This window comes from Bos indicus, chromosome 2, assembly GCF_029378745.1.
Source record: "Bos indicus isolate NIAB-ARS_2022 breed Sahiwal x Tharparkar chromosome 2, NIAB-ARS_B.indTharparkar_mat_pri_1.0, whole genome shotgun sequence".
Taxonomy (NCBI): Eukaryota; Metazoa; Chordata; class Mammalia; order Artiodactyla; family Bovidae; genus Bos; species Bos indicus.
Genome location: NC_091761.1, coordinates 49,894,633 through 50,182,990, shown reverse-complemented (window position 1 = coordinate 50,182,990; position 288,358 = coordinate 49,894,633). Strand labels below are relative to the sequence as shown.

At 36.8% G+C, this 288,358-nt stretch overlaps 2 pseudogenes; both read left to right on the top strand.

Moving 5' to 3' along the window:
* Positions 1-87,532: 87,532 nt before the first annotated feature.
* On the top strand, positions 87,533-87,870 carry LOC109575370 (NADH dehydrogenase [ubiquinone] 1 alpha subcomplex subunit 12 pseudogene; annotated as a pseudogene).
* Positions 87,871-102,435: 14,565 nt separating this feature from the next.
* Positions 102,436-274,556, top strand: LOC109575363 (mitochondrial adenyl nucleotide antiporter SLC25A23 pseudogene; annotated as a pseudogene).
* The last annotated feature ends 13,802 nt before the right edge of the window (positions 274,557-288,358 follow it).

The window sequence follows — 288,358 nt, the reverse complement described above, 5'->3', positions numbered from 1 at the left end:
GCAAAAGGATAGGACACTGAAAGATGAACTCCCCAGGTTGGTAGGTGCCCAATATGCTACTGGAGATCAGTAGAGAAATAATTCCAGAAAGAAAGAAGAGACAGAGCCAAAGCAAAAACAACACCTGGCTGTGTATGTGATGGGTGATGGAAGTAAAGTCCAATGCTGTAAAGAGCAATACTGCATAGGAACCTGGAATGTTAGGTCCATAAATCAAGGCAAATTGGAAGCAGTCAAACAGGAGGTGGCAAGAGTGGACATCGACATTTTAGGAATCAGTGAACTAAAATGGACTGGAATGGGTGAATTTATATTACCATTGTATCTACTACTGTGAGCAAGAATCCTTTAGAAGAAATGGAGTACCCATCATAGTCAACAAAAGAGTCTGAAATGCAGTATTTGGATGCAATTTCAAAAACAGAATGAACTCTGTTCATTTCCAAGGCAAACCATTCAATATCACAGTAATCCAAGTCTATGCCCCGACCAGTAATACTGAAGAAGGTGAAGTTCAACGGTTATATGAAGACCTACAAGACCTTTTAGAACTAACACCCAAAAAAGATGTCCTTTTCATTATAGAGGACTGGAATGCCAAAGTAGGAAGTCAAGAAATACTTGGAGTAACAGGCAAATTTGGCCTTGGGGTACAGAATGAAGCAGGGCAAAGGCTAACAGAGTTTTGCTAGGAGAACACACTGGTCATAGCAAATACCCTCTTCCAACAACACAAGAGAAGACTCTTCACATGGACATCACCAGATGGCCAACACCGAAATCAGATTGATTATATTCTTTGCAGCCAAAGATGGAGAAGTTCTATACAGTCAGCAAAAACAAGACCAGGAGCTGACTGTGGCTCAAACCATGACCTCCTTATTTCCAAATTCAGGCTTAAATTGAAGAAAGTAGGGAAAACCACTAGACCATTCATGTATGACCTAAATCAAATCCTTTACAATTATACAGTGGAAGAGACAAATAGATTCAAGGGATTAGATGTGATAGAGTGCCCGATGAACTATGGATGGAGGTTCCTGACATTCTACAAGAGGCAGATATCAAGACCATACCCAAGAAAAAGAAATGCAAAAAGGCAAAATGGTTGTCTGAGCAGGCCTTACAAATAGCTATGAAAAGAAGAGAAGTGAAAGGCAAAGGAGAAAAGGAAAGATGTACTCATTTGAATATATAGTTCCAAGGAATAGCAATAAGAGAAAAGAAAACCTTACTTAGTGATCAGTGCAAAGAAATAGAGGAGAGCAATAACATTGGAAAGACTAGAGACCTCCTCAAGAAAATTAGAGATACCAAGGGAATATTTCATGCAAAGATGGGCTCAATAAAGGACAGAAGTGGTATATGGACCTAACAGAAGCATAAGATATTAAGAAGAGGTGGCAAGAATACACAGAAGAACTGTACAAAAAAGATCTTCATGACCCAGATAATCACAGTGGTGTTATCACTCACCTAGAGCCAGACATCCTGGAATGTGAAGTCAAGTGTCCTTAGGAAGCATCACTATGAAGACAGCTAGTGGAGGTGATGGAATTCCAGTTGAGCTATTTCAAATCCTAAAAGATGATGCTTTCAATATGCCAGCAAATTTGGACAACTCAGCAGTGGCCCCAGGAATGGAAAAGGTCAGCCTTCATTACAATCCAAAGAAAGGCAATGCCAAAGAATGCTTATATTACCACACAAATGTATGCATCTCACATGCTAGCAAAGTAATGCTAAAAATTCTCCAAGCCAGGCTTCAACAATATGTGAACCGTTAACTTGCAGATGTTCAAGCTAGATTTAGCAAAGGCAGAGGAACCAGAGATCAAATTGCCCACATCTTCTGGATCACTGAAAAAGCAAGAGAGTTCCAGAAAAACATCTATTTCTGTTTTATTGACTATGCCAAGCCTTTGACTGTGTGGATTACAACAAACTCTGGAAAATTCTTAAAGAGATGGGAATACCAGACCACCTGACCTGCCTCCTGAGAAATCTGTATGCAGGTCAAGAAGGAACAGTTAGAACTGGACATGGAACAACAGACTGGTTCCAAATCAGGAAAGGAGTAAGTCAAGGCTGCATATTGTCATCCTGCTTATTTAACTTACATGCAGAGTACATCATGAGAAATGCTGGACTGAATGAAGCACCAGCTAGAATCAAGAAATGCTGGGAGAAATATCAATAACCTTATAAATGCAGATGACACCACCCTTATGGCAGAAAGCAAAGAACTGAAGAGCCTCTTGATGAAAGTGAAAGAGGAGAGTGAAAAAGTTGGTTTAAAACTCAGCATTCAGAAAACTAAGATCATGATATCTAGTCCCATCTCCTCATGGCAAATTGATGGGGAGATTGTGGAAACAGTGACAGACTTTATTTTGGGGGGCCTCCAAATTCACTGCAGATGGTGGCTGCAGCCATGAAATTAAAAGACATTTGCTCCTTGGAAGAAAAGTTATCACCAACCTAGACCACATATTAAAAAGCAGAGACATTAAAAAAAAATAAATAAAAAATAAAAAGCAGAGACATTACTTTGCTAACAGAGGTCCGTCTAGTCAAGGCTATGGTTTTTCTAGTAGCCATGCATGGATGTGAGAGTTGGACTATAGAGAAAGCTGAGCATCAAAGAATTGATGCTTTTGAACTGTGGTACTGGAGAAGATTCTTGAGATTCTCTTGAACGGCAAGGAGATCAGACCAGTCCATCCTAAAGGAGATCAGTCCTGAATATTCATTGGAAGGACTGGTGTTGAAGCTGAAACTCCAATATTTTGGCCACCTGATGCAAAGAACCAACTCATTTAAAAGATCCTGATGCTGGGAAAGATTGAAGGTGGGAGGAGAAGGGGACAACAGAGGATTAGATGGCTGGATGGCATTATGATCAATGGACATGAGTTTGTCAAACTTCAGGAGTTGGTGATGGGACAGGGATGCCTGGCGTGCTGCAGTTCATTGAATCGCAAAGAGCTGGACACAGCTGAGCTACTGAATTGAACTGAGGGAATATATAAATATGGAAAATTGACAAAAATAGAAAGGAAGTAACTATTGATACATGCAACCATATGGATGAATCTCAAAATATTATACAAGATACAAGTCAATCTCAAAAGTCATCATACTGTATGAATTGATTATTTGACCCTCTTGAAAAGATATAGCTACATCAATGGAGAATAAATTAGTGGCTACAAGGGTTATAAATCAAGTAAAGTTTTGACTGCAAAAGTGTAGCATGAGGGATTTTGGGAAAGGTTATGGAATTCCTCTGGAGAAGGCAATGGCACCCCACTCCAGTACTCTTGCCTGGAAAATCCCATGGACGGAGGAGCCTGGTTGGCTGCAGTCCATGGGGTCGCGAAGAGTCGGACACAACTGAATGCCTTCACTTTCACCTTTCACTTTCATGCATTGGAGAAGGAAATGGCAACCCACTCCAGTGTTCTTGCCTGGAGAATCCCAGGGACAGGGGACCCTGGTGGGCTGCCGTCAATGGGGTCACAGAGAGTTGAACACGACTGAAGCGACTTAGCAGCAGCAGCAGCAACAGCATTCAGATGTTACCACAATAGATACCAGATTCCTAAGCCTTATGCATATTGTCCTTCTATAAAGTGTCTCTTCTCATTTGTTCAGGGGGAAAAAATGCCCATGGAGCAAGTGGTAGAGTAATTAAAGGCTCCATGGACAGGAACTCCAAAATCAATAACAAAATCTGTAATTTTGATAAGTCATCTGAAGAGATTTTCAAAGAAATCAAGTGACCTGACTCTGCCTGAGTGCTTCTCTGTCCAACAAATTGATACAAATATTCAATGAAAAAACAAACATCTATTGATGTGATGCTAAGGTCATTAAATATGCCCTCTTTTTAAAAATTAAATGTTTATACTGGAGTATAGTTGATTTACAGTTGTTTGTTTCAGGTTTATAGCAAAGTGATTCAGATATATATATATATATAGATATATATATGCTGCTGTTGCTGCTAAGTCACTTCAGTCATGTCCGACTCTGTGCGACCCCATAGAGGGCAGCCCACCAGGCTCCTCTGTCCATGGGATTCTCCAGGCAAGAACACTGGAAATGGTTGCCATTTCCTTCTCCAATGCATGAAAGTGAAAAGTCAAAGTGAAGTCGCTCAGTCGTGTCTGACTCTTAGCGACCCCATGGACTGCAGCCCACCAGGCTCCTCTGTCCATGGGATTTTCCAGGCAAGAGTACTGGAGTAGGGTGCCATATATACACACACATATATCCATTCTTTTTCAGATTATTTTCCCATATAAATTATTATAGAATATTGAGTAGAATTCCCTGTGCTATGTAGTAGGTCCTTTTTGGTTATCTATAAATTCGTGTGTGTATATGTTAATTCCAAACTCCTAATTTATCCCCTCCCCTCACCAATGTTTGCCCTTTGGTAATCATAAGTTTCTTTTTCAAAGATTGCGAGCTTTTTGTGTTTTGTAAATTCATTCATGTCATATTTTAGATTCCACATATAATGATACATGGTATTTTCTTTCTGTGTCTCATTTACTTCACTTAGCATGATAATCTCTTGGTTCATCCATATCACTGCAAATGATGTTCTTTCTTCTTCTTCTTCTTTTTTTTTTTTTACAGCAGAGAATGTTCCATTGTATATATGTACCAAATCTTTCTCCATTCCTGTATTGATGAACACTGAAGTTGTGGCTGTGTGTTGGCTATTGAACACTGAGCTACATATATCTTTTTGAATTATGGTTTGTCTCCAGATATATGCCCAGAGTGATATTGTTGGATCATATGGTAGTTCAATTTTTAGTTTAAAGAGGAACCTCAATACTGTTCCTTGTACTGGTTGTACTAGTTTACATTCCCACCAATAGTGTATGAGGTTCCCTTTTTTCCAGACTCTCAAACATTTGTGAATTTTTGATCATGGACATTCTGACTGGTGTGAGGTGATAGCTCAAAGTAGTTTTGATTTACATTTCTCTAATGATTAGCTGGAGAAGACACTTGTGAGTCCCTTGGACTGCAAGGAGATCCAACCAGTCCATCCTAAAGGAAACCAGTCCTGGGTGTTCATTGGAAGGACTGATGCTGAGGCTGAAACTCCAATAATTTGGCCACCTCATGCAAAGAGTTGACTCATTGGAAAAGACCCTGATGCTGGGAGAGATTGGGGGCAGGAGGAAAAGGGGAGGACAAAGGATGAGATGGCTGGATGGCATCACTGACTCGATGGATGTGAGTTTGGGTGAACTCTGGGAGTTGGTGATGGACAGGGACCCCCTTCATGGGGTCACAAAGAGTCGGACACTACTGAGTGACTGAACTGAACTGAATGATTAGTGATGTTAAATATCTTTTCATGTGTGTCTTGGCCATCTGTATGTTTTATTTAGGGAAATGTATATTTAGATTTTTTCCCATTTTTTTGATTTGGTTGTTTTTGAGTATTGGACTGCATGAGGTGTTTGTATATCTTGAAGAGTAATCCCCTGTCAGTCACTTCAATTGCAACCATTTTGGTGTTTGTTTGATTTGCTTATGGTTTCTGTTGTCATGCAAAAGATTTTAAGTTCAATTAGGTCCCACTTGTTTATCTTGTTTTTATTTTCACTACTTGAGAAGGTGGACACAAACATATCAATATAATTGCTGCTATTTATGTCAGACTGTTCTCCCTGTATTTTATTGTATCCAGTCTTACATTTAGATCTCTAATCCAATTTGAGTTTATTTTTGTGTGTAGTGTTAAAAATGTTCTAATTTCATTCTTTTACACGTAGCTGTCCAGTTTTCCCAGTACCACTTATTGAAGAGACTGTCCTTCCTCGATTGTATGTTCCTGTCTCCTTTGTTCATATTGTTGTTAAGTTCCTAAGTCATATCTGACTCTGTGACTGTGTGGACTATAGCACACCAGACTCCTCAGTCCTCTGCTATCTTCCTGAGTTTCCTAAAATTCATTTCCATTGAGTTGGTGAGGTTGTCTAACCATCTCATTCTCTGCCAACCTCTTATCCATTTGCTTTTAATTTTTCCCAGGATCAGAGTCTTTTCCATTGAGTTGGCTCTTAACATCAGGTGACCAAAGTATTGGAGCTTCAGCTTCAGCATCAGTCTTCCAATGAATATACAGGGTTGATTTCCCTTAGGATCCACTAATATGATCTCTTTGCAGTCCAAGGGACTCTCAAGAATCTTCTTCACAAACACAACTTGAAAGCAACAGTTCTTCAGTTCTCAGCCTTATTTATGTTCCAACTCTCACGTACTTACATGAATACTAGAAAACCTATAGCTTGGACCATATGAATCTTTGTTGACAAAGTGATGTCTCTGCTTTTAAACAGGCTGTCTCAATTCAGTTCAGTCACTCAGTCGTATCTGACTCTTTGCAACCCCATGAATCCCAGCACGCCATGCCTCCCCGTCCATCACCAACACCCGGAGTTCACTCAGACTCATGCCATCGAGTCAGAGATGCCATCCAGCCATCTCATCCTCTGTCGTCCCCTTCTCTTCCTGCCCCCAATCTCTCCCAGCATCAGAGTATTTTCCAATAAGTCAACTCTTCTCATGAGGTGGCCAAAGTACTGGAGTTTCAGCTTTAGCATCATTCCTTCCAAAGAAATCCAGGGCTGGTCTCCTTCAGAATGGACTGGTTGGATCTCCTTGCAGTCCAAGGGAATCTCAAGAGTCTTCTCCAACACCACAATTCAAAAGCATCCATTCTTTGGCGCTCAGCTTTCTTCACAGTCCAACTCTCACATCCATACATGACCACAGGAAAACCATAGCCTTGACTAGATGGACCTTTGTTGGCAAAGTAATGTCTCTGCTTTTGAATATGCTCTCTAGGTTGGTCATAACTTTCCTTCCAAGGAGTAAGCATCTTTTGATTTCATGGCTGCAGTCACCATCTGCAGTGATTTTGGAGCCCCCAAAAATAAAGTCTGACACTGTTTCCACTGTTTCCCCATCTATTTCTGGTGAAGTGATGGGACCGAATGCCATGATCTTTGTTTTCTGAATGTTGAGCTTTAAGCCAACTTTTTCACTCTCCACTTTCACTTTCATCAAGAGGCTTTTTAGTTCCCCTTCGCTTTCTGCCATAAGGGTGGTGTCATCTGCATATCTGAGGTTATTGATATTTCTTCCAGCAATCTTGATTCCAGCTTGTGCTTCTTCCAGCCCAGCTTTTCTCATGATGTACTCTGCATAGAAGTTAAATAAGCAGGGTGACAATATGCAGCCTTGACGTACTCCTTTCCTGATTTGGAACCAGTCTGTTGTTCCATGTCCAATTCTAACTGTTGCTTCTTGACCTGCATATAGGTTTCTCAAGAGGCAGGTCAGGTGATCTGGTATTCCCATCTCTTTCAGAATTTTCCACAGTTTATTGTGATCCACAAGTCAAAGGTTTTGGCATAGTCAATAAAGCAGAAATAGATGTTTTTCTGGAACTCTTTTGCTTTTTCGATGATCCAGTGGATGTTGGCAATTTGATCTCTGGTTCCTCTGCCTTTTCTAAAACCAGCTTGAACATCTGGAAGTTCACGGTTCACGTATTGCTGAAGCCTGGCTTGGAGAATTTTGAGCATTACATTACCAGCATGTGAGATGAGTGCAATTATGCAGTAGTTTGAGCATTCTTTGGCATTGCCTTTCATTGGGATTTGAATGAAAACTGACCTTTTCCAGTCTTGTGGCCACTGCTGAGTTTTCCAAATTTGCTGGCATATTTAGTGCAGCACTTTCACAGCATCATCATTCACGATTTGAAACAGGTCAACTGGAATTCCATCACCTCCACTAGCTTTGTTCATAGTGGTGCTTTCTAAGGCCCACTTGACTTCACATTCCAGGATGTCTGGCTCTAGGTCAGTGATCACACCATCGTGATTATCTGGATCATGAAGATCTTATACAGCTCTTCTGTGTATTCTTACTACCTCTTATTAATATGTTCTGCTTCTGTTAGGTCCATACAATTTCTGTCCTTTATCGAGCCCATCTTTGCATGAAATGTTCCCTTGGTATCTCTAATTTTCTTGAAGAGATCACTAGTCTTTCCCATTCTGTTGTTTTCCTCTATTTCTTTGCATTGATCACTGAGAAAGGCTTTTTTATCTCTCCTTGCTATTCTTTGGAACTCTGCATTCAGATGCTTATATCTTTCCTTTTCTCCTTTGCTTTTCACTTCTCTTTTTTCACAGCTATTTGTAAGGCCTCCCCAGACAGCCATTTTGCTTTTTTGCATTTCTTTTCCATGGGGATGGTCTTGATCCCTGTCTCCTGTACAATGTCACGAACCTCCGTCCATAGTTCATCAGGCACTCTATCAGATCTAGTCCCTTAAATCTATTTCTCACTTCCACTGTATATTCATAGGAGATTTGATTTAGGTCATACCTGAATGGTCTAGTGGTTTTCCCTACTTTCTTCAATTTCAGTCTGAATTTGGCAATAAGGAGTTCATGATCTGAGCCACAGTCAGCTCCTGGTCTCGTTTTTGTTGACTGTATAGCGCTTCTCCAACTTTGGCTGCAAAGAATATAATCAGTCTGATTTCGGTGTTGACCATCTGGTGATGTCCATGTTTAGAGTCTTCTTTTGTGTTGTTAGAAGAGTGTGTTTGCTATGACCAGTGCATTTTCTTGGCAAAACTCTATTAGTCTTTGCCCTGCTTCATTCCATATTCCCAGGCCAAATTTACCTGTTAATCCAGATGTTTCTTGACTTCCTTTGCATTTCAGTCCCCTATAATGAAAATGACATCTTTTTTGGGGGTGTTAGTTCTAAAAGTTCTTGTAGGTCTTCATAGAACTGTTCAACTTCAGCTTCTTTTCATTAATGGTTGGGGCATAGACTTGGATTACTGTGATATTGAATGATTTGCCTTGGAAAGGAACAGAGATCATTCTGTTGTTTTTGAGGTCACATCCAAGTACTGCATTTTAGACTATTTTGTTGACCATGATGGCTACTCCATTTCTTCTAAGGGATTCCTTCCCACAGTAGTAGATATAGTGGTCATCTGAGTTAAATTCACCCATCCTGGTCCATTTTAGTTCACTGATTAAAGGATGAGATGGCTGGATGGCATCACTGACTCGATGGACATGAGTCTGAGTGAACCGCGGGAGTTGGTGATGGACAGGGAGGCCTGGCGTGCTGCGATTCATAGGGTTGCAAAGAGTCGGACACAACTGAGCGACTGAACTGAACTGATTCCTAGGATGTCGATGTTCACTCTTGCCATCTCCTGTTTGACCACTTCCAATTTGCCTTGATTCATGGACCTGACATTCCAGGTTCCTATGCAATATTGCTCTTTACAGCATCAGACCTTGCTTCTATCACCAGTCACATCCACAGCTGGGTATTGTTTTTGCTTTGGCTCCATCCTTTCATTCTTTCTGGAGTTATTTCTCCACTGATCTCCAGTAGCATATTGGAGATATGACCTACTGACCTGGGGAGTTCCTCTTTCAGTGTCCTATCATTTTGCCTTATCATACTGTTCATGGGGTTCTCAAGGCAAGAATACTGAAGTGGTTTGCCATTCCCTTCTTCAGTGGACCACATTGTGTCAGACCTCTCCACCATGCCCATCCGTCTTGTGTGGCCCACAGAGCATGGCTTAGTTTCATTGAGCTAGACAAGGCTGTGGTCCTAGTGTGATTAGATTGACTAGTTTTCTGTGATTATGGTTTCAATGTGTCTGCCCTCTGATGCCCTCTTGCAACACCTACTGTCTTACTTGGGTTTCTCTTACCTTGGATGTGGGGTATCTCTTCGCGGCTGCTCCAGCAAAGCACAGCCGCTGCTCCTTACCTTGGAGGAGGGGTATGTCCTCACCGCCGCCCCTCCGGACCTTGAACGTGGAATAGCTCCTCTAGGCCCTCCGGCACCCTAGCAGCCACCGCTCCTTGGACATGGGGTAGCTCCTCTCGGCTGCTCCTGCGCTGTCGCAGCCTGGCACTCTCAGCCGCCGCCCCTGACCTCGGACGCAGGGTAGCTCCTCTGGGCCTCTGCCCCTGACCTCAGACATGGGGTAGCTCCTCCTGGCTGCCACCCCTGACCTCGGAGGTGGGGTAGCTCCTCTCGGCCACTCTCTGTGTGCCGTCGCAGCTGCCCACGCTCTGGGTTTGTCATAGATCAAGTGTTGTTTGATTTCATGGCCGTGGTCACCCACCATCCACAGTGATTTTGGAGCCCAAGAAAATAAAATGTGTCACTTCTTCTACTTTTCCTCCATCTATTTCCTATCAAGTGACAGGACAAGATACTATGATCTTAGTTTTTTGAATGTTGAGTTTCAAGCCAGTTTTCTTACTCTGCTCTTTCACCTTCTTTAAGAGGTTCTTAAATTCATTTCACTTTTTGCTATTAGTGTGGTATCTGCATATATGAGGTTGTTGATAGTTCTAGCAATCTTGATTCTATCTTGTTATTCATCCAGCCCAGCATTTTACATGATGTATTCTGTATGTAAGTTAAATAAGCAGTATACAGCCTTGTCATACTCCTTTGCCAAATTTGAACCAGTCAGTTATTCCATGTCCAGGTCTAACTGTTGCTTCTTGACCTGCATACAGGTTTGTTAGGAAACAGGTAAGCTGGTTTGGTACTCCCATCTCTTTAAGAATTACAGATATGCTCATTTCAAACACTAGCAAAGAAATGCTCAAAATTCTCCAAACTAGGCTTTAACAGTATATGAACTGAGGACTTCCAGATGTACAAGCTGGATTTAGAAAAGGAAGGGGAGCCAGAGATTAAATTGGCAACATCTGTTGGATCAAAGAAAATTCCAGAAAAGGAAATTTCTGCAAGGAAATTCCAGAAAAATATCTTCTACTGCTTCATGCTGCTGCTGCTGCTGCTAAGTCACTTCAGGTGTGTCCGACTCTGTTACACCCCATAGATGGCAGCCCACCAGGCTTCCTTGTCCCTGGGATTCTCCAGGCAAGAACACTGGAGTGGGTTGCCATTTCCTTCTCCAATGCATGAGAGTGAAAAGTGAAAGTGAAGTCGCTCAGTCGTGTCCAACTCTAGCGACCCCATGGACTGCAGCCTACCAGGCTCCTCTGTCCATGGGATTTTCTAGGCAAAATTACTGGAGTGGGGTGTCATTGCCTTCTCCGTCTACTGCTTCATGGACTATGCTAAAGCTTTTGACTGTGTGGATAACACAAACTGTGGAAAATTCTTTAAGAGATGGGAGTACCAGGCCAGCTTACCTGCCTCCTGGGAAACCTGTATGCAGGTCGAGCAACAACAGTTAGAACCAGACATGGAACAATGGACTGGTTCCGAATTGGGAAAGGAGTGCATCAGGGTATTGTCACCTTGCTTATTTAACTTATATGCAGGGTACATCAGGCGAAATGCCAGACTGGATGAAGCACAAGCTGGAATCAAGATTGCTGGGAGGAATATCAATAACCTCAGATATGCAGATGACACCACTCTTATGGCAGAAAGTGAAGAAGAACAGAAGAGTATCTTAATTAAAGTGAAAGAGAGTGAAAATTTTGACTTAAAACTCAATATTCAGAAAACTAAGATCATGGCATCTGGTCCCATCTCTTCATGGCAAATAGATAGGGAAACAATGGAAACAGTGGCAGACTTTATTTTCTTTGGCTCCAAAATCACTGCAGATGGTGACTATGGCCATGAAATTATGACACTTGCTCCTAGGAAGAAAAGCTATGACAAACCTATACATCATATTAAAAAGCACAGACATTAGTTTGCCAACAAAGTTCCATCTAGTCAAAGCTATGAGTTTTCCAGTAATCATGTATGGATGTGCAAGTTGGACCATAAAAAGGCTGAGTGTTAAGGAATTGATGCTTTTGAACTGTGGTGTTGGAGAAGACTTTTGAGAGTCCCTTGGACTGCAAGTAGATAAAACCTAATCCTAATGGGTTAATCCTAATGGAAATAGGTTCTGAATATTCATTGGAGGGACTGATGCTGAAGCTGAAACTCCAATACTTTGGCCACCTGATGTGAAGAACTGATGCATTAGAAAAGACCCTGATGCTGGGAAAGATTGAAGGCAGGAGGAGAAGAGGATGACAGAGGACTCGATGGCTGGATGGCATCACCGACTTGATGAACATTAATTTGAGCAAGCTCTGGGAGATCATGAAGTATAAGGGAGCCAAGTGCTGTAGTCCATGGGCTCACAAAGTTGAACAGGACTGACTGACTGAACAAAAACAACTACAACAGTTTGTTGTGATCATATAGCCAAAGGCTTTGGGAGAGTCAATGAAGCAAAATTAGATGCTTTTCTGGAATTCCCTTGCTTTCTCTGTGATCCAGTGGATGTTGGTAATTTGATCTCTGCTGCTTCTGCCTTTTCTAAACCCAGTTTCTATATCTGGAAGTTCTCAGTTCATGTACTGTTGAAGTCTGGCTTGAAGGATTTTGAGCATTACTTTGCTAGAATGTGAAATGAGTAGAGTTGTATGGTAGTTTAAACATTCTTTGGCATTGGAACAAAGAGTGACATTTTCCAGTCCTTTGGCCACTGTTGAGTTTTCCAGATATGCTGGTATATTGAGAGCAGCAGTTCAAAAGCATCTTCTTTTAGGATTTGAAATAGCTCAACTGAAATTCCATCACCTCCACTAGCTTTGTTCATAGTAATGCTTCCTATGGCCCACTTATCTTCCACACTCCAAGATGTCTGGCTCTAGGTGAGTGGCCACCCCATTGTGATTATCCAAGCCATTATACTTTTTAATTTAATTCTTCTGTGTATTCTTGCCACCTCTTCTCAATCTCTTCTGTTTCTGTTAGGTTCTTGCCATTTCTGTCCTTTATTGTGCCCATCTTTGTATGAAATGTTTCCTTAGTATCTCCAATTTTCTTGAAGAGATCTCTAGTCCTTCCCATTCTTTCCCTCTATTTCTTTGCATTCTTCTTTTAAGAAGGGCCTCTTATCTCTCCTTGCTGTTCTCTGAAACTCTGCATTCAGTTGATATATCTTTCCTTTTCTCCTTTGCCTTTTGCTTCTCTTCTTTCCTCAGCTATATTTCTAAAGCTTCCTCAGACAACCACTTTGCATTCTTGCATTTCTTTTCCTTTGGGATGGTTTTGGTCAATGCCTCATTTACAATGTTATGAACCTTTGTCCATAGTTCTTCTGGCACTCTATCAGATCTAATCCCTTGAATCTATTAATCACCTCCATCATATAATTACAACAGCTTTGATTTAGGTCACACCTGAATGGCCTAATGGTTTTCCCTACTTTCTTCCATCTGAATGCTGCAATAAGGAGCTGTTGATCTGAGCTACAGTCAGCTCCAGGTCTTGTTTTTACAATCCTTGAGGTTTAAAGAGTCAGACATGACTGAGCGACTGAACAAGTCATCTCTTGGGTTAGTGGAAAAGGGTGTTTTCCATGACCAGTGTGTTTTCTTGTCCAAACTTTGGTAGCTTTTGCCCTGCTTCATTTTGTACTCTAAAGACGAACTTGCCTGTTATTCCAGGTATCTCTTCCTAATTTTGCATTTTCCCTAAAATTGCATTCTAATTGCAAAAAAAAAAAAAAAAAAAAGAGAGAGAGAGAGAGAAGGAAAAGAAAAGTACATCTCTTATTGGTGTTAGTTCTAGAAGGTGTTTTAGATCTTCATAGAACCGGTCAACTTCAGCTTCTTTGGCATCAGTGGTTTGGGTATAGAATTGGATTGCTGTGATGTTGAATGATTTGCCTTGGAAACAGACCAAGATCATTCCGTAATTTATGAGGCTGCACCCAAAACTGCATTTTGGACTCTCTTGTTGACTATGAGGGCCACTCTATTTCTTCTATGGGATTCTTGCTCACAGTAGTTAATATAATGGTCATCTGAATTAAATTTGCCCATTCCCATCCATTTTAGTTCATTGATACCTAAAATGTCAGTGTTCAGTCTTGCCATCTTCTGCTTGACCATGACCAATTTACCTTATTTCATGTACCTTAATATTACAGGTTCCTATGTAATATTTGTCTTTACAGTATCAGACTTGACCTTCACCACCAGACATATCCACAGTTGAGCATTGTTTCCATTTGGCCAGCTGCTTCATTCTTTCTGGAGCTACATTCTTCCTTACTAATTGCCTCTGCTCTTCCCCATTAGCATATTGGACAACCTTCCAACCTGGAGGAGCTCATCTTATGGTGTCAGATTTTTTGCCTTTTCATACTATTCGTGGCATTCTAGAGGCAAGAATACTGGAGTGGGTTTCCATTTCCTCCTGCAGTGGACTAGATGATGTCAGAACTCTTCCCTATGACCCAGGCATATTAGATGACCCTGCATGGCATGGCTCAAAGCTTCAATGAGTTACACAAGCCCCTTGGTCATGGTGTATGGTCCTTTTAATGTATTGTTGGATTCTGTTTGGCAACATTTTATGGAGAATTTTGCATTTGTATTCATAGTAATATTGGCCTGTACTTTACTTTTCTTGTGATATCTTTATCTAGTTCTGATATCAGTGTGATCATGGCATCATAGAATGAGTTTGGGAATGTTCCTTCCTCTGCAATTATTATTATTATTATTTTTTGTAAGAGTTCCTGAAGGATAGGTGTTAACTCTACTCTAAATATTTAATAGAATTCACTTGTGAAGCCACTCTGTCCTGGAGGGGTTTTTTGGTCTTTTTTGGGGAAGTTGTTTTACAGTTTTAATTTTACTACTTGTTTTTAGTCTGTTCGTATTTTCTGTTTATTCCTTGTTCAGTCATGGAAGGTTGTATCTTTATAAGAATTTGTCCATTTCTTTTGTGTTGTCCATTTTATTGGCATATAGTTGCTTATAGAATTTTGTCTCAATCCTTTGTATTTTGCAACGTCCATTGTAAATTTTCCTTTTTCTAATATGTTTGATTTGAGCCCTCTCTCTGTTTTTCTTGAGTCTGGCTAAAGTTTTATCAGTTTTGTTTATCCTTTCAAAGTACCAGCTTTTAGTTTGATCTATTTTTTTCATCTGTACTTCATTTATTTCTTCTATGATCTTCATGAATATTTTTTTTCTTTCTACTTACTTTGCATTTGTTCTTTCTCTAGTTGCTTTAGGTGTAAGGTTAGCTCGTTTATTTGAGATGTTTTCTTGTTTCCTAAGGTAAGATTTTATTTGCTATAAACTTCTCTCTGAAAACTGCTGAATACCATAGATTTTGGGTCATCCTGTTTTAGTTTTCATTTTTCTTTAGTTACTGTATATCCTTTTTGATTTCTTAAATAATCTATTGGGCTTTAGTATCATATTATTTAGTCTCCACTTGTGTGTGTGTGTGTGTGTGTGTGTGTGTGTGTGACAGTTTTATTCCTTTAGTTATTTCTAATCTGATAGCATCATGGTTGGGAAAGTTGTTTGATATTATTTCAGTTTTCTTAAATTTGCCCATGTTTGACTTGTGGCCCAGCATGTGATCTATACTGGATAGTGTTCCTTGTGACTTGAAAAGAGTGTATTCTGCTGCTTTAAGATGGAATGCTCTATAAATATTAATAAATCCCATCATCTAATGTATCATTTAAAGCTATATTTCCTTATTGATTTTCTGTCTGGATGATCTTCCCATTGATGAAGTCCCCAACTATTATTATGTTACTGTTGATTTCCTCTTTTATGGGTGTTACTAATAACATTTGTCTTATGTGTTGAGGTGCTCCTATGTTGGGTATGTATATATTTACATTTGTTATATCTTCTTCTTGAATTGATCATTTGATCATTATATAATGTCTTTCCTTCTCTCTTATAATAATCTTTATTTTAATGTCTATTTTTATATGAGAATTGCTACTCCTTCTATTTGAATACAATAACTTTTTCTATCCCCTTATTTTTAGTCTCTTTGTGCCCCTAGATCTGAAGTTGGTCTCTTGAAGATAGCATGTCTGGTTTTTGTATCCCTTTACAAGTCTATGTCTTTTGGTGGGAGCATTTATTCCATTTACCTTTAAGGTAACTATTGGTATGTATGATCTTTTTGGAATTTTGGTAATTGTTTTGGATTCATTTTTGTAGGCCTTTTTCCTCTTTTGTTCACTCTCTTTTGATTTGATGACTATCTTCAGTGTTGGGTTTGGATTGCTTTTTCATTTTTGTGTGATTGTAGATTCTATTGTAGATTGTTGGTTTGTGTCTCCCATGAGGTTTTTGACATAGTCTATACATGTATACATATACACACACATAAAATATATATGTACATGTATACATACTTATACATATATACACATACATACCACACACAAGATTAAGTTATTGGTCTCTTATCTTCCAGTGTGTTTCAAATATCTTGTGTATCTAATACTCTCCTCTTATGATGACTGGTTTTCATATCATATTTGTGTGTCATTTCCTACCTTTACTGTATGTATGTCTTTACTGGTGAACTTTTTTCCATTTATAATTTTCTTGTTTCTAGTTGTGGCCTTTTCTGTCTAGATAAGTTCCTTTAGGATTTATTGTAAAGTTGGTTTGGTGGTTCTAAATTTTCCTAGCTTTTGCTTGTCTGTAAAGCTTTTGATTTTTCCATTAAATCTGAATGAGAGCTTTGCTGGGTAGAGTATTCTTTATTGTAAGTTTTCCCCTTTCATCACTTTAAATATGTCAGCCACTCTGTTCTGGCCTGCAGAGTTTATGTTGAAAAAAGTTATCTGATAACCTCAAAGTGATTCCCTTGTATGCTATTTTTTACTTTCCCCCTGTTGCTATTGATATTTTCTCTTTGTCTTTAATGCTTTTGAACTGTGGTGTTGGATAAGACTCTTGAGAGTTCCTTGGACTGTGAGAGATCCAACCAGTCTATTCTAAAGGAGATCAGTCCTGAATATTCATTGAAAGGACTGATGTTGAAGCTGATATTCCAATACTTTGGCCACCTGATGCAAAGAGCTGACTCATTGAAAAGACCTTGATGTTAGGAAAGATTGAAGGCAGGAGGAGAAGGGGATGACAGAGGATGATATGGTTGGATGACATCACTGACTCAATAGACATGAGTTTGAGTAAACTCCAGGAGTTGGTGATGGACAGGGAGTCCTGGCATGCTGCAGTCCATGGGGATGCAAAGAGTTGAACATGACTGAACAACTGAACTAAAGCCTGTTCCTTCTTGTGTTTATCCTGTCTTTGACTCTCTGCTTCCTGAACTTGAGTGTTTCCTTTTTGATGTTAGGGAAGTTTTCAGTTATTATCTCTTCAAATATTTTCTTAGGCTCTTTATTTCTTCTTCTGCTACCTTGTATTGTAAGTGTTGGAATGTTTAATGTAGTCCAGAGGCCTCTTAGACTGTTCTCATTTCTTTTCATTCTTTTTTTCTTTATTCTCTTCTGTGGCAGTAATTTTCACCAGTCTTTCTTCCAGCTCACTTACTCATTCTTCTGCCTCATTTATTTTGTTATTGATTCTGTCTAGTGTATTTTTCACTTCAGTTATTGTATTATTCATCTCTGCTTTTTCTTAAAAATCTTCTAGTTCTTTGTTCAATATTTCTTGTATCTTCTTGGTCTGTGCCTCCATTCTTTTTTCAAGATCTTGGATCATCTTTACCATCATTATTCTGAATTATTTTTCAAGCAGGTTTCCTGTCTCCACTTTACTTAGTATTATTCTGGGATTTTACCTTTCCCTTTCTCTGGAACATATTTCTCTGCTGTCTAATTTTGTCTAAATTTCTATGTCTTTGTTAGAAATGGAAAGTTATCTGGGCTTTGTTCTGCATGCTGCATGATTTCTGCCTCTGTTTTGATCTTACCTTATGTTCAGGATTTTTTGAAATTGTACAAATTTTACTTCATAGATTGGGATGCACTCTGCATTGTTTATGAATATTTCTAAGATTATCTTCCTAAGCCATAAGGGAAAAAAATTCTTATTCAGAAATATTTAATCTCATAATCTGTATAGATTGTCAGTCAAAAGTTCTTTAAAAGAAACTGGCACATATACTAGCTTTTCATTCTAGATGTTTATACAAGCACAAATTACTATAGTTGAATTGATTACACAGTTTTCCTTAATTACTTAAACAATAGTAACCACTATATCAAACTATATCCTTCTGTTGACTTACCAGTAGTAAGAAGAGATAGTCTCTGTCAACAAAAATTAATGTTTTCAATCATTCAGGGGAAAAAAAAAATCTGATTCTGTCGTCTGTTAGGCTGAATTGAATGTAGTTTATTTTGATTGTTCATTTACATAAGCCCCTTGTTTCCAGGATAATTTAACCTCTAATTGGACTCAATGTTTGTTGTATTTTTATCTGACACAGAAATATTCAAAATAAATGAGGATCTTAATCAAAGGTGAAGAGAGCAATTGAAAACTTCAGAACTGATATTTATGAGAAGTTTCTGACTTGTGATATTTACCATTCTATTTTCACACTTTTAATCTAATCTAATCCTGACTGAAAAAAATATCAATTGCATATTTTTGAAGACTAAGTACACTGAAATCAAACAAATGCTTACGGGAAAGGTGAATGTTTGTTTTCTTCCACCAAATAAAGTCATTCACATTTTGTCAGCAACATCTTTTTCACTTTGGGGTTTGTATTTAATTTTTCGGCAAGCTTATTTTTGTGTCATTAATGGGCCACTAGCATAAAGTGAAACCCAGTAATTGGTAGCCTTCTTAAATAAGAGAGATGATGCATTTTAAGGGAACAAATTTGAAAAAGTAATTCTGAATTTCTTATTACTTTATGGCTTGTAATTTTAAAGGCTTATTTTTAAATATAATTTATCACCAACAAAATGCTATAAAATGTTCTTGAAGAATTATTATTATTCATTTAATGCTAATTAGATGAACAGTGCTCTCTCTGTATTCATTTGGTATATTGCAGATCTTTCAAACTTAACTCTCACTTTCTAATATTCTAGTAATTTAACCATGAGTCAATCCATACATTCTTTTTATTTGCCAAAAGAACATAGCTCTTTATCTCCAATAAAAGAAGACTAGTTTCATTTACATACCTTGCCATTGGATTTTACTGGTCATAATTATTTTGTTATGCCTAAATTTGAATTTAGGCATAACATTTATTTTGTGGTAATTTGAAATTTCTCATGCAGTGTAACATCCAAGTATATCATTGATCCTAAGGGAAAATCTTTAATTGTCTTAAAATATACACCTAGTTCATTTAAATGAGAGATATGGACTATTTAAAAAAATGAGCTTGTCTTTAAGACTAAATACTTATTCTTTCTCTGTAGTTACTAAAACCAGGTGAAATCAATTCTCAGAACTTAGTACATTCTCTTTTCTCCTTCAGCAACATATCTAAATGTGTCACCATATTTTATTTTGTGTTTACTCCACAAATTGCCAAAGATATCTCTAACTACCTGAATATCTGAGGCAAAAGGAAGTTATGATTAAGTATGTTTCTCTTATAATGATCAATTCCTACAGAGTCCCTGTTGCCTCAGCTTACTGATGATCATCATTTACATTCTGTTACACATTAGGATTTCCCATTGGGGTAATTCACATTAGGGTTACTGAAAGACTTTCTTGTCTGTATCTCTGAGAGTTCTGTGGTTAGAGAATGTTATGAATCTCTCTCTCCATTGATTACTCCCTTTGTGGTCTAAGCTGGAAATTTTTTGAAACTTGAGAATGTTTCATTCCACAAACCACAAGTGTCATTTAAGTAGAATAAATAGGAACCATAAAAATGAGCATTGAGATTTTCTTGAATGTATCCCAGAGTCTGGTTCTTAATATGCTTGTTAGTTTCTTTTAATTTTCTGGACCTTAATAACTTGAAATTCATATACCAGTGAAAATATTAGCAGCATGAAGAAATATTGACTGTGATAAGGTAATTGAAAAGTTGGTGTCTTTTTTGTGTAAGAATATTATATTCCTTATGATGACCTTGATTATCAATATATTTGGCTTATGTAGTTATCCTGTAGTGTATAAGAAAACCAGAATTCTGTTCTATATCTCCATCCTCTTTAATTGTCAGAGAGAAATGTAGGCTCAAGTTTCAATTCTTCAAGTTTGAGAACTGTTATGTATTATTTTTAATTTGAGCTACAGTTCATATTACCTTAAGCAATATTCTTTAAGGATATAAGAGGTTTGAGAGACTGCTGGAATGTCTTCCTTGAAACTCTGAAACTTTCTCTATTTCTTTCTCTCTGAAACAAAATCCTTTATCACATTTTCCCAATTAATTATAAAAGTTAAAAATTAAATCTTACTTTTGTCCCCCACATTAATCCTAAGTAGATCAGTTATTTTGTCCATATTAATGGAAGCATAGCACTAGTGTGATTTAATTTCAAACTTTTATAATTATAGCTAAAATTAAATTTTGCCATGGATGAATTGTCCATGTCTTAGATGAAAGCCGACTAGGAGGATTAGCAATTGGACCTCCAGCATGACTTATGTTATCTTTGATAATTAATTAAAATCAATGTGTAGAGGCCTATATTTGGAAATTTAAGGAGTTTCCAAGCAGAGATTTTCAGATTCCCTTAGAAGTTTGGTGTAAGGGGTTCAAGAGGAAGTAGTACTTGGAGGAAACTCCAAAAGATTATAAAATAGTATGGTGAAACCTCAGTCCTTATTCTGCTTACTGGGTTACACAGGATTAAGTGTACTGCACTGGTGTGGTGTACTGCAGAAATCTCATAAAATTGACAGGAATGATTTTTCTTGTTCTTATGGCTAAACAATTGAGAAAACACTGTCAGGAGTAAGGAGGTTGCATAATTTATTCTTAAATTTGAGCTTGTATAGAGAATTACAGGAAAATGGGGAGGAGCCTCATTAATATTCAAGAATCCGTCTAAGAAGGCAAATACAAAAACACATTTCTGGTTAAACCTTAAAACATAAATGTTTTAATTCTAATGCCAAAGTAGAGAAAGGTACAAGTAGTTAAAGAATGTGGATGCCTACTAGCAAAACAGGATATTATTTTAAAAGCAATGCCCAGAGAAAGTTTTTAAAACATTCAAAGAAAAAGATCTTTTAAATTCCCAAAGCAGTAATCAGAGCAAACATTAACAAGTTCAGTGACCTAAGCAACTGAAAGGTTTTCCTGGATTTTTGCTTTTTTATAAAAGCCATACCAGATCTCAGTGCTTTATGTAAAACTGTTACAGTATTAATAAGTCCAGCAGAGCATCTGTTTTCTGTTCCCTGGCAGCCCTGTTTCCAAGTCCAGGGTTGTACTAAAAATGGCAGCTCCACCTTTTTCAGCCAGCTCTGACATGTTCATACGTGTCTCCCTTGAAGTGACAGAACCTGTAATGTGGACAAATGTACTCTCATGCTTTTTACCCCAGCATCTGTCCAGTCTTGTAGTACATCCACATCCTGATTGTATCTTTTTAAAAAATCATTAATTAACTTGGCTGCATTGGGTCTTAGTTGCAGCACACAGACTCTTTCATTGCATTGCACAGACTCTCCAGTCGTGGCACGCAGACTTCAATAGTTGCGGTACCTGGGCTTAGTTGCTTTGTGGAATGTGGGATATTCGCTCCTCGACCAAGGATTGAACCTTTGTCCCCTGAACTGTGGGCCAAATTTTTAACCACCAGGCCACCAGGGATGTCCCTGATGATATCTTAAAAGAGAATGTTTTTGACACTTATAATGAGAAATTGAATGTTTTTTTTTTTTTTTTTCATAAATAGACTATGAATGGCAAAAAGTGTATAACATGCCTTGCCTATAATCTCATAGTAGTGGTGTTTGTGTGGGGAAGGGATAGGGTAAACCTTTATTTTGCTTATTATATCTTAAAACATATTGACTTACTATAGATTTGATGGATTTATTTCCTTCAACTTCTCTCTTAATATTTTCTTAATGTTTAACTCTGATCATTTGTTTTCAGAGTGGCTGAACCACCCTCTACTACCAGGCAGGCTAGCCTTGAGTTTAACCTGATAAACAGGTAAAATTTAATACATTCTACTTCTAAAGCCAGTATTCTGTTAGTTCGGACTTACATTAGGAAGCTTTTCCTGCACTCTTTTGCCTGAGCTTGTGCTCATGTCCATGCTTTCTTTTTTCTCTCAGTTCTGTGACAGTCATAGCCTCAGCCCACTTCCAGGCACTACAGTCTCATCCGCTTTTCATTCATAGCATTTTATGCCATAGTTCTTCAAAAAGAAATTTTATTTTGAATTGCTCTGCAGCCATTCTTGTACTGTTGAGTTAATATGTAATGTTGGCATTTAGTAAGCTTTCCAAATATGTTTAGTTCATCTGTACACCTAGACTATAATGTGTACAATATGCATTTCTATATCCTGCCCATCTTTCCCTTGCCTTCTCCTGTGATACACTAGGACAGTATCTGTACTGCAGTGGTTGCTCAGTATGTTTCTGTTAATTCATATTTTGGTTGCCACTTCTAAGTAGGAAGATCGAATCTAATTTCTCCTTTATGATGGCTCAAATGTTTTAAACAATTTGATCAGAACTAGCAGATATATGACCAAGGAGAATTGAGGGATTGAAAGCTGAAAAAATATTCTGTTGTGGAGGGGTAACTGAGTTAGTGTCTGCCGCTATTTTGTCTGAGTGGATGATGATTCAGTGATCATCTGTCATTCTCGGAAAATCGGTTCATTCATTTTTGTCCTAGAATGTAGTAATAACATAATAGCTTCAATAACATTTCTTTTACCAAAGAAGAAGCAACATGTTAAAAGCCAAATTCACAGTAGAGAGACCATGGCCTTCCATAATTATCATCATCTACAGTGTGATCTAAATTATCAATATTACCACTATTAGGCCACTAATAATCAACAGTTCATAGTCACAAATTTCCTTTTACAGAACAGCATGTCAGACATGTGTTAAAACAGCATGTCATTGCCTCTGCATATTTTTATTAACCTCCTTATTGACCTGATATCTGTCTTTTGCTTCCAGACATAACATAAGGAGGCACTCTGAACTCTGTTCTGAGAGTTGCAAGGCTCACCACCCTGTTAGGCAGCAGTGTATGTCTTGAGAACCTATGCCTATCAGCCAGTTGAATCTCACTTTAGGTTTTATGTCTTATGGTTAGAATTTCACTCAAAAGTCACTGAATGCACTAGAAAAATTACTTTGTTTCCTCTGACTCTAGCAGAAGCAATAATCTAGAACACTGTGAAGAGGCTATGACTAGCCCCTGAGCTTAACAGTTGTAAATAACAAATGACCAGGCTGGCTGTTATGACAGTGTCCAACTCTGAAAGCCCACAGGCTCTCACATTCTTTGTCTGTACAGTTTTACTTGGAGCACACATCTTCTTTTCATTTGTAAGACAGCATTGACTTTATGCTTGTCTTTGAGTCCATAATCCCCTTGGTCATACTCACCAGTCAAATGCACTTTCCCAAGTGCTCCTTCTTTTTTAGGTTTTTCTCTACCTTTTCCAGAGGTTTCTAAATGCTCTTAGATAGGAATGGATTCTACCATGAAGCTTTCATTTACTTTCAAACTTTAGCTCTTATACTTTTGCTGTCAGTAAGCGAATGTTATATCTATATTTTCAAGTGACCTGTGGAATTTTAAGTATCTGAATAAAATTCCTGAGTAGGAGTATCATTTTTAGCATTGTCTCAGTATATGACCACTCTCTAATGTTTGCCCAGAAATGTATTTAATAAGTGATACCTTTCTGTTCTGTTCTAACTCTGTTACTTTTTCTTTTAACCCACTGAATATTCCCTGAGTCCAAAGGGGCATTCACAGGTTTCCCCTCAGTTATTCAAATTGTATCACAGCTATAGACTGTTTATGTCCATGCACCTGACAGTCTCCCTTCTCTCCATTTCCCAGGCAGCTTCTTCCTTTATGAACCACAGTGTGCCCCCAGATAATGGAAAGCAAAAGGTCAGGGTAAAACCTCCAGACAAAATGTGCAAAGATTTTTGTGGTTTAATGCAATTGTCTACATTCTGCATCCCTAAGACTTATCACAGCTTTGGGATGATGTCAGAAATGGGATGAGACAGAGAAAAACTATAAGCTTCCAAATATAGACACAAAATATTTGGCAGCCATTATCACACTTATTCTGCACCAGTAATTATCACTCTTGTTTAGAGAGCTACTGGGCAAAGAAACATCTGCTTTGTGTCAGGAAGGTGAACACCAGATGTAGGACAACTTTCTGAGTTAAATACAGTGGGAAGGATGGGGGAATATATTATACTTAAAGGTGACAATATCCTCTCTTGGTGAGATAATATAATCATTTTTTTCTAATCATAGGAATTTGGGCAGGGATATAAAATATTTAATAGAAGGATTTTCTAAATTGTATGGATTTTTAGGAGGAACAAGTTTAATAATAAAAGGAGTGCTAACTTAAAACACTTCTATTTGTATATAGTTTATGCAGTATGATATCACCTGATGCGAAAAATTTCTTGGATTTGGTTCAGTTCAGTTCAGTCACTCAGTCGTGTCTGACTCCTTGTGACCCCATGAATTGCAGCATGCCAGGCCTCCCTGTCCATCGCCAACTCCTGGAGTTCACTCAAACTCATGTGCATCGAGTCAGTGATGCCATCCAGCCATCTCATCCTCTGTTGTCCCCTTCTCCTCCTGCCCCCAATCCCTCCCAGCATCAGGATCTTTTCCAATGAGTCAACTCTTCACATGAGGTGGCCAAAGTATTGGAGTTTCAGCCTCAGCATCAGTCCTTCCAATGAACACCCAGGACTGATCTCCTTTAGGATGGACTGGTTGGATCTCCTTACAGTCCAAGGGACTCTCAAGGGACTTCCAACACCACAGTTAAAAAGCATTAATTCTTTGGTGCTCAGCTTTCTTCACAGTCCAACTCTCACATCCACACATGACCACTGGAAAAACCATAGCCTTGACTAGATGGACCTTTGTTGGCAAAGTAATGTCTCTGCTTTTTAATATGCTCTCTAGGTTGGTCATAACTTTCCTTCCAAGGAGTAAGCGTCTTTTAATTTCATGGCTGCAATCACCATCTGCAGTGATTTTGGAGCCCCCCAAAATAAAGTCTGACACTGTTTCCACTGTTTCCCCATCTACTTCCCATGAAGTGATGGGACCAGAAGCATGTAATACTGACTCCTTTTGAAACTCTCCTATGGGAGAGGGCCTTGGGACTGTTTAAAAAAATACATATGTACTATGTAAGTCTCATCACAACTTTAAGGAGATGAGTACTGCATTTTAAAGAAGATGAAAATTAAATGGGGGTATGTAGGTAATTCATTTAAGATCACAAAGTTAGTAAGGTGGAGTAAGCCCAGTGCTTTCCCTCGAGCTAATACAATCACACCTTGTGATTTAAAGCTGGCTAACAGCTGTCTGTTTTCAGTTTAACTAGGGTATTAACATATTTTATGTGATTTTTTTGGATTAAAATCTTATAGATAAAACAATACACTTACTTTGGTGCTGACATGGAATTAGATCTTTTATTTCCTCTGCACAGTCTAGGAAGTGTGAAGAGACAGGAAGAGATTTCCCCATGCACTGTTATTAGGTGCACTGTCTTTGGAGACCAATAAAGTTTTTTATGTTTTCTCCAGAGAAGACATAATGCTGCAGGATTTTCAGTTTGAACCATCCATGCACAAAAGAAAAAAACAATGGTTTCCATCTGTATAAACTAGATGATAAACAACTAGAATCATTGGAAACTAGGTACTTCCTAGGTTTAAATCACTGGAAAAGTAAGATTCTGTCAAGTCTTGATAAAGTGTCTTTAAAAAAGCAAATACATAAAGTGTCTTTAAAAATAACAAATACAGTAACCTCTGAAGAGAATTATGTTAGAGGAAGCTCAACAAGGTAGAATCCATACAAAGCCTGAAATCTTAAACCAGGAATGTGTCTTCTGTTGGTTGACAAATACACTGAAAGTTGAGGACACTTTTTTTTTTACACTTGCTAAACCTATACGATGTGAGTGTATATATACATCTCAGTTGTATGGTTTTAGCTGAATTTTTAGCCTTTTTGATTTTTCTCCATATTCTGTCTAGATGGATAATGGGTCTGGGTGTGGGTGTGTGGGTGGTCCTAAAGGACCTGAGGGTACACACAGGTTTCAGTGATAGATTTAAATGGCCATGAATTTACATTGACCTTACCGTGTTCCTGTTTATCCTGAAGGGCACATACCATTTTCCCCTTTTGGTGCCTTGATTAATGACTCTTCACTCCTTTGCTGTAGTTTCTCTTAACTTCCCTGTTGATAAGTATGTTTCAACTGAAAGCAGTGTGTCACCCTAGAGTTGGGGTCACTTCCTGTTGGTCTTAGTTACTTGGAATTGCCAGCCCCATGGGTTTAGTTTTTACAGTGCTACAGATATTTCATCTCAGTGATGTAGTCCCTGTGACTGGGCCATGTTGTCTATTATTTTAGATTGAGTGGCTGGTGTTTCCTTTTTTGTATGGTACTTGAGTAACATTGTATGACTGCTGACCCTAAAGAAAATGAGATATGCCTCCCACAGGACAAGAACTGAGCACCAAAACGTCTAAATAATGTTTAAATAGAAGTCAGTACACTAACTCTGGCTTGTAAATTTTCGTGTACTTTCTAAGTTCCCAAACTTAATTTTCCTGACATGCCCCTTGTGCCAATTTCATTTGTATTCAGTCTTGAAAACTATATGATATTTTAAGTACTTTGTCCCTTTTAAGCATTCGGGGGCACAGATCTGATTTTATCACAGAGTTGACACCACTCTAAAAATTTAAAGCTCAAAGTAAGACTCTAGCCTGGCCAGTCAAGTACTTGGTTGCAGCTGTTTTCCTCATGCATAGCAGAAGCATCACATCCCTCAGGTAAAGCTTGAGGTTTCTGTTCTTTTTCATAATCTGATAAAATGAAAATGAACTGCAAGGTCCTGTTCCTTGTATTATCAAATCAAGTTTTTGGAGTAACTTGAGAATAACAAAGATGGCCTGCACTTGCCTATGGAATGCCTCTTTTTCCACCCTGCACCCCTCCCTGTCTCCCCTCTATGGAATATGTAAGAAAGCAAATCTCCATTGTGCAATTCGTAACATTTTTTTCCCATGATGCAGTCTATCATTATTTAGATGACTAAAAGCTTTAATTATTTACTTTTGGGAGTCCCTGAAACCCATGTCATTGCAAATACTGAAGAATTTTCTGGGAAAGGTTTGAAACACTTCCAGTTAAACTCTTGAGTTAATATCTCAAGAAGGAAAAAAAAATAATGTTTCTACCACATATTTTATTAAACCCTTTAGGTCCTTTTACAAGAGAGGAAATACCAATTAACATATAATTTAGCAGAACAAAATATTATCCCATTTCAACCAGTACCCACTTCCTTGAAGTTTATTCAAGCATTAATAACCATTTAATGCAATTTAACTACACTGAGGTATCCATTACATTAATATAATATATCCATCAGGAAATTAGAGTTTTGTTTCCATGAATTTTGTATTACAAGAAGGTCTTTATAATTTTAATCTGCATTTGATGATGCTTAATTTCAACTCCTCAGTCTCTGTTACAGTGTGAGATGATCAAAATGTTCCTAATGTTAAGATTACAATTCCTTGATTTATTGAGCCACAAAGCACAAATGATTTGTGAATGTGTGTATATGTGTGTGTGTGCGTGTGTATATGAGTGAGAGTCGCTTAGTCGTGTCCAACTCTCTGCGACTGTAGCCTGCCAGGCTCCTCTGTCCATGAAATTCTCTAGCCAAGAATATTGGAGATTCCCTTCTCCACGGGATCTTCCTGACCCAGGGATTGAATCTGGGTCTCTTGCATTGCAGGCAGATTCTTTACTATCTGAGCCAGAGAAGATACACACACACACACATCTCATATTTAAGGATTTAGCTATTTAGATGTGCAGGGTTATCAAATCTCATTAGGAATGTAAGAAAGTGACTATATTTTTGAGAATGGATCATTTACAGTGATCCTTTTAAAGCATACATATTGTGATGATGTCCATAAAGTATCATCTTCATGATCTGGTGTCCTATACAGTGTTTTCAAAAGATGTTATATTATCTATTTGGACAGCTACATCAGTAGATATGCTATTTTATGCTTTAGCTCAGAAAGTATCTGATCATGGAACTTTAGCTATTAAAACACTTCAATTTGCAAGAAAAATGTAATCATATGATAGCATATGTTAGAATATTAGATATTTATTGGACTTGATAAGTATTTCATTGGCTATCTTTAAGTGCTTAAAGAGCTAAAAGAAAAAAACTTAATAATAGCAACTTGACTACATAGTGTCAAGATCAGAAAACAGGGCTCTCAGTGTCCAGGTTAAAGCATTTCCTACAAACTAGTAAGCTCTTATATGGACCAAGAATAAACATGTACAAATAACAATGGAAGACTCAAGACACAAATTCGTGTTTTGGAGTGTCTCTGCTTTTAGGTTGGGAGGACTGAAAGGATAGTCCATCAGACTTCCTGAACCCTTTGCAATATTTCTCCATACCACAACAGCACAGAAACAAGTTATTGTATTGGATTGGTCAAAACATTTGTTTGGGTTTTTTCATAACATCTTATGGGAAAACCCAAAGAACTTTATGGGCCAATCCAATACATTGTCAATCAATCACTCTGTCTCCATATAGAAAGGTTTGTGAACCCAGGTGAATCATAATTGTCCTCTCAAGTAAAATTTGAATCTTTACATGAGGATTTTTAATCTTTTTGCCTAAATATTATAACCCACTATTCACTTTTCTGTGATCACATAACATTAGCTTAAATGGTGTCTGTGAAGAGAAGAATTTGAAAGTAATTTTCTGGAAGGAAAAATAAAAGAGTGGGGGTAAACTCCTAGCAAAAAATAAAAATGTAAGGAGGGGACTCTTAAAGGCTCGGTAAGTGAGTTTCTGAGGCCATAATTTGGTTAATTGAAGAAAGAGTTCCTGTTGCTGAGAAGGTCATAAATGTGTTTACTGGGAGAAAGTGAATATAAAGCCAGGCAAATATCCTACAAATTTCAGCACTAACCAGATGAAACAATGTGATCTCTTTATCTGTTCCAAATTTGAAACTTTAAGAAGCAGAATAATTTCCTAGTTTGCCTGCCTTCATTTCCTAATTGATTCAGTTCAGGAGGTTACTCATAAACACTGTTCTGAGTGCTAGAAGGCAAACAAGTGTAAAAAAGATAAATGTATTTTCCCAGTGATTTTAGCTAGTCCATTTGAATAAGTGTTATATGTCCTAAGCTATCTCTTCCTACTCCATCTTTGTTATCTATATGCCTTATAATGAAATAAAATGACATAATAAACATATGTTGCTTGGCTCTATTCATCTTACTGATCCAACAGTTAGAGTAAGGTCTTTAAGGAGTAATGCCCCAGCGAGAATAGATCAATAGCTTTAAATTCAATGAGTAGGCCTTCCATCCTAGAGGACAAGTACCAAGGACAGAAGAGAATTAAAGGACAGCAGCCAAGTATTTGCTTTAGCAGAGAAATGGATCCTTGAATGGACTTCTGATGGAAGGTGAGTCTAATCTCTTTTCATCATTCTTTCCCTACTGGGTTACATTTTCTTTCCTTGCTTCCTTTTTTTTTTTTTTGCTACACTCAGATCTAGCTTCAGTTAGATAAGCATAGAATTCCTCTTCTTATTGTTCTTTTTTCTAAATCTGTATTTATCAAAACTATAAGCAGATGTTCATGTTCATTCATTCAGTAAACCTTTTTTAGGCACCTACTATGTGATAAACATTGTGCTTTGTATTTATATTCTGGCTCTGGCACCTCTTCTTGGTCTCTCCATCTGCCTCATGGCTTTCCTCCATCCTGGGGATGCACTAAGATGCTGATGCTTAATACTCCCCATGTAAACTCCTTGTCCAGACATCCAGGCTCTCAGGGGCTGTGCATGACCCAGAATACCCATTTACAAAATTATTCTTCACACTGTATCAAACTTCTTAGTTGTACAGAAGTTAATCTTGCTGCTGCTGCTGCTAAGTCTCTTCAGTCGTGTCCGACTCTGTGCGACCCCATGGACTGCAGCCTACCAGGCTTCTCCGTCCATGGGATTCTCCAGGCAAGAATACTGCAGTGGGTTGCCATTCCCTTCTCCAGGGGATCTTCCTGACCCAGGGATTGAATCTGGATCTCTTGCACTGCAGGCAGATTCTTTACCATCTGAGCCACCAGGGAAGCCCTAAATGCTACAAATCCTTGTTTATCTTTTCATGTTTTGGCAAGTGGTATCTTAGTTTCCCAACAAGGGATTGCATCCAAGTTTCGTGCATTGGAAGCATGGAGTCTTAACCACTGGACCACCAGGGAAATCCCTCTGTGATTCTATTTCTGTTTTATAAGTTCATCTATACCATTTTTTTAGATTCCACATGTAAATAATACCATATACTATCTGTCTTTCTCTGTCTGACATACTTTATTCAATATGACAATCTCTGGGCCCATCCTAGAGGATGCTGCAAATGGCATTATTTCATTCTTTTTTTTATGGGCAATTAATATTCCATGGTGTGTGTGTGTGTGTGTGTGTGTGTGTGTGTGTGTGTATACACTACATCTTCCTTTTCCACTCCTTGGTTGATGGATATTTATATTGTTTGCATATCCTGGCTGTTGTAAATGGTGCTGCAAATGAACACTGGAGTGTATGTATCTTTTTGAATTACGGTTTTCTTTGGATATGTGCCCAGGAGTGGCATTGCTGGATTATTCTTTTACTTTTTTAGTACTTTATCAACCAAGGGATTTTTGCAGAAACTAAAGCCTATGGCCAATGATTTGTTATGTAAGTTAATATTGAAACACCCATGTTTGAGTAAATATCAGCAACTTTTTCTGCTAATGATGTATTTATTTGAAACTTTGTACATGTCTGACTAAAGTATCTAATATTTTGTTGGAGTGTGATAGGCCCTATAGCAGGCACCTCTGTGCAGGGGGTAAAAAACATCTATTATAAATACACTGTGTTTCACTGTGCCTTCCCCTGGAAGAGTAGACTCTACTTTCTGGTGGAATTTATTTTAGTCCTATAGGAATTATTTCCTCTGGAATATGTTCCAGTATTTTACCTGGTGGATCTATAAAGATCCTACAAAGGATCTTGTAGGCAACAAGGTTGACCTTTGTAGATGGCTCTTTTAGAAATGCCACAAGGACCAAGTGCAGGACTAACAAACTACATTCATTAGAATGGTCGGTTTCATATTCGCTAGCTGTTGCTTGTAAGTAATTTTATTCTGTGCATGTAATGCTACAATAAATTGTAAATGCATTGAATAAACTGCAGTTACTCAAGTAAAAACTCATTTTCTTATATCATTTTTGAGTTTTTCAGAAGATATTGGAGATTGCCAGAAATTGATTGGATCAATCCTTTCACATATTTATTATACTCTAATATACAAGTGGGCTTAGTTACCTGATGGCCAGTCCTCCTGTCTTCCTCTCCTGTAGATGCTATGGAGGCATCACAAATAGTTTTCATCATGCAGAATAGCCTCTTATCTTTCCATATAAGAATCACTTCTCCCTTCCTTAAGAATGTCATTTCTCCCCTCTGTAGATTTTTAGATTTTTCTTTTAGTTTGTTTGGTAAACCATGGTTCTCTTATAGTCCCACAAACTCCGCTTTTATTTTTCAACAATATTTCAGATGCGGACATACTGTTGTAATAATCGTCTTGATAAATATGATATTGTGAATGAAGATAAGGTTGTAGGACCAGTAATATTGTTTCTTGCACTTTCTTTCCTTCACCTTTGTAAATCTCAAGATGGCATATGTATCCAGTTTCACTTTTGCTAATCATCCAGACCAAAATTCTGTATTTTGTAAGTTTTCCAGGATTGTAGGTTTTGTATCTGAGTCACCCTCGCCAGTTTTATCATTGCCTCATCAAGTGATAGCTCTTGTTTGGGTAAATAGGTCAATAGAAATTTTGGTAGAAAATTATCCAAAAAAGGGTAACTTTTGAAATACTATCTGCAGGAAATGGAATTTTTCAGTCATCACTAAAGTGAAGAAATGTCATTATTTGTTCAAAACTTATCATAATCTTTGGAAAAATAGATGTTTCAAGTAAGGGATCAGTTCACCAATATTCTTTCAAGTGTGACTTTCTTATTGTCCTATAAAAAGTATTAATCCATGAAACTTCACATCACCATTGGTTATATCATCCACTTTAAAGCCTTATCATATTTTTATATGATCTTTCATTCTGTTGGTGATGCAAGTTTGTTTGAGAAGTGCCACCTCCAAAAAGTCAATACCAAAAATTAATTCTATTATTTCACTAACACTTTGTGGGTTATTAAATTCAGTGGTTACATTTGACACACCTGTAAAGCCTTCTAATTTTCATGAAATGTTGTCCTCAATCTACTCTTATGTAGAAGCAAAAGGGCATTCTCCAGTACCATGGGTTTCATTTTCACTTTTAATATCAGAATCAATCACTACATTTTTTCTTGTTTTCTTCATTTAATATTCAGATTGTCTGAATTAAACTATGTTTCGAAGAACTTTCATCTTCTGAGACACTAGTGTACATGTCACTTAGACAATCAGAGAGAGTATCTGCATAAAATTTACCAAAAAAATCTTCCTCATCCAAAATTGAAAAATTTATGGTAATAGACTTGTGTTTATAATTTATGCAGTGTTGGAACAAAAACCTAATGGGGAAAAATTGTGAATGATAACTACAATCACAAATTGTATAATGATGTTTATATTGATGTTTATGTTGAGTTTTAAGCTCTAACAGCTTTGCACAGTGATGTTAATTGTGTCACTTTCTAAAAATGTATTGATCCATCTCTAGTCAGTAACATTTGCGTAACGAAAGACATACTATGTCTGTGGTCAACAATGTGTTAAAGAAACTCCTCCATACTGTTCTCAGTAATGGTTGTACCATTTAGATTCCCATCAACAGTGTAGGAGGATTCTCTTTTCTCCGCAACCTCTCCAGAATTTGCTGTTTGTAGATTTTTTTGATCATGGACATTCTAATATTTGTCAGCGACCTCATTGTAGTTTTGATTTGCATTTCTCTAAAATTAGTGATGTTGAGTATCTTTTATGTGCTTTTTGGCCATCTGTATGTCTTCTTTGGGAAAATGTCTATTCAGATCTTCCACTTATTTTTTGATTAGGTTTGTGTTTTTATACTTAGCTGCGTGATGTGTTTGTATATTTTGGAGATTAATCCCTTGTCGATTGCTTCATTTACAAATATTTTCTCCCAATCTGAGGGTTGTCTTTTTTTTTTTTTAATGCTTTGTTTTGCAGAAACTTTTATGTTTAGTTAAATATCATTTATTTATTTTTGTTTTTATTTTCATCAATCTATGAAGTGGATCATAAAAGATTTTGCTGTAATTTATGTCAGAGTATTCTATGTAGGTTTTCCTCTAAGAGTTTTATAGTATCTGACCTTACATTTAGCTCTGTAATCCATTTTGAGTTTACTTTTTGTATATGGTATTAGAGAGTGTTCTAATTTCATTCTTTTACATGTAATTGTCTAATTTTCTAAGCACTAAGCCTGTTTTTCCTCCATTGTGTATTCTTGCCTCATTTGCCATAGATTAATTCGCCATAGTGTGTGAGTTTATTTCTGGACTTTCTATCTTGTTTCATTGATCTGTACATCTGTTTTTGTGCCAGTACCATACTGATTTCATGACAGTAAATTTCTGGTATAGTCTGAGTCATGAACCCTGATTCCTCCAGCTCCCTTTTTCTTTCTTAGGAATGCTTTGGCTACTTGGGGTCCATAGTGATTACATACAAGTTTTAAATTCTTTTTTCTAGTTCTGTGAAAAATGCCATAGTTAATTTGATAGTGATTACATAGAATCTGTAGATTGCCTTGGGTAGTACAGTCATTTAGACAGTATTGGCTCTTCCCATCCAAGAACATGCTATATCTATCCATCTGTTTGTGTCTTTGAATTCTTCATCAACATCTTATAATTTTCACAGTACAGGTCTTTTGTCTGCTTAGATAGGTTTATTCCTAGGTATTTTATTCTTTATGATGTGATGGTAAATGGGATTATATTCCTGATTTCTGATCATTTGTTAGTGTATAGAAATGAAATAGATTCTATGTATTAATTTTGTATTCTGAAACCTTGCAAAACTCATTGATGAATTTTGGGATTTCCTATGTGTAGTATCATGCCATCTTCAAGCAGTTAGTTTTACTCTTTGTTTTCCAACTTGGGTTCCTTTTCTTTCTTATTCTTCTCTGATTGCCATGGCTAGGACTTCCAGAATTATGTTGAATAAGAGTGGCAAGAGTAGACATCCTTGTCTTGTTCCTCCTCTTACAGGAAATGCTTTCAGCTTTTCACTGTTGAGAACGATGTTAGCTGTGGGTTTGTCATATGTGGCCTTTATTAACTTGAGGTAAATCCCCACTCAAGAGGCAGATCAGGTGGTCTGGTATTTTCCACAGTTTATTGTGAGCCACACAGTCAAAGGCTTTAGCATAGTCAATAAAGCAGAAATAGATGATTTTCTGGAACTCTTTTGCTTTTTCCATGATCCAGCTAATGTTGGCAATTTGATCTCTGGTTCCTCTGCCTTTTCTAAAACCAGCTTGAACATCTGGAAGTTCATGGTTCACATATTGCTGAAGCCTGGCTTGGAGAATTTTGAGCATTTCTTTACTAATGTGTGAGATGAGTGCAATTGTGCGGTAGTTTGAGCATTCTTTGGCATTGCCTTTCATTGGGATTGGAATGAAAACGGAGCTTTTCCAGTCCTGTGGCCACTGCTGAGTTTTCCAAATTTGCTGGCATATTGAGTGCAGCACTTTCACAGTATTATCCTTCAGGATTTGAAACAGCTCAACTGGAATTCCATCACCTCCACTAGCTTTGTTCGTAGTGATGCTTTCTAATGCCCACTTGACTTCACATTCCAGGATGTCTGGCTCTAGATCAGTGATCACACCAGCATGATTATCTGGGTTGTGAAGATCTTTTTTGTACAGTTCTTCTGTGTATTCTTGCCATCTCTTCTTAATATCTTCTGCTTCTCTTAGGTCCATACCATTTCTGTCCTTTATCGAGCCCATCTTTACATGAAATATTCCCTTGGTATCTCTAATTTTCTTAAAGAGATCTCTAGTCTTCCCATTCTGTTGTTTTCCTCTATTTCTTTGCATTGATCGCTAAAGAAGGCTTTCTTATCTCTTCTTGCTATTTTTGGAACTCTGCATTCAGATGCTTATATCATTTGTTTTTTCCTTTGCTTTTCGCTTCTCTTCTTTTCACAGCTATTTGTAAGGCCTCCCCAGACAGCCATTTTGCTTTTTTGCATTTCTTTTCCATGGGGATGATCTTGATCCCTGTCTCCTGTACAATGTCATGAGCCTCATTCCATAGTTCATCAGGCATTCTATCTATCAGATCTAGGCCCTTAAATCTATTTCTCACTTCCACTGTATAATTATAAGGGATTTGATTTAGGTCATACCTGAATGGTCTAGTGGTTTTCCCTACTTTATTCAATTTAAGTCTGAATTTGTCAATAAGGAGTTCATGATCTGAGCCACAGTCAGCTCCTCGTCTTGTTTTTTCTGACTGTATAGAGCTTCTCCATCTTTGGCTGCAAAGAATATAATCAATCTGATTTCGGTGTTGACCATCTGGTGATGTCCATGTGAAGAGTCTTCTCTTGTGTTGGTGGAAGAGGGTGTTTGTTATGACCAGTGCGTTTCTTGGCAAAACTCTATTAGTCTTTGCCCTGCTTCTTCATTCTGTACCCCAAGGCCAAATTTGCCTGTTACTCCAGGTGTTTCTTGACTTCCTACTTTTGCATTCCAGTCCCCTATAATGAAAAGGACATCTTTCTTTGGGGTGTTAGTTCTAAAAGGTCTTGTAGGTCTTCATAGAACCATTCAACTTCAGCTTCTTCAGCATTACTGGTTGGGGCATAGACTTGGATTACTGTGATATTGAATGGTTTGCCTTGGAAACGAACACAGATCATTCTGTTGCTTTTGAGATTGCATCCAAATACTGCATTTCAGACTCTTTTGTTGACCATGATGGCTACTCCATTTCTTCTGAGGGATTCCTGCCTGCAGTAGTAGATATAATGGTCATCTGAGTTAAATTCACCCATTCCAGTCCATTTCAGTTTGCTGATTCCTAGAATGTCGACATTCACTCTTGTTTGACCACTTCCAATTTGCCTTGATTCATGGACCTGACATTCCAGGTTCCTATGCAATATTGCTCTTTACAGCATCAGACCTTGCTTCTATCACCAGTCACATCCACAGCTGAGTATTGTTTTTGCTTTGGCTTCATCCTTTCATTCTTTCTGGAGTTATTTCTCCACTGGTCTCCAGTAGCATATTGGGCACCTACTGACCTGGGGAGTTCCTCTTTCAGTGTCCTATCATTTTGCCTTTTCATACTGTTCATCGGGTTCTCAAGGCAAGAGTACTGAAGTGGTTTGCCATCCCCTTCTCCAGTGGACCACATTCTGTCAGATCTCTCCACCATGACACACCCATCTTGGGTTGCCCCATGGGCATGGCTTAGTTTCATTGAGTTAGACAAGGTTGTGGTCCTAGTGTGATTAGATTGACTAGTTTTCTGTGAGTATGGTTTCAGTGTGTCTGCCCTCTGATGCCCTCTTGCAATACCTACCATCTTACTTGGGTTTCTCTTACCTTGGATGTGGGGTATCTCTTCACCGCTGCTCCAGCAAAGCACAGCCGCTGCTCCTTACCTTGGACAGGGGTATCTCCTTACCTCCGCCCTTCCTGACCTTCAATGTGGGATAGATCCTCTAGGCCCTCCTGCTCCCGCTTAGCCATGGCTCCTTGGGCATGGCCTTGGTTCTCCCGGCCGCTGCCCCTGGCCTCCGGCTTGAGGGCATGGGGTAGGTCCTCCCAGCCGCAGCCCCTGACCTCAGACGCGAGGTAGTTCCTCTAGGACGCCCCACCCCCCACCCCCCGACCTTGGACGCGGGGTAGCTCCTCTCATCTCTTCCTGCGCTGTCGCAGCCTGGCACTCTCAGCCAGACCTTGGACGTGGGGTACCCCCCTGACCTCGGATGTGGGGTAGCTCCTCTCGGCCGCGCTTAGTGCACCAGTCACAGCCGCCTGCAGACATGGTACAACAGACTGGTTCCCAATAGGAAAAGGAGTTCGTCAAGGCTGTATATTGTCACCCTGCTTATTTAACTTTTATGCAGAATACATAATGAGAAACGCTGGGCTGGAAGTGGTACAAGCTGGAATCAAGATTGCCTGGAGAAATCTCAATGACCTCAGATATGCAGATGACACCACCCTTATGGCAGAAAGTGAAGAGGAACTAAAAAGCCTCTTGATGAAAGTGAAAGTGGAGAGTGAAAAAGTTGGCTTAAAGCTCAACATTCAGAAAACAAAGATCATGGCATTCGGTCCCATCACTTCACCGGATATAGATGGGGAAACAGTGGAAACAGTGTCAGACTTTATTTTGGGAAGCTTCAAAATACTACAGATGGTGACTGCAGCCATGAAATTAAAAGACGCTTACTCCTTGGAAGGAGTATGACCAACCTAGATAGCATATTCAAAAGCAGAGACATTACTTTGCCAACAAAGGTCCGTCTAGTCAAGGCTATGGTTTTTCCTGTGGTCATGTATGGATGTGAGAGTTGGACTGTGAAGAAGGCTGAGCACCAAAGAATTGATGCTTTTGAACTGTGGTGTTGGAGAAGACTCTTGAGAGTCCCTTGGACTGCAAGGAGATCCAACCGGTCCATTCTAAAGGAGATCAGCCCTGGGATTTCTTTGGAAGGAATGATGCTAAAGCTGAAACTCCAGTACTTTGGCCACCTCATGAGAAGAGTTGACCCATTGGAAAAGACTCTGATGCTGGGAGGGATTGTGGGCAGGAGGAAAAGGGGGTGAGAGAGGATGAGATGGCTGGATGGCATCACTGACTCAATGGATGTGAGTCTGGGTGAACTCCGGGAGTTGGTGATGGACAGGGAGTCCTGGCATTCTGCGATTCATGGGGTCGCAAAGAGTCGGACACGACTGAGTGATTGAACTGAACTGAAATCCCCTCTATGTCCACTTTCTGGGGAATTTCTTTTTTCTTTTTTTTTAAATCATAACTGGATGTAAATTTGGTCAAAACCTTTTTATGTATCTATTGAGATGATCATATGCTTTTTATTTTTTCAGTTTGTTAATGTGGTTTATCACTTGAATGATTAGCAGATATTGAAAAATCATTTCATCCCTGATTAAATCCTTTATGACCCTTTTACATGCTGCTGGTTTTGGTGTGCTAGTATTTTGTTTAGGATTTTGTATCAATGTATCAATGTTCATCAATGACACTGGTTTGTAATTTTCTTTTTTTGTGGTATCTTTGTCTGGTCTTGGGATGAGGGTGATGGTAGCCTCATTGAATGAGCTTGAGAGTGTTCCTTCCTCTGTAGTTATTTTGGAAGAGTTTCTGAAGGATAGGTGTTGACTGTTTTCTAAATGTTTCATAGAATTTCCCTGTGAAGCCATATGGTCCTGGACTTTTGTTTGTTGAAAGTTTTATAATCACTGTTTCAATTGCAGTACTTGCGATTGGTCAGTTCATATTTTCTGTTTTTTATTTCTTCCTGGTTCAATCTTGAGAGAGTGTATCTTTCTAAGAATTCTTCCATTGATTCTAGGTTGTCCATTTTATTGGCATATAGCTGCATGTAGTAAATAGTCTCTTATGATCCTTTGTAGTTCTATGATGGTCATTGTGAATTCTCCTTTTCATTTCTAATTTTATTGATTTCTCTCCCTGTTTTTCTTGATGATAAAGGTTCATCAGTTTTGTTTATTTTCTCAAATACCAGATTTTAGTTAAATATCTTCTGTTTTCTTCATTTCTATTTCATATATTTCTAGCCTGATCTTTGTGATTTCTTCCCTTTATTTACTTTTGGTTTTGTTTTTTCTTCATGTATTTGCTTTAGATGTAAGGATACGTTGTTTTTGGGGGGGTTTTCTTATTTCCTGAGGTAAGATTGTATTGCTATAAACTTCTTTTAGAACTGATTTTGCTGTGTCCAATAGGTTTTGGATTGCTGTGTTTTAGTTGTCATTTGTCTCTAGGCATTTTTTTTTTTTTTCATTTTTGCTTTCTTCAGTGATCCATTGGTTATTTAGTAACATATTGTTTAGCCTCCACATGTTTGGATTTTTTAAAGTTTTTTTTTTTTTCTGTGTATTTCTCATAGTGTTATGGTTAAAAATGATGTTTGATATGATTTCAATTTCCTTAAATTTACTGAGGATTGATTGATGGCCCAAGATGTGCTCTATCTTGGAGAATGTTCCATGTGCACTTGAGAAGTTAAGTGTATTCTGCACTTTTCAAATGGAATGTTCTAAAATATCAATTAAGTCCATCTTGTCTAATATGTCATTTAAGGCTTGTGTTTCCTTGGTGATTTTCTATCTGGATGATTTATCCATTGGTGTAAGTGTGGTGCTAAAACCCCCACTATTACTGTGTTCCTGTTGATTTCTCCTTCTATGGATGTTAGCATTTGCCTTATATAATAAGGTGCTCCTATGTTGGGTGCATATATATATTTGACTTATATCTTCTTCTTAGATTCATCATTATATAATGTCCTCCCATGTTTCTTGTAACCGTGTTTAAAGTCTATTTTGTTTGATAATGAATATTGTTACTTCAGCTAACTTTTGATTTGCATTTGCATGTAATAGCTTCTTCCATCCCCTCACTTTCAGCCTATAAATGTCCCTATATCTGAAGTGGATCTCTTGTAGACAGCATATGGGTCTTATTTTTATATTCATTCAGCCAGTCTGTGTCTTTTGCTTGGGGCATTTAATCCATTATATTTAAGGTAATTATTGATATTTATGCTCGTAGTATCATTTTCTTGTTTTGGATTTGTTTTTGTAGGTCTTTTATTTTTATTCCTCTTTTGTTCACTTCTTATGATTTGGTAAATATTTTTAGTGTTGTGTTTTGCTTTTTTGCTTTGGATTGTTTTGCTTTTTTCTGTGTATCTATTGTGGATTTTTGTTTTGCATTTTCCCATGACGTTTTGATACAGTAGTGTGTGTGTGTATATAGATACATGTATATGTGTGTATATACATACACACACATATATAAAACTAGTGTTAATCACTCAGTTGTGTCTGATTCTTTGCAACCTTATGGACTGAGGTCTGCCTGACTCCTCTGTCCATAAAATTCTCTAGGCAAGAATACTGAAATGTATAGCCATTCCCTTTTCCAGGGGATTTTCCCAACCCAGGGATCAATCCTGGGTCTCCTGCATTACAGGCGAATCCGTATGTATGTATATATATGCAGGTAAATTCTTATGTATATACACATGCATACACACACACACACACACACACACACACACACACACACACACACACATATACAAGATTATTTTAATTTGGTGACTTCTCATTTCCAATGCATTTCCAATATCCTGCATTTGCACTGTCCTCACAATTGGTGGTTTTGGTATCATATTTGTGTTTGGATGAGTTCCTACTTTTACACCATATTTGCCTTTACACGTGAGCTTTTCCATTCATAATTATCTTGTTTCTAGTTGTGACCATTTCTTTTCCACCTAGGGAAGTTCCTTTAGCATTTTTTGCAGAGCTGGTCTGGTGGTGCTAAATTCTCTTACCTTTTGCTTATTTGTAAAGCTTTTGGTATCAGCACTGAATCTGAATGAGAATCTTGCTGGGTAGAGCTTTCTTGATCATAGGTTCTTCCCTTTTGTCACTTTAAATATATCATGCCATTCCCTTCTGGCCTGCAGACTTTCTGCTGAAAAATTTAGCTGATAACCTTATGGGAATTCCCTTGTATGTTATGTATTGCTTTTAATATTTTCTCTGTCTTTAGTATTTTCAATTTGATTAACATATGTCTCTTTGTTTTTCCTTGTGTTTATCCTGTCTGGGACTCTCTGCACTTTCTGGACTTATATTGCCTATCTCCTATCCATTTACTTTTTGTGTGTGTGTGGATTTTTAATCTCGTTTCTTCCTCTAGAACATGCTTATCTTTCATCTCATTTTTTCTCACTTTCTATATTTGTGGTGTCCTATCTGTAGGCTTCAGGATTATAGCTCCTCTTGCTTTTGGTGTCTGCCCCTGGTGGGAGAGCTTAGTCCTGGGGCTTGTGCAGGCTACCTCATTGGAAGTACTGGTGCCTACCCACTGTCTCACTGTGGTTTATTTGCCATAAATGTAAAATACCTGTTTTAGTAGGTTCTAGTCTTTTTTTTTTTTGTCAATGGTAGTTCAGCAGTTAGTTGTGATTTTGGTGTTTTCATGAGACGAGATGAACTCAAGTCATTCTACTCCAACATCTTGTCTGAAATTGAAGGGCTGCTTTTAATTTGGATGCTTGCTGCTTCTTTCCTCAGTGTGTACTGGCTGTGATCCCCTTGATATGGAATGTGCAGGCGTGACAGCCTCTGTGCTCCTAGGATGGCAGTGGCAGCACTTCGTACTTGCTCACAGGTCTCTAAGGGGCCGCTGTGGCCCACACACTGTTGAACCAGTGCGGGCAGTGCTTTGTGCCTACTCATGGGTCTCTTGCTAGTGGTGGCCCATGCCTACCTCTGGAGCCAACGGTAGCTCCTGTAAGCAGTGTCATGTTTCATGAAAGTGCTTATAGGAAATGGAGCTCTTACATCCCACCTCTCTTCACGTGCCCCATGATAATAACACCTTGCCTCTCTAGTGGGCTTAGGTTTCTTCTGAGTTCACTTTCAGTTGCCATAATACAACCTCTTCAGTCTGTCTCCATACAGTGAACCCCAGTCCTCTCCCTGGATCTGACCTCTGAAGGCTGCACCTTTAGCATGCAGCTATACCCATACCAATGAGTGGGGATTGCAGTGCAGTGGTGCCATCCTACATTGTGTGTTACTCTCCATTTTGCCTTCTGCAAACTGGTTGCCGTACTGTCCTTCTAGGCCCTGAAGCTCCCTCTTTGTCCAGGCTGACCTCCCTGCTGCTAAGGTGACTTGCCAGCGTGCAGGAACTTATCCTCCTCCATAGCTCCTTCTCTGGAGTGCAAGTAAAATCCTGAAACACCTCTTTTTCTTTTTCCTTTTGTCCTACCTAGTTACATGGAGGTTTCCTTGTCCTTTGGGAAGACTTTGGTCTTCTTCCAGCATTCAGTAGATCTTCTATGTGAATTGTTCCACTTGTACATGTATTTTTAATGTTTTTGTGGAGAAGGCAAACTTCACATTCTACTCCTCTGCCATCTTGATTGTGGGCCTAAAATAGACTCAGCTATTAAGTCATTTTTACAAAACAATAACTTTTATTTATTGAAGTATAGTTGATTACATTGTGTGCCAATTTGTGCTACACAGCAAAGTGACTCAGTTATACAAATACATATATCTATATATCTATATGTATGTATACGTATATATTCTTTTCCATTATGGTTTATCCCAGGAGATTTTATACTATTCCCTGTGGTATGAAGTAGGATTTTGTTGTTTATCCATTCTAAATATGATAATTTGCATCTATCTACCCCAAACAATCTGTCCACTCCTCTCTTTCACCCCTCCCTCTTGGCAACCACATTTCTGATATCCATCTGTAGGTCTATTTCAGTTTTTAGGTAGGTTCATTGTGCCATATTTTAGATTCCACATATAAGTGATATCACATGGTATTTGCCTTTCTCTTTCTTACTTCACTTTGTAAAATAATCTTTAGTTGCATCCATGATGCTCCAAATGGCATTGTTTCATTCTTTCTTATGGTTGAGTAGTAGTCCATTGTATATATGGACCACATCTGCTTTATCCATTCTCCTGTCAATGGACATTTAGGTTGCTTACATGTCCTGCCTGTTGTAGATAGTGCTACTCTGAACATAGAGGTACATGCCTCTTTTTTAATTAGAGTTTTTACAGGGTATATGCCCAGGCGTGGAATTGCTGGATCATATAGCAGTTCTATTTTTAGTTTTCTGAGGACCCTCCATAATTTATCCATACTGGCTGCAGCAACTCACATTCCTACCAACAGTGTAAGATGGTTCCATTTTCTCTACACTCTCTCTAGCATTTGTTTTTTGTAGATCATATAATTATGGCTATTCTGACCAGACTTAAATTGAAGAATGTAGAGGAAAACCACTAGACCATCCAAGTATGACATAAATCAAATCCTTTATGATTATACAGTGGAAGTGACAAATAGATTTAAGGGACTAGATCTGATAGAGTGCCTGATGAACTATGGACAGACGTTCATGACATTGTATAGGAGACAGGGATCAAGACCATCCCCAAGAAAAAGAAATACAAAAAGCAAAATGGCTATCAGAGGAGGCCTTACAAATAGCTGTGAAAAGAAGAGAAGTGAAAAGCAAAGGAGAAAAGGAACGATATACCCATTTGAATGCAGAGTTCTGAAGAATAACAGGGAGAGATAAGAAAGCCATCCTCAGTGATCAGTGCAAGAAATAGAGGACAACTATAGAATGGGAAAGACTAGAGATCTCTTCAATAAAATTAGAGATACCAAGGGAACATTTCATGCAAAGATGGGCTCGATAAAGGACAGAAATGGTGTGGACCTAACAGAAGCAGAAGATATTAAGAAGAGGTGGCAAGAATACACAGAAGAACTATACAAAAAAGATCTTCACAACCCAGATGATCACGATGGTGTGATCACTCACCTAGAGCCAGACATTCTGGAATGTGGAATCAAGTGGGCCTTAGGAGGCATCACTGCAAAGAAAGCTATTGGAGGTGATGGAATTCCAGTTAAGCTATTTCAAAGCCTAAGAGATGATGCTGTGAAAGTGCTGCACTCAATATGCCAGCAAATTAGGAAAACTCAGCAGTGGCCACAGGACTGCAAGAGGTCACTTTTCATTTCAATCCCAAAGAAAGACAATGTCAAAGAATGCTCAAACTAACGCAAATTGCACTCATCTCACAAACTGTGGAAAATTCCTCACGAGATGGGAATACCAGACCACCTGACCTGAGTCTTAAGAAATCTGTATGCAGGTCAGGAAAAAACAGTTAGAACTGAACATGTAACAACAGACTTGTTCCAGATAGGAAAAAGAGTAAGTCAAGGCTGTACATTGTCACCTTGCTTATTTAACTTCTATGCAGAGTACATGATGAGAAACACTGGGCTGGATGAAACACAAGCTGGAATCAAGATTGCTTGGAGAAATATCAATAACCTCAGATATGCAGATGACAAAACCTTTATGGCAGAAAGCAAAGAAGAACTAAAGATCCTCTTGATGAAAGTGAAAGAGGAGAGTGAAAAAGTTGACTTAAACCTCAGCATTCAGAAAATGAAGATCATGGCATCCGGTCCCATCACTTCATGGGAAATAGATGGGGAAACAGTGGAAACAATGGCTGATTTAATTTTTGGGGCTCCAAAATCACTGCAGATGGTAACTGTAGCCATGAAATTAAAGGATGTTTATTCCTTGGAAGAAAAGTTATGATCAACCTAGACAGCATATTAAAAAGCAGAGACATTACTTTGCCAACAAAGATCCATCTAGTCAAGGCTATGTGGTTTTTCCGGTAGTCACATATGGATGTGAAAGTTGGACTATAAAGAAAGCTGAGTGCCAAAGAATGATGCTTTTGAACTATGGTGTTGGAGAAAACACTTGAGAGTCCCTTGGACTGCAAGGAGATCAAACCAGTCAATCCTAAAGGAAATCAGTCCTGAATATTCATTGGAAGGACTGATGTTGAAGCTGAAACTCCAATACTTTGGCCACCTGATGCAACGAACGACTCATTTGTAAAGACCCTGATGTTGGGAAAGATTGAAGATGGTAGGAGAAGGGGACAACAGAGGATGAGGTGGTTGGATTGCATCACAGACTCAATGGACATGAGTTTGAATAAACTCCAGGAGTCTGTGATGGACAGGGAGGCCTGGCATACTGCAGTCCATGGGGTTGCAAAGAGTCAGACTTGACGGAGTGTCTGAACTGAACTGATCTGACCAGTGTGAGGTGATACCTCGTTGTACTTTTGATTTGCATTTCTCTAATAATTAGTGATAAGTATCTTTTCATGTGTCTAGTGACCAAATATATATGTTTTGGAGAAATGTCTATCAATAAATTCTGCCCACTTTTCAGTTGAATTTGTTTTTTGTTGCATTGCATGAGCTGTTTGTATATTTTGGAATTTAAGCCCTTATCCACCACAAATTTGCAAATATTTTCTCCCATTCTGTAGGTTCTCTCTCTCTTTTTTAAATGATTTCCTTTGCTGTGCAGTAGCTTGTAAGTTTGATTACGTCCCATTAGTTTATTTTTGTTTTTATTTCGATTGCTTTGGGAGACTGACCTAAGAAAACATTGGTATGATTTATGTCAGAGAATGTTTTGCCTGTGTTCTCGTCCAGTTTTATGGTGTCATGTCTTGTATTTACATTTTGAAGCTATTTTGGATATTTTTAATGCATGATGTGAGAGAGTGTCCTAACTTCTTTGGTTTACATGCAACTGTCCAACTTTACTAGCAAGCACCACTTGCTGAAGAGACTATCTTTTTTCCACTAGGTATTCTTGACTTCTTTGTTGAAATTTAAATGACTGTAAGTGTGTGCATTTGTTTCTGGGCTATCTATTCTGTTCTGTTGATCTGTATGTCTGTTTTTGTACCAATACTACACTGTTTTTATTACCATAGCTTTGTAGTGTTGTCTGAAGTATGAGAGGGTTATGCTTTCTGCTTTGTTCTTTTTCTTCAGGATTGCTTTGGCAATGATGGGTCTTTTATTGTTCCATATAATTTTAGAATATTTGTTCTAGTTCTGTGAAATACATTATGGGTAATTTGATAGGGATCACATTGGCTCTGTAGATTCCTTTGAGTAGTATGACCATTCACAATATTAATTCTTTCAATACAAAAGTATAGGTCTATCTTTCCCTTTCTTTGCTACTGCTGCTGCTAAGTCGCCTCAGTCGTGTCCAACTCTGAGCAACCGAATAGACGGCAGCCCACCAGGCTCCCCTGGGATTCTCCAGGCAAGAACACTGGAGTGGGTTGCCATTTCCTTCTCCAATGCATAAAAGTGAAAAGTGAAAGTGGAGTCGCTCAGTCATGTCCCACTCTTTGTGACCCCGTGGACTGCAGCCTACCAGGCTCCTCCATCCATGGGATTTTCCAGGCAAGAGTACTGGAGTGGGTTCCCATTGCCTTCTCTGACTTCTTTGAATCTTCTTTAATTTCCTTTATCAATGTTTTATAGTTCTCAGCATGTAAATCTTTCATTTCCTTGGTCAGGTTTATCCCTAAGTATTTTATTTTTGCTGCAATTTTAAAGATTTTTTTTTTTTTACATTCCCTTTCTGATATTTCATTGTTCGTGTAAAGTAATGTAACCAATTTCTGAGTGTTAATCTTGTATCCTGCTACTTTTCTGAATTCATTTATTAGATCTAATCATTTTTATCCTGCTACTTTGCTGAATTTATTTATTAGACCTAATAGTTTTTGTGTGGAATTTTTAGAGTTTTCTATATATAGTATCATGCCATCTGCCTATAATGACAATTTAACCTTTTTCTTTCCAATATGTATAACTTTTATTTATTTTTCTTTCTTATGGCTGTGATTAGGACTTCCAATACTATATTAATAGAAGAGATGAGAGTAAGCATCCTTGTCTTACTTCAGATTTTAGCAGGAATACTTTTAGCTTTTCACTGTTGCATATTATATTCAAGGTGAGTTTGTCATAAGTGGCTTTATTATGTTGAGATATGTTCCCTCTATATCCTTGTATATCTAACTCTTTGGTAAGAGTTCTTATCATGAATAGATATAGAATTTTGTCAAATGACTTTTTGCACCTATTGAGATAATCATGTGGTTTTTGTCTTTTGCATATGTGGTTTATTGCATTGATTGATTTGCATATAAAATATTTTTTTCTCTGAATGTTTAAACTGTATCCAGAATTGTGGATGATACTGTCAGCAAATTAGCCCACAACATATGAAAGATATTATTATTAGAATATCCAATTTCTAGGATTCAAAGATAGAACTTCAGAGATATAAATAGCTTAACCTTGTTTATAGTCTTATAAAATGCATAATATAAAGACTCATATCTGTATCAAACCAATTCTACAGCTTGTGTGCTTTCTATTAAGCCATACAAACTTGGATAATTTGATGGCTGTGGCTATGGAAAGTTAGGTCCTGTCTTTATTCTAATACATTTTTTATTCAGTGTAAATCATGAGTGCACATACAAACAAGTTTTTCTTTATGAAATTGCAAATAAAAAAACACTAATGCAGAATATATTTTCTATCATTGGAAATCACTTTGAACATCTGTTCAGTTCAGTCGTGCCCAACTCTTTGTGACCTCCATGGAATACAGCACACAGGGCTTCCTGTTCCAACACCAACTCACAGAGATTGCACAAACTCATGTCCTTCAAGTCAGTGATGCATTCCAACCATCCCATCTACTGCCATCCCCTTTTGCCTTCAGTCTTTCCCAGAATCAGGGTCTTTTCCAATGAGTCAGGTCATCGCATCAGGTGGCCAAAGTATTGGAGCTTCAATTTCAGCATCAGTTTTTCCAATGAATACTCAGGACTGATTTCCTTTAGGATTGACTGGTTGGATCTCCCTGAAGTCCAAGGGACTCTGAAGAGTTTTCTCCAACACCACAGTTCAAAAGCATAAATTCTTTGGTGCTCAGCTTTCTTTATGGTCCAAATCTCACATCCATACATGACTACTACAACAACCATAGCTTTGACTATGGGGACCTTTGTTGGTAAAGTAGTCTCTGCTTTTTAGTATGCTGTCTAGGTTTGTTATTGCTTTTCTTCAAGGAGCAAGCATCTTTTAATTTCATGGCTGCAGTCATCATCTGCAGTGATTTTGGAGCCCAAGGAAATAAAGTTTGTCACTGTTTCCATTTTTTCCCCATCTATTTGCCATGAAGTGATGGGTCCAGATGCCATGATCTTCATTTTTTGACTGTTGAATTTTAAGCCAACTTTTTCACTCTCCTGTTTCACCTTCTTCAAGAGGCTCTTTAGTTTTTCTTCACTTTCTGCCATAAGGGTGGTATCATCTGCATATCTGAGGTGACTGATAGTCCTCATCAGGTGACTGGATCCAGCTTGTGCTTCATCCAGTCTGGCATTTCCCATGATGTACTCTGCATAAGGAGACAATATATAGCCTTGATGTACTCCTTTCCTAATTTGGAACCTGTCCATTGTTCCATGTCTGGTTCTAATTGTTGCTTCTCAACATGCATATAGATTTCTCAAGAGGCAGGTGAGGTGGTCTGGTATTCCCATCTCTTTAAGAATTTTTCATAGTTTGTTGTTATCCACACAGTCAAAGGCTTTGGCATAATCAATAAAGTAGAAGTAGATGCTTTTCTGGAATTCTCGTGCTTTTTTTGATGATCCAACAGATGTTGGCAATTTGATCTCTGGATTTCTATGCCTTTTCTAAATTCAGCTTGAACATCTAGAAGTTCTTGGTTCACATACTGTTGAAGCCTAGCTTGGAGAATTTTGATTATTACTTTGCTAATATGTGAGATGAGTGCAATTGTGTGGTAGTTGGAACATTCTTTGGCACCACATTTCTTTGGGATTGGAATGAAAACTGACCTTTTCCAGTCCTGTGGCCACTGCTGAGTTTTCCAAATTTGCTGGCATATTGAGTGCAGCACTTTAATAGCATTATCTTTGAGAATTTGAAATAGCTCAATTGGAATTCCATCATCTCAACTAGCTTTCTTTGTAGTGATGGTTCCTAAGGCCCACTCAACTTCACACTCCAGGATGCCTGGTTCTAGATGAGTGATCACACCATCATGATTATTTGGGTCATGAAGATCTTTTTTCTATAATTCTTTTGTGTTTTCTTGCTACCTCTTCTTAAGAATAGAATATAATCAATCTAATTTTGGTATTGACTGGTGATGTCCACATGTAGATTCATCTTTTATGTTATTGGAATAGGGTGTGCACTATGATAAGTGCATTCTCTTGGCAAAACTGTTATCCTTTGTCCTTCATTTTGTACTCCAAGGCCAAACTTGCCTGTTATTCCAGGTATCTCTACTTCCTACTTTTGCATTCCAGTCCCCTATCATGAAAAGGACATCTTTTTTTGGTGTTTGTTCTAGAAGGTTTGTAAATCATCATAGAACTATTCAACTTCAGCTTATTCAGCATTAGTGGTTGGGACATAGACTTGGGTTACTGTAATATTTAATGGTTTGCCTTGGAAACGAACAGTGATCATTCTGTTGTTTTTTAGATTTCACCCAAGTACTACATTTCAGACTCGTGTTGACTATGAAGGCTACTCCATTTCTTCTAAGGGATTCTTGCCCATGGGAGTAGATATAATGGTCATCTGAATTAAATTCACCCATTCTGGTCCATTTTAGTTCACTGACTAGTAAAATATCTATGTTCACTCTTGTCATCTCCTGTTTGACCACTTCCAATTTATCTTGATTCATGGACCAAACATTCCTGCTTCTTATGCAAAACTGTTCTTTACGTTATCATACTTTACTTGCATTACCAGTCACATCCACAACTGGGTGATTTTTTTGCTTTGACTCAGCCTCTTCACTCATTCTGTAGCTATTTCTCCACTCTTTTCCAGTAGCAAATTTGGCACCTACCGATGTAGGGGGGGGTCATCTTTCAGTGTCATATCTTTTTGCCTTTTCTTACTGTTCATGGGGTTCTCAAGGCAAGAATATTGAAGTGGTCTGCCATTCCCTTCCCCAGTGTACCACGTTTTGTCAAAACTCCCCACTGTTACCCATTCATCTTAGGTGGCCCTACATGTCGTGGCTCCTAGTTTCAATGAGTTAGTCAAGGCTGTGATCTGTAATTGCAGTTTCCATTCTGTCTGCCCTCTGATGGATAAGATTAAGAGGCTTGTGAAAGCTTCCTGATGGGAGGGACCAGTGATGGGTGAATCTGGGTCTTGCTCTGATGGCCAGGGACATGCTCAATAAATCTTTAATAGGATTTTCTGTTGCTGGGTGGGGCTGTGTTTCTGGCCTGAGGCCAAACTATGGAGGGTTAAAAGGACTTATGCCAGGACTTATTTAACTTATGTGCAGAGTATATCATGAGAAATACTGGGCTGGAAGAAGCACAAACTGGAATCAAGATTGCCGGGAGAAATATCAATAACCTCAGATATGCAGATGACATCACCCTTATGACAGAAAGTGAAGAGGAACTAAAAAGCCTCTTGATGAAAGTGAAAGTGGAGAGTGAAAAAGTTGGCTTAAAGCTCAACATTTGGAAAACGAAGATCATGGCATCTGATCCCATCACTTCATGGGAAATAGATGGGGAAACAGTGGAAACAATGTCAGACTTTATTTTGGAGGGCTCCAAAATCACTGCAGATGGTGACTGCAGCCATGAAATTAAAAGACGCTTACTCCTTGGAAGGAAAGTTATGACCAACCTAGATAGCATATTCAAAAGCAGAGACATTACTTTGCCAACAAAGGTCCGTCTAGTCAAGGCTGTGGTTTTTCCAGTGGTCATGTATGGATGTGAGAGTTGGACTGTGAAGAAAGCTGAGCACTGAAGAACTGATGCTTTTGAATTGTGGTGCTGGAGAAGACTCTTGAGAGTCCCTTGGACTGCAAGGAGATCCAACCAGTCCTTTCTGAAGGAGATCAGCCCTGGGATTTCTTTGGACAGAATGATGCTAAAGGTGAAACTCCAGTACTTTGGCCACCTCATGCAAAGAGTTGACTCATTGGAAAAGACTCTGATGCTGGGAGGGATTGGGGGCAGGAGGAGAAGGGAACGACAGAGGATGAGATGGCTGGATGGCATCACCGACTTGATGGACGTGAGTCTGAGTGAACTCTGGGAGTTGGTGATGGACAGGGAGGCCTAGCATGCTACAGTTCATGGGGACCCAAAGAGTCGGACATGACTGAGCGACTGAACTGAACTGAACTGAACTAACCTTCAAAGTCAAGTTCCCTGCAGGTTCTCAGTCCCTTTGCCGGACCCCCAGGTTGGAAAATCTGTTGTGGGCCCTAGAACTTTTGCAACAGTGCAAGAACATCTTTGGTGTCATTGTTCTTCAGTTTGTGGTTTGTCTGCTCAGTGGCTTTATGGTGGGGCTCACATGCTGCACCTCCCAGGCCCACTGCAGCCAGAACCCCTGTCCCAAGGGCAGGCCACTGATGATCCATGCCTCCACAGGGGATGCTCAGATACTTGAATGTAGGTCTGGCTCAGTCACTTGTGGGGTCCCTGGGGTCTGTGCACACAAGGTTTTGTTTGAGCCCTCCGAGCATCTCTGGTGGGGGTATGTTGTTTGATTCTAAACTCAATATTGCCCCTCCAGCCATCTTGTTGGGGCTTCTCCTTTGCCCTTAGACCTGGGGTATCTTTTTTTGATGGGATCCAACATTCTCCTGTCAATGGTTGTTCAGCAGTTAGTTGCAATTTTGGAGTTCTCACAGGAGAAGATGAGCACATGTCCTTCTACTCCGCCATCTTCTGTCAGATCCATTTTGAATACAGGTGTTGGGATTTATGCTTTTTAATGAAAATATTAGTGAGAGGAGGTTTATAATTTTCTAGAACATTATTTAGTAAATGATTTTTTACTATTTAGTAAATGAGTCAGTGCATATCTTCTAATTATATTTATTGATGATAAAGAATTTAGGTGACAAAATTCTAATGAAAAGATTATCATAACTCACAGTGGCCAGGTATAGACCATTTTGTAATATGTCTAGCTTGAAAATAATCATCTATGGCAAAAACAATTGCCCTCATGATTTGATGGAAGCAAGCACGTCAAGTGGAAAAGTAATCTTAGAAATGCAGAGATACTATCTATTCATACTTCCCCTGCTCTTTCATCGTGTGCATTTGTTCTGTAGGCTTTAGCAACTTTTACTAATTACCTTTACTACTTAGACAACTCCCCACCTTTTCAGTGCATTTTACAAGTGTGCTCTTAATACTGTATCTCATTACTGTTCTCTGCTTCCTACTTCTTGTTTCAACTAGTTAATCAGTTCCTAGGGGATATAGGCTCTGTCTTATCCATGTTAATCCAGTGTAGCCCACAGTTTCCACAGTGCTGAACAAAACACATGCAACTAGTATTTATCTAATAAAAAGATTTCTAGCCCTAGTAAAACCTGTGGGCATATGGACTCTCTGGTGCACTTTAGTGAGAATATAAATTGACAGAACCTTTCTGGAGGGTAATTTTTATTATGTATCAAAATATAAATGTCCAGGCCTTTCAATTTAGAGATCCTTCCCTGGAAAACTTTTCTTAGAGCTTGTGAATCATTTGCCCCTTACCACCACCCCTTATTTCCCACTTCACCATATTTTCAGTTGGCTAACTCCTCTTATAGTTCCTATATCTCCACCTCAAAGCATATCCTATGAAAAGCTCCCCCTGTTCTTAAAAATATTAAATGCCTTATTTTGGATTACCAGAGACCCCAGCATATCTCCAACTAGCTTTTATTTACACAAATGTTGTATCCTGATGCTCAAAAATGTCTGCCAAATTGTATATACTTAGGAAGTGTCCATTAAATAGACTGAGTAAATGAATGAATAAATTGCTGTGTTTGGACCCATAATGTTGAAATTATTTGTAAGCATTTAAAAATTACATCTTTAAAATTTACCAGCCACCATAATAATATTTTTTCATAGTAGAATGTCCTCATTTCCTTAAATAATTATCAAAACACAAAAGCAAAGAGAAACCTAATTTTATATTCTCTTTCTATAGTTCCTGCATTTAGGAATGATCTATAAGCTTACTGTAAGCCTCCTCTCAGAAAGTATGATATGGAGCTCTATTAAATAGAAGGTATACACATCTGGGCACTCCATTAAGGAGAATTTTAGAAACTAAGAATGAACTACCCTGTAAGCTCTGAATTTGTTATATCCATATTCTGTTATAGTCCAAATTATCTTCAATTTATTCCTCAAGAACAGTGTATAGTAGCATGACCAAGGAAAGACTTCTCTTGGATCATTCCAGCAAAAAAATAAATTCTACCCCCTTTATCTTACTGAAAATCCTATAATAACTAGTTCTTTCATAAATATGCAATAAAGATAAGGGAGGAAAACAGCTATATAAGAGGAAGTTCATTTTGTCCATTCAATTTGCTATACATATTGAAAAAGGATCAGTTATTTCTATTTTTGCATAAAAGGAATCCAAGATTTGATGTTGCAGTACATTAGTCTGTCAGTCCTCACATACACATGTACATTTATGTGTAGTTTTCACGCAAAAAATTATACTCATTTCATCTAATCATTAGCCAATACATTTAAATGACTTCAGATATATCCAAACTCAGTATTCATTTCATGCAACAACCTCAGTTCAGTTGCTCAGTCGTGTCTGACTCTTTGCGACCCCATGGACTGCAGCACGCCAGGCCTCCCTGTCTATCACCAACTTCTGGAGTTTACGCAAACTCATGTCCATTGAGTTGGTGATGCCATCCAACCATTCCATCCTCTGTCATCCCCTTTTCCTCCTGCCTTCAATCTTTCTCAGTATCAGGGTCTTTTCAAATGAGTCACCTCTTCACATCAGGTGGCCAAAGTATTGGAATTTCAGCTTCAACATCAGTCCTTCCAATGAACATTCAGGACTGATTTCTTTTAGGATGGACTGGTTGGATCTCCTTGGAGTCAAAGGGACTCTCAAGAGTCTTCTCCAACACCACAGTTCAAAAGCATCAGTTCTTCGATGCTCAGCTTTCTTTATGCAACAACCGAAATACACACAAAGAAATGAATTACAGAGAGAATTTTTGTGTGTCTTCTGCAAGGACTGAACATAAGCACCTGACAGAGCCAGCAGTGGAAATTACCTCTTTTCACTCGGCCCAAGACTCCCAGCCACCTTCAAATCACCTCCTATTTCAATCTGTGTATTACTTTAAAATGTTGTTAATGACATTTTGCACCCTAAACTGTAAACATCAACCCGGTAATTACTATCCTTGAATTCATTCTGCAAAAAGCTCATAAGTTGAAAAATAATATTTTACAATAGTCATTATATCTATTTGCCAAAAGTAGCACACAAGAGTAACACACACACAGAGAACTAAACCAAGGCTAATAACCATTCCTGTCTTAAAGAAAGAAAACTAAAAAAATACATCAGTGATTTGGCAGGCAAATATTTCCTATAATTCTCTCATGGCATACCCTCCCTTCCTTGGTGAGATTAATTGTATGACAAATGACATGAGATGGCCTTATGAAATTTCGTCTGGAGCAATTTTTACTGCTAATGGAAATTATAAATAATATGTGCCTTTCGTCAACTGCATTCTTCCGTAATCTAATTGTATCAAGCTAATGAGACCTGGGTTAGGAAATATTCTGAGGTTCCCATGCCCTAGGTCAGGGAATGCTGAAAACATCTCTGAGCAGATGTGCTCAGTCTCACACGGATGGCAGCTGGAGCACTTGGTCACTCCACAGAGCGCTGGCTGCTGTGTGGGGGCCTGTGCACTTGACCTTGTTCCTAGAGGTAAAGATCTTTTCTGTTGGTTAGCTGCAAAACCAAGGAGAGGACAGCAGAAGGAAGTAAAAGTCTTTTCTTTACCCTCTTTCCTCCCACCTTTTTTTTTCATTAATGGCGTAGAAGTTTCTCTTCCTTTTCTTCCCAGGGAAATGGCTTTAAATGATGCCTTTTCAGAAACTCTCACATTTGTTAGTATCCGCCTGTGTTGAAGGTGGCCAGAGGGCCAGGAAAGGGTTGAATGAGAATGAAAACACCTCTTTTCACCATTTCTCCAAATCAATATTGTTTACTCCACATTTACAAAGGTTGATGTGATACCACTCCAGGCTGTTATAGACTTAAGCTGCTTCAAAGATGATTTTATATTATGATTGGATGAGAGACGTTTAAACAAAAAATTCTAACATACTCCAAAAGTGGCAAATGCTATGACCATTCCCTCCCAACCTTGAAGTTAGGAACTGTGGATGACAAAGCTGAGATATAATTACCTATGTCCTCTGATGATGTCATGAGAGGGCAAGATGACCTTAGGAGTCTATTGTAATATTTTGGTCAATCTCCAAAACCTAATAGGAAGGAGATTTGTTTCCCCTCAGTTACTCATAAGTTTTAGGAAAAAAAAAATGTCCATTTTAATGCAGCTGGAAAATATTTTTATTTTATCTTTGTCTATTTTTTTTAACCAAAGTTCTATGAACCCCACTCCCCTATTCTTCCCCAATTCCATAAACCGTGTGAGTACACACACACACACCCCACAATCTGTGCTTCCTATTTTCCCTTGACCCAAGGGACCACTGATTCCATAGCATCACACCACAAAAGAATTGTTCTCTCAGAAAGCCTCCTGAGGTTTCATTTAGGATGTTTCAAATGTCCCAAGAATGAGGTGGCTCACTGGTTTTCTGAGGATGCGATCGGTTCTCACGGTGAGCATTCTCCCCTCTCATGTTTTACTCAGATGCCTTCCTGTTGATCCTTCGTGCTGTCCATTTGCATCCTGCCAAAGGATTCTTCCTCTCCTGAGGCGTTTACATCTTTCACATATTTGGAGACTCTTATCATGCTCCTCTTACCAATCACTTAGCCAAAATATACATTACCCTGTGCTCTTTTAATCTTTCCACATAAATCAAGGCCTTGGTCTCCTAATCATTTTGTTGTTCTTCTATGAAGTCACTCCAATTTGGCTTTGTGTTCTGCCGTGACAAAAATGGAAGACAGATTTCCCTGCTTATACTCAATTCTGTCATGTTGAGACACCGTCACCTTCTGCTCCTTAATGCGAAGCTCTTTTATATGCCAACAAACTCAACACTCCTCTCATATTGCTGGATTATGTAACTGTTACATCCTTTTCTCCCTGGAGATCTAATCTGGTGGGAACCTTGAAGTGGTTTATGATGTTATTTTTGAACAATAATGGTAGTAGAAATTACACTTCTTTTGATAAAGACAGCAGAAGCAGGCCTCCATGTCCCCACCCCATATTTCCCAAGCATTTATTAGATCTATGGATTTTTCACATTTTTCCAAGGAGTTTCCGTTAAGAATAAAACCACACATGGAAATTCCTAGGCCCCAAAAGGAAAAATTTTAGAAGAGGAAAGCAGAAGTTTATAATGAAAATACCTCTTACAACTTTACCAAATATGCTTTGATATAGGCACAGAATCAAAAGTAGTTTATTTTATAAGCCCTAGCTATATTTCAGAAACAAAACCAAATGAAACTTGAATACTTACGAAGTTCTTTGGAAGCATTTTCTTGCAAAAGTGTATCAGATGGCTGCTTTTAACTTTGTGTCATTCAGTGATAATCCTACAGCTTCCTGATTGGCTAAGGTATTTGGAACTGACTGGCCTTTGAATCACTTTTTATGCTGAAGGCGGGTGTGGATGTTAATCCTTGGGTTATTAACACCTTATATATGTTAGTTCAGAGATCTGGGGTGTGCCTGTGTTTGCACTGCCAACACGCATAGCATTTCTTGGAAATTCAGAGGTTTTGTTTTCTGACGGTTTGATTTGAAATATTTTCCACACAAGCATTTTCACTCTCACTCAGAGTAATCACTTCTTTGGAATTTGGTTTTATTTTAATTCTTCTTTTCTGAACTCATTGATTAGCTGCGATATGTACCAGCTGGAAAGTCAGAAGACGATGTATGAGATTTGCTTAATAGATCTCTGGAGATGATACATTGGGTAAAATAAGTGCACCGCCCTTTCATCTCTATATTAATCCTGATTCCTAATATTTATCTACAAGAATATTTACATTCTTATGAAATTTATAGACTCCTAACTTGATTCTCCTGATAAATCTAAAACTTTCCTTTTCTATTTACCTTAGAACACTGAGTAAATTATCTTTCTCATCTTCAGCATTTGACCCAGGTAGCTCAGCTGGTAAAGAATCTGCCTGCAATGCAGGAGACCCCAGTTCAATTCCTGGGTCGGAAGATCCCCTGGAGAAGGGATAGGCTATCCACTCCCGTATTCTTGGACTTCCCTGGTGGCTCAGGTGGTAAAGAATCTGCCTGCAATGAGGAAGACCTGAGTTCAGTCCCTGGGTTGGGAAGATCCCCTGGAGGAGGGCATGGCAGCCCACTCCAGTATTCTTGCCTGGAGAATCTTATGGACAGTGGAGCTTGGCGGGCTACAGTCTATAGGGTTGCAAAGAGTCACTGTTAAGCACAGCCACCTTCTAGGTCATCATTAGTTCAGTTGCTCAGTCATGTCCAACTCTTTGGACCCCATGGACTATAGCACACCAGGCTTTCCTGTCCATCACCAACTCCAGGAGCCTATTCAAATTCATGTCCATCATGTCAGTGATGCATTGGGTAAAGTGATATATGATATACTTATATATACATAAAGTGATATATATCCAACCATTTCATCCCTTCTCCTCCAGCCTTCAATCTTTTTCAGCATCGGGGTCTTTTCCAATGAGTCAGTTCTTTGCACCAGGTGGCCAAAGTACTGGAGTTTCAGCTTCAGCATCAGTCCTTCCTAGGTCATCATACCTTTAATCAAAATATTTTAGGTAAGAAAAAAAATATATATATGTATGTACAAATGTATTCCTTAGTTTGATACTTTCTTATATATGTTTCTGTATGTCTGAATATATATACATATATATACACACACATAGTCTTGTTTTTGTGTCATATGTATGTATATTAATGTATAATTCTTATTTCTCACCAGAATATATGTTCAAAAGCATAATGGTTTAAAATTCTTACCTATTTTGCCCATCACTTCTCAAAAAAACAAATTACTATGAAAACAGTCTATTAAAAAAATTAAGGTAGTCGAACACATTAGAGAAAATGTTGATCTTGGAATTTTCACTGGCATATTTGCTTTTTATCATGTAGATCAGTTTTATAACACCAAAAGAAATAATACCAAAAAAAGAAATCAAAACCTCAAATCTTCCTTGCAGCAAGGTAGTAAACCCAAGCATTTAGTTCCTAAGGCAATGTTTAATGCCATCAAGCCTTTGTAGTTGCTATTTGCTGTTCCTTCTACCTGAAATATGCTTCCCTCAGACATATGCATGACATCACTTTTGCTTCCATCACATTTTTTAAAATCCTCCTTTCTTCCTTTTTGACCAATCAATCTCAAATTGCAGCATTCATTCAAGGAATTTCTATCTACTCTCTGTGCTTCATTTATTTTCCCTATCATTTATTAACATTGAACATGCCAGATGTTTCACATTTTCATCCTGCTCTTTTCCCCTCAACTCTTCTGCTGAAATGTAAATTTGTAAAGGCAAGCATTCTTGTCTTATTGTCATATCTTCAGAAACTACAGTAGGTATTGTTATATCTTCAGCCTAAATGTAGGCATTTAATGAGTAAATTAAAATTCCAACAGAACCAAAGTAGAAAGTATCTTGCAGTTTATTATAACAAACTGATATTTGAAATATACCTTCCTAATAAATCAGAATTCAAAATGAGGTAAATGTAATTGAAATAGCAGGGTTGAATTAATGTGTAATAGGACATTTTTACATCCTATTTATGTTTGCATACATAAACATGCACATACATGTATTCAACTTGCAAATATATCATTAACTTCTAAGTGATGTTGTATTAGAGACATGCAGTTCACCCTTAACGCCATCTCCACCAAGGTTCTATACGATATAAAATAGAGAAGAGTACTGGTTTAATTAGGAGACCTTTCAAAGAAGTAGTGTTTTCCAAGTTCTCCCTGTGCTTCAAGGACTAAATGAACTCATGTTTCTTCCATAAAACTACTGCTAATTGTTCTAGTCCATACACATCACTCCCATTTTTACATTTATATTTCTAGTTTAATAGTTTTTGAGAATTGTCTTGCACCCTAGTGCTGGAAAGACACAGCTAGGGAGATAATATCATGAGATAGTCTTGTTTAATCCAATTTTGCCATGATCATTAAAAAAATAAAAAATCTCACCTCCAACTCACTTCCTCTGTCTTTTTTTTTTTTCTCTTTTGTCTTGTACATACTACTATCCAACCACATATTTTACTTATTTATCCTATTTGCTGGTATCTCTTCTACTGCAATTCCACAGCGTAGAGGAAAAGGTTAGGCACGCGGGAAGTACTCTGCCTTTCTTTGACATCATCTAAGAAAATAAGTGGATTCCTGTATCTGTTTGAATCCATTAAAAAAAGACAAACCATTCTGAGGAGCTAAAACAAAGGAAATTAAAGGCTGGTTATTTGTTACATCAGGATTTGGAAGAGGCAACATAGGCAACCAGGGTAAGAGAGAAGCCACTCAGATTTTATTGAACCAAAAACAGTGATTTTCTGATCCTGAGGAAGAAATTTCTGTAGGCTTACAGTTTTACAGGGAAATTAACAGGAAGTGATGATGAAGAATCCATTTTTTTCCTTTGGCTACACTTTACACTTTATTATTATTTATTTTTAATGTATTAAAACACTTACTATGTTCCCAGAAGACATAAGAGACATGGGTTCAATCTCTGGGAAGATCCTCTGGAGAAGGAAATGGCTACCCATTCCAGTATTCTTGCCTAGAGAATCCCCATGGACAGGGGAGCCTGGCGGGCTACAGTCCATAGGGTCACAAAGAGTTGGACATGACTGAAGTGACTTAGCATGCACACACTATGTATAATATCATGTCATCTGCCAACAGTGACAGCTTTTCTTCTTTTCCAAAATTTTAGATTTCTTTTTCTTTTTTAAATTATTTTTATTGGAATATAGTTGATTTATAATGATGTGCTTCTACTGTACAGCAAAGTGAATCAGCTACGTGAGTGAAAGTCACTCAGTCTTGTCCAGCTCTTTGTGACCCCGTGGACTGTAGCCCACCAGGCTTCTCTATCCATGGAATTTTACAGGCTAGAATAGTAGAGTGGGTAGCCATTTCCTATTCCAGGGGATCTTCCCAACCCAGGGATCAAACCCCAGGTCTCCCACATTGCAGGTGGATTCTTTACCATCTGAGCCACCAGGGAATCAGCTATATGTATACACATATTTCCTCTGTTTTGGATTACCTTCCCATTCAGGTCACTGAAGAACATTGAGTAGAGTTCCAAGAGCTGTACTGTAGGTTCTCATTAGTAATCTATTGGGTCAACCAAATGTTCATATCGGTTTTTCTTTAACACCTTATGGAAAAACCCAAATGAACTTTTTGGCCAACCCAATATTTTACCTATAGTATCAGTGGTGTATATATGGCAATCCCAATCTCTCAATTCATCCCACCCCACACAGTTCCCCTTTGGTGTCATACATTTGGTCTCTACATCTGTGTCTCTATTTCTGCTTTGCAAATAAGATCATCTGTACCATTTTTCTAGATTCTACATATATGCATTAATGATATATTTCTCTGACTTACTTCACTCTGTATGACCACCTCTAGTTCCATCCACATCTCTACGAATAACTCAGTTTTCTTTCATATTATGGCTGAGTAACATCCCATTGTACATGTGTACCGCATCTTCTTTATCCATTTCTTTGTTGATGGATAATTAGATTCCTTCCATGTCCTGGCTGTTGGAAATAGTACTGCAATGACTACTGAGGTACATGTGTCTTTTTGGATTATGGTTTTCTCTGTGTATATGCCCAGTAGTGAGATTACTGGGTCATATAGTAGTTCTACTTTTAGACTTTTAAGGAACTTCCATACTTTTCTCCCTGGTGACTGTATCAAGTTACATTCCCACCAACTGGACAAGAGGGTTCCCTTTTCTCCACACCCTCTCCAGTATTTACTGTTTATGGACTTCTTGATAATGGCCATTCTCACTGGTATGAGGCAACATCTCATTATGGTTTTGACTGGATTTTTATTATTTTTAATATTGAACTGCATGAGCTGCTTGTATATTTTGGCTATTCTCTCTCTCTTTTTTAAATTGATTTATTTTTGGCTCTGATGAGCCTTCATTGCTGCATGGGCTTTTTCTAGTTGTGGTGCCTGGGTTCTCACTGCAGTGACTTCTCTTGTCATGGAACGTAGTCTCTACAGTGCAGGGTCAGTGTTGTGGAGCATGGGATTAGTTGCCCCATGGTGTTGAACCCATGGCCCCTGCACTGGCAAACAGATTCCTAACCACTGGAGCACCAGGGAAATCCTGGATATTAATTCTTGAAGGTTGCTTCATTTGTAACTATTTTCTCCCCTTTGGTGGTTTGCTTTGTTTATGGTTTCCTTTGCTGTGCAAAAGCTTTTAAGTTTAATTAGATTTCATTTGTTTATTTTTGTTTTTATTTACTTCATTTGAGGAGGTGGATCAAAAAAGATCTTACGATTTATATCAGAGTGTTCTGCCTATGTTTCCTTCTAAGAGTTTTATAGTATCCTCCATTACATTTAGGTTTGATCCATTTTGAGATTATTTTTGTGTATGATGTTAGAGAATGTTCTGATTTTTGTTTTGTTTTTTAAATAGAGGAAAACAACCTTTCTTTTTAGGTGACAAATCTATAATATAAAGAAAAGATAAGATACCATTCTTAATAATTCACTTGCTACATGTGCAATATGGAACATTTGAGTAGAAAATGATAATTGCCCCTACATTCTCTTTAAGTGTCCAAGAATCTATACGCACTGAGGGGCAGTCAGTACAATCAGGGAGTCATTGAGAATAAGGTATTCTATGAGGTTTTAAAGTGTATTAATGACATTCCAATACACTGCCTTCTTAGTTAAGAGGAAAAATGTTTTCCTCTCACTTCTTCAGTAAATTGAGAGTTATTTTTAAAGTTCTCTCCATATTTAATTCTGAGAAAATAGACTCAACATTTTAGATTCAACTTTGACCAGTTAGATACATTTAAAGTAAAGAAGGATGGAAGAAAAGAAAACAAAAAAAAAAAGAAGGGAAGGAAGAAGAGAAGGGAAGGATGAAGTAGGAAGAAAATGAAAATGGAGGCTTGGAAGTTAGGATATAAGAAGGGGGAATAAGGAAGAGAAAGAGATGAAATAAGTAAGGAAAAATCTTTAAATAAAAAGTGATTACTAAATCAAAGATCAGATTTCACCTAACATTACAACAAATTCAAATCTTATTCTAAACATCATATTGCCTTTGTTCCTTTTAGGAAGTCTTGATTTGAAGATCTGGCAGATTCTGATTAAGAAGACTATTTTATTCAAACTTTACTTTGGCTTTACACTATTAGCCAATATAGCCAATATGAAGGCTCTTTATTTGAAAAAAAAACCCTAATAAAGTCATTGTGGTAGTTAGTAACCCTAAGGATGCTATTGAGACCTTTATTAACTACATTAGAACATACTATTTTTATGAAAACCTTCTGAAGGAATTTCTTGACTTTGCAATAACAAGGTAAGATATATATATTTTTCTTTTTCTTCAAATATACTAAATCATATAAATAATGATATCACCTTTTTTTTGTTCTTTCTTTTTGTAGCTGTCCAGTTTTCCCAATACCGTTTACTGGAGAGACTATATTTTCTCCATTGTATAGTCTTGTCTACTTTGCCATAGATTAATTGACCATAAGTGCATGGGTTTATTTTTGAGATTTCTGTCCTGATCTATATTTCTGCTTTTCTGCCAGTATCATACTGATTTGATGACTGTAGATTTGTAGAATGTGAGCATGATTCCTCCAGCTCTGTTCTGTTTTCTTGAGATTGCTTTGGCTATTTGGAGTCTTCTGTGTTTCTATAAATTTTAAGATTTTTGTTCTAGTTCTGTCATAAAAAAAAGAAAGAAAAAAATGCCATTGGTAATTCAATAGGGATTGCATTGAATCTGTAGATTGCCTTGGGTAGTATAGTCATTTTGACAATACTGATTTTTCCAGTTGAAGAACATGGTATAGCTTTCCATCTGCTTGTATCATCTTCAATTTCTTTTATCAGTATCTTACATTTTTCAGTGTACAAGTCTTTTGCCTCTTTAGGTAACTTTAGTACTAGGTATTTTATTCTTTTTGATGTGACAGAAAATGGAATTGTTTCCTTAATTTCCTTTTCTGAATCTATTGTTACTGTATAGAAATGCAATAGATTTCTATATTAATTTTGTATCCTGCAAATTTACAAAATTCATTGAGCAAGTCTAGTATTTTTCTGGTAGCATGTTTTTGGGGTTTTTTATGTATATTATCATAATCTGCAAACAGTGACAATTTAATTTCTTTCCCAATTTGGATTCCTTTTATTTTTCTTCTTATTGCTGTCACTAGGACTTTCAGAACTATGTTGAATAAAAGTGGCAAGAGTTGGCACTTGTCTTCTTTGTGATCTTAGAGGAAATATTTTCAACTTTTCACCATTGAGTATGATGTTAGTTGTATGTTTGTCATGTATGGCCTTTATTGAGTTGAGGTATGTTCCTTCCTTGTTTGTCTACTTTCTGGAGGATGTTTATCATAAATGGGTGTTAAATTTTGTCAAAAGCTCTATATGAATTTCTGCACCATTTCATTAGTGTCCTTTGTAACTTTTTTTTTTTTTTATTTTCAATTTTATTGACTTGAGCCCTCTGTCTTTTTTCTTGATGAGTCTGGCTAAAGGCTTATCAATTTTGTTCGCTTTTCAAAGAATCAGCTTGAATTTCACTGATTTTTTTTTCCATTGTTATCTTTATCTCTATATCATTTATTTCTGCCCTGATCTTTACCATTTCTTCCCTTATGCTGACTTTGGTTTTGTTTTTCTTCTTTCTCTAGTTGCTTTAGATGTAAGGGTAGATTGTTTGAGGTAAGATTATATTGCTATAAACTTCTCTATTAGAATAGCTCACACTAATGAATATCTGCCAGAACTGCTGCCACTAGCATCTTTGTCCCCAGAATGAGGCACAGCTATCTCCACAGGAGATCCTACAATACTGGAAGGTAGTATACAGTCTCTTATGACATCCCTGCTTTTATCCCTGGGTCCTGGTGCAGATGAGACCTTGTGTGTGATCTCCAAAAGTGGAGTTTCTGTTTCTCCAAGTCTGATGGAAATCCTGCAGTCAAACCCTGCTAGCCTGCAAATCCAGATTCTCTGGGGGCTCCTCTTCCCATTACCAGACCCCCAGGCTGGGAAGCCTTTTGCTGGGTTCAGACTGATGAGTCCTGTTGGAGGACTTCTTTGGTATAATTATTTTCCAGTTTGTGGGTCACCTAAACAATGGATATGGGACTTGATTTTTTTGCTACCATTTGACCCAACAATCCTACTCCTGAGCACGTATCTAGAGGTAACTACAATTTGAAAAGATTATGCACCCAGTGTTCATTGCACTGCTGTTTACAATAGCCAACACAGGGAAACAACCTAAATATCCATCAACAGAGGAATGGACAAAGAAGGTGTGGTACATATATGCAAGGGAATATTCCTAAGCCATAAAAATGAGATAATGCCATTTGCAGCAACACAGATGGACCTAGAAATTATCATACTAAATGAAGTAAGTCTGACAGTGGGAGACATATCATGTGATCTCTCTCATAAGTGGAATCGAACTTGAAAAAGTGATAAAACTGAACTTACTTACAAAATAGAAACAGACGCACAATTATCAAAAACAAACTTTTGGTTACCAGAGGGGAAATTTGGGAGAGTGGATAAATCAGGATCTTGGGATGAATACACAACACCTCTGTAAATAAGATAGATGGCCAACAAGGACCTATTTTGTAGCACAGATAACTCTACTCAATGATCTATGATGACCTATATGAGAAAAGTTTCTAAAAAAGAATGAATATATGCATGTGTATGTATATATTGAAACATTTTGCTGTATACCTGAAACTAACACAACATTGTAAATCAACTATACTCCAATAAAATTAAATATTAAATAAATTATTTTATGTGGGATGCTCAAGTCTCAGTAGGGGCCTAGTCTAGGTAGGTAGAATGTGGGGTCTCCAGAAATGCTATCGGGGTACAATTGGAGCTCTCAGGGTGCACTTTGTTACTGTGGGTGTGTGTGGACAGTAGGTATATTTGAAGGACAAAGAGAAGATGGATTGAGGTACCCTGAGCAGTAGAGGTGGCTCAGAAAGTGAGAGAATCAGGCCCCAGGCCCTGGAACCACTATCATACTTCTCAGACAAAGCCAGATCTCACAGGATGTACAGGGGTTGCACATACTACATATAAAAACATAAACCCCAATGATGGGGGATGCCTCACCCTCTGCACCCACCCTATTACCTGCTTAGAGAACTTGAGGCTGGGTTAGGTCTTTGGAAGGATTCTGGCCCAGAGGCTATAGAATCCTCTGGTGGAGGATTCTCTGGAAGCTATATCCCCTCTGGCAGGGGAGGGTCCACCTGAGGCCAGAATGGGGCCTTAGCAACAACAGAAGGTGTCCCTCCACCCCTACCCTTGAGGGACAAGGGACCCTGCAGGTTATTGGAACTCATGATCACATTCACATGGAGGAAGCTGAAACCATTTGTGACTCTGCTAGTAAGCAATGAACCACAGATGGGTCAATGCTACTGGGAGGGATACGTTTAAGGTCAGAGAAATGAAGTCACTCTGCTTTCCACACTCCTGCCCTCCAACCTTTCAGCAGGCCTGCCACTGGTGAAACCTAGTCAAAAGTTAGCTAAGAAAGGTACCCTACAGGAGTCAGGCCCCACTGAAGACAGAACAGAGCAGAGCAGAGCACAGGGGTGTGGTGGATGCCTCTCAGGGCTGGCAGGCCTGGCAACTGAAAATGCCTAGTAAGAAAATTCTTCTAACAGAACACATTTTTGAACATTTAATTCAATAAAGCTTCCCACCTCTCCCTGCCTTTTTTTCTAGGATTCTAGATAGTGGGACCAGTGTGTATTTTAAGTACGAAACAGTGATTCAAATATGAAAAAGGCTTTAGAAGGAATTCTCCAGTACATGAAGAAGCTTGATTCAAAAAGGTAAGGTTGTGACAGTAGAAGAAAGGAAATACTTTTGGAAAATTATCAGAGGATAATTTAGAAATTGGGATTAAGAAAGAAATGTCCTGTGGTTTATATTCTCATTTTTTTTTGCACAGCCCAACAATACCCAGGGAACAAATTTGTTTTAATTGGTAGTTATGTTTTCTATGTAAGATAAACAAGGAATAAGCAGAAAGTGATTGCACTCATTCAAGTTTTTAGGTGAATTAGAAATAAAAACGAAATGTTCTTTCTGCTATCCTGAGAAGAAAATGCCCTTCAAATAGAGAGAGATCTGGAAAAAACTGTATCAAATAAGAAGCCTCTGTAAATATAGAAGCTCAGTTGGTATTTTTCAAGCTGCTTAATGCTGCTGACTGGACATCTTTACATGACAAACACCAGATGGAAAAATCAGTTGAGAGTCACAAGCTGAAGATGACTTCATTATAAAATGATCATTTACTCATAATTATCCAGAAAAGCCCAAAACCCTACAGTGCTTTTGTAATAACATTTGTGTTACCAAAATATAGCAAGAGTATACTTTTGCTAAAAGTTTACATTCTAATCTCTGAGAGAAACTTAATTATTCTAATATGATAAACACATAAAATGCTTGTCTAATTTTAAAATTGGAATTTCAATTTCCAGTAACACATTTCCCCATTTATAGTTGTTCTCCTAAACTGCTGTTTACAAAAATACTGTAATAACGTAGCTTTTCTGATTAACCAAACAACTGATGATCAAGAAGACAAAGTGACTGGCTTAGTCTCATCCTATGTAAACAAAAAGCTTATTTTTTTTCTCTATAGCTGTGCATAACAATAAGATGCTTTTAATAAGTTTTAAAGACCTAGACCCAAAATCAATTTAGCAAATGCCTCTTCCAGTGACCACACATCATGACATGTTTGAATTGCTATTTGGTGATAAACAAAATAAAAAGATCTATCAATGAAACTTAAATAAGGGAGATTGGTTGCAAAAACTGCAACATTCTAAACTTTAGTACTATACAGTCCACAGTTTGAAACAGCTCTTCCAACTAAACATAGTTGGATTGTTTCTCCAGAGAGGAAAAATTAATAGCTAAAAATCATGACCTTTCGCTTTTGACATAAATTCTAAGAAGTGAAATGCAATTGGAAAACTGGTAAAACCTTAAATTATTGCCATAGAGCAGAATAATAACCATAGATCTACAGTAACTAAATACATACACCCAATCTCGGGTCACACATTTCCTCTCAAGCTTATATTATAGCTGACCCAGTGAATGTACCGTTCCATGTTTTTATTCCAACTGTACTGCTGCAAAATAAAACCTCAGTTGCTGACTCCCTAGATAATGCAAATTGTATATATGTATGATTTCCAGAGAAAATAAACCTTAATAAGTATAGAAAATTTGTTTTATCTGACATTTTAATAGCCCGTACTTAGAAGTTACTTTGCACAGGCATTACTTCAAAATATTACAATTCCAAATCTTGAGGAACAGATATTGATGGCTTCCACTATATGTTTGATAAAATTAGAAAATTATCACAAAATGTTGGCATATATATAAGTTTTTTGAAAGAGAAATATGTATCTTTTGTTGTAGACCATGACTTTTAGCAACAATTTATCACATTATCACTACTAAAAGTACAAATGAATTTATAGCTTAATTATAATACAACATAATATGATCATATCATTTATAATCCATTTATGATTATAATAAAATATCAGACATATGCAAATACCAGAAACAAGTCAAATCAGTAACTTTTTAATTACCTTCAACCATGCTTCTGATAAAGGAATAATTAAATTAATACCTGTATACCAAATGAGTTTGCAATAAAGAGTTAATGGCCCTTTTCACTACAATGTAAAAATGTAAATCCAAATAGTATTCAGTGACACAGAAGAGCTCATCAGGCTGCACTCTTCATAGCCCTTTAAGAATAAGAGCTATAATGTTATAAATTCAGGAGGAAAAGGATATCCCAGGATGAGAGAACTGATGAGTAACAAGCCAATATACTGATGCATTAATAAAAAACCTTCCTGTAAAAATGAAACATACTTTTTCATAAATTCCATAATCTTGGCTAAACATTTTATATGAAAATTGTCTTTAGCTTCCAAAACAGAGGGGAAACACACACACACACACACACACACACACACACACTCTCTCTCATTTAGTTCATCTTTATGATCTTCATATTCTAGTCCTGTAACATGCCTCAGCCTTTGAACTTCAAATATCACATCCATTCATTGGTTATGGGCATGTCATCACATCTGTTTATTGGCTATAGGCATGTCTCAGTTTTAAAATTAAAAGAAAATATTAAAGGAGAATTTCTATTTGTTGGCCTTCTCTTAAATTTTATTATTTTATTTGCAAGAGATTTAAGATGCCATAATTCTCTTAGGAAGAGAAATATATCATTAATTTTAAATGTGCATGTTATTAATAAATTATTTCAAGATAATGAGCTGTTATTAACCTGAGCATTTAACTCTCTATTCTTAACTTTCAAGATGATATACTTGAAAATAGACAATTTTCTCCTTCTGAAGCCTATATTTAAAAAATGACACAACATGCACAAAATGAATAAATGCAGAGAACCAAAGAGGACATGTGGATATCATCATAGATATTTCAGTGAGGTTTTGGAAGACCAAAAACAGAGGGAAGTGTGTAAGTCAAAAAATAGAGTGGAATTTACTAGGAGAAGTTTCCTATCTCTGAGAGATGAGTCAACTTTGCCATGAGACCACTGAAGTGTCTTTGGGCTCAGAGGTGATTAGATGGAGGGAGAAAGAAGTAACTCTGGGAGAAAGTAATCATTTAAGGGTCAATTTGAAATGGTTGTGCTAAGTTGCACTGAGTCTCCTTACACAGAGCCTAGGTAGTCCAGAATTTGTCTTTTGGGGAAACAACAGCAGCATGCTTTTTACTAAAGCAGTTAAATGAGACATCTGGTGGGAGATACAGTAAGAAACTAATGGGGATATTGAAACCTTGAATAAAGCTCTAATTGTTTTGATGTGTGACATGTAGCTCACACCTTGCTTGGTAAATCTACGTAGATACCAGGTGTTGCTAATGGTAAAGAATCTGCCTGTCAAAGCAGGGATGCAAGAGATGTGGGTTCGATCCCTGAGTCAGGAAGATCCCCTGGAGGAGGGCATGGCAACTGACTCCACTATTCTTGCCTGCAGAATCCCATGGACAGAGGAGCCTGACAGGCCACAGTCCATTTGGCTGCATAGAATCAAACATAGTTGAAGTGACTTAGCACACATGCACCTTACTCAAATGCACAAGTACTACAGTCTATTCATGGGAGGAGCATAAATAGAACCATTTGTACATTTATAAATTTGCCAAAGAAAACCATATGTGCTAACCATTCTTTGTTCTTAAGTGTGAAAATTAAGATCCTCAGATCTGAAAAAATTAAGAGCCTCAATGAGAAATACCAAGATAAACATAAAAGCTGACTGTAGAGGAAAGAAGATAACAAGTAAGAAAAACATCTGAGGATAAATGTGCTTAGGTGATTAGATTTAAATTTGACACAAAAGAAAGAAGAGGAAAAAGAGGAGGAGGGGTTCTGTCCCAGTATGTAGAGTAGAAAGATTAACAAAAACTATGAGGAAAAAATACAGAGTTCTAGAAAAAGAAAATTAGGAGGAAAGCAGGGGAGGAATTATTCAATATCAGAAGGATAAAGGGAGAGAGAATATGAACTAAAGTTAGAAGTCTAGAGTTAATGATTCAACAAATGCCCAATATCCAATGAAATATATTTTCTTCAACTATCTTTGTGAAAAGTGTAAAAATGCCAAGGATAAAGTTACTGTAGGTTTCCAAAGAAAAGAAACAACTTATTTAAATAAATCAAACTGAGACTGAAATAGAAAATGTCAAATGACCTAACTTACCACTTAAAAGAGTTAGAAAAGGAGAGGGCAAAAAAAACATAAAGTCAGCAGAAGGAAGGAAATAATAAAGATCAGAGTAAATCAGAGATTTAAAAAACGGGTAAAAAATCAATAAAACCAAGAACTGGTTCTTTGAAAGGTAAACAAGATTGATTGACAAATCTCTGACTAGACTTGCCAAGAAGAAAAGAGAGAAAACACAAATAAACAAAATAAGAAATGAAAAGGAGACATAACAACCAAATACTGCAGAAACACAAAAAATAAATAAGGGAATACTATGAACAATTATATGGCAACAAATTCACAATTTAGAAGAATGGACAAGCTTCTAGAAACATCATATGTGTGTTAGTTGCTCAGTCATGTTCAACTCTTTGCAACCCCATGGACTGTAGCCCATCAGACTCCTCTGTCCATGGAATTCTCCAGGCAAGAATTCTGGAGTGGGTTGCTGTTCCCTTCTCCAGGGGATCTTCCCAACCCAAGGATCAAACCCAGGTCTCCTGCATTGCAGGCAGATTCTTTACCATCTGAGCCACCAGGGAAGCCCCAGAAACATACAGTCAAACAAAATCAAATCAAGTAGAAATAGATAATTTAAATAAACTTATCACTAAAAATGAAATCAGATCAGATCAGATCAGTTGCTCAGTCGTGTCCGACTCTTTGGGACCCCGTGAATTGCAGCATGCCAGGCCTCCCTGTCCATCACCAACTCCTGGAGTTCACTCAAACTCGTGTGCATCGAGTCAGTGATGCCATCCAGCTATCTCATCCTCTGTCGTCCCCTTCTCCTCCTGCCCCCAATCCCTCCCAGCATCAGAGTCTTTTCCAATGAGTCAACTCTTCGCATGAGGTGGCCAAAGTACTGGAGTTTCAGCTTTAGCATCATTCCTTCCAAAGAAATCCCAGGGCTGATCTCCTTCAGAATGGACTGGTTGGATCTCCTTGCAGTCCAAGGGACTCTCAAGAATCTTCTCCAATCTGTAATTTAAAACTTCCCTACAAACAAAAGTCTAGGACTAGGTTTCATAGGTGAATTCTACCAAATATACAAAGAAGAACTTATACTTATCCTTAATTCTCTAATAGATTATAAAGAAGGGAACACACTCAAAGACATTATCTGAAGCCAGCATCACCCTGATATCAAAACCAGACAAAGGCACTATCAAGAAAGAAAATTATAAGTCAGTAGCTGTGATAAATATAAATGCAGAAATTCTCAACAAAATATTAGCAAAGAAATTTAACAACACATAAAAAGATTCATACACCATGATTAAACAGGATTTATCTCAGGGATGCAGTAATTATTCAATATCTGTAAGATGAAAGCACGATCTATGGAATAAGAGAAAATATTTGAAAATTTTTTGACTGATAGGGCTATACGAATAGCTCATACAACTCAATGAATAAAAACTAACCTAATTGAAATATGGGCAGAAGACCTAAATAAGCATTTCTCCAAAGAAATACAAATGGCCAAGAGGCATGTCAAAAAATGCTCACTATCATTAATTATTAGAGAAGGCAAATCAAAGCTACAAATGAGCTACCATCTTGCACTGGCCATCATTAACAACTCTACAAATAACAAATGCTGGAGAGAGAGTGAATAAAAGGGAACTCTCCTACACCATTGGTGGGAATATAAGTTGGTACAGACCCTATGGAAAACTGTATGGAGGTTCCTAAGAAAACTAAAAATAGAATAACCTTATAATCTAGAAAACCTACTCCTGGGCATACATCCAGAAAAAAACTCTAGTTCAAAGAGATACATGTACCCTATGTTCATAGCAGCTTTATTCATAATAGCTAAGACGTAAGCATATTTTAATTTCATGGCTGCAGTCACCATCTGCAGTGATTTTGGAGCCCCAAAAAATAACATCTGCCACTGTTTCCCCATCTATTTGCCATGAAGTAATGGGACTGGATGCCATGATCTTCGTTTTCTGACTGTTGAGCTTTAAGCCAACTTCTTCACTCTCCTCTTTCACTTTCATCAAGAGGCTCTTTAGTTCTTCTTCACTTTCTGCCATAAGGGTGGTGTCATCTGCATATCTGAGGTTACTGATATTTCTCCCGGCAATCTTGATTCCAGCTTGTGCTTCTTTCAGCCCAGCATTTCTCATGATGTACTCTGCATAGAAGTTAAATAAGCAGGGGGACGATATACAGCCTTGACATACTCCTTTTCCTATTCGGAGCATCTATTGTTCTGTGTCCAGTTCTAACTATTGCTTCCTGACCTGCATACAGGTTTGTCAGGAGGCAGGTCAGGTGGTCTGGTATTCCCATCTCTTTCAGAATTTTCCACAGTTCATTGTGATCCACACAGTCAAAGGCTGTTCAAATGCTTGGAAGCATGGTTGAAGTGGTTAAATTTTTCACCAATGTCTACTTGCATAATTTGTAACATTTTTTTAGCAAAACTAAGGAACTTATTACATTAGTTGAAATGATTTCACTGTGCAAACTTTGCTTGTCAGTTGACAGAGAAGATTCTGATGATTCTCAAGATTTATGATGATTTCCAAGACATTTAATCTGTTAATTAAAGAGGATTTGGGAGACAGATGGGCCAACTTGGCCTAACTGGTTCAAAATGCACTGCTTTAAAAACTGCTAAATACGGAATTGAGTAAATGTAAACATTCTCCACATTGAGCACAAGGCCCATGTGTGGTCCTTGGATCAGGAACATAGTGTCAAGTCAATGGAGCAAATTTTCATAAAGTAAAATATAGAAACTTTATACTATATATATATATATATATATATATATATATATATATATATATATAAACAGTTAACAAAAGTTAGCTATTGACCCATGTTCTTGATGTACTATTAACTGCTTTAAGCCAGTAATCAGTCTGAACTGGATCCATATAAGCGGTTTTAAGAACTGATCTAACTATGATATTTGGTCAGATACATTGGTCTAGTACATGACAGTGAGTGTTACTGATTCCTTTCAATCTCTCCTGATTTCACCAGTGGTTATAAGAAATGAGATTCATGTGTTAACCATAATATAAATAAATACACACACACACACACACATATATATATATTTGTAAACATGAAAAAGGTTCTGTTAATCTACTGCAATGACTAGAATCCACACATGACTCTTGAGAACTTATAAATTAGAGGCTAGTACTCTTGCCTGGAAAATCCCACGGACGGAGGAGCCTGGTAGGCTGCAGTCCATGGGGTCGCTAAGAGTCGGACACAACTGAGCAACTTCACTTTCACTTTTCACTTTCATGCATTGGAGAAGGAAATGGCAACCCACTCCAGTGTTCTTGCCTGGAGAATCCCAGGGATGGAGGAGCCTGGTGGGCTGCCATCTATGGGGTCACACAGAGTCGGACACGATTGAAGTGACTTAGCAGCAGCAGCAGCAGTTGCCTAAAAACTAGTGTTTTCCAGAGCAGACCTGCTCATTGCACTTTTGTACTATTTAAAGTATGTTAGAAAAATTTTAATCTAATGGTATATTTGAAAAAGGAAAGACATTTAAAAACATGAATTTAGCCCTTATAGAATTTAATTTTTTGGATGATTCTATCAATACAAAGAAATACAGGAAAATAACAGAATGGGAAAGACTAGAGACCTCTTCAAGAAAATTAGAAATACCAAGGGAACATTTCATGGAAAGATGGGCTTGATAAAGGACAGAAATGGTATGGATCTAACAGAAGTAGAAGATATTAAGAAGAGGTGGCAAGAATACACAGAAGAACTGTACAAAAAAGATCTTTACGACCCAGATAATCACGATGGTATGATCACTCACCTAGAGCCAGATATTCTGGAATGTGGAGTCAAGTGGGCCTTATAAAGCATCACTATGAACAAAGCTAGTGGAGGTGATGGAATTCCAGTTGAGCTATTTCAAATCCTGAAAGATGATGCTATGAAAGTGCTGCACTCAACATGCCAGCAAATTTGGAAAATGCAGCAGTGGCCGCAGGACTGGAAAAGGTCAGTTTTCATTCCAATCCCAAAGAAAGGCAATGCCAAAGAATGCTCAAACTACTACACAATTGCACTCATCTCACATGCTAGTAAAGTAATGCTCAAAATTCTCCAAGCAAGGCTTTAGCAATACGTGAACCATGAATTTCCAGATGTTCAAGCTGGTTTTAGAAAAGGCAGAGGAACCAGAGATCAAATTGCCAACATCCGCTGGATCATTGAAAAAGCAAGAGAGTTCTAGAAAAACATCTATTTCTGCTTTATTGACTGTGCCAAAGCCTTTGACAGCATGGATCACAATAAACTGTGGACAATTCTTCAAGAGATGGGAATATCAGACCACCTGGCCTGCCACTTGAGAAACCTATATGCAGGTCAGGAAGCAGCAGTTAGAACTGGACATGGAACAACAGACTGGTTCCAAAGAGGAAAAGGAGTATGTCAAAGCTGTATATTGTCACCCCGCTTATTTAACTTCTATGCAGAGTACATCATGAGAAATGCTGGGCTGGAAGAAGCACAAGCTGGAATCAAGATTGCCGGGAGAAATATCAATAACCTCAGATATGCAGATGACACCACCCATATTGTAGAAAGTGAAGAGGAACTAAAAAGTCTCGATGAAAGTGAAAGAGGAGAGTGAAGAAATTGGCTTAAAGCTCAACTTTCAGAAAACTTAGATCATAGCATCTGGTCCCATCACTTCAAGGGAAATAGATGGGGAAACAGTGGAAACAGTGTCAGACTTTATTTTTGAGGGCTCCAAAATCACTGCAGATGGTGACTGCAGCCATGAAATTAAAAGACGCTTACTCCTTGGAAGGAAAGTTATGACCAACCTAGATAGCATATTGAAAAGCAGAGACATTACTTTGCCAACAAAGGTCCATCTAGTCAAGGCTATGGTTTTTCCAGTGGTCCTGTATGGATGTGAAAGTTGGACTATGAAGAAAGCTGAGTGCCAAAGCATTGATGCTTTTGAACTGTGGTGTTGGAGAAGACTCTTGAGAGTCCCTTGAACTGCAAGGAGATCCAACCAGTCCATTCTAAAGGAGACCAGTCCTGGGTGTTCACTGGAAGGACAGATGCTGAGGCTGAAATCCAATAATTTGGCCACCTCATGCGAAGAGTTGACTCATTGGAAAAGACTCTGATGCTGGGAGGGATTGGGGACAGGAGGAGAAGGGGACAACAGAAGATGAGATGGATGGATGGCATCACTGACTGGATGCACATGAGTTTGGGTGAAATTTGGGAGTTGGTGATGGACAGGGAGGCCTGGTGTGCTGCGATTCATGGGGTCACAAAGAGTCGGACATGACTGAGCAACTGAACTGAACTGAACTGATACTTATCCTGATGTAAAGATGCTAGCAGACCATTTCAGACAAGAAGGATTTTCAAATACAGTTTCTTCTTTTTCGAATCTGTACAGTGCTTTGCAGATAAAGCTTGTAAGGCAGATATTATAACTAGAATTCCAGTTTAGAAATGCAAACTAAGATGTTTGTAAAGATGTTAGCAGACCATTTCAGACAAGGATTTTCAAATACAATTTCTTCTTTTTCAAATCTGTACAGTTCTTTGGAGATAAAGCTTGTGAGGCAGATATTATAACTAGAATGCCAGTTTAGAAATGCAAACTAAATTGAGTAACAAGAAATTATCTGACCACTCTCATGTATGGTAATCTATCATTAAATACCTGGACATCTGAGTCAGGGTTATAAAATAGGAGGAATTATAAAAATGGTCTACAGTTTGCTAAGGAGATTGCGATGCACTTTGAGTGCTTCATCTCATTTAGTCCTGTGCACAAATTCCTGAGGCAAATGGTTTTGAGTATTTCACGTATCAGGGGAAAAGGCCACAGACTGGTAAGTGACCACAGACTGGTAAGTGGCTTACCCAGGCCACACTCAGAGACTGAGTGTCTGAAACAAGATTTGAACTGAGGTTTTCTGGCTAGAGTACATAGTCTTTCCTTAGTCTCTCTCTGCTTCCAGAAATAGAATTTCGAGAATGTACCGGAAACATAATTTCCCAGCATCAGTCTTTTCCAGTGAGTCGGTTCTTCACATCAGGTGGCCAAAGTATTGGAGTTTCAGCTTTAGCATCAGTCCTTCCAATGAATATTCAGGACTGATTTCCTTTATGATTCACTGGTTGGATCTCCTTGCAGTCCAAGGGACTCAAGTGCCTTCTACAACACCACAGTTCAGAAGCATCAATTCTTCAAGGCTCAGCTTTCTTTATAGTCCAACTCTCACATTCATACATGACTACTGGAAAAACCGTACCTTTGACTAGATGGACCTTTGTTGATAAAGTAATGTATCTGCTTTTTAACTGTCTAGGTTGGTCATACTCTTGCCTGGAAAATCCCATACATGGAGGAGCCTGGTAGGCTGCAGTCCATGGGGTCGCAAAGAGTCGGACACGACTGAACGACTTCACTTTCACTTTTCACTTTCATGCATTGGAGAAGGAAATGGCAACACGCTCCAGTGTTCTTGCTTGGAGAATCCCAGGGACGGGGGAGCCTGGTGGGCTGCCGTCTCTGGGGTCACACAGAGTCGGACACGACTGAAGAGCAGGTTGGTCATAGCTTTTCTTCTAAGGAGAAAGCCTCTAATTTTCTGTCCCCTTAATTTTATTTTTCTTTACAGCACTTTATAGTATTTACACTGATATACTGTATCTTATTCTGCCTTTTTTTAAAAAATGTGTAGTCCCACTAGAGTGTAAACTCCATAAGAACATGGATTGTGTCTGTTTTGTTCACAGATATATTGTGAACATGACATGAGACAGTCATGAGACACTCAGTGGACATTTAGCTGGTGCTGGAAAAACATATTCTGAATGTATAAAAGATTTTATCTTATGTTACCACTTGGATATAAAATAGTTACTTTTACAAAGAGAGCTCAACCTGGTGCTCCGTGACAACCTAGATGGGTGGGATGGAGTGGAAAGCAGGAGGGAGATTCAAGAGGATGGGAACATATATGTACCTATGGCTGATTCATGTTGATGTATGGCAGAAACCAATACAACCTTGTCAAACAATTATCCTCCAATTTTAGGAACAAAAAAAGAAATAGTTGTTTTTACACTTGAATAGCCATGGACAGTACCTTTAAAACAAACCAGATGTTGATGCTAAGTAGAAATGGTTGGGAGAAAGTGGAAGGTTCCCCACAATGTGTATAACTTTGGGAAAGAAATACTTGAAGATTATACCCAACAAAGGCTTACAGAGGGAGCAGGAGGTAAACCAATATTTTACAATACAATATTTTAAAATATTAAGTAAATGAGAGTCACTCAGTTATGTCCAACTCTGCAACCCCATGGATTATACAGTCCATGGAATTCTCCAGGCCAGAGTACCAACGTGGGTAATGTTCCCTTCTCCAGGGGATCTTCCCAACTCAGGGATCAAACCCAAGTCTCCTGCATTGCAGGCAGATTCTCTATATAAAGGCGGACCATTTATTCTAAAGTCTCATGTCTTTGTACATGTGGCTATAGTAACCAGCAACGTAATCTTGCATTATCATCTCGATGTACAAATGTATTTCAGTTCTCTATACTACTACAAGAGGGATCTACCTCAGCACCAGCCTAATTTTAAATGTGTCAGTTTCCTTCCTGTTACCTACTCTTAGATTTTGCTGCATTTTACACTTAATATTAAAAGTTTCTTAGAATATGCTCTTACAGTGGAAAACTATATTCTATGCAATTTTTCTTTGCACTGGTGTTTTAAATGTTATAATACTGAAAATACATTGAAAGCCTATGCTAGCATATAAGCACAGGCTGCAGAGTTTTGTTTTTCAAAGATGTATTATACAGCAATGGTACATGGAGGACAATTTCTCACACAGTACAGACTTAAGGAGTTGAAAGAATAGTGCTTTATGGTGGGGCTTCGAGTAGTGTAAACGTAACTAAGATTACTATTTATTTCACTTGCCCAATTTGATCAACTGGTGAAATTTACTAGCTGATCATAGAGCTAAGAGGGTAATAATGATTATTAACATCAACAAGGGAGTTTCAGAGAAACTAAACAAAATGAAATACACTTTAATTTGATGTTGCTCTAGAGTCTGGAAAAGTAAGTAGTGTATATTTATGCTGGCTAAAAAATGAGCCAAAACACCACAACCTTCAGTCAATTGCATTATAAAATAGAATGTATATAGTTACATTAAGATGGTAGTACATGCCACTTACATGCTACTTAAAATCTCACATTGTTACATGGTACCACAATCCATAGCCTTACAGCAAAACAACTAAATGTAAATAACTAAAATCTCCAAGAGTCAAGATGAAGAATTACGTGGTGAAACTCATGAGCACCTGTATTTTGTCACCCCAAAAGTTACAATTCCATTCCTACTTCTAGGGCTGGAAGCAAGTAGCTATGGATTAGACAACACTGTGTGAATGAGTTTCTTTTGCTACAGTCATATGTCTCATCTTATAACCAATATGTCAATGTACACAGGAAAGTCAAACTACCTGGGTCTAATTCCTGAACTCAGGATTTACTACAAGTAATTGTGTCACTTTGAGGAAACAAAAAAACATTTTTGGACCTTGGTTTATTATTTGTAGGAAAGAGAACATAACAGTTCCTGCTGCCTTGGGTTGCTATGAAAATTAAGTAACAAAATCCTTGAAAAGTTCTAAATTCTTACCTTGCAGTGTAGTCACTGTAGTAAGCACTCAAAAACTGTTAAATGTTTTTATTCATACCCAAGGCAACATATTCTCAGAGCATTATCACTAAGTTGTATGCTCAACAAATCTGCTTTGTTCCTAATACCTTTGTCCTATTATATAGAAACATGCTTGGAAACTCCAAAAACATTCCATGCTAGGTTTACACCAAATTTAGTTTATCTATATGGGCATTCTTTTTCATATATCTTTTTTAGAATTACTACTTTTATTGCCCTATACATCTTGCTGACCTATTGTAGAATGTAGAGTGACAAAATTTTAGATGAATGAAAAATTCCAATTTTAGACACTTTTGGTAAGCATCCATCTATAACTAAGACCTAATTAAGTGGGATATAACCAATCCTTACAGAAGTACTTTTTTTAATTTTTGGTAAACATTTCTCATCTACTCTGTTTCCATTGCTATGGCCATGTTTCCATCTCACTCTTTCTCTGTTCATTCCTTTCAATTCACATATTAACTGAAAACAAATATTACTATATGGCACCCTACTCCAGTACTCTTGCCTGGCAAATCCCATGGACAGAGGAGCCTGGTAGACTGCAGTCCATGGGGCTGCTAAGAGTCAGACAGGACTGAGTGACTTCACTTTCACTTTTCACTTTCATGCATTGGACAAGGAAATGGCAACCCGATCCAGTGTTCTTGCCTGGAGAATCCCAGGGATGGGGGAGCCTGGTGGGCTGCCGTCTATGGGGTCGCACAGAGTCGGACATGACTGAAGCGACTTAGCAGCAGCAGCAGCAACCCATAATTAAGACAAATCAGTAACTGCCCATTGATCTAAAGATAAGCACTGTAAGACCTTTCAGGTCTATCTCCTTCCAGTTGCTTTGGCTTCTGGAAACAGGATCACCACTGCTTCCTGCTCTCAGCCTTGCTTGCTCCCCTTCAATCCCTCCAGCCCACTGTGACTTTCCTGCCACCAGATTGTGCAAGTGCTCTTTATTTCTGATTTCTCTCAGAGCTCTTTTCTTCCTCTTCTACAAGGTCATATTCCATAAAGCAAGCAGTGGCAACACTCTCTGTCTCTCCTATATATGTATTGTGTGTGTGTGTGTATAATTGCATCTTGAAAATAATTAAATACCCCTCCCTAATTAAACTGTAAGCTTCATGAGGGCAGAAACTGTATCTGTCTTTGTGCTGCTTTTTTTTAAAATATAAATTTATTTATTTTAATTGGAGGTTAATTACTTTACAATATTGTATTGGTTTTTTTATATTCAGTGTATGACATAATCCCTGGCATACACTAAGAAAACTATGTTGAATGTCCAATAATATCTGATAATATACATATAATACAATATATGTATTGAATATCTGATAATATTATATCTGATAATATATAGCATGCTGTGCTTAGTCACACAGTCATGTCCGACTCTTTGTGACCCCATGAACTGTAGCCCACCAGGCTCCTCTGTCCATGGGGATTCTCCAGGCAAAAATATTGGAGTAGGTTGCCATGCCCTCCTCCAGAGGATTTTTCCAACCCAGGGATCGAACCCAGGTTTCCCACATTGCAGGCAGATTCTGTACTGTCTGAGCCACCAGGGAAGCCCAAGAATACCGGAGTAGGTAACCTATCCCTTCTCCAGGGGATCGTCCTGACCCAGAGATCGAACCAGGTCTCCTGATTTGCAGGCAGATCTTTACTAGCTGAGCTAACAGGGAAGCCCAGTGAAAGTGTTAGTCACTCAGTTGAGTCTGACTCTTTGAGACCTCTATGGACTGTAGCCCACCAGGCTCCTCTGTCCATGGAATTCTCCAAATTACTGGTGTGGGTTGCCATTTCCTTCTCCAAGATAGTAGGATAGCTGCTTTTTTTTTTTTTTTTTACATGAAATGTGAACACCTCCAAATGCCTTTTAAATACCTTCACTTAGGAATTCCTTGATCAGAATATATATGTAGTTTACTTTTATTTACTCTACATCAGCTAAATAACATCTTTCATATAGCAGATTTTTATTAGATGCCTTAATTATTTTCCAAATAACATATCCCCATGTTATTTGGAAAATAATTAAGGCAGCTAATTTGCTTATTTAAAGCAAATCAAAACTCAGTGCACAGTTAATTTTGATAAATACACTGCAAATTTGAAGTGGTTTATTTTTGCCACAACAGCACAACTTTTCAAACTACACATATTCCAGAAAATTTTCCTTACCAAGTTCCTTATAGCTGTAAAATTACATTGCCATTTCCCTGGTCAATTAAAATTTTGAACATTAAGTACGTTTTTTTTTTTTACTCTTTGTTTTGAATTTGTTTTGAATTTAGCCTCATATTCAGTCAATAGTTATGTTCAAACATGATTTCTTTTCATCACTACTTCATTACTTTATAGATGTTCAACACTAAGGACACAGATATGTCTTCCTCCCACAAGAGATATTCTCTGCCCTTTACAATTCTCATTTCAGTCTCCTGAAAGTTCAGAGCACAAATCTCATTCCATTATATGTTATTATCTTTACAAAAATTTCCCTCTTTTATCAACCATTGATACCCATCATCATAATATAGACTTGTTATTACCATTAGAACCCATCTGCAATATAAATTTTAAGCACCCAGCCCTAAAACCATCACATCCTATGTCTTAGCTATATCCCATTAATATCCTTTTCCAACAGTTGTTCCACCTCACTGGGAACTAAACGCCATGAATCCCACCAATTTCTCATGGGCAATCACCTTGCTTCTGTGTTTATTTCCTACCTCCCTCTATTAAATTCCACCATTTGCCATTATAATTTATCCTGAGAATCTGAGAATATACTCTTGTCTTAATCTTCCTCATAGTACTCATCTGGGAAAACCTCAAACCTGATTAAACTCAAACATCTGCTAAGTCTGTGTGTGGCAAAGAGATCCCCATGTTCTTCCCTTTCTTTGAGAGAAGCTGAGTGGTTTGCTTGCCCAACAGAAGTGTCATTTTTCTGTTCTTCTGAGACCAGGCCACAGGACACCTTGCATCTTTCCCCAAGATTTCTTGGAATACTTGCTCTTGGAAACCAGCTACCAAGCTGTGAGAAAGCCCAAGTGATCCTGTAGAAAAGCTTACGTGGAGAGGAACTACTGATCCAACAATACTGGTCCACTGGGATCCTGGCGGGAGTCACCCACTTCCCAGTCTTGAGTAAGGCACTTTGGCAATGGGTCCTCCACACCACGTGAACTACCAAAGCTGATGCTGCACGAAGCAGAGATGAGCCATACTTTCTGAGCTCTGCTTAAAATTCACATCTGTGAGCAAAATAATCATTGTTGCAATTTTAAGCCATTAAGTATTGAAGTGGTTTGTTCAGTACTAATCAATAACCAGAATATCTTGCCTGCATGCATGCAGATTAACACCACTAGAGAAAAAAAGCACAATCATGCTGACTGGCTTTGATTTAAATCTTGCTCACAAAACTGAAGCAGCTTTTAAGCCTTTCCAGCAGTAACACTGCATTGCCTTATCCACTTACTTTTTTAAAAGAATATCACCTATCTGCTTACTTTCTTACTTTCTTAAAAGAATGTATCTTATATTTTCCTCTCTCCTCAAACCTGAAAAACCTTTATTTTCCTTCATTTGCTAACCTTGTTTCCTGTTTTCTGATAAAGAAAAAGCAGTTGGCATGTAATTTGCACAACTTCTTATCATCGCTTCTACCTCCTAGTTGCTTATAGAACAAAATTATTTTCTTTCTATTAATATTCCCACTCCTTCTCAGTCTGCTTTTTTGTCCTACCGCTTCTCCCTTTACTTGTATCTTTAGAATTCCTCAAGGGCAAATCCATGGACTCCTTCATCTCTACTCATACTCACTCTCTTGGTGTCCCCATTCAGTCTTATGGCTTTAAATACCACTGAAATGACACCACTTAATGTATAGACATAACTCAAAGATATTGTGGGGTTTGATTCAGATCATGGAAATAAAGCAAATGTTGCAATAAAGGAAAGCACACAGATTTTTGGTTGCACAGTAATTATAAAAATTATGCTTATACTATACTGTAGTTTATTAAGTGGGAATAAACATTATGACTAAAAATGTATATACCTTAATTAAAAGATAATTTACTGCTAAAAAATGCTAACAATTACTTGACTCTTCCCCAAGTCACAATCTTTTTTTCTGGTAAAGGATATTGCCTCAATATTGATGGCTACTGATTGATTAGGGTGGTAGTAGTAGCTGAAGTTTCCGAGAAGACAATGGCGCCCCACTCCAGTACTCTTGCCTGGAAAATCCCATGGATGGAGGAGCCTGGTGGGCTGTAGTCCATGGGGTCGCTAAGAGTTGGACACAACTGAGCAACTTCCTTTTCACTTTTCACTTTCATGCATTGGAGAAGGAAATGGCAACCCACTCCAGTGTTCTTGCCTGGAGAATCCCAGGGACGGGGAAGCCTGGTGGGCTTCCGTCTATGGGGTCGCACAGAGTCGGACACGACTGAAGCGACTTAGCAGCAGTAGCAGCAGCAGCTGAAGGTTGGGGTGATTGTGGCAATTTGTTAAAGCAACAATGAAGTTTGCCAAATCTTCATTTCATGAACAATTTCTGCATAGCATGCAATGCTGTTTGATAGCATTTTATACACAGAAGAACGTCCTTCAAAGTTGGAGTCAATCCTCTCAAACCTTCTCTCTGCTTAAGCAACTGTTTATGTAATAGTCTAAACTATTTGCTGTCATTTCAACAGTATTCACAGCATCTTCACCAGGAAAAGTTTCCATCTCAAGAAACCAATTGCTTCGCTTATTCATAAAAAGCAATCCCTAATCTATTCAAGTTTTAACATGATACTGTAGCAATTCAGTCACTTTTTCAGGCTCCATTTCTAGTTCTAGTTTCTTGCCATTTCTAACACATCTGCAGTTAATTCCTCTGCTGAAGTCTTGAACCCTTCAAAGTCATGCATGAGGACTGGAATTAACTGCTTTCAAACTCCTGTTAATATTGATATTGTCACCTCTTACCATGAATAACAAATGTTCTTTATGGCAGCTAGAATGATGATTCCTAGAATTTTTTCAGTTTACTTTGCCCAGATCTACCAGAGGAATCACTAGTTATGACAACATAAATACAAAATGTATTTATTAAATAATAAGACTTGAAAGTAAAAATTACTCATTGACCCATGGGTTGCAAAATGGGTGTTTTGTTAGCAGGCATGAAAACAACATTAATTTCATTAAGCATCTTCAGCAGACGTCCTGAGTGTCCAGGTTTATTGTCAAAAAGGAGTCATACTTTGAAAGCAATTATTTTTTTCTGAGCATTAGGTCTCAATAATGGGCTTAAAATATTAAGCAAATCATGCTGTCAACAGATAGTGTCATTCAAACTTTGCTGTTCCACTTATAGACTACAGGCAGAGTAGATTTAGCATAATTCTTAAGGGCCCTAGAATTTTCAAATATCCTACAAACCATGCTTCAACCTAGTCACCAGTGCATTAGCCACTAATAAGAAAGTCAATCTTTCCTTTGAAGTTTTGAAGCTCGGCATTGACATCTCCTTTCTGGCTATGAAAATCCTAGATAGCATCTTCCAATAGAAGGATATTTTGTCTGCATTGAAAACCTGTTGTTTACTATAGCCACCTTTGTTAATGGCCTTAGCTGGAACTTCTGGATACCTTGCTGTGGTTTCTTCATCAGCACTTGCTGTTTCACCTTGCCATTTGATGTTATAGAGACAGTTTATTTCCTTAAACTTCAGGAACCAACCTCTGCTAGTTTCAACCTTTTCTTATATAGTTCCCTCAACTCTCTCAAACTTTGTAGAATTGAAGAGAACTAAGACCTTGCTTTGGGTTATGCTGTGACTTAAGGGATGGTTGTGGCTGGTTTGATATTCTATCTAGACCACTAAAACTTTCTGCATAGCAATAGTAAAGCTATTTATCTTATGATTTGTGTGCTCACTGGAGTAGCACTTTTGATTTCCTTCAGGAAATTTTCCTTTATATGCACAACTTGACTGTTTGGCACAAGAAGCCTAGCTTTTGGCCTGTTGCAGCTTTTGACATGCCTTCCTAATTAAGCTTAATCATTTCTAGCTTTTGATTTAAAATGAGAGATATATTACCCTTCCTTGTACTTGAACACTTAGAGACCATTATAGGATTATTGTAATGAGCCTAATTTCAATATTCTTGTATCTCAGAAATAGGGAGGCCTAAGGAGAGGGAACTCAATGGTCAGTGGAATAGTCAGAACACACACATTTATCAGTTAAATTTGCTGTCTTATATGGGCATGGTTCATGGTGCTCCCAAACAATTATAACAGTAACGTCAGCATAATGAATATAATAATAATGAAAAAATCTGAAATATTGCAAGAATTACAAAAATGTGACACTGAGATAGGAAGTAAGCACATGCTATTAGAAAAAAAATGGTCCTGATAGATTTGCTGTAGGCAGGGTTGCCACAAGCCTTCAATTCCTACAAAAATCCAATGTCTGTGAAGTGCAATAAAGCAAAGTTCAATAAAAGGAGGTGTGCCTGTTTATCTCCAACCCTGATCTTTCCCCTAAATACCAGCCTATTGAAATATATGCCCGATATTTACTTTACATCTTCACTTTGATGGAAAACCCACAGCTAAAACTTAACACGCCTCAGATTAAACTCTTCATAATATGCCTCTCAAAAGCTTGTCCACCAGCTTTTCCTATCTCAGTCAACCTCAAATTCTCATTTCTTCGGGTCTACCTATCAACCTTGCCATTATCTTTGAGTCTGCTCTTTCTTTCCTGTCCAATAACAAATCCAGCAATGAACACTATCAACTTGATCATAAAAACAGATCCAGATCTGCCATGTCTATATCTACAGCTATGACTCTCTAAGATACCATCATTGGTCTCTGTGTTTCCTATATTAGGCTGTCAGTAGGGGGTTGGGAGAAAGGCAAGGTTTTTCTCAACACAACAGGCCATGAAATCATAAAAACTGTGGAGTTAGATCATATTAGATCAGATCATCAGATCCCTCTTCTTAGCAACACCTTCCGGAGACTCCCTAACTTAGTAAAACCCAAAGTCCTAAAATGTCCAAAGAGTCTCGTGATCTGGCCCCTTCTGAATCATATCCCACTTAGACTTCCTTTCACCCACTCAAGTCTAGTTATTATGTTCACCTTGTTTTTCCAGAATTTCCAAGTTCTACATCTTGAGTTTTTGTGTTTGCTTTTTTCTGCCCAACCTAGAATCTTTTACTTGCTGTTGGTTTCCTCACATTCTTCAAGTCTTTTTCAAATGTAAATTCCTAATCACCCTATTGAAAATCAAAACATCCTCTGTCCTGTTCTCCGTGGTAGCCTTTATAGGTTAGTTTTCTCCACAAACCCTATCCCCATGTGGTAGGGGACATTCAGTTTTTCATCCTACCAACTCCCTACAATGCAAACACCATCATCTGTTTAGTCTGTTTTATAAACTGCGAAATCCCCATCATGCAGAGCAGTACAGGTGCACAAAAATGTCTGCTTAATAAAAGAATGTACATGCATCAGTCTTACCTTCCTCCTAATTACAAATCCAGCTCCATGTGGATCGGTCCCGTGCCACCTGGTTCACCAGTACCCTCATGCTATCACACACACTTTCAAGGATATGGTAGTTACCAACTGAAGGCAGAATTCCAGAGAATAGCAAGGACAGATAAGAAGCCCTTCTTAACGAACAATGCAAAGAAATAGAGGGGGAAAAAATAGAATGGCAAAGACTAGAGATCGCTTCAAGAAAACTAGAGATATCGAAGTAATATTTCATGCAAGGATGGGCACAATAAAAGACAGAAATGGTAAGGATCTGTCAGGCGAGTATATGGTCTTCCGTTTTTGTCTCATCACAACAAAGATTTGGAGTGACGGACATTAAAGCCCCTCAACATGTCACAGCTCTCGGGTCTTGGACAAACAGTGTTATAGCTCTCAGGTCTTGAACGGACCATGTTATAGCTCTTAGACAAATCAGTGTTACAGCTCAGTGTTACAGCTCTATTTTATTTAGAAGATGGCAGGAAAATCCATCTTTGAGGTGTGAGGGCACGTCAATCCAATGATGCAAAGAGAAGAACACCCCAGCGTGCAGGAGAGAGAGAGAGCTAGGTTTGGCTCCTCTTTTTATATGTCTATCTCTCCCTGGGCCTGTCCTATGTAAATTGGGCCTGCCAGGAGTGTTGTTTGTTTTACCTGAGGTCCTCACTCTGGTCCCCGGACCTTTGTTCTATTTTCGGGAGCTTTTCCCTTCCTTGTCTTTTAGCCACCGCCATTTTGGACTCCTTTTCCCTATTTTACCTACCTAACAGATCTAACAGAAGCAGAAGAGATTAAGAAGAGTTAGCAAGAAGACACAGAAGAATGTACAAGAAAGGTCTTAATTACCTGGATAACCACAATGGTTATCCTGGAGTATGAAATCAAGTGGGCCTTAGGAAGAATTACTATGAACAAAGTCAGTGGAGGTGATGGAATTCCAGTTGAGCTATTTAAAATCCTAAAAGATGATGCTATTAAAATGCTGCACTCAGTATGTCAGCAAGGCCACAGGACTAGAAAGTGTCAGTTTTCATTTCAAATATGGAAAATAAATACTATGAAGACAACAAGCAGTTTTTTGGCCGACACCGATGGGTTATATATACTACTGAAATGAATGGCAAAAACACATTCTGGGATGTGGATGGAAGCATGGTGCCCCCTGAATGGCATTGTTGGCTTCACTGTATGACTGATGATCCTCCAACAGTAAAACCACCTACTGCTCGTAAATTCATTTGGACAAACCATAAATTCAATCTGAGTGGCACTCCACAACAGTACGTACCTTATTCCACCACTAGAAAGAAGATTCAGGAGTGGGTCCCACCTTCGACACCTTACAAGTAAAGACAACGAAAAGCAATTTACGTGTAAAATATGTAAAATATGCCCAAAGAAGGGCAATCCAAAGAATGTTCAAATTATGGTACAATAGTGCTCATGTCACATGCTAGCAAAATTATGCTCCAAGTCCTTCAAACTATGCATCAGTAGTACATAAACCAGGAACTTCCAGATGAACAAGCTGGGTTTAGAATAGGCAGAAGAACCAGAGATCAAATTGCCAACATTTGTTAGGTCATGGATGATAGCTAGGGAATTCCAGAAAAACATCTACTTATGAATTGAATACACTAAAGGCTTTGACTGTATGGATCACACAAACTGTGGAAAATTCTTAAAGAAATGGGAGTACCAGACTACCTTACCTGTCTCCTAAGAAACCTGTATGTGAGTCAAGAAACCACAGTTAGAACCGGACACAGAACAACTGACTGGTTCAAAATTGGGAAAGGAGTATGACAAGGCAATATGTTGTCACCCTGCTTATTTAACTTCTATGCTGAGTACATCATGAAAGATGCTGGGCTGGATGAATTCCAAGCTGGAGTCAAGACTTCCAGGAGAAATATCAACAACATCAGATATGTAGATAATAACACTTTGCTGACAGAAATCAAAGAGAAACTAAAGAGCCTCTTGATGAGGGTGAAATAAAAGAATGAAAGGCTGGCTTGTAAAGCAACATTAAAAAAAACTAAGATCACGTCATCCTGTCTCATCACTTCATGGCAAATAGAGGAAACAAATGAAAGTAGTGACAGATTTCATTTTCTTGAGCTCTAAAATCACTACAGACAGTGATTGCAGCCATGAAATTAAAAGACACTTGCTCCTTGGAAGGAAGACATTGAGAAACCTAGAAAGGATATTGAAAAGCACAGACATCACTTTGCCTACAAAGGCCTGTATAGTCAAAGCTATGATTTTTCTAGTAGGCATAGACTTGGGCCATAGAGAAAGCTGAGCACAGAGGAATTGATGTTTTTGAATTGTGGTGCTGGAGAAGACTCTTGAGAGTCCCTTGGACAGCAAGGATATCAAGCCAGTCAATCCTAAAGAAAATCAACTCTGAATATCCATTGCAAGAACTGATGCTGAAGCTCCAAGACTTTGGCCACCTTATGTGAAGAGCCGACTCACTGAAAAAGACCCTGATGTTGAGAAAGATTGAAGGCGGAAGGAGAAGGGGATGACAGAGGATGAGATGGTTAGATAGAATAAATGACTCAATTGACTACACTAAAGCCTTTGACTCTCTGGATCACAACAAACTGTGGAAAATTCTTAAAGAGATGAGAATATCAGACCACCTTATCTGCCTCCTGAGAAATCTATAATCAGATCAAGAAGCAACAGTTAGATCTGAACATGGTACAATGGACTGGTTCCAAATTGGGAAAGGAGTACATCAAGGCTGTATACTGTCACCCTGCTTGTTTAACTTATATGGAGAGTTCATCAGGCAAAATGCCGGGCTGGATGAAGCACAAGCTGGAATCAAGATTGCTGGGAAAGATATCAATAACCTCAGATATGCAGATGACACCACCCTTTTGGCAGAAAGAGAAGAGGAACTAAAGAGCCTCTTGAAGGTGAAACAAGAGAGTGAAAAAGCTTGTTTAAAACTCAACATTCAAAAAACAAAGATCATGGCATCTGGTCCCATCATTTCATGGCAAATACATGGGGAAAAAAACAGAAACAGTGACAGATTTTATTTTCTTGGGCTTCAAAATCACTGCAGATGGTGACTGCAGCCATGAAATTAAAAAATGCTTCTTTCTGGGAAAAAAAGCTATGACCAACCTAGACAGTTTATTAAAAAGCAGAGACATTATTTTGCCAACAAAGTCCATACATTCAAAGCTATGGAGAAGGCAATGGCACCCCACTCCAGTACCCTTGCCTGGAAAATCCCATGGACGGAGGAGCCTGGTAGGCTGCAGTCCATGTGGTCCCGAAGTGTCAGACATGACTGAGCAATTTCACTTTCACTTTTCACTTTCATGGATTGGAGAAGGAAATGGCAACCCACTCCAGTGTTCTTGCCTGGAGAATCCCAGGGACAGCAGAGCCTGGTGGGCTGCCATCTACGGGGTTGTGCACAGTTGGACACGACTTAGCAGCAGCAGCAGCATGGTTTTTCCTATAGTCATGTATGGATATGAGAGTTGGACCATAAAGAAAGCTGAGCACCAAAGAATTGATGCTTTTGAACTGTGGTGTTGGAGAAGACTTTTGAAAGTTCCTTGGACTGCAAGAAGATCAAACCAGTCAATCCTAAAGGAAATCAGTGTTGAATATTCATTGGAAAGACTGATGCTGAAGCTCCAATACTTTGGCCAGCTGACGTGAAGCACTAACTCATTAGAAAAGACCCTGATGCTGGGGAAAATTGAAGGCAGGAGGAGAAGGGGACAACAGAGATAAGATGGCTGGATGGCATCACCAACTTGAAGGACATGAGTTTGAGAAAGCTCTGGGAGCTGGTGATGGACCAGGAAGCCTTGTGTGCTACAGTCCATGGAGTCAGAAAGAGTCGGACACAACTGAGTGACTGAACTAAACTGAAATGACTCAATGGAGACGGATTTGAGCAAATTCTTGGAGAAAGTGGAGGACAGAAGATATGACTTCCCTGGTGGCTCAGATGGTAAAGCGTCTGCCTACAATGCGAGAGACCTGGGCTCAATCCCTAGGTTGGGAGGATCTCCTGGAGAAGGAAATGGCCACTCACTCCAGTATTCTTGCCTGGAAAATCCCATGGACAGAGGAGCCTGGTAGCTACAGTCCATGGGGTCACAAGAGTTGGACACGACTGAGTGACTTCTCTTTCTTTTCTTTCACAGCCTGTGGAGTTACAAAGAGTTTGACAAGATTTAGCAACCGAACAAAAAGTTTTATAGAAACACTTGATGAGTGATTGCAATCAAACAAAATTAGTAGAAAATTATTAGGGCCTACAGGATGCTATTAGTAGGCTTAAAAACATTTATTGCTATATCAATGCTCATTTCCAAAGAAATTATTATCCAAATTACAAAATATGCTGGCTGATAACATTTCTCAAACACAAGACTACTGTGAATATACAGTTACGATTTCAAAAATCAAAAATTTATGTTTTACTAAAACAATGTGAGATTATATCATTTGAATTATTGAGACTTGGTTCTTTGACAACATAAAAATACTGGGTAATTTTTATACATATGAAAATCATTTGTCTCATTTGTTTCTAAAACTTTCCATCAGTTGGCTTTCAGATTTTGAATTCTATAGTAAATTATAATCCAAAACTTATTTCTCACTAGGGACCTATCAAATAATAGCTGGTGTAGAAGTAGAATTGAGTATTCATAGATACTTTGTGTTTCTAGAGGAATTTTAAAATTCCCAGTGTTTGGGTTTTGGGCAAATATTATTCTGCATGCCCACTCTCCTGTAGAGACAGAGAATGGATGTGATGGAAAGAGTGGAGTTTGGCAGATTTCTGAAAGCTTGGTCTGAGATAACAGAAGTAATTAGTATTACTACTAAGTGCTAACATTTAACTCAGAAACACAGACATATTTGTCATTGTGTGTTATTTTGTTTTGCTGTAGTGTTAAAGCACCTGATATGTCTCAATTAATGCTTACTACAACATAGAAGAAAATATTATTCTATGAAATCCACAGATGAAGTAACTGAAGCCCAGAAAGTTAATGTACCTTACTCAAAATCACAGAAAATAGCAAATGGCTAGGTTGGAATATAAATCTAGGGAGTATGACTCCAGAGATAGTGATCTGATATATTATACAGTGTTGTTCCTCTGATAGTAAATACAGAACACAACACACCTCACATACACACACACACACACACACAGAAATATATAAATCTACAGTCATCAAAATAGTATAGTATTGGCACAAAAACATAAATAGGGGTCAGTGGAGCAGAATAGAAAGCCCAGAAATAAACCCACACACCTATGGTCAATTAATCTACAGCAAAGGAGGCTAGACTATACAATGAGGAAAAGGTAGTCTCTTCAATAAATGGTGCTCAGAAACTGGACAGCTACAAATAGAAAAAAAATGAAACTAGAACATTCTTTAACACCATACACAAAAATAAACACAAAATGAATTACAGACCTAAATGTAAGGCTGAATACTATAAAAGTTTTAGAGGAAAACATAGGCAGAACACTATTTGACACAAGTCACAGAAGTATCCTTTTCAATCCATCTTCCAGAGTAATGGAAATAAAGATAAACAAATGAGACCTAACTCAACAACAACAACAACAAAACTTTTGTACAGCAAAGAAAACCACAAGTAAAACAAAAAGACAACCCACAGAATGTGATAAAACATTCACAAAGTAACAGACAAGGGATTAGTCTCCAATATTTACCAACAGCTCATGTAGCTCAATATCAAAAAAAAAAAAAAAATCAAACAACCCAATAAAATAATGGACAGAAGATCTAAATTGACATTTCTCCAAAGAAATATAGATAGCCAAGAGGCACAGGAAATGATGCTCAGCATCACTAATTACTAAAGAAATGCAAATTAAAACTACAATGAGATATCACCTCACACCAGTCTAAATGGCCATCATCAAAAAATCTACAAAAAATAAATGCTGGAGAGGGTGTAGAGAAAAGGCAACCAAGGTAATCTCCATACATTCTTGGTGGGAATGTAAATTTGTATAGCTCTCATGGAATACAGTATGGAGGTTTCTTTAAACAAACTAAAAATAGAGCTACCTTATGATCTAGCAATCCCATTCCTACTTATATGTCCAGAAAAAAACATGATCTGAAAGGATACTTGCACCCTAGGGTTCATTTTATCACTGTTTACAATAGTCAAGACATGAAGGCAACCTAAATGTCCACCGACAGATGAATGGGTAAAGAAGATGTGGTACATACAGTGTGGAATACTACTCAGCCATTAAAAATATTAACCATTAATATGGATGAAATAATGCCATTTGCAGCAGCATGAATTGACATGGAGATTATCATACTTAGTGAAGTAAGTCAGGAAGAGAAAGACATATGATATCATTTTTATGTGGAATCCAAAAAATGATACAAACAAACTTATTTACAAAACAGAAATAGACTCACAGCCTTAGAGAATGAACTTACATTTGCCAGAGGGGAAGGGTGGGAAAGAGGGATAGATTGGGAGTTTGGTATTAACAGTACACACTGTTATATTTTAAATGTATGTAATCAACAAGATCCTACTGTATATCACAGAGAATTCTGCTCAATGTTATGTGGTAGCTTGGATAGGAATGGAATATGTATGGCTGAGTCCCTTTGCTGTCCACCTGAATTTTATACTCCAATATAAAATAAAAAGTTGAAAAAATAGTTAACAAACAACGACCTACTGTAAATTTTTTTAAATATATAGTTTCTAGAAATAAAAATTATATTTATGCATATTTGTTCTAACTGCAGAGTTATTGGCATTTAAGAAGGCACAAATGGTACAGAAATGGCCTATGATGCAGGATAACTTCTATCCATGTTAACTATCCACTGCACGATGGAGTTTTCCCTTCATTCATCATCAGAATTGACAGCCCTCTCACATTTACAAATGCTCCTGGGATGGAAAATGCAACCCCAAGGATGGGAACGAGCTCATTTCTCCTTTCCCTATCAAGAAATTTCCCAAGTGAAATGTACAGGTCAATGTGAGTCTGCATAATTCTTAAAAGCTATGACAAGCAAAGATTTCCCACATAAATAGTACTCAATGTTAAATACACCTTACATTTGGGAATTTCTGGTATTCTCTACTGAGTTTAGGGATATGATTGAGGTCATATGTGAATGGTCTAGTGGTTTTCCTCACTTTCTTCAATTTAAGTCTGAATTTGGCAATAAGGAGCTTGTGATCTGAGCCACAGTCAGCTCCCGGTCTTGTTTTTGCTGACTGTATAGAGCTTCTCCATCTTCCACTGCGAAGAATATAATCAATCTCATTTTGGTGTTGACCATCTGGTGATGTCCATGTGTAGTCTTCTCTTGTGTTGTTGGAAGAGGGTGTTTGCTATGACCAGTGCATTCTCTTGGCAAAACTCTGTTAGTCTTTGCCCTGCTTCATTCTGTACCCCAAGGCCAAATTTGCCTGTTACTCCAGGTGTTTCTTGACTTCCTACTTTTCCATTCCAGTCCCCTATAATGAAAAGGATATCTTTTTGGGGGTGTTGGTTCTAAAAGGTCCTGTAGGTCTTCACAGAACCGTTCAACTTCAGCTTCTTCAGCGTTACCGGTTGGGGCATAGACTTGGATCACTGTGATATTGAATGGTTTGCCTTGGAAACGAACAGAAATCATTCTGTTGTTTTTGAGATTGCATCCAAGTACTGCATTTCGGACTCTTTTGTTCACCATGATGGCTACTCCATTTCTTCTAAGGGATTCCTGCCCACAGTAGTAGATGTAATGGTCATCTGAGTTAAATTCACCCATTCCAGTCCATCTTAGTTGGCTGATTCCTAAAATGTTGACGTTCACTCTTGCCATCTCCTGTTTGACCACTTCCAATTTGCCTTGATTCATGGACCTGACATTCCAGGTTCCTATGCAATATTGCCATTTACAGCATCGGACCTTGCTTCTATCACCTGTCACATCCACAGCTGAGTATTGTTTTTGCTTTGGCTCCATCCCTTCATTCTTTCTGGAGTTATTTCTCCACTGATCTCCAGTAGCATACTGGGCACCTACCAACCTGGCGAGTTTATCTTTCAGTGTCCTATCTTTTTGCCTTTTCATACTGTTCATGTGGTTCTCAAGGCAAGAATACTGAAGTGGTTTGCCGTTCCCTTGTCCAGTGGACCACATTCTGTCAGACCTCTCCACCATGACCTGTCCATCTTGGGTGGCCCCACGGGGCATGGCTTAGTTTCATTGAGTTAGACAACCTGTGGTCCATGTGATCAGATTTCCTGGTTGTCTGTGACTGTGGTGTCAGTCTGTCTGCCCTCTGATGCCCTCTTCTCAGCACCTACCCTCTTACTTGGGTTTCTCTTACCTTGGATGTGGGGTATGTCTTCACAGCTTCAGCAAAGCACAGCCACAGCTCCTTAGCTTGGACGTGGGGTAGCTCCTCTTTTCCGCCGCCCCTGAACTTGAATGTTCGGTATTTCCTCTCGGCTGCTGTGTGCCATCGCAAGGCCACTGCTCCTGCAGCCATTTTAGAAAAGGCAGAGGAACCAGAGATCAAATTGCCAACATTCTCTGGATCATCAAAATAGCAAGAGAGTTCCAGAAAAACATCTATTTTGCTTTATTGACTATGCCAAAGCCTTTGACTGTGTGGATCACAATAAACTGCGGAAAATTCTGAAAGAGATGGGAATACCAGACCACCTGACCTGCCTCTTGAGAAACCTGTAATCAGGTCAGGAAGCAACAGTTAGAACTGGACATGGAACAACAGACTGGTTCCAAATAGGAAAAGGAGGATGTCAAGGCTGTATATTGTCACCCTGCTTATTTAACTAATATGCAGAGTACATCATGAGAAACATTGGGCTGGGAGGAAGCACAAGCTGGAATCAAGATTGCTGGGAGAAATATCAATAACCTCAGATATGCAGATGACACCACTCTTATGGTGAAGAAGAACTAAAAAGCCTCTTGATGAAAGTGAAAGAGGAGAGTTAAAAAGTTGGCTTAAAGCTCAACACTCAGAAAACTAAGATCATGGCATCTGGTCCCATCACTTCATGGCAAATAGATGGGGATACAGTGAAAACAGTGGCTGACTTTATTTTTCTGGGCTCCAAAATCACTGCAGATGGTGATTGCAGCCATGAAATTAAAAGACACTCTGTGGAAGGAAAGTTATGACCAACCTACACAGCATATTAAAAAACAGAGACGTTACTTTATCTACCAAGGTCCGTCTAGTCAAGGCTATGGTTTTTCCAGTAGTCATGTATGGTTTTGAGAGTTTGACTATAAAGAAAGCTGAGCGCCAAAGAATTGATGCTTTTGAACTGTGGTGTTGGAGAAGACTCTTGAGACTCCCTTGGACTGCGAGGAGATCCAACCAGTTCATCCTAAAGGTGATCCGTCCTGGGTATTCATTGGAAGGAGTGATGTTGAAGCTGAAACTCCAATACTTTGGCCACCTGATTTGAAGGGCTGACTCATTTGAAAAGCCCCTGATGCTTGGAAAGATTGAAGGCAAGAGGAGAAGGGAACAGCAGAGAATGAGATGGTTGGATGGCATCACTGACTCAACGGACATGAGTTTGGGTAAACTCCGGCAGTTGGTGATGGACAGGGAGGCCTGGCGTGCTGCAGTTCATGGGGTCGCAAAGAGTCGGACACAACTGAGCGACTGGATTGAACTGAACTGAACTACTGAGTTTATTAGACAGTAGTTCATTACACTCTCTTCCCTTCTATTTGTAGTAAGGTGTAAACATAAGATGAGGATTGTCCTTTCATGAATTTCATACATATAATACACTGTCTGTCCCTGCATCTACTATGAATCCATATTTCGTATGAAAACTTTCTATAATCCATCATCCCCCTACCAAAAAATGAAACAGCTTATCAGAATAAAGAATAGAAGTATATTTGCAATTAAGCATCAGTTCAATTAAGTGAGTGAGTTCTGGAAAGAAATATAGTTAACAAACACCTCAAACAGTGCGTAAAACCAATTGGGTTGATAGTTCTTACCACCTTGGTGTCTCATTCCAAGATTTACAATGACATAGGCCCCCTTTTTAGCAAATTAAACCTTATGTCACAGCTTCAAATTAAATCCAAACCTCTTCTTTCCCTACAGAAGAAACAAATTGGCCCCACATGCCAGTAGTTGAGGGGGGCTGATAGGAAACAGAGTAAAGTGAGAACTCCCTAACCCAGAAGGCGTCAGATGGCCAAGTCAACTGGGATAAACAGTCAAGCCCACTTAAGGTTTCACATTAAAAGACTGGTAAAATATAGAGAACTTAAATATAAGAATTTTTCATACCACATAAAACTGACCGGGTGCCAAAACTCTACATTTCTGTGCTGTGCAAGCACTTTACGGGGAATGTGCTTTTTATTCCATTTTTACATGTTTGTTATGGGTCTGTTTTGCAAAGATTGCTCCAAGCCTAGGTAATAAAAATAAAAAATGCACACAAATGGCCATGATTAACGCACAGAACAATCTATGCTTCTATATGTATGAAATGCATAATATTCCTGTCTGGATATTTCAATGCAGAAAAATATGTGGAGGTCACTCAACATTTCACAAATTTATTGTAACAGAAGATCATGCTGTGGAATTATCCCAGAATCCTAGCACACAAAGATCTTAGTTTTGTATGCTTATTTTGCCTATAAAATACTGTGAATCTCTTTCTCATGAATGTTGCTTGGTATTAATGTCTATATCAAGGATAAACAGGAATTGCTTCCATAGAAATCTGAGAATATGACACACGAATGAAAGATTTTTAAATGTATTGCTAGATTATTATCTTAAAATGAGTTGTAGTATACTGATCACTATGCAAATAAAACACTGATTTTAGAGGACATTGATTACCAAATATGTGTGATGCTTTCCAATGAAATTGGAACAAAATCTGGTTCAAAATACTCTGTAACCAGTGGGTAAAGTGGTGAATTTCTGGATTAGTCATTTTTTGTCGAGGGTTTTATTTTCAGGATGTACTTCAAAATACGAGTGTGTTTTTTATCACCATTAAGATAGTAGAGTTGTTGTTTAGTTGCTTAAGTCATGCCCAACTTTTATGCAACTCCATAGTCCATAGCCCACCAGGCTCCTCTGTCCATGGGATTTCCCAGGCAAGAATACTGGAGTGGGTTGTCATTTCCTTCTCCAGAGGATCTTCCCAACCCAGGGATCAGACTTACATCTCCTGCGTTGCATGCAGATTCTTTACCACTGAGTCACCTGGGAAGCCCTAGATAGTTGAGAGATCATGTAAGCACTTTATGAAAAACTTGAGGTAGACAAAAGTAAACAGTTTAAAGCAACTTGCCACAGGTATGTTTGTCCAAATTAGGTACTGCAGAAGTCTAAGAAACTGTCATACATTTGTATTTTCATCATAGCTTTGTATGTCTACTAAGTATCTCATGGAAAAGCTGCTTTTTTTTTTTTTTTTTGTGCACATAGGTAGCACTGAGGCTAGAGAAGGCAGGCATTTCAGAAGTGAGGTAAATATCCTTATAATGTCTAAATGCATCATAAGTAGATGAAATCAGAGAACACAGATTATTTTTTGTTCTCTTGCTTTTATATGGCATGCTTAAAAAAAATCTAAACATATTTTTTTCAAAATTGAAATTTCATGGCAATGTACACACACACACACACACACACACACACACACACAAATGGCATTTTGGGATTTAAGCTAAATTATAAGAAACTAGTATCTAAAAGTGAGAGTTTAGGAAACAAGATATAGAAAAGAAAAAGGGTTTCAGCATATTATAAACATATATTCCTACTCAGTTTCTTCATTCAGATACTTTTGGCTTTCATTTGTAATTAAATTCCAGGTTTAGTTTATCCCAGCTCCATAAACTGACAGTGTATTAAAAAGACCATGCCATTTGCCAATTTATTTGCAGTTATTTGGTTTGGAGTTACACATGGATTGCTATAAAGCTTTATCTCTTTGTGTTAGAGTATGGTCTAAATTCAACTTCTGTTTTACAAACTCTTGGACGGAAGCAATGTTGGATAGAAACCCCACACTGGGTTTCTTTTACTAAAGAAGTTTCATTTTTAACAGATAAGTAGTAAGATATTTGGAGACAATAAATGAAACTTGATTCATCTCAAATCATGCAATTTCATGACAACACACACACACACACACACGCATACCATTTTAGGACAGATATTTTAATGACGATATTTTTGTTGTGGTCCACCACTAACATCAGCAACAAAGAAGTTACCCTTTGGGTTTGCATCAATTCTGAATCATTCCTGAATAAGTTACCCCACAATTTCTTTCAGTCATTGCAGGGAATCCTGTGATTGAAACTGTCAGGAGTTCTGTGAATGATTATTTTCTGTGGCTCCATATCACTGTACCCGCTAAGCCAATTTTTTGTTCTTAATATTGAATCAGATCTTTTACATGTGAACCAAAACTTCTTTAAAGCCAATTTTTTTATTTCTAGTATTGAATCAGATCTTTTACATGTGAACCAAAACTGCTTTATATCCATTTCAGTATAGTCCATAAGTAAAAATGAGAAAAAATTTGCTGCCCTAGTTTCTTTTCTATATTTTAGCTGGATAAGTTCTTCTAAAAACTTTCTTCCTTATAGAGAAAGTAGAAAGAATCACATAGCAGAGAATGAACTCTTTACATTCCAATTAATTGGGTAGAAAATGTAGAGGCTGTGTCCTAGTAATATTAAGAACAGGACATCAAGAGAAAAACAAAAATTGTGAAGTTATGAATGAAATGCATTGTCTGCTGTTTCAGCTGGTTTTCTTCTGGCTGTTCTTCCAAAGCATAAAATTGCTATGTCGCACCAATACAATGCACTGGCAGAGAAAGGACTAGTTCAGTAAATCTTAATTTTGGAACAGATTCTCGTTTGACAACTGCATTATTTCAGGTCATGTTAGTTCTATTACAGAAAGTGAAGCAAAAAGCTGCTTCAAATCAGACACAGACTCTTAGATTTTTTAGTATTGCCAAAAGTCTGTGACTTCTAACTAGACATCATCTGCTTGCTTTCACAGGGTAGTGAGTGATTGCCTACTTAGACTCTATGGATCTGGGAGGGAGTCCTCTAGGAATATAAAACTCATTTAGGTTTGCATTCATTGTTTGAAGGACATAAAAAGAATATTTTTTCAGAACAATTACAAAAATTGTCTTCCTCTATAAGACCTCAGGAATTAAAATATTTGTTGAGTGTGAATTCTGGTGGCCACTTTCTGAAGAAGGCATATCTGTGAAGTAAAAATTTGCATAGAATTTTTCCTGAGACTAGTTGTTTTAGAAGAAATTTCAAACTTCATTGTTATTCATTAGTTCACTAAGATATGTTTTATTTTTTTAATTACTTACATTTGGTTTCTTTGTATAAAGCAGCAAAGCTAATATTGTCAACAAAAGACTAAAAAGAAATGCAATTTATGAATACTATGCAATATATGTAGAATAAGTCTCTATTATTTCTATGAGATAATCTTCATGATTTAACTATAATATTATGCATATATGTATATTTAAAATTTTTTAGTATTCATTCATTCATTCATTTATTTGCTGGTCCGCACTGGGTCTTAACTAAGTTGTGGCATGTCGTATCTAGTTCCCTGACTAGGGAATGAAACTGGGCCCCCTGTATTGGGAGTGCATAGTCTAAGCCAAAAGAACCCCCAGGGAAGTCCTTGTCAGAAATATGTTATAAATTGACATATCAATTGTTATGCTTCCCTGGAGGCTCAGCTGGTAAAGAATCTGCCTGCAATGCAGGAGACCTGGGTTTGATCCCTGGGTTGGGAAGATCCCTTGGAGAAGGGAATGGCAACCCATCCCAGTATTCTGGCCTGGAGAATTCCATGGACTCTATCCATGGGGTCACAAAGAGTCAGACATGAATGAGTGACTTTCACTTTCACTGTCCTTTCATTTTTCATCAGTTATTATAACTGCAAATATAATTTTCCACATATAAAATCTTGGTAATAGGTAACATTCAATAATTTTTCATTATTATCACAATACTTTTTATATATTCTAGTAAATGTTCTACTTTAAAATACATGCACTATATTCCCCAGTTGACAGAGCCCAGGGGATGGTTTAAGAGCTAGTGAGATTTCCACAGCCCCAGCTTGAGGAGTAAAGGGGACAAGGTGGCCACTAGATCTCAGAGCTGGGAGTGTTATGTGGAAAGGATATCTGCCTAGACCTGCTGACCTAAGGGTAGAGAACTGTATCAGCCATGGTGCCAGTGAAATACATTTCGTGATCACACTCTTGCCCCACTGGCATGGGCTGACCTCACCTCAAGCCAAAGGGCAGGGAACCTATTAATGTTGTGTGTATGGTCCACTGTCTTCAGCCTTAAAGTAGAGGGGAGGAAAGAAAAGATGGATCAGGAGGAACAAAGACACAAAGAATTGTTTGTTTTAGACTCATAGACATTTATATTCATGGATGCTTTAAGATCACTGAGAGTGACTGTTTCTTTTAATGTACCTATCTGAGGTTGATACGGATGCTTATTTTCAGGTAGAACATGCTACATACAGATACACTTCTGAGAAATTTACATTCATATTACTCTTAAATCTTCAGTCACTAAGTCACACCCGACTGTTTGCGACCCCATGGACTGCAGCACACCAGGCTTCCCTGTCCTTCACCATCTCCCAGAGTTTGCTCAAACTCATGTCCATTGTGTAGCCATGTTTACTTATCCCCATTTTCATTATCCCCATTTGGCAGACAAAGAAATTGAAGCAGGTAGGTCAGATTTCCCAGCTAGGCTGTCCAGTTAGAATGCTTAACTCTTAGATAATAAAGTCCAGTCTATGCTGTGTAGTAGCTGTGAAAGCTCTGTGATTATTGCATTGACCTAAGTAGATCAGGATTCAACATACTAGCTGCACTTTTATTCACTATTAAATATACCTACATATGTTAACACAGTATTAATAATACATAAAAAAACAATATACTTTTATTCAGTAAAATTGTAAAATTATTCAAAAAATTGTTTTTTTATATCAGAATTTTCACTGGCTAATGCAATTAAAGACTGAAGACATACAAAGTTCAATGACATATTTATAGGAGAGATATTTAATTTTATTGCAACTATTAGCTTTAGTTATAACTGGGAGTATGTAAAATCACTGCATGGGACATTATTATATTAAACTGCAGTGTTTACCTGAAATTCAAATGTACCTGGATTTTTATTTGCTAACTCTGGCAACTTGAAGATGAATAGAAGTCTAACCCTTGGAAAATGTGGGGAAAAAACACTCTAGGCAGAGTGAATATGAGCAAAGAGACCTGCACATAAAAGTGTAGTTGTAGGTATACACTGAAGTATGTATTCAGAGAAGAAGCAGTTTGGTTCAGTGAGGCCAGTTCATGATGTCCACTAGAGGGAAGATGGGAAAATGTGACTATAAATATGGTTTGAGGTCAGATAATCTAATAATTACACCTTGTCAAAAGGAATCAATATGAATCACACAGAGATTTTTAACTAGTGACAGGCCAAGATCATCTTTGCATTTTTAGAACCATAATATGGACAGAGTGTTAAAGGAATAACCAAAGTAAAAGGGGGAAGACATTTTAGAAGGTTCTTGGAATCATCCAGAAAAGAGATGTAAACAGCCTAAATTGCAGTGTAATGAAAAGAAATATTTATTCTTTATATAAAACATGACGAAAGACTTTCTCCTTTTTAGTATTTCTCCCCCACAGTTTTGTTCACATAATGCCTTATAAGTTCTTGTCTGTTTCTTGGGAATTGGCCTCTAGTGACTATTGTGACCCCTGAATTTTCTTGGAACCATGAGGGAGAAGACAAATGATCCCTGGATAATTGCACTGGCCAAGACACTTAAGTGAGTGCCATCTACTTGAAAGACTATCCAGGGGCTACCACAGAAAAACAGGAATCTAAACAATGATCAAATCTGTCAGCAGAGTTTTGTCTCTGCGATTTTATTTTAACTTTTAAAATGACTTCTTATAAATGCATTCTGTAAAAGCTATTTCACTCTCATCAAGTATACCAAAATCAATTCCTCATTATGTCCACCACATGCCTTCTTGAATGGTCACAAAATAAAAGTGAAGTGAAGGGTACATCTGACTCTTTGTGACACCATGGACTTATGGAATTCTCCAGGCCAGACTCCTGAAGTGGGTAGCCTTTCCCTTCTCCAGGAGATCTTCCCAAGCCAGGGATCAAACCCAGGTCTCCCACATTGCAGGTGGATTCTTTACCATCTGAGCCACTAGGGAAGTCCAAGAATACTGGTGTGGGTAGCCTATCCCTTCTCCAGGGAATCTTCCTGACCTAGGAACTGAACTGGGGTCTCCAGCATTGTAGGTGGATTCTTTACCAGCTGAACTACCAGGGAAGCCCATACATAAAAAAAAGATTAAATATCAAGTTGATCATAATAAAAATACTTCTAGAAAGAAATCCTTCACATGAAATGGAGGTGGTTTTCTGTATTTTCATTTTCAGTGAAGTAATCATTCATGCAAAACACATGCTCCTTTTTAATTTCCTATACCAGTGGTTCCCAACCTTTTCAGCACCAGGGATTGGTATTGTGAAGACAATTTTTTCTACCAGCTGGGGGTGGGGGGGGGGTGGTTTCAGGATGATTCAAGTACATTACATTTGTTGTGCACTTTATTCTATTATTATTACATTAGTTCCACCTCAGATCATTAGGCATCAGGACCCAGAGGCTGGGGACTCCTGGCCTACACAAAGTATGATTTCTTAAAAAAATCATACTTTGATGCAAAATACAGAAGTTATTAAAAAAACTTTACGTACTTACTTCACATAATATTGTTTCACTATTGTTCTGTTTTAAAAAGAATCAGAAATCAATGAAGGTCTTAGTTTTATTTCATGGCATAACAAAACAAGAATCAATGTGAAAACAAATGGATCAAAAGTACCAAATAATACTAATAAAAGCTGCATTCAGTCAATAATGGGACCAAGAGAGTTTGTGTACTGAGAGCAAGTAGAAAGAAGAAGAGTTTATATCCCATTTACACAAGAGAATTAGCTGAGCTTTAACTCTGCATAACCGAAGTCAGTTCAGTGACCTTTACACCTTGTTGAATATATGAATGTTTCCCGCAAGAAAAAAAAGTCCATAGTCCACAGAGACAAAGATCTGTCCATTCATTAAAACAAACAAAACAGGAACATATTTTTATATGATTCCATTAAAAATAATACCTTGTTCTAGCCTGTGAAGTACCCATCTCTGTATATGATGCATAAAAACAGTAAGGATGGATTCAATACTAACTACGCGATGCTTACTTTCCTTCAATGATAATTGTCTTAATGTCTGTTTTAATCAGTATTAACTACGAGCAATAACATGCTTTTAATTATGTTTTAAACGAGTCCTTTATTGGGCTGTTTAGGGAAGCAAATTAGTCAAAAGGAGCTGTTAATCAAAAACGTGTTACTGGCACAAAATAAATGTTCATTTAAGGAGCCATTTGAAATAAACCTGGCTCATTGCCTCTGACAACCTGCAAGGACAGCAGGGCCTCCTGAGGATAACTCCTTCAGTACTTGCCTGGATACGCCTTGCTGCTCAGAAGTTATAAGGAGAAACATTAAGCAATTTAGGTCATTCATCAGCTAACTTTTACTACTGTACTCAAGAAAATGAGCCTCCTAGGAACTTCACAGCAGATCTATTCGTTCATTAGCTAAGTAATATTGAGAGAGATGTTCCTGTCACTGCGAATGGAGAAATCTATTGCACTGAATTTTACTGGTATCCCTTTTGTCTATGAGCTGTCTTTGCAAATTCCAAGGTATTTAGGTTGAAAAACTAGCATAATTATCTCTGAACATTTTTCGTATATATTCATTTCCTTTTATTGAACGATCTCTGGCCGGAATGTACCACTGGGCAAGATTATATATTTTATGTGACTCTCCAGCCTTAATACTGGGCTTTCTCACCATTATCCTCTATTAGCAAGATGCAAATTGTTATGCAACTTTGGAAAAGATCTCAGAGCAATTGTTTTGATGATTTAATTCCTCAATTTTAAAATAACTTAAAACTATGTGATGTTAACTAAACTATGTGATGTTAACTAACAAAATGATTTGTGGAGATCATTTTGCAATGTATACAGATGCTGAATTATTGTATTTTACACTTGAAACTGTTATATCTCAATTAAAGCTAAATAAAAAGTATTTGAAAAATAAAATAAAAAGTATTTGAAAAAATATGCCATTTTGCACTGAAAAAGTTAATTTTAAAGTTTATGTATGTTTATGTGTTGGCTAGTCCACTTGCCCTGAGGAATTTTGTTTACAATTTACTATTTTATCCTCCATATTTGAAGGTTAAGACTACTAAAAAGTACATGTGTACACTAATATATTTAAAATAGATAACCAACGAAGACCTACTGTATAGCACAGGGAACTCTGCTTAATATTATGTAACAACCTAAATGGGAAAAGAATTTGAAAAAGAATGGATACATGTATTTGTATAACTGAGTCACTTTATACACCTGAAAGTATCATAACATTAATCAACTATAATAGGAAATAAAAAGTTAAAAAATAACTAATAACAGTTAACATAATCTATTGAGTGCTATACTTCTTGAAAATGTTAAAAACATAATTAAAAATGAAAGCTTAAAAAAATCTAAAAATGCAAATAATGACAACAAAAACAACTACTAAAAATTAGATTCCCTCAGTGAGTATTTTTCCAACATATTATAATATATTTTTGGAAATCCAATCTTCAAAGTAGAACTACTCCTTTTTGAAAAGCTTAACTAGGTATGTGGCCACTACAGTGATCTTTGTACAGCTTTAGCTCACCGAGATGGAGAAGGCAATGGCAGCCCACTCCAGTACTCTTGCCTGTAAAATCCCATGGATGGAGGAGCCTGGTAGGCTGCAGTCCATGGGGTCGCTAAGAGTCGGACACGACTGAGCGACTTCACTCTCACTTTTCACTTTCCTGCATTGGAGAAGGAAATGGCAACCCACTCCAGTGTTCTTGTCTGGAGAATCCCAGGGACGGGGGAGCCTCGTGGGCTGCCGTGTATGGGGTCACACAGAGTCGGACACAACTGAAGTGACTTAGCAGCAGCAGCAGCTCACCGAGAGGCTTGGCATGCAATGAGCAAGAATAAATGTGTTGAATGTTTTCAACACATCCATAAATCAAGCACCTAATATATGTCAGACATTGAGTAAGTATGAGGAATTCATAAGGAAAGTCTAAGACATAGCAAGCTCGTCTCACTGAGCTGTACAGTCTCATGTAGGGTTTAACAGTCTCCTTTCTCAATATACAGCACTAATTCAATATAGCATTAAGCAAGCTGAACAATACTGTCTGAGGGTGACACTGTGGTATCTATTTATCACTTCCTGGTTTTCTAGAAAGTGTTGACATATTCATAGACTTTCCACCATGCACTTTTTCTTTTGTCTCTTTCTTTTTTTTTTTTTAATGTGTGTGTATGTGTGTGTGTTGTTTTTCTGGTTTGATATTCAGTATTTAAGTGAATGGAGTCAAACAAGAGTGGATGTTCTCTTATACCCCCAGATGTGGCCCAGTTTGCTGACTGGAGAGGGAAGGCTGGGAGTCTGGTGTGCAGATAAAAGCTTGGTTGGTATCCCAACATGGTTCCGTTTAAGGAATATAAAGCATAAGGTAGATTTTGTTCTTTTTTTCATTCAGAAAGGTAGTAGCAATCTAAGGCAAAGATACTCCAAAATGATTCTAGGGCATTAAGATGTAGTCTGATCAAAAGATGGAGCCTGAAATGCTTAACCTCTCTGAAGTGATTTTCCCAGTCAGATGAGGAGGCCAAAAATTAAATAAATAAGAAAATTAACCTGAAAAAAGCAAAGGCAGTCAAGTTAAGACATCCTAAGGTCTGTTTTGCCTGCTCCAGAAATGATATGAATGACAAGGAGAATCACTAACAGTGTCTTCAAAGTACATCATAGTTGTAAAGAATGAAGTTTTTCATATTGACAGTCAGACCCCAGAGGCTTAATGAATATGAACTGGCCTGCAGGGGTCAGGTGCAGAGGTCAGGGGTGGAGTAGGGTCACTGTAAACCTGGATGAAGTTTTGCTTCCATAAATATTAGAAATGAGAAAAATCCTTGAGACGTCTTGAATGGTTTATTATTACCTTACACCCTGGCTGTTCCCAGAAAAATAATGACTCACATTAGTAGAGCCCATGCTGTGTGCCATTTTGGCGCCAAGTACTTTATAAACATTATCTCATTTAATTTTCTCTCTGGGTAGCTCCTATTTTTGTCCTCAGATTAAAGTGATGGAACTGGTACTTTAAAAGATTAAGTGATTTCTCAGTCATGCCTCAGAGATAGGACTTGAACCCAGGTCTCACAGGCAAATTCATAGCTTGGAGACCAACCAAAGGAAGCTGCCAGACCTGTATCAGCCTGTGACATGAGTTTGTAATAAGCTTTGATTGTTTTATTCTAGTGAGATGTTGTGGTTTTTCTGACTGGAACACAGCCTATCTTATCCTGGATAATGTAGAAACTTTCACCAGGTCAAGTCACATGTACAATATCCTCTTTAGTGTTTGTGAATTGAATGGCTGAGTAGATAAATGAGTAAATAAATATAGGCACCTACCAGGATTTTAAATCTTTATTATCTAATATATCGGGTAAATTTGGACTTCCCTTGTGGCTCAGACTATAAAGAGTCTGCCTACAGTGTGAGACAACTGGATTCAATCCCTGGGTTGGGAAGATCTCCTGGAGAAGGAAATGGAAACCCACTCCAGTATTCTTGCCTGGAAAATCCCATGGAGAGAGGAACCTGGTAGGCTATAGTCCATGGGGTCTCAGAGTCCAATACAACTGAATGACTTCACTTTCACTTTCTTTGGCTAAATTTAATTATCACAGCAACCCTGGAGGTGCACCAGGCTTCTCCGTCCATGGGATTTTCCAGGCAAGAGTACTGGAGTGGGTTGCCATTTCCTTCTCCAGGGGATCTTCCTGACCAGGGACGGAACCCAGGTCTCCTGCATTGCAGAAACACGCTTTACCCTCTGAGCCACCAGGGAAGGCCAAACTAGTCCAGACTCTGTCCTATAGAGACTTTTTCTGGTGTCTTGACCATATATTACTTTCTAATGCCTAACATCTACACAACATTTCTTCCTGACCCTGGAATCAAACCGGGGTCTCCCGCATTGCAGGTGGATTCTTTACCAACTGAGCTGTGAGGGAAGCCCCATAAAAATCCAGTGATACAAACTTTACTGTTTCTTTTTGTTTTGTTATTACTGGTGTAGAAACCGAGGCTTTGGTATGTTAAGTAACTGATTAAAGATCACATAATTGTTAAATATCAAAGCCTAATTTTAAATGCATAAATTTTTATCCGAATTATTTTTTGTTAATTTTTTGCACTATTAGAGCCTTTTCCAATTGTAGCACTTGATAATCTGAACACCCTAGAGAATAAATGAAGCAAAGGTTCTCTTTTTCAAGCCTGGTCTCCATTTATTAACTTGCTAATGTTGCAATGTGAATTTGAGTGATTTAAAAATCATTTCTGTATATAATGGACAATTAATATATTGGAGGATTATATACTTAATCTGTATCATAACAGTTATCTTAATGAAAATATATATTCCAATTTAAGTTATGTCTATTTAAATCATGCTCGCTATTGACTAATTGCTGTCATAAATGAGGTACTCCTATCATAAGATGTTTTTTTAATAGTAGAACTAATTTCAAACTCTTTTCCCAGAAGACTGTATTCAGATGTGAAAGGAGGGCAGAGAACTCATGTCAGACCAGTGAGAAAAGGGAGAAAATACCATAAAAACTCTTTTAACACCCTCTTGTTTTCACTGGTCCCAATTCTGACTTGTACATGCCTCCCTCTCTCATAGCTATCAAAAATGTTGGAGAGTAAACCATCTATGAACAGGGAGAAATGGAAAGCTGAGCTATTTTACTGGTACTTTGTAGCTGCTCAATTAATACTAGGAATTGACTCATTATAACAGAGAGAGTTAAAAATGGAAGGTATGGTTTATCATGGGTAAACCGAGAAATACTGCTTTGATTGATTCACACTAAATTCTATCATTGCATATCCAGTTGGAAAATGTCTTTATTAAACATTAGAATTTTAATTCAGCATTAAGAATATCTCAATTTTACTATATATACAAACCCTTTAGAACATCTCAGCCAAATATCTTAATAAAATTTATATGTACTGACAGTACCTTACTATGTTATTTAATTTTGATTTTTATGAAAGACCCACAAACATATAAACTAAAATGCCATTTTAAATGTTATCTTTTATTTAATAATTAAGAACTGATTGCTTTGGGGGATGAATACTTGAATATATCAATAATAATGTTAGGGTTGTGTTAGAAGTGGATCTCTGCATGATGATGGAGACTAGCCACTTAACTTTTCAAATGACCATCTTCCTTATTAAGTGTTAGGTTAGTGCCTCTCCATTGATCATTTCGTTGCACAAACCACAGTAAGAGATTACTTCTGACCCCACTCCATAACTGAAGAATTTTCCAGTTAATGATACAACCACAGTCTGCCTGTTTTAGACTATTAGAGCTGCAGAAATGTGATCTTTGCAATATAAAGTAATTACTAAACTCCCTGTCTATATCATCTGGCACATTTATTTCAATTAGCACTGATGGTAACTTTCTTCTGGCTTTAAACTTCTATCAAACTCTCCTTTTATTTGTTGTGGGTATAGAGTCAAACAATTTCCACTGGAAGAAGACAGGAAACCAATGACTAGATCTAGGCATATCTTAAATCAGAACCACCTAGCATCCATTTTTATAGCCAAGTTGAAACAAAACCTTATTTGAGAGTTTTTAATCACAAAATAACATCTTTAGTTTTCTTTTTTTTTTTTAACCAAGTGAACTTTCTTTTCTTTTCTTTTTTACATTTAATTTTATTTTATTTTATTTTTAAACTTTACAATATTGTATTAGTTTTGCCAAATATCAAAATGAATCCGCCACAGGTATACATGTGTTCCCCATTAGTTTTCAAAGTTAGTTGTTTTGGCCCTTCTGTATGTCACTCTGAATGGAACCAGATTTTGTAGAAATTTGTTTGTGAAAATCATATACAGAACATTTGTTTCAGGCTGAGAAACTAATGTTTAAAATCTTAATGGTATAACTTGAATCATTTTTTAAAAAGTAAACATCCATGGTTTTGATGCCCTAAGAAACTAAATTTAACTTTCAGGTTTAGAGCTGTTTCAGGGATTTTCAAAGAGGGTGGTATTGCCCTAAAGGGGTAATAATTACTTGTCTGGGGATTGGGAAAAGCTCATTTTTTGATGTATAAAGTACAGATATACATACAGTACATAATGGACAGTATATACACTAGAATGTCATGGGAGGATTAGATAAAGATGTGTAAAGGCTTCTAAGGAAAGCAATAATAAACATGAAGCTGAGAAACACTGTGCTATTCTAATACATTTGAAGGTCAGAAGAAAAGTCAACATATAATATAATTTATAGAACAATTCAGAGACATTTTTACAACTATTCAGTCTCTAGTTGCTGTATTTTATAAATGAAGACAACCATTACTTCAGCCTCTTTCATTTTAAACCAGTTTTTACATGTTACATTCCACGAACAGAAACCAACCAGCTATAAACTATCCATAAATATCTTATTTTCTCCTATAGTACTTGGAGATGTTTTTCTCCTATAGTAAGTGAGATGTTTGTTGTTATTTAGTTGCTAAGTAATGTCCAACTCTTTTATGACCCCATGGACTGTGACCCAACAGGCTCCTCTATCCATGGGATTCTCCAGGCAAGAATACTCCAGTGGGTCGCCATTTCCTTCTCCAGGGGAATCTTCCTGACCCAGGGATCAAAACCTCATCTCCTGCATTGGCAGGAGGATTCTTTACCATTGAGTCATCAGGGAGCCAAGTGAAATGTTTAGCCACTGTGAAATGTTTTGCTCTATCCTAGATACTCTTTTAATTGAGATGTAATTGGCATATTGTGTAATTTTAAGGTATACAGCATGTTAATTTAATGCATGTATGTGTTGCAATAGGATTACCACTGCATAACACCTCTATTATGTCACACAATTTCATTTCTTTCTTGTGGCAAGAAAAATTAAGATCTAGTCTCTTAGCAACTTTGAAGTTCCTAATACAGTATTGTTGACCATAACCACTATGCTGTGCATTAGATCTTCAGGACTATTTTATCTACTAGTTACAAGTTTATACCCTTAAATATCTCCCCAATCCCTGACCCTCAGGCTCTGGTGACCACCATTCTATTTTTTGTTTTTACTAAAGCAGCTTTTTAAAACTCTCTACCTTTTAATGATAGTTTAGAATTTATAGGCTTTTTTCCGTCACCACCCTTTTCCCTAGATGGGTTACTTATTGACCCCAAATAAACACAACACAGATGCACTTATGGGTACCACTATTCTCTAGCCAGGTGAGATCACTGATTCACTATTCAGTTTAAAGTGATGTGCTTACATGGCCATCAATCTTTCTAATCTTTCCCTCACATCTTTCCAATTCTTAGGCAATAGACCTATGCTTGCTTATTTCACAAAGTCAAATATCAAAATAAAAAATAAAAATATGAAAATTATTCTTAAGTGTCATGGAGACTTATCACCACTAACTCTATCTTTTATTTACTTACTTCACAATGTAAAATAAAGTTTCTATCACATCTCACAACAACATCTCTAGGACTAAAAATATCAAACAAGGAAAATAAAACCTTGTATGTCACTTTGGAAAGGTTACCAATACTTATGCTAAGTCCAGGGACGAAATAGCTTAAATTTTACTCTAAAATTGTAAAAAGCAACATCAAGAATGTCTTATTTTATGGTAATATAAACAGTACAAATAGTAACACAAATATATATGCTGTAATTGATCACGTATAACTTCTATTAAAGTTAAGGACTGAGTAATTATGGGAAATACCTTGAGTTCATCACATCAAAAACATTTACAGTATTCTCATAACAATGCTGATTTGAGGAAATACTACATTGGGGTTGGGGGTGATTCAGAATAAATACCCTAGGGTTTCTAGTCTAAGTCCATATTTAAAATATCTAAAAGTAGATTGGTTGTGGATAAAATGGTATTTTAACTCACAAAAACTTTAAAAGAACAGATTAAATGACTACTAACTGTATGCATGTAACATATAATAACTATGTTAATAGAATAATATTAAATAGAGTAATCAAGTCCAAAAATAATGAGAGTTCTCAATCTAATATGCTTATACCTATTGTTGCATGAAAAAGTAAAAAAAAAAGATTTTTTTTAGACTTTTTAACGTATATTATCAGACTAGGATATGCCATACAGTCATAGATTGAGAAACATGCTCTATTTTTAACCTTTTATATCTATAATACACCATACATAAATATATAATTAACAAATAGGTAATATAATGCTATTTAAAAAGGAGCAATAAATAGTATATCTGAACAATAAAAAATAAAGATGAAATGATTGAGAGAATTCAGCGTCTTAAAAACTGACATGTTCATAGGTTAGTGTGTTTTTTCAAATATCAAATCATATACATGAAATAGTTTAAAAATCTGAAATATAAAATGCATTGTTATCTCTGGACTTTTTAGAAAACAATTTCAAAAAGATGCATATAAAATATTTTGCACCACTTTATGTAGCAAAGCATAAAGTATTTAAAAGTTAAGATAGATAACCAACAAGGACCTACTGTATAGCACAGGGAATTCTCAATATTCTGTGACAACCTATATGCGCAAAGAATCTAAAAAATAATGAATATATGTATATGTATAACTGAATCACTTTGCTGTACACTTGAAACTAATACAATATTGTAAATCAACTATACTCCAATAAAATCAAAATTAAAAAAATAAATAAAAGTTGGGAGAGGAAAGCTATTGATAAGATCAAAAACTTGGCAAGAAAGCAAGAAAATACTTTCTATGAGGTTCAACCTCATTTCATGATAGGCAGTATAATTTCATGACTGTAGTTTTTATAAACACATCCACTCTTTAGAGTTATAATATTGTAGTATCTCCTTTAAAAGAAAAAAATGACATGACAAAATGCTAAGTGACTTCTGGTGTCTTTTGAACTCATTTTCTTCAAACATTCATTACTTACTCTAGGCCAGGTAATCAGGTTCAAGAACTGATGTAGGTGTCAAAGGAGGACAAGAAATAACAATAGAAATCAAAATATCCATGAGTAGTTGTTCTGGGCAAAAGTGTCTCTTTTTCATTATTAAATTCATGTGACTGAATTTTCATGAATGATTTTGTATATGTTAAGGGAAACTGATTAAAGGGAATCTCAATGGAACCGTTAATGATAGCATAAGATTTGGTAAGACTTGAACACCATCCATAGTGTTTTAATGACTTAAATGCCAAAATTGCTCCCACAGTTTGTACTGTCTAATTAGTTATCAGCAATGACTTCAGACAGTGTACAGGGTATTAAGGAAGGACATCAGATCAGTAGGAATATATCTATTACACATATTGATTGAATAAGCAATTTATAATATACCAGAAAAACTATTTTGTATTTGCAAATTTTATTCTTTTGAATAATATTAGAAAATTAAATTGGAAAAATAAAGTGTTAACTTGATAAAAGTACCAGCATACATTCTAGGCTTTATAAAGCACTAATACCTCAAATAGCATTTAATGTAAAACTAAAAAGTATTTCAAGGGATGATTTCTTAAATTATTACATGATACAACTAGTACTCCAAAATTATTCAGGGAAGAGATTTTTAGGGGAAAAAAAACACCATAATAAAAATAAAGCCTCATGTTTCTATGTATTATTAATAATTTAGTTGTTATCATAATCCTAGAATCATATATATCATAATTTTTTAAATTTCTATGGAGACACATGATAAGCTGACCAATGCTTTACAGTCCCTGGTTATAGTAAATACTATCAAAATACTTCAACTGTTAAATAATATTATGAATAGGCTCATTAGAAAACTGACTCATCATGTTATAGATCATAGCCATGTCATCTAGAAGCTAGGAAGAGTTTACTCCAACCATAGTGGTGCCATATTGGATTACATAATACTTAGTAAATTTTTCTGCCTAGCACTATTTTCACTTTGTATATAAACTATATTCTAGGTCTTGTTACCATTACATTATCTCATATAAATATTAGGACTAGATATATTCAACAAGATCTCTTTTACTGAATAGCATAATTTTTCAATCAAAACTTAATCACAATTCTGTTTGTTTTAATTAAATAAACTAATGAAAAACTAATTTATTGGGAAGAGATACTGCTTATTTTATTTACCTTGGTTTGAAATGTAATTTCTTATGTTTCTAGTTAAACTTTTAAAGAAAAAAAAAGGTATTAGGGAAAGAGGATAAAGTAAAAGTTAGTTTCTAATACACTAAAGATAAAAATCAAGGTTATCATTCATCATATCTAGTTTAAATTTTGTGAAAACTGAAAAGAATTGTATTTTCATTATAGCAATCTCCATTATTATCCATCTTTAGCTGTACTTAGGTCAAGATGAAAGCCACTCTAATATAATTATAGTTAACCCTTGAAAAATGTGTTTGAACTGTGAAGGTCCACTTATGAACAGTTTTTTTTTTTTTCCAATAAATATATTAGGAAATTTGTGGAAGATTTGTGACAATTGGAAAAAAACTCACAGATGAAACTGTGTAGCCTAGAAACATCAAAAAAGAAACTTAGAAAAAAATTAGGTATGTCATGAATGCATAAAACATATTAAGATACTAGTCTCTTTTATTATTTGCTACCATAAAATAGACACAAGTATATTATAAAATGTTAAACTTTATCAAAACTTAAGGCACACATTTGCAAGTCATCCACGGCACCATTTGCAGTCCCAGAGAAATGTAAAGGTTAACTGTACTGTGGTTATAATTTTGTAGCCATCTCCTGCTGCTATTGCTGCTATTGTTCAAGTGTTGTGAATATCCACTTAAAATGTCTTGTGACTCTCATCATCTCAATGTGACCAGCTTGTTTCTCCAGTAAATTGAATATCCTATTAAAAAGCGATTTCTCTTGGTCCTCGTGTATTTTTCACTGTGTTTAGTGCAATACCATAAACCGCGAATAATGCTACAGGGCCCACACAAATTGCCACTAGTGATGCTGGAAGTGCTTTCATGAAGCAGAGAGAAGTCATGACACTACAAAGAGAAGCCGAACTGTTTGATATGTACCACAAATAGAGGCCTGAAGCTGTGGTTGCCAGTCATAACAAGAAAAATGAAACCAGAGTGAGGACCATTGTAAAAAATAAGAATAATAAATACATAAAAGAAACCCAGGACTCCATGACTGTAGCTATGCCAGCAGGCATGAAAATCTTGCACTTCCTGCAAAATACTTTTTTATCTCACATTGAGAATGTTGCTCTTATATGGATGCAAATTGCTTAAGAAAGCATACCTATACACTCAAATATGATTTGAGAAAAAGCAAAGTAAAAAAAGGTCAGTTTTCATTCCAATCCCAAAGAAAGGCAATGCCAAAGAATGCTCAAACTACCGCACAATTGCACTCATCCCACACACTAGTAAAGTAATGCTTAAAATTCTCCAAACCACGCTTCAGCAATACGTGAACCGTGAACTTCCTGATGTTCAAGCTGGTTTTAGAAAAGGCAGAGGAACCAGAGATCAAATTGCCAACATCCGCTGGATCATGGAAAAAGCAAGAGAGTTCCAGAAAAAATATCTATTCTGCTTTGTTGACTATGCCGAAGACTTTGACTGTGTGGATCACAATAAACTGTGGAAAATTCTGAAAGAGATGGGAATACCAGACCACCTGACCTGTCTCTTGAGAAACATGTATGCAGGTCAGGAAGCAACAGTTAGAACTGGACATGGAACAACAGACTGGTTCCAAATAGGAAAAGGAGTTCGTCAAGGCTGTATATTGTCACCCTGCTTATTTAACCTATATGCAGAATATATCATGAGAAACACTGGGCTGGAAGAAGCACAAGCTGGAATCAAGATTGCCGGGAGAAATATCAATAACCTCAGATATGCAGATGACACCACCCTTATGGCAGAAAGTGAAGAGGAACTAAAAAGCCTCTTGATGAAAGTGAAAGTGGAGAGTGAAGAAGTTGGCTTAAAGCTCAACATTCAGAAAATGAAGATCATGGCATCTGGTCCCATCACTTCAAGGGAAATAGATGGGGAAACAGTGGAAACAGTGTCAGACTTTATTTTTTGGGGCTCCAAAATCACTTCAGATGGTGACTGCAGCCATGAAATTAAAAGACGCTTACTCCTTGGATGGAAAGTTATGACCAACCTAGATAGCATATTCAAAAGCAGAGATATTACTTGACCAACAAGGTCCGTCTAGTCAAGGCTATGGTTTTTTCCAGTGGTCATGTATGGATGTGAGAGTTGGACTGTGATGGAACAGCTGACTGACTCAAAATTAGGAAAGGAGTATGACAAGGCTGTGTATTGTCACCCTGTTTATTTAACTTATATGCAAAGTTCAGTTCAGTTTAGTCACTCAGTCATGTCAAACTCTTTGTGACCCCACGAACTGCAGCACGCCAGGCTTCCCTGTCCATCGCCAGGAGTAAACTCCCAGAGTTTACTCAAACTCATGTCCATTGTTACAGTCATCCAACCATCTCATCCTCTGTCATTCCCTTCTCCTCCTGCCCTCAATCTTTCCCAGCATCAGGGTCTTTTCAAATGAATCAGTTTTTTGCATCAGTGGCCATAGTATTGGAGCTTCAGCTTCAGCATCAGTCCTCCCAATGAATATTCAGGATTGATTTCCTTTAGGATGGACTGGTTGGATCTCCTTGCAGTTCAAGGGACTCTCAAGAGTCTTCTCCAACACCACAGTTCAAAAGCATCCATTCTTCAGTGCTCAGCTTCTTTTTAGTGCAACTCTCACATCCATACATGACTACTGGAAAAACCATAGCTCTGATCAGACAGAACTTCGTTAGCAAAGTAATGTGTCTGGTTTTTAATATGCTGTCTAGGTTGGTCAAAACTTTTCTTCCAAGGAGCAAATGTCTTTTAATTTCATGGCTGCAGTTCACAATCTGCAGTGATTTTGGAGCCCCCCAAAAATAAAGTCTGTTACTCTTTCCACTGTTTTCCCATCTATTTGCCATGAAGTGATGGGACCAGATGCCATGATCTTTGTTTTCTGAATGTTGAGTTTAAAGCCAACTTTTTCATTCTCCTCTTTCACTTTCATCAAGAGGCTCTTTAGTTATTCTTCACTTTCTGCCATAAGGGTGGTGTCATCTGCATCTGAGATTATTGATATTTCTCCCAGCAATCTTGATTCCAGCTAGAACTTCATCCAGCCCAGCATTTCTCGTAAAATGCAGAGTACATGATATGCAGAGTACATGATGTGAAATGCCAGGTTGGCTGAGTTACAAGCTGTAAGCAAGATTTCCAGGAGAAATATCAACAACCTTAGATGTGCAAATGATACCACTCTAATGGCAGAAAGCAAAGAGGAACTAAAGAGCCTCTGGATGAAGGTGAAAGAGGAGACTGAAAAAACTGAATTAAAACTCAGTATTAAAAAAAAAAGTAAGATCATCACATCTGGTCCCCTCACTTCGTGGCAAATAAAAGGGGAAAAATACTGGAGTGGGTCGCCGTTCCCTTTTCTAGGGGATTTCCCCAACCCAGGGATCGAACCCAGGTCTCCCACATTGCAGGTGGATTCTTTTCCAGCTGAGCCACAGGAGAAGCCCAAGAATACTGGAGTGCATAGCCTATCCTTTCTCCAGAGGATCTTCCCAACACAGGAATCGATCTGGAGTCTCCTGCATTGCAGGTGGATTCTTTACCAACTGAGCTATCAAGCTATGATAAACCTAGACACTGTATTAAAAAGCGAAGACAGCACTTTGCTAACAAAAATATGCGTAGTCAAAACTATGGTCTTTCCAGTAGTCATGTATGGATGTGATAGATGGACCATAAGGAAGTGAGAACACCGAAGAATTGATGCTTTTGAACTGCAGTGCTGGAGAAGACACTAGAGAGTTCCTTGGGCAGAAAGGAGATCAAGTCAATCAATCCCAAAGGAAATCAATCCTGAATATTCATTGGAAGGACTGAAGCTGAAGCTTCAATACTTTGGTCACCTGATACAAAGAGCCAACCCTTTGCAAAAGACCCTGATGCTGGGAAATATTGAGGGCAGGAGAAGGATGTGACCGAGGATGAGATGGTTCAATGGCATCATCGACTCAATGTACATTAGTTTGAGCAAACTCTGGGAGACAGTGAAGGACAGGGAAGTTTGATGTGCTGCAGTCCATGCGGTTGCAAAGAGTTGGACATGATTGAGTGACTGAACACCACCACCACACAGTAACTTATGAAAATGACTGCTAATGCGATGGAACATCACAAAAGTCTCTAAGGATTACAACAATGGCATCTTCAGTACTGTAACATAAAAGGTTGTGAAAGCCAGTAAGCCCTAAATAATAAATTCTTGATGGAGAAGTGTCCAGATGTATGTGACTTCAAAGTATTTACGACAGAACCAAATAAGGAAATCATGAAAGATACTGTGTTTATGCCAAAAAGGTGGTGGAGTCGTGGTGAAGAGTTTCAAGATATGCATCTTGAACAAATTCTAGAGCTAACCTTCACTACAATAACACACTAGAGGAATTAACAGATGACTTGATGGATTTGAGTGCTTCTGATTCAGTGCCAAATGATGAAGAAGAAGATGTAGAAGAAGCAGTGCCAGACAGCAAATTGACACTGGATAATCTGGCAGAAGCCTATTATTCAAGGCTGCTTTTCACTTCTTTTATGCCATGAACTCTTCTATGATGAGAGCACTGAAACTAAAGCAAAAGGTAGAAGGAGGATTGGTGCCATAAATAAATATTTTTAGAGAAATGAAGAAGCAAAAATGTCAGATAGAAATTATGATGTACAGTTATAACAAGTGTGCCTGCCTCTGACCCCTCCCTTTATACCTGCTCCACCTCTTCCACTTCTGAGACAACAAGACCAACCCCTCTTCTTCCTCCTTCTCAGCCAGTTCAATGAGAGGACGAGCAGGATGGACACCTTTAGGATGATTTCCACCTAAATTATTATTTACTAATAATCATCATGCTTAAAGTTAATAAACTTATCTGTTATGTATATGTGTTGTCTGTATGAAAATCTAATAACTACATGAGAGGTTTTTTTGCCACCATTATCATCAACATTGTCCAAGTATTCATTGTGTGCAAGACTTGTACTGAAGTGGCTAGCCTATCCTTACAGACATAAAAAGAGTAATAGTTAATATAAAATTAATAATGTCTTAGTTTTCTTACTGTGTAATACTTTGCTTTCAAAGAATTACGTGATTATGCAGTATACCTCTCTCTGTCTCCTAATTGGAGAAGCTGAGTATCAGACTATCATCACAAATAGTTTCTAAAAATGTAACAATGTTTCCAATACTGTATTATGAGTACAACTGTAATACTGTATGTCATAAAATTGTTATTATGATTCATTCATTAGTGTACAGGCTAGGGTAGCATGAAGTCATGATATGATTTTACTAGGCTATCATAAAACAATCATATTGCTGCTTCTTTGCTCTCAATAAACTAATCAATAAACTATTTTACCTGTAAATAAATAAAATTTTTTTCACATTATCTTTTAACTTTTGATGTCTAGTGTTAGCAATACGTATAACATCTACAATGTTTGGTATCATGTAAGGAGGGGCCTGGTAGGCGGCAGTCCATGGGGTCGCTAGGAGTCGGATACAACTAAGCGACTTCACTTTCACTTTTCACTTTCATGCATTGGAGAAGGAAATGGAAACCCACTCCAGTGTTCTTTCCTGGAGAATCCCAGGGACAGGGAGCCTGGTGGGCTGCCGTCTATGGGGTCGCACAGAGTTGGACGCGACTGAAGCGACTTAGCAGCAGTAGCAGCAGCAGCAGGGCAATATTGATGTAAATACTAATGTACAGACCATTCACCTTGTAAACAGACAACATAAATTTATGGTATGTATAAATACAATGTAGTACTATAACTTTATTTTCTCTTTATTATGGTTTTATTAATAGCAACAAAGCTAGTGGAGGTGATGGAATTCCAGTTGAGCTATTCCAAATCCTGAAAGATGATGCTGTGAAAGGGCTGCACTCAATATGCCAGCAAATTTGGAAAACTCAGCAGTGGCCACAGGACTGGAAAAGGTCAGTTTGCATTCCAATCCCAAAGAAAGGCAATGCCAAAGAATGCTCAAACTACCGCACAATTGCACTCATCTCACACACTAGTAAAGTAATGCTCAAAGTTCTCCAAGCCAGGCTTCAGCAATATGTGAACCGTGAACTTCCTGATGTTCAAGCTGGTTTTAGAAAAGGCAGAGGAACCAGAGATCAAATTGCCAACATCCGCTGGATCATGGAAAAAGCAAGAGAGTTCCAGAAAAAATATCTATTTCTGCTTTATTGACTATGCCAAAGCCTTTGACTGTGTGGATCACAATAAACTGTGGAAAATTCTGAAAGAGATGGGAATACCAGAACACCTGATCTGCCTCTTGAGAAATTTGTACGCAGGTCAGGAAGCAACAGTTAGAACTGGACATGGAACAACAGACTGGTTCCAAATAGGAAAAGGAGTTCGTCAAGGCTGTATATTGTCACCCTGCTTATTTAACTTATATGCAGAGTACATCATGAGAAACGCTGGACTGGAAGAAATACAAGCTGGAATCAAGATTGCCGGGAGAAATATCAATAACCTCAGATATGCAGATGACACCACCCTTATGGCAGAAAGTGAAGAGGAATTCAAAAGCCTCTTGATGAAAGTGAAAGTGGAGAGTGAAAAAGTTGGCTTAAAGCTCAACATTCAGAAAACAAAGATCATGGCATCTGGTCCCATCACTTCAAGGGAAATAGATGGGGAAACAGTGGAAACAGTGTCAGACTTTATTTTTCTGGGCTCCAAAATCACTTCAGATGGTGACTGCAGCCATGAAATTAAAAGATGCTTACTCCTGGGAAGGAAAGTTATGACAAACCTAGATAGCATATTCAAAAGCAGAGACATTACTTTGCCAACAAAGGTTCGTCTAGTCAAGGCTATGGTTTTTCCTGTGGTCATGTATGGATGTAAGAGTTGGACTGTGAAGAAGGCTAAGCACCGAAAAATTGATGCTTTTGAACTGTGGTGTTGGAGAAGACTCTTGAGAGTCCCTTGGACTGCAAGGAGATCCAACCAGTCCATTCTGAAAGAGATCAGCCCTGGGATTTCTTTGGAAGGAATAATACTAAAGCTGAAACTCCAGTACTTTGGCCACCTCATGTGAAGAGTTGACTCATTGGAAAAGACTCTGATGCTGGGAGGGATTGGGGGCAGGAGGAGAAGGGGATGACAGAGGATGCGATGGCTGGATGGCATCACTGACTCGATGGACGTGAGTCTCAGTGAACTCTAGGAGTTGGTGATGGACAGGGAGGCCTGGTGTGCTGCGATTCATGGGGTTGCAAAGAGTCGGACACTACTGAGCGACTGATCTGATCTGATTATAACAATAGAGTATATAATATACAAAATTTGTGTTAACCCACAGTATATGCTATTGTGTAAGGCTTCCAGTCAACAGTGGGCTATTAGTAGTTATTTTAAGGGAGTCAAGTTATATGTGGATTTTTAACTGTGCAAGAGGTCATCACCCATAACCCCTGCATTATTCAAGGGTCATTTGTACTTTGATTATATCATGCTTTCACACTTTTTAAGACACCAATTTCTTTATTTAAAAAATAAATATCTGGCTTGAATTATGCTTTTATGTCCTTTTTGTGCTAAAAAGTCTATATTCATGTAAACTTTGTACAGTCTTTAAATGGAAGATAGTCACCTGAAAATTGGCATTTACTTCATACACAGCATTGAGAAGATTTCAAAAATCTACCAAAACCGTAATATCAAGAATGGAATAGCAGAGACAACAGACAAAAGAGCTTGATTAATTTTTGGAAGACTTAAAGCAGATGGCATATTACTATAGAATAAAATAGAGATGAGAAAGCTGAACTCCATAAAAGAGAAGACAATATGGCAAAGATGAAAATGTGACAACTGGAAAGAAATGTATTTTCTTGAGAAGCAGTGACCTAATCTTTTAAGGTAGGAGACACTTGAACATGTTTAATTATCATTGACAAGCATCCAACTTCAAGAGTATGTCCGAATAATCAGAAGCAAATTGAAGACCATTTGAGATTAGTGTTAAAGATGTTTGTGGTGACGTTAATATGTTCTGTTATACAAATTTCTCCACTTATGCATAGATTCTCAGAAATGAGTGCAGAGAAAAGAGATAGCAGGCTTCATCCAGGTTTGAATTTTCACTGAAGAAATGTGAAATTGGTTACTGGTGGAATGTTCTTAAAAAGATGGATCGTGAGACCAAAATGGATAAGATACACAGATAAAAAGAAAGAGTGGTGGATTTGAATAAGTAAAGGCTTAATTTTAACTGGAGGTTTTGCATGTGTCATTAAAGAATATAGTTACAGAGCAACTGAAAATACAGCTGATAAGGTTCCATGACATTTTCAATGACGTATGAAGGGAAAATAGTGAGTTTCAAACAAGCAACAATTTAGAAATTGTGCCTTAGCTTTTCCTTGCTAAAAAACTCATTTGATGTCCTCCAGAACATTACACAAGGAATATCTGGAAGTTATTTTGGTAGTTTCCATGAAAAAAATTGAACTCACACACATATACAAAAGGAAAAGAAATTCCAGACTATTGGTTTGGCCATAGATGTGAAATGTAGCCAATATAAACGAGAACAGGAAGCCAGGGGACTCTCAGTTGAATGATTCCATGAAGAAAGAGAAAACAAAAAAATATGCAGTTAAGAATCTGGACTTTCTGGACTTTCCTCGTGGTCCAGTGGTTGAGAGTCTACCTGCCGATGCAGGGGTCATAGGTTCATACCTTGGTCAGGGAAGATGCCACAGGCCACAGAGCAACTAAGCCCATGCACCACCACTACTGAGCCTGTGCTCCACAACCAGAGAAACCCTTACTCTCAGCAACTAGAGAAAGCCCACAAACAGCAGCAAAGACTAAGCACAACCACAAATAAATTAATTTAAAAAAATTTAAGAATCCGGACATTCTTAGTTCAGTAATGAGAAGGACAACTTTCTTATCTTAAAAATTAAAAAATAATTAAAATTACAGTCAAAAGAGTTGTTCAAGATGAATCAAATATGAATCAGATGGAAATATTATACCATTTTAAAACTTTAACATACTACTTATTTCTTCACTGAATAATATGTAGAGCAATAATAACATGCATAACGCAAGTTTTCAATCTCTACAAACTTAAACAGTAACAAAATAATCTGTATGGTATAAAATTTGACACTGTAAAGTTTTATACTAAAATATGTCTGGGAATAAAGAGAATATAGGGAGAGAGATGAAATTATAGTATAAAATTTTTTAAAATAGAGGTTTGAATTATGACCTAAAATATAGATATAGTTACTAGAAAATTAAAAATAATAACAGAAAAGCAAACATGAAGTAAAAGAGTAATGAAAATGGGAAGTAACATATTCCACTAATCTTTCATGTAGATAATTGATAACATTTATCAACTAAAATTCAGAGATAAGAGAATATTTAGAATTAGTTTTATAACTGACAGAAGAACTAAAACCAGAAAATACTTAAAGCTTTTAACATTTTGGTCACATGAGAGGAGACAAGCTGTGACAAACAATACTATATTCAATTAATAGCTTTTTAATTCTTAGAGGAAAACAGGCAGAACACTCTTTGACATAAATCACAACAAAATCCTTTTTGACCCACCTCCTAGGGTAATGAAAATAAAAACAAAAATAAATAAATAAATGGGGCCTAATTAAACTTAAACCTTTTACATAGCAAGACTTGTTTACATAAACAAGACTAAAGAATACTGAGAATGGGAGAAAGTATTTGCAAAAGAAGCAACTGACAAGGGATTAATCTCCAAAATATACAAACAGCACATATAGCTCAATATCATAAAACAAAAACAAAAACACACAACCCAAACAAAAAATGAGCAGAAGACCTAAATAGACATTTTGCCAAAGAAGACATACAATGGCCAACAAATATGTGAAAAGATGCTCAACCTCACTAATAACCAGAGAAATGCAAATCAAACTACAATGATGTATCAACTCACACAAACCAGAATGACCATCATCAAAAAAAGCTACCAACAGGGCTTCCCTAGTGGTTCATTGGTAAAGATTCCACTGCCAAAGCAGGGGACACAGGTTCAATCCCTGATCGGGAAAGATCCCACATGCCACAGAGCAATGAAGCTCATGTACCACAACTATTGAGCCTGTACCCCAGAGACCAGGAGCTGCAACTGAAGCCCACAGGCCCTAGGGCCCACACTTGGCAATAAGAGAAGCCACTGCAATGAGAAGCCTGCATACTGCAACTAGAGAGTAGCCCATTCTTGCAGAAACTAGAGAAAAACCTGCAGGGTAATGAAGATCCAGTACAACCAAAAACAAAAATAAACGAAATAAATAAATAAATAATTTAAATCTATAAACATTAAATGCTGGAGAAAGTATGGAGAAAGGGGAATCCTCTTACACTGTTGGTATGAATATAAATTTATTCAGCCACTATGGAGACAGTATGGAGTTTCCTTAAAAAACTAAATAGAAATACCATATGATCCAGCAATCCCAGTCCCAGAGAAAACCATAATTCAAAAAGACATATGCACCCAATCTTCATTGCAGCACTATTTACAAAAAGCAGGACATGGCAGCAACCTAAATGTACATCAACAGAGAAACAGATAAAGGTGATATGGTACACATATATAGTAGAATATTACTCAGCCCTAAAAAGAATGAAATTGTGCCATTTGCAGAGATGCGGATGGACTTAAGAGACTATCATACAAAGTGAAGCAAGTCAGAAAAACAAATATCATAGATTATCATATATGCATATATGTGGAATCGAGAAAAATGGTACAGATGATCTTATTTGCAAAGCAGAAATAGAGGCACAAATGTAGAGAGCAAATATATGGATACTAAGGGGGAAAGGTGTGGGGATGAATTGGGAGATTTAGATTTACATACACTATTGATACTATGCATAAAATAGGCAATTAATAAGAACCTGCATAGTACAGGGAATTCTACTCAGTGCTCTGTGGTGACCTAAATGGGAAGGAAATTTAAAACAGAGGGGATATATGCAAACATAGAGCTGTTTCATTTTGCTGTGTAACAGAAACTAACACAACATTGTAAAGCAACTATACTCCAAAAAAAGTTAATTTAGAAAAAGAAAATAGTAGTCATTCCTCCACCAAACTATGCCTTGGACAATGCTTACTCTCTTCTAATGACACTCAATAAAAATTAGTATGTACCACTTTAAAAGTTAATATCATTTTTTGTCTTTGTGGATTTGTTTATAATCTATTTGTATATATTCTAGTATAATGATGACATAATCTTTATTTCCTGGTTCCTTAAAATATTTTGATTCTATTTTACATTTATTAAAAGACATTTTCTGTGAGACATTCCCATGAAGACCATCTAAAAGTCAGAGGCAGGAAGGCAGGAAATGGAATGACTGAGTAATTTCTCAATGGTTTAAGTTATGCTAAAGCTCCACATTCTCTCAAAATTGTCCATTTTACTTCAGATACAATTCAAGGTGTAAAACTATGTTCCATAAATCTATAAGGTACTGTGTAGTAATAGCTTTTGAGATTGTGCTCTATAGTAGGCTCATTCAGAAAATTACAATTAACTTTTATGCTGGAAATTTCCAAATTCCATCTTTAGGAATATATATGCATATATACATGCGTGTGTGTGTGTGTGTAGGGGGAGAGGGAAGAGAATGGGAGAGAGAATGATTTTAAGAAATTGGTTCATGCCATTGTAGACTAGAAGTCAAAAATCGATGGAGACCAGTTGATGCTGCTTGAATTATTGGAGGTCTGGAGGCAGAATTCTTTCTTACTCAGGGGATTTCAGTTTAACACCTTCAACTGATTGGAAAAGGCCCACCCACATTAAGGAGAGTGATCTGCTTTACAATGTACACTGATAAATTGATAATCCCAGCTACAAAATGTCTTCACAGTGACATCTAAACTAATTGCTTGACCAACTGGGTACCATGGCCTAGGCAAGTTGACACATAAAGTTAACCATCACAATGGTAGCTATATATGGCCTACTTTAATTTTTAAATTACCATTTAAAATGTATGCTGAGTCACTTAAATTATGTCTGACTCTTTGTGATCCCGTGAACTGTAGCCCACCAGGCTCCTCTGTTCATGGAATTCTGAACAATACCGGAGTGGGTTGACATGTCCTTCTTCAGGGGATCTTTCTGACCCAGTGATCAAACCCTCATCTCTTAGGTCTCCTGCATTGGCAGGTGGGTTCTTTACCACTAGCATCACCTGGGAAGCCCATTTAAAATAGCCAGCATAAAAGTCAAAAGCTCAAAGATAAGTGAATCATTGCAAATAGGATATTTAATTTCAACAACCACCAGAGACAGTACTAAAATACAACAAACATTCAAGTTACATAAGACTTGCTCTTGGATCTCCAAGAAATTTATTTTTCTCCATCTCCCAAAATTGTATTAGCTGGCTTCTAAAGTATTCTGGATAAATCTGTAAGGGTTGTTTCAATATGAACAAACTGAATAAATGAAAATTTGTTCCACTTTTTATTTCTTATGAATCACTTTCATAAGATTCCCCTTTTTGATTTCTCAATCTCTATTTCTAATCTGTGTGAAAAATTACCATAAAAACATGTCCTCCGATCAAGTCTATCTTTTGACTTTATCTGTTCTCATATAATGCCACCTTAAAATGTATGTAAGGCTGAGGAGGCTTTACAAATGGCTATGAAAAGAAGAGAAGCAAAAGGCAGAGGAGAAAAGGAAAGAGATAATCATCTGAATGCAGAGTTCCAAAGAATAGCAGGGAGAGATAAGAAAGCCTTCCTCAGGATCAATGCAAAGAAATAGAGGAAAAACAATAGAATGGAAAAGACTAGAGATCTCTTCAAGAAAATTAGAGATACCAAAGGAACTTTTCATACAAGGATGGGCACAATAAAGGACAGAAATGGTAAGGATCTAACTGAAGCAGAAAATATTAAGAAGAGGTGGCAAAAGAAGAAATATACAAAAAGATCTTCATGACCCACATAATCACGATGGTGTGATCATCAACCAAGAGCCAGACATTCTGGAATGTGAAGTCAAGAAGGCCTTAGGAAGCATCACTGCAAACAAAGGTAGTAGAGGTGATGGAATTCCAGTTGAGCTATTTCCAGTCCTAAAAGATGGGGCTGTGAAAGTGCTGCACTCAAAATGCCAGCAAATTTGGAAAACTCAGAAGTGGCCACAGGGCTGGAAAAGGTCAGTTTTCATTCCAATCCCAAAGAAAGGTAATGTCAAAGAATGCTCAAACTACCACACAATTGCACTCATCTCACACGCTAGCAATGTAATGCTCAAAATTCTCCAAGCGAGGCTTCAACAATACATGAACCATGAACTTCTAGTTCAAGCTCGACTTAGAAAAGGCTGAGGAACCAGAGATCAAATTGCCAACATCTGCTGGATCATGGGAAAAGCAAGAGAGTTCCAGAAAAACATCTACTTCTGCTTTATTGACTATGCCAAAGTCTTCAACTGTGTGGATCACCACAAACTTGGAAAATTCTTCAAGAGATGGGAATACCAGACCACCTGACTTGCCTCCTGAGAAAACTGTATACAGGTCAAGAAGCAACAGTAGAACTGGACACGGAACAATAGACTGGTTTCAAGTTGGGGAAGGAGTACGTCTAGGCTGTATATTGTCACCCTGCTTATTTAACTTATATGCAGAGTACATCATGAGAAACGCTGGACTGGAAGAAGCACAAGCTGGAATCAAGATTGCTGGGAGAAATATCAATAACCTCAGTTACACAGATGACACCACCCTTATGGCAGAAAGTGAAGAAGAACTAAAGAGCCTCTTGATGAAAGTGAAAAGGAGACTGAAAAAGTTGGCTTAAAGCTCAACATTCAGAAAATGAAGATCATGGCATCCGGTCCCATCACTTCATGGCAAATTGATGGGGAAAGAGTGAAAACAGTGACAGACTTTATTTTGGGGGCTCCAAAGTCACTGTGAATGGTGGCTGCAGCCATGAAATTAAAAGATACTAGCTCCTTGGTAGAGAAGTTATGACCAACCTAGACAGCAAATTAAAAAGCAGAGACATTACTTTGCCAACAGAGGTCTGTCTATTCAAAGCTATGGTTTTTTCAGTAGTCATGTATGGATGTGAGTGTTGGACTATAAAGAAAGCTGATTGACAAAGAATTGATGCTTTTGAACTGTGGTTTTGGAGATGACTCTTGAAAGTCCCTTGGACAGCAAGGAGTTCCAACCAGTCCATCCTAAAGGAAGTCAGTCCTGAATATTCATTGGAAAGACTGATGCTGAAGATGAAACTCTAGTTCTTTGGCCATCTGATGCAAAGGACTGACTCCTTTGAAAAGTCAAATGATGCTGGGAAAGATTGAAGGTGGGAGGAAAAGGGGATGACACAGGATGAGATGATTGGATGGTATCACCAATTCAATGGACATGAGTTTGAGTAAATTCCAGGAGTTGGAGATGGACAAGGAAGCCTGGAGTGCTGACGACCACGGGGTCACAAAGATTCAGACATGACTGAGCGATTGAACTGAACTGAAAATGTATGTACTTAAACCAAAATATTTCTAATATAGCTTTACTAACACATTGTTCTAACATACATTGTACAAATAAATTTTCACTATGAAAATTTTACTTATTAATGTGAAATGAGCAAAACTGTTCCAGTAATAAGTGACCTTTGTTTTCTGTTAATTTTATAGTAAGATCAGCAAAAAATTCCCACTTATCTGCTGGCTTTGTTTTATGTTCTAACACTGAAGCAGTGTTTCATTAGAGACTCTGAATTATTTACTTTTCTTCATTGTTGATTTCTTTGTACACTTAAATGGCTGCCATGTTCATATTCTGGCTCAAGGGAATATGAGTTTTAGCAGAGTTAACTGAAGAAGAATATATGTCCATGTAGCCAATGTATGCACATTCTTTTTGTGTATATTTATATATGTATGAATGAAACACATGTTCAATTATACTTATAATTTACTTAACTACTTTTTCCAGCCTGTATCAGAAGATACATGTAATCCATCTGTGTGCACACATTTGTGAAAAAGTCCACATTCATTGTTCCAATGATACCAGAAAATATGAAATGAGTATGTAAATCTGTGTGAAGAGAAAAGGTGTAACATCAGTTTCCTAATATAGGTATGATATAACTTGTGAGATAAAATTATTCAGTGATACATTTATAAAGGGTGGAAGTTTATACACAAAATGAATGAAACCATTCATTTGAAGGCTGAAGATTTAGAATAAAATTTGCATGATCATATATGGAGTTAGTGGTAGAACTGAAATTACAGGTATGTTTTCTTGGAGTTTAGTTTAGACCTACATCCTTGTTCTACTGAGACTCAATTTTCATATTATACTTCATACTTGGTAGATTCCTTGTATAAAGAGATTTAGAATAATTCTGAAAGAACTTGGGGAACAAAACAAAGTTTCCCTAAGAAGAGACAGGTTTTTGGTTTTAAAAATAAGAAGCAGAACTCTAGCTACAAAAGTGTTCAGGAAATATAGTTTTCAAATTTCTAAGTCTATGTGGTATAGAAAGGCATCTTAGAAAGTGTATGGAATAGAATGTGTCAATAATTGCTACGTCTAATCTTTTAGTTGCTCAAATTCCATGCACATCCCTCTACTTAAACATCAAAAGAGAAACAGTACCAATAACTGGTTTTACCCAATATGCATAATTATCTAATTATGAAAACACACTTAACCATTTATCAGTAGAAGAAGAGGCCCATAATACCCAAAACACATAAAATTTTATCCATCTCTATGTGAGATTCAGTATTCTTCTATACATCCTACATTATTATTTTGTATTATAATATGCAGATAATTTTAGGAAAAGACACTATCAACTAGATCAGCTCTGATTAAAAAAAACAAATTGGCAAGATATATGAGACATTATTAATAGAAACTGGTGATAATACTTGAGGCATAACTAACAGAAAACATCTAAGTGGACAGATTAAAACAAATCATTTGTTTATGTAGTGTGTTCCACCGTATCACAAAAACAACACTGCATTTTCTGACTTACAAAACAATAATACTATCTATTGTACTGAGCAATAGTCAGATCTTTTTTAAGAGACATGAAGTTTGCAGTTCTACAGCCAAAAACTTAGTCTACAGTCAGAAATTCATTAAAAGGCTGTAAGTGATATGATTGGTTAACAAATATAACTTATATGGATTTCAAGTTCTGGATAAAACTTTCAGGAGTGATTTAATAATTACAATTTTCAAGTAGACAAAGGGCTGTCATGAAGAACATGGTGACCAGGTGTTTTGTGAAAATATATTATAGGACATGGATTTTTTATAAATATGTAACACAATTAAAGATGTTTAAACAATATCCTGATTGTTTAAACAATGAGTTGAGCTTCATCAGTTATATGAAGAAATTAGTAATGGTGATATGTGTTATATTTTGACTTCAGTGAAGAGAGATGATTCTTCTGAGCTCTTCAAAAATGGAAGAGAAACTTGGTGAGGTGGTATAAACATGATTTGCTGCAGAGTGGTATGACAGATACCTGCTCATAGCCCTTTTGACTTCAGGATTGTGCCATACTTTAATAACATTATGTCTCAAGTAATGCTTTTCAAAGATCTCAAATGGAAATTGAACTTAGTATGAATTCAGGCAAGGTATTAAAGTTTCTAAGTCTCAGGTTTTTCATCTATAAAATGAAGAGACTGAGCTAGACTAGAATTCTCAAAATGTGTCCTGTTTCTCACCAGACTGAGGCATGCCACACAGCCAAATAAGCAAAGTTCTCAGATCCTCTCCCTTACTTTCACAGGCTGATACTTGCTGCTGGAAAAACTGATGTCTGAATTTCACTTGAGCAAAGACCGCCACGTTCCATTCTAGAAGCAGTCAAGTACAGTGAAATGAGTCCTGACTTCAATTATAGTCACGAGTTCAAATGTGCTTTCAATGGCCTGAAACGGGGAGAGACTGAACCTCTCTAAATCTTGGTGTCCTTGCCTAAAGATATTCATGATAGTGTCTCTTGATGGCAAAATGATGTGCAAACAGAATCTCTTTATTTCCAGCTTTACAGTCTATGAACCATCTTTTTTGCTTTTCTATCTGAAAAATTGCTAACATTTTTCTCAAATGTGCCAAGAAGATGTAGTTTTAGTCAATTTTTTAGTCTACTGAGAAGAAATTTAAAAAAATGAAAAGAAAAAAGGAATGTAACCCATTCAATGATTACAAGACTTGGAAAAATTATTTTAGTTGGTGTAAGAGTATATACCCAAAAATGTTAGAACATCTTTAAAACACACTGAAGTATTTTGAGGCCATCTTAAATACAATGCAAAGAAAATCTTTGAATTAGCTATTGCAAACATTTATTCAATCGCAATGCAGTTATTATATGTATTACATTACTATTTTATATCTGTGTTTATGCATATATATGTACACATATGTATGCTTCCTTATTATCTTTTACTTTATTTTCCTAATTATTGCTAACTTGCTTAAAATACTAGACCTCAGCTTTTAAATACCTGAAACAAAAAATAAGTAGACAGAGAAAAATGTATGTTATTGGCAAAAGTGGAAACCCTAGAAGATCTCTGCTCATGCATTCTCTGTTATGTTTCTATCTCAAATCAGCTCTTAATCACTAATTTTGTTTCACTAGAAAGTTATTCTGCAGCCTACTGAAGACTGAGTGAGCCCAGAGCAGTGAATGCATCCTCAAACATGAACTGACACTGCAGAGATTTCAAAGTTCTGAGCCACAAGTTGAGTTTTAGAAAAAAAAAAAAATCACTCCAAGCATTTTATAGAAAACAAAACCATTCTGAATAACTCCAAAGGATCATCATAAAAAACAGAGTCCAATGGGTTTTTTTCTTTGTTTGTTTCCATGGGGATAGATATTTAATAGAAAATTATGGAGGGCTGAATGAGACAGAATTCCTCTCAAATGTCTCAGTTTACAGGAAGCATAATGGAACCCAGGGTCCTTAGGACAATATACATTGAAATATTTGAGTATCTGTTGACTTGGAATTGAACTATGGTTTTATCTCCCCTATAGGCCACTTCACTTTTGCAGATTGCTGGACTAGGTTTTTTTGTGAATATGTAATACATATTCTATTTTTTAGTTTTATTTTTGAAGACTGAGTGTAGACAGATTTCATTAAAAATATATGACATAAGACAATTTTAACAGAATAATCTCATTTCTATGTGTTTCCTACCTGGATTTTGACAAGGAAAACTGATGTGAAAGTATTTGCAAATTCTTGCTGACAGTTCAGCTAAGTCATTTCCATGGGAAACAGTATGGAGATTCCTCAAAAAATTAAAAATAGAACTACCAAAGTATCCACCTATTGCGACTTCTAGGTATTTATCTGAAGAATATGAACACTTAGCATGTATGCATGTATGAACACACTAACTCAAAAATATATATGCACCCGTATGTTCACTGCAGCATTAACAATAGCCAAGACATGGAAACAACTTTAATGTCTGATGATGGATGAATGAATAAATATATATATACACACACACACATACAAAATGGAATACTACAAAGCCAAAAAAAAAATAAAAAGGGACATCTTGCCATTTGAAACAACATAAATGGACCTTAAGGGTATTATAGAAAGTGAAATGTTAGGTAGAGAAAGACTAATACCATGTGATTTCACTTATATGTGGAACTTAAAAAAATTACATAAATAAACAAAAACAAAATCACAGATATAGAGAACAGATTAGTTCTAACCAGAAAGGAAGGGAGTTAGGGGTTTGGGTGAAGGGGGTCAGTTGTTTGGGTGATGGAAGATAAACTTATAGTGGTGATAACTTTGAAGTATAAACAAATATCAAAATATGTTATAAACTTGAAGCTTGTATAATATTATTATCTAATTTAGCCTCTTTTTTTTAAAAAGGTCACCTTCCTACAACCACGTCAAATTTACTAAACCATGTATTCCTCCTTTCAGCACTGGAAAGCTCAGAACTGGGTATATGTTAAGTGCTTAAAAACATAATTGCTGAGAATATAAATAATTATTTTGTCAAAACTTTATTTTTCCTTGTAAAGCATTTGAAGCTGATTTTACTGTATAAAAAATATACAGTATATTATATATATATATAAAAACATCAAAAAGTAATTTGAAATAGAAAAAAGGAGAGAAACCATGCATAAAGTTGTTTGTTTAAAAAAGTAGTGCACTTTTTATTATTTGACTGTCAGGATTTTTTTCACATGCCTATTTCCAGCATTGAAGCAATATTTTGTATTTCTAGTTTCTCATGTTGTGATATAAGAATAATGATTTCTATTATTATTATTTAAATTAATGTATATTATTTCATTTTTATTATGCTATTGGTGAATACAAGGTTTTCTATTTCACCATTTCAAAGAATATTGCAGTGTATAGGTGTGTCCTTAGTTTTTCCCATTTTTACTGGTTTCCCATTTGATATATTTACAGAAGTGGAATAATTAGGTTAAAATTCTATATGTTTAATTATATAATTACTGATTTATTTCAAAAATATTACATGATTCATCAGCAAAGTATGGAAGTTCCAATTTCATAGCAACTTCACAAATATCAGAAATAATAAACTTTTCTAATGTAGTTTTTAAAATCTTTTTTCAAAATTTATTTTTAATTGGAGGATAATTGCTTTACAATATTGTGTTGGTTTCTGCCATACATGGACATGAATTAACTGTAGGCATACGTACATGCCCTCCCTCTTGAACCTCGCTTCTACCTCCCATCCCAATCCACCCCTCTAGGCTGTTACAGAGCACCAGTTTGAGCTCCCTGGATCATATAGTAAATTTCCATGGCAACCTATTTTACATATGATAATGTATATGTTTCCATATACATTCTACTCTCAATCTGTTGCACTCTCTCCTCTAACTGTATTGTCTATGTCTGCATCTCCATTGCTGCTCTACAAAGAGGTTCATCGGTACTTACTTTATAGATTCCATATATATGTGTTAATATATGATATTTTTTTCTCTTTCTGATTTACTTCACTCTATATAATAGTCTTTAGGTTCATAGAACTGACTCAAACGTGTCCTTTTTTATGCCCACATAATATTCCATCATGCACATGTACCATAGATTCTTTATCTATTCATCTATTGATGGACATTTAAGTTGATTTCAGGTCCTGGTTATTGTAAATAGTGCTAAAATGAACATTGGGATGTGTGTGTCTTTTTGAATTAGAGTTATGTCTGTATGTAAGCCCAGGAGTAGGGTTTCTACCTCATACAGTAATTCTATTTTCAGTTTTCTAAAATTAAAAAAAAAAGTACTTTGTTATTTTAACTGCATTTCTAAGATTACTATAGAAGTGGAAATTTTGTTGTTATGAGTTATACTTTATGATAATTCCTATGAGTGAGTAATGTGTACATTAGAAAACAGTAAAAATTAATGGTTCATGGTAAGAGTTTGGCATGTATTACCTCATTTAATTTTTAAACAACCCTATAAGATTAGCATTTTTAAAAACTCATTTTAATAAATAGATATGGACACTTAGGGAGGTAAAGTCACACAGTTCATAAGTATTGTGCCTAAAGTAATTCAAAATTATCCAAGTGTCTAGAGTGAAGACATGCAAATTAAATGAGACTTCTTAAATCCTGGTGGAGTCCTAGAGGTCTGCCAGCTTGACTTGTATTGTTGTTGTTGTATTTGGCTTGTTAGTTGTGTTGATTTAAAATCCCTGAACACTATACAATCATTTCTTGAAACTGATATGTCACTTGATATTTTAGAGAGACCATAATACAAAATTCTCTTTATTTTTATAAGCAATACTAGAATAATCTATAGTGAAGAAAAATGGGATGGTTGAAGGTCAAAATCAACATAATTATAAATTTTTAGCTGAGAAACAAGCTGGTAAGTGATTGGCTCAAATCTGAGAAAGTAGCAGAGCTGTGACATTTTGTTACCTTACATTTCCTTGTACTGTCTTACTATTAATTTTTCTTTGCATGGAAATGTTTGCTTTGAGGATGGTAAACATAATGCCAGAGTCCTTTCTTTATAGTAGGAATTAAATCTTATAATCTCTTTTAAGCAAGATTTAAAATTCCTACTATTCTAAAGCCTCACCTGTACATTAAATCCTCACGCAAAGACAGAATGTGAGAGTACAGTACATGTGTCCAAGAATACAATTAACCCCATTCCTATTTGTATTAAAAGATTTTATTATTTTGCAGACAAAGATTGTTTGAGGCATACTATGCTCATCTTGAATTATTCATGAACTATCATTATTTATTCATTAGTTCCTGAGAAATCTTGCTCAGTCCAAGTACCTATACTCTTTTGTTTCTTATTTGAAGTGTGTTAGGATAATAGCTTTATATGGATGTACAGTATTAAAAGGCAGTTTCTAACCATTTAACTAGCACAGACATTTAGAGACAGAACAACTTATTGGTAAAGAATATGTAAGAAAATTAAGATATGGGGTGAAAGTCAGAAACAAAGTCAAATCATTTTTCAATAATAGGCAATTATTCAAACACTTGTGTCTCACGAGTAGTAGTACTTATTCAGAATCTAAAATCCGAGTCTCTGGAACGACTCAAGAACTGAAAGAACTCAAAACACTAGTTTAAGACAATGAGACTATTCAAAAGCCTTAGCTTAGGACATATCTAAATTCTCTCAAATAAATAATGCTTTATCAACCTGTTGATTTGAGAGTAGCAAAAGAATTCCCCAGGAGTTTTATGAATGGATGATATACCTAGAAGTGGTCTATGTGAATGATGAATTGCGTGGTGAGAAGGAAGAGGATAAAAACATGAAAAACAAGGTGGGAGGGGGCTCATAAAGGTGTTTATAAATTAGAAGATACCCTTGATTAAGGGAGTAAGGAAGGACTTAATGATTCACACAAAACTAAGCAAATGAGATTACAGAAGGAATAACCATATCACATATTTTCCAAACTAGCCCCTCTAGGACAAAACACCGGAGGAGGCAATGGCACCCCACTCCACCACTCTTGCCTGGGAAATCCCACAGACGGAGGTGCCTGGTAGGCTACAGTCCATGAGGTCTCTAAGAGTCGGACACGACTGAGCGACTTCACTTTCACTTTTCACTTTCATGCATTGGAGAAGGAAATGGCAACCCACTCCATTGTTCTTGCCTGGAGAATCCCAGGGACAGAGGGGCCTGGTGGGCTTCCGTCTGTGGAGTCGCACAGAGTCGGACACGACTGAAGTGACTTAGCAGCAGCAGCAGGAGGACAAAACACATAAACTAAGACTGTATTGAAGACAGGAGGAGAAGGGGATGACAGAGGATGAGATGGTTGGATGGCATCACCAACTTGATGGACATGAATTTGAGCAGGCTCCAGGAGTTCATGTTGGACAGGGAAGCCTGGCATGCTGCAGTCCATAGGGTTGCAGAGTCGAACATGACTGAGAGACTGAAATGAACTGAAGACTGTAATGAGTAATTCAGAGAATGCCATTATCCTAAATGAGAGGACATAAATGAATACTTATAAAGAAGGGTATTATCTATTTATCATGATCTTTTGTGATACTGAGAAATAATGCTAAATAGAGTGCATTTAAAGTAAAAAGTCTGAGAAAGGATATATGTGAAATGACTGAAGAAACTAAAAACATACAGCTTAGCAACTTACCACAAGACTAATTTTTAAGTACTTGTAGGCATATCACATTTTCTATGACTAAGACTTACTTGACCTAGCTGCACAGAATAGAACTAGAACCAAAATATGAGTAATGAAGTGAAGTGAAGTGTAGTGGCTCAGTCGTGTCCGACTCTTTGTGACCCCATGGACTGTAGCTGCAGCCTACCAGGCTCCTCCATCCAGGGGATTTTTCCAGGCAATAGTACTGGAGTGGGTTGCCATTTCTTTGTCTAGGGGATCTTCCCGACCCAGGGATTGAACCCGGGTCTCCCGCACTGTAGACAGATGCTTTACTGTCTGAGCCACCAGGGAAGTATGCTGCTGCTGCTGCTGCTAAGTCACTTCAGTCGTGTCTGACTCTGTGCGACCCATAGACAGCAGCCCACCAGGCTTCCCCGTCCCTGGCATTCTCCAGGCAAGAATACTGGAGTGGGTTGCAATTTCCTTCTCCAATGCATGTAAGTAAAAAGTGAAAGTGAAGTCGCTCAGTCGTGTCTGACTCTTAGCGACCCCATGGACTGCAGCCTAACAGGCTCCTCCATCCACGGATTTTCCAGGCAAGAGTACTGGAGTGGGGGTACCATGGCCTTCTCTGAGGGAAGTATTATGGGTATAAAAAAGAGTTTATGAAATGGTGTCATGTTTTAGAGAGTTTGGTTTACCTACATTGGGATCACATCTGTTAATTATTTTGAGGATCTTGTTGTTCAAGTCACTAATTTATGTCTGACTTTTTGTGACCCCATTAATTGCAGCACACATTTCTTTACTTCACTATCCTTCACTATATCCCGGAGTGTGATATCCTCCCTGTCCTTTGCTATCTCCTGGAGTGTGTTCAAACTCATGTCCATTGAGTTGGTGATGCAATCCAACCATTTCATCCTCTGTCATGCCCTTCTCCTCCTGCCCTCAATCTTTCTGAGGACTGGGTCTTTTCCAACGAACCAGTTCTTTGCATCAGGTGATCAAAATATTGGAACTTCAGCTTCAGCATCAATTTTTCCCAATAAATATTCAGGACTGATTTCCTTTAGGACTGACTGGTTTAATCTCCTTGCTGTCTAAGGAACTCTCAAGAGTCTTCTCTATCACCACAGTTAAAAGCATCAATTCTTTGGTGCTCAGCCTTCTTTATGGTCTGACCCACACATTAATACATGACTAACGGGAAAACCATAGCTTTGACTAGATGGACCTATGTTGGCAAAGAGATGTCTCTGCTTTTTAAGCATAGCTGTTCTTCCAAGGAACAAGCATCTTTTACTTTCATGGCTACACTGTCCTCAATGATTTTGAAGTCCAAGAAAATAAAATCCGTCACTGACTTCACTTTTTCCCCCTCTATTTGCCATGAAGGAATGGGACCGGATGCCATGATCTTTGCTTTCTGAATGTTAAGTTTTAAGCCAACTTTTCATTCTCCTCCTTCACCTTCATCAAGAGGCTCTTCAGTTTCTCTTTGCTTTCTGCCATTAGACTGGTATCATCTGCATATCCGAGTTTATTGATATTTCTCTGGTAATCTTGATTCCAGCTTATGCTTCATCCAGCCTGGCATTTCACATGATGTACTTTCCATATAAGTTAGATAAGTAGGGTGACAATATATAGCCTTGATGTACTCCTTTCCCAATTTGGAACCAGTCCATTGTTTCATGTCCAGTTGTGGCTGTTGCTGTGTGTCCTGCATAGTGGTTTCTCAGGATACAGGTCAGGTGGTCTGGTATTCCCATCTCTTCAAGAATTTTCCACAGTTTGTTGTGATCCACAGTCAAAGTTTTTAGTGTAATCAATGAAGCAGTAGTAGATGTTTTTCTGGAATTCTCTTAGTTTTTCTATGATCCAACAGATATTGGCAATTTGATCACTGGACCTTTCCTTTTTATAAATCTAGCTTGTACATCTGGAAGTTCTTGGTTCACTTACTGTTGAAGCCTAGCTTGAAGGATTTTTAGCATTACCTTGATAGCATGTGAAATGAGTCCAATTGTATTGTAGGACAATTTGAACATTCTTTGGCATTGCCTTTCTTTGGGATTGCAAGGAAAACACATGTTTCAGTCCTGTGGCCATTCTTGTTTTCCAAATTTGCTGTCATATTGAGTGCAGCACTTTACCAGCATCATCTTTTAGGTTTGAAATAGCCCAGCTGTAATTCCATCATTTCTACTAGCTTTGCTCTTAATAATGCTTCCTAAAGCATTATATTTGACATCACACAGCAGTATGTCTGGCTCTAGATGAGTGACCATGCCAGCATGGTCATCTGGGTCGTTAAGACCTTTTTCATACAATTCTTCTGTGTATTCTTGTCACCTCTTTTTAATATATTCTGCTTCTATTAGGTCCTTAAGGGTTCTGTCCTTTATTGTGCCCATCTTTGCAATAAATTTTCCCTTGGTATCTCTAATTTTCTTGAAGAGATCTCTAGTCTTCCCATTCTATTGTTTTTCTCTATTTCTTTGCATTGATCACTTAGGACAGCTTTTTTATCTCTCCTTACTATTTTTCGGAACTCTGCATTCAGATGAGTATATCTTTCCTTTTGTACTTTGCCTTTAGCTTCTCTTCTTTTATTTTTGCATTTCTTTTTCTTGAGGATGATTTTGGTTACCACCTCCTGTGCAATGTTACAAAGTTCCATCCATATTTCTCCAGGTACTCTTATCACATCTACTTCTTTGAATCTATTTGTCACTTCCACTGTATATTCATAAAGAATTCGATTTAGGTCAATCCTAAATTATCTAGTGGTTTTCCCTGTTTTGTTCAATTTAAGTCTAAATTTTGCAACAAGGAGCTCCTGATCTGACCTTAGAGAGTTATTTCAGTGTCTCAGCTTTCTCAAGCTAAGGAATGACTTCTCTAAGATTATGCATGTAGCTTTCTCAGCTTCCTGACTGCTGGTTATGTAGTGAATATTGTTACATAAAGAGTAGTAGGTAGAGTATTAACCCCATTCTTGATTAACAAGAATGTTAATGTCTCAGAATGTCTCAGGGAGGTCTCTCTCTCTGATTTCAGTTATCACACCTCTTTAAAACTGTACATATTATTCTTCTTTTCACATTTTATCCTACCTGTATATACATAGTCAGGTGATATAGCTGGATATCTGCATAAAGCCTGAGTAAGGAATAAATGTTAAAACAAGGAAAAGGAAATAACATGAAACAAAGTAATCTAGTTTTTAGAAATGTGGATATAAGTTCAGCTTGGAATCCTACACTAGGAAATTCATGACCTGCCTTTATTGGGCAAGTGCCATCTTCAGCAAGACTATGTCATCTTTTTTTTTTTTTTTTTTTGGCTGGGCAGCAATAAGAACAGGTAGAAACAGCTTCTGAGGGCACTTTTGTCAGTGGCAAAGAGACTTTTACAGTATTTTTCAACATAGGTAGGTGCTAACTCGTTTTAGGGAAGGGTGGACTATTCTTGCAAACCTGCAGAATACAGGAAGGTTGCAGAGTAAATATCCTCAGGGATATCCAAACTTGTACTTCCACATCATATTATAGGATATCAGATTTCTCTCACCCTTCACTTAGCAGATCTGCTATGCTGAATAATCAAATGTCTCTAGAGCACTTCAGCTCTTACAGTTAGGTGTTCAGTCTGCTGCTCATTTATGTCAGCCTTTCCATTTTGGAGATAATGCCTTCTGTGACTCTTATATTAACTGCTTGTTGAGAGGTCTCAGTCTTTCATTGCTCTTTGCAAGGCTTCAATACATTATACCAGTAACCAGCTCACTCTGCTGTCTTTGAAGGCATTGTTACTCCCACATGTTTCAACTTTAAATAACTTTTTATACCTGCCACTGTATTCCCTCTATGAAGAAAATTTCCCAGATTACTGTTGGTGAAATTTTAAGCAATTGAAGGACCACATTTTTCTAGTTAATATGCATACATGCCTTGCCTATCAACCAAAATGCTGCCCTGCCTATGAATGAGTCATTTCCAAACCCAATCTTGTAGACTTTTTTCTCAGACTGTCCCAGTAGCAGTGCCATTTTTGTTATATCGAGGTCTTCTAAGAAGCAGACATCAAGATGGGATTAAACTTACATGCATTTCAATAGAAGAACTGTCTGTGAAAGAAAACAAGGATGAAGCAAAGACTGATCCTGAGTAAAGGAGAGGGGGAAGGAAGGTTTGATGAGAGCATCATATAATGCCAGGAAGTTTAAGAATGGTTTGGCAAGAATTTCAGGAGGGTTCAGGATGGGGAACACATGTATACCTGTGGCAGATTCATTTTGATATATGGCAAAACCAATACAATATTGTAAAGTTAAATAAAATAAAATTAAAAACAAAAAAAAGAATTTCAGGGAGAGTTTGAGACAAAGTTCACATCAGAGGAGCCTCCAGTTTCCAAGATTGATCCAGTGTTATGATTGTATGATTGCATCTCTGCTACACTATTCATTGGTTGGTAAGAACTTGTGCCCTATGTGAAGCTTGGACTTGTTACAAATGAGGAAATGAATTTCAGAGTGCAACAACTTAACCTTTAGACAGTAATGTTCCCTGGAAGTTACAAGTCTGTAGGTATACTCATGGAGACTCAAAATAAGGTATCAGAGTCTGACAATTTTATTTTTTTTTAATTGATCGGTTTGGGTTTATCATAAAAATATGAGCCTATTTAAATTCTGGGGCTTCCCACATGGTGTTAGTGGTAAAGAACCTGCCTGCCAATGCAGGAGACTTAAGAGACACAGGTTTGATCCTTGGGTCAATCAGATTTTAGAAAAGCAAGAAAAGAATTTGTTCCACCATTATTTAGTGTAACAAACACTAAGAACAAAGAAAGTGAATATATATGGAAAGAAGTAATTATATGTCATTATTCATAAAAGATAAAATCATCTATATAGATTATCAGAATAGTAAGAAAACAGCAGTTTTCTATTAACCCTATAGTAAAAAATTAAAAATGCTCCTTCAGACATAAAATAATTAGAAATTTTAATTTAAATGCATGCAGAATTTTAAAAATAATTAAAATATAAATAAGAAATAAATATTGGAAAAATATTCTGGAATTTTATATAAAAATTTTACACTTATTGAAAGGTATGAAGACCTGCAGAGGAAAACTGTGTTCATTAATGAGACTATTTCATATTTTTTAATTTCCTCAAATTAATCTCTAAATTCAATGTAATTCCAACCAAAATTACAATGAAAAATTTTTGTAAACTAATTTTAAATTTTATAAAAAATAATAGGGTTATGAACCAATGAAACAATGTTTGAAGGAAAATAAAAGGTAAATTTTCTCCATAAGTTACTAACAAATTTATACAAGTATAGTACGAAGAGAATTTGTGTAGAGATACATAAATGGATCAATGAATCAGAACTGAACATTATACATATGTAGAAAGTTTTAAAATGAGCAGTTTTCTGCTTCTGGCTAAAAAATAGTGCCAGGGACTGGATTTATTCTCTTTGCCTAAAACAACCAAAGCACTTAAAAATACGTGAGAAAACAACTTTTAGACATTAGGCAGTGCAGGAAACGACCACTGAGAAAGAGGAAACAAGATGAGCCTTTTGATTGTTCAAACTTACTGCCTGGAGAAAATATGTAAGTTATAGAGGCAGCAAAAAAAAGAAAAAAGAAAAAAGAAATAAAACAAAAAACCCTAGTAGATACTAGAAGTCTCCCTGAGTTGAGGAAATAAAGTTGTGAGTCCAAAGGGACTAAAGCAGTCTGAGTTTATAGATCAGAGGATCAGAAAGGAGAAACATACAAAAGATAAAGTTCCAATGGTCTGTAGAAGGTCATTCTCAAGACTTCAACTGAGCACTGATTAGAATTTCTGAATAGAAATTTCCTGAGGTCCCCAAAATATTTAACTAAAAACACTAGAGGGAAAACACCCTGGAACTGACTAGGAATAGTTGTTTGTTTGTTTCTTTGTTTTTTCCACCAATGAAGATGGAAAAACCTTATAATTCATAAAAAACTGGGGGTTCCACTTCAGTATATGGCTTAAGAGTAGGTCAAATTTAGCCCAAGACTATTTCCTTGATGATCCCAAGAGTAAACTTAAATGAAAGAACTTGAAAGGAGCAAAATATTCAGGTAACTTAGCTGCACACCAAAAAAAAAAAAAATGTAATAATTGTAGGAATATGAAAATACTCAGTACCCAACAAGGTAAAGTTCACATGTTTGAAATCAAATAAAAATTTTCCAGGCATTCAAAGAAATAAAACAATATAATCCATAATAAAGAGTAAAATTATTCAATAGAAATTATTAGCCAAGAGCATTAAAATAAAAATATGAATTGTATACTCCAAATGATCAATAAGTTAAAGATTGATCATGTTAAATTTAGAAATAAAAGATATAGAAAATAGGTGCGTTCTCAGTCACTCAGTTGTTTCCGACTCTTTGAGACCGCATGGATTGTAGCCCACCAGGTTCGTCTGTCCATGGGGATTCTCCAGGAAAGAATTCTGGAGTGGGTTGCCATACCCTCCTCCAGGGGATCTTCCCAACCAAGGGATCAAACCCAGGTCTCCCTCATTGCAGGTGGATTCTTTACCATCTGAGCCACCAAAGCTACAACTAAATCAAATTTCTAGAGGTGAAAAATAAATAACAGGTTAAAAAAAAACAAACAAACAAAAAACAGAGAATAACAGTAGATTAGACTTGTAAGCGGAGAAGGCAACGGCACCCCACTCCAGTACTCTTGCCTGGAAATCCCATGGACGGAGAAGTCTGGTAGGCTGCAGTCCATGGGGTCGCTAAGAGTTGGACACGACTGAGCGATTTCACTTTCACTTTTCACTTTCATGCACTGGAGAAGGAAATGGCAACCCACTCCAGTGTTCATGCCTGGAGAACCCCAGGGACAGAGGAGCCTAGTGGGCTGCCGTCTATGGGGTCGCACAGAGTTGGACGCAACTGAAGCGACTTAGCAGCAGCAGCAGCAGCAGACTTGTAAGAGAACAGATTTGTGAACCTGAAGATAAAGCATGGAAAGTGTCCAAAATGAAACACAGATAAAAAGGACTGAAAGTAAATGAACACATCATAGTGAGCTGTGGGACAACTTCAAGCAGCCTAATATACATGTAATTGGCTTCCCAGAGTATAAAATAGAAATTGGGAAACAGAAAAAAGTATATAAAGTAGTTGTTAAAGGGCAAAATGGATAAAGATGGTCTTGAGAATGAGATTATGAAGGGACATGAAGAATTTGGAGGTGACTGATTCTTTTTCTTGACTGTAGTGATGATTTTATGAGTGCATATATATGTAAAAATTGATCAGTTTATATAATTTAAACATGTGCATTGTGTTACATTTCCTTAAAATCTTAATAAAACTGAAAACTTAGTGGGCAATACATGGTCTAACGATTCTTGGAGAGCTTGTCATAAGGAAAATAAAGATTTACTTACTGTCTTAAATAGTATACAAAAATAAATACTAGATCTAACATATAAGATTTAAAAGTAAAAATCAAAGCATCAAGAACAAATGTCTTTAGGACTACAAGATATAGGTGAATTTTGTAATAAACCTAAACTGAAAGCCATAAGATTGATACAGTGAGTTATATGACATTAAGATAGCCCATGGATCAAATGACTTCACAAAAAGGTAAAATGACAGATTATACAAAAACTATTTACAATCCAGAGGACTGATGTATAGAAGACAAATTCTGTCTTCTGACAAATAAGACAAAGAAAACTTATTAGAAAAATGATAAAATATTAAATAGTTGATACATAAAAGAAATTACATTTACAATAAACATAAAACACCCTGCAACCTCACTACTAATCAAGGACTTGTAAGCAGAAATGACACTGAGAAGGAATTTGTGCTTTCAACAATTTTTAAACAAAAGTTAAAAAAATCCTGATGTCACACACCGTGAAAAGAATTTAGGAAAACTAACTGACAATATTGGACACTGTTAGGGAGAATGCAAATTGCTTAAGCAGTTGCAAAGCAATTTGTTCTTATCTAGCATAGTCAAAAATTTATAATAGTTACACTTTAACCTAGACAGCATATTAAAAAGCAAAGACATTACTTTGCCAACAAAAGTCGGTCTAGTGAAGGCTATGGTTTTTCTAGTAGTCATGTATGGATGTGAGAGGTAGACTATAAAGAAAGCTGAGCACTGAAGAATTGATGCTTTTGAACTGTGGTGTTGAAGAAGACTCTTGAGAGTCCCTTAGACTGCATGGAGATCCAACCAGTCCATCCCAAAGGACATCAGTCCTGAGTGTTCATTGCAAGGACTGATGTTGAAGCTGAAACTCCAATACTTTGGCCACGTGATGCGAAGGGCTGACTCATTTGAAAAGACCCTGATACTGGGAAAGATTGAGGGCAGGAGGAGAAGGGGACAACAGAGGATGAGGTGGTTGGATGGCATCACTGACTCAATGAACATGAGTTTGAGTAAACTCCAGGAGTTGGTGATGGACAGGGAGGCCTGGTGTGCTGCAGTTCATGGGGTCGCAAAGAGTCGGACATGACTGAGCGACTGAACTGAAGACTTTAACTAGAAATTCCACACTTAGTCATACACCATAGAGAAAATCTTGAGCATTAATTACCAAAAGACACTTAAGAATGCTACTACAGTAATATTTAGAATAGAAAAAAATTATAAAAACTCAATGTCCATCAGCAAAAATATGGATTTTAAAGTTGAGTTTATATATACAAAAAAATGTTAGATGATAGTCAAAATAGGTGAAGTAGTTATGTATATTGGAGAAGGCGATGGCACCCCACTCCAGTACTCTTGCCTGGCAAATTCCATGGACGGAGGAGCCTGGTAGGCTGCAGTCCATGGGATCGTGAAGAGTCAGACATGACTGAGTGACTTCACTTTGACTTTTCACTTTCATGCATTGGAGAAGGAAATGGCAACCCACTCCAGTGTTCTTGCCTGGAGAATCCCAGGGATGGGGGAGCCTAGTGGGCTGCCGTCTATGGGGTTGCACAGAGTCGGACATGACTGATGTGACTTAGCAGTGGCAGCAGCAGCAGTTACGTATATAGATGAAGAAGTCTCAAAGACATAACAATGAGTTCTGATAAACAAGCAACATATGGCTATGTAAGCAAAATAACAAATAGTTTTTTTTGTTGTTGTTGTTTGTTTGTTTTTCCATTTTCCTTTTACCTTTTAAAAGAATTTTGTTGGGTATAGAATTTTGAATTGACAGCTTTTTTCATGTTGGTACTTTAAATATCAATTTACTGTCATTGGGTTTGCATAATTTCTAAGGAGATTTCAGCTGTATTTATTTTCATTTTCTGACTGCTTGCAAGATGTTCCTTTTATCTTTTCTTTTTTAAACAATTTGAAAATGTGAATATTATATTATATATATGTGTATTTTCTTATTTATCTTGCTTGGGTTTCTCTGAGCGTCTTGGTTCTGTGTTTTAATACCTTTCATTATTATTGAATATTTATCAGCTACTATTTCTCAAACCTTTCTTCTTTCATATTCTTTCATTTCCTCATGACGCTCTAATCACATATGTTAGAATATCTGATATTGTATTATAACTAAGTAGGCTTTTTGTTTGTTTCATCTCATTTTTGGATAATCCATTTTGTTTTTTCTTTATTCTTTGTGACTACATTTTGATAATTTTATTGGTTAACTTTCAATTTTGATTTCTTTCTTCAGATGTTTTGAGGATGAGCTCTTTGAAATCATGTTTCACTTCTCTTGCCTTTTTCTTCCATTTCTAATTTTTTTATTAAACCCTTTTTCTAGTCTTCATCTCTCTGTACAAATTCTCCATTTGTTCCTTCATATTGCCTATATTTTCTATGCAATCTTTAACATACCACTCATGGTTATTCAGTTAATGAATATCTGGATAATGTTGGCATGACTTTATAACTTTGTTCACAGTGGGTAAGTTTTTAAAAAAATTTTTCTTTTTTTGTCTTGTAACTTTAAATGTTAATGATAGTGTTATCAAAAAGTATAGAATGAAAAAATAGTATTTGAGCCTGCTGTGGGCATATCTCTTCTTCTATCAGGTTGTTAGTATGGGGTTTTCACTGGTTTGCTTATGTATCTATCTTTGTATCTATGTGTCTGTCTATCTGTTTATGTACCTATCTATATGTCTGTCTGTCTGTCTATCTATATTGCTGTGATACCTTCAGTACACATCAAGCTTCAAATTTATTTAGTGTGAGATTCTATTGGTTGAACTTAGAGTGATGGCTCCAGAGTCAGAAGGATTTTCTGATTGTCCTTGCTATATCCTCAGGTTTCACCCTTACCTACATGCTGTGCCACAGATGTGGTCTCCCTGCTCTCTTGCCCCTCCTCTGTTGATACATTTTGCTACTGCTAGTTACTAGATAGATTACTCAGCTGATGTGAGAGTCAGGAGCTTTTATCTGTTACTCTCATTCAATCTCAGTCTTAGGCAGGCCATGTGTTCTTATGCTTCAAAAGGATGTTTAATTTTTTTTTTAATATACAACATAATAATACATGCTGTTTGTTGACAAATACATATATTTTGATTTATATAGCCATAGGTGAGATGGATTAATACCAAGTATAGGATTATGGTATACTTTTGCAGAAAGAGTATTGAGGATAAATATGAAAAAGGAATACAGAAATATTAATAAATAATACATGTATTGTTTCCTAAGCTAGTTAATCATTACAAGAACATTTTGTAATATTATTTTTATGTTTATTTTATGTGATTATTACACACACACAATTTATGTTTAATAAAATAAAAATCCCTAATTTAGCTTGAAATTTTAATCTGATTAGTTTTATTTTTCCTTTCTGCAATGATAGCCACCCATTATGCACAGACACAATTCTTCTTTATCAAGACCACTCAGATTTTTGTAATGTGACAATTAGTAGAATGTAAGTTTAAAAAATATTTTAATCATATGCAAGAAGAATTATTTCTCTACAAATACTTATGATTGTATTAAACTGAGTTCTATTAATTGGGTAGGAGTCATAATCACCACACACACACAAAAAGGGAATCTATGACTAGTTGAAAGTACCATTTGGAATACAAAAACTAGACCAATCTAAAGGATATATATATTTGAAGAAGAATGGCCTTTAAAATCAGCCTTAGCCAGGTTAAACTCTCATATAACCCCTTGCTAGTTGCATCAACTTGGGCAAGTTAAATAACTCTCAGTTCTTTTTTCCTCAAATGTAAAAATGTAAATAATATGCCTACCTTGGCAGAGGGATTAAACAAACAGGGCACATACTGTGCTTATTTTTTTTTTTTTACTTCATACAGAAGAAAGATAAGTATTCTTATAAATAAGAATAACTACTTCTATGATTTTAGAACGGTTACATTCCTTCTACGCACCAGTTTCCTTTTTTTCAACTAACCATAATAGCATTTTCTACCTACGTACAAAATTAGAAAATAAGGGTAAAATAAGATAACGTATAAAACTTGCTCAGAAAAGGTATGATACTATAAAATATTAAGTTATTATAGTGCTTTCATGTTTACTTTCTTTCAGACAAATTAGTACCAGAAGGGAAAAGTACTAACATCAGTAAGATTAAAGACTTACCATTCTTCAGTGATGAAGCAAGCACATAAGTTTATTAGTCCAAAGGAAACAGAGCTGTGAACAAAAATTTTAAAAATTGATAATAGCACACAAATCAGAAAAATAGCAAAGTAGCATCTATTTGGGATTTTATTGCTTTTCTTGGCTTTTATTTTTAATATCATGATTTTAGTTTTTGTGAACAGCATTCATATGTTTTTCACTTGGATGACAGTATGATATATAAATAGATCTATAATAAACATAAACCATGGATCAGACAATCATGTGTTACAGAACTGTGAAATACTTTCTGGGTTGCTCAAAAATATGGCAAACTTTACTCTGTTGTGCATCAGAAAAAGTTTTGACTGTATGTTAATAGATTTATTTTAGAAGTAGCATGAATGTACATCCTCCAAATTTTTAATAAATTAATACTTAACAAAATTTGTGATAATTTTCTACTGTATTTCCATTATATTTAGTCCAAACAATATTTAAATTTATCCCATAGACTTTTTTTTCTTTTTTCCTACCTAAAAGACTGAAATTATTCTTACAAATCCAAATTAGTGTGTTTATAGAATTTACAAGGCTTCCTTGGTGGCTCAGACAGTGAAGCATCCACCTGTAAAGCAGGAGACCAAGGTCTGATCCCTAGGTTGAGAAGATCCCCTGGAGAAGGAAATGGCAACCCGCTCCAGTATCTTGCCTGGGAGATCCCATGAACTGAGGACTGTGGTGGGCTACAGTCCATGGGGTCACAAAGAGTCGGACATGACTGACTAACACACACAGAATTTACATAGTTTGTCTGCTTTGATTTGATGTTTGGCAGTTGTCCACAAGTAGCTATTCTGACTAATCTCAATTCTATTCCATCCAAGATTTATAACAGTAGTGCTGAAAGTGTTTTATGAGGCACATAGAATTGTTTTCCTTTTTCTTAAAGTTGAAAAAAATCAAGACACAATTGTGATTTCACAAGATGATAGCACTGGTCATAACATGAGCTCATAGTTTCTCCTAAACGCAAACAATACATGTAATGACTGACTTGGGTACCATTTTTTAAAGAAGAGATAACATTTGATTGAACCTTGGATCAGATTTCAAACCTATCTGACTTATTCCACTGCAGAAAAAACCTGACTCTTGAGGGGAAGAATTTAGTTTAATTATCTACATAAGTAAGTCAGGGGAAATTTATTATGAAAAATTCAAACCTGTTTCTAAAGTTCACCATGAGGCTATAGTTCTAACAGGAAGAAAGCATTAGTGACTTGAAGATCAACTTACTTAGTTATCACTTATAGTGGGAATGTGTGCTGAAAGTTGAGACATTTTGTTAGCCTTTCAACAAAATAACTGAGGTGCTGGCTTTTTGACCCTATTTAGGTACCCACAGATGGAAAGAAGAAAAAAGATTTCAAATCAGAGCCCCAATATGTGATTTTTTTTTCTTCTTTCCCTTTCTGCTTCATAGCCCTCAGGCATCAAAAGCATAAGGTACCTTGGCCTCTTCTTTTCACAGTTTGAAAGTCAGTAAAGCTTTCAACAATCTTTTGTCCTTAATGGCTTTCTTTTCCATATATATATTATATATAATTTTTCCCAAGGCCCAAAGCAGCCATTAAAAGTCACCATCATCTATCCAGTTACAGAAGCATCACAGAAAAGAGCCGAAGAGAACTATTAGTCATTGGCATATAGCCAGGAATTCAAACCTGATTTTCTGCATCTATTTCTTAAATTTAAGAGAAAATGTCCCAAAGCAATTGCAGCTTAAGGGAAACTCTCAAGCCATGTCATATATGTATGTACAAGGGCAGAAAGAAATACATGTGAAGTGGATTAAAACTACCTTGGTTCTCATAGTTTAAGACCCTTCAACAAAGAGAATGAAATTGCGAGCTCCTTTGTCCTTTCATACTAAAGTTTCACAGTATTGTAGGGTTTGTGTGCATCCGCCACATAATAGGTTAAGTCCAATGATTCGAAGTAAGTTCTTTAGCAAACTTCAAGTTGGTAAACAGAAGTTCCTTTAAATTAAAATGCAGTAATCTATACCATCCCTGGAAAATGAGATGAAATGCACTAAGGTTGACTAAGGGTTCCTTAAATATTCCTCAGATTTCCTAAAGATCCATGGTTCTGCAACAAACTTGGCTCTATTTCCTGTCAAATTTTTGCTAGTTTTTGCTTAGTGCTGACTTTTATTCCCTCACAGCATGCATCATTTGGACTCCTTGTATCTGATGTCCATTTCTTCAAGTATCATATGCCAGACATGATCTTTTACATTTTATTTTCTTGTATGTGTATGTGTATATGTATATATGTATGTGTATGTATGTTGTATTGGCTCTTCCACAAACTACCAAGTATAAAACTATCTTTAACATAAGAGAAATAACGTATTTCAAAACTCTGGGCATTGATAGATATTTTCCATGTTTTAAAAATAGTGTGATCACATTACTTGTTATAAGAAAAGTAATTAATTCTAAGCTAGGTATTTCTATATTAAAGATCAGTTATTTCCCGAGTGATCAGTGATGGTCTGTACCAGAAGATCTCTGGCCGTCCAATCCTCTGAGGATGGAACAATTTTCAGCCCATTTATACCAGCATCTAATCTGATGGTCAGTATATTTTTTCATACCAATTGTTCAATATTGTGATTAATCTCTTAGAAATGGCTGTATCTCTCTACAATTCACAATTCTGGGGCAGCTATGGAAACTACAAGTATATTATTTTCTGTTCCAAATAGTCTTAGTGCATTTGCCTCTGGTGGATGTGACTGGTGATGGAAGTAAAGTCCGATGCTGTAAAGAACAATATTGCAATGGAACCTAGACTGTTAGGTCCATGAATCAAGGTAAATTGGAAGTGGTCAAACAGGACATTTTAGGAATCAGTGAACTAAAATGGACTGGAATGAGCAAATTTAATTCAGTATCTACTACTGTGAGCAAGAATCCCATAGAAGAAATGGAGCAGCCCTCATAGTCAACCTAAGAATCCAAAATGCAGTAATGGGGTGCAATCTCAAAAATGACAGGATGATCTCTGTTTGCAAGACAAATCAATCAATATCACAGTAATCAAAGTCTATGACCCAATCACTAAGGCCAAAGAAGCTGAAGTTGAAGAATTCTAAGATGAATGACAAGACCCATCAGAACTAACACCAAAAAAAAAAAAGATGTCCTTTTCATCATAGGGGGCTGGCATGCAAAATTAGGAAGTCAAGAGATCCCTGGAGTAACAGGCAAGTTTGGCCTTGGAGTACAAAATGAAGCAGGACAAAGGCTAACAGAGTTTTGCCAAGAGAACACACTGGTCATAGCAAACACCCTCTTCCAACAACACAAGAGAATACTCTATACACAGACATCACCAGATGGTCAATACCAAAATCAGACTGATTATATTCTTCGCAGTGGAAGATGGAGAAGCTCTATACAGTCAGCAGAAAAAAGACTGGGAGCTGACTGTGGCTCAGATAACAAACTCCTTATTGCACAATTCAGACTTAAATTGAAGAAACTAGGGAAAACCACTAGACCATTCAGGAATGACCTAAATCAAATCCCTTATAATTATACAGTGGGAGTGACAGATGGATTCAGGGTAGAGATCTGATATAGTGCCTGATGAACTATGAACAGAGGTTCATGACATTGTACATGAGGCAGTGATCAAGATCATTCCCAAGAAGAAAAAATGCAAAAAAGCAAAATGGTTGTCTAAGCAGGCCTTACAAAGAGCTGAGAAAAGAAGAGAAGCTAAAGGCAAAAGAGAAAAGGAAAGATATACCCATTTGAATGCAGAGTTTCAAAGAATAGCAAGGAGAGATAAGAAAGCCTTCCTCAGTGATCAATGCAAAGAAATAGAGGAAAACAATAGAATGGGAAACACTAGAGATCTCTTCAAGAAAATTAGAGATACCAAGGGAACATTTTATGCAAGATGGGCACAATAAAGGACAGAAATGGGATGGACTGAACAGAAGCAGATGATATTAAGAAGAGGTGGCAAGAATACACAGAACTATACTAAAAAAGATCTTAATGACCCAGATAACCATGACAGTGTGATCACTCACCTAGAGCCAGGCATCTTGGAATGCAAAGTCAACTGGGCCATGAGAAACATCACTACAAACAAAGCTAGTGGAAGTGACGGAATTCCAGTTGAGTTGTTTCAAATCCTCATATATAATGCTGTAAAAATGCTGCACTCAATATGCCAGCAAATTTGGAAAACTCAACAGTGGCCACAGGACTAGAAAAGGTCAGTTTTCATTCCAATCCCACAGAAAGGCAATACCAAAGAATGTTCAAACATCTGCACAACTGCACTCATCTCACACACTAGCAAAGTGATACTCAAAATTCTCCAGGTGAGGCTTCAACAATACATAAACCGAGAATTTCCAGATGTTCAAGGTGGATTTAGAAAAGGCAGAGGAACCAGAGATCAAATTACCAACACCTGTTGGATCATCGAAAAAGCAAGAGAGTTCTGGAAAAACATCTCCTTCTGCTTCTCTGCTACTCTGCTTCTCTACGACCAAGCCTTTGACTGTGTGGATCACAACAGACTGTGGAAAATTATGAAAGAGATGGGAATACCAGACCACCTGACTTGCCTCCTGAGAAATCTGTATGTAGGTCAAGAAGCAACAATTAGAACCAGTTATGGAACAACAGACTGGTTCCAATTTGGGAAAGGAGTAGGTCAAGCCTGTATATCGTCGCCCTGCTTATTTCACTTATATGCACAGTACATCATGCAAAATACTGGGCTGGATGAAACATAAGCTGGAATCAAGGCTGCCGGGAGAAATAGAAATAACATATTATATGCAGATGACACCACACTTATGGCAGAAAGAGAAGAGGAACTGAACATCCTGTTGATGAAAGTGAAAGACAAGAGTGAAATGCTGGCTTAAAACTCAGTATTCTAAAAACTAAGAATATGGTATCTGGTCCCAACATTTCACATAAAATAGATAGGGAAACAATGGAAACAGTGACAGACTTTATTTCCTTGGGCTCCAAAATCACTGCAGATGGTGATTGCAGCCATGAAATTAAAAAATGCTTGCTCCTTGAAAGCAATGCTATGACCAACCTAGACAGCATATTAAAAAGCAGAGACATTATGTTGCTGACATAGGTCTGCCTAGTTAAAGCTATAGTTTTTCCAGTAGTCATGTATGGATGTGAAAGTTGGACCATAAAGAAAGCTATGTGCCAAATAATTCATGTTTTTGATCTGTGGTGTTGGAGAAGACTCTTGAGATTTCCTTGGACAGCTAAGAGATCTAACCAGACCATCCTAAAGGAAATCAGTCCTGAATATTCATTGGAAGGACTGATGCTGAAGCTGAAGCTCCAATACTTTGCCCACCTGATTTGAAGAATTGACTTGTTGGAAAAGACCCTGAGGCTGGGAAAGATTGAAGGCAGGAGGAGAAGGGGATAACAGAGGATGAGATGGTTGGATGACATCACCGACTGGATGGACATGAGTTTGAGCAATATCTGGGAGTTGGTGATGGACAGGGAACTCAGGCATGTTGGAGTCTATGGGGTCACAAAGATCAGACATGACTGAGCAACTGAACTGAACTGGCTCAGAAGTTCAGTTAGTGGACAGAGTCCCAACCTGGGGGTTTTATTCAGTGTTTCATCCAGATGGTGACATTCGAGAACAATTGGTAAATATCACAAAAGAGAGAAGAAAAGGGACAGAACATTATTAAATAGACTAATTTTAAAATTTAGCCCTGAAATAGTTTCAAAATTTTATACTCCAGAAAATATAACTTAATTATTATAATCAGGCTCAGCTACTCATGTCTCCCCACATGATATCTGAGACATATGAAAGACTGCTAGTTTAATGGCAATCTGGCCTCTTGTCTGAGCTACAACCTTAGAGGTCACTCTGCAAGATTTTCATATTCTAGCTAACAGGTTTTATTCTTCTTGCATGATGTTAGTGTTGGGTTTCCAGTAGAATAAACTACAACATTTTTAAAGAATAACAAAACTCCATATGTAGTGTAGGAATTTTTTTCTCAACTACTTTCTTATCATTAAATGTATGCTTGAACCTACTACAAAATATCCAATTACTATATTGTATGTAGTAGTGGAGCTTTAGTTGTTAAGTTGTGTCCAACTCTTGCAACATATCTGAAACTAATATATTACTGTATATCAACTATGCTTCAGTTAAAAAATATGTATATCATTGAAAATATAAATATTTCTTAAAGTATTTATTTAATTGAAAATACTTCATTACATGAAATGACCTTCCATTTACAGAATATTTTCACATAATGAATCTATCATTTGACAGTAAAAAGGCAGGAGACCAATTTGATGAACACAAATCCTTGCATACAGAATGATGTTAAAGCTTATTTTTCCTTAGAAATTATGGCTAAAAGTAAACCTTTCTACTCTATTTAAGAAGCCATTACAATAAGTTGTTAAACTTAACTGTTTTCTGTAAAGATCTCATTTAAATTTTTTAAAAATAATTGTCAAAAATGAAATAAACCCAAATTATTATGTAGAACAAATATACTAAGGCTAAGAAATATCTCATCAAAGTCTGAATTTATGTTTTTCTCAGATGTGTGGGATATCTCCAATCTGTGTATTTCATTGCTTTCCAAAAGCTATATGATAAATTTAAAGACTGAAGAACTAAATTCTAGTGTTATTGTTTTACATGACCTATTTCAGGCACATACTTTTAAGTGAATGAGCTTGAGGTATGGTGAAAACAAATTAGAACAATTTCCTGAACCCAACATTTTCTTATATTCCAACCCGTTATAAAGTTAATGTCTTCTTAGGGAACTGGAGTTCAAATAGTGGGTTAAAAGTTCACAGAAGGAACAAAGTTCAGGGGAAAAATGAAAGGCAATCCAAAGAAGAATGAAGAAGAGAAGGTGAAATATAAAAGTCTAAAAGGAAAGAATGTTCTGAAATACATTACATACAGTTAGAACAAGATTAAAATTCTCCAAAAAGAAAGGAAAATGGGGTCGTTTGCCATTGTTATTCATGGCAAGCACTACTGAGGCTGCTTAGCTAAATATGAAAAACTATTATTTTTATTCAAATACCCTCTCGTGTTAACATGAATAGTCACCTCTCCTTAAAAACATTTTAAAATTAATTATATCAGTTCATTCAATTAAGGGGGTGCACTGACCATTTATTTCTTTGATTTGAAAGAGGATAGGGTGAAAATAAAACACTATAATTTCTAACTATTCTTTACACAGAAAAATACACGAGTTTAGAAAATGTAAATTAATAACCTACATTTTAAACTCTACAATTAGCTCTCAGTACACTCCCTCCTCCTTAACTAGGAATGGTTTCATTGATTGTTCTCCTGGGCTGATACTGGCTGCTCCTTTTTGGTTTTTCCTGATGATGGATCTTGATTTCCTGATGGAGTGAAGCATGATGCCGTGAGTACTGAATTAAGCCTTGTGTCAGACTTAGCTGTGTCCAAATCTAGTCAAAGGAAATCAGCAACATGTGAGGAAGAGTTCTAAACTGTTGCAAGTAATTTGGAAAAACAATTCATATTTCATATATCCAGATCAGTTAACTTCTTTAAAAGTGTGGTTGTACATTTTTTCCAATTATCTTGCTATTGTTCAAATATTCTGGTGCTTTCTTAAGGAATATGTCCTACGCATTTTCTTAAGATGAAATTAATTCCAGAAACTCTAGTCTAAGTGAATTGTGGTAATAAGCATTATTTTTATTTATTTATTTTTAAATAAAGAGACTAATATTCCACGAGACTAAAATCTGTGAATTCTCTACCTTATAATGCTGAGCAACTGGGGCCAAAACAGCTATATGACAGATGAAGAGAAAAAGAAAAAGTGATAAATGAGATCTAAAGATATTTACAAACGAAGTTATAGCATTTTTGTTAATCTGTACTTATACAAATATACTTAAAATATTTATATTGCAGGTTAACCCTGTCCTAACTTCGTAAAATTTGTATATCTTTAAAAAAATCATTGCTATTTCATAGGCACACCTATTAATATTTAAGAGTCAACTTGATAGGGATTTTAAATGTATATATTGTATCCAGAAGGTAAAAATAACTTAAATTCTCATGAATTAAAATAAAGCAACCTGATTAATATTTTCCCTCCTACATAGTATATGCTGCTGCTGCTGCTAAGTCGCTTCAGTCCTGTCCGACTCTGTGCGACCCCAGGGACGGCAGCCTACCAGGCTCCTCTGTCCCTGGGATTCTCCAGGCAAGAACACTGGAGTGGGTTGCCATTTCCTTCTCCAATGCATGAAAGTGAAAAGTCAAAGTGAAGTCGCTCAGTTGTGTCTGACACTTCGTGACCCCATGGACTACAGCCTACCAGGCTCCTCCGTCCATGGGATTTTCCAGGCAAGAGTACTGGAGTGGGTGCCATTGTATATACCATTTGTTTAAAATTCAGGTCAATAACTTTTTTCCTCAGAACACAATGAATCTAATTTTAAAGTACCATTTTTTACCTAACTTCTGTGAACAACTTCCAATATTACTCCTGCCCACTATAGATCCAGGGAGATTGCAAAGATGCAATCCTGGGAGTATCCTTTGAATTTTTGATTAAAAAAAAAGTATAATAGTTTATATATTATCTCAGCCTCTCTTATCCACTTTTCTTATAAAGCAGCAGTTGCTGGGATTATATTTATGCATTTTAAGGAAAATTAGGTACTGAAATTTTTGTTCCTTAACTCTGATAGATTGGTTTACTATCTTCAAATCTTCTTAATGGATCCTCAATAAATACTGACCCAAAGTAAATTAAAATTCAGCACATGGAATAATGTGTTTTCAGCAAAAAAAAAAAAAAAAAAAAAAACTGTAAATTTCAAGAGGGCACTGCTTATAATGAAGTACACTATGTAGTCTTAAAGCAATAATATGGCAGATTTTCATCAAGGTATGAAGGAAACAGTGAAATTTGTTACTAAACTTTTTAAGTTCAAATCTAGGAGGGTTTTAGTTCAAGGACACCAAGTCATTCAGAAACAACCCTGGATATTAGCACATACAAAATAACCCATATGTCACCCAGAAAACAGTCACAGATTTCTAATATTTTATGATCAATAGATGTTATGTTTTAACTGCATGCATGCTCAGTCCAACACTGAGATCTATGGATTATAGCCTGCCACGCTCCTCTGTCCATGGAATTTTTCAAGAAAAGAGTACTGGAGTGGGTTGCCATTTCCTTCTCCAGGGGATCTTCCTGACCCAGGGATAGAACCCATGTCTCTTGTGTCTCCTACATTGCAGGCAGATCCTTTACCACCTGGGAAGCCTTATGTTTTAATTAATTGTGTAGAATTTTCAGAATATCACTTTTTGGAAGTTTTACAGAATACAATATGCAGACCACAGACACTAGGAAAAATTATGCATTAAACAACTCTTTTCATTACTAGAAATTTATTATGAATGAAAAATAATGTTTACCTACACCCATAAGTTTATTGGTTATTTTCCTGGTTATCTGCAAACTAATTATTATTATAACAGAGATGGCCTTCTATCCCTCAATTCTCCAAATAGCCAGAAATCTGGTCTTTGTAAGACAGAAAAATAAAACACATGGCAGACATTAGGGAGGAAGGTGAGATTCATTAAAAATGGTTATTTACAGGCATGAGCAAGTGGGCCCTAGAACTCATACCCTTGTGATTTGGGGGGTGACAGGGTCCCCCCCAAATAAATGCATTCATTTAAATTGCAAAGAAGATTAGCCTCTATCTACCTTACTCTGCCTGATAGAACTGTCTACTGCTTAGAAGAATCCATGTACGTACAACCAATATTTATTTCTGATGTGCTGAGAGATGGGGAATTACAAAACTTGTCCCAGATGAAAGCAATTTTCAAGACATTTAAACTCAGTGTTAAATTCTTTATATGTGACTGTCTATAACAACCTGAGTGTTTCATCCTGTCAACAAGGTTAAATAATTTTTTCTCTTTTTTAGCCTTTCAAGTTTTCAGTTTATTTAGTCAATAAAATGACATTTAGAAACAGTATAAGAATTACAATAATTTTATGTAACATCATTATTAGAGTTTAAATTTTATGTTAAAGTAAACTAGGTAAGAAAAATATTTATTTTCAGAATAATTGAAGTATCCCAGTAATTGTTAAAACATTTTTTTCTAAGGATATATTTTAAACAAGTCAAAGTTTAGTATTCTGTGAAGAATAATAAGCTAGACATTGACCACATTAAAAATACAGTATGATTTGTTTCAAAGAACTTTTTCTTCAGTTTACTTAATTACCTGAATATCTATAAATGTTTTTGGAGATGTGAGATTAACTGGATATATACAGACTAAAATAAAAACGTGCACTGCTTGAAAATAAAGAAGGAAGAAGTTAACATGCCTTGTCTCTTATTTAGCAATTTATCTTGAATACTTATCTACAAGTGATGGCCAGTATCATTCATCAGTTTTTCAGCAGGTACACCAACTTCAGATTCTCAGTTTTGACAGATAAATTTATAAAACTTAAAAAAAAGAAAGAGGAGTGTATGGACTTTCATTTAATAGATTAGAATTCTATGCAGCTAGTTCACATTAATTTGGAGAGAGATTCATTTGTGAAATATGTTGTCATGAGTTTTAAATGAAAAGTTTGAGGATGGAGAGTAAAGATTAAAATAGATCTCATATTTTACACTAAATGAAAGACATGTTTCCTACTTATAGGCTACTATTAATTCCCTTATTCCTGATATAGCCAAGGAAACTACAGTCTAAAGGAATGTTTTAAAAACTTCTATATCCAATGCAAATGCAGTGCAGTAAGCTGAACACTCAGTGAAAGGAAAGCTCACACCCACAAATATCGCTGAAACTCCAGTTAGTCAAGGAATCAAAGAAATCAAAGCATTTATACAGATTTTATTGCAAATAAATCACTTTATCATGTACTCAAATGCAGGCATGATTTTTGATAGAGATTGTTTTTGATCCTCTGTAGGTTTTTGTAGAGTATCTCCTGCCCTCTTTAGTTCAGTTTTTATAACTACATTTAAGAAAGAGATCTAATTCTACAGCATAATTCTGACTTCAGCTTTTTGTATTGCTTGGTGAAAATAGGTCATTATTTGCCATTTCTGGCAGGAACTGTTAACAGGAAACAGGACAGGAAATGATACAATGATTCCAGAATTGTATATTTCCCCTATGCCCTGGTGTTTGGGGAATGACCCTATAGTTAACCAGGAAATTGTGTGGTGGTACTGAACCTCACTCATATTATTGAACTTTTTTGTTCCTTGATCCTCTTTACTTAAAAGAACAAATTAAAATTCTAGGACCAATAGATAAAGAAACCTTAACAAAGAAAATATTTGTCTGTTAGATTATATTAATATGTTTCTAGATTTTTGAGCAGGCAATTCAAAGCTGACATTAATATCCAGTTAGCTAACAAAAATATAGCATATAAACCACCTAAATATTAAAACAACAAACTTCTAAATGCTTTAATATTTATGGAGCTTATTTTCTCATGAAAATGCAACTTTGATGCCATTTATTATTAAATACTTAGTTTTTTTTTTTACAGTTAGATCTTTGCATTTAAAAACTGCTTTATAAGATGTGTGCTTTTATATGCCACAAAATGATAAATTATATTAATATGTGTCCATTGTTATTTTTTCTCAAAGATAGACAATATCTCCTAGTAGAAATATACCCAATAAAAATTACATACCTAAAACTCACACAAAAACATGGGCACAGAGGTACCTATTAATAATATAAACTTCTCCATTTAAAATTGTATGCAAATGCAGTGCCAAATAAATTACATTTAGTTTTTGTGTAAAGTTACTTTATATCTTTAAAAATAGATATTTAATTCAAGGCCTCAACTAAGATAATAATTGCTGAGCAGACTCTTTCACAGGAAGTCGGAGGTTCACAGTGTGATTTAAACCTTTTTTGTTACTCCAGTGTGGGTGGAATTAAACCCTTTAATATTTTAGAACACTTAACTATTTTATTTACACTCTTTAATCGTTAACTTCAACCTGTTTTAAATTTATGTCACTGGAGGATTGAGAATAACAAAGCTGTACAAATTTAACAATTAGTCTTACTATGTAATTGCTCAGAATAAACATCTTGATTAGTCAAATCACTATTAAATTTTAATCAATGTGAGTGGGTGTTTCTATTTTTGATTGGGGATTTCACATGGATTTCCTAAGTAATTCCATTTGTCTGTGAAGTTGAGACGTTCCTTCTCTTCATATTATGCCTAATGGATTGTATCTCAATCTTACATAATGTACTGTTAGTGTGTAGTTAAGACATTTTTCTGTCATATGAGCTTTCTCTTTATAATGTTAATGACACAAATTTTTCTTTTCTAAATATTTATTTTCTGTTGATTTCTAAACAAATAAAGGTATATATATATAAATGTTACTAATTGTTTTAATAACATTTTCAAGAAATATAATTTAATTTCATGCAAATATTATGTGTTATTTTAGGTTAAACAATGACTTCTAAAAAAATAACAATGCTAAGTATGTGGAAGATGAGCATTTATTTTTAAAGAAAATATGACATGATTTCACCCACACAAAATATAATGTCAGAAGTTAAGAGTTAGTGTCTAACAATTCCTAAAATTCAGAAAACAAGTAATTTTTTGCCAGGAAGATTTACTCTCTTAAACAGGCGAATGACTGTAGTTTTGTTTTTTGTTTAGTTTGTATACCTTCCTTTCAGAAACAACCAATTAATACAAAATAACATTTTTTGTGTGTGTTTAAAATGCTGCAGACTTCCTTTCTATGGATTTCTCAAATGAATGCTTGTGAAGTCTTCAGGTGATTTGAGATGAATAACATTTCCTATATATTGTCTTATGCCATCATTTGAGAGCATTATCCCTGCGTTATTATCAGTGTTCAGCACTACTTCATCTCTTTTAGCATTCTCTGCTAATTCAATATAGTCTACCAGGGGATAGGTACAATGGCTTTTGGAGTAACAGGTTCTATTAGAAATGCAATCAATTCTGTGAAACAAGTTTTTTTGTTTTTTCCCCAGAAATATATTTAGTTAAAAGACTGAAATAAAACAACACACCCACAAACATTGCATTGATGAAAATGAATAAAATATTTTTCCAAAGACAGGAATCATATTTTCTAAATGTAGTCTTTGTGTTTTCTTGCCTTTTATAACCCAACCAGTTCCAAATATGGTATTACTTTGGAACATATCAGAAAAAAGCACTGTTGAAATGACATTCTATTCTTTTCATGCTCAATGTACAGTTTGTGTTATACAATTTCCATTTAGTATGTTTTCCTTAATTAAATAACTATTCTACTTTTTGAGAAGCTACAAGCTGAATGTAAGTCTTCAGACAAATATACTTTTACTGTAATTTACCATTTCTTAGAAACATTTGAATGGGAACAAAAGAAACCTGTTTTTACAGTAATGATGACAAAATTATGAAATTATATTACTTACTAAAGTTATGGATAAGTTTACATGTTCCTTTGCTTTTCTTTGGATCATTAAATGGTTAATCCTAACAAACATGGGGGAAGGAAAAGAAATTAACTAAAGTAAGGCCCTTGTGATACAATGACACTTGCTCTATGCTCTTACAGAGAAAAAACATGATGATAAAACAGCACAAAGTGGAGTGTTATGAATTTTATTAATGACTAGGAGACAGTGTGCAAAACATCAAAGGTCTGTGGAAAAGATTAATGACCCCGTGTGAGACTGTTTAATTACCTCCAGCTAATTAGATTCTTGACCAAATTTTTAATATCTGCATTCCTTCTACAGCCTAATTGAGATTCCACATTATTTATCAATCTTTCAAAAAGCCCTTAGTGGACTGCTTTTTTAGTTTTTCCCTTTGCACTTTGACTCCATTTATGGTCAATTATTAAATAAATAGCAAAGTAACTATTCACCACAAATTGTATATGTGGAACACTTTATGCCTGTTTATTTTGACTAGGAGACTATCATTGGCATCTTTTATACATAATGAAGCACTCCAACTAATAAACTGACTAACTCCATTGTAAACAACGTGGATAATATTTTTGTTATCTGGGCTGTGCTCAGGAACTCCTCATGTGGTTTCTGTAAATTAGCCTTTGCAATAGTCAGTAATCCTTATTTCAGTTTACCTTAGCCCAGAGACCCATGGAATGTTATCACACCAACTAGAGAGAACAACTCAATTAATTCTTCCTTCCTTTTTTTTTTTCCTTTTTTGGTAAATTCAGATTGCCTTTTAGTGTTCAGAAAGTCTTAATTGCAGAACAGTTTGCATTAATAAATATCAAGCTGTTCCTTTTGAAATGATGGAATCCCAAATATATTTATAATATAGTATATTGCATTTTATATATAGCTACATCACATACCATCTCTGAAAGAAGCAGTTGATATAGTACCTCAATGGAAGGAAAGGGCACTATTTTGAACACCTACCAGTAACCCAGAAAATACTGATGACTTGGATTGTCTTTAACACACACTGAGTAAAGCAAGAAGTCCAAACTCAACAAAGGCCAGCTGAACTATCTTTGTATAGACAACAGCTTTGTCTGAATGATTCATAAATCTTAACTTTTAAATTCATTTATTTTTAATATAATAAATTTATTAACATGACAGAACATATATTACTCTATCATTTATCCACTTATAGAACCAAGAGGGGGGGTGGAATCTATTGGGATACAAACACAGAAAATGTCAACTCAAGACACATAAATCTAAAAATGTGATTCTATTGAGGGATTTCAGGTAAATTGCATCTCGGACTATAAAACCTAGAAAACATACATTGGGCTTCACAAAGTTCAACAAATTTTCAACTATTAATAATAATCATCTTCTATGTTTTTTTAGTATTATTCTTGCGTTCCTCATTTCATCCAATATTTGTGAGCCATCGATTCATCCAACATTTATAAAGAGGACAGGGTGATTTTCAGTTTCATGGGAGTTGTAATTTTATATCACATTTAGGCATGGCCAGAAGAGTCATTCACCTTTTTGGTTGTTGTTGTTCACATTTAGTGCTCACAAAGTCCACTGTGCCCAGTGTTTCACTTACGCATACCATTGATCATCTTTAAAACTAAAAAAAAAACCAGACAAGATGATTTCTAAAGTCACTTCCACTTCTAAAATTCTATGATTTCAAAAGATTGTCTTATCACTTCAACTCAGATACTTTCTTCCCATGTAGTACTGAGTTCACACCAAAGGCCAGTCTAGAATCCCTATAAATAACTTCATGTTAGCCTGCCTATACTTATGCCTAAGATTCATATTTAAAGTGAAAGTGAAAGTTGCTCAGTTGTGTCCAACTCTTTGCAACCCCATGGACTATACAGTCCATGGAATTCTCCAGGCTGGAATATTGGAGTGGGTAGCCTTTCCCTTCTCTAGGGGATCTTTCCAACCCATCTTTAAGTTAAATTAATATTAATAATAGTAAGAGGAGTACTAACCCCCTATGAAATCTCATGGAAATGAAAACAAAAGCAAAGCCTATTATGCACCCCCAGGGAGAGGGAACTCAGGAATAGTGATGAGATTTGGGGAAGTACAAGGGGGATAGAATACATGAGAGAAATAGCATGGTGACTCAGACAGTAAAGAATCTGCCTGCAGTTCAGGAGCTGCTGCTGCTGCTACTAAGTCGCTTCACTCGTGTCCGACTCTGTGCAACCCCATAGACGGCAGCCCACAGGGCTCCCCCATCCCTGGGATTCTCCAGGCAAGAACACTGGAGTGGGTTGCCATTTCCTTCTCCAATGCATGAAAGTGAAAATGAAAGTGAAGTTGCTCAGTCGTGTCTGACCCTCAGTGACTCCATGGACTGCAGCCTTCCAGGCTCCTCCATCCATGCGATTTTCCAGGCTAGAGTACTGGAGTGGTGTGCCATTGCCTTCTCCGGCAGTTCAGGAGACCTGGGTTCAATTCCTGGATAGGGAAGATCCCCTGGAGAAAGGAATGGCTACCCGATCCAGTATTCTTGCCTGGAGAATTCCATTTACAGGGGAGCCTGGCAGGCTACAATCCATGGGTTCTCAGTTAGACATGACTGAGCAACTAACAAGGATGATAAGATACATAACCAAAATAGTGTAAGGCAGGGCTATAAGATCTGAAATCTTCAAGAGCACTATAAGAGCTGAAATCAGCTCCAGACCCATAAATGAACAGAGAGAAGGTCAAAAATTTACATCAGTTAAGTCTCTGAACTCCAAGACTTCCTCACCCCAAGTCATGAATACCTGGACTTAGCATAAGGACTCTATACTCTGGCAAAAGTCAAACAAGGAAAAAAAAAAAAGCTGTTAATGGCAATAATAGCTCTGGGAGGGACAAATCCTTCACCTTATCAGTCATTTCCACCCATAACAAAATTATATTTCCAGATTTTTTCCCCAGAGAAAGTTTCAATCACAGAGAGGCAGCATAAGGAGATTGCCACCTAGATTCAAAACATGAGAAGGGAAGCAAGAGAGAAAGTACAAGAAGCACCAATGTAAACCTTGATTTTTTCTTTATCTTAAAAAGTTTGACTAAGACAGATCCCAGGACTTCCTCACAGGAGCCTCTGGACACAGTCACAGGATAGGAAAGGAATATAAATATGCTATGCCTTAGGCAACTTCCTAAATTTTTATCATACTAATCAGATGATCTAGTCAGGATATTCCAAAAGGTTTTAGACCAATAGAGAAACCTCAGTAGAGCACCACCTTATTAGTTAATAGAATTCATTCACCCTCTTAGTCCACGCTTTAACCCATTTACTCATTGTCTTAAATAAGCATGTTGTATCATCTATGTATGTGATGCCATGTAATGAGTAACTAAACATGGCTTCTGTCTTCCAGGAGTCTGCAATCTAGTACCATCTTATGTGAACAAATCTGGGGGCAGTCTATGCAAAAATGCATCCCAGAAATTTCAGAAAATCTTATTCATGTTTTTGTTACTGAGTTCACATTGAAGACTGAGGCTGAGATTCCTATACTTTTAAAATCAAGGCAAAAGGCACCTGGCTAGCAACAAAATTCAGATTACTTGGACATGACAATGAGAATAAAGGTCCCCTTTCCTTAATCCTACATCCATCTGGAAAAAGCCTATGGAGGACTTCATAACTAAACCAGAGATCATCTAAGCTAACTTTCAGATCATTATGGGAACCCATTTTACAGCATCCTTCAAAGGCTTTCCTTCAGAGCCTTACTTCCCAAGAGTTAGGCCACTTCAAGTTACATTTTAACACATATTAGTTATAATGCTACCATTTATGCTTATTTACTCTGTGGCAATTATTTAAGCAAACACTCTAAATTTCTCCATATAATTGTTATAATTGCAAATTCTTATAATTATGTTCTCAAAAGCTGCAGGACTAATCTGGGAATAATTTTTCACTATTAGTTTTCTAGCTGCCACACTTTTGCTCCACATTAAGTCATTCAATAAATTTTTGGAAATAACAGTAAATTTTGGTGAGGATTAGAATGAAACTCTTAGCAATAAGGCATTTCTTTTCAACCATTGAGTGCAAATTAAAAAGGGAAACAACAGTAAGACCACATAAGTATGAAATTTCAGGAAACAAGTACTCGTATACACTTCAATATAAAGTTCATATTAAGTAATTACTTAATATAAGACAAGAGTCTGAAAATTTCTATGTCCTTTGGTCCAATATTTCCCATTGGTACAATTCAATAAGAAGGAAAAAGGGATGAGGATGATGAAAGGTATTCAAACTGATATTAAAATTATGAAGATACTTATTCCTAAATAGTGCAATGACCTATTACAAAGTTTAAAAGAATGAAAAGTTTAATAATGATGAGAAATTGTTCTAGCTATAATTTTTTTTTAAGTTTTTACTTTGTATTAGGGTATAGCTGATTAACAATGTTGTGACAGTTTCAGGTGAACAGCAAAGGGACTTAGCCATGCATGTACATGTATCCATTTTCCCCCAGACTCCCCTCCCACCCAGGCTGTCACATAAAAATGAGCAAAGTTCCATGTGCTATACAGTGGGTCCATGGTGATCCATTTTAAATATAGCACTGTGTACATGTTCATCCCAAATTAGTTATAAGTAGAAAAAGATGCATATAAGTTAATAAGTAACTATGATTCAATATGTTAAAAATACACATAGAATATACTTATCTAGAAGTCTATATATTTCATTTTTAAGGGAAAAAAAAAGTTTTGAAAGGACATAGAGCCACTCCTTTACTTAAAAATAACTTGTATCTTGTTATGTGCTTTTAATTCATGGGAAAATCTGTAATTAACATTTACTAGCTCTGAAATCGGAGAAGGCAATGGCAACCCACTCCAGTACTCTTGCCTGGAAAATCCCATGGATGGAGGAGCCTGGTAGGCTGCAGTCTATGGGGTCGCTAGGAGTCAGACATGACTGAGCGACTTCACTTTCACTTTTCACTTTCATGCATTGGAGAAGGAAATGGCAACCCACTCCAGTGTTCTTGCCTAGAGAATCCCAGGGACAGCGGAGCCTGGTGGGCTGCCGTCTATGGAGTTGCACAAAGTCGGACATGACTAAAGCAACTTAGCAGCAGCAGCGGCAGTTCTGAAATTAAAATGTTTAGCAGTATTTATTTTTCCAGGATAAGTTTTTGTAATGTTTGAATATTTACAATGAATATCTATTTTGTATACATAAAATACATATTTATGAGTAGAAAAATTAAAATACATAGACATTAACTGGGAAAGATAAAAGATAAAATGTTATGGGTTTCTTTATATTTTTATATTTGCAAATTACCTAACATAACTGTATATTATTTTATAATTAAAAAAACAAAATCAATTTTAATTAGGATGAAATTATCCAAATAAACATGCCAAATAGAATTATAAATCAAAATGTAAGTTCAGGAAATAATAGACAGGAAAAACCTTCAGATAAAGCACATATCCACTATTACTTGAAATATAATGCTGACATGAAATAAGCATTTTTCTGATACTGTTATGTATTACTTTTTAAAATGTCTTATCATTAAGTTTTGTGCTACTAAAATGTCAGTCAATCAAATGTGGAAAGATGAGCTTATACATTCATGAAGCAGTCAAACAATTTTAGATCTTTCTTTTTTCAGATTTGCTAGAATTGACATCACATTGAATGTAAATTACTCATAAAATAGAAAGCATTCTATTAATTTAAACTGCTCTTGGTCATGCCTGTTCAACTTACCAACTGTTCCTATATTTTCCTTAAGATATATGTAAAAAAATAAAATGAACCCTTGCAATAGTAGATATTAAGCGACTAATGTTGTTAACATTACTAGTAAAGGATTCAAAGGAAGGTGTGTGTGTGTGTGTGTGTGTGTGAGTGTGTGTAACATTCCAGGTTTTCTGGTTGTTAGATTAACTGGTTGTTAGATTACAAGGAATGAGTCTTCAGTTCTATAATAGAAAGAACACAAAACCTTAATCAATAAACTTGATAAAATGCATGTCAGTTATTTTAGACAATTTGCCCTCCAGTTTGGATAATTGTTGCTACCTGTAGCCTAAACCATTAACCTCTCAACCTCAGTAAATGGAGATTTCCTAGCAAAAAAACCACACTGCCAAAAGGAAACCACATTTCTAACAGGAGAGAGAGGGTAGTTTGTTAATCAAAAGTCTGTACCACAGTGAATTTGATAGTTAAAATTGAGTTGGCATTTTTTATTTTCTTTCAAAAATAGCTTCTTGTAACTCCTCAATAGACTCTCCTTATCCCCAGCCATGAAAAACAGCAGTGTTTCCAACTTTTCACCTTTCAACCAATGTGTCCCTGTAGTATTCACAGTACTAATGAAAGAGATTCTTGACAATGTCACTACGGACCACCCCAGAAGTGGACTTCTGCCAATGTAAACCATTATTACAGTACTGACCGCTCATCTCTTGCTGTGCGGTCATTCAGAAACTTCCCCTGCTTCCCTATTGCTCACACAGTGTCTAAAGAGTGACATCCTCCCTTGAACCATAGACACTGAGGCCAGCTCCCTGCTACTGATTCCCTTCCAGATCGCTATGGACAACATCCACACTTTGATGCTACTGAATGGACTTTCATTCTCTTGGGGGAGGAAATCAAAGAGCATTCAAAGAAAAAACAACTTGGCGATGACAAAGAAATGTCTACAAACTGATGCAGCCTTTGCTTTGGAATTTTCCTCACATCCCAAGCTTATAACAAGCAATGAAGCTCCTTGAGCATAATTATTTAATAATAAAAACACCAAATAATGTAAAAGCTATATTTTTGCCAGAATCACATTTAACTTCTGGGGATGAAAATGACTTGGATACAAATTTAGCCTACAGTTACTGACATGAGAGTGTTTAAATGATACAAATTATGAGACATGGGGACTATTACACTCTATCAAATAATGGTGACTTGTTACACACAATTTGTGCAGAGTGCACAGGAAGTTTAGGTTGCTATAGGTTTGGAAATTGCTATGAAAGGATAAGGGATAAGCATTTGGTGTTGCTAAGGGACAATACTCCTAATCATGTTCTCCCTAAAATAACTACCAAGTATCAGATATTTTCATATACACGACCAGATATGCCAGTTTTCCCTTATAGAGTTAAAGAAAAATACACCCTCAGTCTTTAATAAAAGTGCCTTCCCCCTTTGCCAGATTGGAGAACTTAGTCTCCCATGTCCCTGTCTTACACCTTTGTCTTTTGATTTCTTGCCTTTACTAACTGATAGTACAATGCCAAGAATGAAGGGTTAGTTGTGTCCTTTACTCATTTGCCAACAGATCAACTTGGTTTAGGCTCAGCAGCAACTTATGTTTCATTTGCAGTGGATAATCACTATGGCGTTGTATGGAAAGAGTCCCTTAAGAATATATCATCAGAAAAAGAAAAATACTTTGTCCTCGTTCTCATGAAAATAAATCGTGATCTAGACAAAGATAAATTAAAAACTTAAGGAAAATAAGATGGGGTAGATGTTGATATAAATTATGAATAATTATTTCTGTCTAAATTTGGAGAAGAATTTACAGGGGAGCTGAAACCAAAAGTAGGGGTTTAATGAATAATTATCAGATTGCCAATGGAGGATTTGGAAGGTGAGTTTCAGTGTGGAAGGATGGCCAACAGCACCTATTAACATATAAAGCCATGGAGGGAAAGTCAGGCCAGCTTTAGTTGGAATTGATTCAGTGATGTTTTAGTAAATGGTTAACAACCAGTTCTTTGGAAACAAGCAAAAAATGTGATTTCAGTGAGTACAAAGTTGGGAAAAGACACACATTCTTTCCTGTCATGAGTCAAGAATGAGCCAGCTCTAGCACAATACTAAAGCTGGGTGATATGGGAGCTCCCCAATCATCTAACAGGCTTCCCTGGTGGCTCAATGGTAAAGAATCTGCCTGCCAATGCAGAAGATACAGGTTTGATCCTTGGGTCGGGAAGATCCCCTGTAGAATGAAATGGCGACCCACTCTAGCATTCTTGTCTAGGATATCCCATGGACAGAGGAGCCTCGCCGGCTATAGTCCATGGGGTCACAAAGAGTCGAACAGGACTTAGCAACTAAACTACAAAGCAACAATCTTTTTTTATGCAGAAGGTATAAATATAACTGAGCATTGATATAAACAGTTAAATTTCACCAAGTAAAAAATTGTAAATTTTTAGATTTTATATGTTTTGTTTTAATTTTGTCCTTTTGGTAGGAAGGAGTCTCCTTCAATGTCAGTTTTGTCACTTTTTCTTTTACAACTTGGCTTCTCCTTAACAATATTTGTATTCTTCTCTGGACTGAAGAAAAGACAGTCAAGCTTGTTAAGATATTATGATAAGTTAGTGTCACTAGGACCTCATTGAGGTCAAAAGATTTACAATGCATGACTAAAAGGCAGTGGTTTCTGATAGCTTTGCAAGGTCAAGCCTTATTTCTAGATTCAGGACTATGATTTGAAGGGTTAAGGTGTCCTGAATATTAATCCCCTGATGGGTAGAGTTATAATATATGGATAGAAATATCATAAAAAAGTAGGCTACTTTTCTGGTTTAAGCTGCAAAACATCAGTGAGTACGTTCATGTTAGAAAGAAGCAAAGTGAATAATAAAAATGTCTGCTATTATATTATTAATAGAAAAAAAATGCTAGTGAATAATGTTGGCTTATTTAAGTAAATTGCTCATCTTATTTATGCAGGAACCCCAAGCTAAGTCTTTATAGTGTCTAGCAGGTCCTATAAATGGATGCAACAGGACCATGCAAAGTATAGCAGAAGTAAAACAGAGTATCAGGGCCTGGACAGACTAGAGAAGGAGCAGCTACCATTCATGCATTGTGTCATGGAATACAGGCCCCTTTAAGAAAAACTGAGATTTCATGTAAAATTTCCTGATTCTTAAAGGTTGGCAAGTAATTCGTATTTTAAACACACTGTGTGGGCCAAACAAAACATGTCAGCAGGCAGGATTTTGCCTGTTAGCCACCAACTCGAGACCTTTGCTTTCATTCATTCTAAACAGTGCAATGTGGTTTGTATTATGTGGTATTGGCAGGCAGGTAGTATGTGGGGCTAACGTGCCTGGATTTATTTTACTTATTAATTACTTTATATCCTGCCTTGTTCCCAGATGTATTTGAGATAGTTATTTAAAAAAATCATGCAATAATATGATAAAGTAATTGAGGTGAAGGGAAAAAGACTAAAATCATAAGAAGAATTCTAGGGAGAGGTAATACAAAGAAAAAAAGGACATAAAGTTATTTTGTCCTTAATTTTAAAATTAAGAAAAATCAATAAAAGAAATTATGTAAGATGAGATAACAATGCTTCATTAAGCTTCATAGCACCCACAGTGAAGAGTGAAAAAACAATTTTTATAAAATTTATTTCCATGATGTGTGAGATAAACTATGCTAGATAATCAAGAGAAATGGAGCTTTACAAAGAAGTGAGGTCAGAAAAAAAAAAAAATACTGCAAGGGTCTTCATATTTTCCAGCAACAGAAGAACCTTTCCTCTCACACAAATGGTCTGGCCACCTCCTCTCTAGAAACTCTTAGCAGTGAAGTGACAAACTACACTAGAAACACAATATTCACACGTGATTTTTAGGGGCCCTTGTCAAAACATAATATTTCCTTCTTCTTGTTCATAGATAAGCCCCCAAAAAGGACACATCTCCTGCCCCTACTGACAGATTCACCCATCCCAAATATTAGTCAACTTTTGGTCAAAACTTTAGTTAAAATCAGGAAATTTTTGAAATTAAATTCCATTTGATATTTATTTATATCCATATAAATTTTATATCAATATAAATCCATATTTATTATTATATTTAATATATTCACTTGATATATTAAACACTGTCAAATATGGTGCTAGATACTTGGTAGCTTACAAAATTGAATAAAAACTTTTTAAAAAGTAGCCTGATGGGGAACACATGTATACCTGTGGTGGATTCATTTCGATATTTGGCAAAACTAATACAATATTGTAAAGTTTAAAAATAAAATAAAATTAAAAAAAAAAAAGTAGCCTGCTTTTAATGGGTTTCCTATCTAACAAAGAAAACAAACCGGTTTTCAAATAATTATAAGATGCTATGCTAAGTAGTATTTAAAATATATACAAAACACAGAGGTAAGAGAAAGAAGAACAAGATTCTTTCTTAGAGCATGAGAAAAGGTTCCCATGAATATATAGAGAAAATCCCTTAATATCATTTTGAATGATGATTAGAAGATTGCACGTATCTTTGGAAAGGGGAAGTAGCCTCCTGAAGATATGCAAAAATATTTTATTTTTAGCCCAGAGAGTCTTTTCCACCAGTCTCTTTCTAAGGTGTTCACATCATTGGCAGTATCTCATTTTCAATGATATTTACATGTCTGCATTAAACAAAGCATTCTGATCCCTTCTTTTTTCACTTCCTATGTGTGTCCATATGACTCACAACTGCTGCCCCACATTTAAGTATTCTATTAATTCCAACCAGCTACCATCCCTCTAGTATACATGTAGTTCCAACGAAACTGGAATTTTCTATTCTGATTCCCATATCCTATCCCCTATGGCTTCAAGTTCCTGGCACATGTGGCAGCCATACTCTCTGATATGCTCCAATATCTTGGAAACTTAGACCTGTTGTAACTGTCAATTCACAATTACCTTTCTGGTTGGATTTCCTGGCTGTTTTGATCAGATCCACTGACTGTCTTTTGTTCTCTTCTTACATTTTTAATTGTTGGGCATTTTTCCCTTACCGATTATACTATTCCTTCTTTATGGTGAAACAAACTCTCTTTTACTTCATTTAAAGGTCCCTAACTTCATGAGAGGGCTTCCTTGGTGGCTCAGCAGTAAAGAATCTGCCTACAATGCAGGAGACACCGGTTTGATCTCTTGGTTGGAAAGATTCCCTGGAGAAGGAAATAGTAACCCACTCCAGTATTCTTGCCTGGGAAATCCCATGGACAGGGGAGCCTGGTGGGCTACAGTCCATAGGGTCTCAAAAGAGTCAAACACAATTGAGTGACTACACAACAACTTCATGAGAATCCCATTACTTCTTTTCAAATCCTTTCACTTGCCCAATGTGATAGACCTTACTCGTCCTTGAGAAACATGTCATTAGTTTTTCAGAGAACCTTATAATTTAACTAAACAACTCTGATTTTCCAAAATAGAATGGATTCCAGACACTCTGCTGTTTTAATACACCTGGTCTTCCCACTCTTACTCTGTAGTATAGATGCTACTTACGGAAGAAAATGGTCTTAGGAAGAAAAGATTTTCTTAGTGCTCAATTGCATTTAGTGCTCAAATGTATTCATTGCTTTAAAATGCCCAATTGCATTTTAGCTCTATATCCTAAGACAGGGAAATTAGATTTAGCAAAAAAGTACTAGAAATACATCTGTGATTATCTACATATATTAGTTTCTCTTTACATACATACTCAAATCAATAGAGGGGAAAAAAAACATCAGAAGAGAACAGCAGACAAGTATTAGTAGACCAGATAAATAAGTAAATTCAAAGTTTAGGCAGGCCCTAATGTTCAAAAGAATAAAAAGACAATTCTTAAAGTACAAGTTTAATTCTATGATCTCCATTTTTGAGAAACCAAGGTGGTTAATACTTTAAAATTTGGTTATGTACTTTGTTCTCAATAAGAGGGACAAATCTCATAGGTAGGTGTTTTTGAACACAAAGAGACAGAACCTTCTAGGAACTGATATATATTAATTTTTGTCAGGGTCAGCGGTCTAAACTTAATGGGAGCATCTTCCTTCAAACTCAAAACTTACACAGAAGCAGCATGCTTTAATGAATGATAGTACATATTAAAGGTATTAATTTTCACATCTCCTGATTCAAATTTGTGTTCCCCCCTTATACATTGTTTCTATCTGTCCATTAGTGCACTACAGAACTTTGTCCTGGAATAAAGTTTCCAAATAGAAAATTTCCAAAGAGGAGGAGGAAGGTTGTCAGAAATATTGGGGTCAGGGGGAGAATGGGTAATTTCTCCTACCTCAAAGGGAGATATCTAGAGAGGAAGAATCAGGAAGTTAGGAGTTGCAAAAAAATGTAAAACTCTTAAATTATAGAGGAACAAGATTTCTCATCAAGTGTTGAATAATAGAACAGTGGAGATGTGAAAGAATTCAAACAAAACTAGGTATTCAGTATTTTTTGATAGCTATTTCACTTTTACTAAGAATTCATTTTCATGCCCTTTACAAAATCATTTATTGCTATCAATGTCAATGTGAGACATTTCCCTATGGAGCAAGAACCCAAGAGGATCATAATCTTTGAGACACCTACTCTCCATGGCCTCAGTTCCTTGATTTTCACCCTCTTGCTGAATAAGTAGAAATACCAGTGCTATTGTTCCAATAACTTCAAAAGGGGGAAGAGGAGCAGGGGGCAAAAAAAAAAAAAAAGATGCTGAGTCAGAGTTAGGAGAGACATGTATGAGGGTTTTATTAACCTGAGATTTTCCATTTTTTTTAATTGGTTAAAAATAAACCCATTAATTTATGTCTCTAAGAACATCTTTACTTAATAACAGAGTTAGCAAAACTGCACTGAGAGAAACAAAAAGAAATAAACTTGGTTTTCCTTTTACCATACAATTATTGTCCTGTTAAATGTAAATTTTATCCCTATTTGAGACATGCAATTTAAATTGTGACCAAAAATATTATAAGCATGCTGACTACTTCTAATTAAATCAGGTGACCTTATTTTAATGAAGGGAGAATTTGGAGGCAATACCAGTTGTAGTAACAAGCTGATGACTTGCTTTTCATAGTCAACATATCATTAGCATTTGGACCCTAGAAAGAGAGTAATTATTTTTTTTAATAAACTTTTAAAATTAAAGATGATGTATACATAACATGGTCCACCCCCAAGTTTCTTTCTTTCTTTAAGTGCTATTTGAAATAGACATAGACTAAACAAATTAAAATGTGCAAAAACACACCTGGCCCTTATCTGACCAACAGCTAAACCTTGGTATAAGAACTGCATAAACTTATCAGCTGCTTCTTTTGCACAGTTAGCATTGTCTTCTGGGTTTATTTTTTAAGACTTAGGTCTGCATGGTAACCACTTAAATATTTAAGGCTTTGTTCAGCTTTATGGAATAAAATATAAATTGTTTACTAAATCAGGGTATGGAGAGAAGAGCTAAATTCTCTTACTTTTAATATTTCTCTTTGATATCTGCCCTTCTGGACAGAAAATTCAAGCAACAGTTCCCAGCAAACATATGGGAAAACCCATTGGAAATATTGTAAGGTAAATTAATAATGGCAGATGCCAGCATGTCTAGAGGTTGTTTATGCTGAAGAGTCCTGCATTCTTTATGTTTTGAAATTATTCTGTTGTAACCATTTTCAGATTCGTTTAGTTTGGCAATGTATTCTCCTCTCTAAAGGTGTCTGCATTTATTTGACTACAGAAAATATTTACTTTAGTAAAGGGCAGCTTAACCTTTGTTTAAATTCGAGGTGAGTTAAAGGTCACTGTAATTATTTGCTGTATTATTTGTGTCAGATTTGAATTACTATGAATACAGCCCATGCATTGCCCTTTATTATGAAATAAGCTAAAAGAAACTCAACTTCTGCATCCAGCCAGCATATTTTATGGAACCAATCAGTGTTGCAGAACATTTTCAAGGTTCTCTCTTGGACTGTGATTGACTGAAAGTGCTTGAGGTTAAGGTCCTTTCCCAGAGGGAGGGAAGGAGACGATTTAACATGGCAGCTCAATCCCCTCCCCCACTCCCAGCTATGTTTTTGATGGCTAGCAGCCAGAATATGGACAGAGTAGGGTTCAAGGCTATTAGTGAAAAACTGCAAGCAGTCACATTGGAAAAAATATATAGACAGGGCACTAGAAGGGTTGAACTGCTGAGCAGAGGATGATTTCAGAACAGATACACAGGAACCCTCAGTTTTCACTGAGTGAAAATTCAAAGTTAAAACATGAATATTCAGATAAGAAAAGTCAATAGGAAATACGGAGAAAATGATGGAAAAGTTTTGAACTCCAATAGGTTAAGGCATAGAAGTGTGAGCCTTCATTTTTTGTCTTTACCATTCAATTATGAGATAAAATAATATAACATAACACGGTGACCCCACCTTTAAACACACACCCACATCAACCAAAGATATTTTTGCATAATTCTGATGACAAATATCAAAGTTCAAATAGCAACTGAACTACAGTCATAGGTAGAGTTTGTTTACTCGGCAGGATGCAGAATGGGATGGAGATAGGTAGCACATTCAAAATGTGAAAAGAATGGGGTTTATACTTTCAGATTAATCACAAATTGCAAGTACAGAATATCTTTAATTTCTTCATATAAAGATAATACTACTCATTTGTTCTATGTTCTAAGACTAACCGCTGTATAGGAATACTTCCTATGTATACAGAGGAAGTGCCTATAACATGCAAACATTCAATAAATAATAGGTTGGTGCAAGCATAATTGTGGTTTCAGACCATGAGTTTTAATTAATTTTAACTAGGCTCAATCACATCTTTATTAATCAAAATAGGAACCATTACAATAAACACATTTTTGCCAACAAGAAATAAGTTGGTTATTCCAGTAGCATGAAAATCCATACTTCAGGATTCTACTAACTCTTGGAAAGCATTTTCCTACTCCTGCCACTTGTGAAAGCATTTCCCCTGCAAAAAGTTGTTTAGATTTTGGAAGACGTGGTAGTCAGTAGGCAAGATGTCAGGTGACTATGGCAGATGAGGCAAACACTGCAGCCCAATTCATTCAAATTTAGAAGCATTGGTTGTGCAATGTGTGATGGGGCACTGTTGTGAAGAACTGGGCCCTTTCTGTTGACCAATGCCTGCTGCAGACATGCAGGTTTTGGTACATCTCACTGATTTGCTGAGCACACTTCTCAGATGTAATGGTTTTGCTTCACTAGGATTCAGAAAGCTGTAGTGATCAGACCATCAACGGACCACCACAGTGACCATGAACTTTGGTGCAAGTTTGACTGGAGAACTGCTTTGGCGCTTCTTCTTGGCCCAACCACTGAGCTGGCCATTGCCAGTTGTCATATACAATCCACTTTTCATCAAACACCACAATCTGATCAAGAAATGGTTCATTGTTGTTGTGTAGAATAAAAAAAGATACTTCAAGAAGATGATTTTTTGATTTTTTAGTCAGCTCATGAGGCTCCTACTTATCGAGCTTTTTCACCTTTCCAGTTTTCTTCAAATGCAGAATGACCATAGTGTGGTTGTCATTGGACATGTAGTTGTAAGAGGATCAGCATGTACAATGTAAGTGTACATTGGACATGTACACTTCTCATGTAGCTGTAAAAGGATCAGCTTCAACGATTGCTCTCCATTGGTCACTGTCAACTTCTTACAGATGCACAGGCCACTGCGCTCCTCATCGTCAAGGCTCTTGTCTCCTCTGCAAAATCTCTTGAACCACCACTGAACTATAAATTCATTAATGGTTGTTGGGCCAACTGTATTGTTTATGTTGCAAGCTATCTCCACTACTTTACAACACATTTTGAAATGGAATAAAAAAAATCATTCAAATTTGCTTTTGTCTAACACAATATCCCTAGTCTAAAATGTATAAAACAAACAGCAAGTGATAAGTCATTAGCAAAAAGAAACAAAAAGTGAGAAATGTGCATTAAAATGATGTATAACATAACTACATTTATTTAAGAATGTATTCCAATATCAAAGAGCATGCAAAAACTGCAATTAATTTGCAACAACCTATAATTAGCTATTATTTATATTCACTATTATTATTATTACTTAAATACTTAGAACAGAAAACATACCTAGAGCAAACATAAACGTTTGACACAAGCTAAAGTGAAGTTGTGAAACTGAAGCCAACTTCGTACCTCTATAGCAAAGGCATTCAGTATTGATAAGACATGGTGAAAAGTGTCTTTCAGGATAACCTACATAATTACAGCAGTATGGTAACAAAAAATGGAGACAATAGGGTCAGAGCAGGAAGAAAAGATGCCAAATATTCAAAAGCATCTGTAAGTGTTGGTGATGACACTGATTATCCTGCAATAGCTAGCCAGGATTTTATTTCACTTCCAGGGTAGATCCTCTGTATTCAGTTATAGTCAGAAATTCTGCCTTTTAGATTCTTCATTTACTGCTTCTTAGCACAATAAATAAAGTCTGTAAAACTAAATTAACTGTCATTTGTAGTGCATGTGGCTTTCAAAGAGACTGTTTTGAGTATTTTTTTTAACATACCATAATAGTTATCCCTTCTAAATGTATAATTCAGTAATTTTTAGTAAATTTACAGAGCTGTGCAACCCTTCCCTCAATCCAAACATTTTGAAGGCTTTATTGAGAAGCAATCCTCCTACCATATAAATTCATTCACTTAAATTTTACTGTTTAATGTTTTTTTAGCAGATTCATAAAAAGTGTTTTGCTAGTATGAGGACAATCTAATTTTAGAACACTTTCATCATCTTAAAAAGAAACTGGACCCATATTAGTTACTCCCCAGTTCAGTTCAGTCCCTCAGTTGTGTCTGACTTTTTGCGACCCCATGAATCGCAGCACGTCAGGCCTCCCTGTCCATCACCAACTCCCGGAGTTCACCCAGACTCACGTCCATCGAGTCAGTGATGCCATCCAGCCATCGCATCCTCTGTCGGTCCCCTTCTCCTCCTGCCCCCAATCCCTCCCAGCATCAGAGTCTTTTCCAATGAGTCAACTCTTTGCATGAGGTGGCCAAAGTACTGGAGTTTCAGCTTTAGCATCATTCCTTCCAAAGAAATCCCAGGGCTGATTTCCTTCAGAATGGACTGGTTGGATCTCCTTGCAGTTCAAGGGAATCTCAAGAGTCTTCTCCAACACCACAGTTCAAAAGCATCAATTCTTCGGGGCTCAGCTTTCTTCAAAGTCCAACTCTCACATCCATACATGGCTACTGGAAAAACCATAGCCTTGACTAGATGGACCTTTGCTGGCAAAGTAATGTTTCTGCTTTTGAATATGCTATCTAGGTTGGTCATAACTTTCCTTCCAAGGAGTGAGCGTCTTTTAATTTCATGGCTGCAGTCACCATCTGCAGTGATTTTGGAGCCCCCCAAAATAAAGTCTGACACTGTTTCCCCATCTATTTCCCATGAAGTGATGGGACCAGATGCCATGATCTTACTTTCTGAATGTTGAGCTTTAAGCCAAATTTTTCACTCTGCTCTTTCACTTTCACCAAGAGGCTTTTTAGTTCCTCTTCACTTTCTGCCATTAGGGGGGTGTCATCTGCATATCTGAGGTTATTGATATTTCTCCCAGCAATCTTGATTTCAGCTTATGCTTCTTCCAGCCCAGCGTTTCTCATGATGTACTCTCCGTATGTTAAATAAGAAGGGTGACAATATACAGCCTTGACACACTCCTTTTCCTATTTGGAACCAGTCTGTTGTTCCATGTCCAGTTCTGTCTGTTGCGTCCTGACCTGCATATAGGTTTCTCAAGAGGCAGGTCAGGTGCTCTGATATTCCCATCTCTTTCAGAATTTTCCACAGTTTATTGTGAGCCACACAGTCAAAAGCTTTGGCATAGTCAATAAAGCAGAAATAGATGTTTTTCTGGAACTCTCTTGCTTTTTCGACAATCCAGCAGATGTTGGCAATTTGATCTCTGGTTCCTCTGCCTTTTCTAAAACCAGCTTGAACATCTGGAAGTTCACAGTTCATGTACTGCTGAAGCCTGGCTTGGAGAATTTTGAGCATTACTTTACTAGCATGTGAGATGAGTGCAATTGTGCAGCAGTTTGAGCATTCTTTGGCATTGCCTTTCTTTGGGATTGGAATGAAAACCGACCTTTTCCAGTCCTGTGGCCACTGCTGAGTTCTCCAAATTTGCTGGCACATTGAGTGCAGCACTTTCACAGCATCATCTTTCAGGATTTGAAATAGCTCAACTGGAATTTCATCACTTCCACTAGCTTTGTTCGTAGTCATGCTTTCTAAGGCCCACTTTACTTCACATTCCAGGATGTCTGGCTCTAGGTCAGTGATCACACCGTTGTGATTATCTGGGTCGTGAAGATCTTTTTTGTATAGTTCTTCTGTGTATTCTTGCCATCTCTTCTTAATATCTTCTGCTTCTGTTAGGTCCATACCATTTCTGTCCTTTATTGAGCCCATCTTTGCATGAAATGTTCCCTTGGTATCTCTGATTTTCTTGAAGAGATCTCTAGTCTTTCCCATTCTGTTGCTTTCCTCTATTTCTTTGCATTGATCGCTGAGGAAGGCTTTCTTATCTCTTCTTGCTATTCTTTGGAACTCTGCATTCAGATGCTTATATCTTTCCTTTTCTCCTTTGCTTTTCGCTTCTCTTCTATTCACAGCTATTTGTAAGGCCTCCCCAGAAAGCTATTTTGCTTTTTTGCATTTCTTTTCCATGGGGATGGTCTTGATCCCTGTCTCCTGTACAATGTCATGAACCTCAGTCCATAGTTCATCAGGCACTCTATCTATCAGATCTAGTCCCTTAAATCTACTTCTCATTTCCACTGTATAATCATAAGGGATTTGATTTAGGTCATACCTGAATGGTCTAGTGGTTTTCCCTACTTTATTCAATTTAAGTCTGAATTTGGCAATAAGGAGTTCATGATCTGAGCCACAGTCAGCTCCCGGTCTTGTTTTTTCCTGAGTGTATAGAGCTTCTCCATCTTTGGCTGCAAAGAATATAATCAATCTGATTTCGGTGTTGACCATCTGGTGATGTCCATGTGTAGAGTTACTCCCCATTTCTGCCAATTCCCATTCTCCTTTACTACTAAGGTGCTTTCTGTCTCTACAGATTTGAAAATTATGGACATTTCATTGTATATAGATAGAATCACATAGTATGTAGTCTTTGTGACTGACTTCTTTCATTCAGTATGTTTTCAAAGTTTATCCATATTTATCAGTACTCCATTTCTTTTTATTGGCTGCTGCTGCAGCTAAGTTGCTTCAGTCGTGTCCGACTCTGTCCGACCCCATAGACGGCAGCCCACCAGGCTCCCCCGTCCCTGGGATTCTCCAGGCAAGAACACTGGAGTTGGCTGCCATTTCCTTCTCCAATGCACGAAAGGGAAAAGTGAAAGTGAAGTCGCTCAGTCGTGTCCCACTCTTAGCGACCCCATGGACTGCAGCCTACCAGGCTCCTCCGTCCATGGGATTTTCCAGGCAAGAGTACTGGAGTGGGTTGCCATTGCTTTCTCCATTTTATTGGCTAGTATTATTCAATTGAATTAATATATTACTTTTTGTTTATCTGTTCATCAGTTAATGAATATTTAGGTTATTTGCACTTTTGGCTATTAAGAATATTGCTGCTAGCTCTGTCCTCTGTGGCGACATAGATGGGTGGAATTTGGGCAGGATGTTCTACAAGGGAGGGAATATATGTATACATATAGCTGATTCAATTCCTTGTACAACAGAAACACAATATTGTAAAGCAACTATACTCCAATAAAAATAAATTAATTAGTTAAAAAAAGAGTACTGCTGCTATGAACTTTCAAGTATAAAATTTTGTGTGAACATATGGTTTCATTTTTCTTATGTAGATACCCATAAGTGGAATTGCTAGGTCATGAGGCAAATCTATGTTTAATATGTTAAGAAATGATAAAATTGTTTTCTGTAGCATTTACACCATTTTACATTCCTATGAGTTGTATACGAGTTTTCCAATTTCTCCTGTCAATACTAATTTCTTTGTTTTCATCCATTTTTAATAATAACCTTTCCAGTGGGTGTGAAGTAGTATCTCACTGTAGTTTTGATTTGTACTTCTTTAAAGAGTAATGATGTTGAACAAGTTTTTGTGTCCTTATTGGCCATTTATACATCTTCTTTTGGGAAATGTATATTCAAATACTTCACCCATTTTTAAATTGGATTGTTTGTCTTTTTAATGATGAATTTATATATTTTTGTATTATTTAATGGATATATGGTTTGCCAACATTTTCTTTCAATTTCTAGATTGTCCTTTCACTTTTTGACAGTGTCCTATGTTAAAAGTTTTTAATTTTGAAGAATTTATCTTTTCTTCTGTTGCTTGTATTTTTGAGGTCATATCTGAAAAAAAATTGCCTATTTAAGGTCATGAAAATTTATACCAATGTTTTCTCCTTAGAGTTGTATACTCTTAGCCCTTACTATTTATATCTATGATTCATTTTGGATTAATTTTTATATGGTGCTTAAGAAGTCCAACTTCATTATTTGCATGTTTATAGCTAGTTGGGCCAGCATCATTTGTTGAAAATATTATTCCCTCCTCACAGCCACTCACACAATGAATTGTCTTGGCATCTTTATTGACAGTTATTCAATAATGAATGTAACTATTTATTTCTGGACTTCAATCTATACGTTGATTCTTGTGTGACTACCAGATCATTTGGATAACTGTAGACTGTAGCAAGTTTTGAAACTGGGAAGTGAAAATCTCCAACACTTCTTATTTTTAAAGATTATTTTACTATGCTGAATACATTGAATTGCTATTTGAAGTTTATGAACAGATTATCAAATTGTGGGGGAAAAAATCTGGGATTTAGATAGGGATTGTATTAAATCCTTTCTAAATTTTGGATGTATTTGCAATCTTTTCAATACTGACTCTTCAAATCCATTACATGGAATATGTTTCCATTTGTTTAACTCTTAATTTCCATCTTTAATTATTGTTTTTTGACTATGTTTTATACTTTTTCACAGAATATAAAGTTAAATCATTCTTAATTTTTTTCTTTCTCATGCTATTTTAAATGAAATTGTTTTCTTACTTTTATTTTTGGGTTATACATTGCAAGTATATACAATTAGTTTTTGTTATTGATCCTAAACTCTGTATTTGGGCTGAACATGTTTACTAGTCCTAGAATTTTAAGTGGATTCCTTAAATATTTCTTTCTACAAAATTATGTAATATATACAAAGGTAGTTTTACTTCATCCTTTTCAAGGATATCTGCACATCTTTTATTTCATTTTGTTGCCTAACAGGCTTGAAGAGAACCATTAATACAATACTGAATAGAACTGGTGAGAGTGGACATCGTTGTTTTTCCCTTATTTGGGGTGCAAAGTGTTCAGTCTTGATTAATTATGATATTAGCTGTGGAGTTTTTGTACATGTCCTTATTAGTTTGAAAGTTTCCTTCTTTACTTAGTTTGTTAATTGTTTTTATCATCCAAAGGGTGTTAGCAAAATCATGTAATTTTTGTCTTTTTATTTGTTGATAATTTGTATAACACTGACTAATTTTCATGTTGATCCAGTCTTGCTTTCCCGGATAAATCTCATTTGATAATAATGTATAGTCCCTTTTATTTGTTGCTAGAGTTGATATGATAGTGTTGTGTTAAGGAATTTTTGTGTCTAGTCATAAGCAACACAGTCTCTCATAAGAGATACAGGGATGCAGTCATAAGAGATACATAAGCTATGACAAACCTAGACAACATATTAAAAGTAGAGATATTACTTTACTGACAAAGATTCCCATAGTCAAAGCTATGATTTTTCCAGTAGTCATGTATGAATGTGAGAGTTGGACCATAATAGAAAGCTGAGAACCAAAGAATTGATGCTTTCGAACTGTGGTGTTTGAAAACACTCTTGAGAGTCCCTTGGACTGCAAAGAGATCAAATCCATCAATCCTAAAGGAAATCAGTTCTGCATATTCATTGGAAGGACTGATGCTGAAGCTCCAATACTTTGGCCACCTGATGTGAAGAACTGACTTATTGGGAAAGACCCTGATGGTGGGAAAGATTGAAGGCAGGAGGAGAAGGGAATGACAGAGGATGAGATGATTGGATGGTGTCACCGACTTGATGGACATGAGTTTGAGCATTCTCCGAGAGTTGGTGATGGAGGGAAACCTGGCACGCTGCAGTCCATGGGGTTGCAAAGAGTTGGACATGATTGAATGGATAAGAAATATTGGTCTGTAGCTTTCTTGTCATTTCTTTAGTTTTGATATCAGAGAAAAAATGACTTCTTAGAATGAGCTGAGGTATGTACTCTCTTTTATCATTTGGAAGAGTTTATAAAGAAAATGGTAGAATTCACCAGTAAAAGCATCAACCTGGCCTTTCTTTGAAGTTTCTTAAAATTACTAATTCAATTTCTTTACTTTTTATAGATCTATTCTTATTTTTTTCTTGAGTTTATTTCAGTGGTTTGTGCATTTTTATAAACTTGTTCTTTTCATTAAATTATCACAACTGATGATGGTTTCTCATTCATTCCTGATTTTATTAATTAAATTCTCTCCTCTGTCTTTCTCTCAGTCTGCCTAGCTTAAGATTTACTAGTTTTATGAACATTCTTAAGGAACCAAATTTTGGATTTTTTTATTCTTTATTTTGTTAATTTTCTGATCTAGTTTTCATTATTTTCCTTTATATAGATTTGGTTTTATCTTCTTTATTTATTATATTAAAAGGAAACATTCTTGATTTTATTTCTTTCATTGTCTATTTATTGTTTTATATGAATATTTACAGCATAAATTTCCCTATAAATTATGCTTTACCTGAGTCCCAAAAGTTTTTATACATTGTGTCTTCCTTTATGTTCATTTCAAAGTAGTTTCTAATGCTCTTTGTGATCTCTTCTTCAACTATTTAGTTATTTAGAGCACATTTTTTAAGCATTACATATATGTGAATTTCCCCAAATTTTTTCTGTTATTGAACTCTAATTCATTCCATTATGGTCAGAGGACATATGCTATATAATTGAAATAATTTTAAACCCATTAAGGCTTGTTGTGTAGCCTAGCATATATTCTGTTCTGGAGAAGATATGCCCTTGAGAAAAAGTTGTATTCTGCTGTTTTGGTGACGAGTGTTCCCCAGATGTCCATTCTCTTGTTAATCTGCTGCCTAGTTGTTCTATCCATTTCTAAAAATGTAACATTAAAATGTCCAACTAGTATTGCTGAATTATTTTTTCTAATTTCAGTTTTGTCAATTTTTGTTTCAAGTATTTTGAGGGTCTGTTGTTAGCTTTGTATAAGTTTGCAATTGTTATATATCTCTTATGGATTGACAACTTTCATTATAAGTCCCTCATTAACTCTAGAATATATATAAAATCTATTTTGTCTGACGTTAGAGTATAGCCTCTCCAACTTTCTTAGGTTTACTATTTGAAAATTTTTTTTCCATTTGTTTTCTTTCCATTTATTTGTATCTCTGAATCTTAGTATGTCTGCTATACACAGTTGAGAGTTGGATGCTTGACTTACAGTTCATAATCTTTTATTGGATGTTTACATTTAATGTTATTATAGATATTTACATTTGCAAATTAACTTTTCCTTTTTAATATGCTTCATGTTTCTTTATTTTTGCTGTTGTTATTGCTTCTCAAATTTCAGAACTCTCTTATTTTTAAATTTCTTTCTCTTTTTAATAGTTTTTATTTGATGAGATACGGGGATCATATCCTTTTTTAATTCTTTAAGCATGTTTTCCTGCATTTTGCCAACATATTTATAACATTTGCTTTGAAATTATTATCTAATTTGCATATTTTCAAGGGTATTTTCTATTGATCAAGATTTTCCTCTATATGTATCACACTTTCCTGTTTGTTTACATTTTTGTTTTTTTTTTAATTTCTATTTTGGGCAATTATGTAACCTAAACCAACTGTGGCTAGTGATCCACTATTCCACATCAGTGTGTAATCTCTAACATTTCACCTCAGAAGGAAAACTGAGAATCTGTTTAGTCATCTAAGCATGACAATGGTTTTAGCAGGACTCTCTTGCCCCTGTCCCCACCTCTTCTTAAAGTTTTGTGTCTGTTATTGGCATCGTACCCAGAGCCTAATGTCCACTAATGGCTGACTGATTGTTCCACTGTTTTTGATAATGCCCTGATACAGAATTGCTTCATGGTCAGATCCATCAAATTTGGGATCCTTTCAAGATGTACACTGAGTATGGCTATTATTGGCTATCTTTTTCTCTGGTAACTTGTGGTAAGCTTCTCACTGATTCCTGGTTTAGTTTGTTGCTCTAATAAAAGCTAAGAGTCCTCTCTTAATTGCTTATCATATTCTCTATTATTTTTAACAACATACTTAGATCTGAACTTTCCCACACTTTGCTTAGTCTGGTGGAATAATTTGGTTTTTGTTGTTGTTGTTTTAAATAAAACACATAGAAAGTCAGGCAAGAAATTAGCATGGGAAGTTACAATCCAGGAGGAGGTAATGACAATGTGATCAGTGTAAAACAATGTTTCCTGCCTCAAATACCAACTTGGTTTGTGAGAAAACTCTAGATTTGACAGGTTTCAGAAAGAGTCTGCCAATCTGCATATTTAAATCAGTGTCCCAGTAGATAATGAATGATATAATCAAAGTATTCAATTTTAAGTACTATGGAATTGGGGAAAAAGTTGAAGATGAACGAGCTAGATTCAAACATCTATAAGATATGTAAAGGAAAAGAAAAAGTGAGTTAAAAAAGATTCATTTCTAAGAAGACAAGAAAATTGTAAAATGTAGCTAATTATACTTCACCAATGGTTAACCAGCTCTGGAACTCAGAGACTTAAATCACTGGACTGATTTAAGATAACTTGAATTAAACAATGGATTCTAAGTTATGCTAAATCACAAAGTGTTAGATCTATTAAAAAACAACAACAAATCAGGAATATCATCATTAACCAAGAAACAGGATGCAAGGAACCTGAATTTTGGAAGGTAAATCAACGATCAAAAGATCAGTCTGACAGTAGAAACAAATAATGATGTTAACATAATAGACAAACCAAATAACAGTTCCACATATGAGTTGTTAAACTTAGAAATACAGAAATCAGTGGGAGTTCAAACAGCACAAAAACCTTCAGAATTTTAAAATTGTATGGGCTTTAGAGGTTGCTGAATTGTCTCAATATATATGTAATTATATTTATTTAATACTCAATAAATATTTTTTCAGTGGCTACTATGACCAGGTACTAAACTACGAGCTTGAACTATGTCAGTGAACAAAATAAATGAAGGTCTCTTCTACCATGGATTTTAAACCTAAGGTACAGGAAAATACAATGAATTCTGAGCTAATTCTTAGCACCTAAAAAGGTATAGCCCTAAGATTATGAATGTTAATTCACTGTCCTAATATCAGTGAGAATAGATAGATTAAAAAAAAAAGTCATAGAAGTGATACTGGATAAAAGTGGTGAGAATTAAGTCATTTAGAAACTCAAATATTAAGTTAAATAAAGGACTACAAGGAAGAATAATTCAGAACTAAACTAAAATTATTTGCTTCTAGTCACTGTTAGACTGACAGTAATAGGTCAAGATCACTTCCTCAATTACATATGAATTAAATGAATAGTGGGCCATAGGAGAGAGGCACAACCTCTTGAAAACAGGACAAAACATAAATTCTGTTTTGGCACTCAAAAGTATTTCTACACATAAGAATTGAAGCTTTGTTTTGTTTTAAATTAAAAGGTACTTGAGAAGCCCTGGGAAATGATGATAATTATCTTAATATTTATTGAATAACTACTGTATGTCATACCTTTTTGCCTTTTCATACAGTTCATGGGGTTCTCAAGGCGAGAATGCTGAAGTGGTTCACCATTCCCTTCTCCAGTGGACCATGTATTGTCAGAACACTCCACCATGACCTGCCTGTCTTGGGTGGTCCTATACAGCATGGCTCATAGTTTAATTCAGTTACACAAGCTGTGGTCCATGAAATCATTTTGGTTATTTTTCTGTGATTGTGGTTTTCATTCTCTTCCCTCTGATGGATGATGGTAAGAGGTTTGTGCAAGCATCCTGATTGGAGGGACTGGCTGTGGGGAAAACTGGGGCTTGCTCTGGTGGGCAGGGCCATGCTCAGTAAATCTTTAATTCAATTTTCTGCTGATGGATGGGCCTGTGTTCCCACCTTGTAGTTTGGCCTAATGCCAAAATATGGTAGGGGTAATGGCAGTAATGGTGACCTCTTCCAAAAGGACTTATGCCAGCATGCCGTACCTAACAGACTGCTGCTGTCAGTGCCTCTAACCTGGTGGTAGGCCACAGCTGACCCACACCTCCACTGGAGACTCCCAAACACTCACAGGCAGGTCTGGTTCAGTCTCTTGTAGGGTCACTGCTCCTTTCTCCTGGGTTCTTGGGCACACAGGTTTAGTTTTTGCGCCCCAAGAAAGCAACAGTGCAAAGACAGAGTGGAACATAATAGAACGGGAGAGTAGAGATCTCTTCAAGAAAATTAGAGATACCAAGGGAATATTTCATGGAAAGATGGACACAATAAATGACAGAAATGGTACGGACCTAACAGAAGCAAAAAGATTAAGAGGTGGCAAGAATACACAGAGAACTAGAAAAAAAAAAAACACCTTAATGATCCAGATAACCATGATGGTGTGATCACTCACCTAGAGCTAGACATCCTGGAGTGTGAAGTTGGGCCATAGGAAACATCAAGACAAACAAAGCTAGTGGAGGTGATGGAATTCCAGCTGAGCTATTTCAAATCCTAAAAGATGATGCTGTGAAAGTGTTGCACTCAATATGCCAGCAAATTTGGAAAACTCAGCAGTGGCCACAGGACTGGAAAAGGTTAGTTTTCATTCCGTTCCCAAAGAAGGGCAATGCCAAAGAATGTTCAAACTAATGCATAATTGCACTCATTTCACATGCCAGCAAGGTCATGCTCAAAATCCTCCAAGCTAGTCTTCAACAGTACATGAACTGAGGACTTCCAGATGTACAAGTAAGATTTAGAAAATGCAGAGGAACCAGAGATCAAATTGCCAACATCCATTGGATCATAGAAAAAGCAAGAGTTCTAGAAAAACGTCTGCTTCACTGACTATGCCAAAGCCTTTGACTGTCTGGTCACAACAAACTGTGAAAAATTCTTAAAGAGATGGGAATATCAGACCATCTTATCTGCCTCCTGAGAAATATCTATGCAGGTCAAGAAGCAGTAGTAAGAACAAGACATGGAACAACAGATTGGTTCAAACTTGGGAAGGAGTACGTCAAGACTATATATTGTCACCCTGCTTGCTTAACGTATATGCAGAGTACATCACACAAAATGCTGGGCTGGATGAAGCTCATGCTGGAATCAAGATTGCAGGGAGAAATATGAAGAACCTCAGATATGCAGATGACACCATCCTAAAGGCAGTAAATGAAAAGGAATTAAAGAGCCTCTTGATGAAGGTGAAAGAAGAGAGTGAAAAAGCTGGCTTAAAATTCAACATTCAAAAAAACAAAATCATGTCATCTGGTCACATCATTCCGTGGCATATAAGGAAAAAATGGAAACAGTGACAGACTTTATATTCTTGGGTTCCAAAATCACTGCCAACAGTGACTGCAGCCATGAAATCAAAAGACACTTGCTCCTTGGAAGAATAGCTGTGACAAACCTAGACAGTGTATTCAAAAGCTGAGATATCACTTTACCGACAAAGGTCCATATAGTCAAAACTATAGTTTTTCCAGTATAGATGTGAGGGTCAGACCATAAAATAGGCTGAGCATCAAAGAATTGATGCTTTTTAATTGGGATGCTGGAGAAGACTTTTGAGAGTCCCTTGGACAGCAAGGAGATCAAACCAGTCAATCCCAAAGGAAATCAACCCTGATTACTCATTGGAAGGACTGGTGCTGAAGCTGAAGCTCCAATACTTTGGCAAAATGATGCAAAGAGATGACTCACTGGAAAAGACCCTGATGCTGGGAAAGACTGAAGGCAAAAGAGCATGGGGCAACAGAGGATAAGGTGGTTGGATACCATCATTGACTCAATAGACATGAGTTTAAACAAACTCTGGGAAATAGTGAAGGAGAGGGAAGCCTGACATGCTGCAATCCATAGGGTTACAAAGAGTTGGATAGGCTTGAGTGATTGAACAACAACAACAACTGTATGTCAAGTACAGTGATCCAGACTATACAAATTATACCCTATTTAATGCTCATTACCATCAAACATGCTATGGAAGAGCATATCTCTACCAGTGGGAAAGTTGCAATTTCATTTCTCCACAGTTATACATAGTCAATGTAGAGGTGGGATTGGCTTTACAGCTCTTCTGGCTTAACCTCTTCCTCAACCTAACCATTGGTTTTTGTGTCCTCGTTGTTCAGTCATATTCAGTTCTTTGCAATGCCATGGACTGTAGCCTGCCAGGCTCCTCTGTCCTTGGGATTTTCCAAGAAAAAATACTGGAATGGGTTGCCATTTCCTCCTCCAGGGTATCCTTCATGCCTGAACCCATATCTCTTGTTTCTCCTGCATTGGCAGGCAGATTCTTAACCACTGAGCCACCGGGGAAGCCTATTCTAACCATCACTACACTTAAATCTATGGAACAAATTATTCTATACTCAGCAGTAGAAAGAAAATGGAATATTTAAAGGATAGAAAGTCAACAAACAAAAATACCAAATCCTTTAAGAAAAATTATTGGGTTTATGTAAAATGACAGAAAGGTTATTGTCCATCTTAGTAAGTGCATGAACACACAGAATATGAGCAGTTTATAGAAATAGTCCTGTGATTTCCTCAAGAGTGAATTAATATTAATTCAAATGTTTAATAATTACAACCTTCAAACTTCCTTATATATCTTATTATACAAAGAAAATGAGAAAGATCTACTTTTATCTCATACTGAAAAATATTCATAACTGATTTATAATGATTAAACATCCACTGGCTTAAGTAAGGCAGATTTCAGATTCCTGAGTCTGAAATCCTTTAGGACCAGTCAATTCTAAAGGAAATCAATCCTGAAAACTCATTGGAAGGACTGATGCTGGAGCTGAAGCTCTAATACTACACAGTTGTCCTGGGTGGGAATGGGATAAAATACCCACTGAGATAATGGCTGCCTCCTGGTTGAATCTGCCCTTTATAATTTTATTGTCTATGTAAATATGAATTTGAGAGAATGTTTCTGGTTTAGTTGCCATTTATAGAAGGCAGCATTGTACTAAGTAACTGATTGTCCCCATAATAATGCCAAAACAAAAAAATCATACTTAAGGGATGAAGAGAAGGCCATAGGGGAATATGTTAGAATGAGCTAATGGCATTCCTACATCAGTATCTCAGATTCAAGTGATTGCTTAATAGTCAATAGTCAAATAATACTTCTGCCCTGCTAAATTTTAAAATATAGAAGTAAAGAGTAAATTTGCCTCAATGTATTATGGTAGTGGAAATGCGGACCCAAATGGATAAAAAATAAGTCTCCTCTCCTCTCCTCTCCTCAGAAGAGGTCATGGCACATGACAAATATGCTCATCTTTTGCAACATAGCTAAGCAAATGCTTAACTACAGTATGGTTTCTCATACTGTATATCCAGGTTTGTTAAAATAACAATAACAACAAAAAGCAATTCTGCATTATGGATTGGAATTCAGGGTAAAGAATATAAAATAAACATGTTGAAAGCTTTTAGCAGATGGAAACCCATTTTAAATTTATAAGGATGCCCAACTGGTATAAAGGAAGCAAAAATGATAAACTCGAGAGACCCAGATGTTGTTTTATAGCCAATCTAGTGAAGGGAAAATAACCCAGCTTACTTTATAACTGGGGGAAAAAAAGGCAGGGAGGGGGAACTGATAATATTATATAAGTCTTTATCAAATTATTTCTCTAGTGTATAAAAAGGTTGTTTAGTGCCAGGAGATATAATAGGATACACAGGAATCTGTTAGCTAAGCAAATTATTAGCCCTTCAAATACACTCAGTTTGAGAAGTCTGGTGAACTAGAAAAAAGGTCAAAAGGTTATACCAAAAACAAATTATGTCTTAAAACCAATCTCAAACATTTACAGCGCTGCTTAACAGCTCTTTTTTCCACTTATTAAAATTAACAAAAGAGGCCTGCAGGCCGCAGACTTTAAATCAATTTGTCCAGCCTTAAGGAAATGGGTTGCTCCTTGGAAGAAAAGTTATGACCAACCTACACAGCATATTAAAAAGCAGAGACATTACTTTGCCAAAAAAGGTCCAACTAGTCAAAGCTGTGGTTTTTCCAGTAGTCATGTATGGATTTGAGAGATGGACTATAAAGGAAGCTGAGTGCCAAAAAGTTGATGATTTTGAACTGTGGTGTTGGAGAAGACTTTTGAGAGTCCCTTGGACTTCAAAGAGATCCAACCAGTCCAGCCTAAAAGAGATCAGTCTTGAATATTCACTGGAAGGACTGATGCTGAAGCTGAAACTCCAATATTTTGGCCACCTGATGTAAAGAACTGACTCATTTGAAAAGACCCTGATGCTGGGAAAGATTGAAGGCTGGAGGAGAAGGGGACGACAGAGGTGAGATGGTTGGATGGCATCACTGACTCGATGGACATGAGTTTGAGTAAGCTCTGGGAGGTGGTAATGGCCAAGGAGGCCTGGCGTGCTGCAGTCCATGGGGTCTCAAAGAGTCGGACATAACTGAGGGACTGAACTGAACTGAACTGAAGGAAATGGGACAAGGTAAAATGAGAAAATGAGTCAAAATTCAACTTATATATCAGCAATAATGCCAAGCACTTCTTCCTAGACTTCTAGAGTCGAAGTTGCCAGCTTCCATATCTGTATTTATGTTATAGCAGTTATTTCAGACATTAGAATTATAAAAACAAAACTAATTGAGAACAGCAAGGAATCTGGAAATGAGGATAGCCTGGAAATTCAGGGCCCATTTTCAAAGTTGCTCGGAGTAAATCAGATGGTTGCCTGTCTAACAGTCTTAGCCTTCTCCGGCTACTCCCATTTTTCCTTGCCCAATCAATGAAGACAAACAGAGGCCAATAAAAAGACACAACCATTCTATATCTCTATTCACCTTTGATTGGATAGACATTTTGAGCCCTCGCCCTAAGGCTCTCTCTGCCTGTAACAACTCTTTTTACCTTCTTAACCAGCTATCATCTTAGAGAAAGTATTTTCTGGACTCCACAGATTCTGCTGCACATTCCCATTCCAGATATTTCCAGTGCTATCCCATTATATGAAAATTAATCATTTATATCAGTTTTTAGAAATATCATGGCAATATCTTAAGGGTCAGGAACTGTGCCTTATTATCTTTGTACTCCTAGGTACCAGTATTTGGCATATTAAAAGGCTTTGATAAATATTTAGTGGGCTGAATTAAAGTTCAGTATAGTTTTTGGGGAAAGAAAAAACCCTATAGGAAAGCTTAGATGAATCAGAAAGACATTTCTAAGAGGCTAATGTGAATTTGTACTTGCTTGATTGGAAACATTTTCGTTGTTGACAGGATGGACAGCATTAGAGGATTCATATTCAGCACCAATGATCACACAGTTACTGTTGCTTTGGACTACCTTTTATTTTGATAAAACCAAATTTTTCAAATAAAAATGCACTTTAATTGCATAAGGAATCAATTTAATCTATATGTGAATATTTTCTAATTTACAATTTATAGAAACATTTCAAAATATGGCTACCAAACATAAAGGTATATCTCTCTAAAACTAGTTATTTTTCAGTAGTTAGACGTAAAGGATTTTTTTAGTTGTAAAAACATGTTTTATCTACCCCTCCCTTTAGAAAAATCCATAGATAATCAATTTTCTTTTTAAAAGAATGTTATAATATCAACATGGAAAATTTTTAAATAAAATGTTGCTGTTAAAATACCCTAGAGGAATTACTTTCTTCAATAATAAAATCTGTTTTAGTCATAGTTCATAGTATTTACTTTGTGTGCACAATCTCTCAGTTGTGTCTGATTCTTTGAGATTCCATGGACTGTAACCTGCCAGGCTTCTCTGTCCATGGAATTTTACAGGCAATAATACTAGAGTGGGTTGATGTGGCTTACTCCGGGGGATTTTCCCAACTCAGGGATAGAACCAGCAACTCCTGCATCTCCTTATTAGCAGGTGGATTATATTATATTAGCAGGTGGATTCTTTATCACGGCACCACCTGGGAAGCCCCTATTTACTTTGCAAAGATTGCTATAAATCCAGTGACTCTGGCATTTGATACTCACATTGTGAGTATTATACAGGACTCAAGGATCTTATCATTGGTTTCAAAGCTAATGGAAAATAGTGATTTTGTGCTTAACTGTAAATTTTTTTGTAATAATCACAATTGCATGTTTCCATCTATCCAGCCTTGGAAGATATAAACTTAATGAATTTATATCCTGTTTCCTTCACAAATCAATTTTGCTCCTGAATTTTAACATGCTATTCCTAAAACTATTAGCTGTGTATCTGCTTTATGGGATGTTCCTACATAAGCTGGCTGTTCATCAATTTGGTGTCCATACATTTCTTTGAAAGCTATATTATAATTAGAGTTTAGGTTAATACTACTCAGTAACCATAAAACAGACATAAAATAATTATAACTCATTTAGTGAAATTAGAAAAGGAGCAATTATTAGACTCCCATTGTGAAGCTTTGCTGTGAGGGATAGATAATCTATCTGCAAGATGTACTTTAAGAACACCATTTTCAAAGAAATAAACTAGATAGATTACTGCTTTGTCTTTGTGCACTTGAGGCAGAAGTGGTGGAACTGAAAACTTGTGTTGATATGTGAGTTTCCCGAACTTTCCTAAATGTAGACAGGCAAATTAAAAAAAAAAATTCTACGATGGTAAATGCTTAACACAGATTTCTGCTCATCCTAATATTTGTGAGGCTCAGAAATTACATGTCTCAGAGGCTGTAAATATGTTATATAAATTAATTTTTACTTGTAAATTACATTTCTCATAAATTGATAAAACACACACAGACACACACACACACACTTTTTTAAATAGTCTAAGGCACTCAAACCCTGTCTGAAAACCTTAATGATCAGTCTTTTTTTGTGTGTGTGTGTGTTCTCCAGAGTGATTGATTTGCTTTAGTGCTAAGGGAAGTGTATTGAGCTTTACAATTTGCTTTATTATTCAATCATCCACCCCCTGGCAAAGGTATATTCATCCATGCAGAGAAAAATGAGAGGAAAAGATGTCTAAGCTTTGCTGTGCATGTCATTTCATTAAAACATGTTTTATCTAAATAGTTTTACAGTGATACTAGACTTCCAATGTCCAAGAAAGAAATATATATATTCAATATGCGTATATATCCATATGTGTATATATGTGACATAGAAAATAATCCATTTAATAAATGACAATGTTTTATGGCAAATGAATCAGACAGATCTAGTAAATCTGTACATTTCATTTCTTTCAATCATTACTGAAAAGATTGCCTGGTCGCAAGAACTCTAGGCTGGATAAAATGACACATTCAATGAAATGAAAGAACTTAGTGACATAGCTACACCAACCCCAGGTGACAACAAGAGGAAACATAAAATCTCTTGGCATTGGCTTTAAAGAAAGCAAGATGAAGGTCTATTCTTTCTTGTTATCCTTAATGATCTATTAATATTTACCTTATATTAAAATATTATAAAATCTAATGTATAATGCTGTAAAATCTAATATATAATGTAAAACAAAAATAAATCGATACATTTTGCAGTTGTTAAGGTATTAGAGAGAAAAAGCAAAAAAAAAAATGCATTCACTGTTAAAATGTTGAGTCTATCATTAATTTTAATATGTATAAATTGTAACTTATGTTTTGATTCTTGTTCAATGAAAGTAGACAAACATCCAAAGAATTATCTCTGACAGCTTTGAACAAAAAGAAAGAACAGGTTTTCTTCTGAGAGTATTTTTCTGTCATTTAAGCCGTTTACATGTTTCTTTACTTTTACCTTTCTTGCTTGCTTTCTGACCACTAGGGATCCAGTGTTAGCACAGGGTCACTGGGGTTCTGTCCAGCTCTAGACAGATGTTGCTACAGTCAGGGTTTTATGATGACAGAATGAGATTTCCAGAATGCACTGGTGATTTCTGTGACAATTGTTAAGCTTGTCATTTAGAAGAAATAAAAAGCAAGTCATTGATTACTTTCAACACTCACTACTTTTTCTTGGAGTATGTGAAATGCTTTTCCTTTTCCCATCCAAAAAAATGCTGCAGTTAGACGGCAGGCCCCCAAAATAGGCCACAATATTCATAGTCCAAGACTCTCAGGCATCAAAATCTACATTAAGCCAAAAGACTTTTAAGATGAGTTTGGTCTTGCTAGACAAGTAAGGGGAATTAATTGAAAGAAGATGCAAAATTAAAAGCAAATGATGAATTTGGCTAATTTCTTCCTCTTCCAATGTTCCAGTATATTCCTCTGACCATTCTCCAGGAACATTGCTGGAACTAACAGCTATGAATTCTAGGTTTCCAGTAAAGTACGGAGGTTTTTTTTTTTTCTTTTTAAGAAAATGTATCTGATGAACAGTTGTCTCAAAGATTTAGAGGATTCATTTCAGTTTTTAATAATCCCATGCGGCTTTAAAATATTTTAATACTTTCTCTCAACATGTTTCCCACTATACAGCTGTGAAATTAGTAGGACAATTGAAATGGGAAGAACAGTGCTCTAATTTTCCTGTATCACAAGTATTTTTAGGGATCAGGTAAGAATTTAATAGCAATAAAAATTATTATGCCACGTGTATAATAGATTGGTAATGTAATCAAATTGATCAATGCTTTATTAAAATAAATAATTTGTCTGATTTCTTTTATTTTAAAAATTAAAATCACTACTTATCTGTATTTGAAATGCCGAGTCAATTTATTCAAAAACATCAAACAGATTAAGTGTGTAAGGTACAGCATAGCATTATGAAAATAATTCATCTCTCACAGACTGTTTTATGTTGCTATGGATGTTTTCCCTGACACATTTCTCTTACATAAATAAAATAAATGATGTTTTAATATTGATAAAATTTAATTGTCAGGTGGAGAGGAGTTTAAAAAAAGGAGGAGAGAGGGGATTATATTGATCATCCAAATAGATTTATTAATAACCTCATATAAATCAGTGCAAAAAACCTTTAGTAAGATATCTAAATTTAACTCATACATGTTTCAGGCATTAACAAGAAAAAAAGAAAGGGCAAGCTAGATATTAGAAAAATCAGACTAACAACAAAAAGTTTTATGAAATATCTAAAAGATGATTCTTACTACAGATACGGCATATGTGAACTCTCACTCTACCCATCATTTAAATGATATTAAAAATGAAGAAATATTAACTTCCTTCTGAAAATGAAAACAATCTTCAAAGAGTTCTATATTGCGGGCAAGCTGTTTTGAAAATTAATATAAGTGGACCTTTCCAAACTTTAGGTAATTTAAATATTTCCAATTTAAAGTTAAGAATATGAATATTTATATGAAAAATTTTTATCTAAAGATTTTAAACATGAAACTGTAATTTTTATGCTGCTTTGATTACATGTTCAAATACAGTGCTTCTCCCTCAGTATAATAACAATTTAAAATATTTTACAGATTGTATCTATAATACTTATTTAGTGTATGATTTATTTATAATCAACTTAACTTTAAGGCACATAGGTGTTCCTTTTAACTATTCATGAAATTTATATGGAAAAATAATGTTTATATGTAATATGTATTTCTAATGAATATAGAACAAAACAATAGAGTCTTAACATACTCAACATATTTTGAAATGTTGGTGTTTGTCTTCTGAAAAATCTGAAAGATTTGAGCATAGAACAATCTTAGTGTTTGTTGTAAATATGTGAGAACTGTGCTCTGGATATTTTAACTGTGATCCTAACATGATAAAATAGTCATGGCCTTCTGTCCCTTCCCTCTATTTTCAGACACTTTAGAGCACTCTGGTGCCCTTCAACCTCAACCTGATCTTTTGAAATACTTTTTGTTAATTGTTTTATTTTCATGATTTTGGTCATTTTTACTCTCCATTACACCTCAATAAAATATTTTGAGATATTTTAAGATGAAAAATAAAGCAAACTCATGAGGAAATCTGCAAGAGTAAGGCGTAAAAGTTAGCATGATTTTAAAGTCCCAACCCTTGGATGTCCTTTCAAATCATTAGGAATAACAGCAAGAATACAAATCTAAACCATGCCATGCTTGAAACCAAGCAATATGCTCATTCTTTTGGTGTTAGTGTAAAGAAATTTCCTTCTCTAAAAATAGTGCTATTTTCTAGTTTACTTAGTCAAAGCAAAACATGAGACTGGAGTCAAAACTGACCAAGATGTAACTTTAGTCATGAGATGCAAACAAGGCTCCAACAGCATACATTTACCAGTTTAGAAAGCCACATTTTCTATCAGAATAAACTTGGATAAGAATTTAAAATTTAGGAGTTAACCTAAATATAAAACTAAAAGTTTACTCTGGTTAAAACACAAACAAATGAAGATTTTTTTTTACCCACACATCATGAAGATAATACAAACATAATGAAAAATATAGTTAAATTTGTGCACTTGTGGTGAGGCAATGATTTTTTTTTCTTCTGTCCAAGTATGACATTAATTATTTGAATTCAAGTCAGGTCCATAGAAAATTAAAGAAGAGATAGTGAGGTTGGGACTGAAGGAGAGATATAAGAAGGGAGCAAAAGAAAAGAGAAAAACTGATAATAAGAGAGATGAAGCAGAAAACGAAACAAAATTTAGTGTTGCTGTACTTTTGTTATATGTTGATTGGTTGGTCAGGTAAACTCTTTTGTTACATATGACTCAGAATGTTAACACTTGTCTTTATAGGATGATAATTCTGATGATATTCATCTAACATCTTTCTCTAAATCAAATTTGCAAACTGTTTACCTTACCATATTCTTTCTATAACCTCTCTCGATTTTCATAACAGTAAATTAGCACAGACACCAGTAGCAGAAGGAGGCTCTCCAAAAAAAATGAAGACATCTGTCTTTTTGAAGAGGGACAGACAGTCAACAGGAGGAATGGAGGGGAGGGAAAAAAAGATTCCCTTATATAGGCAGAGCAAAGGGAGAGGCTGAAGTGATTGTGACTTTAATTTATTGAAAGCCAGGGTGGTTACTGTTGCATCAATACTATTACGGGACAGCTAGAAACATTAGGTAGCACGTCATATACACACAAACTTTCCAAGATAAGAAAAGTACTGAAGAAAATCCTTTGGTACAAATGTAGAAACCACTGTATATCTTAAAATTACCATGAATTACATGAATTCTATCCAGATTAAAAAACCAGACAAAAACTAGACATTCAGCACTGATAAAATTCCAACAATGTGTTTATGCTAAAAACCAAGTGTTAGGCAGTAGGTAAAACAACTCAGTAAAATTAGCACTGATTGGCAATGTCCAAAAATACTCTGAGCAATAGAGTTTCTTTTTTATCATCATATAAAATTCACTTGTAAGATCTAAATATTTATGAAAGTTTGTTGTAGTAGAAACTGTCTTAGATAATAACAGAGTTCAAAGACTTAAAGTGAAAAAGGGCTTTGAAAATCACAGGGCCCATCTTCAATATTTTACATATGAGAAAACCAAGATCCAGTGAAATTAAACTTTCTTAACTAGAAATTTCTTCACCACTGGTATAGATTGTATTTGTAAATAGATATATAAGATGAGAAAGATATAAAGGGAAGACATTGATATAGATGGGAATGTAGTTACAAATATCACATCTACAACTATATTAACATATCTATATTGTAGCTTTATCTATCTATCTATCTATTTACCTATATGTGTGTGTGCCCAGTCACTCAGCCATATCCAACTCTTTGCAGCCCCATGGACTGTAGCCCTCCAAGCTCCTCTGTCCGTGGGATTTTCTAGGAAAAAATACTGGAGTGAGTTGCCATTACCTACTCCAATTTACCTGTTGGATCTATTATAAAGTTCTTTTAAATATAGTAATATTAGTTTTTCTAATGAAAAGTTTCTAATTATGTTATAACCCACGACTTTTTTCAAAGAAGCTACTTAACCCGTTATGTTTCTTAAATTTTTTTCTATGTCATGATTCCTGAAAGTTAAAATAGCCCTCCTTTGAAATAATTCACCTCAGTCTCTTAAAAATGTTTTATAAGAGTGAATCAGGTGAAAATCTTATCAGTTGTAAGTGTTACTTGTTTTCCTTTTTCCAAATAATTTCTGTATACATATTATATTTTATATCCCAATATCTCCAATCCACTCAAAAAAAAAAATATTCAGAGTGTTTCTTTTAAACTTGAGTTAATGTATTTGAAACACTGGATAGTCTTCCATGTCAAGAATATATTCATCAGGTTACTAGAGAGAGGACTGACTTCCAGTTTTCTGATATTATTCACATTACTTCTAACTTCTACAATACTTGATCCAATCAATATTCTCTCTTACCTTTTACCTATTAACATCAATAGGACTTTTCTTTTTTACTCTCTTGGTACTCACTGATATTTTGTGCATAATGATGCCTAAATTTAATTGAGATGTAAGTTTCTCTTTATTATGAGACTCTGTGATACCTTCAGCACTTTTAATTCTAGAGTAAAAATTTCTCTATTACCCCTTCAAAATCCTTTATCTATTAAACTACTAGACAAGCCATCTTTAAGAGAAAGACTAATTAGGACTTGGAAATTATGTTAATTTCAGTCAATCAGTTCAGTTGCTCACTTGTGTTCAACTCTTTGCGATCTCATGCATTGCAGCATGCCAGGCTTCACTGTCCATCACCAACTCCCAGAGCTTGCTCAAACTTGTGGTCATTGAGTAAGTGATGCCATCCAAACATCTCATTCCTGTCATCCCCTTCTCCTCTTGCCTTCAGTCTTTCCTAGCATCAGGGTCTTTTCTAATCAGTCAGTTCTTTGCATCAGTGGACAAAGTATTGGAGTTTCAGCTTCAGCATCAGTCCTTCCAATGAATATTCAGGACTGATTTCCTTTAGGATAGACTGGTTGGATCTCCTTGCAGTCTAAGGGACTCTCAAGCATTTTCTCCAACACCACACTTCAAAAGCGTCAATTCTTTGGCATTTTGCTTTCTTTATAGTCCAACTCTCACATTCATACCTGACTACTAGAAAAGCCATAGCTTTGACTAGACAGACCTTTGTTAGCAAATTAATGTTTCTGCATTTTAATAAGCTGGCTATGTTTGTCATAACTTTTCTTCGAAGGAGTGTTTTTTAATTTCACAGTTTCAGTCACCATCTGAAGTGATTTTGGAGCCCAAGAAAATCAAGTCTGTCACTCTTTCCATTGTTTCCCCATCTCTTTGTAATGAAGTGATGGGACTGGATGCCATGATCTTCATTTTTTGAATGTTGAGTTTTAAGTCACTCTCCTCTTTCACTTTCATCAAGAGCTCTTTAGTTCCTATTCCCTTTGTGCCGTAAGGGTGGTATCATCTCCATATCTGAGGTTATTGATATTTCTCCTGGAATTCTTGATTCCAGCTTTAGCTTTATCCAACCTGGCATTTAGTATCTGCATGTAAGTTAAATAAGCAAGGTGACAATATACACCCTTGCATACTCCTTTCCCAATTTCAAACCTGTCCATTGTTCCATGTCTGGTTCTAATTGTTACTTCTTTACCTGCATACAGATATTTTGGGAGGCAGGTAAGGTGGTCTGGTATTCCCATCTCTTTCAGAATTTTCCACAGTTTGCTATGATCCACCCATTCAAAGATTTTAGCATAGTCAATGAAGCAGAAGTAGATATTTTTCTGGAATTCTCTTGCTTTTTCAGTGATCCAATGGATGTTGACAATTTGATCACTGGTTCCTCTGTCTTTTCTAAATCCAGCTTGAAAATCTGGAAGTTCTCAGTTCATGTATTGTTGAAGCCTAGCTGGGAGAATTTTGAGCATTACTTTGCTAGCGTGTGAGATGAGTGCAATTGTGTAGTAATTTGAGCATTCTTTGGCATTGCCTTCCTTTCAGATTGGAATGAAAACTGACATTTTATAGTCCTATGGCCACTGCTGAGTTTTCCAAATTCGCTGGCATACTGAATGTAGCACAGCATCATCTTTTTGGATTTGAAGTAGCTCAGTTGGAATTCCATGACCTCCACTAGCTTTGTTTGTAGTGATGTTTCCTACAGCCCACTTGACTTCACACTCCAGGATGTCTGGCTCTAGGTGAATGATCACACCATCATGGTTATCTGGGTCATGAAAATATTTTTTGTACAGTTTTTCTGCATTCTTGCCACCTCTTAATATCTAGCTTCTGTTAGGTCCATATCATTTCTGTTCTTTATTGTGCCCAACTTTGCATGAAATGTTCCCTTGGTATCTCTAATTGTCTTGAAGAGATCTCTAGTCTTTCCCATGCTATTATTTTTCTCTATTTCTTTGCACTGATCACTGAGGAAGCCTTTCTTATCTCTCCTTGCTATTCACTGGGCTCTGTTCAAATGGGAATATCTTTCCTTTTCTCCTTTTCCTTTCACTTTTGTTCTTTCCTCAGCTATTTGAAGGCCTCCTCAGACAACCATTTTGCCTTTTTGCATTTCTTTTTCTTCAGATGGTTTTGATCACCACCGCCTGTACAATGCTACAAACCTCTGTTCATAGTTTTTCATGCACTCTGTCTATCAGATCTAATGCCTTCAATCTATTTGTCACTTCCACCATATAATAATAAAGGATTTTATTTACAATATACAGATGTTAATGTATCTTTTGTATTTTAGAAAAATCCTTTATTTTTTTTCTTCTAGCTTTGTTGAGAAAAAATTGACAAATAGCACTGTATAGTTAAAGGTGTAAAGCATAATTATTTGATTTATATACACCACAAAATAATTACCACAGTAAGTTTAGTAAGCAACCATCATCTCATATAGATTGAAAATGAAAGATACACACACACACACACACACACACAATAAATGCAGTAATGAATAATCTAAACATTGATCTTTGGTGGTCTAGTTTTTACTAGAAAAATCTTTGGCTTGAGGATGATGTTATGTCCTCTCATGCTAGACCATATTTTGAAACCTACACCACTTCCTTTAATCTGTCTAGTTAACTGGATCTTAGGGAGTCACTCTGGCAAAATGTTCTTTTCTATTTCTTCATTAGAATCACCAGTTCCTCAAATATTTCACCTGGAGACAAAACTTGCAGTAAAATGGACCTTCTGGATAGAATCTGAAGATACTATTCTAGTATTGTATTTACTGGAGTATAATTGACATATATATATACTACCATGTGTAAAATAGACAGCTAATGGGAACCTGCTATAAAGCACAAAAAGGTCGGCTCAGTGCTCAGCATTCTGTGTCTTTTGCGCCACAGAAGTTTTGGGTATCCACAATTCTTCCTCCACCATTTGGACAAAATTACCCTAAGGATGAATATAAATAAGCATGGGTACAATTCTTAGTGTCTTCAGTTGTGTTTCATAAAAGACAGGGATTCAGCACACATATGCTTTGGGGGAATGTTCATCAGAAAAAACTTGTAAGGAAGAGAGGAAAGCAATGTATAGGAGGGAATAGGGGAGAGGATATCATTTCTGATAAAGTTAAGCCTTGACATGCACACGGTGATAAGGCTTTCCAGATAATTGTTTCATATTTTAGTAAGGGTATCTCAGGTATTTGTTGCCCATATAAATTCCTATAGGAAGCCCTGTGGCTCAGTGGTAAAGAATCTACCTGCCAATGCAATAGTCATAGGAGACGCAGATTCGATACCTGTGTTGGGAATATCCCCTGGAGAAGGAAATGGCTATCCACTCCAGTATTCCAGCCTTCAACAGTATGTGAACTTTCAGATGTTCAAGCTGGATTTAGAAAAGGCAGAAGAACCAGAGATCAAATTGCCAACATCCTTTGGATCACTGAAAAAGCAAGGAGGTTCCAGAAAAAAACATCTACTTCTGCTTTATTAACTACACCAAAGCCTTTGACTGTGTGGATCACAACAAACTGGAAAATTCTTAAAGAGATGGGAATACCAGACCACCTGACCTGCCTCCTGAGAAATCTGTATGTACGTCAAGAAGCAATAGTTAGAGCTGAACATGGAACAATAGACTGGTTCAAAATTGGAAAGGAGTATGTCAAGGCTGTATATTGTCACCCTGCTTATTTAACTTATATGCAGAGTATATCATGTCAAATGCCAGGCTGGAAGAAGCACAAGCTGGAATCAAGATTGCCAGGAGAAATATCAATAACCTCAGATACGCAGAGGATACCACCCTTGTGGCAGAAAGTGAAGAAGAACTAAAGAGCCTCTTGATGAAAGTGAAAGACAAGAGTGAAAAAGCTGGATTAAAACTCAACATTCAAAAAACTCAGATCATGGCATCTGGTACCATCACTTCATGGCAAATAAATGAAGAAACAATGGAAACAGTGACAAACTTTATTTTCTTGGGCTCCAAAATCACTGCAGATGGTGACTGACACCATAAAATTAAAAGACACTTGCTCCTTGGAAGAAAAGCTTATGACCAACCTAGATAGCATATTGAAAAGTGGAGACATTACTTTGCCAACAAAGGTCTGTCTAGTCAAAGCTATGGCTTTCCCAGTAGTCATGTATGGATGTGACAGTTGGACTATAAAGAAAGCTGAGTGCCAAAGAAATGATGCTTTTGAACTGTGGTGTTGGAGAAGACTTTTGAGAGTCCCTTGGACTGCAAATCAACCCAGTCAATCATAAAGGAAATCAACCCTGAATATTCATTGGAAGGACTGATGCTGAAGCTGAAATTCCAATACTTTGTCCACTGATGCAAAGAACTGACTGATTAGAAAATACCCTGATGCTAGGAAAGGTTGAAGGTGGGAGGAAAAGGGGGCAACATGGGAGGAAATGGTTGAATGGCATCATGTGCCTGATGGCCATGAGTTTGAGCAAGCTTCAGGAATTGATGATGGACTGGGAAGCCTGACGTGCTGCAGTCCATGGGGTCGCAAACAGCCAAACTGGACTGAGCAACTGAACTGAAACAGTAAACAATATTTATTATCTCGGAGTTTCTGTAGATCAAGAATTTGGGTAAAATTTAGCTGAATGCCTCCTACCCAAGGTCCCTCATAGGCTGCAAGCTAAGTGCCAGATATGGTCATAGCAGTCTCAAGGCTCAACTGGGAAGGGATCTGCTATGGTCTGAAGGTCTGTGTCCCCCCAGATTCACATGTTGAAATCCTACTCCCCCAAGTGAGATAATTATTAGTATGCTGGGGGCTTTGAGAGATGATTAGGTCATGAGAATGAAGCTCACATGAATGGGATGATTGCTCTTTTAAGAGACTTCACAGAGTTTCCCAGCACCTTCTGTCATGTAGGGATAGAAGAAGTCTGAGACCCAGAAGACGATCTCTCCCATCTTGAGTTTCCAGCTTCTAGAACTGGTATTGTAGGCAATACTTTTTTGGTGCTCCTTATCAGCTATCTGGTCTGTGGTATTTTGTTATAATAGCTTGAACAGACTAAGACAGGCACTGCTTCAAACTCTCTTACATGGTTGTTTGCGGAATTTAGTTTCCACAGCCTGTTGGATGGAGAGCTTCAGTTCCTTATATGCTATTGGCCAGAGGCTAGCTTCAGCTTGTTGCTATATGAGACTTCTCCATTAGTGAAGGGTCACAATATATCAGGCTGAAATGGGGAATGAGAGAGAGAGAAAGAGAGAGTAAGAGAGATAGACAGAGAGGGGACAGAAAGGAAAAACATACAGTCTTGTATCCTAATCATTGAATAACATCCTATCATTTATACCACATTCTATGCATTTGTACCTTTTGTATGCAAACTACATTTCCTCCTTCCTCCTCAAATTTGTAAAAGTTTTATTCCTTGCAGTAGCATCTTGAAGTTTAATCACTTATATTAGTTCCCAGTGTGGATGAGGCACCTCAAGAATAGATCCTAAAGTATAACTCCTACAGGATAATACCACTTAATCAGATCTATGAAATTAATGATAAAGGCTATCTGCTCCACTGTCTTTCACCATACAATAGTGGGACATGGATAGAATAACTGCTGGAAAAGAGCATTAATACAGGAAAAAATAAAGGAACAGCTTTCTTCTTGGTACCATATGTAACAATTAGTTCAAAACAGATCACAGACATAAATGCAATTGGCAAAATACAGAAATTCCAGAAGGAAACAAAGTAGAAAATCCTAATATTATTCTGCTATGGAAAGATTGTTTAGGTACATACATTTACATTTCTTATATTTGCAAGTGAAAGTTGCTTAGGCATGTCCGACTCTTTATAACCCCATGAACTATATAGTCTGTGGAATTCTCCAGGCCAGAATACTGGAGTGGGTAGCTGTTCCCTTCTCCAGGGGATCTTCCCAACACAGGAAACAAACCCAGGTCTCCCACATTGCATTGAAGGAGGACTCTTTACCAGCTGAGCCAAAAGGGAAGCATATAGTCTGTGGAATTCTCCAGGCCAGAATACTGGAGTGAGTAGCTTAATCCCTTCTCCAGCAGATCTTCCCCACCCAGGATTTGAACCAGGATCTCCTGCATTGCAGGCGGATTCTTTACCAACTGAGCTATCAGGAAAGCCACATATATATATATATTCAAATATATATATAGACATGGATATATATGTAAATATATATGTGTATTCTTTACTAACTGAGCTATCAAGAAAGCCATATATATATATGGTTTTTCCTGTGGTCATGTATGGATGTGAGAGTTGGACTGTGAAGGAGGCTGAGCGCCGAAGAATTGATGCTTTTGAACTGTGGTGTTGGAGAAGACTCTTGAGTCCCTTGGACTGCAAGAAGAACCAACCAGTCCATTCTGAGGGAGATCAACCCTGGGATTTCTTTTTTTTTTTTTACTTTATTTTTATTTTTAATTTTATTTTATTTTTAAACTTTACAATATTGTATTAGTTTTGCCAAATATCGAAATGAATCCGCCACAGGTATACCTGTGTTCCCCATCCTGAACCCTCCTCCCTCCTCCCTCCTCCTTCCCCATACCCTCCCTCTGGGTCGTCCCAGTGCACCAGCCCCAAGCATCCAGTATCGTGCATTGAACCTGGACTGGCGACTCGTTTCATACATGATATTATACATATTTCAATGCCATTCTCCCAAATCTCCCCACCCTCTCCCTCTCCCAGAGTCCATAAGACTAACTGGAACCTATTATACAGAGTGAAGTAAGCCAGAAAGAAAAACACCAATACAGTATACTAAAGCATATATATGGAATTTAGAAAGATGGTAACAACCCTGGGATTTCTTTGGAAGGAATGATGCTAAAGCTGAAACTCCAGTACTTGGGCCACCTCATGCGAAGAGTTGACTCATTGGAAAAGACTCATGCTGGGAGGGATTGGGGGAAGGAGGAGAAAAGGACGACAGAGGATGAGATGACTGAATGGCATCACTGACTCGATGGATGTGAGTCTCAGTGAACTCCGGGAGTTGGTGATGGACAGGGAGGCCTGGCGTGCTGCGATTCATGGGGTCGCAAAGAGTCGGACACAAGTGAGCGACTGATCTGATCTGATGCAAATACATATAAAGACATGCATATAACTTTATACATATATATATATATATGAATACAGATTAAATTTTATCAAAGTAAGAAACTTCATACTCACAAAGATACTGTTACAAAAAGGTAAATCCAAGCTATAGACAGGGAGATAAATTTTTATAACGTATATATCTGATGAAAGACATGGTATGCAGAATATTCAAAGAATTTTTACAACTCAAGTAATAGTCAGAGTCCAATAAGAAAGGCAAAAAATTTGATATTTCACTTAAAAACATTAATAGACATTAGGGAAATGCAAATTAAAACCACTACATACTAACTGGCTATAATTAAATGGAAAATATCAAGCGTTAGTGAAGATGTTGAGCAAGTAGAACTTGCTTGCAGTGCTAGTGGGTCCTGTCAAATAATACAGCTCTGCTGGAAAACCGTTTGTCAATTTCTTATGAAGCAAACATATACTTACACACAACAGAGTAATTTCACCCCTATATATCTAGGCAAATGAAATAAAAACTGGCCTACCCAAATATCTGTATGTCAATAACAGCTGGAAACAGCCTACATGCCCTTAACCCTCTCCTCAAGGTCTGGAAATGTGTGTCCTGATACAGTGACTTCATTCATAATTACCAAATCTACAAAAATGACAAACGTCTGTCAACTCATGTAAAATAAATAAAATGTTTTTCAGAAACATTAATGAACTATAGATATATGTAACAATATGGATGAATCTACAAAGACTTAAGCTGAGTGAAAGAAGGCATGCACAAAAGACTGCATGCTCTATGATCCCAATTATCCTGTATTTCCATTGTGGAATAGGCACAAATATAGGAAAGGGACTTAATGTCTGCCAGGGTCTGATAGTAGAAGGAAGTCATTGACAGAAAAATCCACAGGGAAACTTTTGGAGGTGCTGGGAATATTCTACATACTATATTATGGTTTTGGTGGTGATTATATATTTAAATTGTACTTCCAATATATTTGACTTAAAAAAAGGAAAAGATATCTCACTGAGAGCTCCCACTATGAGAAGGATACAATAGATTGTGATGGGAATGCTCTCCCTTAAAGACTTTTTAAAAGCTGAATGCATTTCAAAAAAATATTTTTAAAGACATGAACTTATAAAGAAACAAAAGTACCAGAAAATAGAGAAAGTCTTCAAGGGGACTTCATGTTCATCAGATATTTTTTCACTTGAAGCATTTACTAAATTGTGGGCATTTTCTAGTCAAGTTTGATGGCATAGCTTACCTTCATCTTACATACTTTGTTGGGATAAAGAGAAATCAGTTAAAATCTCTCTTTTTTTTCTTTTCTTTATTGGAGGATAATTGCTTTATAATATTGTGTTGATTTCTGCCATACATCAACATGAACCAGTCACAGGTATCAAGCACCATATGAGTAACAATTTTAAAATTTGAGAGGTCTTATCACTAAGCTAGTGTTTTCTAAAGCACACTGCAGAATTTCAAAACTGCAGAAAGATTGGGAGCTATTTAAAAGTTTCTAAAAAGCAGCAAAAAGACATTTTAGAGTCTTATAGACTGTATTGAATTGAGAAATTCTAGAGGGTAAATCTCAGTTTGCTGTAATCCCATTAGGATAAAGGAAAAGAGAAACAAAGAAACAAAAACAATGGCTTTCAATCAAATCTCAAGGCTGGCAGGGCCAAGAAACAAAGCAAAGATAGAATGAGTCAGTAAAACTACAACCAAGTTCTCCAACAAATCAGTCATGATTTCATTGAGGTTTCAGCCCTTTCCTATCTGTCTAGCATAAGGAAGAACATCCTCAGATGGAATAACAACATATTGAACTTCTGTGTTTCCTTTATGCATAATATCTGGCATGCAATGAAAATATTATATACTAGATCTGAGAAGAGGAAAAGACTTAAGCAAAAAAATAAAGAAAAAAACTGTCAGAAGACATTTAACAGAATACATAGATAACAGAATTTGCAAGCAAATATTTTAAATATTCGACTATTGTTTAAGAAAATACAGAGTAAATACAAAAAAAAAAATAAGTAAAGAGAAAGAAATTTCAACAGAATATTGAAACATAAGAACACAAAAACTTTCCATAATTGAAAAATAAGATCCTGGAATTTAGAATTAAATGGATGGCTTGAATAGCAGACTGCAAGTAGAAAAACACAAGTTTTGTAACCTGAAAGAGAAATCAATAGGAAATACAAAATATTATGCAGAGAAAGAAGAAAGTATGAAAAAGAAAAAACAGAGCATGTAAGTCATGTTTCAAAAAATGTTTAAAAATTTTAATATATTCTCATTAATATAATATAATGAGAATCATAGAAGAAGATGAGAAAGAGAATGGGGCAAAATATTTGCAGAGACAATAGCAAAGAATTTCAAATCTCCCGGCAGATGCCCATTTAGAGATTTTGTGAAGATTAGCAAAATCTATGGATAAATACCAAGAAAGCCATACCAAGAAAATGACAGAAAAATATTTTTTAAAAAAAATCTTAAAAACAACTAGAGAAATACTGCTGCTGCTGCTGCTAAGTCGCTTCAGTCGTGTCCGACTCTGTGAGACCCCAGAGACGGCAGCCCACCAGGCTCCCCCGTCCCTGGGATTCTCCAGGCAAGAACACTGGAGGGGGTTGCCATTTCCTTCTCCAATGCCTGAAAGTGAAAAGTGAAAGGGAAGTCTCTCAGATCGTGAAGTCGCTTCGCAATCCCATGGACTGCAGCCTACCAGGCTCCTCTGTTCATGGGATTTTCCAGGCAAGAGTACTGGAGTCGGGTGCCATTGCCTTCTCCAGAGAAATACTCATTATCTTAATAGGTGCAACAAGACAGAGAGGTGACTAATCAACATAAATTATGCAAAGTAAAACAATGGAATGACATTTTACAGCTCACCAAGAAAAAATGCTAACTTAGATACCCATCAAGATATTCTTGTGAAAGAGAAGGTAAACAGAGTCAATTCCTGACAAATAGATAATTTACCACCATCAGTGTTTTACTAAAAGAAAGACTAAATTAATTTCTTCAAAAAGGCAAAGGTCCTAAACAGAAACATAAAAATGGGGGAAGAAAAGAAGGATTTTTTAAGAAGTAAAAATGGGTTTAAATATAATTAGAGATTATACAAAAAAATAACTGTAATGCTATACGTGATTTTAATTATAACTAAAACTCAAATGCATGGCCACAATGTAGTATATTGGGAATTTGAGGAAGATAATATTTTGATATTCTAGCAGTATTTTATAGATAAAGAAACTATTTTGATAATGAAAATAAATACTAAATGTTGTTACCAATAGTAACCACTAAGAGAATAATTAAATAATTAGAATGATATAATTAAAGAAAAAATAAGAAAAAAATGTTGGTGAATCAGGAAGAAGGTGAACAATCCCAAAGTGAAAATTAAATGAGTCACAAAATGACTAGTATGATTGTGGATACATATATTAATAACAACTTAAATCTACTTAAAAATATGAATATACATTTAATTTGCTTAGGGCAAGAGGAAGTTTGAAAGTGAAAGGACAAAGAGCATACATATATTAACCAAAGGAAACTTTGTACAGTTCTACTAATGTCAGTTGAGCAGTTATATGATGACCTACAAGATCTTCTAGTACCAAAACTTCTAACACCAAAAAAGATGTCCGTTTCATGACAGGGGACTGGGATGCAAAAGTAGGAAGTCAAGAGCTCCCTGGAATAACAGGCAAGTTTAGCCTTAGAGTACAAAATGAAGCAGTTCAAAGGCTAACAGTGTTGCCAAGAGAATGCATTGTCATAGCAAACACAGTCTTCCAACAACACAAGAGACAACTTGACACATGGACATCACCAGATAGTCAATACCAAAATCAGATAGATTACATACTTTGCAGTGGAAGATGGAGAGGCTCTATACAACTAGCTAAAACAAGACTGAGAGTTGATGGTGGCTCAGATCATGTACTCCTTATTGCAAAATTCAGACTTAAACTGAAGAACATAGGGAAACACTAGACCATTCAGGTATGACCTAAATCTAATCCCTTATGATTATACAATGGAGGTGACAAATAGATTCAAGGGATTAGATCTGACAGAGTGCTTGAAGAACTATGGATGCAGGTTCATAACATTATATAGGAGGCGGTGATCAAAAACATATCCAAGAAAAAAATCCCAAAAGGCAAAATGGTTGTCCGAGGAGCCCTTCGGAGAAGGCAATGGCACCCCACTCCAGTACTCTTGCCTGGAAAATCCCATGGACGGAGGAGCCTGGTAGGCTGCAGTCCACGGAGTCGCTAGGAGTCGGACGCGACTGAGCGACTTCACTTTCATGCATTGGAGAAGGAAATGGCAACCCACTCCAGTGTTCTTGTCTGGAGAATCCCAGGGATGGGGGAGCCTGATAGGCTGCTGTCTCTGGGGTCACACAGAGTCGGACACAACTGAAGCGACTTAGCAGCCGTAGCAGTAGCAGTAGCAGAGGAGCCCTTACAAATAGCTGAGGAGAGAAGAGACACAAAAGGCAAAGGAGAAAAGGAAAGATACACACATCTGAATGCAGAGTTCCAAAGAATAGCAACAAGAGATAAGAAAGCCTTCCTAAGTGATCAATGCAAAGAAATGGAGGGAAACAACAGAATGGGAAGACTAGAGATCTCTTTAAGAAAATTAGAGATACCAAGAGAACAGTTCATGCAAAGATGGGCAGAATAAAGGACATAAATGGTATGGACCTAACAGAAGCAGAAGATTTTAAGAAGAGTTGGCAAAAATACACAGAAGAACTACATAAAAAAGATCTTAATGACCACAACGGTGGGATCACTTACCTAGATCACTTACCTAGAGCCAGACATCCTGAAGTGCAAAGTCAAATCGGCCTTAGGAAACATTACTATGAACAAAGCTAGTGGACATGATGGAATTCCAGCTGAGCTATTTCAAATCCGGTGATCCTGTGAAAGTGCTGCACTCAGTATGCCAGCAAATTTGGAAAACTCAGCAGTGGCCACAGGACTGGAAAAGTTCAGTTTTCATTCCAATCCCAAAGAAAAGCAATGACAAAGAATGCTCAAACTACCACACAATTGCCCTCATCTCACATGCTAGCAAAGTGATGCTCAAAATTCTCCAAGTTAGGCTTCAACAATACATGAACCGAGAACTTCCAGATGTCAAGCTGGATTTAGAAAGGGCAAAGGAACCAGAGATCAAATTTCTATGATCCAACATAAGTTGGATCATAGAAAAAGCAAGAGAATTCCAGAAAAACTTCTGTTTCATTGACTACACTAAAGCCTTTGATTGTGTGGATCACAACAAACTGCGGAAAATTCTTAAAGAGATGGGAATACCAAACCACCTTACCTGTCTCTTGAGAAATCTGAATGTAGGTCAAGAAGCAACAGTTAGAACTGGACATGGAAAAATGAACAGGTTCCAATTTGGGAAAGGAGTACGTCAGGGATGTATATTATTGCCCTGCTTATTTAACTCATATGCAGAGTACATCATTCAAAATGCCAGGCTGATTGAAGTGCAAGCTGGAATCAAGATTGCTGGGAAAAATATCAATAACCTAAGATACGCAGATGACACTACCATTATGGGAGAAAGAGAAAAGGAACTAAGAAACCTTGATGAAAATGAAAGAGAGAGGAGAGTGAAAAAGCTGGCTTAAAATAACATTCAGGAAACAAAGATCATGACATCCAGTCCTATCACTTCATGGCAAATAAATGGGGAAACAATGGAAACAGTGACAAACTTTATTTTCTTGGGCTCCAAAATCATTGCTGACAGTGTCTGCAGCCATGAAATTAAAAGACCCTTGCTCCTTGGAAGAAAAGCTATGACCAACCCATACAGTGTATTAAAAAGCAGAAACATCACTTTGCCAACAAACTCCATATATTCAAAGCTATGGTTTTTCCTGTAGTCATGTATGGATGTGAGAGCTGGACTATAAAGAAAGCTGAGCGCTGAAGAATTGATGCTTTTGAAGCGTGGTGTTGGAGAAGACTTTTGAGTCCCTTGGACTGCAAGGAGAACAACGCTGTCAATTGTAAAGGAAATCAACCCTGAATATTCATTGGAAGGACTGATGCTGAAGCTCCAATACTTTGGCCACCTGATGCAAAAACTGATTCATTAGAAAAGCCCCTGCTGCTGGAAAAGATTGAAGGCAGGAGGAGAAAGGGACGACAGAGGATGAGATAGTTGGATGGCATCACTGACTCAATGGACATGAGTATAAGCGAGCTCCAAGAGTTGGTGATGGACAGGGAAGCCTGGTGTCCTACAGTTCCATGGGGTTGTAAAGAGTCGGACATGACTGAGTGACTGAACTGAAGTAATAACAGAAATCAAATTGATTACATCCTTTGTGGCCAAAGATGGAGAAGCTGTATATAGTCAGCAAAAACAAGACCTGGAGCTGATTGTGACTCAGATCATTAGCTTCTGTTAGCAACATTCATACTTAAACTAAAATGAGCAGCCAAATAGAAAGGAGAGACAAGAAGGACTTCTTCAATGAACAGTGCATAAAACTAAAAGAAAACAACAGAAGGGGAAAGACTAGAGATTGCTTCAGGAAAATTGGAAATATCAAAGGAACATTCCCCCTCAAAATGGACTCAATAAAGGACAGAAACAGTAGCAACTGATAGATTCTGAAGAGATCAAGCAGAGATGGAAAGAATACACAGAGGAACTGTCCAAAAAAGAACTCAATGAACCGGATAACCATGATAGTGCGGTCAGTCACCCAGAGCCAGACTTTCTGGAGTGTGAAGTCAACTGGGCCTTAGGAAGCACTGCTGTCAATCAAGCTAGTGGATGCAATGGAATTCCAATAGAGCTATTGAAAACCCTAAAGGATGATGCCAGCAAAGTGTTGCACTCAATATGTCAGCAAATCTGGAAGACCCAACAGTGGCCACAGGACTGGAAAAGGTCAATCCTCATCCCAATTCCCAAGAAGGTTCTAAACCTCAGACAATTGCACTCATCTCCCTTGCTAATAAGGTTATACTTAAAATCTTGCATGTTAGGCTTCAGGATTACATGAACCAAGAGCATCCAGATGTCTAAACTGGATTTAGAAAAGGTAGAGGAACCAGAGATCAACTTGCAACATTCACTGGATCATGGAGATAGCAAGGCAATTCCAGAAAGATACATCTACCTCTGTTTCATTGACTATGCTAAAGCCTTTGACAGTGTGGATCATAACAAACTATGGAAAGCTCTTAAAGAGATGGGAATACCAGACATCTTACCTGTCTCCTAAGAAACCTGTAAATGGGTCAAGAAGGAACAGTTAGAACCCTGTATGGAGCAATTGATTGGTTCAGGATTGAGAAAGGAGTACTACAGGGCTGTCTGTTGTCACCCTATTTGTTTAACATTATGCCGAGCACATTATGAGGTTTTAGCTAGTGGACAAATACACACATGAAAAGGGAAAAAAAAAAAAAAAGAAATACTATAACAATTGGAAGGGAAGAAATTAAAATTTCCAGCTTAGGAATGAAATGATTTTGTACCTAGGACATTTTTAAAAAATCTTACAGAAAAACCTATAGAATAAATCTGTGAATCTCATAGTTTTCCTATATACATGATTAATTTAAAAAAATGTACCTCTCTACACGAACAAGCAAATTAAATAAAATTCTTTAAAATAATAACAACTATATTAGAATCAAAACCATTGCAACCTACCAAAAGTTGTGTTTTATTCCTGTATACTAAAGATACAAAACATTATTTAGATCAAATTTTTAAAGAAAAATTGTAAAAATGAAGCCCCATATAATGAGTATAGATTGGAATGGAAGACCCAATGTGTAAAAATGTCATTTTGTGTCAGATTAATCTATGATTTCAATCCAATTTTTCTCAAATATAATTGAGCATTTTCATGGAAATTAAAACTGACCCATAAATCCATATGAAAATACAAAAGGCCAAGAATAGAAAGGCAATGTTATAGAAGATGAATAAAGCCAGAAATTTTTCACTACCAGCTATCAAGCATTAATGAAAACTTTAGTAACTAATATTAATTAATATAGCAGGGTTTTAGCAAAAGGAAAAAAAAAAACAGCTAGTGAAATAGAATAAGAAGGCCAGAAACATATGAATATATATCCAGTCACTTGATTTATGACAAAGGTGGCATGCAATTTAGTGGAGATAAGATGGTATTTTCTCAGTAAATGAAACTAATTATTTATCCATATGGGAAAAAATGAATTTAGACCCTTTCTTACAGCAAATACACATAGATATTCCATATAGATTGTATTGAATATTTCTTAATGGGAATATAAAGCAATTAGATTTTAATCAAAAACACAGAAGAACATCTTCATGACTTTGGGGTAAACAGAGAATTTTTAGCCAAACTCCAAAATGCTAACCATAAAATATTAATTGAAATATATTTAAGAATTTATGTTAATCAAAAGCATTAAAGAGATACATGGATTTGAAGAATGTATCTGCAAAATGTATATCTTACTAGAGAGGTGTTAAATCATGTGCAAAAGATATAAAAGACTAAAAATTTATAAGAAAATAAAGCTCATCTTTTTTTAAAAAAAAACGAGCTAATGGCTTCAACACTTAATGAAAGAAATACTTCCATATCCAGTAAAAGTAAGAAAAAGTATTAAATTTCATTACTGTTGAAATGTTAAATAAAACTAATGTATCACTATCTACCCACCAGGATGGCTGAAATTAAAAAGATAGAAAATGCTGTGTGTTACCAAAAATGTGGATCAACTGAAAATTCTGATAAACTGCTGTGGGAAACACATTAGCAGAGGCTGCATAACGGTGACATCATCTACTTTAGCTAACCAAACATACTGTAGGATTTAGTTTATCAGTCCACTTGCGCTGTCGTCATGAAACAGTCCGGATGGCTTGAAACAATAGAAACTGTTTTCCTCACGGTTCTGGAGACTAACAGTCCAAGGTCAAGTTGCTAATAGGTGTCTGGTGAAAGTTTCCTTCTGGACTGCAGAGACCTGCCTTCTCGCTTTGTGCTCACATGGCCTTTCTTTGCATGTGGAGACAGAGAAAGATGTAAAGGAATAGCATTCTCTGGTGACTCATATAAGGATATTAATCCTTTTGGATCAAGGCCTCACCTTACGACCTCACTTAACCTTAATAACTCTTAGAGGCCCCGTCCCCAAATACAGTCTCATTGGGGGTGAGGGTAGGGCTTCAGCATATAAATTTGAGGGGGAGATACCCAGGTGGCACAAGTGGTAAGGAATCCCCCTGCCAAAGCAGGAGATGCCAGAGACACAGGTTTGATCCCTGGGTCTGGAAGATCTCCTAGAGAAGGAAATGGCAACTCACTCCAGTATTTCTTGCCTAGAAAATTCCATGAACAGAGAAGCTTGGAGGGCTGCAGTCCATGGGAGTCGCAAAGAGTCAGACACGACTGAGTATGCACACACCACACCATACAAATTTTTGGCCTCTAACATTCTGCTCCCCAGATTCATATCTTCTTCACATGTGAGTTATATTAATTTCATAACAATTGCTCGGAAATTCTTGACTCATTGCAGCATCAACTCTAGAGTCTCACTTAAGATGACATCATGGATTAGACTTGAGATCCAATTCATCTTGAGGCAAAATCCTACTGTAGTTGTGACTTTGTCAAACCAGGCAAGTTATGTACTTCCAAAATGCAATAATGCAAAAGGCATGCTGCTGCTGCTGCTGCTAAGTCACTTCAGTCATGTCCGACTCTGTGCGACCCCATAGAAGGCAGCCCACCAGGCTCCCCCGTCCCTGGGATTCTCCAGGCAAGAACACTGGAGTGGGTTGCCATTTCCTTCTCCAATGCATGAAAGTGAAGAGTCAAAGTGAAGTCGCTCAGTCGTGCCCAACTCTTAGCCACCCCATAGACTGCAGCCCACCAGGCTCCTCTGTCCAAGGGATTCTTCAGGCAAGAGTACTGGAGTGGGGTGCCATTGCCTTCTCCGACAAAAAAGCATAGACAGTCTCATTCTAAAGGGGAGAAGTTGTGAGGAAAATGGACCCTAAGTATCAGTAGGTCTAAAACCTAGCAAGGCAATTCCATCAGATCTTAAGGCTCCAGAATAATCCCCTTTGGTTGGATGCCCCCACCTTCCATGCCCCACCTCAACAGGAAGATGGGGGTCAAGCCCTCATGGCTCTATGGATAAGATATCACTCATGTGATAAGATTATGTTATATAACACAGATGAAGAAATTTTCCAGTGAAGAAAGTCCTCTCATCAGTTTACTTCAAGTTAATAAAAAGTTAGAATATTAAGTCTGAAAGTGAAAGGTGCTCATTCATGTCCGAATCTTTGTGACCCCATGGACTATACAGTCCATGGAATTCTGCAGGCCAGAATACTGGAGTGGGTAGCCTTTCCCTTCTCCAGGGAATCTTCCCAACCCAGGGATCGAACGCAGGTCTCCAGTCTGAGCAAGATCCAATTAGATGAGCCCTTGTAAAGATCTAGTGGTCAGAGTCAGGAAGAAGTCAGAGAGATTTCACATGTCAGATGTGCTCTCCTGTTGGCCTTAATGAAGAAAACAGTCACATTTTGATGAGAGTCACATGCTAGAGCATGCTAGAGCACCTGTGCAGAGCTGAGAGCTTCAGTCCTATAACTGCAATAATTGAATCTTGACAACAAGATTGGGCTTGAGCTTGGAAGAGGACTCCAAGCCTCAGAGGAGATCACAGCCTTAAATGACACCAAAATTGCATCCCGGTGAAAACCTGAGCAAAGGACCCAGTTCACCAACAGCAGGAATCCTGACCATGGAAATTTTGTTCTAATTTAGCAGATTGTAATTTGTGTTCCTTTAGGCTCCAAAAGGTGTAATAATTTGGGGCACAGCAATAGCAAACAAATACAAATGACTTTCCACATATCTTATTAATAAAGAGATGAAATCTGTTATAAGATGCATGCATATTTTCTAAAATCCCAATACTGTTATGTACAAATATATATATATATATATAAATTCATGAAAACAGACTTGCAACACATAAATTTTAAAATGCATTATTTATTCCATTAAGAGTAAGTAGGTGGACTTAATGGAGAAGACAATGGCACTCCACTCCAGTACTCTTGCCTGGAAAATCCCATGGACAGAGGAGCCTGGTGGGCTGCAGTCCATGGGGTCGCTAAGAGTTGGACATGACTGAGCAACTTCACTTTGACTCTTCACTTTCATGCATTGGAGAAGGAAATGGCAACCCACTCCAGTGTTCTTGCCTGGAGAATCCCAGGGATGGGAGAGCCTGGTGGGCTGCTGTCTATGGGGTCGCACAGAGTCAGACACGACTGAAGCGACTTAGCAGCAGCAGCAGCAGCAAGTGGACTTAAAGTGTTGACATGGCTTTCCACCCTGCCTAACATAATAGCTTAACTTAAAAAGTACAATGAACATTCATTCAAATATCAGGATTCAGAAGAAAGCCATTGCTTATTCTAATGACTAACCAAACAAACAACAACAACAAATAGTGATAACTATGTACTTTATATCAGCACTTCATGACCCTAGTAGATTCCCTAAAACATTGGAACAACATTCAAAAAAGCAAACTTTACTTTTGTTAACAATTTGTTCTCTAATTTTTATTAATGCATTTTTCTATAAATAATTCATGATATCAAATTTATAGTGATTAACTATTCCTTAATGCAATTTCAAAAAAGATTAAGTGAATGGAATGATTCTTCTGAAATGAGTCTGGTAGCTGCTATTATTAAAGTCACCTAAAAATTCACACTTCCAGTAAGTAAAATCTTGTCATAAAATGTTCAAAGGTTTTTTAAAGAAATAGGAAACAAAGTTTGTATTCTTGTGGTACAAACTATTAGTAAGGGTGGCAAGAGTCAGAATATTAGCCTTTCAAAAATATGTATATTTTCTACATAAATTATTTTATACACAAATTATCAATTCATGATACACACTCCAAAAAGTAAAGCTTGGCAAAATACTGCTGTTTGTAGAAATTATAAAAAGTAAGTTGAAGCCATATAGAGATCAGAATTCTTTAAAAGAATGAGAAACACCAGTAATAAACTTGAAGCTTAATTTTAAAACTTTCCCTAGCACTGATCAGATGGATAACCTAAAGCTAAACTATGTCCTTTTTTACTTTTAGACTTTAATTCTGAAATGTGAGCTCATCAAAAGTACTTATCTGGTTCTAATAAGAAAAACCTTTTTTACCCTATGTCTAAGTGTTGTTATCATGGGGAAGAGCCTCATGGGCTTGTGTGTAGTGTGTGAACCTGTAGCACCTGGGCACTTGGTAGGAATGCAGGCTCCCAGGCAGACTCGTGAATCAAAATATGTTTCTACAAAATCCCTAGTAGCTATGCACACTTTGAAGCAGAAGCTCACAATCCTGATTGTAGGTTAGAACCACCAGGAATCTAAACCACAAAACCAAACGAACTAAAACCAAAATATAAACAAACAACAGGAGACAGAAAACAACAACAAAACACCTAACTAATGATCAAGTCATTAGTTAATGAATGTTAATTAAACTACAGGTTCACTTATCTAGCATTGGATTCTGGCCATCTAGATATTTTAAATTTCTGCCAGATGATTCTAATGGTTAGAAGAGTTGTGAATCAATGTTTACAACCCACTAGTTAGAGAACCCAGCTATGTTCATGCACATTTCTCTCTAGACAATAGATTTCTGCATCTGAGTCACAGTGAAGATTAGGCCTTCTTACTTTATGGACAGCCCAGATACCAACTGCCTGTTTGAACTTCAAATAGTAAGTTCCCTGGGGCTCACCTTTGATCTATTTTTTTGGTCCATCCAAAAATAAATTATCGCACATCCTTGAAATTAACTGCTATTCTGGAATATAATTATATACTTCCGGTCACTACCTACACCATGGACTTTTTCTCACTATCTATAAAGGAAAAAGGAGAAGGCAATGGCACCCCACTCCAGTTCTCTTGCCTGGAAAATCCCATGGACAGTGGAGCCTGGTAGGCTGCAGTCCATGGGGTCGCTAGGAGTCGGACACGACTGAGCGACTTCACTTTCACTTTTCACTTTCATGCATTGGAGAAGGAAATGGCAACCCACTCCAGTGTTCTTGCCTGGAAGATATCAGGGATGAGGGAGCCTGGTGAGCTGCTGTCTATGGGGTTGCACAGAGTCAGACACTACTGAAGCGACTTAGCAGCAGCAGCAGCAGACCAAATCTCCTGCCTATCCTTCAGCACCTAGCTCAGATATTTATTCCATGTACTAGAAAATGGTTTTACTTTCCCTCTTCCGTGTTTTTGTTTTCTTTTACTATCTTAAATTGCTCAGTATAGGTTATTTATCAGTCATATTGTTTCTTACTATACATGCCTTAATCTCTCCAGCAAAAGTGCCATTGCTATTATTGGTTTGGAATCCAATGCCTAATCATGAAAATCAATCATTCTTCCCTAATCATCAATGAATAAAACACTTTATAATATTTTTTAAAATAGTTTCTCTAGTGAATCCCATTCTTCTAGTTTTCTGCAAGTGTTTATTCCTTACCTGTAAGAAAAAGAAACACACTGTATACACTCCAAAAGTAGAATGTTTTGTTTCTATTTCAGAATAATTTGGGCAAACGTGTGATCAGAGGGCCTGCCCTAAGATACTGGATGATTGCATATAGTGCCATATATTGGTCCATATTTGGGGAACAATAACAGGAAGACCACACCATTTCAATAAGTCAAATGTTAGGACTGACTTAAACTGAAGATAAATGAACCTACATAAGCAATAAGAAGGTGTCTTTTACTTACAAGAGGCTCCAAAGACAGGCATTGATGATAGAGAGTCAGCAAGATAAATAAATCATCCTCCCTATCTTTTAGAAGTACCTAATTTAGTGAGTAAGACCCATAAAAAAATACTCAGTAACTTAAGATAACTTAGGGCAGCAAAACTATATTGTATGGAAAGTAAACACAAACTTTGGCAAACATCTCTATGCAAAATAAAAGGTTTAGATTAGGAACTGAACAACAAATCCCACTAGTGAACTTTTCCCTACAAAACTCAAAAGCCTTGTGGTTTATGGCACATTAGCATAAAACGGAGAATATTTGCACGGTAATCAAAATTTTAACACTGGTATTTGTGAACCTATTGTAGTTTAAAAGAGAGGTTCTAGTTCAGATTGCCTGGATTTGATAAATCCACCACTTATTAGCTGTGTATCCACAGTTAAGTTTCTTAACTTATCTGCACCTAAATTTCCTCATCTGTAAAATAGATATATCTATAAAATAGCCACTTATTGGTATTGTTTTAAAGTTAAATGAATTAACATACTTAAAGGGCTTAGAATTATACATGGCATAAAACAAGGGCTATAAAAATATTTGATATTTATCATTGCAATTATTTAGTAGAAATAATGAGTACCAACATTACTATAGAATTCTTTTTCCCACAATCCCCCTTTTTGGTAAACTCTTATGAATTATTTTCCTATTAACATTAAAAACTACTAACACTCCTAAATAATATTAAAATACTGTTTCTCTAAGCAAATAATAGCACAATGAAATTATATTATTTACATTAAAGTTGAATTTCTGTAAAAACTTCATAATTATACTTGCTGAATAGTCTAGCACAGGACTGGTATCACAATGTACAGAAACCTGAGATGGAAGTGTGAATGAATTAAGACTGCTCAGAAACATAAATATATGAACATAAAACCAATATAAATAGGAAAATGCTTTAGAAAGTTTAGGGTTTATTATTTCAAAAGATCAGGCTCAACAATAGAGAAGACCAGACTGGTGGTAGTATTTTTTGGCATAATAGAATAAAGGGAAAAAATTCTCATAATTTATCCATGCAGATCTTGCCCTTTCTGACACCTTAAAAGCCTCTGACAATTTTTCCTAATGTGCATTCTTGTGTAATGTTGCAATAGTACAATCTGAATCTTTAGATTTGATGACCAATATTTTATCCTAGTTTTCTTTGTGTCAAGTTCAGTATGGTAGATGAGCTAACCTCATTATATGCTGCATTATCAAAAGGTGAAAATAGAAGGCTGCTTCACAAAATCCATGAGCTTTTGAAATGCCAAAGATGAATTGTGTGGATAACTCATAAAGCAAGGGTATCTTAACATTAGCTGAGACTGTTTTGGAGAAAACAGATGATAGTGAAAGAATCCATCCCCTGGTCAAGAAAATGGTTGCGCTTTAATACAATAATAAATGTGTTTTTAAATAAATATTAATGTGTTCATTAATATTGATGGCAGTGAGTGTTGTATAAAAGTTGAAAGAATGAAAGCTTTGCTTTGAGACTACACTTAAACATTCTCCCATGTGTCTTATATTGTGGAATTAAGAAACCATTGGCTATATCTTGATTTTGACCTCTTTTTTATTACTTTGCCTTATCATGCATCCAAACTACTGCTGGTAATGCCTAGCTGTTTTCCTTAATATCTCAGTGGCAAATGCCTTTGCTATCCTTTTACACCCTTGTCAAACAAAAGTGGGAAAAGAAGAAAAAAAGATTTTAAAATATTCACGTACCACTCAGCTTTTCCAAGGTGATCCCTTTGAAGCTTAGCACCTTTAAAGTAACCAAAATCTACTGCTTAACTCCAGTTACATATTGGTTATGTGCAAGATGAGGCCCTACTTTGTTTTTCATGTCTATGTTATAGGATTGAGGCTGCAGAAGCAGCTGCACCCTGAGACATACTGCTCCCATAGCAGAAGAAAATGAGAGAGTCTGACTCACTTAATGGCTCCACTCAGATATGGAGTCAGCATTTCAACCTTTATCCCATTGACCAGATTAAATCAGATGGCTGTGTCTCATATCAATGGGTGAAAGATGGAAATCCACCCAAGGACATTCACCTTCACTCATATGGCGATAGGAAGATATCTCAGTCTCTTATGATGGGAAGCCAATAATTAGGAACAATAATACAACCTATCATATCTCACCCTTTTAATTATATAACATTCACTCCTTTCTATCTCCACACAAAATAAACACATTCTACCCCAAAGAAGACATCTCAAAAAATCTCAACCAACCATGAAATTAGACTCCAGTCCAGGATCCATGCTTATCTCTACATCATAAGTGCAACTTCTCTTAAATTAGAGCTGTGTGAACCATAAAGACAAGTTATTTCCTCCATGCACACCAACTATTTAGTAGCAGAACAGGAGTGTATTGATCTTAATAAACATTCTGCTAGAAAAGGAGAATAGGAAGCATAAAATAATTGGTACATAAGAAGCCTGAAATTATTTCAGAAACATTTTGAGAGCTCACCTACTCTGGGGATAGGGAACCTTCCAGGATCAGCCCTCAGTTCTCCTGCATGATGATATCACCAGGTTCTCTTGGTTACAGTTCCACCTCAAAAAGGTAGAAAGAGATCCTTTCTTTTTCAACCTCCTTTGACACATCTAAAGAAAGTATTAAATTGCATACCCTCTCTGGAGGCTAACTAGCATTAACAGGTGTATCTTGCCCATAAAAGGTTGGGAGATCAAGTTCTCTTTAATTCTTATATTTTTGTTTTGGTATGTTTTGCTATATTTTGGATTATGGTCCAGTCAAGGAGTTCTTTTAGCCTCTAGAATATTTATGTATATGATCCTAATAAGCTCCATGTTCCACTAAAGATGTGTATGATTCCTTATGAGATGCACCTTTTTCTCCCTAGACTTTACTGTCAATACCTTGAGACTATTAAGCTTCAGCAGAGAACCTGTTGATTTGCTGTTTTTTGTCTTTTCTGTAAGCCACCTTGTCCAAATGGATAGATTTTATGAAAGCCAATTTAGTCCCTTTATGGAGCTGGATCATAAAGAAGACCAAGTGCCAAAGAATTGATATTTTTGAATTGTGGTGCTGGAGAAGACTCTTGAGAGTCCCTTGGACAGCAAGGAGATCAAACCAGTCAATCCTAAAGGAAATCAACCCTGAATACTCATTGGAAGGACTGATGCTGAAGCTGAAGCTCCAATACTTTGGCCACCTGATTGGAGCCAACACATTGGAAAAGACCTTGATGCTGGGAAAGATTGAGGGCAGGAGGAGAAGGGGGCAACAGAGAATGAGATGGCTGGGTGGCATCACTGACTCAATGCACATGAGTTTGAGCAAACTTTAGGAGATTGTGGAGGACAGGGATACAGCCAGCATGCTGCAGTTTATGGGATAGCAAAGAGTTGGAGAGGACTTAGTGTCTGAACAACAACATGGAGTTTAACTACAGCAAGTCACCAACTTTCTTAATTTGATCTTTGCCCTAGGCCAAACCTATCGTTGTTATTCAAAGCATTTCTCAACTTTATATTTACTGGTTGAAGAAAATAAAACTGTAGCATCTTCAGAACCTGCAAATCTCTTTCATTGTCCTTATATCTTAGTTGTCTAAGCTCTTTCTTTTAATAACTTTTTTTAATGCTGCTAAAAGCAACCAAGTAACTTTGTCACACTTTGTTTATCAACCTCTTCATCTAAAATTGAAAGTTAATTGTTATGATTATTGGGGGTAAAGATAGGGATAAGGGATAGTTAGGGAGTTTGGGATGGACAAGTACACACTGCTGTACTTAAAAGGAATAACCAACAAGGACCTATTGTTTAGCACGTGAAACTCAACTCAACGTTATATGGCAGGCTAGATGGGAAGGGAGTCTGGGGGAGAATGAATACATGTATATATATGGCTGAGTCCACTGTTAACCTGAAACTATTGCAACATTGTTATTTGGCTATACCTGAATACAAAATAAAAAAACAAAATTGCAAATTTGTTAATATATTATCTGTCTTTCAAGTTATTGCATGAGACAGATTTATCAAATATACCACCACTCCACAAAGTTCCTTCATTTTTCCAGTCTCTTTTAAGAGTTTCTGCACTTCTAACCCTATAGCCCTGAAGCCAAAGCCACGTATTTTAGGAATTTTGCCATGGCTACATCCTATCTATAGGTACCAATTTTTATAACAGTTATCTCTTTCTAGTAAGAGAAAACCAAACCAAACATGGTTAACAATGGAAAGATTGTGTGCTTGCATTGCATCGAATTCAGAAATCATCTCTGCTTCATTTGTCTTTCTTAAGAAAAGTCTAGGATGAAAGGAGCCATGTGAAGGAGTCACAGAGGCAGAAGGAACTGTCACCATTATAGGCTTTGCCCCTCTCATGGCAGAAAGAAAATGAGATAACCTAATAGTTCTTAAAGCTTCAGCTCAGACACAATGCATGCCAATTCTGGTCACATTCAATTGGCTAAACTATTAATAAGTCACATGACCAAATCCCCCAAACGGTCCTTTTTGTTTAGATATAAGCAACTAATTTCAAATAGTAGTACAATCTATCATAGCTCATTGTTTCAAAATTATGTGAAACAGTGTTGACACTGGATCCTAAATTTCCAGGCAGGGTGAGTATGTGTATTTATATAATAAATAATTATCAACCCTTTAAAAATATTACAATCAAGTTAAAAGCTTAATAAAAACATATTCTTACGTTTGTGAGGAAAAATCAATAATTAAAAAACCCCAACAAATTGTGAAATCAAATACAAAACCTGAGTGCTAGGTGATATTCTTGAAAGGGAATCAGTCATCATCTCACTTGCAATAGATTAAGTTTTATCATTATCATGTAAATATGCAGACATATATACAGTTGAAACTGTACAACTCTCTTTCAAAAAAAAAGAGAGACTCATTCAGAATGAACAAATTTAAAAACTCTGCACCTTTGGTGACAAAGTATGTGTGGATCTTGCATTTGGGGATTTAGTAATTAAATGATACATATAGAAGACTAAGAATTGATAAATAAAAAAACATATTTTTCCTACAGAAAACCTTAAAAAACTCAAAATGTTCCAGATGTTTAAAAAAAATGCATATATGCCAAGATGGCGGAGGAGTAGGACGGGGAGAACACTTTCTCCCCCACAAATTCATCAAAAGAGCATTTAAACGTCGAGTAAATTCCACAAAACAACTTCTGAATGCCGGCAGAGGACATCAGGTACCCAGAAAAGCAACCCAACTCTTCGAAAGGAGAGAGAAGAAATACAGCTCCACCCACCAGAACACCGACACAAGCTTCCCTAACCAGGAAACCTTGACAAGCCACCTGTACAAACCCACACACAGCGAGGAAACACCACAATAAAGAGAACTCCACAAACTGCCAGAATACAGAAAGGACACCCCAAACTCAGCAATTTAAACAAGATGAAGAGACAGAGGAATACTCAGCAGATAAAGGAACAGGATAAATGCCCACCAAACCAAACAAAAGAGGAAGAGATAGGGAATCTACCTGATAAAGAATTCCGAATAATGATAGTGAAATTGATCCAAAATCTTGAAACTAAAATGGAATCACAGATAAATAGCCTGGAGACAAGGATTGAGAAGATGCAAGAAAGGTTTAACAAGGACCTAGAAGAAATAAAAAAGAGTCAATATATAATGAATAATGCAATAAGTGAAATTAAAAACACTCTGGAGGCAACAAATAGTAGAATAACAGAGGCAGAAGACAGGATTAGTGAATTAGAAGATAGAATGGTAGAAATAAATGAATCAGAGAGGATAAAAGAAAAACGAATTAAAAGAAATGAGGACAATCTCAGAGACCTCCAGGACAATATTAAACGCTACAACATTCGAATCATAGGGGTTCCAGAAGAAGAAGACAAAAAGAAAGACCATGAGAAAATACTTGAGGAGATAATAGTGGAAAACTTCCCTAAAATGGGGAAGGAAATAATCACCCAAGTCCAAGAAACCCAGAGAGTACCAAACAGGATAAACCCAAGGAGAAACACCCCAAGACACATATTAATCAAATTAACAAAGATCAAACACAAAGAACAAATATTAAAAGCAGCAAGGGAAAAACAACAAATAACACACAAGGGAATTCCCATAAGGATAACAGCTGATCTTTCAATAGAAACTCTTCAAGCCAGGAGGGAATGGCAAGACATACTTAAAATGATGAAAGAAAATAACCTACAGCCCAGATTATTGTACCCAGCAAGGATCTCATTCAAGTATGAAGGAGAAATCAAAAGCTTTTCAGACAAGCAAAAGCTGAGAGAATTCTGCACCACCAAACCAGCTCTCCAACAAATACTAAAGGATATTCTCTAGACAGGAAACACAAAAACGGTGTATAAACTCGAACCCAAAACAATAAAGTAAATGGCAACGGGAACATACTTATCAGTAATTACCTTAAACGTAAATGGGTTGAATGCCCCAACCAAAAGACAAAGACTGGCTGAATGGATACAAAAACAAGACCCCTACATATGTTGTCTACAAGAGACCCACCTCAAAACAGGAGACACATACAGACTGAAAGTGAAGGGCTGGAAAAAGATTTTCCATGCAAATAGGGACCAAAAGAAAGCAGGAGTAGCAATACTCATATCAGATAAAATAGACTTTAAAACAAAGGCTGTGAAAAGAGACAAAGAAGGTCACTACATAATGATCAAAGGATCAATCCAAGAAGAAGATATAACAATTATAAATATATATGCACCCAACACGGGAGCACCACAGTACGTAAGACAAATGCTAACAAGTATGAAAGGAGAAATTAACAATAACACAATAATAGTGGGAGACTTTAATACCCCACTCACACCTATGGATAGATCAACTAAACAGAAAATTAACAAGGAAACACAAACTTTAAACGATACAATAGACCAGTTAGACCTAATTGATATCTATAGGTCATTTCATCCCAAAACAATGAATTTCACCTTTTTCTCAAGCGCACATGGAACCTTCTCCAGGATAGATCACATCCTGGGCCATAAAGCTAGCCTTGGTAAATTCAAAAAGATAGAAATCATTCCAAGCATTTTTTCTGACCACAATGCAGTAAGATTAGATCTCAATTACAGGAGAAAAACTATTAAAAATTCCAACATATGGAGGCTGAACAACACGCTGCTGAATAACCAACAAATCACAGAAGAAATCAAAAAAGAAATCAAAATTTGCATAGAAACGAATGAAAATGAAAACACAACAACCCAAAACCTGTGGGACACGGTAAAAGCAGTCCTAAGGGGAAAGTTCATAGCAATACAGGCACACCTCAAGAAACAAGAAAAAAGTCAAATAAATAACCTAACTCTACACCTAAAGCAACTAGAAAAGGAAGAAATGAAGAACCCCAGGGTTAGTAGAAGGAAAGAAATCTTAAAAATTAGAGCAGAAATAAATGCAAAAGAAACAAAAGAGACCATAGCAAAAATCAACAAAACCAAAAGCTGGTTCTTTGAAAGGATAAATAAAATTGACAAACCATTAGCTAGACTCATCAAGAAACAAAGGGAGAAAAATCAAATCAACAAAATTAGAAACGAAAATGGAGAGATCACAACAGACAACACAGAAATACAAAGGATCATAAGAGACTACTATCAACAATTATATGCCAATAAAATGGACAACGAGGAAGAAATGGACAAATTCTTAGAAAAGTACAACTTTCCAAAACTGGACCAGGAAGAAATAGAAAATCTTAACAGACCCATCACAAGCATGGAAATTGAAACTGTAATCAAAAATCTTCCAGCAAACAAAAGCCCCGGTCCAGACGGCTTCACAGCTGAATTCTACCAAAAATTTAGAGAAGAGCTAACACCTATCCTGCTCAAACTCTTCCAGAAAATTGCAGAGGAAGGTAAACTTCCAAACTCATTCTATGAGGCCACCATCACCCTAATACCAAAACCTGACAAAGATCCCACAAAAAAAGAAAACTACAGGCCAATATCACTGATGAACATAGATGCAAAAATCCTTAACAAAATTCTAGCAATCAGAATCCAACAACACATTAAAAAGATCATACACCATGATCAAGTGGGCTTTATCCCAGGGATGCAAGGATTCTTCAATATCCGCAAATCAATCAATGTAATACACCACATTAACAAATTGAAAAATAAAAACCATATGATTATCTCAATAGATGCAGAGAAAGCCTTTGACAAAATTCAACATCCATTTATGATAAAAACTCTCCAGAAAGCAGGAATAGAAGGAACATACCTCAACATAATAAAAGCTATATATGACAAACCCACTACAAACATTATCCTCAATGGTGAAAAATTGAAAGCATTTCCTCTCAAGTCAGGAACAAGACAAGGGTGCCCACTTTCACCATTACTATTCAACATAGTTTTGGAAGTTTTGGCCACAGCAATCAGAGCAGAAAAAGAAATAAAAGGAATCCAAATTGGAAAAGAAGAAGTAAAACTCTCACTATTTGCAGATGACATGATCCTCTACATAGAAAACCCTAAAGAGTCCACCAGAAAATTACTAGAACTAATCAATGACTACAGTAAAGTTGCAGGATATAAAATCAACACACAGAAATCCCTTGCATTCCTATACACTAATAATGAGAAAACAGAAAGAGAAATTAAGGAAACAATTCCATTCACCATTGCAACAGAAAGAATAAAATACTTAGGAATATATCTACCTAAAGAAACTAAAGACCTATATATAGAAAACTATAAAACACTGGTGAAAGAAATCAAAGAGGACACTAATAGATGGAGAAATATACCATGTTCATGGATTGGAAGAATCAATATAGTGAAAATGAGTATACTACCCAAAGCAATTTATAGATTCAACGCAATCCCTATCAAGCTACCAACAGTATTCTTCACAGAGCTAGAACAAATAATTTCACAATTTGTATGGAAATACAAAAAACCTCGAATAGCCAAAGAGATCTTGAGAAAGAAGAATGGAACTGGAGGAATCACCCTACCTGACTTCAGGCTCTACTACAAAGCCACAGTTATCAAGACAGTATGGTACTGGCACAAAGACAGAAATATTGATCAATGGAATAAAATAGAAAGCCCAGAGATAAATCCACGCACATATGGACACCTTATCTTCGACAAAGGAGGCAAGAATATACAATGGATTAAAGACAATCTCTTTAACAAGTGGTGCTGGGAAAACTGGTCAGCCACTTGTAAAAGAATGAAACTGGACCACTTTCTAACACCATACACAAAAATAAACTCAAAATGGATTAAAGATCTAAACGTAAGACCAGAAACTATAAAACTCCTAGAGGAGAACATAGGCAAAACACTCTCCGACATACATCACAGCAGGATCCTCTATGACCCACCTCCCAGAATATTGGAAATAAAAGCAAAAATAAACAAATGGGACCTAATTAACCTTAAAAGCTTCTGCACATCAAAGGAAACTATTAGCAAGGTGAAAAGACAGCCTTCAGAATGGGAGAAAATAATAGCAAATGAAGCAACCGACAAACAACTAATCTCAAAAATATACAAGCAACTCCTACAGCTCAACTCCAGAAAAATAAACGACCCAATCAAAAAATGGGCCAAAGAACTAAATAGACATTTCTCCAAAAAAGACATACAGATGGCTAACAAACACATGAAAAGATGCTCAACATCACTCATTATCAGAGAAATGCAAATCAAAACCACTATGAAGTACCATTTCACACCAGTCAGAATGGCTGCGATCCAAAAGTCTACAAATAATAAATGCTGGAGAGGGTGTGGAGAAAAGGGAACCCTCTTACACTGTTGGTGGGAATGCAAACTAGTACAGCCACTATGGAGAACAGTGTGGAGATTCCTTAAAAAACTGGAAATAGAACTGCCTTATGACCCAGCAATCCCACTGCTGGGCATACACACTGAGGAAACCAGAAGGGAAAGAGACACGTGTACCCCAATGTTCATCGCAGCACTGTTTATAATAGCCAAGACATGGAAGCAACCTAGATGTCCATCAGCAGATGAATGGATAAGAAAGCTATGGTACATATACACAATGGAGTATTACTCAGCCATTAAAAAGAGTACATTTGAATCAGTTCTAATGAGGTGGATGAAACTGGAGCCTATTATACAGAGTGAAGTAAGCCAGAAGGAAAAACATAAATACAGTATTCTAACGCATATATATGGAATTTAGAAAGATGGTAACAATAACCCTGTGTACGAGACAGCAAAAGAGACACTGATGTATAGAACAGTCTTATGGACTCTGTGGGAGAGGGAGAGGGTGGGAAGATTTGGGAGAATGACATTGTAACATGTAAAATATCATGTAAGAAACGAGTTGCCAGTCCAGGTTCGATGCACGATACTGGATGCTTGGGGCTAGTGCACTGGGACGACCCAGAGGGAGGGTATGGGGAGGGAGGAGGGAGGAGGGGTCAGGATGGGGAACACATGTATACCTGTGGTGGATTCATTTTGATATTTGGCAAAACTAATACAATTATGTAAAGTTTAAAAATAAAATAAAATTAAAAAAAAAAAAAATTTAAAAAAATAAATAAATAAATAAATAAATCTAAAAAAAAAAAAAAAAAAAAAAATGCATATATTGTGTCTCCCAAACAGATGTGCCATAGATAGAGCATTCAGATCTGGATTAAATGAATCTTGTCCTAAGTAAAGGAACTGCAGAACTCTCGTTCCTGTACCAGCTGCCTCAGCCGTTAACAGTATTAGCAGCTAATGGAAAAGGTGACTTAGATGCCTGAGCATGGGCGGAGCACCTGTGGGGTTTACTCCACTCTTGATAACCACCACTAAATATAGTCTTCACATATTTAACATAAACTGAATGTAGAATGCAACAAAAGAGCACACTCAATTATATCAAATTAGCATCTGAGTATATGTAATCACAGAGTTTAGACCAGAGTTATTAAGCTGTCCTTTGTAGCACAGTGACAACGATTGAAAATGATCCCACAGTATAACGTAAGGGGTTTTATGAATGCACAGTGGCATCCTTTATAATGTTTGGATGCTGACGCTGGATTTTTACAGAATATTTCCACATATGCAGGCTTGCGAGGAAAGAATAGGCTTCATCTTTTCTAGAGTCCTTTCTGATAATTTAAAATGTTGCCGTCTGACAAAGTTTGTATTCTTAGGACAATTTTAGATTTAGAGGAATAGAAGCATCAATGGAGATGAAATTCACACCACCTGCATCTTCAAAGACAATAACAACAACAACACTCTAAAGATTCCAAAGTTAAAGTATTGGTAACCTCCACCAATTTTCCCCAAATGCCAAACAAAAAACTACATTTCAGGACAAAGGTAGCAGAAAGAGAAGGTATGGGACCACGAAGTCTGATTTGCTCTTTCAACCAACCAATGAAATAAATAGCTGCAACATTTAAGTGATGCTCCTCAAGGATGTCAAAATTCTCACCTGGACAGAGGCCCAATTCTAAACTCATTCACAGATTAAAGGAATTGATGGTTCCTCCTTCATCTTTAATAGGGTACAAAGGAAAGCCATGGCCAAGGGCTGCGAAACCCACCTGACATATTGATACTGATGATACATGCATTGTTCTTTTCTCTGCAGATTAGCCTCTTCTTTACAAAACTGCAAGTGCCTTGAGAGCTAAAGGCATTTTTCCAACATTGCTGCAAGACAGAAAAAACTTTGGAATCAGGCAAACTTGGCTTTGCATTTTGGCTCTTCCATTTACCAGTTATGACTTTTCTAGTTTCCTCCTCTGTGAATCGGATACAATCATTGTGTTGGATGTCTTTTTTCCCATTCTTACTCCACCTGTCTTTGCCCTCTGGGGCTGATAATTAAAGACTTGAATGCGGTCCTTTCCCTCTGGCTTCTGGTTACCTTTCACCACTGGGTCTTAGAGGTTGAGTGGCAGAGGGAAGCGCACGAGGAGTGCTTCACAGGGTCAAGAGGCCTGGTATATTTTGGCACCTGAAAGGTGTGTACCTCCACAACAGCCCTTGCTCTGTCTTTAAATTTGGCAACCACTCTCTCCTCTCATGGGCTTCCCTGGTGGCTCAGACTGTAAAGAATCTGCCTGCAATAAGGGAGACCTGGATTCAATCCCTGGGTTGTGAAAATCCCCTAGAGAAGGGAAAGGCTATCTACTCCAGTATTCTGGCCTGGAGAATTCCATGGACAGAGGAGTCTGGCAAGCTACAGTCCATGGGGTCACAAAGCGTCGGACACTACTGAGCCACTTTCACTTTTCTCTCCTCTCTAAAGACTAAGGATGGCAGAGCCACCCATGCCCTTACAGAGTTTGGATTACCTAAATTCTGCCTGACCCTTTGAATTAATCTCTGTGTTAATTAATTGAATAATTTTAATTTAAATGTGGCATGTTTCCTTTGAAGATGCTGATAGAGCATTACATTCCTCCTGAGATCTTTTAAAGATACTAAATATTTGTATATGTTTTATCCTTAATACCTAGGACAATTATTGACATACATTGATTAATTTTTAATGAATCAGTTAATTAATCAATTAAACCAAGATTGGATAACATAGTTTGGTTTCAGAAATACCAGTAAAATATATATGCTAATGATGGATCCAAAGAACACAGATTTTCCTCCTAAAAAATTAATCATCTGCATGTAGCCAATACATGCTTCACATCAAGAAGATTATCTATAGATTCTTAGATGAGCCATAAAGTCCAAGGTCTTTGTCATCTCTGTTTAATAAAATAGTCCAGAATTACTTGTGCAAAATTTACTAGAGAGTATTCTGCCTTTATTTAGAAAACTTACCAAAAGTAATAGAACATTATCAACATCAGTATTGAAAGTTCAAGTTCATATGGACAACCTGTGACTGATTCTCATAAACTTTGAGATCTGTGATATTTTATCCCAGTTTTAACTTAAGAGTCAGAGAACTTTGTCATTGCCATATTTAACTTCTAGTTTGAAAACCTTTTCTCAATTTCAAAAAATTACAAATTTGTTTCTACTCTGTTGTTTCCCTGTATAACCAGAGTCATTACATGATTTCTATCTTATCTTAATATCCTATAGTAGATGCTATGTTAGCTTACTATCAAAAAATTGACTAAGTGAAGTAAGCCAGACAGAAGAAGATAAATATCATATGATATCACTTATATATGGAATCTTAAAAAGAATGATACAGATGAATTTATTTACAAAACAGAAACAGATCATAGACATAGATAACAAACTTATGGCTACTAAAGCAGGAAGGGGTTAGAGAAATAAATTAGGAATTTTGGATTAATATATATAAAATAGATAACCAACAAGGACTTACTGTATAGCACAGATAACTATACTTGTTATTTTGCAATAATCTATAGGGAACAGAATCTGAAAAAGAATATATATATATATATATATATATATATATATATATACATACATATCACTTTGCTGTACATGTAAAACCAAAACATTATAAATCAACTACTTGAAAAAAATAAGTAAGTAAATTGAAAAATAAAGAAAACTGAGAGTTGAGTATTGGAACTTCAGTTTTCAGTTTTTAGTATTGGAACTTTAGTTTTTAAAATTTATGTATAATAAAAACTCTTCTGTTAAAAGTAATCCGAATTTTTCACAAGACTTATAGCTCATTCTTTTTTTGTCATTCTGTAACTGCAAATGCATTATAGAAAAGTCAGTAAGATGATCCCTTTTTCTAATATATTTCATTATCTATTTTATAAGTCATTACATGGAAAAATTTTGTCCTAAAAAACCTTAAAGTCAAAGTGAGATATTAAAAACCCAAATAAATTATAAAATAATTACTTAAGTTATTTTTTAAAAGAAGTGATATCCTTAACTAATCATAAGATGACTTGGATCACAGATAAAAATTTTAGATAAATTCTATGTGAAAATATTTCATGACCACATATGAACTGAAAAAATCACTGAGATAATTGACTTGAGCTGCAAAAATTGAAATTTTATGTGTCAATAGACAGACCAATATTTAATACATAAATTTTGCCTTTCATTGATGGAGACCTCCACCTTCAGTATTGATATGTTCCCTTTTGTATGAAAACATGGTATCCATTGCTTGAAAGTTGGATGAAGTTCTTAAAAACAGAAGACATTTAATTCTATAAAAGCAACTTCTCTTTAGCAGCACCTAGTCTTTCAAAATTTAAGAAAATATTCGAATTCGTCATATTATAATTGATGATCATTTTCATTGTTTATCAGCAATATGAGTCAATTTTTTTCTGATTATACCCCTTAGAACTTTAACTGAATCTCTGGGACAAAGTATCACCAATGAATTGTATAGAATCCACCAATCAATTTTTATTAATTTCTGGGTCGACTTTCTTGATAGTCTTTCACATTAGAAGAAACGAGCACTTTAAAACCATATACAGTGTTAAGAATATACAGTTGAAGAGGAAACAGTCTCTGTTTTTTAGGAGTAGATGACTTTATGCAGAAAAATTAAAGCAATCTCTATGATATAGGGCATGTGCTAATAAACGTATTAATTTTTTAATGGTGGCAGCAAATAAATTTTAATATTTGTTTTGAGAGAATAACATATGCAGGAGATGGCAGAGTTAAAGAGTCAATAGTTTTTCAAAAAAGTGAGATGCTTTACTGGAAAGGAAAATACAATAATCAAAGTCATAGAAGCTAAAAAATGTGTAGTATTAGAGAAACTCAACAAGCATTTGTTATTTACAGAATGTGTAATAGTAAAGTGGCAGAAATGTAGAACATTTGGTAAGGACTTTCAAAGGTTCACTAAAGAATTTTAACGTTATTTTCTAGGCAATAGGAAGTCATTTGAAGATTTTTGAGCAGAGAAGAAACAAAAGGCAAGTTCACAGAAAATATCACTAAGAAGAAAATTTATTAGAAGAGTATATTCAGTTCAGTTCAGTCACACAGTCATGTCCGACTCTTTGCGACCCCATGAACCACAGCATGCCAGGCCTCCCTGTCTATCACCAACTCCCAGAGTTTACTCAAACTCATGTCCATTGAGTCAGTGATGCCACCCAACCATCTCATCCTCTGTTGTTCCCTTCTCCTCCTGTCCTCAATCTTTCCCAGGATCAGGGTCTTTTCAAGTGAGTGGAAAAGTAAACTCCTATAATAAATAGATCCCATAATACTGGCTCAAACACAGTAACATTTTCTTTCTTTTTCCTGTAACAGCACAGGGCAGGCATTCCTGATAGAGCTGAGGAATGGGAGAGGCTCTGCCACATTCACAGACACAGCCTATAGTGGCTCTTCCATCTTCAACAGGTGTCTTTCAAAGACAGAATAATCATCTCTTTCCATCTCCAGGGAAGGGGGAAGGGAAAGCAAGAATCAGAATGCAAAGGAATTTATATGGAAACAGATATGATAGCGGCAGGCATTGCACCTACAAGTATTCCATCCTAGAGTCACATCATCATGTGGCCTGTTTAACTAAAGAGGAGGCTGAAAATTCAGTTGTGTGGCTGGGCAGTTCCATCCCTGGGGCAAACCATGGAAGAAAAAGAGCGCAGATTATCCTGAACAACCAACAGGTGGCATTACAGATAATGTAATACTAGTATCTAGCTGTTAATACTAACAACTCTGTTTTTTACAGTAAAGTGAGCAAAAAGGGGCTTCCCACCTCTTTGGTGATTTCTTTTGATTTCTCTTATCCAATCGTTTTGTCAATAAAATTATCAACACTGCTTTCAATCTCAACTCTCCTGTACCCTCCACATTCCACCCAATCTCATGGTTAGAATAAAACTATACTGGCAATGATTTTTTTGGATATGACACTAGAAGCATAGCCAACAAGAACAAAAACAATCAAAATGATAAAAAATCTAAAAAGCCAGTGTGGAAAAATTAAAAACTGTATTTGTAATATCTAATTGAAGAGAAAAACTTTGCAATTAGACACTCATTTCAAAGCTTAAATTATATTATTGTATTTACAAATATAACAAATTTTATTATTGTGCAAAATTATCCTGTATTCCCCTAAAAGGGTTATACATTGCAACCCATTCTAGCTGTTTGTAGAATATTCTTGTGGTTTGCCACATGGATATGGCATGGATATCAGGCTTACTCTGTGACTTTCTCTGATTAATAAAATATGAGGTGATTAGACAGAAGGATTTAAGAGTCCTATTAAGGAGTCCTGGGTTCGATCCCTGGGTTGGGAAGATCCCCTGGAGAAGGAAATGGCAACCCACTCCAGTATCCTTGCCTGGAAAATCTCATGGACAGAGGAGCCTGGTGGGCTGTAGTCCATGGAGTCACAAAGAGCTGGGCACGACTGAGCAACTAACACTTACTTACTTAATATGGTAAAAAATAAATGTTAGTATAAAGTTGATAGTGATTTTTTAATGCACATAACCTAGCAAATGCTGACTAACTTATTAGAACAGCTCTCATTTTATAGAGTGAGTATATTGATATGAGGGGCTTCTCTGATAGCTCAGTTGGTAAAGAATCTGCCTGCAATGCAGGAGACTCCAGTTCTATTCCGGGGTTGGGAAGATCCACTGGAGAAGAAATAAACTACCCACTTTAGTATTCCTGGGCTTCCCTTATGGCTCTACTGGTAAAGAATCCACCTGCAATGAGGGAGACTTGGGTGTGATCCCTGAGTTAGGAAGATCCCCTGGAGAAGGAAAAGGCTACCCACTCTTTTGGCCAGAGAATTCCATGGACTGTTATAGTCCGTGGGGTCACAAAGATTTGGACAGGACTGAGTGACTTTCACTTTCTTTTTTTCATATTGACATGTAAATTTTGCAATGTGAATCTCCTCATGGAAATAACCCAAACTTAAGATATCACTCTTTTGCTGAATAAACATCTCATTGACATAACATTACTATGATACATATTAAATAGAACAGAGATAGTTGATGACAGAAAAACATAAAAGATTTCTCAAAGGAAAGCAATCTCATTCTTGAAGCACAGAAAGCATTCCTCATTATTTCTATTCTTTTTCAAATTCTACCAGCCTTAAAGATGAACCAAAGTCTGAATTTACTGTACCCTTGTCATTTACAGCCTGCCAGGGCTCTTCATATGCTGGTTTAATTGTGGTTTATTTTTCCCAGTGACTTAGCATTGCAGCATCATCGTTAGTTCCATTCACTGACTTTTTTTCTCCCTATTTTTCGTATCTCACCCTGTGTTAAGTATAACACAGACTCTACCAAATCTTTTCCCTCTGCAAATAGTTTGCAACTCAGTCCCACTCAGGAATGGTTATTTTCGTGATCCTTGTAGTTTCTTCATCTTGTTTCTCATTAATTTCCTATCACTGACTCTTTTTGGTTTTCCTGCAGCAAATTAACAAATGCAATGAAAATTATTTACTTCATGATTCTGCAAAGGAATACAGACTATCAGTCAACTTACTGTTATGGATGACTACTTCTTTTGAAAGAGGATAAATATCACTTTATCTGAAAGCGTTTGAAAATATCACAAAACATCTAAAATACTCAGAACAATATAAGCAATATCTATGAATGAGAAGGTGCTATTAAATAAATCAGTAGCAGATATTTTTCAGATGGGGCATAGTACACAAGCTTATTATCTTATTGGAAGTCCTTTGCAGTTAATTACGGAGAAGGGAATGGGACCCCATTCCAGTACTCTTGCCTGGAAAATCCCATGGACGGCGGAGCCTGGTAGGCTGCAGTCCATGGGGTCGCTAAGAGTCGGACAGGACTGAGCGACTTCACTTTCACTTTTCCCTTTCATGCATCGGAGAAGGAAATGGCAACCCACTCCAGTGTTCTTGCCTGGAGAATCCCAGGGACGGGGGAGCCTGGTGGGCTGCCGTCTATGGGGTCACACAGAGTCGGACACGACTGAAGCGACTTAGCAGCAGCAGCAGCAGCAGCAGCAGCAGCAGCACTTAATTAATCTCATTTTAATGATCTTCAATTATCATTCTATCAAAGTCTATATGCTTTCTACTTAGGCACACTTTGCTAAGTGATAACATATTCATTGTTTTTGCCAAAATAATAAGACTTATACATTTAAAAATATATTTCTATAATAATGTATACGAAATAAAATTATATGGCTAAATACATATTCTTAAAAGAATTTTGGAATAGTACATATAAGAACGTTAAAAAGTGGCTGTGTTTGTAGAAAAGTTATATTTTATGCTTGTTTATATTTTCCAATATATTCTATAACAACTTTTCCTTGTATGCAAAAATGTGCTTCTGATATTGCACTAACACAAGTTTGTTTTATCTCAGTTTATAACATTTGAGGAGTGTTGCTGTCCTACAGCTATGTTTTATAAAATTTGTGTTTTACAACAGTTTATGTTTTACAAGTCCTCATCGTATTCCCTAAATGTTAAAACAGATTATTAGAAAAAAAAATGAAAGAAAGTTTTTTTCCCCTTAACTTGGCAAGATTTGAGTTCTACCTAAATAATTATGCAAACAAAGAGGTTTCATTCACAACTTCTAAAACCGGACTTTTGAGGTAAGTCTTAACTGGTAAAAATAATATTTCATCCATAATCTAGATACTCCATTCCAGATTAATATATCCACCATCAATAATTTACCTTATTTACGTAAATAGTTCTATAATGCCTGTTGATAATTATCAACTCTTGCTTTTCTCTAGAGTATAACTTTTCACTTATTTTGTCACAGATCTAGTGATAAAACCTGATTATTTAGTTACAAATTGTTCAATATTCTAAGAAGCCTAAATCTTTTAACAATTTAATAATTATGCTAGCAACATGAGTTCACCATCAGTGTCATCTAAGCAACATTCTGTATTAAAAGCTTTAGCTCCCATTTTATTCTGGACAAGTAGAATATTACAGATGGGTTAATCCCCCTTCTTTGTGTATCATGTTAACTCCAATTGCTAATTTAAAAGAATAAAAGCTAACTGTCAGAAGTCATTATTTATACCCACTAATAGGGAGCAAAGTTTTATTTACCCTTTGAAATTATACAGACTTCCTTGAGAAGTCACACACGTGCACACACGCACGCACACACACACACAATCAAAAGAACGTGTCTCCCCCTGAAAATCTTATCTGATAATAAACTTTCCTAATATTTTCCTGCTAAAGATTAATAAACTTCTCTTGAAACTTATATCTAATTTATGTGACTTTAAGGGTCATGCTTTAATAACAATGATGAAACACGATTATTACTTCCTAATGCTGAAATTACAGTTTTTACATTGTAAATTTTTCCTGCTATGCGCCCTGTGGCACTAACATCTTTATCACTCCATGTGTTTCTAGTTTTAAAACCTTTACCCCTGCTGTTTGAAAAATATTTCTCATTTTCGTCCCCTATGGAGTACAGCAATCCCTAAAGGCAAAGCCATTACTGATTCCTCTGCCTCTCCCAAACACGTATTGAGATCACCAGTGCTGCTCCCACTGCCTCATTGGCTTTTGGTAAAGTATGCAAATGAGATGTTCAAAATACACACTTTTTGCAACTGTGCAAGTTCATACTGATTTATAAAATGGGCAAGCTATTAAAGTGACTGAAAATGTCAGCAAGATTTATGCATGGGTGACAAATTGTATTGGAAATGTTCATTTTTAACATGCTGCCCTAGGTTTTTTTTTTTTTTTTAAACAACTTAGATATTCCCTGTGATACATTTGTTTTAAGGCCATTTTTTCCCTCCCCAAACATACTTTTGACAGTGACTTTTTGACTGGAAAAATAAACAGCGCTACTTCACAATCACACAATTGTATTTTACCACAGAAAGCAGTATTTGGAAGATAGAATAAATTTCCTTTTGACACCCATTTTCCCCACGTACCATTAGTTCACTATGGTTAAATAGTTTCCCTTTATAACAGATAACTTGAATTGCATACATAAATATTTCATCACTGAGATATAAAATTATGTAACTATCAAAAGAATTACCCAGTTACCTCTGAGGAAAATATTTCATTCATATTAAAATGCACAACCTAGGGAACAAAAGATAGGAGTGACAACTGGCATATGTCTTCTGGAGTTTATGATTCCATCTTTGGAAAATTTCATGTGAAAAATGGGCTAAGCAATATTCACATGGCTTTTCTCTGTTATTTGTGACTCTGTTCCAGTATTCTCCAGCTCTGTTTAGGATTTAACCAGGCAGATGCGGCATTCTTGTCAACCCAAGTGTGGTCTTTGGTCAGAGGTCTTGATATTTTATACCTCTGAATGACAGGCATTCATTCACTAAATGAAGCAAAGGAACAGAAAACATAATAATAAAGCCAGCTTACACAACACTGTTAAGAAATGAACTAGACCATACTGGCAGACTGCAAGACATATATACAAACAGAAAAATCATAAGTGTGATACAGCACTATAACAGAGGAATGGACTATAAAAGTCAAATGCAGTAAACGAAGAACTATCTATGATTAATTTTACAAAGAGCAGATCCTGTCAACAGTATTATGTAGTCTTTCTAGCTGGAAAAGTTTTGTATTAGAATTCTAATTCTACTTTTTATATTCAGATCAGTTTGTACCAATACTATTATTGCAACTGATTTTCCTAATTAGTTCATTAAGTTGCATAACAATTGGTTTACAACTAACAACTCTTCTCAATGTTAAAATGGTGAAGATAAAATTGATTTAAAACCCACTTCTGATCATTCATTCTTGCACGTCCGCACGTCCTGGTGTTTGATGAAGCCCTCCGTCTATGGCTGCCAGCCCCTCTGCCCCGTTTTCATGGAAGTGCCGTGGCTGTTTTTGCTTATTAAAAAGAGTTAGCATTCTGCACTGTACTGAAAAAATCCAAATGCTCTTAAAAAGAAAAAGAAACAACAAAAAACCATCTGCTTTTCATCAAGGGGCGCCATCTTATAGCTTAGACTAAAATGAAGGTTTTAAGATAAAGAAATAGAAGTTATGAATATGCAAAGATTTCTGAGGTAAAGATGCAGCTAGAAAACACTTGGAGAAATTATATATATATATATATATATATATATATATATATGTCATTCTTTCTCCTAAAAAACTATTTCACTTTAATAAAATAAGTGCCAGTTGTCAGACATTATTGTTCAAATATTTTCTGCTTAATGGAGGTAAATAATGTTTTATGTTAATGCTGAAATAACTTCATGTTTCCCCCTAGATTTTTAACTTTGCTTCCATGACTATTAGACTCCATCAGTCTCTTTACAATAGTTGACTTTGCCTTCAAGTTATTATCAAGAAACATACATTCCTGATTGACAGTCGTTCCCACAGAAACAGCTTTACCCCAGAGGATACAAGTGGGAACAGTCAAAAAAGAGGAACAAAGAGTACATTTAAGAACATCTGGTATAACATTGAGAAAATCTGTCTACAAGACAAGCAAAGTCCATCTCCTTCCCTCATCCCTGCACTGAGATGCATTAGAGGAGTAATTTATGACAAGTGGTTCAATCAGAAATTTAACTCATAAAGCCTACAGTTAACAGGAAAAAAAGAAAGAAAGAAACACATATACTTGCTCATATATGCATATGTGTATAAAATATGACTATATGGATATGTTTAACAAGAGATTATTCTACAATCTCATTTGAGTTCGTTGTCATCCTTAGAGATTAAATAAAACAACATGAAATAAAAACTCTATGACACATGTTGAGTATAAAAGGGGGCTTCTGCCTTTGCATTCAAGCTATTAATTACATCATCTAATACAGGTGGAAATGTCACTATTTTACTCACTGTGTTGACTCCCCATCCAGAAGGCTCATATTGATTTATTTCCCTAGTAATCACTTTTTATTTGCAGAGTTAGCTTTACTAAATCAAAAACAAACTGGTCTAGTTGAGGAAATACTAACTGAGCATCTAATAAATTGACCTAGGCTGTGGGAACACATGATTAAAAAGGCAGGCTTCCCACTTCTGAGACAGTAATGTGTAACAATGAATAGACTGCCTAGGCCATCACTTAAGATAAAGTTCCACTGCCAAAATGTTACTGCTAAGTGGCTTCAGTCGTATCCTACTCTGTGCGACCCCATAGATGGCAGCCCACCAGGCTCCACCGCCCCTGGGATTCTCCAGGCAAGTACACTGGAGTGGGCTGCCATTTCCTTCTCCAATGCAGGAAAGTGAAAAGTGAAATGAAGTCACTCAGTCATGTCAGACTCTTCCTGACCCCATGGACTGCAGCCCACCAGGCTCCTCTGTCCATGGGATTTTCCAGGCAAGATTACTGGAGTGGGGTGCCATTGCCTTATCCTACTGCCAAAATAGCCACTGTTTATTAGGGGGTGAAATAGTAAGGGAGCTTACCAAGAGTTAGAGCTTTGGTGCTATCCTTTTCATATCCAAGTGTAGTCTTTTGTATAAACTGGGGGATCTCTAATGAAAAAATCTATTTTATATTTAGACTTCATATTTTTTTTTCATGTAACAAACTTCTACAGCTTATTCTCTAGCGATAGAGGCAAATTTTTAATTTCTGTATAAACTATTCCCAGATAAACAGGCCTTTTAACTAAGTCTCGCCCCCTAACACTTATATCATTCTCATTTATCTTTTGAAATCTCAGCCTTGATGTTATTGGATAGTAAAAAGGCTGCAACGGGACCCCTGTCAAAAGACAATTTTCTTCCTTGAATGATAAGCAATGGAACATGTAAGAACAAAAAGCCAACTGATTAATGGCATGCAATTCATCTACAATTATCTTGCCCATGTTACACAGTCATTGTATAGATTGGACTAGATCATTAAATTATGTGACAGCAATCAGCCATCTAACTTTAAAAGAGGTGGGAAGAGCCAATTTAAAAACTTAATATCTCAGGATGATACAGTAGCCTGAGAAAACCAGCCAATTTAGAGAAAATTACCATATGTACCAACCAGAATGATAGATGTGAGCCTTAGCTAAGCATTTGTCCCTGAACTGATGATGTTTGGAATTCAGTAAAGAACTCTGTGCTTCTTCAATATGTGTTCTATAATCACAGTGGTCCAGGGCAGCAAACACTTATAAGAATACAGACTTCAGGAGGATATATGTTTTCATGATAACTCTCTACCCTCTACAACTTTGCTGGGAATTTAGAATCATATTCTGAGATGTGAAGATCAAGATTGTCTAGTGTTTTTCCAAGCTCAATGCTTAGTTGTGCCTCTTATGTATTGTGTCTTTATTTGATATATGTACGTATTAGATACACATTCTACAAAATCCATAGCATGAGGTTCTTTTTCAAAATGGGATCAAGGGGCTTCCCTTGGCTTAGTTGTGAAGAATTCACCTGCCAATGCAAGAGACAAGGGTTCAATCCCTGATCTGGGTAGATCCCACATGCTATGGAGCAATTGAGCCCATCTGCCACAAATATTGAGTCTGTGCTCAGAAGCTACAACTACTGAGCCCTTGTGCAGCAACTTATGAAGCCTTTGTATGCTGGAGTCCATGCTCTGCAACAAGAGAAGTCCTCACAATGGAAAGCCTGTGCATCGCAAAAGAGAGTAGCCTTCACTCTTCACAACTGGAGAAATAGCCTATGCAGTAATGAAGACCCAGCATAGCCAAATACATAAATAACAAGATAAGATCAAGAATTTTAAATAACAGTAGTAAGGTCCAAAGTGAATTGGATGGGGAACACATGTATACCTGTGGTGGATTCATTTTGATATTTGGCAAAACTAATACAATTATGTAAAGTTTAAAATTTAAATAAAATTAAAAAAAATAATGTAACTATTTATTGGCTGGTGCCTCAGATGGTAAAGCATCTGCCTAAAATGCAGGACACCCGGGTTCAATCCTTGGGTTGGGAAGATCCCCTGGAAAAGGAAATGTCAACCTGCTCCAGCATTCTTGCCTGAAAAATCTCATGGTTGGAGGAGTCTGATAGGTTACAGTCCATGGGGTCGCAAAGAGTCGAACACGGATAAGCGACTTCACTTTCACTTTTTCACTTTCATTTATTGGCAGACAGCAGATATGACAGTAGTCAAGTGAAATGTTAAGCAAGTAAAATATATGTACCCCATCTCATTCTTTCACATAAAAAACATTATCGAAAGCATAACTTCGTGCCAGACATCATAGTAGGTACTAGGGATTCAGAAAAATGGGGACCTAACAGACCTCAGAAACCAGGGGGGAGACAGAATCTGTCATTTCAGTTGACTCGGATAAATGCTTCACCATGGAAAAGAGCATAGTGGGAGCACCATGATGAAGGGAGCACACTGCAGGGAAATCTAGCATAAGTTACCTTGACAAAGAATGCCATCGTGTCACATGAAGTATTATAAAAAGGTTCTTGCTAGGTTACAACAGTACGTGAGCCAAGAACTTCCAGATGTATAAGCTGGATTTACAAAAGGCAGAGGAACCAGAGATTAAATTGCCAACATCTGTTGGATCATAGAAAAAGCAAGGAAATTCCAGAAAAACATCTACTTCTGCTTCAACGACTAAGCTAAAGCCTTTGACTATGTGGATCACAACAAACTGCAGAAAATTCTTAGAGATGGGAATACCAGACCACCTTACCTGTCTCCTGAGAAACCTGTATACAGGTCAAGAAGCAACAGTTAGAACTGAACATAGAAGAACAGACTGGTTCAAAATTGGGAAAGGAGTAGGTTGAGGCTGTATATTGTCACCCTGCTCATTTAACTTATATACAGAGTACACTGAACAAAATGCCAGGCTGGATGAAGCTCAGGCTGGAATCAAGATTGTAGGGAGAAATGTCAAGTACCTCAGATGTGCAGATGATACCACTCTAATGGCAGAAAGTGAAGAGTAACTAAAGAGCCTCTTGATGAAGGTGAAAGAGAAGAGTGAAAAAGCTGGCTTAAAACTCAGCATTCAAAAAACTGAGATCATGGCATCTGGTCCCATCACTTCATGGCAAATAGATGGGGAAAAAGTAGAAACAGTTACAGACTTTATTTTTTGGGGCTCCAAAATCATTGCAGACAGTGACAACAGCCATGAAATTAAAAGATGCTTGCTCCTTGAAAGAAAAGCCATGACCAACCTAGACAGCATATTAAAAAGCAGAGCCATCACTTTGCCAACAAAGATCTGTATAGTCAAAGCCATGGTTTTTACAGCAATCATGAATAGATGCGAGAGTTGGACCATAAACAAGGCTGAGTGCCAAAGAATTAATGCTTTCAAACTGTGAGTCTGGAGAAGACTCTTGAGAGTCCCTTGGACAGCAAGGAGATTAAACCAGTCAAACCTAAAAGAAATCAGTCCTGAATATTCATTGGAAGGACTGATGCTGAAGCTGGAGCTCCAATGATTTGGCCACCTGATGCAAACAGCCAATTTATTGGAAAAGATGCTTATACTGGGAAAGATTGAGGGCAGGAACAGAAGGAAGTGATAGAGGATGAGATGGTTGTATGGCATCATTGGTACAATGGACAGGAGCTTGAGCAAACTCCAGGAGATAGTGAAGGACAGGGAAGCCTGGCATGCTGCAATCCATGGGGTCACAGAGACTGACATAACTCAGTGAATTCACAACAAGATTCCATAGAGTAAAAGAGGATATACTTCAATACATACTGTCATAGTCAGCCCAAGCTGCCGTAACAAAACTGGATGTTTTAAATAACAGAATTTATTGAGTTGACCAAAAACTCTGTTTGGGGTTTCCCAAAAGACATTATGGAGACCCCCAAGCAAACTTTTTGCCAGATTACTATTTCTCACAGTACTAGAGGCTGGAAAGTTCAAGATCAAGGTAATGGATAATTTGGTTCCCTATTCCTGACTTACAGATGGATAATTTTTCACTGTTTCTTCACACAGTAGAGAGAGAGAGAGAGAGTAAAAGCTAGCTCTGGTCTTTCTCTGTCCACTTCTGAGGATACTAACTCCATTGAGGGAGGCCCTTCTCTTATGATTTCATCTAGTGTGGGAGAAGGCAATGGCACCCCACTCCAGTACTCTTGCCTGGAAAATCTCATGGATGGAAGAGCCTGGTAGGCTGTAGTCCATGGGGTCACTAAGAGTTGGACACAACTGAGAGACTTCACTTTCACTTTTCACTTTCATGCATTGGAGAAGGAAATGGCAACCCACTCCAGTGTTCTTGCCTGGAGAATCCCAGGGACGGGGGAACCTGGTGGGCTGCCGTCTATGGGGTTGCACAGAGTCAGACATGACTGAAGCGACTTAGCAGCAGCAGCAGCACTGCCATCTGTATCATATTGGGGGCTAGGGCTTCAACATGCACATTTTAGGGAGATGAAACCATTCAGTTCTTAACATTCAGTTTGTGTCATCTCACACAAACCTATCTTGTTTATATTAATGTATGATTTTCTGTGTATGTAAAATGACTACTTTTCCTTTGCTTCAAACATGCACTTGAATCTATTTTGAATGTCCACCATGAAATTATTACACTGAATTAATGGATGTCATAGAACTTCACGAGCAGTTGTTCAGGGTCAGCAAGTATTTGAGATTCCCACTGAGGCAGACATAAGTGCCCCAAGACCATCCAGACTGATGGCCAGTTTCTGCTTTATCCTGGTGAAAGCACATTGATTATTATGTGGTGTGAGTGGGACTTGAGCAAATGTGACTTTAAGTGGTATAATTTTATTCTGAATCACTTTGACAGTCTAAAGGAGAGACTCATATATTATGATATTTTTTCTTCTTTTACACTGAGAAGAAAATCTCCTTTTCTGCCTTGTGAGAATAAGTAGTTGATAACTGATTCAAAAATCACAGATGCTCTTTTTTCTATAATTGAAGAGAACCTCAAATCTAGAAGACAAACCAAATACAATAAGAAGATAACCCTATGAGTTTGTGGATGGTTCGCATTTGGGGCTGCACAGTAAGGGACACTTGTGGTCACCCATCTTTCTTTGAGTTTCATTGTTAAAACCTGTGTATCTTTATGTAGACACGCTCATGAAATAACTTAAGTGATCCATGAGACTGTGAGCCTAATATACTCCCATTTGTACCTACTGCTTTTTAATAAATTACATGGGGTGAATTTTTGGTCTAATCATAACACTGATAATAATGATACTAATATTGTTCACAATTTATTAAGGCTTCATGTGTCAGTTATTTTTCTAAGTTTTTTTTTTTATCACAATTATCTCACTTAGTTCTAACAATAATCTTATTTATTCTACTGAGGCACAGGTAAGCCAAGCAATTCACCTAAGGTCATAGACGTAAAAAGAGGAAAAAGTTTGAATTGGACACAGGCAATTTGATACCACAGCTAATTCCCAACTATTGAGCCACAGTAGGTGATGTACTTAGTTACTCAGTCATGTCTGACTCTTTGTGACCCAACAGATTGTAGCCTGCCAGGCTCCTCTGTCCATGGGGATTTTCCAGGCAAGAATACTAGAGTGGGTTGCCATGCTCTCCTCCAAGAGATCTACCCAACCCAGGTATCAAACCCAGGTCACCCACATTCCAGGAAAATTCTTTACCTTCTGAGCCACCAGGGAAGACCATGAATACTGGAGTGGGTAGTCCATCCCTTCTTCAGGGGATCATCCCAACCCAGGAATCTAACTGAAGTCTCCTGCATTGCAGGAGGATTCTTTACCAGCTGAGCTACCAGGGAAGCCCAATGTAGGTTATAACTAACTCAAAATCATAGTGTTTTTTTTCTTTTTTTTTTTAACGGAAAAGAATCAAGATTTACAAAACACACCAAACACAGTATGAAAATAACTCTATGAATCTTTGGATGATGCTCAAGCCATTACACCAAGTCTAAAGCTTTTACAATTTTGAGAATCCTCTTTAAGAAGGAAGCAAAATTAAGAATGCACATATATTTGCTTAGAATGAGAAAACACACCAAAATATCATTTTTAAAGCAGTTAAATAGAGTAATCATCACAAATACTTGAAAAATAATAATTGTATCAATTGGCTACCTGGTCCATCTCTAAAGTCTTTTTCCCCTCCAATTTTTGTTCGTGTATTCTTTGGCTCTTCATAGAACTATAATATCTTAATATTATCATTTATTATACAATGAAAAGATAATAAAATCTCCCTTATAGTATATCTGATTTTTTTTTCTATATTGGTAGTTTAGAAGAGTTATTTTCAGGATCACAGGTCATTATTGATAAAAGTATGTGAACTATTAGCACTGTTGTCAAATTTGGGGAAACTTCTGTGAGATTCTTCTTTTTATTTATGAGCTGTAAATTTGAGAAAAATTTTTCACAATATAGCTTCTAATGTAGGAGATTCTGAACCTTGTTTCTCTTCCACCACAGACAGGTATCCTTCCAGTGCCAGGGCAGCACTGACCATGACATTTTGCTATATGACCTCTGAACCCACACCTTTGGGACTTGATGAGTGGGGAGTAGGCACAGTGGATGAGACGCACACCTGGTGGCCATTCCCCACCAGGACGAATAGCAGAAACCAAACACACGAGTGTGCTATAGTAAGATTTAGCAAAGGAAAACAGGGGGTGGCCAGTGAAGCTTGTAATTCATATGCATAGATAATTTTTTGGACATACTTACAACTGAATTATCTATTCATTATCTGAAATTAAAATTTACCTAATGTATTGAATTCTATCTGGAAATTCTGAAAAAGTGGTCGTGAAACACACAAACCTAACCCATTAAACTGAAATTAACGTATCACCAACTTAACTTCCCCTGAGTAAGAGCCCCAAACAGGATATGACTGCTGTAATACCACTTGATAAAGAGGGAGGGTCATACAGAGGAAACTGGAAGGAAAATAGGCAGGAGTTTTACCAAGTGTGGTTAAATCAACTAAACTACTTTTATAACTTTTGATCATAAATGCAAATATAGGACCATATAAGCATGTTGTCAGAGCCCGTACCAGTACCAAGGATCCATGCAAGTGAAGAGCCCAAAAGCTTAGGTTAATTAATTTCAAAGTCAACCTGCCTCAGTTCATTGGATCTAAAAACAACTGTTATCCATGTCCATGTTCAATGACTATGCACTGAAACTACCCAGAAAATTCTACCAACTCAGCCTCTGAATTCTGAATTCTTTACACTCTGAACATTCATATATTCATATCATTGTACAGTACCTCGTGCTTAATTGATTATAACCAACGGCTTGGTTATTTTCTGTTTCCCAGCTAGTTATCAGCATTATCTCTCTCTCTTTCTCTCTCTGTCTATTCTATCTGCTACATGTTTTCACAACTAGATTTTATGTTCATGCAATGTATTGTGAAGGCTCCCCTTCTTCCCTCTTCTTACATGTTTTCTGAAAAAGTTAGTGAAAGGGTTAGTCGCTCAGTCATGTGACCCCATGGACTATAGCCCTCCAGGCTCCTCTCTCCATTCTCCAGGCAAGAATATTGAAGTGGGTAGCCCTTACCTTTTTCAGGGGATCTTTCTGACCCAGGGACTGAACCTGGGTCTTCTGTATTGCAGGCAGATTCTTTACCATCTGAGCCACCATGGAAACCCCATATGCTTTCTACGGTTGCTCAAATAAGACTTAAATGATCAGAAAGGAAAAGAAATTAGTATAAGAATACATTGTGCAGTTTTTGTATAATTAGGGAGTAGTATAATAAAAGGCCATGGCTTCTTGTTTAGGAATATTGTTAGATATCTGTGTAGGTGATGAGCCCATCAGTGTGTGATCTTGGCGAGAGGCAATATAAAGACAGAATAGAATGATTCTACATTAGCGTAGGAAAAATCAGCCCAAGACAGAAAGAGTGTGATGATGAAAGAAGAAGATATACACAAGAACCAGGTATGAATGGAGAGTCTGAGTTTTCACATGAAGAGGTCAATGTAAGAGAGAAACAATCAGTGCAATGATTTCCAAGATGGGAAATGGTAATATATGTTTAGGTGTCACAATGCTTAATATTGAATTTTAAGAATTTGTTTTACCTCACTCAATTATAGTAACTCTTTCCTATTTAACATTCTTCAGTCAACATCAAGTACAAACAGTAAATTTAAGTTAGTGGTACATTAGTATATATAGAGAGAGAGAGTGGGAAGGCAATGGCACCCCACTCCAGTACTCTTGCCTGGAAAATCACATGGAAGGAAGAACCTGGTAGGCTGCAGTCCATGGGGTCGCTAAGAGTCTGGCACAACTGAGCCACTTCACTTTTACTTTTCATTTTCCTGCATTGGAGAAGGAAATGGCAACCCACTCCAGTGTTCTTGCCTGGAGAATCCCAGGGACGGGGGAGCCTGGTCGGCTGCTGTCTATGGGGTCGCACAGAGTCGGACACGACTGAAGCGACTTAGCAGCAGCAGCAGCAACAGTATATAGAGGGTGGGTAGTCTATTATAGGACAAGTTAGCAAAATAAGAAAAACCTGATTTAATTGTAAAGTTGGTATATTCTCTGAAGCAGGCTAGATTTTGGACTCATAATGATTGAAATGTATAATATTTGAAATGTTGATCTGGAGTCAAAGTTTTTGAATATTTTTTAAAAAGAAAACTGGGTGCAAAGAGGTCATGAAGACATTTTCAAGTGGTCAACCCACCTCAGTTTACTGGATCTAAGAACAGCAGGTGTCAGTCTAGGCTGGACTTAGCAACTGTCCATTCTCCTTCCTACCTGCTCCAGCCTTTATCTTGTCCTTTATCCCTCATCCATCAATAACTTGAGTAGAGCAAAAATAACAAGGTATTTGCTAGCTGCATATGACTTCCAGCCATGTCTTCCACACAGTACATTCTTCTCCCAACCCTGCTCAGTATCTTCGGTTTCCTCACTGCCCTTTATTTATAGAACTTCCAGCTACATGCCCACCACAAGTAAAATGTCAGACAATGGAAAACATATCTCTCTGCAGCCCTTTGGCTGTAACATTAAAAAGAAAGCACCTTTAATTTATCATGTCTTCCTTGAGTGCCCACAGCTATTTCACTTTGTAGAGGCCTAAATCCTTGTATGGAGGGCTTGGAGCAAGGTGGCAAGATTATAAAATGAAGGGGTTGCACAGGGTGATTTCTGAGATCCCTTCCAGCTCTAGAATTCTGTACTGCTGTGACTCCAACCTCCACAGAGAAATACTCAGTTGAGTGCAGAAGGGGACAGCATGCTTTACCGGTATTCTGTATTAAGGCCAAGACCACCTGGCAGTCTGCATGCATGATTTCTGGCTAAATATTTTCAACCTAAGCTGCAATATACACTATATTATAATAATTCTAAAGATAAAGTGAAATTTATAGAAAAGTTAATTGTAATATTTAGTATCTATCCTTACCCTTGCTTGAGGGCTTTTAATTGAAGAGGTAAGGGCTAGTGTAAAAGGGAGATATGGAAGGGCTTCCTAAAAGCATTATGTGACACCTAGTAAAAAAGAACTTGAAAAAAATAAATATATTCCAAAGAGTAATTTTATATTTATTGCACTTAATTTAACAAATTATTGCAGGAAACACATAGACAGCATTTTCCCAGTAAAATTATTATACTTAAATGAACTTTTGACAATGTATTAATTACAAGGACATGACCACATTTATTCTGCTGATCCAGTAATTACACACATTAAAGAAATATTTATCCACAAACCATGCAGTGTACTTTAAAACAGCATTTATTGCCAAATTACATTTCCTGAATATCTGTGCCTTATTTCCAGTTACTAGCAATTTTTATTTTAATTTTAAGAGGAAGAAAGTGACAAGAAATTTGAAAAATACTGTATAAATAAATGCTTACTGATGTGAAAAGATTGAAATGTAGATGATTTTAATCATAGACCTCAGAAAGTAATTGTGAGGCACCTAAATTCATGTGTTTTAGACAGAAAGATAAGAACAATCACAGTATGTCAAGGTTCTTCTTTTTTCCCTATCTTTATAATGAATAAAAACATACCATAAACTTAAAACCAAAATGACTTCACACTAGATAATAATAGGAGGAAAATTAATATAAATGGTATCTGTCTGAAAGATGCAAATACACAGTTTATTTCAGAAAGTTGAAAACTTCCATGAAATACTAGCAGTCATCTCCAATGCAATCAGCATAGTTCTACCTCTGTAACAATTCTCAGAAACTAACATGCTCCCTTTCACTCTGGATGTTATAAAAAGTAGCTGAAGAGAGAAAGATGTTCCTTCTCTAAGGTCTCACAGCTGGTGAGAGGCTGAGTAAAAATCTGAATTGAAGAACTAGCACACTCAACTTAACCAAAGATTACTTTTGCCCCCAGTGGCACATTTTATTAGACTTACCAAATAATAGAAACCAATTTCTATAGCAGGGCATTCAAAGCTCTAGTAGGAAATTAATTTCCTCATGTCTCTAGATGAGCACAGCATCTCCAATGCTTTAACTGAGCATCCCAAACACAGCTCTTTGAGATTTTAAGCCATTCAGTTTTCTGGAAAAAAGTGCAGAACCTATCTTGAAGTTATGTTTCTTGTAAAAGGAGAACCTACATTATTTTCTAGTTCCTTTTTCCAGGTGAAAAAGGAGGAAATCTTACTAAAAGCTTAGCACATAGTGTGAAAAGTAATAACGATAATACTAATGATAATAATAAAAGGGAACAACTGGAATTCTATTTTGTGAATGTCTTCTTTGAACTAACATTTTACACATGTTAGGTCATATAATGCAATTTCTTAAAATGAGATTAACAGCAAAATATGCATCTAAATAAGATTTAAAGTAGTATAATGCATGTCATGACCTGATTAGATAGAGGGAATCCTTAAACCACAAAAAACTACAATATATTGTTTTTTCCCCCACATTTAAACTTTCAGAAAATAAAATACATAATCAAATTGATGTATATACTTAATGTGTCAGTGTCTCCACTCCTAAAATCTCTATAGCAACTGCCAAAAGCAAGTAGCACATCTTAATACTGATAAAGTTAAGAGCTCTTCCTCAAACATTGAAAAGAGACAAGCATGCATAATTTTAGATGATGGGGATCATCATTAGAAATTACTAACCTTTAGACATAATGTGCCGGACTCTGTCAATGTACACAAATCTATCACCTTATTGGTTTGTAGTGGGACTGCATCAGAACATGGCAAAAGACAGAGTAAATACGAATGAGATGATTAAAAGGCCTATACCCAGCAGGACATCTCGGTTTTGGTTGTCTTTCTGCTCTGGGAGCACAGGTAAATTTGGGCTAGATGATCTTTAAAGTGTTTCTTAGCTCTAAATCCAACAAAGATATTTCATAAATTATAAAATATTGCTTAAATATAAGTATGCCTATCTTTTAAAAACTGACTTTTAGAGATATATGTTAAGAATAGCATTTGTTTTAAGCTGTATAGACAATTCTTGCTATAAAATTTAATGTTTTATTAAAACACAGAAGTATGCACTTATAAATGCATGCCTTAAAAATACTTGTAGGTGTAAAACAGAAAGATTGTGCTTGCTTTGGGGAGAACAAAGTAGGGGAACAGAGAATAAAAGTAATATGACTCTCATGTCCGGAACTCTATTTTTAAAGATTAGAACACTCTCACACATACCCACCACCACCAAATAAAATGAGAATGTCCTCACTGTATTTTTGCCTAAGCTACTATATAATCCTTTACCACTGTTGGCAGTGACTGAGAAATAATATGCATTAAAGAGTGTTAGATCAAATAGATAAATGTAGGTATGGCTAAAAAGGCAAATGAAAGATTAATACAAATTATGTTCATTTATTTTTAAATGCTTCATTTTAATAGCCTACTTTCTGCAAAATTATGCACAAATGAACACTCAGGGAAAAAGCAAAAGTTTAAAAGATGTTTTAGACTACTTCTTCTTCACATAACGAATTATACATGTATTGTTCCTGAATCACAACTACCAGTATTTTTGGCTTCCAAAGCACTTTGTGAAAAATTCAGTGATAAATGCTTGGTGCTGACTTCACACACCAAAGCCTTCACCATCAGCCCAAAATCTATTTCTGTGGGTTTTGTGGTTATAGCAGTTAGGCTTCCACATCTGGCTGTGTCTCAAGAATCAGAGAATCTGGCCACCAGAAAACATAATTCCTTGTTATATAATGCTTTGTGCAATTAGTTTAGGAAGATGTGCTTCTCTTTCAAAAATAAGAATGTGTTAAGTCTTAGAGTTCTCAATCAAGGAGAACTCTCTCAATCCTCCTTTCTATCCCTCATTTCTCATCAACCATCAAAATCAAAGTGAGTGCACTCCAAGAACAACAGAGTTTAAAAAGAAGAAACTGGTCACTAAACACATGTATATGCAACATCAGACATAAAAAGAAAGCATGCAAAATAAAATATGATAAAATGCTAGTTCTTGAAAAAAGAAACACTATGAAATGCCAGGGTTAATTTTTTGTATAAAATCTACAGTCTATGCCATGCTGACTGGTAGAACTCTAAATCCAACAACAATTGATCTGATTTATTATATAAAAACTGTTTTGAAAACTGTTCTGGAAATTCTAATTACAGAAACAAACCATAAAATATAAAGAAGCAGAAATACTAGAGAAAATGATGTGTTGTGTTTTATTTTATTTTTTTAAGAAACTTCTCCACATTAACAGTAACTAGTAACTAGTAACAGTAACTAGTTAGATGGCAATAGCAAGGAAAATAAAATAAAAGCTAAAATGGCAAAATTTAATGAATTATTCTAGGAATAATTTTAACAAAGTTTGATTAGAGTCAATATATTTTTAAAAAGTAAGCTTCTGTAAAATCACCAACAAATATATTTTAATAGAAAATAAAATCCAGATTTTTCCAAATCTTAGAAAAATAAATATATAAAAATAACAATTCTCAAGATTTATAGGCTCAATATGATAGAAATTAAAATCTTAATGGGCCAATATTGTGGATCTTGACAAGGTAATTCTAAAATCCACATGAAAGAAAATAAAAAGTGTGTATGGTGGGAGCACATTTCAATGTAAAGAGATGAACATCCTCTACAGCTCCGGAGATTACAACTGTGAAGTAATAAATTAAGAATCAAAAGACAAACGGTTTGCCTTTATGCCCTAAAGAATGGTAAAGTGCAGTCAGCTTCTTACACTTGAAAAACTGGACACTCAAAATGAAAAGGCCCAGATATAAGTGCTACCAAGAGAGGTATCTACTTTCCTTCCAACTATTCTCTTTATTAAATAAATGAACTTTGAATTTCATAACAATTTTATAAAAATAATAATAATAAATACATACCTAAACTGAGAGAAAAGAAATACCTGCCAGTTTAGAGTAGTTATGGAAAGGAAGATTATAGATTAGATTACCTCCAGTCCCATCATTTCATGGGAAATAGATAGGGAAACAGTGGAAACAGTGTCAGACTTTATTTTTCTGGGCTCCAAAATCACTGCAGATGGTGACTGCAGCCAGAAAATTAAAAGACGCTTACTCCTTGGAAGGAAAGTTATGACCAACCTAGATAGCATATTGAAAAACAGAGACATTACTTTGCCAACAAAGGTTCGTCTAGTCAAGGCTATGGTTTTTCCTGTGGTCATGTATGGATGTGAGAGTTGGACTGTGAAGAAGGCTGAGCGCCAAAGAATTGATGCTTTTGAACTGTGATGTTGGAGAAGACTCTTGAGAGTCCCTTGGACTGCAAGGAGATCCAACCAGTCCATTCTGAAGGAGATCAGCCCTGGGATTTCTTTAGAAGGAATGATGCTAAAGCTGAAACTCCAGTACTTTGGCCACCTCATGTGAACAGTTGACTCATTGGAAAAGACTCTGATGCTGGGAGGGATTGGGGGCAAGAGGAGAAGGGACGACAGAGGATGAGATGGCTGGATGGCATCACTGACTCGATGGACGTGAGTCTGAGTGAACTCCGGGAGTTGGTGATGGACAGGGAGGCCTGGCGTGCTGTGATTCATGGGGTCGCAAAGAGTTGGACATGACTGAGCGACTGATTTGATTTGATCTGATGTTCTTTTTATATATACTCTTGTATTTTACAAATATTTTCCAATGATTAGGTACCTTTTTACTTAAAAAAAAGAAAAAAAAAAAGTTTCCTTGAAAAATTCCCTTTCTAAACTTAACCCATTCACCTAACCTGACCATGCGCTATAACTAGAAGAAAAGCATTCACCAGTCATAACATGAAAGTGAAAGTGAAAGTCATTCAGTTGCATCTGACTCTTTGTGATCCCATGGACTGTAGCCTTCCAGGCTCCTCTGTCCATGGAATTCTCCAGAACAGAATACAGGAGTGGGTAACCTTTCCCTTCTCCAGAGGATCTTCCAAGCCCAGGGATTGAACCCAGGTCTCCCTCTTTGTAGACAGATTCTTAACCAGCTGAGGCACACATACTAATCCCAAGATAAAGATTTTGTTTAAAATCGTAGCCTTTGGCATTCTAAGAATTGTGATATGATCCCACACTGATATGATGTAGCAAAGTCCTAACAAGTTCTGTGATTATGGGAAATTTATGAATTCTTCTGAATTTCTGCACTTTCATCTTTAAAATGGTGTGATCATGCAGTCACTAATTCATTTCTAACCGAGTATGAGCTTAATTTTTTAAATACCTTTTCTTAAATACCTATTATCAGGATTTTTCTGACAATGATGATGCTAAAGATGACGATGAAAATTAAGCTTTACTGAGCATTTACTATGGGTCAAATGGGGGCTTCCCTGATGGCTCACACAGTAAAGAATGTGCCTGAAATACAGGAGACCTGGTTCAATTCCTGAGTTGGGAAGATGCCGTGGAGAAGGGATTCGCTATCCACTCCAGTATTGTTGCCTGGAGAATCCATGGAGAGAGAAGCCTGGTGGGCTACAGTCATTGGGTCACAAAGAGTCCAACAGGACTGACTAACACTTTCACTTTCATGTGTCAAATACAGTTCTAAGCAATTTTACCAAGTTAACTCATTTAATAATCTCAACAATTGTTTTATAGATTGGGAAACGCAGGCATAATTTCCTCTGTCCCAAGGAGTTTTTTCTTCAGCACCTAAACTCAGAGAAAGGCTGTAAGCAATGACATTGTCTTGGAGTTGCATCAGGTTTTCTGACTCTCCATGGTACTTGAACATAATCAAGATAACAGAGAAGCTTATTCATTGATTCACTTTTAGTGAATTGCAAATACACCCCCTATTAAGTGAATTTCCTGAGTCTATTCTTTTAACTAAATAATCTAAATAGCTAAATATTTTCTGAGTAAGAGAATACTGAAACATCGTTCATTGAGCATAATTTTAAGTTTATATATTACTTCTATGTATTACAGAGAGACTAGAGCTTTCGGTCAGGATAATGTAAGTGCTATATTTGACACATTTAGAAGGTGAGAACTGGATGTGTGCAGCTGAGAGGTATGATGCCTGTGCTCATGGGTTCTGCTCATCTGCTAAAATGCTGTCATTTGCCAGGCATTTTCACATATCTGTGCCCTGATTGTGAAATAACAGTTACTTACTGTGGTTAAAGGTAATAATTTTTTTGTATACTACCATAACAACTTGACTTATAAAACTAGAAACCACACATGGGGCTCATCAATAGTTAAGTAGGTAAACACATTATATGTCCAACTCTTTCAACCCTGTGGGCTGTAGCCCAACTGGCTTCTCTGTCCATGGGACTTTTCAGACAAGTATACTGGAGTAGGTTGCCATTTCCTCCTCCAGGAGATCTTCCTGACCCAGGGACGGAATCCACATCCCCTGCGTCTCCTGCATTGCCAGGCAGATGGTTTACCACTTGAGCCACCTGGGAAGCTCAAACAAATTGTGGTATATCCAGATAATATAATACTGCTACAAAAAGAACAAAGTACTGATTACAGAATAACATGAATAAATCTTAAAATCATTATGCTTTAATCTGGAAAAAATACATATTGTATGTTTCCTTTCCAGATAAAATTCTAGAAAATACAAACAAATCTATAGTGAAAGAAAGCAGATCAGTAGCTATCCCCCATCTGGAAATGGGAATGGAAGGCAGGATGGATTACAAAAAGCCTCAAGAAAAGTTTGGCGGTGGTGGTGGTGGGGGGTGATAGAAGTCTCTGTTATTGTTGTGATGGTGTTATGGTTAAATACCTATACCCATAATTAATTTAATTAGTTGAAGTTATACTAAGAGCAATAAAAACCAAGACATCAAACTGTGTATGTGCGAGTGCTTTTGTTTTTCAAGAAAAAAGAAGTGTTTTGGCCTAAAGCAGCAGTTGTCAATCTTTTTGGTCTCTGGACCAAAATTATTAAAATTCTCTAAGGATGCCAAATAGCTTTTGTTTATGGGAATTATAATTTTCAATATTTAACTAATTGGATGTTAAAATGGAAAATTAACATTTGTATTTATTGAATTATGATAACAATGATTAACACATTGTCTGTTAACATAAAACATCGTGATACTATTTTGAAAATACTTTTGAACTTTCAGACCCAAGCGAGAACCACTGTCCTCAAATAAAAAGTCAGTTAGTTTTACACTATAAAAAAGACTAATGAAAGAGAAAGCCTGGGAAGCAAATTTTATTTGCAGTGGAATATAATACCTAAGTCTGTAAAGTGAGGAAAGGTGTTAAATAAAAGTCTGTCAAATTTCACTTAATCTCATTAGAATTACTTTCTAGGTTTACTGACTAATGCCTTTGACTACTTTGTGAAATATTATTTTTTTTTTTTTACCTGCTTCACCTGATTTCCTCAGCAGAGATTTCATGTTTTACCAAACACTTTTCTTATGCTTTATGTTGAATTAATTATGCTTTGATATTAAAGAAAAAAGAAAAAAAATTTTTTCTTACATATGAAAGACCTAGGGTTCTTTATAATTACATTACCTTCCACGTGTATTGTTAAATGCTTTCTTCTCACTGTGCTTAAATAGGCATCTTTAGGCACGGATGATCCTTTCTTAATAAGTGTCAAATTCTTTCTTCTGATAAATATTTTGAGTTTGTCTTCTCAATATCAAATTTCAAATATGTTAAAGGAATAAAAGGAAAGTCTCAGCATAACTTTATTTTTTTTTTTTTGAGGGTATCACAATATAGATAACTTTTATTATAAAGCTTTTTTATTATAAAGCTTAAAATTACATATTAGATAATTTTTTTTCTAATTTTATTTTATTTTTAAACGTTACATAATTGTATTAGTTTTGCCAAATATCAAAATGAATCCGCCACAGGTATACATGTGTTCCCCATCCCGAACCCTCCTCCCTCCTCCCTCCCCCCTCCCCATACCATCCCTCTGGGCCGTCCCAGTGCACCAGCCCCAAGCATCCAGCATCGTGCATCGAACCTGGACTGGCAACTCGTTTCCTACATGATATTTTACATGTTTCATTGCCATTCTCCCAAATCTTCCCACCCTCTCCATAACTTTAATATGTAAAACTAACTTTGAAATTTCCCAGAGAAATGCTAGATAGAATTAGATTTCTTTACTATGCTAGTATTGTAAATTATTATATGGGAAAATCTGTCCAATTAGGAGAAACAAGATCTTCCTTTGTTAAATGTGTGTAGATAAATTAATGCACGTATTTCAGAATTTGTATGCCACCATAGGAATTCCCTGGAGATGTATCAATGCTATTGCTGACTATACTATGTTTTACCTGCAGAAACACTCATCAAAATTCTTCTAAATTATTCTCTACCTCGAAAGAGAAATGTGATCTTTTCCATATTGATATTTTGGGTTATATTATTAAATAAATCACAGCCATTAAATCTATCATTTAAAATGAGATTTTATTTTAATTTAGAGTTTACCTAAACTTTAATTTAGAGTTTACCAGAGGGCTTTAATATAATCTTCAAACAAGGACAGTCTCAAAGCCTGTGGGAAATTACTGTTCCAGGTACTTTGAACTTTTGATACTTTAAACTCTCAAATACAAGCTTCTGAACTCACATCAGCTATAAAACTTCCATACTGTACCAGTGGACTGAGACAGACTTGCAGAACTCATTTTAGTCCAAAAGCCAAAGGGCTTTATGAAAACAGCCTCTTAACCAAAGATCCAATAAGTGAAGACTCAATTAGATAGGACTGAATGAGCTGATGAGGGACATTTGATTATGATTATTTGTCTGAATGTGGTTGATATGGTTTCATTGTCATATTTATCTGGATTTAAAAAGCTGTATTTTCTCTTTCTACTTAACTTGAATGCATAATTATGTTTTTAAAAACTACAATAAAATATTTAAAAATCATGTCTGATTCTAATTCCTAGAAACTCTTACTAAATCTTCTTACTTTTTATTACTTTGGCAAATAGTTATTTATTGGGGATCAATAAGAATCTGTCTTCCATTTATCATGATTTATCATGACACAATTTGGGGAATCAATTGCATAACCAAGACCTTATCTGGAGTATTGTATTTGACAATTTAGTTCAGTTCAGTTGCTCAGTCATGTCTGATTCTTGTGACCCCATGGACTGCAGCACGCCAGGCTTCCCTGTCCATCACCAACTCCCAGAGCTTACTCAAACTCATGTCCATCGAGTTGGTGATGCCATCCAACCATCTCATCCTCTGTCATCCCCTTCTCCTCCAACCTTCAATCTTTCCCAGCATCAGGGTCTTTTCAAATGAGTCAGCTCTTCACATCAGGCGGCCAAAGTATTGGAGTTTCAGCTTCAGCATCAGTCCTTCCAATGAATATTCAGGACTGATTTCATTTAGGGTGGACTGATTGGATCTCCTTGCAGTCCAAGGGACTTTAATTATGTTGATTAACTCAAGTAGGATAGGTACTTTTTAAGAAAAAAAAAATCGTTTATGTCTGGAGTCAATGTCAAATAAGACGTTAGGAAAATTGGCCTGGTACCTGGCTTCCCAGGTCCCAGCCTTACAGGAATTAAGAAAGTCATGTAGGACATGAAAATTAGTAAATTTGCTGACATAGCAAAGGAAGGCAGTCATCAAAATTTACATGTATGGCTAGAGAAATCTGGTGGAGTTTCTTAGACTTAGTATTATTCCCTTGGGAGAGTAAATTATACAGGCTTTCAAAAATCTGATCTAAGATCCCTTATGAAAACTTTCAAAGAGAATTTACTTTATGACTTCAGTAATCTCAATTATCTGAATGTTATTACTAGGAGAAGTAAGCTTTGAGATTTTATGATCATGATGGAGGAGTTGATTGAGGAAAATGGTGAGACTTGGAAAGAGGCATAAAAGATCACTGGAAGTCATGACCAGAGCACCACTCTAGATTATCTACACTTTTCATTATATTTGAGCCATTTCACAGTTTAATAAGTTGTAGAACACATATTATAATGCAAATGGTTCTTGTCCATAGAAATACAAACATATTTCATCCAGTAGAATACAACTGATTGTTGCCCTGTGGATACTGATCACCTTTACCTAATTTTATAAACTCATCTCAGCATTCTTCATTGCCTGCCTCTCTCCATAAATACACATGTGCAAACAGCTAAACACACAACACTCACAACACAACACACACTCACACACACACATGTAGAGGTAAGTATGGGTTTCCCAGGTAGCACTAGTGGTAAAGAAACTGCCTACCAATGCAGGAGACTTAAGAGAGGCATGTTCCATATCTGGGTTACAGTCCACTATGTTGTGCTGAGCTGAGTTACTCAGTCATGTCTGACTCTTTGTGACCCCATGGACTGCAGCCTGCCAGGCTCCTCTGTCCATAGGGATTCTCCAGGCAAGAATACTGGAGTGGGTTGCCGTGCCCTCCTCCAGGAATCTTCTCTACCCAGGGATCGAACCCAGGTCTCCCACATTGCAGGCGGATTCTTTACCATCTGAGCCACCAAGGGAAGCCCAAGAATACTAGAGTGTGTAGCCTATCCCTTCTCCAAGGGAACTTCCCCACTCAGGAAGCAAACCAGGGTGTCCTGCATTGCACTTGGATTCTTTATCAGCTGAGCTACCAAGGAAGCCTCGGCTACAGTTCATGGAGTCTCAGAGAGTAGGAGAAGACTGAGACAACTAGAACATGCAGCACGTAGGTGTGTATATATACATGTGTGTTTGGCGTGTTCTTTGAAATCTCTTTTGAACTAGTTACAATATCTTACTAATGTCTCCATTAGTTAATTAATTAACTAAAATCTTGGGTATTTAACCATTAAAAACATCTATAACAAGAACTTTAGAGTCTATTTATCCAGATGAGAATAGGAAGCAGAAGAAAATGAGATATATTCCAGAAGATAAAATAACATGTGTAAAATCCCTGTAGTAGGAGAGAGCAACACCTATTCAAGAAACTGGAAGAAGGGTAGGTGTATGAGACAGACAGTAAAAGATAAGGCTGGATGGAGTAGGTAGGATCCTAGCCTGTTGGAAACTGAAGCCCATATTTAAGACCCATGTCTATTTTTATCTCAAAAGAAACAAGGTAAATCCATTAAAGTGATATGAGATCAACAAAGAAAGGGAGAGAATGAGTAGGAAAAATGTGTGAAGATGATCAAATAACAATGTACAACATGGTGACTATAGTTATTAATACTGCTAAGAAAGTAGATCTTAAAATTTCTCATCACAGGGAAAAGTTGTAACTCTGTAGGGTGTTGGATACGAATGTTAACTGGTCTTACTGTGCTTATCATTTTACTATATATACAAATAGCAAATCATATTGCATACCTGAAACCAATACAGTGCTGTATGTCAATTACATTTCAATAAAAAACTTTGAAAACTATTGACATTAATTTCTCCAGTTTTGATATTCATATATTTAAATTAGCTTTATAATATAATACACTAAGTGAGGAATATTCTATAATTTAAAATATATATGGAATATACATTTAATTTACTTTTAGATGTGCATTTGAGTCATTGATAGAGTAGGAAGGAAAAGGAAGAAAAGAGAGATGGAAACATTTGGTAAATTACCAATAACAGGCAGCATTTAGCGGGGATTTTTTTTTTTTTTTTTAGAAAAAGGATTGAGGTAGAGTTACAGGCTATTGCCATCAGCCAGCAGAAAAAAAAAATTGAGGTTCAGCAGAAAGATGTGGATTGTCTCATTATTTTCTAAGGATCATGTGTGTGGATTGGGGGTATGGTGTTGACATTAGTGGGACTTTCAGTCAGTCAAAGAGATATAAAACAGGCTCCAGTTTCATGTAATTGAAGGAAGTGGGGCTGGGAAAGTTGTGTTTCTAAGTCATGACCACAGCATTACCCATCCCAAAGGACCTTGAAATAGAGCTGCAGCTGCCAGCTTCACTCACCTCCAGCACCAACACTTTGAATCATTTCTGAAAATAAATATTCAAGAACTCACAAATGTATTTGTTTAGAAAGGTAAATTTTAAACAAGATTTCACCTCCTAGATACAGAAAATACTCTCATTCCAATTTCTAGTATCTCTATGCAAGAGACTACCTTGGCATTTATAGTGTTCCCTAGTAGAGATTAGGGCTGAAAATATTACATTTATTCAGCTGGGAGGATGGCAATGAAAGTAAGAGATAATATTTAAACTGACTTGCTTCATGTTTTGAGTATTTTTAAAAATTGTCTTTTAAAGAGTTTTGCAATACCCTTTTTATGAAAAACATATTATCATAGCCATATATTGCTTAATACTTAGAAAAGGCAAAGGTGTAACCGAGAAGGACCTTAAGGGGGTCTTCCCAGGACAGGCCTTCCCCACATTCTCTGCTTTAGCTCCTCTCTGAAGTACCCAGATTATAGTATGTGATGCAAATTTCTTGAGTTGTTTTGCAGCCTTGAACTCCTGCCCCCACTGGAAGATGTTAATGACTTGATGACCCTGAATACATAGCCCCAGTCTTCCTGGAGCCTAAGGACTGAGAATGCTAACCCCTGTGACACCTCACTGCAACCTCACCACCAGCCAATCAGAGAATTGTGCACAAGCTGATCATAGACCCTGTGACCCACCTCCCCTCACCTGACTTCTAAAAGTGCCACGCAGGGGAAATCTGTTCAGGCTCTGGTTCAGGAAGATTCTACATGCGGCGAAACAACAAAGCCTGTCAGCCACAGCTACTAATTCTGTGCTCCAGAGTTCAGGAGCTGCAACGACTGAAGCCCACACGCCCTAGAGCCCTTGCCGGGCAACGTGAGAAACTACCACGATGGGAAGCCTGCACCCCGCACCTAGAGAAAGCTCCTGCATAGCAACAAAGACCCAGTGCAGCCAAAAAAAAAAAAAAAGGACTTTGGTGAAACCCTTTGGGGAGTTCATGACTTTTTAGGGCAAGAGTCACCCATTTCCTTGCATGGCCTGCAATTAACTTTCTCTGCTCCAAACGTCAGTATTTCAGTTTGTTTAGTCTCTCTGTGCATCTGGCACATGAACTTGCCTTAACAAAAATAACTTTATAATTGAGAAATCTAGCATCACCTGAAATCATTCAGTCTCCCTGATAATGGGACAAACATATTTCTCTCCATGGTTGAAGGACTGAGAAGTACACAATATCTAAGAATGCATTATCCAACCAAAACCCAAAATTCCTATTTGTAACTAGAATCTAATCATGAGGAAACACTCAGATAATCCGAATTGAGAGAAAGTGGGCTTAGAGACTTAAAAAATCAGCGTTATTAATTTGGAAATGAAATTATTATTTATACACTCTGTGCTCAGTCATGTCTCTTTGTGACCCTAGGGACTGTAGCCTGCCAAGGTCCTCTGTCTGTGGAATTTTCCAGGCAAGCTTCCTGGAGTGGGCTGCCATTTACTCCTCCAGGGGATCTTCCCAAACTAGGGATCGAACCCATGTCTATTGCATTGGCAGGTGGATTCTTTACCACTAGTGCCATATAGCAATCCCATTGGAAAATGCTGGGAATCAATAAATGCTGTGTATGATCCTTGATTGCTTTTTGGAATAAAAACAAAGTAAAAAACTGAAAATACAAAGAAACAATTAAAAAAAGTTACAAAGGATATTATTATTGTGATGGGGAAAATTAAATATGGGATCCATTTTAGATAATAAGATCAATTTTAAATTTCTAGAGTATTTTAATGTGTGAGTATGTAGAAGAATATTCTTATTCTGGGAGATGGATGCATCCTAAGGTATTTTAGTTATAACACAATAGAGTTAAAGGAATATGGATATGAGCAAATGTTAAGAATTGAAGAATTTTGGTGAAGAGTTTGCACAGTTTATTGTACCATTCTTTCAACTTTCCTGTAGGTTTGAAACTTCTCAAATACTAACTTGGGAAAATAATTTAAAAATAAAAACCCATTGTATTTTTAGTGCATGGTGGTTGTGGTTTAGTCACTAAGTTGCATCGTGTCCAACACTTATGACCCCATGGACTGTAGCCCGCCAAGCTTCTCTGTCCATGGGATATTCCAGGCAAGAATACTGGAGTGGGTAGTCATTTCTTTCTCCAAGGGATCTTCACAACTCAGGGATTGAACCCAGGTCTCCTGCATTGCAAGTGATTTTTTTTTTTTTTTTAAACCACCTGAGCTAGGAGGGAAGTCATTTTAGTGCATAGATGTTCTCAAATAGAAATCAGTGTTAGGTGATTTTATTTGGTTTTGCATGCTAAGTCGCTTCAGTCAACCTCTTTGTGACCCAATGGGCTGTAGCAACACCAGGCTCCTCTGTCCATGGGATTCTCTAGGAAAGAATACTGGAGTGGGTTGCCATGCTCTCCTTCTAGGAATCTTCCCGATCCAGGAACCGAACCCGTACCTTTTAAGTCTCCTGCATTGTCAGGTGGGTTCTTTACCACTAGCACCACCTGGGAAGCTCTACGTGGTTTTAGGTACATTGTTTAATCTAAAATCTTATCCGAAAGTTAGATATTCTTTTCTTTACAGATGAAGAAAAAAAAAAAAAAAAAAAACCTCAAAGGAAGCACAAGTTATTCAGTAAAAAGGCTGCTCTTTGACAATTATCCTTACGACTACTTCTTCAACCTCTCCCAAGATCCAACTTAGAGAAGTTTTTATTCAAGAATTGCAGTTCTGAAAACTACTGATATTCTCAAAGAAAAATAATTTGATTTCAGTTCTAAATCTTCTAATTCCTGATCCATCATTTTTATTATTTTAAAAAAGTATTCTTTAAGACATTTTTACATAAGCAATAAATATCTTTCTCTTAGCATCTGCCTCAGTTCCTCCTAAAATTTCTAACAATCTGTTTCCTAGTATATGAGTCTATGTATATACTCACTCATATGAGTGAGTATACTCATACTAAAATAATATTTTTCCTCAATATCATTTTTCTTAAACTCTACTTCATATATCCTAGTGAGTTTCTCTACTAAAATATCAAATAACTCTCTTTTCAGTTTAAACTTCTCAGTGGCCTACCTAATTGATTTCTCAAATGCAGCTAACAGCCATGTAACCTCTGGTGTCCACCCTGCAGTTATTATTGTGTTATCTATATAGGCCTTCCCTAGGGGGCTGCTCCACCGCTGCTAACATTAGACCCCACCATTCTCTTTCCCAAAGATTTGCTGCACAGACTCACGGGCACTGCAGAAATCCGCACTGTGCAGCCCGCTGGCAGCATGACTTGTAGCTGCTGTATCTTACCACTTTGTAAATACTATTATAAAGTTAATGTATGTATGATCATCAGGTTTTTTTGTTCGTTTGTTTTTCTGGTTTTTTTTTTTTAATATTTTCAGCATATCACTAGCATTTGCGTCTGTTTCTTCCTTTTTTTTATTCTTTTGAACTTATTTTGAGAGCAGTTTCTGAAATACAAAGCAGATAGAACAGAAATAATTTTCTAAGTGTCCTTTTCCCCTCTTTTTCTTTTTTTGGTAGAGATTCAGCTTGAACATAATTTTAGATTTCAAGGAGATCTGCACTCATCTGAAGGCTGGGTCAAATGGGCTCTTTATAGTCAGTTTGGATGGACTGTTTGAATCATGGGTATAGGGACATGGAGGGAAAGAGAGTGGAACTGGTGCAAAAAACAAGATGACTGTGTTCACCAAGAGTGCTTCATAGAGAAATAATATGGCCTCATCCCTGTCTCCACTGGCCTATCTCCTGTTCACTCAGGCCTGACTCTTCAGGAAAGAGTAGAATAAATGAATAAATCTCATTACTCTGTCACTCTCATGGACTCTGAGAGCACTGTCTCACCACTGGTGGAAGTCTTATGGCTAAAGCAAGTATGGCAATTGCAGATGGCTGAGGTACAGATGCCTGCAGCAGCTAGGCTGGCAATGGCAGTGATCTCTCTAGGACCAACACTACAGAAAATGTGAGTTATTGGCAAAGGTACCCAAGATTCTGGCCTTAGGCAACAGCAGCTTTCACTTGGCTTCTGCGAGTTTAAGCAGTACACTGGAAACCTAGGCAGACACTGGTGTGATCCCTTTAGTTAATAGGAAGCAGCATCATAATGAGCCACCAGAGGAAAATAGGAGAAGATTTATATTCCACAATTAGGAGCTAGTTCCTAATATGATGTCCCTGTGGAAATCCCAATAATCAGTTTAGAGACAGTTAGAACTTCTAGGGTTCCTACACATGAGTGGAACTTGGGGAAGGTCAGACAGAGAAATACGATGGTTGGCTCTCTCATTCTACAAGTAGAGTACTGCTAGGTATAAATGTTAAGGTTTCCTTTACCAGAAAAGAAAAATATATGTATTTTCATGGGTGCCTGACACCACACTATCTTAGGTTGTAATGTCTTTTGACCAATAATTGGAATCACATCTTTCCTGTGGAGAAATTCTTAGAAATACTACAAAATAGAAAGCAATCAGCAGTCATCTGCTATCTTAAAGATTTGAGAGTAAGTCAGAAGAAAATATTGAACTCAGTAGGAGTGATGAAATTTATTATGAAATGATTAATTTAGTTTTAGATACACCAATTATACTATTACCATGGTATTTATTAACATAGCACAGTGATTAGGCAATTGAGGTAGAGGCCAAGGAAGTGCTACTGGAAAGGAAGGAAAGATCCCTTTCCAGTATCTACAGCTGGGAGAAGAGATATTGTTACTGAAATAATAATTTTATAATTCTGTATGCTTCCCTGGTGGCTCAGATGGTAAGAATCTGTCTGCAATTAAGGAGAACTAGGTTCAGGCCCTGGGTCAGGAAGATCCCCTGGAGAAGGGAATGGCACCCCACTCAGGTATTTTTGCCTGGAGAATTCCATGGACAGAGGAGCCTGGCAGGCTACAGTCCATGGAGTAGCAAAGAGTTGGACACGACTGAATGACTAACACTTTCACTTTCATGACACAAATTATTCTTAGCTATGTATTTACTCTTTGCTAGTTTTCTCTCAACTTTCTTTCTTAAGTTCCATATCTTTCAATTTTTTTTTAAATTAGTTTGATGGAATACCAGTTTTAGAATTTCTTTCAGGCGCAGCTTTAGGCAGAGAAATTTTCTGAATCTTCACTTTTCTGGAAAATGCTTTGCCATGTCATTTTAATGCCAGTTTGACTATATATAAGATCCTAAGTTTGAGAGAAAATAATTTTCTCTCAAGACTTTGAAGATATTGACATTAAGAATGATTTTCTGACTCTCCTTTATTTATTCAGATTTAATCTCACTTATGCATATTTCCCACATAAGAAAATAGGAGATACAGTGGACTCTTTCTTTGAGAGAGAGAGAGAGAGAGAGAGAGATAAATATATATAAACTTTCTGTAACTTCCTTGGCCCTCCTCCACCATCCCTTTACTTTGAATGGTAGATACTAACAGAAAAACCATATCAAAATTCTCAGAAATGTTAAAGAAACTTGGAAGCTATGTCAAAACAGAATGGCATTGAAACATGTATAATATCATATATGAAAAAAAAAAAGTTCTGGAAATGAAAGTGAAAATCGCTCAGTCATGTCCAACTCTTTGTGACCCCACAGTCTATACAATCCATGGAATTCTCCAGGCCAGAATACTGGAGTGGGTAACCTTTCCCTTCTCCAGGGTATCCTCCAAATCCAGGGATCAAACCCAAGTCTCCCTCCTTGCAGGCAGATTCTTTACCAGCTGGGCCACAAGGGAAGCCCAAGAATACTGGAGTGGGTAGCCTTAAAAAAAAAAAAAAAAAAAAAAAATGACTGTTAAAGCTATAAAAAGCACTGTCTTATTGGGATGAGGGATTGGGAAGAACAGAGCCAAATGTTAAATCATAGGACAATCCCACAGGTGGAAATAAAAGAGCTTTTCTTTTGTACATGTGATAGCTCATGGTCTTTTTCTCCTCTATTCTATGGACATAGTGACACTCACATTTGCCTGATCAGGTAAAGAATCATCTGTAATAAGTGATGCACTGTGTTTGTTTCTCCAGCAACTCATTTTCTCTATAGAAGCTTTCAATCTCAACTTTAATGATTTATTTATGGTACAAAAGTTTATTTTACTATGATACTCTAGAAGCTTTACACATGTAAGTAATATAATGATTCATGTTTTATTTTTTTTATTTTTATTTTTTTGATTCATGTTTTAAATATTTTTCTCAAACCATTTATTAGAGGTATCTGTCACTTAGAACTATATGCAGAAAGCAACTTTTGAATTTAAATATTATCAAATATCTATATTTGTTCATTTTTAAAATTTATATTGTTTTTGCTATAATACATGTTGAGTATAGAAACAGTTAAAAAAAAATCTAAACAAGAGGAAAATACCAATCTCTGGTATTCTATTATCCAGAAATAGGTGCTACAGTATTTTGGTTTGTATAATTTCCATTATTTCTCTAAACCTAATGTAGTAAGTTTTGAAGACAGGATGCTTATTTCATGGCAGTGTGTTTTAAAACTGCATTTGAAATCATGTTTTCCTTTATGTTCTGTTCACTTCCCTAAATCTAATTTTAGTTTTGGGTAAATGAGTTTTATAGTATAGTATTATATAAGAAAAGGGATTTTTTATCTCATCTACTCTGAATCCAATTTACATCAGGAAACTCTACCCTATATACCATTTCCATAGGGTAGAGGAGGAAAAGGTTCATCCGCTATTAACACATGGACAAGGAACACTTCTTTTTCAGATGCTTCTCTGCTTATATGCCCTGGATGTGGCAGTTACTAAGTTTCTCTGTGTCCTTGCTTCTTATAGCATGCCCCTAAAATGGAACCCCAATAGCACGGAAATCACTTGCTGCTACTGCTAAGTCCCTTCAGTTGTGTCCGACTCTGTGAGACCCCATAGACGGCAGCCCACCAGGCTCCCCCGTCCCTGGGATTCTCCAGGCAAGAACACTGGAGTGGGTTGCCAATTCTTTCTCCAATGCACGAAAGTGAAAGGTGAAAGTGAAGTCCCTCAGTCGTATCCGACTCTTATCGACCCCATGGACTGCAGCCTAACAGGCTCCTCCATCCATGGGATTTTCCAAGCAAGAGTACTGGAGTAGGGTGCCATTGCCTTCTCCAGGAAATCACTTGAGGTCTTGTTAAAACTGCAGAAGTGAAGTGACGACAGTAAAGTGAAGTTGCTCAGTTAAATCTGACTCTCTGTGACCCCATGGACTGTAGTTTGCCAGGCTCCTCCATATATAGGATTTCCCAGGCAAGAGTATTGGAGTGGATTGCCATTTCCTTCTCCAGAGGATCTCCTGGATCACCTGGATCTCCCACACTGCAGGCAGACTCTTTAACATCTAGGCTGCCAGGGAGCTAGATGCTTCACTGCTTATATGTCTTGGATGTGGCAGTGATTAAGTTTCTCTATGTCCTTGCTTCTTACAGCATGGTCCAAGGATGGAACCCCAATAGCACAGGAATCACTTGAGGTCTTGTTAAAACTGAAGAATCTGGGCTTAAATATTATAGAGAGACATAACCAGAACTTTCTATTTAACAGTAACTCAAGGTGATCTTTGGAGAAGGCAATGGCACCCCACTCCAGTACTCTTGCCTGGAAAATCCCATGGACGGAGGAGCCTGGTAGGCTGCAGTCCATGGGGTCGCTAAGAGTCAGACATGATTGAGCAACTTCACTTTGACTTTTCACTTTCATGTATTGGAGAAGGAAATGGCAACCCACTCCAGTGTTCTTGCCTGGAGAATCCCAGGGACGGGGGTACCTGGTGGGCTGCACAGAGTCGGAAATGACTGAAGCGACTTAGCAGCAGCAGCAGCAGCAAGGTGATTTTTAAACTGGAGTTCTGAGAAGCTGTTTTTCAGCCATAGCTTCCATCAGGCCTTTCTTTCTGGAGGCTCTAGCTTTCCCTAAGCTCTGAAAACACCAGTCCTCCCTTGCCTCTTCACCTCAGGGATAGCAATGGTTTCTCATTCTCATTACTCCCTTCCTGTTCCCATTCTTTGTGAATTTCTTTAACTTCACTTATACCACTGTAAATATCTCCTTCAATAAAGTCTCCTTTTAAATTTTGGTTTTCTCTGGGTATACGCCCAGAAGTGAGATTGATGGGTCATATGATAATTCAATTTTCACTTTTTAAGGAACCTCTGTAAAAGCACTATTTACAGTGGAAGCAACCTAAATGTCCATCAAATGAATGGATAAAGGATATGTGTGTGTGTGTGTGTGTGTGTGTGTGTGTGTGTGTGTGTACAGTCACTGCCTTCTACAAGTGCCAGGGCCCAGCAGGCAGCGCTGAGGCTGGCAGGGCCCCAGGAGAGGGAGGGGAGGAGAAGCCGTCAAGCAGCGGCTGAGACCACCGCTGAGCCTCCCTTCCCCTCTGTGGCCAGGCGCCATGTAGGGAGGGGTGGGGAGAGGCGTCAGGGCTGGGGTCTTCTTTTCAAGGAGCTGGACAGTAATAAGCATGATCACGTGGACATCCGCAAGTTGCTCCAGGGACTGGCCTGCCTGGGCTGGGGCCACCAGGACCACGGCGGCCAACAGGGCATCTCCCCTGAGGGTGACGCTGACCCAGATGATGGCCTTGACCTAGAGGAGTTTATCCTCTACCTGCAGGAGCAGGGACAACGCCTTCTACTTCTGTTCCAGTCTGGACCACAATCAGGATGGCCATTTCAACGTCTCTGAGATCCAGCAGAGTTTCCCAGCCCTGAGCATTTCCATCTAGCTGGAGCAGAGAAAATCCTGCACAGCATAGACACGAGATAGCACCATGCCCATTGACTGGCAGGAGTGGCGTGACCAGTTCCTGTTGCATTCACTGGAGAATGTAGAAGACGTGCTGTATTTCTGGAAGCATTCCATGGTCCTGGATATTGGCGAGTGCCTGACCATCCCGGATGAGTTATTGGAGCAGGAGAAGCTGACTGGGGAGTGGTGGAAGCAGCTGGTGGCGGACGCAGTGGCAGGTGCCATGCCCTGCAGAGGCACAGCCCCTCTGGACCATCTCAAGGTCTTCATGCAGATCCACACCTCCAAGAGCAACCGGCCGAACATCCTGGGGGGCCTCCGGAAGGAGCATGATCCAAGAGAGGGGCGTGCGCTCCCTGTGGCGTGGCAATGGATTAACGTGCTCAAGATTGCACCTGAGTCAGACATCAAATTCATGGCCTATGAGCAGATCAAGTGAGCCATCCAGGGGCAACAGCAGACACTGCACGTGCAAGAGCACCTTGTGGCCGGCTCCCTGGCTGGCGCCACATCCCAAACCATCATCTACCCCATGGAGGTGCTGAAGACGCGGCCGGCAAAAGAGGCTGCTGGACTGTGAGTGGCCGGTTCTGGAGTGAGAGGGGCCCCTCGCCTTCTACAATAGCTTACCTGCCCAACAGGTTCTGGGCATCATCCCCTATGTGGGCATCAACCTGGCCATCTAAGAGGAGACCTGCATTCAATCCCTGAATCAGGAAGATCCCTTGGAGAAGGAAATGGCAACCCACTCCAGTATTCTCTCCTGGAGAATTCCATGGACAAAGGAGCCTGTCAGGCTACAGTTCATGACGTCGCAAAAGGCTGTGACACAACCGAACAACTGACACACACACACACATATGCACACAACAGAGTATCACTCAACCATTAAAGAATGAAACTGGGTCATTTGTAAACGTGGATAGACCTAGAGAGTGTCATATAAAATAAAATATGTCAGAAAGAGAAAAACAAATATTGTATATTAATGCATATGTGCAGATTCTAGAAAAAATTGTACCAATGAACCTGTTTGTGAGGTAGAAATAGAGACATGGATGTAGAGAACATGGACACTAAGTGGGGAAAGGATGTTTGGGATAATTTGGGAAATTGGGATTGACATATATACATTAATACGTATAAAAAAGATATAACTTGAGAGCCTGTTCTATAGCACAAGGAACTCTCCTTAGTACTCTGTAGTGACCTAAATGGAATGAAATCCAAAACAGTGGTGATATATGACACATATAACTGATTAACTTTGTTGTACAGCAGAAACTAACACAACATTATAAAGCAAAGAAACCCCAATAAAAAAAAGTCTCTTTAAAACCCCAGAAGTGGGTGCTTTTTGTTTCCTTCCAGGAACCTGGCTGATCACCTCCAAATAACTGGTCTTGGTAGTTGGGAGTTTCTCTCATTCTTTCTGAGGTTTTAAAATTCTGAATGCATAGAACTTCACTTTGTAGATTCTGTCACACTTAGTCTCACACACTTGACTGAGTTTTTTTGAAGTCTAATGTGGCTTGGTTGGTTTCTCTCTAGCTTTTGTTACTTCCAAGTCAGCATGGAATTACTCTTTGTGGACTGAAATTCTATATAGTTTAGACATTCCCCTTCAGGAGGCCTTTCTGGTGGATAAGTTAAAATTTACCATGCATATTTTTTGTTTTGATAAGATATCCTACTTGATTCTCGTAATAAACTCACATTGTAAATACTGTTAAAGATGAGAAAATTGACAAAGGGATTACATAACTTTTCTAAGATCACACAACTGGTATCTGGCATAGCTTTCTGATTTCAGAGGCCATTCTCTCGACAGCATTATTCTCTGCTTATTTTTCTGCTGACTACTTCCAGAAAAATTTGCTATGATGAAGTCTGCTAATATTTGAGCAAAGATACTATTGTTCATCTTTGAAAATATACTAGATTTCTAATCATTCTAATAGTTTGAGCTATTAAACCCTATTCACAAACCTCACATTCACAGCCAGGCATTCATTCTGCTGGAGGTCTATTCTCTCTTCAGTGGATGTACACTCCGCTCAGGACAACAAAGGCAATTCTAGATAGCCAAAAATGTGACTATAGATCAAACCAAATTTGTCCCCAGAAACTATGTCCTTGGCATGTCCTCAGGATATGAGAGGATTCTGGAATCTGAAGGTAACCTCATAACTCATTCAATTATCCTTGCCTTTCCATCTATTTGCCTGAAGTCTTCTGTTAGAGGACCACCTCTTCTGGATGCTCACAAGGTCATTGCATTTTTATAATTCTGACAGTCTGACAATCTCATGTTTACTAAGGTAGGACTAGGTTAAAGACTTTTAGGTGATCGGAAGATTATTATTTATTCCTCTGTCTGTGGAATTTTCCAGGCAAGAATACTGAAGCCAACTGCCATTTCCTTCTCCAGGGGATCTTCTTGACCCAGGGATTGAATCAGAGTCTCTTGTGCCTCCTGCACTATTTACAATAGTCTTAGGGTCTGAGAACAGCCAGAAGCAGTACTAGATTGCATGAGCCTGTTGTTATTATCATGTTTAACCATAAACACCAATAAAAGGGGGTTTAATTAATTAACACCAAAGATATCACCCTTTCACATGTTCATGGGATTCATTATTCATTGAAAGGACTGATGCTAAAGTTGAAGCTCCAATACTTTGGCCACCTGATGAGAAGAGCCAACTTGTTGAAACAGACTCTGAAGCTGGGAAAGATTGAGGGTAGGAGGAGAAGGGAGTGACAGAGAATGAGATGGTTGGAAGGCATCACCAACTCAATGGATATGAGTTTGAAAAAGCTCTGGGAGATAGTGAAGGACAGGGAAGCCTGGGATGCTGCAATTCATGAGGTCACAAAGAGTTGGACATGACTGAGAGATTTAACAACAACAACAAAAAATATCACCTAAGGAGACATCTTGATTGATGCAGTTAAAGCAGAACACTTTGTACTTTTTCACTGCTACTGCTAAGTCACTTCAGTTGTGTCTGACTCTGTGCAACCCCATAGATGGCAGCCCACCAGGCTCCCCCATCCCTGGGATTCTCCAGGCAAGAACACTGGAGTGGGTTGCCATTTCCTTCTCCAATGCATGAAAGTGAAAAGTGAAAGTGAAGTCACTCAGTCGTGTCCGACTGTTCGTGACCCCATGGACTGCAGCCCATCAGGCTCCTCTGTCCATGGGATTTTCCAGGCAAGAGTACTGGAGTGGGGTGCCATTGCCTTCTCCAAGTACTTTTTCACATTTTGATATAAAATGTTTGAATTTCTTTTGGGTGCCAGAAACTATGCAAAGTGCTTTCATATGGATTTTCATATTTAGAACTAATCACAACTTGTGAAGTAGATATTATTTTACAAATGTGAGAATTGAGGTTTTCTATTTTATAGGTCCAGTATATAATTATTATTTTTTAAGTAGATAAGTTAAGATTTTTAGTTGGAGTTTGAATATCAAATTCTCAAAATGCTCAGGTATTGCTTTCTTCTCCAAAGCTCTAGATGTGTTTCCAATGAGCAGCCATGTTTAAAAACAACTGGATTTTGTGATGGACTTTTACTTTTATCTAGTTTGTTTCACTTTTTCTATTTCATATTCATTTCACTTAGTTTATGTTTTCCAATTTCTCCATCTTTTTTTTGTTGTTGTTGTTGTTGTTCTTTCTCAAGCCTTTATGAAGCATAGCAAAAAAGCTTTTGTGTGTGTGTATATATATACATATATATATATAGCATGTATAATATATGTTAGAAAATTTATAAATTTTTCCTAGCTAAAATATTTATGACATTTTGATCTCACTTGTTTGACTTAGTGTGAATAGACAGCTAGATTTCTAATTTATATTTACTGAAAACTTTGATATACTTCCATGTATTTTGGCATCTAATACTACTGCTGAAAGTCTAGAAAATTTATTTTCTTAGTGATTTAAAGAAATTTGAATGAAGCTTGAAACTTCTAATACAATTCTGAGAATATAAGGAAATACTATGTTGTAAAAAAAAAAAAAAAGGAAATTTATAAGCGATACAGATTAACCAAAGAACAGATTTTACACAAATTTCACACAATTTTATGTGAGGAAATTGAGGTTTTCTAATGCAAAACTGGTATTGTGGTGTTGGAAAAGACTCTTCAGAATCCCTTGGACTGCAAGGAGATCAAACCAGTCAATCAATCCTAAAGGAAATCAATCCTGAATATTCATTGGAAGGACTGATGTTGAAGTTAAACGTCCAATACTTTGGCCACCTGATGCGAAAAACTGACTGGAAAAGAACCTGATGCTGGGAAACATTGAAGGCAGGAGGACAAGGGTTGAGATGAGATGGTTGGATGACATCACCAACTCAATGGACATGAGTTCGAGCAAGCTCCAGGACTTGATGATTGACAGGGAAGCCTGGTGTGCTGCAGTCCATGGGGTCACAAAGAGTCGGACACAACTGAGCAACTGAACTGACTGAATGCAAAAGTATAGGGCCTATCTTACAGAAAAAGAATTTAAAAGTTAGTGCAATGATATAGACAAACAGGAACTCCAGTATACTTCTACTAACTGTAAATGTGCAGCCAAAAGAACTGTTTACTAATATTCAGGGAAGTTGACCATGCCCTTACCCTAGTGGGCTTCCCTTGTGGCTCAGCTGGTAAAGAATCTGCTTGCAATGTGGGAGACCTGGGTTTGATCCCTGGGTTGGGAAGATCCCCTGGAGAAGGGAAAGGCTACCCACTCCAGTATTCCGGCCTGGAGAATTCATGGACTGTATCGTCCATGAGGTGGTAAAGACTCGGACACAACTGAGTGACTTTCACTTAACCTAGTATCTGAAAAGTCCACTACTATTCTGAGAAACTCCTCAACATCCACCCATGAACGGAAATGTTCATTGCATTCTCTGCTATAATCATGGTTAAATGAAAATGATTTCAAGGCTCAACAAAAGAAACATACAATATGTTGTGCTTACATTCAGATGCTATAGTTACTTTATGATACCATTTGTTCCGAGTCTGACACTTCAAAAACTTTAACATATATTGCTTGTATCTAATTATGTATGAATATATGTTGTTGTTCAGTCACTAAGTCGTGTCCGACTTGTTGTGACTCCATGGACTTCAGCAGACCATGGCTTCCTTTCCTTCACTATATATGTAAAATATTAATTAAAGTATTGAATATGGGGTGGTGTTTTCCTCTGAGGGGAAAGGAAGAAGAAACATATAATGACTATACAACTGGATTTCACCCTCATTATTAGAGTTGGGTGCTGATTTCTCATATGTTCTTTTAAGTTAGTTTATATTCTCTGATTTTATTATAAAAGAAAAGTAGTACAAAGTGTCAAAAGTGGGAAAGTATATAATAATGGGATACTACTAAAAAATATATCATGCACATATGCAAACAAACACAGATAAAGTGGGGAAATCTGAAAACCTGTGAACTGTACAATATCTATCTCCTGGTTACAGTGTGTTACTATGAATTTGTAAGATGCTACCATTGAGGGAAACTAGGTAAATATTTGGGCTTCCTTGGTGGCTTGAACTGTAAAGAATTTGCCTGCCCTGGGTTCAGGATCTTCTTATTTAGTCTCTTACAAATGCATGTGAATTATATCAATAACTATTTCAATTTAAAATAAAAATAATTAAAAATTAAAAATATGATGCTTCTCAAGTATGCCTAAAATAAAATTGGCTTTCATTAAAATTCAAAGAATTTTAAAACTTTATAAGGATGAAGAAAATCTGCCACAACTGTCAATCACAAAATTGTTTGATTTAATTTCCAAGTTGATTTTTTTTCTAATACTGAGTAGCACCTTGGCCCATGTATATAGTGTGTGCTAGGCTTGCCTATAAAAAACAAAATGGTAAAATGTATAGAAAAATCACAGAAAAATAATTTTTTCTGTCTTCTGGGAATTACAAATGTGAACTTGAACATTCCTTATTAAATAAATGAAAAGGAACACATATTAGCTCTCATTCTACATCAGGTCAGATCAGTCACTCAGTCGTGTCCAACTCTTTGCGACCCCATAAATCGCAGCATGCCAGGCCTCCCTGTCCATCACCAACTCCCGGAGTTCCCTGAGACTCATGTCCATCGAGTCAGTGATGCCATCCAGCCATCTCATCCTCTGTTGTCCCTTCTCCTCTTGCCCCCAATCCCTCCCAGCATCAGAGTCTTTTCCAATGAGTCAACTCTTCGCATGAGGTGGCCAAAGTACTGGAGTTTCAGCTTTAGCATCATTCCTTCCAAAGAAATCCCAGGGCTGATCTCCTTTAGAATGGACTGGTTGGATCTCCTTGTAGTCCAAGGGACTCGCAAGAGTCTTCTCCAACACCACAAAAGCATCAATTCTTCAGCGCTCAGTCTTCTTCATAGTCCAACTCTCACATCCATACATGACCACAGGAAAAACCATAGCCTTGACTAGATGAACCTTTGTTGGCAAAGTAATGTCCCTGCTTTTCAATATGCTATCTAGGTTGGTCATAACTTTCCTTCCAAGGAGTAAGCGTCTTTTAATTTCATGGCTGCAGTCACCATCTGCAGTGATTTTGGAGCCCAGAAAAATAAAGTCTGACACTGTTTCCACTGTTTCCCCATCTATTTCCCATGAAGTGATGGGGCCGGATGCGATGATCTTCGTTTTCTGAATGTTGAAATACCACTTTGTCAATAATATTATGATTTACAATGAGTTTGCACCAAATAACTTTAATAGAAAAACTGAAAACCGAACAGACTATTTCAAGCCTGGTCATGTGCCAAGTCCTAATACTCTTTGGAGCCTGTGGAAAAGCAGAATCCCAGTAGGCTCAAAATTTCTGAATTGAAATCCCTTACGATTGGGAAGAAAAATCTACATTTACATGAAATTTTAATATACAATTTCTGTGCAATAAAACTTCAGAACTACTAGTTTTAACATTTGCATATTCTTGCTGGTTGTTACCTTTTACAGAATTAATCAACTGTGTCTGCACGTCATATATGGGTTGCACTTTTAAACTATAAAGTCCATTCCCTTTTAATCTGATAGGTTATTTTGAATCTAACTGGGCATGAGTAAGTACTTGTGTGTAGCCAAGTGAGATCATCAATGCTACTATGTAGATCCTAGGTGAGCTTAAGAACAATTAAAGGGACAACAGAATTAGCAGAAAGAAAAAAACAGTCCACTGCATTGTTTCCCATTTTGTGAAAAAGCACCTTTCATTTGCATTACTAAAAGCAATTTGTGCATGTAAAAATATATTTGGTGTTATATATGAGAGTAGAGAAACTCATAATTTTGTTCCTAGCAATGTCTGGTTGCTGGTAAGGCTCAATGAGCACTTTTTTTTTTTTTCCCCCACTAAATGAATGGGATCCCTGAAGCACAACATACCATGTAGACAAAACCTGGGAGATATTTTCTGAAGTACTTTTTAACTAGGCTTTAGAATAATTAGGCTTTCCTACAGGCAACCACACTGATCATCTGAAGTAGGTGTCTAATTTCAGTGTCTTTACACATCCTCAACCTATCTTGAGCTCACCTGATTTTAACCCACATCCAGCGCTGTCTTGCTGGGCTAATGGAGAGTCAGGTGGGACACACCAGGGGGTAGTTAAATATGCTTGTTCTTGATGCCTCTCTCATTGTTCAATTACCTGATTCTTGGAAGTTACAGCTCACGGAATCTTGGACCTGGGCACACCAGGGCACTTGATCAAACACAGATTCTTAGACCCAGAAGTCACATTTCAGCTGTAGCTCAGAATGAAGATCTGCCAAGCTCCTGGGATGATTTAGCACAGAAGATTTTAAATAGCTTCAGGAAATGCAAAACTTTCTGTCAATTTGAATGGTTCCTGTCACTTTTTTAGAACACCTGGCACTCTTATATTTAAATTACAATTCCAATTTTAATTTGAAGGAAACTAACAATAAGCCCCTTTCTGCTTCTATAGTACTTTAGGTCTGGCTTTCCTTTAATTTTCTGAGAAGGCAGATTTGGGAAATGAAATTAGCAATGCAAGGTGAACCTAGTGTGAATTTTACTGAAGATTATGCAAATACAGGAAATTATAATTCTATCAGGATGTCATTACATGTGTCTACTTAGACACACATTTTCTGCTATGTTTAAGTTAAACAAAACACTAAATGACTATGTAGTATGACATCTCATTAATATGTTTCCATTCACATCTGTGCCTTTAGTATAAAAAAAACTGCTTCAGTGATAAGAGATTAGGTCCTTTAATTAGAAACAAATGATAAATCACGGTTAACCCCATGTGATGCTTTCTAAAACTTCCATCAAATATTCCTCTTAAAACATTATTAAACACAAGTTCCCCAGATCTACTTCCTAGAAAGTGCCATTTAACAAAACCCAGGCAGGATGTTAATACTGGGGCCGAATTACAGGTTGCCAAAGCATTTCCTGTGAGGGGATTGACAGGGGATCATTTTGTTATGGGGCCACCTCCAGTGTGTTGTGACAACCACTCATTACACCTCTGCGCACAGCACTCAGCTGTAGGTTCTACAAGATGCAAATAGCTCCAAATGGGTTCAATTTAGAGCGAGTGGATAATGTATCATTCACTTCACTAAGGTAGAAGCTTTTAATTTTCCAAGAACAAGGAAGAGAAGAACACTGCAGTTGCTGGAAATAAAGATTTAGTTAACCAACTATGCCTGAGAAATGGAGTCACAATAGCAATATCTGTTACATTATAAATAAAAACAGTTTACCTGCATTGTTTCCCCTTGGCCTAAACCAAAACACCAAGTGGTCAAGTGAGCATCACCTCTCAATATATATAATTATCCACTTAAGAGCTCCATGTCAAAAACTAGTAACCCCTAAGTCATGGTAGGTTTTTTGCTTACAAAAGGAACTGCTTACAAAGCTACTATGGCTAATTATAATAATATTCAAAAAGTGTTTAAAATGCATTTTGATATGGAAAAAAGTACCATAGTAAGCTTTTCACAGTTAGACTTTAATATTTTAGTGTGCTAGCTTTTCTACCCCTCTGTGATTTTACTCCCACTGTTCTATTACTGATTTCAGTAAGTGTTGCTAACAATGGAATGCTGCAAACTCCCTACTACCAGCTATTTACACAAGAGAGTTATGCTAATATGGATTGGAAAAGTCAATAAGCCCATTTAAGATTCCTGTGTTTAACAAAGCCACAGGAGAAGCCAGGGACCTACAAAACAGGCTCATGTGAAAAGATGGCTGTTTTCTGCTATGAGTACATTAATGAACAGAACTCTCTCTGCTCTAAATCATCAGCATCTCTCTGGTCATGATTACTAAAATCCTCTGAATGTTAATGTTCTTTTGTTTTAAGCTAAAAATTAATTATCCACTAGAAATCAACTGAGGTGTGCCTATACTTGATCTATGTGAAAGTGATAATGAATTTATCTAAAAATTTTTGAACTGAAAACAATTTCTTTAACCTATTCAGGATGTAGAACACTTATAAAAGTAATGATTCTTAAAGTTGTTTTTCTCTTCTTGAAAATTAAGCTTTAAAGATTACTTTTCCAGTAGAAAAAGCATGTACATTATGTATATTTGCAAACAGACATATAGAACCATTACAGTTACTGTTTATAAGTTGAAGACCTTTAATGTACTTTGTAAAAATTATATATATATATATATATATGCTTATAGACATATAGACATATGTGTCCATCTCAGAGAGAGAAGTCCATTTTGGATTTGATCCCAGGAATCACTGGTAGGAGACAGTAAAGGTGGCATACGGAAGAGAAGGCAGTCATTAAAGTTGGAATGATCAAGCAAGTTGTTTACTTCTGCTGAGGAAATCTGGGGGTCTGTATAATATGCACCATAGAGTCACACATCAATGTGGCAAAGGAACCTAGCATTTATAGACTTATTTCCATCAGTCATTGGCTGAGTGCTGTTCCTAGGGTATGTATAATAATTCTCTAACACTTAGGTGGTTTAATTAAAATAAAACTCAAGGAACAGGTGATGCTGGGTTTATATTACTATCTCTTCCTTTATAGTAACTTATTTCCTCCCTTTGGGCTGCTACAACAAAATACTATAGACTGAGTGGCTTAGGAACAACAGAAATTCATTACTCAGAGTTCTGGAGGCTGGAAAGTCCAAGATCAAGGCACCGACAGCTGAGGGCCTGATACTGGTCCATAGGTAGCTGACTACTTGCTGTGACCTCACATGGTGGAAGGAGCAAGGGAGCTCTCTGGGGCATCATCTAAAGGTTTCTCCTAGGAGCTTCACCCCCCTGACCTAATCATCTCTAAGCCCCATCTCCTAATACCAACAGCTTGATGATTGGGATTTCAACAGAGGAATTTTGAGGTGTCACAAACATTCAGTCTATAGTATCAGTGGAAGGCAAAATTCTTAGTTGGTCATGCTGCTTTTTGGACCGAGATTATAGTTCCTAGTCACCCCTGACCAAGTTTCATTTAATGAGATATAATCAGAAGTGTTTGTGCAACTTCTAAGCACTGATCTTAACAGTGAAAAAAAATTCTCTTTTTTCAATTTGGTCTCCTTCCTACTGCCTGGAATATAGACCTAAAGGCTAGAGTTCTAGCAGTCATTTTGGACAATGAGGGTAAAGTTTTGTGTTAATGAGAACTGAGTTCTAAAAAATTTGTCTCCAGACTTTACATGTGAAAGAAATACAATTATATCCTGTTTAGAAATATTATCTTTGGATTTTCTGTTACATGCAGCTGAACCTAATTTCAACCATTACAGTTACTAAACCTATAATATACTTTGTCCAAATTTCATGAAATATATATATTTAATGTAAATAGCAATAATAATGAAACATATTAAGAAATAGAACGCATTGGATAGGAATGCTCATTATAAAAAAATATCAATTTTCCCTATTTTAACCTATAGAACATGTACAATTTCAGAGAAAATTCAGGAGTTTTTTTTTTTTTAGCTTTATAGATGTTTTTCTAAATTTAATATATAAGAGAAAACCACAAGAGTACCCAAGACACTCTTGAAAAGGGAAGCTCCACTTAGCAGATTTCAAGAATTCTATAAAAATATATTAATTAAGAATGTTCAACATTAATATGGGTTTAGAGAATTGTACAAAAGAGCTACATTATAAACTTGTGCACTATAAATGTATACATCAATATTTGTATATATGTGCACACATGTGTTCATATGCACACATGTGTTCATATGCACACATATGTAATAAGGTTGCAATTGGAGACCAAAGTTGGAACTGATGCAAAAATGGAAAAACACAAATGAACTCCTACCTTAAAAGATGCTAGTTCAGATGAACCAACTTAAAATGTAAAAGTACTATTTCAAATATTTAGATAAATAATGTATTTATGTCCTGAGCTAAGGAATCATTTCTCAAGGAAGATCAAAGAACCCCAAAACTATAGAACTAAATTTGTACAAATTGTACTTTAATAAATGTGAGAATTGGACTATAAAGAAAGCTGAGCAATGAAGAATTGATGCTTTTGAACCGTGGTGTTGGAGAAGACTCTTAAGAGTCCCTTGGACTGCAGGAGATCCAACCCGTCCATCCTAAAGGAGATCAGTCCTGAATATTCATTGGAAGAACTGATGCTGAAGCTAAGACTCCAATACTTTTGCCACCTGATGCGAAGGATTCATTGGAAAAGACCCTGATACTAGGAGAGACTAAAGGCGAGAGGAGAAGGGGACACAGGATGAGATGGTTGGATGGCTTCACTGACTTGATGGACATGAGTTTGATAAGATCCAGGAGTTTTCATGGACAGGGAAACCTGGCATGCTGCAGTCCATGGGGTAGTAAAGAGTTGGACATGACTGAGCAACTGAACTGAACTGAAAATTACACATCTGTTTATCAAATTTTATATATATTAAAAAAAATGAGAAGATATTTGGACTACCAAACAATAATGGTTAGTATTCAGGTTAATTTTCCATATTAAAAAGAGATTCTACTCACTAGAAAACTTGGCAAAAATATAAAATTACATTTCATAGAAACCAAAAAATCAATAAATATATGAAAAGATGCTTAATTCCATTAGTAATCAGAGTTAGGCAAATTAAAACGTCAATAATAAACTGTTTCAAATTATCACACTGTCAAAATTTTAAATGATCCCAGTCAAATTTTATACACTCTAAGTGGAAGTATAAATTGGGACTACTACTTCAGAAAACAATTTGCAAAACTTAAAGACATTTCTGTAATAGCAAAATATGAGGGGTGAACCACTGACAGGATAATAAATAATTGTTGGTATATTCGTATACTATAATATTATAGAGAAAGAAAAAAGAAATATAATGATATGCCACAACATGTATGAATCTCAAAATATAATATTGAGCAAAGAGAAATAGCAGAATAATACAATATAATATGTAAGATCTTGTGTATCTTTGGCTCTGAATTAATGTGAACATGTATGGCATAAAAGCTCACAAGATTCAGGTTGACCTAAAGATTCTTAGCACCAAAAAGCAAACAAATCTCCCCAAATCAAACTAGAAATAATTCAAGTTATCACTAGACAGGATTGTTAAAACCTCACTGAAAAATTCAAACACTGGTTAGAGTCTTCAGAAGAATTTTCCACTATTGGCTAAATTAGTCCCAGAATTGGAGAAGGCAATGGCACCCCACTCCAGTACTCTTGCCTGGAAAATCTCATGGACGGAGGAGCCTGGTAGGCTGCAGTCCATGGGGTCGCTAAGAGTCGGACACGACTGAGCAACTTCACTTTCACGCATTGGAGAAGGAAATGGCAACCCACTCCAGTGTTCTTGCCTGAGAATCCCAGGGACGAGGGAACCTGGTGGGCTGCTGTCTATGGGGTCGCACAGAGTCAGAGACGACTGAAGTGACTCAGCAGCAGCAGTCCCAGAATAAATGTTTCACTGTCTTTTCTATAATAAATCTTTAAAAAAGGAGCCTCAAAAGGATAAAATTGATCTGTTAGTAAGTTAACTGCATGCCAGAACAAAGTCTAACATTCTTAAAGAAATGATACAAGTTTTAGCACTGGACAAATGAAATTTCAGAGAGTCTGGCATCCAAAATATATTTCTAGGCATATGAAGTTAAGAAAATAATCCAATTAATAGAAATATACTTGGAATTTGTGGAAAGAATAGAATTAGAAGATAAAATTTTAACCATCATAAAGGTAATGTAAAGGACAACATGGATATAATGAGGTGAGTGAATAAAAATACAAAAACTAAACTGAAACTTCTTGAGATGAAAATAAATATATTAAATGGAAAATACATTGGATGGGATTAACAGATAATTAGATTCTGCAGAAGGTATGAAGAGTTATTTGAATTTGAAGACACCCTAATAGAAATTATTCAAAATAAAGCACAGAGGAAAACAAACACTGAAAAATAATAAATAGCATATTAGTAACCTGTTGGACTCTACTGGTTTTCTATTGTTTCCATACAAAATTACCACAAACTAAGTGGCTTAACCAACAAGAATTTGTTATGGTACAACTCTGTGGGTTAGAAGTCCAACATAGGACTTACTGGGCTACAATCAAGGTATAGGCAGGATTACATTCCTTCCAAAAATTTAGAGTAGAATCTGTTTCCTTGTCTTTACAGTTTCTAGAGGCTACCCACATTTCTTGGCTCACAGCTTTTTTTCCATTTTTAAGTCAACAACAGTAAATTGAATCCTCATATCCCTTTGACCCTCTAATGGCCATCGCTCTTTCTGTTATCACAATTAGAGAAGGCTCTTTGCTTTTAAGGGCCTATGTGATACTGGACCCACCCAGATAATCCAGGAAAATATTTCCATCTTAATGTCCTTAACATTGTCGCATCTGTAAAATCCTTTTTGTAAGGGACATATTCACAGACTCCAGAGATAAAGATATATGAATGGCAGGGAAGCATAATTCTGAGAACCATAAAAACCAAAAAAAAAATCATCTAATACATGAGTAAACATGATTTCAGGAGGAAGGATGGGAAACCAGATATTTAGAGAAATCATTAAGAATGTTTCCAAATCTGACAAAAACTATAAATCTACATATGCAAAAATATCATCAAAATTCATATAGAATAAATACCTAAAGGCATAAGAAAATCAAATTCCTACATACCAATGAAAGGAGTAAATCTTAAAAGTATTCAGAGGAAAAAATGACAGAGTATGCACACAGAACAAAGATAAAACAACAGCAGTCTTGTTTTCTGAAACTATGTCTGCCTAAAGGTAATGGAGGAACATATTTAAGCACTGTGAGAGGGTCAATTCCTAGGCAGGTTGATAAGAAGTCCTGGGGTCCCCAAGGAGAGAGAGGTCTGGAAGTTTCAAGGAGGAGGAAAGGACAAATTCCACCACCACCCCCACCACCACCCCCTGCTCTA